Consider the following 245,186-nt stretch of genomic DNA (forward strand, 5'->3'; position numbering starts at 1 on the left):
TCATTTCATGGAAACGTAGGGCAGCCATAAGCCGTTCAAACCATTTGCAGGCTATCATTGCCTTGATGTTCCATCATTTGCCTTAAAGAATGGGCCTTCTCCCAGTTTCGTCAGATTCAGGGACATCATATGATAATTGGTCATCCTGTCCTCCATACATGAGACTGTCGCTGTCTGGATCAGATTCTTATTCTGAGTGTTCATGTGGAATAGACATGTGATGGTGCGGGGTAGAATAGGCCTTCAGCAACCCATGTTTGCCCTAAAAGACAACTCTGCTAGAGTTAAGAGGTAAGTCACCAGATGTAAACTGGTGGACAGGCTCGCTGACTTGGTTGACACATCATCAGTTCCCAACTGTGGCGATCGATGCTCATGCTGTTCAGCAGACCACCGCTATAAAGCTGGAATAATGCTGGGTGCAGCGTAAAACTTAATACACTCACTCACTCACATGGAATAAATAAGTGAGTTTAGTTTGAACATTTTGCTTTATCAATGGAGCACATTTTGCGCGTGTGTTTAATGGGTACATGTTGTACCAATGACTTGTAAGTCCTCTATCACTCAATACCATTTCATTTCATTTTGTTAATCATGTGTACATGTTTCGCCTTTCTATTTCATGATCTGCGATTTCAATAAATGAAAATGTAAAGAGACTAAACATTTGTATTGCTTAACTTTTTGTGAGGAGTATAGATTCGAATGTCATTATCAAGCAAGTGATTTGACAACGACATTAGCATCTATGTTAAAACATCACTTTTCACAGAAAAAATGAAGTTATGTATCCATAAAAAATATCATTCTTCATCATTGACTCTGTCAAACCCTGTTGGTGGCACTTCCATCATTTCCACCTCTATCCCGTCCATATGTTCTGGCATACCCGTAGCTGACAGAATCAGCTTAGTGGGTAGACTCTGGTCTGTGAAGTGTTGCCATAATTGTGTACCCCCAGGTCAGTTATGTCACCTCAAAACAAGACATCTCGCCATTCACTTTTTATTAAATATATGAACAAACGTTGACAACATTCATGAGAATGCACATTCTGTTGTCCATTAATTATTCTGCACTTCAGCAATTACATATTTTTGGCATTAAATAATATTTACTCATTGTTGCATATTGCTGAGTGACTGACCAAGAGCTTATGGCTGTTCAGTGTGGAACATATCATCAGGAGAAGTATCAGGCTTCTAAACAACAACTAAACCAGACACCCTTTATTGGCACACAACTATCCATATCAGTGTGAAGAAGTTTCATGAAAAGTTTGAGTATATTGTCACGACGAGCTAAAATTGCAAATGCACTTTTCAAATTATAAGCAACAAATGCTAAGCCAAGGTCAAGTATAGTTTGTGTTGGATAACCATATCAAAAGCAGAATGATCACAACAAAACAATCACAATGATTGTCAACAGCTCATTGCAAAATAGTTTCTACAAACACATATTGTTTATGCTTTAATACAGATAACTGATGCTCTTCCAAACAAACACAAGAGTCATCAGAAGATGACATATCCCCACGCCTGCACATATTTGAAAGGACAAATCATCTGACAGTTTCTTGATGTTTTCTTAGAGTAAGTTTGAGTCGTTTCCATGCAAGTCATGAAAACTATAAATGCCATATATCTGTAAACAGCAAAAGGCACCACTTCAAGATCTGTCTCATATATCTGCCAAGATCTGTTGAAAGAGATGAAATGGTTTTCGAGTTGTGCTCTGGAAACGAAGCCTATCCCTCCATTTTACGACTAAGTCTGATTTGTTTCCATGGATACCAGGAAAAATATAAATGCCAACACATTGAAAACAAAAAAAGGCACCACTTTGTGGTCTGCTTCAAATATCTGCCAAGTTTTGCTGTAAGATATTGAATAGTTTTAGAGTTGTGCTCCGGAAACGATGCCCATCCCTCCATTTTGAGGCTAATTCTGTAACATTTCCATGGAAACTGGGAAAATGATAAAGCACGAAAATTTGTAAAAAGACACCACTTTAGGGTCTCCCCTACATATCTGCCAAGTTTTGCAGAAAGATATTTAGAAGTTCTTGAGTTGTGCTCCAGAAACGAAACCCATCCCTCTATTTTGAGACTAAGTCCAAAACATTTCCATGGAAACCCAGAAAATTATAAATCACAAAAACCTGTAAAAAGCAAAAGGCACCACTTTGGGATCTGCCACATATATCTACCAAGTTTTGCTTCAAATATTACAAAATTTTTTAGATGTGCTCCGGAAACGAAACACATCTCTCACTTTTGAGACTATGTCCAAAACGTTTCCATGAAAACCGAGAAAATAGTAAATCATAAAAACTTGTAAATAGCAAAAGGTACCACTTTAGGTTCTGACTGATATATCTACCAAGTTTTGCAGAAAAATATTGAACGGCTTTTGAGTTCTGCTCCGGAAACGAAGCGCATCCCACCATTAGACAAACACCAAGATGTTCCATGGAAAAACAAAAAAAATAAAAATGCCCAAACTCTGTAATTAGCAAAAAGCACAACTATAGGTTGAGATTATTATATCTATCAAGTTTGGTCTAAAAATATCGAACGGTTTCTGAGTTATGCTCCGGAAAAAAAATGATTATGGACAGACAGACAGACGGACGAACGAGGCGTCGACTATATCCCCCCGCATTACATACCAGGGGGGATAAAAAACTCCTGTTCCAATAGTGACTGCCTGAGGAATTGGTATAACTCCCATCAAACCCAGACAGCACCAGTGTATCTGCTGTACCAGGCTCTTCAATAGTAAGCTCAGTTGAGTAAACAGAATTGTAATGTTGTCGGAATGACTCATGAAATCAATTTAAAGCAGATTCTTGGCATTACATTGCATATAAATGAGTAGATGGATATCAACTGATGCTGCCCTCAGCAACTGTACTGAAAAATCACTCATCACGGTAGCATGTAATGGATGTAATTGGACATAGTAATGTTATAAGTCAGCTTGTAATTGTACTGTGGACCGACAGTCACTGATATCACATTTTGTAAATGTGATCATGTAGACAAGGGATCTATTAATTCACACTAACAGACATGCAGAATATTTGAATGATGCTGTTTCCATTTCCCTGGTTTCAGGAGATCTGCCTCAGCTGTATGTTGTTAATGAGAAGCACTGTCTGTTCGTTCCGCTTCACTGAAATAGTCATCAAAAGCAATGTCATAACTACAAATACATCAAAGCATTAGCCAAAGTATTTGTTCAGTATGGAAAACAATGGGGATGGAAATTAACCAAGAATGCATATAAGCCTTAAAGGGGCACTGATGCGGAGCGAATAATGTTTCTCGCCAACGGTCTAATTACGAAACCAAACTGCAAATTGGTCAGCGCCCGCTCCCTCGACCGTGACAGACAAAGGGACTGGGCTCCAGTCCATAGTAGCAGAATTTCTTCACCTAAACAGTCAGAAGGCCGGATTCCCATCACATGTCTTTATTTACAAATATCCACGGTATTCCTTGTCTGATCGTAACAAAACATCCCAGCAGTGTAGTTTTTCGGATGCTTGGATGGTATAGTGACTGATCCAATTTGATCCTATTTCTATCCTCGATATTTAATCATGTTACGTGAAAATATGATGTCTACATGCACGTAGCAAGCCATTTCTTTCAGTCCGAAAGATTGCAAAGCTTTATACTTAGGTAGTTTTGAGTGTTAGTTCAGCTGTGATAGCAAATATCATACGTAAATTTTGGTAGCTATGGTAGCTACCTTGGTTTATTATTTACAGTGATCATGATATTTAGCATCTTTGTAGCACCAATAATGTGCCATGACTTATATGAGGTAGTAACTGCTGAGTTCCCAGTCGACCCAGGTGGATGATATTGGTCTGATCAAACTCTGAACAGTGGCAGTCATTGGGACGACGAACTGTAGATAGTTCGACAGCAACCAAATCAGCATAAATACATGTGGACATTTTCAAAACTTTACTGGGCTACCCATATCAGATACCTGATTATTACTGATGGAAAATCAGTGTCAGTAAGAAAAATCAGTGACACTGAATGTTTCACAAGGCCTCATTTTCAAATCTAACATATGTTACTGCCAGTGCATTGATCCATGGGCTGCCGATACAATTAATCAATACAAAGTTTACATTGTTGAATATCCTGATAAAATATTTCAAATGAGCCACGATACACTGTTGTTCAACTTTGAATATTGCTGAATCAGGAATATCTGTCAAAAAAAGACTTACTTTTCTTTGAAGGTTAATATATATGCTTATTTTCTCTTCATAAGTAAAAATTTTCTTGGAAATTCTTGCACCATAAACTCTGTACACAATGCTCACATTATCAACAGTCACAAAGTCCATGTATGAACTTAATTATCTTACTTTCGAATAAAAATTGAACAACGCTGTCAGATTTTGAGAAAATACTTTAGAACTGGTTTTGTTTTGACCTTAAAGTTTTTATAACTGGTGTTAGAAACAAAGATTTTAGTATCATGATACTTATCGTATCACCACCCTTTTATTGGGCTTTGTATCGTCTCCAAGCTTCAGTGCACAATATAGATATATAGGCAATATATCACTGAGACTAAAATTTCAGTATTATGACATTTCATATAGCAGGTTGTATGGTAATACTAGCACTAGTTACTGCAGCAACAACACAGTGTCATATACAGATGGCTCAGCATGTTGCTTGTCATCAATGTTGTGAGCATGTTTCTTCTTGGTTCTTTAAACATTTGAATGAACTTTTTTAACTTTGAATTAACATCACATGATTTATCTGACATGCAGCTGATTTATGTCTGCATTATGCTGCAACCATGCATGTAGTCACAAATCCAGGTGGGTGTGCACTCAAGTGTAACAAAGTCTTCCATTGATTACACGATGCCATTTAGAAAGCAGTCAAATGCAACATATGTCATGTTTGGGATTAGTAAAGTACAAATTCCAGTACTTGTTTGGTTGAGTCCCATCCGGGATTCGAACACGCACCCTCAGAGTCATCGTCAGCACACAAAGTCTGAAGGTGCGGGTTTGAATCCCGGATGGGACTCAACCAAAAAAGTACTAGAATTTGTACTTTACTGAGAAAGTGAAATCCCAAATATAGCACATGTTGCATTTGACCACTTTCTAAATGGCATCGTGTAATCATAGCTTTCAGCCGTGCTAGCCATGACAATTCACACTTACCAGAGGGGTATACAAAGTATGCAGTGTAGACTACCATTTGTCCAACTTTCATTTTGTGGAAGTCGCGGTGGCTGAGCAGCTGACTTTGAGTGCTGGCGATTAGGTGCCTGACTCTGAGGGTGCGGGTTCGAATCCCAGATGGGACTCAACCAAAAAGGTACTAGAATTTGTACTTTACTGAGAAAGTGAAATCCAAATATGACATATGTTGCAAAGTCTTCCATTGGTTGTCAAGGTAATTACATAACATCACAGAGACAGTCCTCAGGTGCACGAGACATACATATATGTACATATTGTTTATGATGTACAGCCTGATAGATGTTACGTTAAAACTGCATGTGGTCAATGACTGAAGTTGTGTATTGCATATTGTCATTAGCAGACAGACAGGCAGACATGTAGATGTCAATGAAACAGACAATGAGCTTTGTCTGTGACAGAGACTGCTTATCACAATTAACATATGTTTCCATGGACATGTATTAAAACATTTCAGTTTTCAAGCTGAGCAATTTTTAACAATGAAATTAGTATTTCTAATGCTACATTTTCTTGAAAACTTGGTTTGCAAATGTGCAACCAAGTATGGGACCAGTGTTTTATTAATACTGCAGACCCAAGATGCTTGTAATCACAAGAAACATCTCTTATTCTCCAACTTTTAACCACTGTGATAATACTTGCATGCATCACTTGCTGAGTTTTTACGAATCCCTATCCCAGTTCAAGAGCGCGAACCTAATCACTGCGCAGAGCCATGAACTCTGATTTCACAGGGTTTTTTCATCACATTATTTTCCAACTCTGTAAGTTGAATTTGCATTTTTGATAATTTCTTACTTTAAGTCAATACCAAAAGGTATGAAAATCTGCAAAGTTGTGTTTTGTGTTGCATGTTACCTTTAACTAAAATAATGAAACTAAAAGGAAAACTGTCGCAACCCTTTTCCTTCTTATAGTGTATTTCATTGTTCTTTAGAAGTTTAGGCCAAAAGCCATCACTTCCTCTCAGATAATTTCTGTCAGGTGATAATGAAATACCGAAGTTGAAGCACAAACATCTGGCATCACCAGAACATATTATATTTGCAAAAAATGTGCAAGTTAGAATCTGACTGACAGGACAATTTGTGACTTTTAGCCATTAAAAGGCACTACTAGAGTATTGAGATGCAAAAGGCAAAACAAAAATAATCATGATTGGTACTACCAATAACTGATGCAGTTGTCCTAGTGATGTAAAATATTTTGGAACAAGAATTGAGTTCCATAGTAATGTAGATAAGCACGAATGCGAGAGCTAAGTTTAAATATTAGACAGTCTTTACCGCAAAGATTACTTAGTGATAGAGTGCCAAAGAACTCTAGCTGGCCAAGTGAGCACCTGAAGTCCCCATTCCTCAGTTAACAATGGAAGTACAAGCACAAGTATTGTACATACATACTGAAGGTCATAATCTTGATCTGATATCATAAATAAGTGGTTGCTTGTAGCCAACAGACTCCACATTGTGCTATTGATACATGTATGTTTAGTTTTGGCCGATGGAAACTGAAAATTGCTCACATTTATATTTGCGATGACCCTTTGTCTTCACATAGTTGAAGATTGTTTTGAAGTGCGAAAGTGTCTTCTCCACAACAGTGGCCTCAACATACACTTGCTCACGGCTGTGGAAAGAAGAATTACAGGATTACGCACAGTTGGAATACCATGTAACAGTAAAAGCAACATTTTTCACCATAATCATTTAACTCTGTGGAATTTACATGTGGAATTTCCCAGACAACACTGGCAATATTACTGGTGATGTATCAATGAATGTATGAAAACAAGGACACACCCAGTCATGTCTCACAGTAACATTTTAATTCTATGCATCACTGCTTTGCGTAAGAAGAGAATCAACTTACAGATTGCATGTTACTGCAACAAGGCCAAATTAGCCAAACCTATTTCAACAAACACTGGTTAAACATGGCTGTCCATAATAAACTCTTTTCAGACAGAAGGGAAAATAGCAGAAATTAAGTACCACAATAAGAGGAATTTGTTACACAATAGTAATGACATGCATGGTGTGAGATTTGTGTGGAGAAACCAACCTGAGCATTGGACAACCGACCATGGTAAAGTCTTTACTCCCAACCATCAAGACCTGACAGAAACCACAAACTGTATGACATAGTCAAAGGGAGGTAATTCAATTCACGAAGGCAACATTTGTCCTTTCCAAAACAAGTGTTCATTTAAGAATTAAACAATATGAACTGTCAGATTTAAATGTGTTTCTGTGTAAGGACAAAAGGCAAATTGGAGTGGTACCTTAGCATTACGCCTCATTTATGTTGATGTTTTGTAGTTACATATTATTATTTACAAATAAATTCGACATGTTAGTTTGATGGAAAAAAGCTGATGGCGATGCAGGTCCTGTATGCTCACCATTTTGCTGAAACCCACAAGCATTGTCACCTCTACAAAATAGTGCCAAAACATCTTAAGCAGCATGAATCAGAGTGAGTGAGTGAGTGAGTTTAGTTTTACGTCGCACTTTGCAGTATTCCAGCTATATGGCGACGGTCTGTAAATAATCGAGTCTGGACCAGACAATCCAGTGATCAACAACATGAGCATCGATCTGCGCAATGGGGAACCGATGACATGTGTCAACCAAGTCAGCTAGTCTGACCACTCGATCCCGTTAGTCGCCTCTTACGACAAGCATAGTCACCTTTTATGGCAAGCATGGGTTGCTGAAGGCCTATTCTACCCCGGGACCTTCACGGGTTGCATGAATCAGAAGAAATGGAAATAATTAATTATTATCTCACCTTCTCCAATCGGATCTTGTCCCCAACTGTGGGAGGGAAGTTGTGTTCTACAATGATGATATCTTCAGCTGTCACTTTGCGCTGCTTTCCTCCAACATGCACAACAGCAAACAGACGTCCTAGGTCTGGGCTGCCAAGCTTGGACTCAATTTTGCTGATAATATCTGCAGAGACAAAATATATCCTTCAACAATGAGCTGAATGGTCAATATCCTGTAGGATCTGAATAATACATCAAAAAGACTTATATTATTCCACTCTAGGTTGATACATAAGCCAAAATCACATCATCACCATGATTACTGAAACAAGATAGATGAATTTAATTCTGTTTGAATTAGGTGAGGACCAAATTTAAATGGGACTTCCCATTATGTATTGCCTTCTTTGCTTCGTTAAATATCTATCATCTCTGTGTTCATTTTCACTCCCAGCCATACCTTTACTGTTAGTACCAGCTACACTCCACTCTGGACTTGTGCTCAGTTCAGCTGCTGGGCTGCAACATGGATTCCCTTAGTTTCTGAATCTATACTGACCAGCTAAAGTTTTATAAATATGTATGTGTGCATATCCCTTGTTGATCAACTCAGCCTTAATAATTTGTAGTCATGGTTAATCATCTTCATGTAAGATGACAAAAACATAAAAAAAATTAAAAAATCATATGTGTTCTTGTCTGTTGTTTAGACAATTTTGCAAAAACAATTATGACAATAGATCATCTCAACATCCCCCACTCTCTTCTCTTGAGTCTCAATAAAAGTCATTGTTCTCACAAATGATCAGATCCCATTTAACAATTTTCATTTCAGTTGCTCCTCAAAAGAAATACTGACCTGTTTGTGGTAGTACGTGAAGAATTAGAAAACATTCTTCCAGCAACACCATCAAACTGCTGATGCCTCAGATGCACACTGATGCATGTACGAGGGCATCTCAAAACTGCAACTTCCTTTTGCACTTAAAAAGTAAAGAAAGACAAATAATGATGACTATATTTGAAGACATAGTGTATTCCAGAATACTAAGCTTGTATGGAAACAGTACAACAAATACAATGTAACATATTACATTTGAAATGACACATTCTCAGTAAAAACAATATACAAATACGTTACTTTTGACTACTTCCTAAATTGTATTGTGTATTCAAATACATCAGGTCCATACATCATAATGTGGGATGTAAATAGTTCTGAATAATCTTCCAAGTAAAAATCATAAAAGTCTCTACTTACTTAATCTGAAATAAGCATCAAAGAAGTGTAAATTACTTGGTCAAAGATCCTGGACAATAACCATTTCTTTGTCTTACTGTACACACCACAAAATATTGTGCCATATCAATGTAATTCTTTTTCAGCTTCACTTTCAGGAAAAAAGTAACTTCATTTACTTAAGATATACTTATAGTTGCATCTTAGACACATGACTGTAAAAGTTTACAAAAGTCCCATGAATATCCCTAAACCTCCTGGTAAGTGAGTTAATCTGAAACAATGGCAATATCAGACAAATGATTTCATAATATCTACCAGCATGATCAGAGATATAGTGTCAGTCGAATGCTGCTTGCCAGAGAGCAAACTCACACAAAACATTTCAAATGCACAGTATGATTCAATAATCTTGTCAATATATTTTAAGAGTGACCTTCAATGATGAACCTGTCAATATTTTGATCTTTATCAGTATCATGGTTATTTTGATAGCGTGAAAAAGTCTGTCCAAAAGAAATTAGGGAGGGTAAGAGTTCTACGTGTAACCCCAGTTTCTAATGCATATATTCGGATTATTTCGAGGGTTTAGGTTCATGGTTACGCCCAGGGCTAGGGTAAGGTTTAGACAGACTTTTCTTATAAAAAGAACATAGGCCCATACTGTTAAGCACAGAATGATTAAAAGCAAGAAGACACAGTCATCAATATCCCCCCGCATTACCTCCAATTTCAGTCTAAGTCACACTTGTTGCCGTGGAAACTCGCAAAATATTTTATTAAGAATACCAAAAGTACCAAAAGGCACTAATATATCACCAGGTTTAGCCAAGTTTGGTGAAAAAATATTTAATGGTTTTAAAGTTCTGCTCCGGAAAAGATAAATGTGCACGGACGGACGGGCTGCATTTTAATACCCCTCGCAAAACACGCTGCGGTTGATAAAAAAGAGGTAACGGGTGCAAATCTTTCCAGCCATATACCTAACCATAACCATAGTCGAATCGAACTTCTTACTCCAAATCCGACACGTGAAATTGATCTGATAGTCACGTCAGATCGATGTGATCATTTATAACAACTTCATAGTTGCGAGTCTGAAAAAAATATCAACTCTGGTGCCATTAATACCTGATCTTAAACTTTGTGAAGATACTATCCTTGAAAATTGAACGTAGGCTGATCTCAAAACAGCACCCGTGACAGCCATTTTGATTTTTGAATTACCTCCCCTTTACACCAATATTTTTACCTCTTTTCTTAACGAGGGATTGTATAAAAATTAATAATTCCATTTAGGTTGACATTGATTGTTTCAGTAGCTTTATATCATAGACTTGCAAAGGAAACTCTACAAATATATGTGTACACTTCCTTCCTTCCTTCCTTCCTTTGATTCTTCGCAGATAACAACATTTCGCCAGCTTTATATATCTGATGTAAAATATTAGGTATCTGTTGAGAGAAAGTGTTCCTTGAAGAGAAATATGAGGTGGTGTTTGATGAATAATATAGGGTGTGTTTGTTGAAAATATGCTTGCTTGAAAATTGATGGTCTGACTCAAGACGGGCACAGGATGATGCTCGGAGAGGAAAGAGAGTTTCTGATTCCCTGTGCTGTGTTGCATTTTACTGGCTATCACCGTCTGTTATCCCATTAATTGTTATTCAACATGGTATCTGTATTTCACCAAACAAAAAATAGCCTCGTACCTGGGTTGTCCTCTATTCGCCCACATCTCTGTTCGCCTTCATTCTTAAAACAACACTTCATGGTCTGTTGACCATAGATTACGCAATGATAAACAAGCATCACCCCTATGATCCCTCTTGTATTTGAAAGAAGAAGAAGAGGTATACCGAGGCATAAATGACTTTATTTGTTGATATTAAGTGATATTTAATGTCTTAATGGGAAAAAATATTAGGAAGACTATTTCCCCAGATTGACTGGGATATATACATTTAATACCCAATTGATGTACACAGAGTGTAGATTGGAAATATTTCCAATACAATATTACTCAGAATATTTTAACATCTAATACGTATTTACATAAGATTGGAATTAGAGACTCACCTTTATGCCCACTTTGTAAACAGGCGCGATAGTCTGTATGGCATCTTCTGTTTGAGTGTAGAAGCAGTGTGGACAGAACTTTCTCATAGCTCGGGATATTGGGCGAAGGACAAACTGAATTAACATTAGGAAATTATTTGTTTTTTTAGGGAGAAATTATCAAACCCCCAAACATTATCTGCCTTACAGTAAAGAAGAATATTTACACTATGCGCAGAAAAGAAGTTAAACCTTAAAACTTTCACCAGGTCAAAAGTGAGATAAAAAATGTTACAAATCACGTAAAAGCATTGCCTTTGCACACGGCGACCAAGCTAACTTGTATCTCTTGGTAGCATAAACATGAAAAAACGTTGCTTATATTTTGAAATGTTAGGCCAATTATAAATATAAGCACCACTAAAAACGGAACGTTCAATGCTTTACATGTAAACAAATAATGGAATTCATATTTTCCTACTCCACTAAATATTCTTAGAACAACAGTTAATCAAAATCACTTTAGCCATGGTCAGGCGGAGTCAGGGGTGCATTTTTTTCATCCTAATTAGTCAGTTTTGATTTTGTTGGCGATTGGAGACGCAGGCGAATAGAGATGTAGGCGATTAGAGACTACTCCCACGTTGACGATGCCCTCCAGTGACCCTCCACCCATCCACTCCTCCACTCAAGGAACCTACGACAGGAACCTACGGCTGCACCGGTGTAGCTGTCTCTGGACCAAAACAACATTACAAGCAGACAGGCAGACGGGACAAGCATAGGACAGATCAAGATGTGGAAGGCCGCGAGTAACAACATTAGATGAAGACCGGGGTTTGAGAACGTAACACCCGCGAAAGTGTTTCCTGACGGTAACGTCATCAGCGACGAATGCCCTTGATGACCGTGTGAGTCGATACACGGTGGCTAGACGTCTTCAGGCAGCAGGTTTCATATCCGACAGACACTTCGAAGGACACATGTAGACACAGATTGCGTTTGGCCCCGAGTTGTTCGTCATTGGCAGGCACGATAAGGACAACGTGAACGTTCTACAGTGACCAGCACGTTAACCAGCCATGTCCCCGATCGAGCACATGTGGGATGCAATAGACAGACGCGTGCAGAACTAACACAAGCCCTCAAGGACGAATGGCGTCGCATACCACGGGACCTTGTCCGAAGTCTGACATCTTCGGCTAGATGATAGGACAAGATGCTAAAATGATGGTAGCGAACATTAATTGTGTGTAACTGAGTACCTGCTTATCCTCTGTGTGATTGAAAACTAATTTTCAGGACCCCGAGTGAACTTCCACAAGTCTGACGCCACATGTTTCTGTAGTATGCGTGTGATTTTTAGCTCAGGTTGAGTAAAGATGCTGTTAACACCATCGCATTATGTTCCGTGTGGCTAGGTAGTCTGGGCCAATGATTTTGACCTCTTGAAAACCTTGTATATTTTCTTTTGCCGGCCAGTGTATATTCAGAGACTAAGGACCAGTAAACAAACCCATTGTTCCTAAAACTATTTTCATTAACTAGCCTTAGTTATACACTAGCCATACATGTATAACCCCAAGCCTTTAAAACAATGCACGGTTTCCTGAAGGTGGTTTTGTGTCGCAATGATTTACAGAAGTCCTAGCTTCTCGCACAACATTTAGTTGTCCCCGAGTGCTTCCAAAAGCAGTTGTGAGCTGGGTTTATATTCGGGTTAGCTGGGTTTATATTTCGGTTCAATCACGATGTGTTAGTTCAATGTGCGAGGAAGGCCGAAGTGAAACTGTTCTCACACATATAACACACTTTTAAAAACGTTACATGGTCATGGGTATAGCGACAAATGGCGAAACAAAATCGAGACAAAGCGCCGGTATTTCAACTCAGTCGTCTGATGGTCCGCAGTTAGACAAATGTTTCCTAGGATGAATTCTGATTCGACCACGAAAGAAGTCATCTTCGTGCAGGCGCATTTTGTGCGTTGATCTGAATGCCTAACCAAATAAAATGATTCAAACAATAGTTTAATCACATTAAATTGAGTCAAGCTTTAAGTCGCGGAAGTACCAAGCAGCGCGCCTGGCTAATAAGAAAGTAAGACGGGAACGTCGTCATTATATCAGGGATATCCTCCGTCTTCTATTCTCCTTAATTGATTATATCAGGGATAATCTACAATAGTCTGTACATAGTCTCCCTGATTATATATGATGCGACATTTCGGTATACATTCTTACGCCGTTGTCAAGCGAGAGCGCTCCCCTACCCCACGTACTTGTCACTGTTTACAGAGGTCATCAAGACCAATCTTGACGCCAGTAGAGGGACCAACAACGCTAGTACGTACCATCCGCTGGGGAGTGATTGAAACCAGAGACCATACACTAATATTTATTATATGGTCTCTGATTACATGTAACATGCATGCACATATACATACTCTGTGTTTCATTTCTTGTTGAGGATGTTGGAATACACTCCGAAACCTAGCATCTCTCCAAGTACATTTGACATTTATAACTTGCCCACTTTGAGACGACCCCTCTTTTCATTCGCTTCGGATATTTCCGCTCGGATTCAATCGTGCATGTTTGATCACGTGTCAAATTCTTTCTTCAGTTACCGGCAGTAGCAGCGTGGCACAGGTAAGCTTGTGAATGTCATTGTGTGTTTGACTGATAATGTCTTCCAAAGCATTTATTTTGAATATTTGGTAAATGGAATTTACAAGAATTTGTCAATACGGGTGCGTGTGGTTACGTTAACAACCATCGTGATAAGTGGGTCGAATGTCCGACACACACAATACAATTTGAACCCCACCTACTCTCAACAGGTACTGAGGTAGTGTTCCTTACACGCGTAGAACCCAAGCGTGTGATTCCGATTGGAATCTCTATCCCACTGTGTGGAATCCCTACCTATGTCGTCCTGTAATCTTTGGCAGTGTGACCAATTGCTACCAGAATGTCAGCTAGTATCCAGGTAGAGGAAGCATCGTCGTCATTACGAACCAACATTAGAATCAACTGCTATGACTTCCAGAGTCTGATAAGGGAACCTTCATAATTATGTTTAAATGTATGAAGGGGTGGGGAAGGTTTGGAGGGCTCATTGATTTTGTATATGACATGCATGGGGGTTGGGGGTTGGGGTTGGGAGTAAGGGTGGGAGTGTTGTCACTGACTTTGCACTTACATTTAAGTAGGATAGGGCATTCACTTTGTACAGTTTCTCCATAATGTCAAGGGCAGAATAGACCTTCAGCAACCCATGCTTGACATAAAAGGCAACTCTGCTTGTCGTAAGAGGAGACTAACAGGATCAGGTGGTCAGGCTCACACTTACTTGATAGACACGTCATCAGTTCCCATTTGCGCACATGAATGCTCATGCTGTTGATCACTGAATTGTCTGGTCAAGACTCGATTATATACAGAAAACCACCATATAGCTGGAATATTGCTGAGTGCAGCATAAAACTAAACTCACTAACTCACTCTCCATAAAGGTCACATGCAACCAAAAAATCAAACATAATTAAAACACAATTATCACTTATTCATAACATATAATATACATTGCTGCTTGTAAAAAAACAAATAAACAAAATCATAAGCGTACAATCGCGATTCAAAAGTGCAATATTTTGTACTTGGGCTTACTTCCCCGGAGTCCGAACCCAGTCACAGCAGATGGGTGTGCACTCAAGTGTAACAACGGCTTCCGATTGGCTGGTTCATTTGCTGATATGCCGAGGGCTCATAGTGTGTTTAGACAGATGATCTGTTTGATGGGCATTTTAGAAGTATGGCGAGTCACAAGAAGGTAAGATTCTTTATGGATAACAACTTCTTTTATTTTACCTGATGCGTCGTTTCTGTATGGATTCATATGCCGTTGTCAAACAAAATCATATACACTAGAAGAAGTTGTTATCCATAAAGAATGTATGTAGAGATGTTGGGTTTTGTAAATACATGTTCTATGAATTTCCGTTCGATCGAATCAAAAATCATCTCAGCAGAGATGGTGAACTACTGAAAACTGTCATTCGTCCAAGTACAAAGCAGGACTTGAAACTGACAAAAGTTTGCACCAGTTTCCGGTAGATCAAGTCACCCGAGAAAAATGGATGTACATATAGTTTCTTTGCAACCCACAGACATAAAAACATGTCATGTATACAAGTATCACACCTGCCTAATTACAAAACGTGGCAGCGACAGGACTCTGGTGCACAAGTCATAAATCAATTTATTTGTTAAGTTTAAATTGCATGTGGCCAATGATTGAAGCTGTGTATGGCCTATTGTCTTTAGCAGACAGGCAGGCAGACATATAGGTGTCAATAAACCAGACATTGAGCTTTCTCTGTGACAGAGGCTGATTCCCACAATCAACAAGGTTTTGTTTATGTAACGAGTACATTAAAATTTAGTGAATCGTTTGAACTCCGATTTCACAGGCTTTTTTTTCATTGCGTTTTTTTTTTCAACTTTATAGGTTGAATTGGCATTTTTGACGATTTGTTTCAGTAACTGCATGTCGAAAGGTATTAGAATCTGCAAAGTTGTGTTTTACGTTGCATGTGACCCTTAAGAATCGTCATCGCACCCTCCCCGAGCCATAGATTATGAATGGTGGCTAACCACATGGCAGCTTTGGTTGATCATGGATTGTTAATGTTTAATATCACAAATGAGACTTTGTAACTACTGAGGGCCAACATCACCTTGATACATTCACTTCCATTAGTAATGTTGGGAATTGGTTGGAATCTCACAACTGATGATTGCTTCATTACCAATGAACAATCATCAAAAACAAATTGGTTTGCATGATTTTTCAGATTTTCCAATCCAGGTTGTTATTGCAGATATAACCTATGCACCTTGCTACTTTAATGTGATAACAAATATATGATGAACATAAACTTCCTGGAATCTTCAAGAAATGTTTAGTCGTGACTTTTCAGTCTGTGAAGTGAGTTTTCTTAGAAGTAAACAAGTTTTTAGATCCTGACAACATCAAAGATATGTTCCATGGCCAAGTGTTTCAAAGACTATAACAGTACTTCCAAAATCGTTTGTGTTCGAGCATGAAAAAATGTGATCAATTGCTTGGTCGTTTGGCCGCTGCAACTAATCTTCGATTATTTCTTTTAATCAGAACACCACTATTCATTAGGAAAGATGTATTTCCCAAAAATTTTAAATTTGCGTATGAAAATTAGTTGTGACCACCTGCACATTCAGTAGGTCAAATAGTTTCATGTCTTAATGGTCTGAAAGATCTAGTGTTATGTCCTGTAAAAGTATGAAAAGGATTATTACAATCAGATTGTCAGCGGTCTAATGTACCATATGTGCCCAGTTATAATTATAACTTCAACAAAGGTACTTTCTCAGCAGTGTACAGATTTAAGTACTTTGTTTGGTTAAGTCCCAACCAGGATTCCACCCCACACTCTCAGTGTCTGAGTTAAATGATAGATCACTGACTTTGTGTGTTGGCGATTAGATGCATGACACTGAAGGCAGGGGTTCAAATTCTGGATGACATTCAGTCTATACTTAACTGAGAAAATGTAATCCCAAACATAACATCTGTTACATCTGACCACTTTCTACATACCATGGGCCGAGCTGGAGATTGATCCCTGTGACATGAGGCCAAGCTGGACTTTTAAGCGGTGTATCCAGGTAAAATACACATAGAAAATTCCCAATTACACATTGAAAAATAATTGTTGCGTATCAGTTACGCATTCAAGATGTTAGATACATAAAAAGTTCAAAACATATGCGTTCAGAATGTATTTATAAAGATCGCATGCTGTCACAGCTGCAGATATCTGTACAGAATTAACAACTTTTCCAACACAGCAAACTGTTGTTCTGTGTCATCTGTGCACACTGTGCTTCTGCTGTTGCCAGTTGAAAAAACATATTGCAACTATAAACTGGGAATTCTGACTGACTGACTGACTGACACTGTCAGCCTTCAAAACTGCATAACACAGCATGCCTCTGCCCCGAAGTTATTGCACCTTTTCATAATCATGTGACTTACCATAGATCACATGATCTCAGTCTAAATATAAATAGGCCATTTGACCGCAACATGTTCGTTATAAAAAAGACATCAACTGCTATCAAGTTGTACAGTACAGTATGTCTATGAGCTTTTTTTATGAAATCATTTCCATTATATTAAGTTGCTTTTACTTAGGTATGACATAAGGCAGTACATACCTGCCTAGTAAACTTACTCATTATTGTACCCACATATCTGAAAGCAGTAGGTAAGGGAAAATGAAATACTCACTCAGCATTCATAATACCACTCCAAAAAATATAGTAGGTACCGTACCCACATGAGCTCAATTTTATCTGGAGCTTTGTGATATAAAATGACATTTTGCACATTTAACATGTATCGTACTACATGTATCGTACCTTCATGTAAAAATCTTTTGTTTCATTAGTCAATAATGCTTTGACAAGTTTCCATGTCAAACCTCCAAGGAAGGTGACAACTGGAAAAAATATTACCTGCTGCCATAGTAGTAACACCAAACTCTCCGCCGAGAAGATGTATCGCTAACAATTGCGTGACATGATAATAAGACACATGCAGTGCCCATAGTGGGAAAACATTCGAGTAGCTGTTCTTGAGTTCACTATGTAGACATTTATTTCACTGACTTCGCTGCTTTATTTAAATTATTTTTGTAGAAATATTAGCTATCTATATACTACAGGTCAAATACCTGTGTTTAATGCAGATTTTCATTTACTGAGGGATCAGTGTCAGTGACAAGCGATTTTTTAAGTCCCGCCAAACCCTAAACAATAGCCATTGTCTGATTGGTTAAATCGTCTTTCTCATGTTTGATTGGATGGTCATAGGTTGCTCTAAGGTAACCTGACACCACCTCCTCCTAGGCTTTGTTAGACTCAGTAGTGGAGTGTAACGAAAAGTACCCCTAGGCATGAAAATTAGCTGTTATTAGGACTCCCTGGGGTCCTGAGTGGGAGTCAACTTTAATCAGTGTTTGCCCAGAAGGACGACTGTCTGTCGCACATCCACCGTATCCACGGCCCTAACCTCGACGCCCTCGACTACTGGGTAAAGACCTGCCCCACTAACAAGCCCAAACCAGGACCCAGTCGAGACACCGGCTCCACAAATGTCTGGAAACACCCAGCAACAGCAGAAACAACATACGTGGGATTCACGCCTGTCTCACCATTCAACAACGGAGGATCAACTGATCACCGAACCATGGGCGGTATACAGACAGCAGAACCAAGACGATGTGCCAAACAGGATCCGCCCAGGGGAAACTGGCTACGTCGCGCCCAGTTCCGCACAGCTTGATACCATTCTAAAGGAATACCAGGAAATCATACCTGGGGCCACTCACGAGGACATTCTTAAAACGTCTATGCTGCTGACTCCAACTGATTTAGCAGTCTAAAGTGGGGCGACGAATCAGCCTCCACAGCACGCTAGTGCTACACACCTATTTGTACAAAAGCCCTTGTATGTTCACATCTAACTGATTACTAAATTTTATAGAGAGCAATTCACTCACTAGTAGTGTTGTCTTCTCCATGGTTATCAAGCCGATAACTCGGGACCCCGACTGTCTAACTCAGGGAGCAGCATTTTAAACAACAAACACATGTGTTGTTTCACCCTTTTATTTGTCATTTAATCTCAATTACAAACACTTTATATACATTAGTCAGATTATATCCTTCTTACAAAACAGTCACAAACCTTAAGTGTTCTCACACCATCCCAAGCCGGGATCACACACCCAAACAGGGTAGATTTAAAAAAGAATTTTGTACTGTAGAATATTTTTTTGCCTCACGTCACACTGTAATGACGTCGCTACCACTGCTTCTTGGAAACCGATGTCATGATGCATGTCAGTTGTCATCGCCTCGCACAGCCGAAAACAATAAACTACATCGTAACACCCTCTTTGTTTGCAGTTGTTTCACTTGCCTAACGTCACTGGCGTAAACGTAACGTTTGTTTTTCAATGCATACAATGTCTCAGTTCAACTCACAATTAGAAAGCAACATCACTGTGTGCACAATGTTTACATTCCCACAATGCATATAGGTTGTAGAATGAATTCCTCTGTTTGTTATAAATGAAAAATTAGTTCCATCATAGCGTGACATCAGTTATCCAAACAAATCGTTGGAATCTCAGGTCAAATCATTATGGCACAAGAGATAAAATTTCGTCAAAAAGGGGCTTCTGTCATCAAAGATATTCCCTGCAACAGATTGCCCTTGACAGCTGTATTCATGAACAAATGATTTACCAGACATTCAGCAGTTCCAGATCAAATGGGTACATTAGATGGCCACGCTCTGTGTTCCCTCTGTATTTGAAACACTTATTAATAATTCATGCTCAGCTGAAGTTGAAAGTATTAGTGAGACATGTTCAGATTTGGGGGCTTGTTACCATGGCAAGTCTATTTAATGTACTTAAGGTTTTCACAAAATCCCCAATTCATAACAGGTTTTGTCACCTGTAAGTGATGTGGGAAGATCATTCAGTGCACAATACTTTTTTGACAAAGTCGTTTGTGACAAGGATGGCAATTTTCCGCGAATCTGTGTATCTAAATTAAAATGTAAATGAATCGATCTTGACCATGTTGGGGGCCTGTAGCACCCAGGCTTCCAGATGATTTTCAACTGAAGACACCTGTTGTCATGACTGTTATAAGCATGTGAACAGGACAGCATGTGAACATTGATAGATGATGTTTCTTACTATCCCAAACATCAGAGGTCCATCACAGTGGAAAGTTGTCTTGTTTTAAACATCTTTATTTGAAAATGAAATGGATTGGGCACAAGTTATCCAATTTAGGAATGCCTTCTCCCAGAAGTGACATGTCATATTTGCAATGTAAAAAACTTTGACAACAGGGATTTGTAGAATAAATTTACCAGGTCTTAAAGAGGATATGTATAATATACACAAGAATAAAAGTACAAAATCTTTCAGTGCACTTGATACATCCATGTACATGTTCAAATAATAATTAATTTTTGTATACTGATGGTGTAACATGACCAAATAACAATACATCTAGATAAATGGGTGAGCGATGTTTAACAACAGTATTTACATTTACAAACAAATCTGACTTATGAAGATCCAGGACAGAATAGGTCTTCAGCAACCCATGCTTGCCATAAAATGCAACTATGCTTGTCGTACAAGGTGACACATCATTGGTTCCCAGGTGAAGATCAATGCTCATACTGTTGATCACTGGATTGTCTGGTCTAGACTCGATTATTTACAGACTGCCGTCATACTGGAATATTGCTTAGTGCAGTGTAAAACTAAACTCACTCACTACAGACAAATCTTTACGCTGTGTTGTATATAAAGAACATTCTAAAACATAATGTGAATGAATTTTCACAAGGACAGGTACAAGAAGAAGCATCTGATCTTTAGTTAATTCTTAATAAATTGTAATCAAGCAGACTAGTATTGAACCTCAGATTTGTGTGAATGCTCAATTTCTTTGTACCAGTCCAAAAGAAAAGTGGAACTACGTGTATTTTACTTTAATTTTTCAGTTTAAAACCTGCTTAAGAATCTGTTTCACATTTCTATGGGAACATTGTTCCATATTCATAGAGCTGATGGATATCAAAGATGATAAGGATAGTTTCAATCTCATAAATGAAAGGGAGAAGTGTTAAGGGTTTCAAAGATTACAAAATGAGTTTTGGCAAACATGTAGGTAGTAATTCCTGAAGGATGGTGCAATATTATGAAGAATCTTACAAAATAAGCAAAGTTTTCTTTTTCTTCTTTATTCACAAAGGGTTTCCCAACCAGTTTCAAAGTACAAATGACCATGAAAAGTTTATTTTGGAAATCCTGTCTCTATACGAGCTGCTTCTGTCTGTAACTGTTCCAAGGAGTACATCCCTCCCATTTTTCAAAGACATATTGAAAATGAGAACAAATGAAAACTGTAGATGTTATCTAGTGTTGTTCTTTTTAACAAACACTTACCTTTATGGAATTTATTGTTTTGGAGGTTTTCTTTATTTATGTGATGGGACCAGCCTGCAATTGAAGAGAATGTTGCACCAAGATGTTTATGAGAAGGTACAGCTGATCAGGTAAATCTGTATGATGGATTTTGTTTTTGTAAATGTTGTAGACACAAGTAACCATGGCAACAGAGAAAAAAGTGGTGATGGTTACTGGAGGCACAGGTCTTGTGGGCAAGGCCATAGAGAATATTGTCACAAATGAACTGAAACGGGATGACGAAGAATGGCATTTTGTATCATCTAAAGATGGAGATCTTTCGTGAGTACAGCCATGTATTTATACTAGGGCAGAGGTATGTCATGGGTTTAGAATACTGGTTCACCATGACCATTTTTGAAGGTCTCTATTCCACATGGGTACAATGTGTGAAGCCCACTTGTGATGTTGGCCTTCAACAATCCATGCTTGCCATAAAAGGCAACTATGTTTGTCGTAACAGGATCGGCTGGTCAGGTTCGCTGACTTGATTGACACATTTCATCGTTTCTCAGTTGCGCAAATCGATGTTCATATTGTTGATCACTGGATTGTCAGGTCCAGGCTCGATTATTTTCAGACAGCTGCCATATAACTGGAATATTGTAGAGTGCAGCGTTAAAACTAAACTCACACACTCACACACTCACTCATTGCTCAAAATGATATTTTTCAGAGACCTTGCACAGACTGAAGCATTGTTTCAGAGGATAAAGCCAACCCATGTCATTCACTTGGCAGCTCTTGTTGGAGGTCTGTTCCGCAACCTCAAGTACAATCTTGACTTTCTGGTATGTTTCACCCAATTCCATTACATATTCATGGTCATTCTTGTGTCCAGGGGACCATCAGTTTTGGGGTTGATTGGAATGGCACCCTGACTTTAACTTGTGTCATATGTGAAAGACTTTGAAGGCAGACATGTATGTTGTGAGACTGAAGAAAATAGACTGTCTGAAGTTTCAATATATGAATTTACGATGGGTTGCCTGGAATGATCGCTCGTCTTGTTGTAGGTTGATGTGGATTTCTGGGCTCTCCTTACATATTTCTGGAATATTAGTAAATATATTGCTAAAATATTACCTTAATACTCACTACCTGTCATCCACCATTGGAAGATCTAATCCAACTGTTAATGAATGTGAAAGGTATTTCATCATGTTTTTCAAATACAGTCAAATCCCGATGAGTCGAATCACTGGGGACCAAGTACTAAATTTGACTTATCAATGTTTTCGAGACATAAGAATGCCTATGAGGGTAGAAAAAAGATGATATTGAAGAAGTCTTTTGGTATATAAATATGCTAGACTAGACAGGAGACCAGTCAGCCATCAAAAGGTGGTAACTGTGGCGTGTTTAGTTCAACAAACAGAGGCCTCATTATGGCCAAACATTTCGCTCTTGCAGTGGGGATTGTACATTTATTGTAAGTAACATGAGTGTTTATTTTGAAACACAAACATTAAATTATAAGGTAAGGAAATAAAGTGATTTTTTTTCATGTAGACTTTGCCTTTAACGCTTCCAATTCCAGTGGCGATGGTTTGACGGCAACTTGTGTGTTGTCTTCATCATCAGGCCAAAGATGTATATTCAAATGAATATAAGTCTTTGATCAGATGATCACCGATCATTGTTAACTCAATGTCATGTGCTAATTATTCCCCCGTTTCTGTAAAATCACTAATCTGCCTTTTGACTAATCACCCATTAAAGGGCAGATAGGAGTGAGCCGTGTTGGTTTGTTAATTGGATCAGTAAGCTACACCAGTTAGTGCCTCTTTTTACTTACTTTGACTTATGTATACAAGATTAATGTTGTTTGAATCTCATGGGACCAAACTTCCTTCTCGTGTTATTGTGTGTAATTATGAGATGAATTCGTGTAGCCGGAAATCAAATGATGACAATTTTAACAGGGAATGGTCGGAACCGAAGTTATGCATACTAATGATTACATTACTCTAAATCAGGATCAGTGCACAAAACATGAATTAGACACATGGTTTTGAAACCTCTGTAGACGACAGGATCTGAAATCTGACGTTATATGATCACCATGGAAATAGTTTTTTAAAGTGGAGAAACATCACCCTTCATTAAGTTTGGCAGCTCATCATAAGCTTGTGAAAATGTGTGGCGGTACAGCAAGCTGAGGGCCAACACACTCAATACTGACCTCTTCGTGTTTTGTGTATTTCAATTTCACTGACCCAACCCCTCACTTTTGTAGTGCACCTGCTTTCCAGTTTGTAATAATGTCACAACTGTTTGTGTCAGTTTTGTAATAAAAAAAAGGTCAAAGTAAAGTTTGAAATAATGCAGTGATTCTTATCCTCATTTCTTTCTGTTTCAATGGTTGTTGCTAAACATTTGTTACTGAGTACATTTTCTCTCTTAAGCAGCTGGTGGAACAGCATCGGCACACCCAGATCAGACCCCTACAACTGACAGCTTACATTAGGGGATTATGTAGACAACATTTGATTTGGGTGACCTTGGCCTTATCTCCATGGTCACCACAACTTTTGACCATTATTCAAACTTATGTAAACACGTTATCTCAATAAACATTGCACCCAAGATCTTCAATAATGTCTGCAGCCTACATTGGGTGTTTATGCAGACACAAGTCAAGCATCTTGTAAGTGACCAAAAAATATTAAGTAATAAAATTGTCATAAATATTTCACTCTTTTTTTTAGCAGCAGGGGTCATTGTCATATTAGTGGCAAACACTTGTTTGTTATTAGTTTGTAAAGGTTTTTTGCCAGTCTTTCTCTATGTTGTAGATTATACATCATATTTCCTGTTCATTAGCTTGTAACTGTTGTAAACTGGCTTCCCGGTGATATTTCATTCATAAATAAGGAATTGCAAAGGAAGGCATACCAGCACAAATGTCTTCATAGTACCATTTTATTCAACATCTAACCATCCATCATGCTGCGGACATTTCCTGTGTTCCAGCGGGTGAACATTCAGATCAATGACAACATTCTCCACACCAGCTACAAGTCTGGAGTGAAGAAAGTGGTATCCTGTCTCTCCACCTGCATCTTCCCTGACAAAACCACATACCCTATTGATGAAACCATGGTAAGATAAACCTTGTACCCTTTTGATGAAACCATAGTACGGTAAACCGCCCAATCTCTTGATGAAACCATGGTAAGACAACTCCCTTCTTCTGTTGATGAAACCATGGTAAGACAGACCGCCTGCCCTTCTTGATGAAACCATGGTAAGACAAACACTCGACCCTTTTGAAACCATGGTAAGACAAACCCACAACCCTATTGATGAAAATCCGTGGTAGGACAAACCCCCTACCCCTTTATGAAACCATGGTAAGACAAACCCCTTACCCTCTTGGTGATACCATGGTAAGACAAACACCCTACCCCACTGATGCCATTATGGGAAGACAGTCCTCCTTACTTGATTGTTGAAACCATGACAACCCAAACTCCCAACATCATTTCATTGTTGAACATAGACAAAACATGTTATATTTGGGATTACACCTTCAGTAGGAATCGATTAGATATGCTGACTTTGTCTTCTGGTGGTAAGGTGTCTCACTCTGAAAGTGTGGGCTTGAATCTTAGATGGGACTCAGCCGAACAAAACTACTAGAATCAGTGCTTTACTGAGAAAGTGTAATCACAAATATTACACAAATATTACATGTTAGATTTGGCCCCTTTCTAACTGGCTTTGTAGATGACACCATGGAAAGCACCAAGTACCCAACAGTAATAACAATCAATTTATAAAACAATAGTTAGAATGTTGAAAGTATTATGAACTATCCACTTGCCCCATGTTTGAACCAGTTGAATCATGGAAATCTACTCAGATGGACAAACAAACATCAGAACAACCTTGTCCATGTAAGCTCTGGGACTGTCACTGAACTGCTATTGCCTTAATTCCAGTGTTTGCTATTGTCACTTTTTGTTTTTGATATGTCTATAGACAGTTCTTTTGAAAAGTTTTAAAGTGAGCGGTAAAATACAATTTGCATTTTCTTCTCCAATTCTCCATGAATGGTGACAAGTATTTGCATGTTTGTCTTTTTTCAGGTTCACAATGGCCCCCCACATGACAGCAACTTTGGATATTCTTATGCCAAACGTCTCATTGACATTCAGAATAAGTAAGTAAAGATTGTGTGAACTGATATATCCTGTCTCCATACTTTAATTCAGAATAGTGTTGGATACTGAAAGCAATTTAGTGTCTCCAAGAAGGTTTCAAATCACCCTCTTGTCAGTCATATATACTTAGAATAAAGAGTTAAGCGCCACCCAGTATATTTTGCCAATGTAGGTTTTCTGATGGAAATCTGTTATAATTTGGCTTAGTTCATTTCAGTTTAAAACCAAACTAATATTGAAATTATCTTTTACTTTTAACAGAATGTATGCACATTAAGAAACAGGCACTTTGTTTTCCTCAAACTTTTGAAAAGTGAAAATCAGAAATGACTCTTTGAAGGGCATTTAGAAGTGAAATGCATAAGAATGAAGATTTTATGGATATCAACTTCTTTATATGAGAACACAATGTTTCGGAGTTAATGCTTACTCCTTCATCAGGTGATTGAGAATGGGGTACAGAGCTATATTTATATGTACAGGTAAAACAATAACAAAGTAACAAGTGGAATGAATTAACGAAAGCTGGAAGCCAGTATAAACAAGCGCTGATTGGAACCCGACAGTTATGATAACAATGATAGAAGCCAATGGTAATACATTACAGATGATGGGATATGTTTACATAACACAGGTAGGGGGTAAGGACGATGTACATGATTAGGGATAAGGATGGAAGCCAATGGTGGATGATGTTTACATAACACATGATTGGGGATTAAGGATGATGTACATGACTACATGAGGGTATGTTTACATGGGGGTTGATGATGTACAAACACAAGTAGATCTACCCGTGTACATCCTTATCTACTTATCAACATTTGTGCATTGTGTTGGGGAAGAGATTCTAGTTTTCCCAAAGCTTATGTGAATTACATAGGCATTACGAATGATCACTTTGGAAACAACATTGCTGATTGTACAACTAAATCTGATTGCAACCAATCACAAATCCTGAACGCTCACACCATGAAAAGGTCATATTAGAACAGTGGTTTGTAGGAAGATGTGACAAGTGACCTCTGTGGGAACAGTCAGCATTAAAAAAATGTTCCATGTTGAAACTTTTAGACTGCTCATGTCTGCCATATCAATATAAACAAAGGCAATAAGACTAATTCCAATGCTGCCAACATTTTTCTGTCACTACAAAACATTTAGTTCCATTTGGTTTTGACAGCCGCTGTTATAACTTAAACCTGACCAAAATGTTTTTGGCATCTCACTGGTATTGCTGGAATGTTGCTACAACTGGTAAAAAAGATCATCCTTGCATGCTCTCACTCATACATTCAACATAAAGACAGAACTGCATCAAACGTGTGTGTGTGTGTGTGTGTGTGTGTGTGTGTGTGTGTGTGTCTGTGTCTGTGTGTGTGTCTGTGTGTCTCTGTGTGTGTGTGTCTGTGTGTGTGTCTGTGTCTCTGTGTCTGTGTCTCTGTGTGCGAGAGAGAAAAGTTTTGAGAACAAATGTTAGGACATTGCCTGATATTTCAGAGCCTATCACATGCAACATGGCTGCCACTTCACTTCTGTAATCCCTACCAATGTGTTTGGTGCCCATGACAACTTCAACCTGGAAGATGGCCATGTACTACCTGGGCTCATGCACAAAGTCTACATGGCAAAGAGTGAGTCAACAATTACACACATCAATCTCAAAATTGTAGCTGGCCTAACATATATTTCCTGTAACGTTGAAGTTTATTGTTGTGAGTTAATAAATGATGAACCTCAGTGAAAATTAAATTCCTAGGAAAACTTTACACCAAATTGCAGATGTACACATACATGATAATAGCACATGCTTCACAACAGTTCAATGCATGATTGGTTCCCCCTGTTGTTTACCCCATGCAAGTGGAGAAATTCATCAATATACACCCCGACTGTTGATCACTTGATTGTCTGGTCCACACTTAATAATTTACAGACCACCGCCATATTGCTGGAATATTGCTGAGTGCGGCATAAAACTAACCTAGCTCACTGTCTCAACCTTTGCAAATAATTGGAAACTGAAAACATTGGCTGAGAATTTGCACAGAAATATTGGCAAATGCAGTAATGTGAGTTTGACTACAACTTTCAGAGAACAATACACCATTCACTGTATGGGGCACAGGCTCACCACTCCGTCAGTTTGTTTACTCCCTTGATCTGGCACGACTCTTTGTCTGGGTGCTTCGGGAATACCAGGAAATAGATCCCATCATCCTCTCTGGTAAGTTAAAACATCAGCAACGTAACGTTTAATTTTTCTATCCTGGGATGTACCAGGCATTTTATACTTTACTCAGTAAGTTGTAAGACTTTAGTATGACTAAATTGTTCAGTTGGTACGATTACATAAATTAATCTTTTAATCATACTTCAGTGGGATTGTTGTTCCTGATCTTAACCATTTGATTTCATGGTCCAGCATCAAGGCTATATCACTTTTCACATACTAAATGAGCAGTTGACTGACTTAGTAGTTCGATTGTCAAAAAAACCATGTTCAATTTTCATTACTGAATACAATATTTGAAACAAATTTCTGTTGGCCCTGACATGACATTGCTAAAACCTTGCATTTCTTTCTGACTTTTAGGTGTCTAAGTAAAGATTGCTTTTTGCACATGACTTGCATGTTCATGATCACATCATTTTTTACAGTTTTTGATGGGTTCTGGTGAAACAGTTCTCAGTTTCACAGTGTCAGTGGGGTAGCCTAGTGAATAAAGCATTCGCTTGTCACACTAAAAACCTGCATTCAGTGCCCCACATGGATATTGAGTATGAAGTCCATTTCTTTTGTCCCCAGCCAAGATATTGCTGGGATAATGCTAAAGGCAGCAGTCACTCAATCAGCTGTACATTTGAACCTAACTTTTAGGTCTGCAGCAAGTAACTGGGACAGGGTTAGGTGGTAAGGGTTCAGCTACATGGGTAGTAAATCAGACTCCTTCCAGACCTCATTGTGTTGCTAACATCAGGTGTGATGAGGAAACATATATACATGTACATGCATAACTGAATGAGTGTGTTATTTCAGTTGGAGAGGAGGACGAGATCAGCATCAAGAGAGCAGCTGAGCTGGTTGTTGAAGCCATGGAATTTAAGGGAGAGGTCAAGGTGAGAAAAGTTGTCTGGCTATCTTGGTCACAGAGGAGTAAATACTGGCCATGGAACTGAAGCTCAGACATACAGTCTGTAGTATGGTCGGGTCATCCAGTGTCAATTTGGGTCAACCTGTGTATAGTCAGGATCATCCTGTGTAGTCAGGGTCATTGGGTATGTTGTCACAGTCGTCATGTGTGTAGTCAGGGTCATTGCGCATGTCATTCGGGTCATCCTGTATGTAGTCATGGTCACCATCCCATCAAATATGAGAAGGTTGAACAGATTTAACCAATCAGACAACGGCTACTATCTAAGGTTTGGCAGACTTCCTGTGCATAGTCTGGGTCATCCTGTGTGTAGTCAGAGTCATCGTGTGTTTAGTATGGGTCATCGTGTGTGTAGTCAGGGTCATCCTGTATGTAGTCACTGTCATCCTGTTTGTAGTCTGGGTCATCCTATGTGTCATCCGGTTCATCCTGTGTGTCGTCTGGGTCATCCTGTTTGTAGTCAGGATCATCCTATGTGTAATCAAGATCATTCTGTGTGTATTGAGGGTCTTAAGAGGCAAGTAAAGTAACAGGATTTGTCATCATACCCACTGACTTGATACAGGTCATTTTATCTCAGTTTCACAGAAGACTCTCATGACATGAGTTACTGGATTGTCTACTCCAGAGTTGATTGTTTATAGACTGACTCCATATATACAACACATTAAAAGTCTAGACAATATCCATATATATATTCGGTTAGATCAGAGACCATATAATAGATGGTCTCTGGTTAGATCGAAGATGACTTTCACCGCTAACTTTTAGGGGAACCTCACTGAGATGAATTGCATGAGGATCATACATTGTATTGCTGAAAAGCATGTGCAGATAATTTAGCGGTAGTCCTAAACAGCTCGTGAGTAAAACACAATCTTTAAAGATTCCAATATTTATTCTACATTTAAAATACAAAGTTGTTGCAAACCTTGTTCTGTGCACAATTCCCTTCACAATTTTGTGAACACCATGGTTCCTCACATCATAGTCCAAAAGTGTCCATCGAAGAAAACATTGCAACTTCAAAATAGACATGTTCTCTCATCCATGTTCTGGTTTTGCAAGGGGGTCTGAAGGAGGAGGCAACCCTCCACCAATACCACTTGAATACCACTAACAAAGACCTGACTTACGCATCAACTGTTACAGTATCATCTTGTGAATAGCTGCTTTTGGTGTAAAACTTTGTGAAGAATTCTCACATTTTCACTGACTGTCATCATTTTTAACTTTTGACAATAACGTTTTCAACATTACAAATTTGTTTTACAATACATCAGTTCATGTGTAAACAGTATCTTTACACAGTATAGAATATTTTGCTAAATATAGTTCCGAACAGATAACTGATGTAAGTGACTACATTTACACTAGCCAGTCTATGCTTTGATGGGTAGTTTAGTTGGAATATTGCTGGTTGCTGCATTGAGGACACAATGACACAAACTGTAACCTGTGACTTACGTGACCTCCATGTAGTCAAGGTAATGAAATGATGATATGCTCCCAAGGTCATCCTGAACTGACTTCATTAACCATGCTGTTTCAGTATGACACAACCAAATCTGATGGGCAATTTAAGAAGACTGCCAGCAATGCCAAACTCAGAAAGTACCTACCCGACTTCAAGTTCACTCCAATAGAGAAAGGTAAGTAACACATGTATATATTATGTTCATGATATTGATCACTCATTTGTCTGGTTATTATGTTGAAGTAAATTATCAAATTATAATAATTTGTGCTTATTTTTCAGCCATAAAGGAAACCTGTGATTGGTTTGTGGCCAACTTTGAGACAGCAAGAAAATGAGGCAACTTGTGGTGTGACTGTCCTTGGAGGTTTATAACTGGAATCCATTTTAGTTTTAGAGTCTATGTATCAAGTTCTTGATCTAAGCCAATGGGAGGTAACTAGGTATTAGTGTCATTTCAAAAGTGCCTGGACAATTAGGAATCACGACACCTGGAACTAAGGTTATCACCATGTAATATACAGTCATGAAATATATTGCAATTATTTTTGACTTAAAATAGATCTGTGTGTGCTAATAATTAATTGAAGATTCTGTCAAAAAGGAACAAAATTTTCAGTTCTGACAAAAAATGTGGCTTACAGGATAATTAAATTTTGGAAAAGTAAAAGCAATTCTTGTTTTGACCAGCAGTTGGGAAGCTTTTACATTTGTTATTGCATGCAACTTCAACAAGGTCAGAAGGGGTTAACAGAGGACATCTCATGATTCTTTTTCAAGTGTAAAGGGACTGTATTAGTGCAATGTACACAACTGATATGTTCCATCAATCATTGACAGGTGATCATTCCTTTGTACAGTGTCACTTAGAAATGAGGATATAAGCTGCATGGGTTATTTGATCATGCCCGTCCATAATTCTGGGAAAGCTGTAATCACCAATATTTTGTTTTGTTCACAGATATTTATTTTCCATATAACAATATGTTTTTAAGTCATGTTGTTGTGTCATTTGAAGTATTTTTTGAATCTCATTAATGTGATCATGCCAGAGAGAACAACATTCCATCCTGTTTGTCTTACTGTGTGCAGATCAAGTAAAAATATATTTGTTTTTGTTTTGGGTCATATATCAAACATGGTCTCTGATGATACCAGTCTCACTTTTATGTATGTGTTGTGATGTATTTCAAGCATCCCTTTGAAATAGAGCTACCTGTGTTAACTGCCATCATTAGTGATGTTTCTCTTTGAATGTAGGATAGGATTATCAGTATAACTGCTGTGGACATTGTCAGCTACATAATAGCCTTTCTCTTTGAATATGAGTTGACATAATGTAATTGACCATTAATCTGTAACTTGATCATATTTATGGTGTATTTGTTCTGTGAGTGGCTCCTTTTTGATGATGAAATAATGGAAGAATATCCCATTAATATTATGAATTGCTAATGTCTTCTTTAGCCATTAGAGGAATGATCATTGCAATGAAAAGGATATACAGCATTGTATTTTTTTGTCTCATTTCTTGTGCATGGTCTATGAAATCAAGGTTGTATGAGATTTTTGTTCTCTGTGTTGGTATGCATACTGTATATTTAGGCCTCAGTGAAGTATGAAGGTACTGTATAAAAGAATATTTGTCGTGGGAGAAAAACAGCAAGCAATCAATAACCCAGCTCAGAAATGTACTGAAACCGGGCCCACTTGCACAATGCAGTCTTAATGCTATGACTCTTTAAGGTTTGTGTATACAGTTTGTGAGTTAAAATCATTCTAGAGATAAGACTGCTTTGTGCAAGCAGGAACATATACTAGTTTTGTTCTGAAACAGAATATTCTTCTAATATGAGGACACTTGTTCACCGGTGAACATTTAATGTTGCATAATGTATGTGTCCTAACGTGTACAGGTTCCTTTGTAAGTATTCGTTATTTTCAAGTGTCAGAGTAAACCATTGGAAACTGTTATTTGGCATTTGTTTTCCTGTTAAGTATTGTTGTTGCAGGAGTAGTTACAGGTTTTGAGAAAAACAGGGTGCACATTTCATACTGATCCATTTTCATGAGAGTTTCAAATTCAATGGTCATGTAAGAAAGTTTCAAGACATGGTAGGGGTGCTGCCTCCCCCTCTGGATCTTCGTATGAGCTGTATTCAGATGGAAGGGAACCATCCTGCATGTTTAGAAACTCATATCACTTAAATGTAGCTGTTCTGCAGCAGCAAGACGAAGGGTATTCATGTTAACAAACTTTTAGCTATGGTCATATTATTCCCTGTTACATGTTGAGGTAATTTGTTACATCACATCTGTTATCTTCTGTTTGGCTTCACTACCTGTATCTGTATAATGATGCTTTGTATGTTTTTTTCACTGATCATCGTGGGTAGCGTGTCCTGTATTATGGGTGAATAAATCTTTTCTGGTTTTCATAATACACCTTTTGGTTGTTCTTTCTGAATGAAATGGCTCTCAAGATAAATACTTGTTGATCTTAAACCAAGAATGAGTGAGTGTAGGTTGATGCTGCTGTACAAGGGGTAGTAAACACAAGTAGTACCCATGTTGCAATTATTTTTTCAGTACCTGCAACAAGTGCAACCAGGTTGACAGTTTTGGCAGTACCATCAAAATTTTGGTAGCCCGATAAAATAATCATTAGTCTCTTGCCGTCACTACAGCTTAGACCTCCAGCTATAGCCCTAAATGCAAGTCTACATTTCCACAGGTTGGAATCTCTGGGCACCCTGGGGCTCCTTTTCAATTCACATGGGTTTATTTGTTACAATAAAAATATTCTCCATATACATCTCATCGAAAATATCGCACCACACATTTTAAAATTAACTGAGAAAATATAATTTTCATTTTCCTTTTTAAACAACATATTCAACATATAACACCATCTGTGAACATCATACCACGAACACCTGTTTCGAGCTGCACCCTCGCATTGCGCATGGTTGTTCCGGGGGGTCTGTTTTCTGAAAATGCAGTGTGCACATGTCCTCGTTTGGCATATGTTATACACAGCCAAAATGTGATTTTAGGCATAAGTTAAGTTTCATTTTGACCAATTTGTGCATCTGAACCAAAGATGGCAAATTATTGGTGTGCACCAGACTGGTATGTCTATTGGAGCACAAGTGAACATTAATAACACCGGGGAGACTATATATAGATGGGAATGGACGAGTTTGGAGGCAGAGAGGCATAGCATATGATCAGAGGACCATTCAAACTGATGGTCTATTTGGGGGTTGATCCGTCATGGTGCAGGGGTGTTGTAAAATTGACCTCATCACAGTTCCTGGGACAATGAACAGAAGTACCCGAACTTGATCCTGGACGGTGATGTTGCGCCTCATTTAGATAAACATGCTCTCGCCACACGTCCAGTCTTCGTGGACGATAATGTCAAACAACATCGTGCCCGAGCTGTTGTTCAGCATTTCCAACAATTGAGGCAGTTCCATGGCATGAAGTACGTCATGGCATGAATCCTGTTGAGCATTTATGGGACATATTTTGATGTAGAGTAAGAGCAAGGGATCCTCATGTTCAGAACCTTCAGGAATTGACCCACGCATGCTTTGCATGATGAATGGCAGCAGACCCCCAGTGAACCAGACGTCGAGATGCGGTTACACCAGATACTGTGTTAGCCAGTCAGTGTGGACCTTTGCTAGTGTGTTTGACATTAATGAAATGTGAACGTCAGCCATGCTTATTTCATGGTGATTATAGTGAACTTTAGTTTGCTACAATTAAACCCTAAATTAATTTTCAAATTCTGACTGAACCCCCACACGAGGTCATATAACAGTTTAATGTGCTTTTCTAAGTACCATTTTTATGAGGTTGAAGATCCAGTTTTTCTTTGCGAAAAAATTGGGTGGTGCGATATTTATGACGAGGTGCCTGTATATTTAGTGACAATAAAAGCGTTAGTCTTGGTATACCATATGGAGCTGTACATACCCGTATGAATTCACTTCATTAATCGGAGTCACAAAAATCAAATATTTATGAATAGTTTAAGAGAGTGTTTACTTGGTCCTATTTTGTTGTTTAATTACCTGATATATCCAAACTATGCAGCATCGTAACTTGCCATGGCCTCTTACGGTACTATTAGACTATAAGCAGCAGTGCTGGTGATATATCGCCCCTTTGCTTTACACAAGTGATCATTGCAATGTTTCAGCCAAATTATTTACATGACATGCTTGTTATTTTAATTTACTGATATTAAACCCAAAAAAAATCGTATTCGTTGCTTATACATTGATAAGACATTTTGTATTCGCCTCTAAGTGTAATTCTTGCTTGTATGATTGTTATAGAGACAACACAACTTTGAAGGGATAACACTAAATGAAACTGTTGAATGTATAACATAGGGAAGAGTTGAAGGGAAAGCGGCATATATACTTGCAGTCGAGGCAACAGTGTTGACACAACACTTAGTTAACAGAACACACGAATCCCTTGGTAAATGACCAGGTAGTGGTGCTTGAATAAGTGCAACAGCAACCTGCAGAAATACTTGGACTAAGTACTGTGAACCTGCAGAAATACTTGGACTAAGTAGTGTGACTATGTCTCAGTCCTTCCAGCTCGTAAGGATGATTAAGTCACACATTTAGCGCGCCAAGTGGCTGTAAGCGAATGTGTGCTCCCCCACAGTGAGTTGAGATTGACGATTTACGCAATTAGAATGTTCATCGAACATCTTTGGGGTGTTCTTGGCCGCAATGTTCGGGACAGATCTGTTCAACCCAACTATTTGGATGAACATTTCGTGGCTCTCCAGGAAGAATGGTATAGAATTCCGATTGGTACCATCCGTACACTCATTCGCAGCATGCCACGACGATGCCAAGCAGTTCTCCAGAGACATGGGGGCACACCCGATATTGATTTTCATCACTTGACATAAGCCTTTTCATCTGTGTGACCTTTTCTCTTACTGATTCAAAGATTAAAAGACAGAGCTATTTCATGCGTACCTTTAAATTTGTCCATGAGTATATTTTCAATCGTTCATGGTGTTAACATTAGAAATTCGGCATTCACTCAGACCGCACTGGTATACGTCGCCACGAAGGATGCTATACAGGCATGGTTGGGTTGTGCTTAACACGTATACACCTGCAAACATGAATATTGTTACAGGTTGCTCAATAGGTTTCATAATTTTCCCCGATTTTCTACAGGAAACAGCTTTTTTTACATATCTTTATTAACTATTTATATTTTGTATTCTTGGTCTGCCCTGCGTTACTTATAGAAAATGTCTTGTTTTAGGGGGTTTGTTCGGTTGCATTTTTTTTCTCCGTTTGTAATATACTTGGATCCTGAAACAAGAAGGTATGTGCCCATGGTACCAATATTATTAATACTTCGTGTGTTTTAAGAATGAACATTCATCCGAAAAGAACAGTGTAAATCCAACAGTTTGACTTAACTCAACCGCCAGACTTAATTGCACTTTATTCTGACCTGAACTTTATCATTATCTCGAGAAATAATTACAAATCTAATGTAGTCCCTGTCCGTATTGTGGTTGTCGGTTCTTTCTCTCGAAGATATATTGTTAACAGTGTTCAATCCAATAATTTTAACGCATTTTTTTGCAAAATAGGTTTAATCAGGGATACTCTACAATATATAGGCTCCCTGGTTTAATAGAAGAACGAAAAGATGTTAGGCTATCAAAGCAAAATGAATGGTACATTCAATTAATAAGGTCTTCAATTAATACAATATACAGTGCGAATAGTAGCTAACAATAGTTTTGGGCAATGTTGCCTCCACTGTTGCAATCATCACCAGAACATCTCATATGGCTACTACAGATTTGGAAGCCCTCCCGACCCCGTACCCTACAGGCCTTCCAAATGCTCTGCATATACCAGAGATAATCTACAACATAGTCTCCCTGATATGTACATGTATGTGGTTCCTTTAATCACACACTTTTAAACAGGTCTCACACAAAGAACATGGCATAATATCCCCATTTCAGTTTACATCAGGTTTCTGCTTCGTTTTCCACTTCCTTAAATGTATCTGTTGTTGTTTATATGAAGTGTATATATCGGTATATGTTGGACGAGATAATTCTAGAATATTCACGGGTAAACTCTTAGCCAATCAGAATGCAGGAAAGCTTTTACTGCATGTGACATGACTTCCGACTTATAACTTCCTGAATAGAGGTTGAGTCCTTGCTACAGCATGTCGCAGATAAATTACAGCAAATGGGATCACATTGAGGTTCGTATCTTGCTACATATATAATCTATGCATTCCATTTTGAGAGAAAACTGTTTAGCCGGATCTGGAGGGCTGTGATAACCTGGACGCTCATAGATATCGGAAATACGTCCCGTTTTCGATCGCTGAAACTCTTTGGCATTGTGACAATTTGTGTCAGATCAATTGAAGAAAATGCTTCAAAAGTGACAGGTCCCCAACAAAGTGATTAGAAAGACACACCCCCTACTTGTCTTTCTCAGTGAAGAAATGATATGTCAAAGCAACTCATGTGTCAGAACTGCGAAATGTTCTGTACGCTTTTACCATGTTTATTGTCTGACAGCACAGGGGCCTGTAAGGCAAAAACGCTTATCAAGTTTCAGTGCATATACTGGCAACTGAAGATGCAAAGAATCCGCTATATCCACTGATATATGTCACCAAATTAGTTAAACGAAACCGATAATAGGTCAGTCGTTAAATTATTATTTATTCATGTAATTCAGCGATGATTCGGTGAAAGATCAAAAGCCAACAGACGATAATCTGCACACTTTGCGTTGCATCACAATGTATTGGCGTCACTGACTGATGTCACAATGCATGTCAGTTGTCATCACCTCATACAACCTCCTACAGTAAACTACTTCTTTGCGTCAACACATGCCGAAAAAATAGAGGCCCAGTATGATGATTGTGAATATTTTGTCAGACAAAAGATCGATCAAATGATCAAACTAATGTTAGACAGAAATAATCAACTTTACAACTTGCAGAATACAAGGTTCATTCATGGGAATTTGTTCAGAACAAATGATTAAAGCATGGCATTCGATATCAAGAAACCCCTTCATTCATGGCACTCTGGGATTTTAATTGCTCTGCAAAGTGTTTGCATCCAATCGAGTTTGTTCCACGGTGATTGCATGAATTAGGGGTAAGTGCTTCAGTTAGGAGCTCACCATCTTGCGTACAACAGACAATAGGCCGTCTCGCGTACACATTACATCTTGGACTGATCAAGTTTCTTGGTTTGCATTTGTGTCACTCAGCTAACACCACTGATGGAAACTTAACATTTATACATTTATAACAATTTTTCACCAACATGGTAACGCTCATAATGTTTTCATTCCCACGATGCAATCGTGGAACGCGGCATGACTAGTGAACGTTATCTGGATGTACTGATCTAAACTTGCGTTAGTTGTAGAAGTGCGATGTTCATATTGCCAGTGTTTGAAATAGTGTCTGCCCGGAGGACCACTGCTTGCTAGTTTCATGGTGGGCTTACAACTTTAGTTTATAGCCGTCCATGTGCACCAATAGATTGTATATGTTTGACCATGTCATTGACCACAGGAAATATTTCGAAACTTTAGTAACAGTTAGATGATGTCTGTATAATTCATGATCAATCAAACTGTAACTTCCACAGATCAACCTACACATTTATCTTACGCTAAATGTGACTGGTCTAGAGAATGCTTTCAGCCAATGAATAATGTCATTATTTTCTGCTTTTCTGATTCAAATGGCAGTGACACTAAATGAATTAACAGTGACCACCAATTCATGGGTTTATTAAATATGCTTTTGCACATGTTTAAGTTTTTCTCACTACAAGTAATTTGGTAACTACTAGTACTTTCTTATAACGCCACATCTCAGTTTTTTCTGGTCATGTTTGTCTTAACATAGAGAGTCAGACAGGCTAAAGGAACTGTGTGCCAGCCCTGTGTAAGCGTCCTCATGCTTTAGCTATAAGTATAACAGTTCAGGGTGAAAGTGTGCTTTAATACACTATATGTGGTGGTAGAGCGAACTGTATTTTTTAAATATATCCAGTTAAACAATAAGAAAACAAATATCTTGACATTTTGTGACCACTTTGACTGCGTTAATTCATGTCCATGATCAGTGATCTCATTATTGCCAAATTCATACATAAGGGTGTAGATATATTCCATATTGCATTTTGGTAAATATAACCCAAATTTAAGGAAAGACACTATTGTATTTTGCTAAAAATTATGAATAATTTAATTCTAGTCATTGTAAATAACAAACTCATTCATGATAGGAATACAGTTCACTTCAATGAATATGCGAGTGAATTATAACAGCCATACTTGTCACAGACAGGTTGTTACTATTAGCACTATGTCAAATAAGTCCTTTTATGTAGTATAAGACCCCAATAGTGACAATATATTTAACATGATGACAGTTTTTTGCATTAAAAGCCCCAGTGTCCAAGAGTACTTTTGAAAAAGCAAGTAACATAATATCTGTTGCAGTTATATAATTTTGCCACCCTGGGAACGTAATATGGAGCTATGTTGATCTTTACGCTTGTCATTGGTAATGATCATTTTTATTGTATTGTTTTGACACTTACTATGTTTAAGATCTCTGATGACGAAGACGACACTCACCCAAATATTGACACTGCTAGTTTGCATCGATGGCGCCACCAAGCCAGATTGGACAGGATGGAACAACAGCGGAAAAAGAAAGATGACTTGGCTAAGGATCGTGACAGGTGAATTTACGTCATATGAAGTAGCATGAACACTCTCTTGCTCTATGGGCAGTATTTAGTGACTCATTAAATCATATAGTCAGCCTAAAATTTATATGTTGATGGAAGTTCACAACTAGTTGTCACTGATAAATTTCTGACAGGAAGGAAACAGAAAATGTTGTCATATTTGTTCAAGTCGGACTTTTTGCAAATACTACATGATGTGATGTCCTTTTAGACTTTAGCTAGGTTTAATTATTTGGCAGGAATCCATTTACGTTTCCTTTAACTAATACCTGCCTCCATGCAGCCTGCCTACTGTACCCGTGTAATCATATTTATGAAGATGTTATGTAAATGCTATGGTCAGGTGTTTAGTATTGCAAATGCTATGGTAAGAAAATTTGATGCTATTAAAAATCCCTATGCCCAAACTTGAATATTTAAGCCTCACACTTTTTATCCTCTGTTTGGAATGCATTCATGTTTTTCAATTCGGTCTCAATATCACTTCATAACTATAATTTATGTATAAACTATCTATATTCGTTCAAATGTTATTAAGTATGAATATGATTCAGAATATTTATTCTTTATTCATCTTTGAAAACATATGTTGTACTCTCTCAGTCAACATGGTCAATTTAGAATTGCACATTATTTGTAATTGCAATTGCTTGCTGCTTGTTTACATGCAGCTGCCATTCTGCAAGTCAGTATAAACAAGTTGTTATGGATCATTTGATGGGCAGAATCACTGATTGACTTTGATGTAAATACCATGATGCATTGGTATTATAAGTTGATAAAATATGTGACATATCTGGGACTATTAGCACATATGTTGTGTTGGGGAAATAATGTTCGTTTCACACCCATGGGTAGTGTAGGTTTTCCTTTAAGTATTAAAGTGAAGGTTGAAGGACACTTGAACATCAAATGACATCTGAATACCACGTCACAAAGTGTAGGTTTTTGCAAGGTAAAGTTCATTCTAATGTCAGTGCTTGATCCTTCATCAAAGCCCCTTAGATATGGTGTCTCTTTGTATGTCATTAGAGTTATGAACATTGTTTACTCTGAATTTTTGTTATTTTTTGCAGACATCAACAGAAACTAGCTGAAATGAAACACAAGCTGAAAGAGGCAGAGGAGGTACAATATTTTGGCTTATTGCTAAGAGCAGCATAATACCCAAGTCTTTGACTTAAAATCAAATGCCAAATTCACCTAAACTATGTTTGACTGCATATGATTGTGTTGGTGGGTTAAGCCTAGGACTAATTCATAAGCGCCAGAGATCTGCATCATTTCAGTTATTCCTCATATGTTAAGTTGATATTCCAAGAGGATGTCTTTTTTTGAATTTGCCAGATACTGGCAGAGGAGGTACAATATTTTGGCTTATTGCTAAGAGCAGCATAATACCCAAGTCTTTGACTTAAAATCAAATGCCAAATTCACCTAAACTATGTTTGACTGCATATGATTGTGTTGGTGGGTTAAGCCTAGGACTAATTCATAAGCGCCAGAGATCTGCATCATTTCAGTTATTCCTCATATGTTAAGTTGATATTCCAAGAGGATGTCTTTTTTTGAATTTGCCAGATACTGGCAATTCCTCGACTTGACCTCTTTGCAGCCTGACAGAATACTCATCATGCTTAGGTGCTCCAGAAGCTGGAGGTTTGACTGATTTTGATTGTGTCATTGCTGTTCACAACCCAGTTGGAGCTACTCGAAAGGAAAGGCTTTCCAGCAAAGGCAGACTCTTAAGACTCTTATTGTTTACATTGAAGTCCCCTGAAGTGTTGTGTCTATGCATAGGGCATCTTCATGGATCTTTAACAGGCAAAGGCCACACAGGAAGAGTGGCACAGACATTCAAAGTCACTTATAAAACAACTCGCCCAGAGTATAGGACACACTTGTAGAAAGGTCCATAAGGAATGTGTTGATTTGTGAGGTTTTATTAGTTTCACACAGCATGAAGAAGACTTAACAAAAGTGGAAATTCCCAAAAGTCTCTAAAATTTATGAAAGTAGATCAGAAATTCTGATCAGACATATTACAATGGTGTGTGTTAAATGTGTTCTTCAGCAGGCATCAGCTGATATGGAGAAGCTGAAGATAGAAGTGTCTGAGTTGGAGAAGCAAGAGAAAGACTTTAAAACGAAAGAAGAGGAGCTCTTGAGGGAAGAAAGGGTATGATGAAATACTTGGACGTAGACCCTCTGCTGGGACAAACATAGGTTGAGTTGGGACAGATATAGGCCTAATGTTGGCTGTTAGATGTGACAGATGTAGGCCATATGTAGACTGTTGAATGGGACAGATGCAGACTGTGAGATGGGACATTTGTAGCTTGTGTGTTGGGTTAGATGTAGCCTGTGTGTTGGGACATATGTAAGCTGTTAGATTGGGCAGGTGTAGGCCAAATGTAGGCTGTGGGATGGGACAGGTGTAGACCGGATTCAGGATGTTAGATGGGACAGATGTAGGCTGTGGGATGGGATAGATGTTGACCAGATGTAGGCTGTTGGATGGGGCAGATGTAGGCTGTGTGTAGGGACAGATGTTGACCAGATGTAGGCTTTTGGATGGGGTAGATGTTGTCTGTGTGTTGGGACAGATGTAGGCTGTGAAATGGGACAGAAGTAGCATGTGTGTTAGGATATATGTAGGCTGTGAGGTGGGACGGATGTAGGCCAGATGTTGGCTGTATTGTGGTACAGATGTAGCCTGTGAGTTGGGACAGATGTAGGCTGTGAAATGGGACATATGTGGATGGGGCAGATGTAGCCTGTGTGGTGGGGCAGGTGTAGGCTGTGGGATGGGACAGTTTGTCTGAGGATAACGTTGTGTTTTTTTCATTCTATTTTCACAGGAAGTTTGATGTTTCACATTCTTCATTTCAGCTAACTCCCCTAAACATCGACACAATATGCCATGATGGAATGTCCAAAACAGTAAGTACCTTTCACATCTTTCAACAAGATCTTCTCTCCTGTATGTCAAATACAATGATATATGTTGGTGAGGCAAGTGATATAACTGATATATCATGATACATTGTTGCCCTCTGCAGGTGATCAACAAACCAAAGCCACCTCCAGCTCCACTCACTGATGAAGAGAAAGCCAAGAAACAGGTAGGTTAATGGAACTTGGACATGCTTAATTCAGAATATTTCTGTTACAACTTTAATGAATAATATGTTGATTTGTCAGTTAGTGGTTTCAAGTCTCTTTAGCTATCTTTAACTATCACTGGTTTGATACTGATATAATGTGATAACAGCATTAACTAAAGAGACAATAATGCTAACAATTCATTTTTTCTAAGTCATTTTCAGTGGTCAATAATAAATAATTTTATCAACAAATACAGGTTATAAAATGCAGATTTTGGGTATCAACAGTATTTCAAAGAATGGCAGAACAATATATTCGGGAATCTAATTTGAAATTGACTGAGAGAGTAATTTTCATGGGGGATATCATAAAATGTTTACTTTTTTCAGCTGACATACTTTTGTCACATTGTGCAGTTTTAAGTACTGTTACATTTTCCGATAATTCAGATTTAAGTAATGGAAGTAAAACACATTCTTATTCTTTGAGATATCAGCTTTGAAAAAGTGTCTTACAAGTCCAGGCATGTGATACATTTTCTTCCTTATTCTGTTATCAATCATGCTTTAGGCGCAAACTCTGAATTGTTGATGACTGATGTCTGAAGGATTCCAAACCAACTGTGCTTGGGAGGCAATTAAGGAAAAATATTATCAGATTATTGGGCCACAGTTTTTAACACTCTACAAAATCATAGCTCTACTTATCACTTTATACATCATGTTTTTGGCGAGTCGCTATTCCAAGAGAGGTAACATATTTTAGTAATGACAACTTCTTAAATGTGAAGCATCTTACCTATCTTGTTACGTATGAGCATCAAAAATGCTGTTCAAACCGTTCTTAATTGTCTCCTGCCACAACGTGGGACGGGGGACTATATATTCAGCAGCATCTGTATGTACATCATAATTCTTGTGAATGTGATATCTCATGGACTGTTGTACACAATGTCTTCAAATTTGGTGACATCTTATATTAGGGGATTATGCAGACACCAGTTGAATTTGGTGAGCTTTGCTTTATTTTTAAGGTCACCATGACACATTGTCCACTTATTGAACTCTTATTAACATGGTATCTCATGAACTGTTGTACCCAGTGTCTTCAAATTTTGATGACAGCCTAATTTGGGGAATTACACAGACACCAGATGATTTGGGAGACTGTGACCTTATCTTCAAGGTCATCACAGAACTTAACCATGTTTCGAACTATTGTAAATACAATATCTCATGGACTGTTGTACCCAATGTCTTAAAATTTGGTGACAGCTTACATTAGGGGTTTGCACCTTTTAAGATTATGCTCCTTTTGATTTGGATGACCTTGACCCTATGTTCAAGCCATCACAACATTTTGACCATTGTTCAAACTTATGTAAACACAATATCTCATTAAACATTGCATCCAAGTACTTCAATAATGTCAACAGTTTACATTGGGTGATTATGCAGACACATGTCAGGGACCTTGTATGTGACGAAAAAATTCAATGGAGTAAATATGTTATGAATATTTCAGTCTTCTTTAGTGTCAAGGGACATGGCCATATTAATGGTAAACACTTGTTCCAGATGGAATTTTAGAGCTATTTGTCTCTGATTTTTGGCCAGATATCTGTGTCAATCTGGATAAATCCATAAAATATTACTTAGACATAGAACTTTGTGGTAGTAAGTGCAAACAGTATCATGATGTGATTATGTGTTACTACTTCCAGAAAGCATTCTCTAACAAATACAAAGAAAAGATCAAGAAGTATGGGATGCTGAAACGCTATGAGGACAGCCAGGAGTTCCTGACAGCAACACCAGAACTAGTCTGTGACGAAACTGCCAACTACCTGGTGCTGTGGTGTGTGGACCTCGAAATCGAAGAGGTCAGTAATCTCTACATCGTGACATGGCAGACATCATTCATCATGAAGAAATTTGATAGTATATAAATGATCACTTTTAATCTGTTGTCTGAAAAATCCTTACAATTTTAATCTTTTTGTTGTCTGAAAAATCCTCATTCATTTGCATTTCAGAAACATGAGCTAATGTCCCATGTAGCTCACCAAGTGATTGTCATGCAGTTTATCCTAGAGCTGGCCAAGTCACTGGACTGTGACCCCCGCAGCTGTGTCCGGGCCTTCTTCTCCAGGTAGGTCACACAACTCACAGTCAGGGTCATTTTTTACGAATTGGAAGGGTCAGTTGCACACATAACCAGGGTCAAACACACCCAGGTTCAAACAGACCCAGGTTCAAACAGACCCAGGGTCGTGGACAGCGTCATATGTAGTTTGTATTAGCATAGTCAGAGTCAATATCATTTACAGCTTGTGTCAGTTATTAGCAGCTGTTATTGTTAGGGAAAAGACAGTGATGTGTTGCTGTAGGTTTTAGAAATGTTGACATTCGCATCATACTGGCTGTTGACATGGTGTTTTAGGATCAAGCTAGGAGAGAAGCAGTACATGGATGCTTTCAATGATGAGCTGTCAGCCTTTAAGAGTCGTGTGGTTTCAAGGGCGAGGACTCGGGTAGAGGAAGCCATGAAAGAGTATGAAGAGGTACGATAACACACTCGACAGATTCCAGAATTCCAACTTTATGGTGAAAATCTGTAATCTATTCTGGATCAGCCAATTCATGAGAAATTATATCCAAATTTCAAATATCAGTGACATTTCACATGAGGAGAATTGCTAATGTGACATTATTTTGACCATGTCTAATCTGAAATAGCAAGGACTTTACCCTGACTTTTTTAATTTGGGTTTTATTTCTCCTGTACAATAACAATGTACCTGACACAAACTGTTGAAGTAACAGCATCAGTGGTATAGAAAACATAAATGTTAGTCAGAAGGGCAGTCTAAGTAAACATATCCTCAGTACTTTTCGTTACACTCAACTACTGAGTCTAACAAAACGTTTTGGGAGGTCGCGTCAGGTAACCTTTGAGATTGACCAATCAGAACACAGCTTAGCTAACCGCGAAAGTAGACATTCTCATCATACCTTTTGAACTTTTTATCATGAAAAGGTTTGTACCCGAACGATTCCGAATGCTATTTTGCGTACGCTCACTTCCGGGTGATGCACACGGTGTACATGCAACCATGACAATGGTGTGTAAACAGTCGCTGAAAATAGTGTTTTTGGCAATATTCAAGGATGGCAATATTTGCGGAAATATTAGGTAATGGTAACCATGTCAACAAAAACCCCAAAGTGTATATACTGCAGGTCAAATAACTGTGTTATGTGTGGATTTTTGTTTGTGAAGAGATTTGTGTCAGTAACCTAAATATTTTGAAAGTCCCTCCGATCCCTAAATAGTAGCTGTTGTCTGATTGGTTAAATCTATTTAAGCGTCTCACATTTGATTGGACGGTCATTGGTCACTCAAAGGTTACCTGACGCTACCTTCTACTAGGTTTTGTTAGACTCAGTGGTGAAGTGTAAAGAATTACACTGAGACTAAGTTTACTTACACTGATCAGAAGGAACAAGGCATGTTCATTTTGGCATGTAGTGTAATCTTCATTAAAGGGCAAAGTTACACATGTTTTTCAGGAGGAGCGACAGAAACGACTGGGACCTGGTGGACTTGACCCACTGGAGGTGCTGGAGACTCTGCCTGAGGTCTGTATACCTGCCTGTACACTAGGGCTGAAATGAGTACTCGTCCAAGGAGAGCTATCTCCACTCTCACTCAACGTGTAGTTGTGTCAGCCCAATCATGCTTGGGCAATCACACTCCAACATTTGGTGGTGTTTCAAGCTAACTGAAGACAAGCTTGTAAACAGAATGCTCATTGTGTGGTATAAAACTGTCATTCAAGGGTGGCACATCCTCAACTAGGAGGAACCATCTCAAGATGAAGAATTAGTCTACATTTGATATGCCCACCTTGACATCCACTCTAATGCAGACTACCCAACTGACTAGTTATCACCATTTTTAACGTTTTTTAACAATTTGCTGCATTGTTTCTAACATAAGGAAACAAATTTATCGTGATGATGGATAAACTAATCGCCAATATTTCATGTTTCTCCAATAGTGTATATTGTGCTTTCCCAGGAACTAACAAGACCAGTTATCGCTATTTCTGATTTTTTTAGGCCATTCACCAAATGTGACATAAAGTTGGCAAGAAAACTATTGTGTTTCAAACCTTGACATATTGAAGAAATGTCATGCTTGGAATTTGTTTTAAGAAGGGAAATGTTAAAGAACAAAACTTGCTGTAATTGTGAATGTTGACATGACATCCTCTGATGTGTTCAGGTGTGGTCTTCCAAGGGGTATTCACAGCTGTAACGTCCACAACATTAATTACTTACGGCGATTTTAATTCTTGTAGCCTGTAACTTTTGTGATGTGTCAATGTATGAAATACAACGAAAGTACATCATATGTCAAGCTGTCTGTGAAAGCGCTACAGCAAGGTGTTGACGATTACTGGTCGCTAGTCAGTTGGCAGTTTCAATAAAAGGAACAACACAATATTTCCGGATTTCAGATGCATTCACATTGAAATACATACATAAAGCTCTCCAAATCACCAAACATAACTGAAGGTCGAAAATTTATATATGTTTGTAATGACTTAAATTTTTTCCCATCCTTACTTGAATTCCAGATTACTGTAGAACTGCAGAACTTGAATATTCGAAGTAGATAGTTGTGATAGCATATGTGCTATTGTTTATTCACTCATTGTCTTTTAAGCAGTGCATGCTAGAAAAAATGCCCCAAATTCACTGAAAATGGACAACAGAAATATAGTAGTAGTATTTATTAGCAACATTGTAGAAATTGGTACGAACAGTTGTTTATTTTAAGGTGTTATTTTAGGTCAAAACTCAAAGAAACATTAGATTGTGTTGATTACGTAAGGACAGGTCCATTGTCTATTTAAGAAATACAGTTGCTCAACAACCATGTCACACACATACATCCTTTCTTTTACACACAAGGATCTCCCTTCTCTCACATATCCCTTCTCTCAGACACATTGTCCTTCTCTCCAACATATTGCCCTTCTTTCAGACACATTTCCCTTCTCTCACATTCCTGTCCCTGCTCTCACATGTTCCTGCTCACTCACAAAGATACTCCCTCGCATACACACATCCCATGTCTCTCTCACACCTACACACACACACACACACACACACACACACACACACACACACACACACACACACACACACACACACACACACGTCCCTTCTCTAACACACAAGGATCTCCATTCACACATGCATCCCCCCAAATGCACACTTCCCTTCACACACACACACATCCCTTCTCTCACACACAAGGATCTCCACTTAAGCAAATTCTTTCCCTCTTTCACACATGCCTCTACAGACACCTAATCTTCCCCCCCCCCCTTATCCACATGCTGCTTGTTTCATATTCATGGGATGGCTTGTTGTACATGCTTACAGTTTTCCTTTCATTTTTTTCTTTCAGAGTTTGAAGAAATGTTTTGAATCAAAAGACATTGAATTGTTAAAGAAAACAATCCTTGAGCTCCCCAAAGAAGATGCAGAGTACCACATGAAACGGTGTGTTGACTCCGGTCTTTGGGTGCCCAATGCAGCAGACTTGCCAGAGGGCCAGAACACAGAAAATGCAGCTGAAGGCCAGAATGGAACGTCTGTGGAAGAGGAGGAAGAGGAATATTATGACACAGTCGACTGAGAGGGAGATGTAACGGCTTGTTTTATGACAGCCCTGTCAATACAAGTCTTGTCACTGTCATTGTTCTTGCATGAGGCATGGGTTTGGATGTTGTACTAAGCAGAACATGGGACTATTTCTATGCTCTCATTGTTGTACAAAGCACAAGAGAACTTTGGCTGTGTTCTCATTGTTGTGCAGAACATGAGAGAACATTCAGTGTTCTCTTTTTACAAAGCGTGAGAGAACATTTGGTGTTCTCATTGTTGTGCTGAACATGAACCTCAATTATGTAATCTTGTTTCATCAGAACAACTGGGTGTATACTGTATGCACTGTATGTATGAAATAGTCAGATAATGTACAGTACACTACATGCATGGTTTGAATACAGGTTGTTTACATGGTAAAATAAATATAGACTATAGAATTCATCAAACATTCACCTCATGAATTCATTGTTCACAGGGTAGTTTTTGAAACAAACTCCCATACAATATTTCAAGTGGGTCATTAAGGAATCAATCAATGCTCAAAGTTAATGATTATCACTACCATGTGGCACATTCATTTGGACAGAGGACATTGATTCAACTGTTAAAGATCTTTTGTTATACACAGCAGCTTGTCATTATTTTATTATAACTATTAACTATTTCTAATGTGAACACATCCGCTGCCTCTGACGGATTTACTCTTTGATTTGGGTTTACGGTAGTATGCTGCAACTGCTACAGCCACAAGTCCTCTGATTTCAGAGTGAGCGGATTTCTCCAGCCATGCTGGTTCTCTGCTTCAGAGGATTTTGGTTTCACTGTCTGAATAGGTTTCCCATTGTGTACCACCTGAAGGTCTTTCCCAGCTTTTTGGGTTACTTAGCTTGGAATTCCTGGTCTGATTGGTTTACCTGTCTGGAGGGGTTCCTCAACAAAATGGGATTCCATGTGTACCATTGTTGCTATTCCAGTAGATTCTCATATGTAGGACAAAGTATCCATATTATTTGGTACCACCCACACTATTTAAGTTTATGTATTGTTTAGCTAGCTGTTGTTATATTGTATATTCCAGTTGTGAATTACTGAAAGCATGGCGGCCATCTTTTGGTAGTCAGACTGTGATTATGTGATAACTGTTTGGGTCGTGGTCCAAAATATTGCATCCAGCATCCTTTGCTGCTGATGGGCAAACACAAATTTTAATCAGCTAGGGTAGTTGACCAGTGGCTATAGTTACTCCTTCTTGGTGCCATTGCACAGAGCAACCTTAGTGCTATGATTATGCTAGTTTGAATTAGTTATGATTGTCATAGCCCTACAGTCACCTTGCAGAAGGAAGCCACGATGTGTTTATTGTATGGATAATTGTGGTTTTACTGTATTTTTTCCATGTTCATGTTCATATGTTAATGAATTAATTTTACTTGAGATGTTCATATCATTTGCTTTCAAATACTTGACACACTTAAGGAACGCTGTGTCCATTTCACCTGTATGTGCTTGTAGTTTTGCTGTTTGTGTAACATAATTGTACATAGCAGGTTGTAAGTTCCCCAAAAAACTTCCCCAATGTAAAATGTTCAGTGAAACTGTATCAAAGATAGACTGAATGCTAAATACTACTTGTGCTTTAATACTGGATGGTCACATTGTGTTTCTGCTTCAGTTTCTTTGTATGATGATTTGTGAGAAACTTCAAAAGAGAAACTGATTCAACAAATATACCATCTTGGTGTATGATGATTTGATGATTCTGGTGTTGAGCTAATGCTTTTGAAATCTTACATATCTAAATCTATTCCTTTGTTTGTATTTATATGAAATAAATGATGTCCAACAAAAGCTGTTGCTTCACCTCTGCAAAAGGCCTCAAATATGACACGTACTTAGGTAAGAATTACTTCTGAGTAAGAGTGAAATTGTACACTACTAGTGGGTTAGTCTAGTGGTTTAATCATTCTCTCGTCACGTCAGCGAACCAAGTTCAATTGCCCACATGGGTACAATATGTGAAGCTCGTTGATATTCCTTGAATATTGCTAAAAGTGACATAACACCATATTCCCTCAATCCCTCCCTTCCTCACTCCCTCCTAACTGTAAATGACAGTGATCTCTATATGATCTAATGGGGACCAGAAATGTTGACATCATGACAGTCTATCCCAACAGATTGGTCAAAACGGCATGCAATCGATGACTTCATTGAGTCTGACCACCCAGTCCATTCTTTTTTCGTATTTCCAAGCACAGTTTCTTGCCTAAAATGCCCATGAGCTATAGAGAGCCGCCCTGTGAATGTAAAGCCGCTGGTTGCATGCCAGGCCGCAAAAATACCAAAAGACGGACTGGTGGCCCAGAGTCGGTAGAATGTGGCTGAGTGGGTTATCCATGGGTAACCATGGCATGGTATCTCAGTGGGCTAGGACTAAAAACAGCTGAAGTCAGGGCTAGTAAAAGCACCCTCACGGACATATGCATGGACGTCAGCACGTCGTCATATGAGCGAAATATTTTCAAGTGGGAGGTTATACCATTACACCTCACCTCATCTCACCTCGCCTATGAGGCACGTTAAAAGGTGTGTTGTGGACCCTGTACACTATCAACCAAGTCATTGGCCAGGCCGGCAGATTACTGCAGTCATTTGGTTGCACAAACAACAGAGTGCATGGATCTGTCCTGAATAAGAATCGTATATACGATCTGGATCAAACAAACTATATCCTGCAGAGGAAACAATTGTATCATACAAGGTATCAAGGTTAGATTCATGCTGTATTGAACTGTGACTTTGAGTGATTTCAAAGTTGGATTACGTACTCAAAATCACCTTATTACCCTTCAAGATGTTAGGGTTCGCCTCAAACTCGGGGGGAATGGGGTTACAATTTGTCCAAAGCAACCTGTTGTGCTTGTTAGAGGCAACCAAACGATTCTCTTTTTGGTATTAAAACTTGTTACTTTTCTTGTAACTAACATTAAACTATAGTTTCCTGGAAGTAATGTTATTTAAAACACCTTTGCTGATCAAATATATATATATATATATATATAAACATAATTATAGGCATATTCACATTATTTCATATGGTTGGGAAACCAGATGTAATCAACTCCTACTTATGCTGCATTGTATGCAGTATGTATCAAAGAAGACGTGTTTGCAGAAAAAGGCGAAGGGAAAGGGTCTTACCAGACGTGCATATAACTGTACTTACAGGGTAAAGGTAACTGTGCATAACTTTGCATAAAACAAAAGATATTTGAACGGTCATAAAAGTAACCCAAAATATACACGTAAAGCACTTTGCATGACATTTAACGTCACATATTACGCGTGTACTTTGTGGACAACGAACTAACTTTTTGCATACTTTTTGACACACAAAGTTAACACACCTGATTTTGAAAATTGAAGAACGGCTGACTATTTCCCAGCCTTTGAATGTTGTGGAAAACACATTAGTTTGTACCTAAACTGCGCTTTCATGCCTCGGTTTGCAGAAATCCAACGTCCAGAAGGATGCTTGAGACTGGAGCGGCTCAGAATGAAGTGGTCATTCATACTGGTGTCCATCGATATACGATATTCATCTGTATGGAGGCTTTTTAACATAATAGGAACACGAGATTTGTCCTGGGGCGACTGTTTTCGAGTGACGTCACGTCACGTTAGCAGGACAACCACACTCGACTGACCCATTTAAGGAATCGAATCCAGATTGACAGTTTGACCATTCCTCGCTAACGTCCGGTCAGCTCCAGACCGTTCAGTCAGAAAATGCCCGTGTACATGTTGCTCGTGTTGTGACAGATTTCCTGAGACAGCAGAACATTCCGATACTGCCCTAACCAACTGTTTAGCTGGACCTGTCAAGTATCAAGCACACTTGAGCGACTTTCGCTGACTTGGGACAAGTGTTGGTTCAGACACGAAACAATATTCCCATCGTCATTTTGCACTGATATCAATATACCACGCACATTGCCAGAGCATTGTCCATGTTTTGTCAGCATTAAGTCAGCCAGCATATCAACCATGGAGAGGGCTTCCAACATCTTGGAGAGAAAACGGAGCAGTTTTCCTCATTAATATGCCCAGGGCATAACATCAGTGCGCCCTTGATATTTCACTAATTACGTGTGCAGGTATTTTTAACAATACTGGCGATGTAAGCTTGGCCTTGCGTTGTCGTACTGCAATAGGGCTCTTCTTGGCTGGCTGTTTTCGAATAAAGGGCACCACTAAAGGTCTCAACACTTCATCTATGTATCGCTAATGGTAGACTGGCAAGGTTCCTGCTGGATGACGTTATGAAGTTCCATAACGGTCAAACCGATCGCCCTGTCTACGAAGATTTCTGACATCTGCATTGTCATCGAGACCATATGTGTGTGTCTGTGTCTCTGTGTGTGTGTCTCTGTGTGTGTGTGTGTGTCTCTGTGTGTGTGTGTGTGTGTGTGTGTGTGTCTCTCTCTCTCTCTCTCTCTCTCTGTGTGTGTGTGTGTGTGTGTGTGTGTGTGTGTGTTTAAAGGCAAGGTATATATTGTGTGTAATGTCAGGAGCACTGCCCCTATTGAATCAGGAATTAGTCTCTGGCAGGCTGGTGAGGGTTATAGGTAGATGCAATTGATGTTTTCCATGGGCAGTTGCATTCCTTGTATAGTTTTCATCACAGCTATAAAAATGTTGACAATCTTGAGGAACTATGTTGACATATAAAAAAGTAATATATCGCGAACAGACGCTAAAATGGGAAAGAATGAATATGATGACGTTATACCCAGTCATAACTTTGGCTTGAATATAGTGTCACCCGCTAGATAATATGAACAATAACCCACATGGTATTATTATACACAGCCAACCAAACTCTAAACAATTGAGCAAACGTTCTTGATTTATTCATCTTTCTATTCATCTTCAGATTGTCTTGAAAGAGAGACATTCAGTTCGTGTCCTGGGAGTGATGTCCCTATCCCAGAGCTTCATTTATCCTACACAGCAACTGAAGGGAGAAACAAACATTAGGACAAATCAATGTAGTGCTTTCCGACAACAGCAAGGAGCGGTCGGGTATTCTAGCAGTTTATATGTTCACTCGTCACGCCAAAGACCCAGGTTCGATTCCCCATATGGACACACTTCTGGTGTCCCACGGCCTGATATTGTTGGAATATTGCTAAAGCTGGCTTAAAACTAAACTCACCCCAACAAGAGCACAGTAACATGCATTTGACGAAATGGAAGACAAATACACAATAAGAACCACAACAAACTTGGTCAAACGATTTCTTTTAAGGGGCCACGGGTCTCGACTTGTGACCAGTGGGGTTCTGACGTTACATTTGTCCTCATTATGACCTTAGTTTCAACCTTTCTTGACATTATTCTCTAGCATATGATAAAAGCTAACTATTGTTCAAAGGGTCTTGAGTCAGCATCAGTATTTGTCACACTGTTTTGCCTACGAGATGCAGGATATGTACTTACGGTAGTGCAAGGTTTTGCTGAAAGATACGAAAGACGAATGTTTAGTTGGCCCGTATAACTCTTGAAGGATATATTCCTTACATGAGTCTTAAGCAACAATCAACCAATAAATTCATTAAATAATTATACACAATCGTCTCCCCTGGAAACTGTAAATCAACTACCGTTGAAGGAACATTCCTAGTTACATCTTGGACAGATATGGTATGTTGTAGTTCATGCTGGTCTGTCTTAAAAGTCAGTGAAGCCATTTTGGCGTGAGAAATGTGGTGTTCAGCATTGTTGGACATGGTAAGACCTGATAATCATGGGTTCAGATAAACCATTCTCTGTGTAAGCTCGATACAAATCACCATTTTGTGGAAATGGAATGCTAAACTATACTCCATCAATCACTCATCACAATTGAAGCGTAACGTACATGTCCTGCAGGTGCACGTCTTGCAACCTCGACTGTCTGGCTGGAAGCCGTAGTTACATGTGAGTGAACCGCAGTCAATGGGATCGCAGTGGACTGGAAAGGTCAAGAAAAGGGTCTTTTACACTCTTTAGCACAAGGTAAATAAAGGCTTGTGGTGATCTAACGTATGTCATATTTTGTGAAGTCTTGGTGTTCGAGTGGGTTAGATCGATCCCTTTGAGTGCTGGCGATTAGGTGCCTGCCACTGAGAGTATGGGCTGTTAGGTTAGAATTAATACCTCAATGAGAAGGCGTGCGTAACTTCAAATATGACACAAGAACCTGCCAAATCTGGACAAATACATAACCCAATACAACACATAAATCTACCAGAGTAAAAAGTACTAGAGTGTGAACACAAGTACCCTTCTCAACACATGCACCTACCTGTTACGTCACATGTACCACCCATCTCAATACATGCACCTACCCGTCTGGACATATGTACCACCTATCTAAACACATGTACTTACCTGTCTGGACACACGTACCACCCATCTCAACACATGCACCTGCCTCTTGGGCACATGTACCACTCACCTCAACACATGTACCTGCCTGTCTGGGCACATGTACTACCCATCTCAACACATGTGCCTACCTATTTGGACACATGCAGCACCCATCTAAACACATGTGCCTACCTATCTAGACACATGTAGCAGCTATCTAAACACATGAACCTACCTGTCTGGATACATGTACCATCCATCTCAACACATGAACCTACCTGTCTGGATACATGTACCATCCATCTCAACACATGAACCTACCTGTCTGGATACATGTACCATCCATCTCAACACATGAACCTACCTGTCTGGATACATGTACCATCCATCTCAACACATGAACCTACCTGTCTGGATACATGTACCATCCATCTCAACACATGAACCTACCTGTCTGGACAGATGTACCATCCATCTCAACACATGAACCTACCTGTCTGGATACATGTACCATCCATCTCAACACATGAACCTACCTGTCTGGATACATGTACCATCCATCTCAACACATGAACCTACCTGTCTGGATACATGCACCATCCATGTCAACACATGAACCTACCTGTCTGGATACATGTACCATCCATCTCAACACATGAACCTACCTGTCTGGATACATGTACCATCCATCTCAACACATGAACCTACCTGTCTGGATTCATGTACCATCCATCTCAACACATGAACCTACCTGTCTGGATACATGTACCATCCATCTCAACACATGAACCTACCTGTCTGGACAGATGTACCATCCATCTCAACACATGAACCTACCTGTCTGGATACATGTACCATCCATCTCAACACATGAACCTACCTGTCTGGACAGATGTACCATCCATCTCAACACATGAACCTACCTGTCTGGACAGATGTACCATCCATCTCAACACATGAACCTACCTGTCTGGATACATGTACCATCCATCTCAACACATGAACCTACCTGTCTGGATACATGTACCATCCATCTCAACACATGAGCCTACCTGTCTGGATACATGTACCATCCATCTCAACACATGAACCTACCTGTCTGGATACATGCACCATCCATCTCAACACATGAACCTACCTGTCTGGACACATGTACCATCCATCTCAACACATGTACCTACCTGTCTGGACACATGTACCATCCATCTCAATACATGCAGATTCTGTCTGGAAGTATCTGAATTACGTACCGATTGTCACACAGCGGGCGCCGCACGTATGAGGACAGCACCTCTGCCCTGCCCCACAAGTCCCATCCCCGTAGCACCTGGGCATGTAGGCACACGCATATATCGTTCCCGGTGGATCAGTCGGACACACATCTGGAATGAACAGTATTGATGACTCATACACGAGATGATTGTGTTGTACCCCTAACACGTTGAGAAACAGTCGTACTATTATTTCAAAGTGAGCAACCTTGCTAGGTGATGACTGAAATCACGAGAGCAGCAACAAATTGGATATTGAGGCGTATCGTATTCTTCGTGTGTTGTGATTGATGGACTTGCTCTACAAGCGAATTGCGGGTTATATGTTTCTTCTCTCGTCATGGGTACACTAGGAACAGTGCTAAAATCCTTGTTTTCTCATGTATCCATACGGTTCTGGCAAATTCTGACGTAACCTTCAGAACACTGCAGCATGTAGATACAAATTAACACCGTTACATTTAGAGAACTAGTCTCGACTAAACTTGCAGTCTAGTCACGAATGAATTACCCACTGTCAGCTCAAGTTGTTATTCAGATCGATTTTCTAATACATTTTCACCATGATATCATGAAAGCAAAGTTTTAATCCATTATGAAAAGAAAGCAGTGGCTGAATTCAACGACACTCGATCTGCTCATTTCCTTTCCAACATGCATTTTGCCAATACCCACCCACTGTCGCATTATACAAGCACTGGACGTGGTGAATGGCCAACTCTTCTAATCAACAAGATTCCACAAAAACAGTTACGGGATGTTTTTCTACTGAAAACAGACCGAAAAGGTCTGGCAATTCCTGCTTCATGCGTTGTCATCGTACAAATCTTGCTTTGAATTAAAAGCTGGCGATATGGATGGACATTGAAGAACAGGAATAGTGAGAACACGAACAAGAACAGTAGTTAGGTATTGTAGTGTTGAAAACGAACGTGACACTGGTATATGAATGGACCAAGTAATTAAGTAATAATCAATTCAGCGTTGCAAACTTCCGCCTGTCCGACCGCCAGGGGCGGTCTGTTTTGCGAACGGACGGGAATTTTAAATAGTTGCACGCACGATGCTCTTGGACGAATCTGGACTGGCAACTTTCCCACCGGTCTTTTGAGAGTTACCAGACCAGTAGTCTGACGGAAACTTTGGTCAGTTTACAACGCTGATCAACGCAAAACAATAGTGAAATATATGCAGTTCGAGCTATTGAACTGATATTGCACGAATTATTTAGCAAGTATTCATTTTTCTATCCAAGTGTGCCTATGTTCACATAACATTCTTAATGACTTCATTCATTTCATTTGTAATAGGTATGTGGCAGAGAGGACAGGGTGTATGCGTTATTGTACCAAAAACTTGTGCAGTTCCAACTATGTCGACAATGTTACATATACATTTTTGTTATCTTATTAGCAGTCCATTTTTTACCTTAACAAAATAATTTAAGAAATTCAGAGGGAGACTATGAAACAGTGAGTACTGAGGAATGCCCCCTGGCGGCACCTCGCTTTCTAACAGCCACCAAAACGGTGTATCTTTTGAATGTGTCGTTATAACATGTTGAACAATTGCATAAATCTCATTGTAATTTTTATATTAAGATTGGAATAAACAAAGCAGTCTATTGTCAGTTGTCCACTCTTAAGTTTTAACACAATATTCAAATTCTGAAAACATGAGAAGGTCCATCGGCCTGCACCTCGTCTACTAATTACCACCTGAACATTTTTTCTACGGAACGCGTAGATGTAACCTGATGAATAATTGCATATGATTAACTTTTTTCATTGTAATCATTTATTTTTAAATTTCAGTTAACAATGTAACTTTTTGATCTATTTGTAAAAGAGTTCTGAAAAGAACATTTCAACCATGGTAAAGTGGGTGGTTTTTAGACTAACAGCTAGTCTCTGAAATGAACATATTTTACTGAAAAAACGTCCATAGTGAACAAAAAATAATATAATGAAATGGAGCCCTGAGACTTTCTTCATATTCAGAAGCTATGGAAATCTAAACTTGCCACATTTTCTAAACTTGCGTGGGCTTTCTTGGATATTTATACTTCAGGGTCTGTACGACAGACTAGGTGGTTTTCTGCACCAGTGTTTACTTTAGCCAGTAATACACATCATGTGCATGGTCTGTACGACAGACTAGGTGGTTTTCTGCACCAGTGTTTACTTTAGCCAGTAATACACATCATGTGCATGGTCTGTACGACAGACTAGGTGGTTTTCTGCACCAGTGTTTACTTTAGCCAGTAATACACATCATGTGCATGGTCTGTACGACAGACTAGGTGGTTTTCTGCACCAGTGTTTACTTTAGCCAGTAATACACATCATGTGCATGGGCACAGGGACAATAACAAAGAGCAGACTTACCCGCAGATTCAATAACAATGGCTGTCGCCACCAGACCTGCTACTAAAAGCTGCAGCATTCTCCCTGTCTTGTAAACGTATGTCTTGTCACAAACTGGTTCCAGATAAGAATACTCCTTTCCAATCTTATCTGCAGAACTAACCTATGGTCATATAGACAGTGTCTAATTCTGGTACAAAATACAACACTAATACCCGTGTGAAATACATTGAAGAACTATTTCTTGTTTGTTTCCTTTCAGCCAACATCATGGGATGTATGCTCTCGTTTGCCCGACTGTCCACATGCCAAACCAAAACCATGTAATTGTCGACAAACATGTAGGCGCAAGGTTTCAGTCACGACGGACTGTGTATACCGTAACAGTCATGGAGTATACTCTCTATGTCATGATGATGGCACACAGAAAGTAGCCAGGGAAGAAGACACAGAGGGAGAACGTTCGAATACAATGACAACGCTATAAATACTGAAGTAAACGTCTACGAAATAGTAAAACTCATCCCATATGGAGCGAAAGAGATGCATGTTGGTTTGCGTTTGAGTCCCAGAATACCCATAATTACCTTTCTCATTAACTGTCCTATATGCTAAAACACATGGTCTGGCATGGCAACACAGAACAGATCCTGCCTCAAGCTAGATCATGTGTCTCATGTAGTTGCAGCTTATGACATTGAAACCGGTGCCTAGTCTAACCCGGGAACAAGGGTACACATTTTTCTGTTTATTCCGAATTCACAACGTGGAATGTGACAAAGTGAGATGACAGAGCTCGATGGTCTTTTTTACACCAGCGACGTCCTTATCCCAGAGTTCCACTCAGAAGACACTGCAACTAGAGGGAACAGGCAAACGGATGAATAAAAGTAATATCTGCCAGTGTCTGTGCGTGTTTGAGTATTGGGGTAATTTTATAATGTAATGTTGTTTAACAGTTCAACAGGACATTCATTACACACAGGGTTTGGGGGGGTTCAAAGAGTGGGTGAGTGAGTTTAGTTTTGCACTGCACTCAGCAATATTCCAGCTATTTAGCGGCGGTCTGTAAATAATCGAGTCTTGACCAGATAATCCACTGATGATCATGAGAATGGTCATCAATCTTCGCAGTTGGGAACCAATGACATGCGTCAGCCAAGTCAGGGAGCCTGACCACCTGATCCCGTCAGTCACCTCTTACGACAAGCAAGAGTTACTGAAAGCCAATATTCTAACCCAGACCTACACGAGTCTTGGAGGGTTCAGATTGTGTTGAGTACCAAATAGGAAATTGGTACTTACGGTAGTGCAAGGTTGCGCTGAAAGATAGGAAAAGTTCAATTATTTTCATACAGATTATATTCATTAAATGATTACATAATCATCTCACCTGGAAACCATGTATCGACAACCACGGGAGGAGCATCACTAACTTAGATCCTAAGAGCTGGTTTCAGTTGTAGTTTCTGTCGGCATGTGTCAAAAGTGAGACAAGCCATTTTGCAGATATAGTGAATTTGGTGTTTATCATTATTAGACTTCTATGCCGTCACCAGGAATTGATATTTGTGAGTTCGAATCTCAGATAGTCTTGGTTTGTCGGTACCACGTTCCTCCGACACGAATCACCTTCCGCTAATACCAGGTACCATGACACGCCATTACAGAGCTGAGTATGTTGTGGCGTTGAAAGACACATCATCAGTCACTCAACACATTTGTAACGTACATGTCCGGCAGGTGCATGTCTTGCAACCTCGACTGTCTGGCTGGAAGCCGTAGTTACACTTGAGTGACCCGCAGTCGATTGGATCGCAGTGGACTGGAAAGAACAAGAAAGGTTTTTTTTTTATTTTCCTTTCACAAGCCGTACGTAACACAAGCTTAATACAGGCTTCAAACTAAATTCATTCATAGAGTATTCATTTCTGTATTATTCGAACATAAACATAATCCAGAAACAACAATGATAAGCAAATGAAAAGGAAAAAAACACATGGAGGGGTTGGGGTGGGATGTGGGGTGGTTGGATAAAGAAATGAAAGGGAAATAAACATGTGGAGGGGTGCTGCCGGGTATGTAGGGGTGGTGGTGGTGGTGGTGGTGGCGGTGTGTGTGTGTGTGTGTGTGTGTGTGTGTGTGTGTGTGTGTGTGTATGTGTGTGTGTGTGTGTGTGTGTGTGTATGTATGTGTGTGTGTGTGTGTGTGTGTGAGAGAGAGAGAGAGAGAGAGAGAGAGAGAGAGAGAGAACGGGGTGGTTCCAAAAATGGATCATGACAATAAAACTGAACAAACAGGAAGTTTGTCAAAATACAAGGCACATAATTTAGAGCCTTGTTCTGCCTTAGTGGTGAGTATTCCCTCCTTGAGCATTGACACAAGCAACAATATGTCGGCGCATAGATGACATCTAGATGACGAGCGTCTAATGACGTGGCGTGGAATCTGTTGCTAAAGTCATTCAGACACCATGCCGCATGTTGACTGGGGGTACTGGTCTGTTCCTAATCTGCCTCTCGAGGTGGGCCCACAATGCTCGATAGGGTACATGTCTGGTGAACACGCTATCTATGGTAAGACATGGACGTTCGGGTAGTCTCTTGTCAGTCTGGCGGTATGAGGTCTTGCATTATCATGAATGACTGGAAGGACTCCCGGACAAAGAATGTCATTCCTGTACCTCTGTGCATTAGGGTTGCCCTTAATGAAGTGATTACAGTCGTGAACAGCTGCCTGTTATCTCTCCCCCCTAAAGATGAAAGTGCTAAAGATGAAAGTGAAACATGTTGGAGAGGATCCGTGTCGTGTGATTATTTCAGAAACGTGTTCTTATATTAGAATACATACTTCAATGAGAAAACCTACGTAACCTCAAATATAACAAAAGAACCTACCTAATAGACACATACACCACCCATCACAACTCATGAACCCACTTGCGCAAAAGGGACTAGAGTCTGAACACAAGTACCACCCTTCCCAACACATGCACCTACTGATTATCTTAACACATGTACCTACCGACAGTCACACAGTGGTCTCCGCATATGTGAGGACAACACTTCTGTCCTGCCCCGCAGGTTGCATCCCCGAAGCATTTGTTGAAATGTCCACACGCCCATGGGATGCGCGGGTCTGTTGTCGGACACACACCTGGAATGAACAGTACTGATGAAACAGACCATGATTTGTTCTGTACCATTAACACGTTGAAAAACAGTTGGACTATTAGGATCATATCTAGATAAGCAGTCACAGGCTTGTTAGGTGCTATACTATTAGTCAAGAGGACCAATTGCATACCTCAGCCATCAAAGTTACGTTGTCGTACAAGGTCCTTCTACACATCTTCCTTTCACTTACAATCTGGTGATATGGATGGCCAAGGAAGAACCGTAATTGTAAGAACAGTGTTACGAGAGTCTATTTTCTGTTATTTGCATTATTATTGATTGAGTGACGATTATTGTGGGTTCACAGCGTTTAGAGTTTTGAGCGATAGTTATTATTTGTGACGTTTCGTATAGGTAATAGTGGTTTTGCGGCACGCCTTTAAGCTAGCGCTTTAGAGTTGCCACCCTTTGGTGTGTTTTGCCTACTGGTAAACACGAGCCGGTTCCATGCTTCGCTGGAATGTTCAAGAATGAGTGAATCAATGTATATAAAGACAGGTTAGCGTGTTCACACACGCGCGCACGCACGCACGCACGCACTCACGCACGCGCGCACACACACGAACACGCACACGCACACGCACACGCACACACACACACACACGTAAACCTGAGTTGTGTAATCATTCATCTACACCCGTCTTCCTCTTCGTCAAGCCTGACCTACATTCAACACCTCTTGCTACGTAAAGATTTAGTGGAACTGTTTCTCACTGAAAACCAAGACTTTGGTGAGTTGATATTATATTTGTGACCCATTATTTTAGATTTGACTCAGTTGCATTGTACTAGAAACCACTGTTGTGAATCTTTGTATCTTGCTTTTGTTTGCTCAATACGTAATATTGAATATTTTAGACTTACAGCAATGTGTTATATTTTGTTGATTCTGAGGGGATAGGGGGTTTCTTATACCTCTTGATACGGGAAATTACCAACTGTGACAACAGGAACATTCAATCACAGCCAGGTGCTGCAGCGTTTTAAAAGGATGTGAGATTGATACATAAATCGACCAATGATTTCGTAACGGCTGTTGCCAGGGGCGTCTACAGGGGATTTTATTCAAGTGTAAGAGATGACTGCCAACACCAGTAAATCTATATGCTAAACATCCATTACGTCGCCTGAATAAGAATGCATGTTATACCAATCAATCCGTCATCCCACAACAGTCCTCCACTGATGCTGACTCCACCCATTTCTTCACGCGGTGAAGACGGGCTAGATGGAATAGTGTACAATTTAGTTTCTAAATAACATTTGTAATATATGTAACTTGAATGATTAAACTATTGAATTATTGTTTTCTTCTTAATATGTCTGTGTTCACATTCTGAATAATTTCATTAATTTTATTAAAGTTGTTGAGAAGCATAGGGGAGTATGCGTTATTTCATGTACATAAAATCCATGCTACTACTTGAATTTTGTCTGCAATACGTCACAGTTTGTTACCTGATTAATTTACACATTTTTGTAACGTTATAAGTTGTCCAGTCTTTACTTTACGAAAAATGTTTAAGTTGTGCCCTAATAATGAGACTGTGAATCATGAGTGCTGAGGAAGGCTCCACGACCTCCACGTTGCTTGGAAGTTGTCATCCAAACAGTTTTCCTTCCGAATGTGTCGATATGACATGTTGAATAATTGTATAACATTTTTGTCGTTGTAGTGTTTTAATATTTAAATTGGAATCAATGTAAGTCTACTTGTACCAGAGTTCTGAAAGACTGTTGTACTCACAGCAATAGAATACATACATTTCAGGGTTTTTTGTTGTTATTAAATAGTAGTTTGCAAGCTTTCGTTCTTCGCAACAGGGGGCTTCACGAGACTCGTGTGCATATACATGGACAAAGGCAGCCAACTCCCGTATCAATTACATACAACCTGTGGTTGTAACATGTAGCACATTGTTTCTCAAGGTGATTCATTGGCCGTGTGACAATGATGAAATACGGTAGAAGAAACTCTTTATTGAGTAATGTTGTAGAATTTGGATTTATATTTCGATATTCGAATGTTACCAATAAATCTGGTCATTACATGTAAATAGACATTCAGCGGGGCGTACCTACATTAGTGTATACACATGTTACACATAGATACACATGGCTACACGGTCAATAACAAATGACAGACTCTACAATAGACATAAAAAATTACCAGCAGACTCGACAATAACGACTGTCGCCACCAGACTTGCTACTAAAAGCTGCCACATTTTCCCTGTCTTGTAAACGTCTGTCTCGTCACAAGCTGGTTCCAGATTAGAAAACTGGTTTCCAATCTTATCTGTAGAACTAGCTATGGTCACACAGACGTTGTGAAATACTGGTCTCACACCTTCATATTAGATGGTGGGTCATATTAATGTCAAATTTATTCCAAATAATAGAATGGATCAAAAACTTAAACAAATTTCAGTTAGCTATTAATGCTAAGAATACTATATATGAAAGTAAATAATGTTTGGCTTTAAATAATCGAATGCTATGTGGAAGCCATGGTGTCAGAGTAGGTAAGATGGCTGGCTTTGTGAGCTTGCGATAAAGTGCCTTATTCTGTGAGATGGTTTGGGGATGCTAAATGGGAATAGATCCCCAAAAGGACTAGAATGTGTTACATTTGATTAAAGATTCATATTATTTGTAAATAAGGGGTATCGATCATTCATCAAAATAATGTTCGTTTCCAACATCTGTGACGTTATCTATAGGACAGAATCTGTGACTCGTTTCCAACATCTTTGACCTTATCTGTAGGACAGAATCTGTGACTCGTTTCCAACATCTGTGACCTTACCTATAGGACAGAATCTGTGACTTGGCTGACATCAAGTGCTGTCACTTCTGCTTGCCATTCCTTTTTAAGTAAATAAAAACCGTCCCATATGCTAAAAACATGGTTTGACATGGCAGGACAGAATATATCCTGCAGGGACGTGGAACTCGTGTCCCATGTAGTTGCAGTTTATGACATCCAAACCGGTGCCTATTCTAACGCAGGAACGAGACGACACATTTGTCTATTTATTCACAACATGGAATGTCACAAAGTGAGATGACAGAGAAGCTCGATGGCCGTGTTTACACCAGAGTCCTTATCCCAGAGTTCCACTCAGAAGACACTGCAACTAAAGGGAACAGACAGAAGGATGAATAAATGTAATATCTGCCTGTGACTGTGCGTGTATGTGTGGTGAGGTGTACTTTTTTTAATGTTGTTTAACATCGCAAAAAGACAGGGTGCCGCTTTAGGACAGCGACTTGTAAATAATCACATGTGAGTCATTTATTTGACCCTACCCATTCATTCGCCGCTTACGACCCCCACACTCATGTGTATCTATTGTAAGACGGAATCTACACAGGGACATATGCAATTAGTAATAGCAAATTAAGATAACTGTTTCTGCTAAAGGGGCTCTTGTGGTCTTCGTTCCACAATGCGTTGTGTCACCTGAGGCGTGGCGATCGAGGTGATCTTTGGCGTTTATCTTACACCTTTGATATATCTGACATATTGTTAAAAGAAGTGTTAAATCAACCTCCTCCTTTCATTGCACAATACTAGTGTTCAGTCCCATGTGTACTTACGGTGGTGCATGGTTTTGCTGAAAAAGAAAAGAAAACAACGAAAGTTTGATTGCCCAGTACAACTCCACACGAACATATTCATGAAATGATTATATAATCGTCTCCCATTTGGAATAACCTCATATTAGCTTCTGTGGTAGAAGGGTAGATCGTTGTTATAAACGTGAAAGAAGCCATTTTTGAGATATGGTGAAATATGGTGTTCAAAATTATTGTACATATGTAGGGTCCCCAGATCTGTCAAGGGCTGTTGGTCGTGGGTTCAGATCTCAGATACGCAGTGGTCTGTCGGCTCCAAGTTCAGTCTTTAATTCACTTCCCCTTTGTAGCATTAACCCTGATATGTAAATGCATAAATAACATGCAGTGGGATAACAATAACGTCACCAATCACTCAACACATCTGGAACGTACATGTCCGGCAGGTGCACGTCTTGCAACCTCGACTGTCTGGCTGGAAGCCGTAGTTACACGTGAGTGAACCGCAGTCGACCGGATCGCAGTGGACTGGAAAGAACAAATAAGGCGTGGTCGGTATTATCTGTTTACAGATGTACATAATACGTTTAAGACGGGATGACTTCCTGTTTCAGTACTCGTTGTACCTGTCGGGACACATGGATCTGACTACCTGAACACATGGACCTGATTACCTGAACACATGGACCTGATTACCTGAACACATGGACCTGATTGCCTGAACACATGTACCTACCGATTGTCACACAGCGGGCGCCGCACGTGTGGGGACAACACCTTTGGCCTGCTCCACAGCTCCCGTCTCCAAAACACGTGGGCTTGTAAATACACCCATACAATGTGCCTGGTGGATCAGTGGGACACACGTCTGGAAGAAGCAACCTTCAGGTAACATGCTTTTGACCCAAGAATTTGAGACCAGACACATTTGGGCTGAGCATATACAGTGGAAGCCCTCTCAACCGGCATTCGTTGGGACCATAGTCAAACAATACCGGTATAGATAGCCGGTTTAAAGAACTTTATCCTGTTTAACCGGAGAATGATCTTCGTTATCAGAATATGCGACTGAACAACGAGTTGATAGTCATTATATTCCTTATTCATTCACACGTTTTGTTTTTGAATTGATGTTTTGTTCGAATTTAGTTTCACATACCTGATACTTTTTCAAAATGTCCGAACCTGTTTGCCTGCCAGTTACTTAACTGCAAGATCATTTATGAGTAGGATGAACAATTGCATCAAAATCTTTTATCAGCTGAGTTTACTGTTCAAGAGTTAATACCAATCTAGCCCGCTTGACTTTTTTGTCCTTTTGATACGCCTAGCGACTGACACATTGTGACACGACAATGACGTTATAATATAAGTGTCACTCGCCAGTTTGTATGATCCGTATTCACACTCCTTTTTTCACACACAGCAATATCACGGAGGGCAACACCCGAAATGGGCCTCACAAATTGTACCCATGTGGTGTTTAATGTTCGTTCCATAGCAATAAATACATGGCAGTATGATAAAACCATTCCATTGTTAAAGAAAGATGGTTCCTATAATAGGAAATAATACATCTACATCGGAAGTAGTCACCCACACGTCTGTAGACAAACCCTTCGCCATGTTCACACGATGTGTGAGACAGCTCCGTTAACACACTGAGACGTCTGACAACAAGCTGGTATATCAGATGCATTATAATAGACACAGTACATAAAACAAAAGGCAACAGATTTACCCGCTGACTGGACAATAACGGCTATCGCAACCAGACTTGCTGCTAGAAGATACAACATTCTTAATGACTTTTCAGCGTATGTTCGCTTTATGTAGTTGGTACCTTAAACGTCTCCAATCTTATCTAACTAGACCATATACAAGTACGTGACCCTGACATTCCAGTAATGACTGTCACTGCCATTCAGCTTAGGATTTATCTAATAACGGTTGACTTAAATATATTTTTTTTTATATTTTCAAATTGTGTATGATATACACATGGAACAAAGTATCGCAACTCCTCATATATTTCATAGCATCAATATGTTCTAAGTAACTATAGCAAATCCAAACTCACCGCAACATAGCTGGAATATTGCTGATTGCTGGCGTTAAAAAAACCAACCAACTATCCGAACCTCAATTTGCTTACCATCTGGATAGTCTCAGTGAGTAATAAAATGAAAAATCTAATTACAAAGGAAAAAAAAAACAGCTCAGGTTTATTCGGAAAAGCAAACTTCGTAAAAAAATACTCTAATGCTGATACTAATGGTCGAATGATCGTAACATGAATTTCTTCAAGATTCTTGCATACAATCCTCAAGAAATCACACAATTCTCATAGTGTCAATATACTGTGTAACCTCCTCCAAGTATTGTAACATCTATGACCCTTCTCCTCATTGTCTGTTGTATTAGACGTTGAATTTGACGTTCAGGTATTGTGTTCAATTCTTGATGGTGGAATTGTTCAACAAAGCAAAACATGAGTCTCATTAACCTATTCCGACAATGAACTACTTTTCAGCCGATCCGAAGTTTCTCGTATGAAAGTGAAAACAGACGCCACAAACAATTCTGGTTATACTGAATTCTAATTCCTCGTGTCATAAAAACCATGTTTACAAATGAATTTTAATAATAACACTGTATTTCTATATTTTATGTCGAAGTTTACGCAGCAAACCTTAACTAAGAAATCACAGACTGCACTTGTTTAATGAGGTCGTAAAATGATTCACAATGCATCTGGCTCACTGGTTACACCTCACTTGTTATGTGTGCTTATTCTGTATAATTGTGTATGTGTGCTTATTCTGTATAATTGTGTAACGCACACTAACATTGATATGATATCGATTCCGTACCAGACCGCCAAAGTTTTCTAGCAGCAGAGCCTCGTTTTGAGATTTCCAGGTTTCCGTTTATCAGAGCTCGCTGTACGACAGAGCACGCTGCACGACAGAGCACGCTGCACGACGTGTTTGCAAGGATTAGAAGAAGCGTAGTTGCAATATACAAGTGAATAGACGTATCAAATCAGGCTGAGTAATATTTATGCATCCGGTTAAACTACTGTAAAACTTCTGGACTGGTTATTGCAACACGTTGCACAATAGGACGGAACCCAGTAAACAGGAATCGAGACTTTCTGTAATCATTGTTTTGACTGTACATCAAGGTCTTGTTCTGGTGAATTTCCAACCATGCTTTATGAGAATGAGATCTGGACTCCTTGGTGGTCCTACAGTTTGGCATGTGGACCCGTTTTTTATGTAAATAACTAAAGATCCAATCCATCTCATACTTTACAAGTGGGTGTTTTGTCAGACAACCTAATCACATTGTAAGTCACTGATTTTATGCATTTGTATGAAAGAATCTGCCTATGTAACTGTCAACCAAATAAACAACAGTCAGAAAAGTAAATGCACGTGCAGTTCATGATAGTTACCTGTTCACTGCACAGTGATGGACCGTTTGCATTTTCAATGTGAGTAGGTTGTCTGACAAAACATCCACTGCAAAGTTTGCGATCGATTGGATCATTGGATGAAGAGTTATTTACAAAAAACCTGGTTCACGTGCATTTCATGCCACACTATAGGCTGTGTTCCTACTACCGAGTTCCTGACGTAGGAAATCATTAACTGCATAGTGTGACATGGCATTGTCGCTCAGGAAGATTGACCTTGTGTTCAGAGAACTGTCATCATAATGGGTACAACAATCGGTGTGTTTTATTCGTTTTGAATAGACACACTTCAGTGGGAAAGGGTTGTTTTACTTAAGTAAAATGAAAATGTGTAGGGATTGAACTATGCCACGCTGTGACCAACCCAGAGCCATGTTTACTCTGCGATGTGTGGGTTTAGGGACTGTCGAATCTGGACAAGAGATACAAGTCGATTGACGTGGCGTCATGGTGCCAGGAGATGATGTGTCACGACTTCGACATGGCAACAACTTGCATTTCACTGAATTCACAGAAGGCCTTCATTTCAAATACCGTGTCTGCTATGCACAAGAAATCGATAAAATTCAGAATCATTAGAAGTAAGTGACTGCGAAATAGACATTTCGAGTTGCAGAGATGCATTACGTGGCTGTTCCTGTGATTACACAATGCCATTTAGAAAGTGGTCAAATGCAACATATGTCATATTTGGGATTTCACTTTCTTAGAAAAGTACAAATTCTACTACCTTTTAGGTTGAGGCCCATCCGGGATTTGAACCTGCACCCTCAGAGTCAGGCACCTAATCTCCAGCTCACAAAGTCAGCCGCCTAGCCCACTCAGCCACCGCGACTTCCAAAAGTGACCAGGAAAGTTACTAAGAAAGTGAAATCCCAAATATGATATATGTTGTGGCTGTTCCTGTTCCTGTTCCTGTTCAAACCGCTGTTGACTCTTGATTATGACCGTCAATACCATGCGTGTGGCGGAAGTGACTGACGTCAACTCACCACGAAGAAAGGTACGAGACTGTTATTGATAACATCCTCATTATTACATTTTAATGCAATCTGTTTTATTGGCATTTTAGAAGCTCGTGGATAATGAGAAAGGTGTGATGCGTGTATATAGCTATGTCACTATAACACATGCTTCATAACGTTGTAATAGCAACATTTAATTGTCTAAACCGTAACCATTTCTAAAATATTTAATAAACGATCCCGCACTCCTCAGTATCGCGGTTACATGTCACAGAAGCCTGTAATATGATCACGCTGGGGCAGATAATCAGGTGATAGAAAATTTAAGCAATGACCCACAACGTCGGGTACGATGACATGGACGTTTTCTCTGTTTGTTAATATTTCACGCGGTCTTGTCCTGTGAGCCATGTCCTTATCCCAGACTTCCACTCAACCTACACAGCAACTGAAAGGAGCAACAGAAAGACACATGAATGAATGTGATACCATAAACATAACCACAAAGTATTACATGCTCGGACGAGGTCTGATCTGATCGTGGGTTCTTACCCTACATTTGCACTGACTACGACCTCGGTTCGTGGGCACCAGAAAGTTCTTCAGTTCCACCAGTATGATGACTTCTACAACTTGTACCACTAACCTAATTTGACATTAATCTATCACCCATGATAAAACAGAGAAATTGTTCAAAGGTGTGTTCTTCCATGTCACTCTACGACATGAAAGTGATTGGACTATAGACAAGAAATATTGGGTACTTACGGTAGTGCATGGTTTTGCTGAAAGATAAAAAGACGAACATTTTACCACATAGTTCAACTCGACACGTTATGTTCCATAATATCTATGTAATTGTCTCCCCTAGAAGTGACCTTATATCGACTTCCGTGGGCAGAACATCCTTAACTTAGATTCGTATAGTCGGGGTCTGTTGTAGTTTCTGTCGCTCTGTGTTAAAAGTGAGAAAAAACCATTTTTGATGTATGGAGAAATTTGGGATTGAAGTTTATTTCACATATAAGTGGTCCTACAGCTGTCAAGATACTTTAGTCGTGGGTTCAAATCCACCGTGTTTTGTCCCGCCACTTTCCGTCTACTAATCACCTTCCCCTAATATCATGTACCCTGACGCGCATTTATAACACTGAAATGCAGGTGCTTTATGATGAACTCCATCAATCACTCATCACAACTGAAGCGTAACGTACATGTCCTGCAGGTGCACGTCTTGCAACCTCGACTGTCTGGCTGGAAGCCGTAGTTACACTTGAGTGAACCGCAGTCGATTGGATCGCAGTGGACTGAAATGGACAAAAGTGTTTTATATTCTCTAGTGCAAACGCACAAAACACACGTGTAATAATGGCCTGGGATGATTTAACACATGTCATATTTTGGGAGAAGTTGTTGTGTCAAGAGTGGGCTAGATCGCTGCCTTTTAGTGTTCGCAATTAGATTCCTGACTCTGAGAGTATGGTTTCAAATCCGACTGACGTTAGGAAGTGTACGTAACCCCAAATAGAACGTAAGAACCAAATAGAACACATACACCTCCCATAACAATACATGAACCTCCTAGAGTATACCCATCTCAAAACATGCATATACTGTCTTGATGTATCGGACTACCTGAGAACATGTACCTACCGACAGTCACACAACGGGCGCCGCATATATGAGGGCAACACCTCTGTCCTACCTCACAGGTCCCATCCCCGAAGCACTTGGGCGTGTAGGCACACCCCCATGCAATGCCCGGGGGATCAGTCGGACACACTCCTGGAATGAACATTACTGATGAAACAGGCAGCCACACCATGATTTGTGCTGCATCCCTAAGAAGTTGATAAACAGACGGACTATTATCACTTCTTTGCTTAGTGATAACTATAATCAAGTGGGCAATAACGATTCAGTGGCGAACGTCATCATTCCCAGAAATGCAAAGGTATCATATTTTCCGTGTATTGTTATTGATACACTGGCCAAGCAATTGCGGGGTAGAGTGGTGAGGGGTAGAGATCAATGGCTTGTAATGAATCCAAGCAGGACCTAGTCCGCAGGACCTAGTTCGCAGAACCTACTCCAAAAATGAAACCAGTAGCTGAATTCAACGACATTCGAGCGGCTCATTTCCGTTCCAACATGCATAAAGGTTTTCCAAATATTACTCCAATGTTGCATATGACAAACACAAGATGTGCTGACTAGCCACCCCTTCTAATCCACAAGATTCATATCAATCATACCGAGCACTTATTCCTCCAACAACTGTCCTCCACTGATGTCGACACCCGTCATGTTAATGGTGATGACAAGTCAGAGGACGGACAAGAAATGGACAGACAGTTCCAATTTTGTTGACAGTCTTTGGCGATTTGTTGCATATACATTTTACACATTTTATTATGTTAAATATCCAGCTTTTAGTTTTAACAAGATGTTCCAATTCTGAAAACGTGGTAGGCATTTGGTCGCAATAATGACACGGAGACACTGAAACAGTGAGAATGCGCACTGGCCTGTCCCTCGTCTACAATGTTTCTTCGGAATATTATGGCATGACATAATTAATGGTTTTGTAATTATTCATATTTAAATTAAAATCAATAATGTAACTTTCTGATCTGTTTGTAAAAGAGCTCTGAAAAGAACAACATTGAAAGCATGGACCTGTGCATAAGTAGTTTCCTACGTGCACAGTGTTCAGTTCACCCAATAACACTCATGATACGCGTGGACACACAGACAATAACAAAATTACAGACTCTACAACAGACACAGAAGAATTACCGGCAGACTCAACGATAACGACTGTCGCCACAAGACCTGCTACTAAAAGCTGCCACATTCTCCCTGTCTTTTTAATGTCTGTCTCGTGACAAGCTGGTAAAAGGTTTGAAAAACGTTTCTAATCTTATCTATAGAACTATCGCACCATAACTGACTACACAACACCTGTTAATACTTCACCAAAAGGACTTCCAATGGCTCTCGCTACTGTACATGCTACTGTCATCATTTTTACTAAAACTAAACGTAAAGCTAACACTGTAAACTACACTCAGGGCCATAAAAACATTGCATTAGCAGATTCAACTGTTTATGGCGGTATGCGCCTGACCTCTGATTTAATATGTATGTCTAGAATTAAAAATTGTTTCAGAAAGCAAGACAAATTGTTAATTCAATTACATGCTTGCAGCTAAAGAACACTGACCGATATCTTGCTACCAGTACTACGATATGTCAAAGAATGATTCTAAAAAATACAACTTTTATGGCTGTGAATTTTTGTATGACGTTAAAGGGCAGCACCTGTTTGCTAGAAAAAACGCGGTACTTTGCCAGCACTGTGCAGGGCCAAGATAAGATATCTCTATCTGAATCTACTATTGCAAGCTTAGGATTGTGGACCATGATTTATTCAATTGATAAACGTTCCAGTTCTTTGGCTGTTTATCCAGTTCTTTGGCTCTTTATGTCTACCAACCCATAGGCGTGAGGGTTCAAGCACAACACGCCATGTAACTGTCTAACAACATACAGGTGGGAATGTTCAACTACAATGCAGTGTGAATACTGTGTACCAACATACAGACGGAAGGCTCCATCCACGACGGACGAGGCTATGTATACTGTCTACCAACACATAGGTGCGAGGGTTCAACCACGACTGACTGCGTGTACTGTCAACCAACATACACATGCGAGGGTTCAACCACGACGGACTGTGTATACTGTCTACCAACATATAGGTGCGAGGGTTCAACCACGACGGACTGCCTATACTGTCTACCAACATACAGGTGCGAAGGGGGATAGCATAATGATCAAAGCGCCCGCCCCTCACACTGAATGCCTGGGTTCGATTCTCCACATGGGTACAATGTGTGAAGCCGATTTCTGGTGTTGCCTGCTGTGATATTGGTTTAATAATGCTACAAGTAGATAAAAACCATTCTCACTCTCAAATATTCCAGAGACACATGGTCTGATATGACAACACACATTATACCCCACTTCCGCTCCTGTTGCCACTTTGTTAAAAGTGTATGTGCATGTATGCGATACATCAGGCCTGAAGCTAGACCACGTGTCCCATGTATTTGCAGCTGATGACATTCAAACCAGTGCCTAGTCTAACCTGGGAACAAGAGGACACATTTGTCTATTTATTCACAATATGGAATGTCACAAAGTGAGATGACAGAGCAGCTCGATGGTCATGTCCACACCAGCGGCGTCCTTATCCCAGAGTTCCACTCAGAAGACACTGCAACTAAAGGGAACAGACAGACGGATGAATAAAAATAAGATCTATCTGTGAATGTGCGTGTATGAATGGTGGGTGTTTTTAATGTAATGTTGTTTAACATCGCAACAAGATATGGTGCAGCTTTTTTTCGGCCTGTAAAAAATCTTATCTGAGCCATCATTACACCCTAACCATTTATTTGCGATGACCTCGGATGCTGTTAATCTATTCTAAGTCGAAATCTCCACGGGGTAGGGCTTAATAAAAGGAGACATGCAACAAGTCAGAATAAACTGGGGCGTTTGTGGTTTTCGTTCCACAATTGAGGTATGGCGATCGTGGTGATATTTGTCGTTTATCTGACACCTCTGATATAACTGAAATATTGTTCACAGGGTGATAAATCAATTTCCTTCATTACACGGTACTTGGAAGGTTTAGAGTTTGATGAGTACCAGACATGAAATATACACTTACGGTAGTGCAAGGTTCCGCTGAAAGATAAAGGAGACCACAATCGATCACCCAGAAGAACTGTACACGTTATGTTCTTTAAATGATTATATAATCATCACACCTAGAAAAAATCAACAAACTCACATGGGTGGGATGAACATCACTATCTTAGATCCTTATAGTTGTCTGCTGTAGTTTCTCTCCGTCTGCGTTAAAACGAATGAAGCCATGGCGAACATATGATGAAATTGGTGATACTTATTATTTGCCTCCATTGCCGCCCCATACCTGCCAAGAGTTCATAGTGGTGAGTTCGAATCCCAGATAAGTCTTGGTTTGTAGGCACCACGTTCCGTCTACGCTAGACACGAATCACCTCCCCCTTATACAATGTAACATGACACCCCATTACAGAACAGGAAGGTTCTAGCTTTAAAATAAACGCCACCAATCACCCGTCACATTTGCAACGTACATGTCCTGCAGGTGCACGTCTTGCAACCTCGACTGTCTGACTGGAAGCCGTAGTTACATGTGAGTGAACCGCAGTCGATTGGATCGCAGTGGACTGGAAAGAAGAAGAAAGATTCTATTTATTCTCTTTTTACAAGCGTACATAATACACGCATAATAAAGGGTTGTGGTGATTTAATAAATTTTATATTTGTAGAATCCGTGGTGTTTCAATGGGTTAGATCGCTGCCTTTTAGTGCTGGTGATTAGCTGCCTGCCTCTGAGAGTATATATTCAATTCTTCTATGCTGAGGATAGAATTTGTACTCCAATGAGAAAGCATACGAAACCCCAAATATGGCTTAAGAACCTATCTGTCCGGACAAATACTCCACCCAATACAACACATGAACCTGCTTGAGTAAAAGGTACTAGAATCTGAGCACAATTACCACCCATCTCAAAACATGCATCTACTGTAAGGAACTATCTTAGTATTTGAACACATTTACCTACCAATTGTCACACAGCGATCGCCGCATATGTGAGGGCAACACCTCTGTCCTGCCCCACAGGACCCGTAGCACCTGGGCCTGTAGGCACACGCATATATCAAGCCCGGAGGGTCAGTCGGACACACATCTGGAATGAACAATACTGGTTACACATACAGATACGCCATGATCTGACTGTTTATTTTCAGGTTAGCAGCCACTGGTTTGCTTGGTGATGATTGTAATCAGGACAAAAACATTCAGTTACGAATACCTCCATCCACAGTAATGCAAGGGTATAATATTTTCCGTATAGAGTGATTGATACACTGGTCTTACAAGCAAATTGCGGGGCTGGGTGGGAGGGGTGTGAACGGTGCTAAGATCCTCAGTTCTCGTGGCTCCATGCACCTCTGGCAAGTTTTCAAAGGGCGTTGCCTTTAGAACACGACAGCGTGGATAGAACTTAACACCGTCACTTTTACAGGACTAGTCTCAGTTAAACTGACAGTTATACTGCACCTGAATCTTGTCAAACAACTGCACCTGAATCTTGTCAAACAACTTTTTACCCATTGCTAGCTCAAGTTATCATTTAGATAGAATATCTAATACATGATCACCATACTATCATGAAAACACAGTTTCAGTACGCGACCAGAAAGAAACCATAATAGCTGAATTCAAAGACATTCGAGCGGCTCATTTCTGTTCCAACATCTATAAACGTTTGGCAAATATTCCTCCAATGTCGCACAAGAGAAGCACGGTGGGTGGTGATTGGTCAACCCGTCTAATCAACAAGATTCCACAAAAGTGCCAAGGGATGTTTTCCACTTTTTTCAAGACCAATAAGTCCAGCAATGTCATCGTCTCGGGTTATGTTGTCGTAAAGGTTCCGTCTACACATCTTCTTTTGACTTCAAATCTAGTGATATAGATGGTCACTGAAGAACAGGAACAGCAAAAACATGAGCATGTGTCGTTCAAGTTGGGCATGGCGGTGTAGACAGTGACACATAAACAGACCAAAGATTTCGTTAAGGTAACCAGTGGCTGTTGTCGAGGGACGTTTCGAAGGTTTAAGTTCCAGTGTAAGAGGTAACTGCCATCGCCAGCTCATATCTACCAAACATCCATTACGGCTCCCGAGTAACGCTGCCTTTGTGTCATATCAAATACTGATTCCTCCCACAACAGTCCTTAACTGATGTCGACACCATCAATTTCTTCACCCCTCAACTTAACGGTGATGGCGAGTCAGAAGACGGACATGGAATGGTGTTTCCCCGCTTCCCTCAAACGATTGACGGCCATTTGGCAACTGTTGTTCCAAGTTCCAAAGCCACCATATGATGGTCAGTAAAAAATAGTCACCAACCTCCAAATGACCAAGGACGTTGTTTCGTTGAGACATGAAATTCAATCAGTCAATCAACTTTGGCCGAACTTCTACGAGGCCACATGCCTCTAGTAGGCATCAAAAACATAATTCTATCTGATATTGACACATTGGTTTCTATGCATCATTCCGGAATATTTCACCAAGAATTTGTCCTTTTTGTATTACACAGAGTGAAACTATGTTAAACAACAGTGGAACTACTGAAATATTCAAACGAGTGTTCTTTTTCTTCTAAATGTGTCAATTCTCAATAACTTCATCCATACTGTTTGCAATAGATATGTGGTTGAGAGGGCAGGCTTGACTCGCGTAGTTCCAGTTTTGTTGACAGTCATGGCGATTAACTGCATGTACATTCTACACATGTTGTTGTGTAAATTATCCAGCTTTTAGTTTTAACAAGATGTTCCAATTCTAAACTTGTGGCAGGCATTTGGTCACAATAATGAGCCAGAAACAGTGAGAATGCTCACTGGCCTGCTCCTCGTCTACAACCTGTCATCAGAACAATTTTATAATATTGGAATATGTTGGTACAACATGATGAATAATTGTACATAATTAACGTTTTCGTAATTATTCATATTTAAATCAAAACTAATAATGCAACTTTCTGCTCTATTTGGCAAAAAGTTTTGAAAAGAAAAACATTGAAAGCATGGACCTGCACATTATGCAGTTTCCTACGTACACAGTGTCTAGTTTACCCAGTAACACTCATGATACACATGGATAAACGGACAATAACAAAAAAACAGATTCTACAACAGACATAGAAGAATTACCGGCAGACTCGACAATAACGACTGTCGCCACCAGACTTGCTGCTAAAAGCTGCCACATTCTTCCTGTCTTGCAGACGTCTGTCTCGTCTGAAGCTGGTTTCAGATTAGAAAGCTCGGGTTCAGTCTTATCTGTAGAACTAGCCTATGGTCACCAAGACATACATACGTAAATAATGTGTTGCTTTAAATAATCGAATGTTGTGTGCAAGCCACGGTGTCAGAGTGGGTAAGATTGCTGACTTCGAATAGATCCTGTCTGGTGGTGGACAATGCAAATTATGACATGCAGGCCGGTGCTTATTTTATCGTGGAACAGGAGAACACATGTTCAAAGCATGGAATATCACAAAGTGAGATGACAGAAGAGTGGTCGTGTCTACACCAGAGTCCGTATCCCAAAGTTCCACTCAGAAGACACTACAACTAAAGGGAACAGACAGAAGGATGAATAAAAATATCTGCTTGCGCCTCTGTGTGTATGTATGGTGGATTTTTCAGTGTCTTAATGTTTAATACCACAACAAGGTATGGTCCAGCATTGCGACCGCGACCTGTGAATAATCGCATATGGGATACTTAATCCATTTATTCGGCTCTTACAACTCCCACATTCATGAGTAAGACGGAATATCCACTGGGTGTGGCTTAATGAAAGGAAAATGCAATAACTCATAGTCAGTTAATTGTACCTCAGAAAGAGACATTTGTCTTCGTTCCACAATTTGACTTATCACGTACTTTTGCTGAGATGAGGCGATCGTGGTGACGTTTATCCAACAAGTCTGATATGAACAAAAATATCGTTCAAAGGGATCTTAAACCAATTTCCCTCTTTTATTACACAGTACTAGAAGTGTCCAGAGCCAGGTGTGACATGAGTACTTAATGTAGCGGAAGGTTTTGTTGGAAAAACAACAAAATTTTAATTACCCAGTACAACTCAACATTGATATATTCATGAAACATATTACATAATCATCTCCCCTTGAAATAATCTTGAAGAAACTTCCGCGGGAGGAAACCCCAAGACTAGATCCTTGTAGCTGGGGTCTGTTGCAGTTTCTGTCAATCTATTTTAAAAGTGAGAGAAACCATTTAAAGATATGGTGAAATTTTGTGTTCAAAATTATTGCGTATATGTAAGGCCCCCAGAGCTATCGAGAGCTGCTCGTCATGAGCTCGCACCCCAGATTAACCGCAGTGAACTTGAAAGAACAAGAAATTGGTGTCCTGTATCATCTGTTTACAATACGATCTGTTTACAATACCGGATAAAGATGACTTCCTGTTTCACTACTAGTTCTGAAATTGATTTGTAGCAAAATACTAATCCATTCCACCAAGTAGGTAAACCCCACGTGTTTTCTGGGTCAGAACAAGTTCCACGTCTACTAAGCCAGTACGAGGCACCATGATCATGTAAAACCTGCCTGAACGCCCATCATGTCGAGATACCTGACTGTCTAAATCCATGTACCTACCGATTACCACACAGTGGGCGCAGCACGTGTGAGGACCCATCTCCAAAACGCGCGGGTCATTTGGACACATTTCTGGAAGGAGCAACGTTGATATAACATGGTATTGACCGGAGAATCAAGACACATTTACGCATCTGAGTGGAAAGTTACCAGTGTCATGCCTCTCATCAAGAAAGATGATCCAACTTTAGCTTCACTTTAGATCCAACTATAGACCAATTTCCTTTATATGTAGTGTTGGTAAAGTATTCGAACGAGTAAAGATGTGGTATATCGACATCAGTTTTCATCGAGAATAGTACATCGTTCCGTCTTTTCTGGGTTGTACTTAACTAGCTATCTCTCACCCCAAATATTTAACTTACATAGATCCATTTCAATAACCCTGTTTTCTGGTGAAGAACCCAATGATAAGTCATCAGCAAATGGACACGTTAAACAATCTAATTCATCTGTTATGTCAAACACTCACATACGAGTATCATCGCAAATGTGGATGTCAATACAGAGTTAGGAAAAAGTAAAACCTGGGAAGAGGTCTTACTTACAAACAGAAAAACCTGGGAGCAAACAAAAACCTCAAATGCAGTTATCCGGGAAAAGATGCCATGTCTAATATAGAGAGAGACGCACCCTTCAGGTTTATAGGGTGACGAAATTCATGCATACCCAGTACCTATATACCGTCTGTCACTATTTTCTACTTAATATAGATCCTCATGATCACGATCAAACTCCATCGTTATTTCCAAAATATTTAATATGGGATTCCACATTTCTCAATATCGCGGTTACATATCACAAAACACGATCCAGTGATAAACAATTTCAGTTACAACCCACAGCATCGGGTATGATGACACACACAGACATTTGTAGAAACAGACGTTCCCCGGGTTGATTTTCTGGGCCTTTTCTGTCTGACAAAAAACAAATACATGAAGTTCTCTGTTTATCAGTCTTTCACATAGTCGTGTCTTGTGAACGATGTCTTTATCCCAGACTTTCACTCAGCCTACACAGCAACTGAAGAGAGAAACAGAAAGAAAGATGCATTTGATGCCAGAAAAGTTTAACATGGTTATGGCGTGATGACAGAAATGTTTTCCGTTTGGGACATGTGTACCTTTGTGGTCTTGAAGTCACAATTTGGTTTCTTAGATCGAACAGGATCTGATCTGATCATGGGTTATGACCCAACAATCGTATTAAATATGACCTTTGTTCGTAGGCACCAGTGAGAGCTCATGAGTCCCACCAATGTAATGACTTCCATAACTTGGATCACTAACTTCTTTGGCAATACACGCTCACTCATGAGAAAACGGAGATATTTTTCAAAAATGCGTTCTTTCATTACACTGTACCACAGGAAAGTGCTTAGACTGCAGAGATATAATGGGTACTTACGGTAGTGCATGGTTTTGCTGAAAGATGAAAAAATACAACACTTTATCATCTAGTTCAGCTTCACATGTTATGTTCGTAAAACATGGAAGTGACCTTAAATCAGGTTCCGTGACAGAGCATCTCTAACTTGGATAATAGTTGGGACCTGCATAGTTTGTTGGTCTGTAAAATGTGAGAGACGTCATTTAGGAGATATGGCTGAAATATGGGATTCCTGTTTGTTTCACACTGGCCCCCACAGCTGCCAAGACCTGTCAGGCGTGGATTCGGATCCCAGGTCTGTATGTGAAACTTTCTGTCTACAAACCATCTTCTCCTTACATATATACACAGATACCCTGACCATTATAGAACTGAACTGATGCTGGATTAGTATAACGCCACCGATCACGTTTGGAACGTAACGTACATGTCCGGCAGGTGCACGACTGGCAACCTCGACTGTCTGGCTGGAAGCCATAAGCACACGTGACTGAACCGCAGTCGATAGGATCGCAGTGGACTAGAAAGGACAAGAAAAGAGTTTTTATATCATTTGTTTACAAGCATACATAATACAAGCTTGACATCGGATAGTGAGGACTTCCTGTTTCACTTCTAATTCTGAAATCATACTGCTGTTTCAGAGCAGGCTTCAATTCATATATGGCCCCGTTTGGTGTTTACGTTCAGTTACACACAGTACTCCATCCCCATATACACAATACATGTACTGATACTGGTGTATGTGGTATGCTTAGGACATACCCAGCTGAACACAGGCATCTCTGTATCTGGGCATATGCCTGAACAAACACACCTATACACCTGGACACATACACCTACATATATGGGCACATACACCTGCATATCTGGACTCACACACCTACCTGTCTGGAAACATCGGGAACCGCAGATGTGGGGACAGCACTTGTGGCCTGCCCCGCAGGACTTGTCCCCCAGACACATTGGCCTTTGGGCACACGCTTATACTAGACCCGGGGGATCAGTCGGGCACACATCTGGTAGAAGGTAGAGCATAAAACATTCATACATATTTGACCAAATATGTCTGGGTGGACGTGAAGTACTGTACGTGAACCATCCATTCATGAAACATGAAATGTATTGAGATGTAGGTCCAATGATGGGTGCGTTATTATGTACCATTATGTACAGGTATATATGTTAAGTGTTTCCTAGGAATCAGTGCGTCATCAGTCTCCTGTACACACAGTGTCCACTTTACCCAGTCGATGCCACATGATACACATGGATACACTGAAAATAACAAACAACAGACTCCACAACAGACATAAATGAATTACCGGCAGACTCGATAATAACGACTGTCGCCACCAGACTTGCTACTAAAAGCTGCAGCATTCTCCCTGTTTCGTCGACTGGTGTGACAATCTGGTTCTGATTAACTGGCTCGTTTCCAAATCTATCTTTGTAGGTCACAGTCGAGAAACATTTTCTTTCTGTAATAATGGTATCTTTCCTTTGGTTTAGAATGTTCATTATCCAATTTAAACTCTTCAAAAAAGAAACGCACGGGCCAAACATAAGGACAAGAATTAAAACGTATTTACATGTACACAAGTTGATTATGCTTAAACGCAGATGAAGAAAGATCGACTGATAAATATATGTATTGGTGTCATTATCAGCATTAATTTAATTTACTCAAAGCACATGCGTGGACACGAGGGGGCGTCAGATCAGTACCTGGTGACATCACCCCTTGCCGTCGTCGGAATTTCGCTTGGAGAATGTTTCGCCATTCCTCGTGCAAACGCGTTGGCATCTTTGATGGGCATTTTAGAAGTTGAGGTGATGAAGAATGAGGATAATTTATAGATCAACAACTTCTTTATTCTGTGAAAGGCGACGTAGATTTTAATGTTTTCAATCAGCTATATTCATCATCAACGCGATGGTAAGATCTGAGGACGATGGTGACATTCACAGACGCGTCGATCACGTTTGTCCAATAGATGCTCGATCAGGTCGAGCGTTGTCGTGTTGAAACGGGTCCCTCTAGTGGTTAAAAACGGAGAGGAATGAGGTTGCAGGATTTGATGGATGAAGTGATTTGATGTAAGATTGCCTTGAAGCACCACTAAAACATATGACCACCTGTCTGATGCAGTTCGGCGAAATGCCTTCATGTCGACGTCGATATATAGACATATTGTCTCCCATCCTGTCGTCGCTGAACCAACGTGTCGCCAATTACGCAGGTCACATGACCGTACCCTGTTGCCCATTGGATACGTGGTTGTCGGTGTAGTCGTGTCAGGACAGGTCCAACTTTTGGTCGATTCTTTGGATCTCAAGCACCTGTCCTGCAGTGTCCGCTGCTGTAGCAAATTGGTGAAACACCCGGATGAATCAGTCCGGGGCCACTTCTGGGGCGTCCCTGGAGCGAACTGAAGCGGGTACATGGATGCCATAATGGACATACGGTGTTTCATATGGTCTCTATTCATGTTTCCAACACAATGCATTACATAGAAAACGTTTTCTGCATGTGCTTTTCAGGTCTAGTTTTCAACCATGACATAACTAATGGGATTGAAACACAGTAACTGTCTTAATGGCCTTTGTTGTTAAAATGTATCGAAATGAAGTGCTGAAAATGTTAGTGTGTGAAAAGCTTAATTTATTCACTTCAGAATTTGTTTCATGCCGGTCAATAAAGGAGGAATATGGATATATGTATTGGCTGTATGCTATAACCCATTGGGATGTTGCTGGAATATTGGCTATAAGCGGCGTAAACCTCACTTACTCGGCATCGATATTGTCTTGTTGATATTCCCTAGTTTTCCTTGTAATCTGGCAGTTGATACAACTGCCACGACCGAACCTGAAATTGAATATATGTGTGATGTTCTCTATTGGAACCTTTCTTTTTAATGTTATCTCTGACGATAACCATAAAGGATTACTTTTCGTGTTTGGGTTTTTTTCTCTTGTTTTAGCGCGCGCACGTGCGTGCGTGCGTGTGTGAGTAAGAGAGAGAGAGGGGGAGAGAGAGAGAGAGGAAAATGAGTGTGGGGGTAGTGGGGGGTGGGGAGGGTTTAAGGCGTGTCACATCTTTACAAGGGCATAGGTAGTGTCCAGTCAAAATTGCGTTTATCTTATCTCAAGGCTGACAGTTTAAACAACGCTTGTCTATGCCTATCACTTACATTCCTTGGCAGATGGTTTGGCGTGGGTCGGCCGTACGTTTCACGAGCGTGGGTAATGTTTAGTGACATATACACGTCTATATAGCCTACCGTGTGAGTGAGTTCACCTTTACGTCGCGTTTAGCAAATATATTCCAGAAATATCACAGCACGGGACACCAGAATCTGCATCATACATTGTACCCAAGTGGTGATTCGAACCCGGGTCTCCGGCGTGACGAGCGAACACCTTAACTACTCGCCTAACCCACCGTCCTTTGTCGTGTACGTGTGACTCTGGTGGTTTTAATGGCATAGAGTTGATCACACATGCAGGCGCATCACCTGATCCAGTCAGTTGCCTGTTAGGAGCATCATCGATATCTCCAGGGTATACCTTCCGATAAATCTCCACTACACCCTGGTAAGGTAAAATTATTAAGATTCGCAATCTCAGTTTCACTTTATTCGATTTAACTTTTTGTTTAAAGTAAAATTCGTCGGTACATTATCACCGAAAACAGACTATAGTCCCACTTCCAGGTACATGCTAGTTTCCCGATAAAGAGGGCTTCAATACTCAATACGTCAGGCTACATAAAAAAATAACTGTTTCTCGGGAACAATTTTTTTTCAAAAGTGACGAGGGCGGTCGGACAGAGGGAGATACACATTTTCTATCTTTTCCTCGCAGAAATATAGCTTGGAAAGTTTAGCACGTGTTGATAAACTGTAGATTCAGTTACACTCGTTCTTACAGACACTCATTCTTATTGTGGGCAAATGGATGATCGGGACGCGGCAAAGTGAAATTTATTTTTTTAAAATGGCAATGAAATATTGTTAAGTGTACACATAAAAGTGACGCTCCGATGCCCGAGAAACATTTCACTTTTCGTTATTTAGCCTTACACAAAGAAGCGATGTTCATTTGTAACACGTAGCACACATACAAAGACCCTGAAACCGTCCTTTAGAACAATGTACATTAGATTCTTTTATTTTTCAAAAATGGGTTACAGAAATAAATTATTGGAATTAACAGTGTAGGCTATTTGTCAAATACTTTAAGTAAATCTACACTGTTGGATTGTAGAGGGGCAATAGTTCAGCAATATTTGGCATAAACTACTGTATCACCTCTACTATCGCAACGTAACAACGCTATACCAACACAATACCTGTGACGGTCATTCAGAAGTCATGAAAACACATCGACGGTACAGACTCACTGTAACAACTTTCAAATGTAACGAACTTTCGACAACAATTAATACAATGATTGATTTAGAACGTAAACACCTCATCAAACAAGTGTGTGTTATTTAGTATTCCCTAATGGGGAGTTTCACTTGGCGTTAGAGTGTTCATATCATCACAGCCTAATAATCCAAAGGCAATTTCCTCATAGGGAAGCTGTCTACATAGAACCAGTCGGGTTTAAGAGTTAGCTGTGCCACGTGACTGTATTTCTTCCAGTATTGGATAACCACCCATCTGTTCCCGGGACAACCGGGTCCTCATGGCCTCCGGAGGGAGCTGAAATGCAAAGTTTTGGAATAGCCTCAACTGTACACAATATCTTAACAGCAGTTAGAAAAACATGTAACTACTAATGTAAAAACTAAGCAAAGGATTACGAAACTAGATAAGGATCAGATATTTTAGGCATGACACGAGTTGCATCATTAAGATGATAATTTGATAAACATGAGGTATTAATCTTACATGATATAAAAATATATTGTAACTTAACAAATCAGAGAGAGTAATACATTTACAATATGACCTCATGAAAATTCACAACCCAATCGGGCCAGTAAAGACTGTGGAGATGTGCCAATGCAAGAGCATGGATTTCGTCTGATTTCGCATTCTCACGTCGACTAATCATGCATTTTAACGGTTCTTGTCTACTGCATCGGGTTTTATTCTTCTCAATCTCTGGTTCACAGATCGTCGATCTCGGATAGGGACATGCTGTTGTTCACCAGATTGTTTTATCCAGACTCGATTATTTACAGACCGCCACCAAATAGAGGGAATATCGCTAAGTGCGACGTAAAACTAAACTCACTCACTCCAAATGTGCTCTGGACGTTCCCAACCTATTAGGATCTCTGCAGTTCCGCATACGGGAACTCTAGGCCATTTTAAAAGCGAGTTTGTTGTGCTTAAAATCTATCCAAGTTTATACTAAATCAAAGTAAATATTATGGAGAAGAAATTCGTACGAACATTTTTAACGATAGGGGTTTGAGAACAGGGGTTGGACTCACCTGTTGTGCGTCTGTAAGCATGTCTGTATATTATTTCCATTTGAGGTAGATATATTTCAGGCTTAGTGGCTGGGATGATAACAGAGGAGTCCTCAGCATTAAAGGTAAGAAACTAGCTTCGCAAAAGGTCAAAGGGAGACAACAGGTTTCACGCCTCACACTGTAGAAATATTCCTGCTGAATGGGCATAGATGTCGTTTTCATTGTCGGATTTTCTTGTAAGTGTTAAACATCTTAACCATTTGCAAAGAAGGCTTATCTCCCTCAGAAGCAAAATGATGCACGCAAACGTTTTAGGGGAGACGCCGTAGAAAAATAGGAAAGGGAGTTAACTCTTGAAAAGACACGATTATCTCCCCTACATCATAAACAGAGCAACGACCAATTACGTTCACATACGTTTTGTCAGTGCCATGGAATTATTCATAAAAGGAGTCGCATACAGGAAAAGAATCTTCCAACATGTATCTTGGTTTTAAATTCAGGTAATCAAACCGGCCTTGTCTCAGCGATAATATCGAAAGAATAGCGATGGTGAGGGAGCCTGGATACTGGTCTAAGGGAGACAACTCAATGCACCGTTGCTTGCATCCATGGCCGTGTTTTGGAACTGACGGCATAAGCGCTGATTTGGACGCTGGAGAGTTTGTGTGGGCTGTGGGGTGGCGATGGTGCGCACACGATGACATTATTTCCATTCAGCCCACCTAATCTGCTCTGTTACGCTGTGTCGTTAAAGGGAAGGTAGTTGTTGATGACACAGTTAACCCGTTCCCAGCCATACTTACCTCCCTTTGTGACAAAGGGACACAACTCTTAATTTATTGGTTGCGATTAGCTCCCTTTGATTGAGGGCACACGCCATGTGCGAAGTTTCAATGGAACACTGTGCGGAGTTATAAAGACAAGGGAGATAACTCTTATACAGGGATTACTTCCCTTTGACCGTAAACAAACTACAAGCGAACACCTTGGAGACTTTCGAAGGTTTTGTCATGTAACAATCCAATTTTCAGACCCTAAATCGCCTTGCGAGAAAAATTATTCAAAATGTGTAATTTGGTTTGTGTCATTAAACTAGCCTGAGGTAGTATCGAAGATTGCGCGATTCACACAGTCATTTCATTTATTTTGAAGCTAGACCGGTCTACGCTCCGAGTGAGCACCGTTCCATCTGGAGTGTAATGATTGAATTCAGTTTTATTGAAACCTGGAGCCCACCCTGTCTATTACTGTTACCTGCATACCATTTCAATAGCACATATTTTGAGATGGTATGTCGTTAATGGTCAAACGAAAGTAACTGTTGATGACATACTTACCTCCCTTTGTGACAAAGGGACACAACTCTTGATTTATTCGTTGCGATTAGCTCCCTTTGATTGAGGGCACACGCCCTGTGCGAAGTTTCAATGGGACACTGTGCGGAGTTATACAGACAAGGGAAATAACTCTTATACAGGGATTACTTCCCTTTGACCGTAAACAAACTACAAGCGAACACCTTGGAGACTTTCGAAGGTTTTTTCATGTAACAATCCAATTTTCAGACCCTAAATCGCCTTGCGAGAAAAATTATTCAAAATGTGTAATTTGGTTTGTGTCATTAAACTAGCCTGAGGTAGTATCGAAGATTGCGCGATTCACACAGTCATTTCATTTATTTTGAAGCTAGACCGGTCTACGCTCCGAGTGAGCACCGTTCCATCTGGAGTGTAATGATTGAATTCAGTTTTATTGAAACCTGGAGCCCACCCTGTCTATTACTGTTACCTGCATACCATTTCAATAGCACATATTTTGAGATGGTATGTCGTTAATGGTCAAACGAAAGTAACTGTTGATGACATACTTACCTCCCTTTGTGACAAAGGGACACAACTCTTGATTTATTCGTTGCGATTAGCTCCCTTTGATTGAGGGCACACGCCCTGTGCGAAGTTTCAATGGGACACTGTGCGGAGTTATACAGACAAGGGAAATAACTCTTATACAGGGATTACTTCCCTTTGACCGTAAACAAACTAAAACCGACCGCCACGGTATCTCGCAGGCATCAAGTATCAAGTCAACGTTTCAGAAACAACCTCTCCTCTCCTTGTTCCAAAATGTACAGTGGATCATAATTTTTCATTAATCTAGCTTCTATTTGCTGTGGTGCTTTTGGAAGCGTAACGAAGATCGCAGGTTCGCAGGATTTGCGGTAGGTTATTCAGCGCCCGAAATTTTTGGGGGATTCGTTGATGTTATTACTCTCTCTCTCTCTCTCTCGTACATGCTCGAGTGCATGCACACACACACACACACACACACACACACACACACACACACACACACACACACACACACACACACACACACACACACACACACATCTCTGACACGCCAAACCCGCAAACCCACCGTTTAGATCACAGGTCACAAGCCCAAACCCAGTCCACTCTCATCCCCCGTGTTGCTCACCCTCGAGAATACCGGTCTCTCCACTCTGAAGGAGGGCACGCCCAACCTGGACACCGTCACGTTCCCTTTCTGCTGGTCCTCCGCGAAGTGGATGATGGACAACATCGTCTCCATCACCTCGCGCTTCTTCTGGACTTCTTTTCTGAGAGCATGTTTACAGCTTGGTATGTGTGCTTTGAGACCCCGAGTGTAGAGATATATCTTCCGACACGTGGGTTGTCCTGGGCATTTCCACATCACCGGCATGGCGGCAAACAGAGGATGGATAATCTCAGAGTCTCACAAGGTCATGGCGATCTCTGTCTCAAATTAAACGAAGGGAAAAAGAATTAGTTGTCTGACTGTAATCGTGACAGAAGCTGTTTTAGGATAGAGTTTGATTTCTAATGTATGGCATTTAAAGTAAAGGAATAATATATTTTTTCACTTTTCAAACGTCCTGACTAAGGAAATAATAACTTTGCTCCATTGTTTGGCACAATTTCCTTATGAACAGCTATACAGAGGATGTCTTGAACAAATAACAATGCATACACTTCCTTCAACACAAATATCCCTTCTCAGATTGTATGTATAGTCGAGTTTCTAGTAAAGAGTTTAGCTGCAATTCGTGATTGTTTTTGTTTTGTGTTTTGCTTTAATATCCCAGTGACAGTAGAGGACGGTGCCATGTAAATAATTGAGTCACGAACGTAAGGTCTAGCGACTAACATCATGAGCATCGACACACGCAGTTAGGCCAGGTTGCATACAGTCAACCAAGATGCCAATCCGTGATGATTCGGGCATGGGTATTCAGTAAACCATGCTTGTCGTAAGAGGCAACGAACAGAATCGGGTGGTCAGTCTTATTGAATAGGCTGGCCCATGACATCGTGTCCCAAGTACGTAGGGTGATTCTGTTGATCACTGGATTGCCTGACTCAGACTCGATTTTTTGCAGACCGCCGCCATATAGTTGGAATACTGCGTTAAACAACCAACCAACCAACCAACCATCCAACCAACCAACCAAGAGACCGGCCTCTTGCAGCATGGGTTTCTGTGGGCCTACACTCCTTCAGTGTGAAGGAAATGGTGTTTACAGTTTTCAACTAGATATTTCTTTCTGATGTGTTGTGCATTCCAGTGTGTGTCTCTATGTCTCATTGTGGCAGTGAGTGAAAGTAAGATGAAGTGATATAACAGAGGGCATCATAAACTGGTAAATATGAAACACATCGCGTCAGCGGCCTCGAAAAAAGACCACAATGAAGAAAACAAAGTATACAGAATTTAAAATGTCCATGGCTATTTTTAATCTTGAAAAATAATTCAACAATAATATCAGAATCTACCCATTCTGGTCAACGATCAAACTCATCATTCTGTTCGGCGAGTTAATCATTAGATTACAGTGAGTCGTTTTACTGTTCCCCTCAGCGCGGACAACAATGCTCAATCAGACCGTTCCCGTATACACAAAATCCCATTTCTGTTTCTACAAAGGTGACCATGGTATAAGGCGGTACAGACCAGCTTACCATTCAGTTATAGTCCGATATCGACCAAGAATGCCTCTCATACTCTGTAAGAGAGGTTCGAGGTTGTGAGACCATGTTGTATTTGTGCGTGTCCCGGAATCCATGTTGAAAATAATCTTTGGTCGGATTTGCACTGTTATTCTTAAGGGGCTTAACTTCATATAAGATCAAACACAAAGTCTTCTTCAGTATTTTCATAACCACGACAACTATGGGAAACGAACACAGGTTAAAACCAGTGTATTTTATTGGATGTCTAGGTCTGATAGTATAGGTGCAGTCAAATGATGCCTTTGAGCATTTTTATTCTTTACCAACCGTCATCGTTTCTTCCAGAGAAGTTACAGTTGAAATTAATCATCGTTGCTATATTGTGTGCGTATTTATTTGAATGACCTGCACACAACGGCTATTTGTAAACAACAACATTACATGAGGTTAGAAATTACCTTAACGTTCAACAAACTAGCCGTAGCTGGATCTCCATTCGGCACGTCGATATTGCTACCGGTCGTATGCCATCGTGTGCTAAAACCATCACTAGATATACATTTTGTTAAATACGCCGATGTTATATGGAATGTTTGGGAACAGCTAGTCCAAATCACGGGCAAATGTACCAGGCGTTGCTGCACGCAAACCTGTGATACACGTATCGAGTATTTTGCAATCCAGTACCCATTTCCCCAAATATGTAGTCTTAATGTTCTATAAATCTCGACCCAGTTACGTACTCTTGAATTAATGGGCAAAATATGCTTCTCTTTAATTGACGTAATTTGTTTCACGGAATTTTGTTATTAAATGGAAAATAAAAAACGATTCGCTAATATAATTGTTTTCCCAGCAATCTGTCATTAACGGGTCAGTTTTGAAAGAAGGTATGTCTGTGAAACTAAGCCCAGGTGAAAAATGAGCGTAGTCTGGGTCTTTATTCTCGAAACGTTCGTAGCCCTAAGAAATCTTAACTTTGGTCGTAGCATATGTGTTAAGAATGGGCTTAAGAACTTCGTAAGGCTACGAACGTTTCGAGAGTAGCTACCCTAGTATTTCATAACATTGATGCCGCCCTTTGTGTAATTAACTTACACGTGTTTGAATGTATGAATTTCCTGGAATAAGCCGCAATGATTAAATACATTAAACAACTGAAGTAAGGGTTATGTTATATACTAGTATATAACTAATATTATCGATTCCTATAAGTAATATTACACAGAGACGATGGGATAGCCAAGTGGTCAGTGCGTTTGCTCGTCACGCCTAACACCCGGCTTCAATTCCCTAGAAGGTACAGTGTGTGAAGCCCACTTCTGGTAGCCGCCGAAGTGACAATGCTGGTACTGTATATTGCTGAAAGCGCCGTTACACGTAGCTAACTCACTCACTCATTGACAGTACACAATTGTGTAGATATTGCAGTATCTACAAAATCACGAAATTATAATTACTTGGTCAGATCACATTGACTTTGTAACAGCGAGGATCCATCTACCCGACAGACACCCAAAACACCGTCACTCCTCACAGATATGTCATTGGCGCTCCAGATTTAGTTCTCCACTCTCCTCTTTGATTTTTTTCTTCCTTCTGACCTGGGTGAAGTAAGTCACATACATTCACAAAACATTATGTTGTTTTTTTCCCAGAACGCAGGAGGTCTGCAGCTGATAACATCAGGGTGAGATAACATGGCGAATGTAAGGAAACTCTATAATGACATAATTGTAGTCCAGCCCCAATGACGTACATGTACACATACCTACCCCGCGAATATCGGATTACAGCCTTGGCGGGCAGGCTTGGCCGCACAGACCGTTTCACAATACATACCATTCCATGTATGTTTATTCGTTGGTAAATCTTTACCACATTATAAAGTTCTATTCAGAAAAAAATCGTTGAAGTTGTATAGTATGTAAGCGAAAGCTATTTTCTCTAAGCAATGGGGTCTTCATTGAAATTAAAAACAATTTTTATATCCTGATGACTGTAAATTAATCTTTGAATATGGAAAAGTATATCCACTTGATTTACTTTCACAAAAATGCATTCAGTCGCGATGATTTTATTGTCAGCTCCTTGGAACATTCTTTTTTAAATATTAAGTCTTTTAACTACATGACTCATTTTTAATGTTTAATCTAAGCACCAGATGATTGATTTGCATGTGTGTATGTAAGGACAAATTCAAGAAGAACGGCATAAGGAACCATAAGCTTGTTCTTACCGTACCAGTAACAGCTGCCTTCCTACAACTCTCTTCACTCCAGCAATCGTCACTGAAGTCCTGAGGTAGACTTCCTCACTGTGACAGTTGTGTCGGCGGGGCCACCAGAACACTCTTATAGCCGTCAGTCTACAGGGCAGCGACAGCCAGGCTGGGAGTAGTGATTGACTCCGGGGAGAGGGGCCAGATTTACTCAGTGATTGTACGGATTATACCTGTAAGCTGTTGGACCTGTGATCTTGAACCTTCTTATCGCACTGCTACCTCAATGAGGGCGTGTTACATAATTAAACATCGACTTAACCTTTCTGTTGCAAGTGTGGACTTCAAATCTCTGAACCAAGATCATACCGCAGGTCGCGGAATAGTCGATGCATGCACATATATGTTAGATGATATTATGTTTAACACTGTCGAATCAATGATAGCATTATCCCCTCACAAACACTCAAGCTCTATATGACATGTTTGGGAAGTAGAGTGGGTTTGGGGAAAGGCCTCTTGCAACAGTGTGGGGTGAAAGCGAACTGTGACGTTTACAATATTGGTGAAACCTACGACTGTGGTGCATACAGACCTAAAACATAACTGGGATTCGAACTCACAATCATATGCACAGGCTTCTTGAATTGCAAAGGGGCGAAACTCAGTACCGCTACTTGTGACTACAGACGTCTGGGCCACCGGGGTCCCATTGCAAGATTGAAATGTTGGTTTCAATTCCTATCTTACAACGTGTATAACGTTACATGTATTATATTGATGTGCATATAAACTGGACAAACAAAACGAAGCGGGATATATTTCTTGCCATCAAATCACACAAGAATTCTAAACCGCACAAAACATATTTTACACAACCATGTTGGAGAGTACAGTGCAACCAGCAAGGGATGGTTGTCATATTGTACTTTACTTGCAACAGATATCACACATATGAATGTTACAGTGTATTGTTTTGTTGCTGTTGGTGGTGGTGGTCAAATACATATTGTATTAGTAATGACGTAGTGTGTGCATGTGGTACAGCATATCTCTACGTTGTTACCTGTTGTCTATGTGGTACACAGCATGCCTTCTACATTGCTGTGTTTTGTAGCTGTGTGATACATAGTATATCCTCTGCATTGTGATGTGTTGTGTCTATGTGGTACACAGTATATCCTTGACACTGCTGACTTGTGTTTATGTGGTACACAGTTTTTCCTCTACATTGCCATGTGTCTATGTGATACACAGCATATCCTATATGTTGCTGTGACTTGTGGCTATGTGATACACAGTACATCCTCGACATTCCCATGTGTTGTGTATATGTAGTATACAGTATACCCTCTACCTTCCTGCGTGTTGTGTCAGTGTGGTGTACAGTATATCCTCTACATTGCCATTTGTTGTGCTATGGTGCATCTATATGCAACTATGATTATAGTCTACAGTGGTTCAACGCTTATCGTAAGTATCTTGTGTACAGTGGAATATCTTGAGAGTCATCCACTGCATGATAGAGGTTAATATAGAAGAATATCACTTTATGCTACATATCTGTTTTATTACACACTAACAGCCAACAGTGTGCACATTGCATGATATCATCCTCTTAATGCCTTACTTTGACTACATATAAATAATTACATATACGATCGCATGCACAAGCATGTATAAGAGAACTTGACCATATATGCATGACATGGTTCCCATACCTCGTCTTCGGAAGTCAAGCCATTTTCCTGTTAAACAAACTTTGACTGTAATTTTGGTAAATACATATCTATTGTTTCTATTTTTGAAATTTTGTTTATTTCAATTCTGAAAACAATATTATGTTATTTCTTCTTGCAAGGCGACCAAGAGAAAATATCAAACAAATATTTCCGACATGATGATAACAAACATGATTTCCACACATGCATATCAGCTGGAATACTTCCATATCAGCTGGAATACTTCCATATAAGACATATCACTCCTGCAATCACAAGCTCCACCAGACTCTCAACATTATTGTTAACACAATGATAGTTAAAACACAATACAATAAAGTCCTAACAATCATCACTGACTACAATCTCTGCTCGCATATGCTATAACAACCTTTCTTTATCTCTCCTGGTCATGTGCACCTTCTTCAGCACTTTCCGCTTCCACACGCGTCTCTCATGATCAGGGTTCGGCAACTCATTGAATAAACAAGGCCCCTTCAAACATGGCCGCATAAAGTCCTCATCTCTACGCAGGATGCTGGGTCTAATAATATCCACATCTCTCTTCAGGTCGTCTTGGATATTTACTATAGATTCAGGCGAACTGTCAAAGTTGATGAGAATGTAGCTGAAACAAAACAAGACATTCAAACATAAATATGGCTGTGCAGATTAATGAATCGTGTTTATGTAGTTTTGCATTAATGTTAAGACAAAGTAATGCCAAGGTTTCTGGACTACAGGGTCTGAGGGGCAGGAACACAACATTTTAGAGTATATTTCCTCACTTTTATCAGGTGAATAAATCGGGAATTAACAGGATTATTTGGTTACACTCTACTATACAAAATATAAAATAAATACTGACTAATTTGGTTATTGTGATGTTTATTCATAAATGAATTAGAATTATTCAGAGGACTTTAGAGACTGAGAAACACACTCCACTGCCTGAAGGGAGAGTAAGAGCATGTTCACACTACTGGTGACAATGGCATGGAAGCCAGCTAGATGGATAGTGGCACAGATAATTTTAATCAGTAAGTCCCAAGCACAAGGCAGGTATGGTCAGTGGTCAAGGCTGACAGCTGGCTGGAATATTCTGATGTCCATGGCCTTCCATACCCCTTTGACATCAGTTGTTATTCACTCCCATAACAACCCTGATGCATGCAAAATACAACTATCCATTACTTACTTTCCTTCTGTCTGTTTTTTCCCTTGACATGCCATTTTGTAGGGTAAGGGTCTGAGACCGAGGTTTTCCATTGACCTTATTATTCCGCCTTTTCCGATTAGAGATTCACATGTTCTGCGAATGACATGACTCAGTTCAGGCTGAAACATATTTGAAAAACAAAATAATGGTAAAGCCTACAGCAACTTCCAGTGACCAGCATACTACTCATCTGGCCGTGCATCATCAGCTCTGCTGATCAGATTACATCACAGTCCGCACATTCAATGAAAAAAAAATATGACATGATGAGTGAGTGAGGAGTTTAGTTTTACGCTACTCAGCAATATTCCAGCTATATGGCAGCGGTCTGTAAATAATCGGGTCTGGACCAGACAATCCTGTGATCAACAACATGAACATCGATCTGCGCAAATGGGAACTGATGACATGTGTCGGCCAAGCCAGCGAGCCTGATCACTTGCCTTTTTTGGCAAGCATAGTTGCTGAAGACCTCTTCTAAGACCTTCTGAAGACCTTCACGGCTTAATCATAAAATAAAGTATAATCGATATGTATCTCGAAAATATTCACCGAGAATCGTTTGGGTTAATACTTTCTTGAACTATAGTATTAATAAGGCTAACACCACCACAACTTAAATGGTTCCAAAAATTAATGCACGAAAACTGATGGTCTTTACAAACAAGTAAGTCTTGCTTAGAATGTCTACATGTTTCTGTTGTTTTTGCTTTCTTCATACTTAAGAGAACACGATCCTTACCCTTTTCAAAGCAGCCTTTATGATCAATGACATTTCATAGCTCGGCATGGTGGATGATCTTTATCAAAGTTTCAGACTGCTGCTGAGCACACTTTCTGCCACCGGAAGTTTAGGTTTTGTATCTTTCCGTCATTCGCATCCACTTCCGGTGTCCTCTCCGGTCAAAATGGCGTCTTTCAAGTTCATGCAGTTGGTAGGTTTCTGGGTGAATTCAAGTTGTAACATGGCCTGGAAAAGATAATTTAGCATTGCCCATGCAAAAGGCAATCTCTTTTAAGGTGTATTATAGTGGTATTTAGCTTTTGGCACAGCTTACTTGTTTTTCAAGGAACATGCGTACCGGTTGCTAAAGGCACTTGTACTGCTCCACTTTTCTTATATTCTATATGTGTGAACTTTAGTCAGCATTATCAAAGTTTGATAGATTTTGACGTTTGTTTTCCGAAGATAACTGCTGATCTTTATCTCGAGACACTTATAAATGTACGCTGTACCGGTAATCCTTTTTCCCTTGCAACATAAACATATCATTGATACACTTGGTGTCACGAGCTTTTTGGGCACTGTACTCTGTTGTATGAACATACCTGTCAACTCTCACACATATTACCTCAATGTCACAATGTCTAGGGGATTACCTATCTAAACTCAAGCATTTTTAGAAAAAGATTTAAAAACTAGCACTAAATGACTCTTTGAACATGTTGAAAGTTACAGACCTGTGAAGGTCTGGGGGTAGATTAGGCCTTGAGCAACCCATGCTTGCCATAAAAGGTGACTATGCTTGTCATAAAAGGCGACTAATGGGATCGGGTGGTCAGACTCGCTGACTTGGTTGACACATATCATCTGTTCCCAATTGCGCAGATCGATGCTCATATTGTTGATCACTAAATTGTCTGTTCCAGACTTGATTATTTACAGACCGCCACCATATAGCTGGAATATTGCTGAGTGCAGCATAAAATTAAACTCACTCCCTCACTTTGAAAGTTACACCACTCTACATCAGGAAAGATTTGTGGGAAATGTGAGGAATGATTCAGGGATGGACTGTGGGATGAATCAACAAGAAAAGTGTATAGTGGAATGTAATATGAGAAAGTACAAGGATTTCGCCAGTGCTCAGCTTAGATAGATGTCACTCCCACTCCCTGTAAGCTTTTGGAATTTACAGGCTTATGGCACAGTCAAGCATTAATACTTGATCTCATGCTGGAACATAGTCTGTTGTAGGTTCTTTGTTTTTGTTGGAATTCCTGTGATTTTCACTAAATGGTTAATCTGTTGCAAACATATGTGATTTCGTTTGGAATCTATTCATTGCTTTGACTTACATGTTTTCAGACCCGCTCCTTCAGTGTGTCAGCAGCAAACCTATCCAAACTTGTCACAGTAAGTATCATCCCGATAATGTAGCCATTGCACACTTGCAGATTAACATTGATTCAATGTTTGGAATTGTTTTACTTAAATAATATATAATAATTTAAGACCTGGACACTTTGACCTTGATGAAGACATAATCAAAGGTAAAACTAAGCCATCCCAAGTAGTGGTAATATATCATAAAGACATTCTTACCTCACACATGACTATCGCTTTCTGATTGGCTAAGTGCTATTCTATTATTTTCAATGTCCCTCGCTTACAGGCGATGTATTATTTTCAATGTACAATGCTGGGAATTCCGAACTCTTCTGGTGCTTCATGGTAGTACTTTTGTATCTTGAATAACATTGAATCACGCATCAAGCACGGAAATTATCGATGTTTCGCGATTGAAAATCAATGGAAGGGAGATAACTCTAAATCTGTTTACCTTGTGTCGTCTGCAAAATGGCTATTCGCCTCACATTCAACAGAAGCACGTCAAACAGTTCAAAATTAAAATTCAGGTGTTCGGTAAGATAAATACGTTGTTCACTGGTCCCTTGGGGGTCCATGGTCCCATGTACCCTCAAGGTTTGTTTATGTGGGGTATCGGGGCACATAAACAAACCTCAAGGGTACATGAGCCCATGGCCCCTCGTGACCAGTGAACAACTTATATTGTAACATTAGGCAAACAGTGGGGCTAGACAGCTTTTGCAGTGACTAAATCCACAAATATTTAATACATATCTTCAGTTTTACACTGACTGTATTGTCCTTGTGGCAGAACCAATGACAATGCATGTCTTCCAGCTACTGCATTGACAGTTTTAAGAACTTAATAGTCCACAAGTGAATTTCCACATATTTTACAATAACTAGGATAATGGCAAAAATACAAACACTAGTATTGCAGGAAACAATGACTTTTTTTTATTCTGCAGCCCCCAATCCAGGTGTATGGTGTGGAAGGTAGATATGCCCATGCTCTGTACTCTGCAGCCACCAAGGACAAGAAATTGGATGCTGTAGAAAAAGAGTTGAATTCATTTAATGTAAGTATATCATGGGCTACTAGTACTATATACCTTGGACTACCAAGGACTCCTGAGTGGCAAGAGGCAGGTCAGTTGTATTAGATGTTCAGGTGAGGTAATCCAATCATGCAGATAATTACTAACAATTCCACTCACTAGTTTGCCACATCTGAACTAATATTGTCAAGCACTTGCAATTTAGCTGGAATATTGCTGATTGTTGCATACCACTGATACCATTTGGTGAACATTGATTCCTTCAGTGGATTATTGAAATTGACCAAATGTTTAAGGATTGAATTTTTACAGATTCTGTGTGTTTTCAGAGTTTTGAATTTTGTTCTTTCAAACTTGAAAACAAAAGGGCGAAGATGGACATTTTGAGAAATGTAATCTGTCTGATAAGCCTTTAAATGTATTTTGTTAATTCTTCTTAATTAAACAGCATAAAATATAATTGAACTTCAGGGATATTACAAAATTGTACAACTATTTCTTGTTACTATTTTCAGCAATTACTGCAAAAAGACAAGAAGTTGGCTGACTTCATCGCCAACCCCTCACTAAAGAGGGCAGAGAAGAAAGGTAGCTCTTGAAATCATACTACTAGAATATAGCAATGTCTTTTTCCAAAGATTGTCTGCAAGATTGTCGTCTGTAAGTCATGCTTGTTTAAAGAAGCAAATGAAATGAGGATTGGGTTTTACTAATGGAATGTCATTGTACACAAACAACCTGCTCATGCATATATAACTGGTTTTGCTGGTCCAATTATATACATGAGATGACCAGGGTAGTGTTGAATGTAACATAAATCAGCATCTTGCCAACTGAGTTCAAACTTTCCTTGTAAACACTTGCTGTTTGTGGGCAGGTGGAATTTTGGTTTGTCTTTTTGAATTGGTCATAATTGTTCCATTAGGCAGTTATAACCATGTCATGGCTTGTGCACATAGTTTGTTTTGGGTTTCAGCTGTACTGGAGGGTGTCCTCAAGAAACAGAATGTCTCACCTCTTACTTTGAATCTTTTCGGTTAGTCGTGTTCACTTATATAGACCCATGAAGATTCAGGTCAAATTTGATCTTCAGTGACCCAAAGTTGTTTGAGATGTGACGAATGGGTTTGGTTGGTCAGACTTGCTGACGTGTCATCGTATCCCAATTGCACAGATCAATATTGATCACTGGATTGTCTGATCCAGAGTCAGTTATTTACAGACCACCATCATAATAGCTTGGATGTTGCTGAGTGAATCATAAAGCTAAAATCACTCATTTACTTATAATAAAAGTTATATATTTGACTTCCACTTACACATCCATGAGCGGGTTGCCTCACACATTAAACATGTTCAACTGTCATGTTGTGAGTTACCTGAAATATTTTTCAAAGTGGCTTGCTCCATGGTTCATTTTTTCTGTAAATAACATTCATGTTTATTTTAATAAACTGACGAATATTGGATCTCATTTTGAAATTTTTATTCCTTGATAACATAATTATGTTTCACTTTTATACTACACCACCTACTATTAAATACTGTTGTTGGTCCTTAGTTTCACAGTTAGATATTCTGAATATATGAATCTTGTGTGTCAGGTGCCCTGGCTGAGAATGGTCGTATCAGCAAGGTTGGTGGAGTTATTTCTGCATTTGGCAAGATCATGAGTGCCCACAGAGGGGAGGTGGTCTGCAAAGTCACAACAGCCAAGGTGAGGACCAGGGGCTAACCCACTGCATCAGTCATGCTAAATGTATTACTATTGTATAAGGGCTTAAAAAATCCCATCGCCCAATGCCCAGGACATGTCAGTTTTCATTTCGGGCAATCAAGTAATGATATCTTACTTGTCTGTCGGCTACTAGTTTCCACTTATGATTTCAAACTGCAAACTTGGATTTCATTTCATATTTGCTCAAAATAAAGTAGAGTTTGCTATTTATCACTGTTGATTATGTAATGAAATCAGTTCAAGTGGAGAATTAGTCAGGACAACTTACTTTCTTCAAGTCACTTGCCCTGTGGCAAGTGGCTTTTTAAGAAAATATTTGAACTCCTGTATGTACATACTACTGATCCTGGCAGGGCTGTCCAGTTAACTTTAACCTTGGACAAGAAACCATGTGAAATGTCTGTCGTACTGTTTACAAGCTCATCAAATTGCTTTTGTATCTTTGGTTTCTTAAGGGTTCTTTTTCTACTGAAGTCATACAGTGATTCCTTGTGGGATACCATTGGTAAACAGAGTTAAAATGTTCTTTGTATTTTCTTTGTGCTGCAGTTGAACAAGACAATATGTGTTTAAGAGAAGGAATTCATATAAATGCACACTTTATCATGTTTATATTAATTGTCTCTGTTGAATTTGTTTGAAACACTAGCTAATGTTGAAATTTTTTAACATTTCAAGGCACTAGATAATGCCAGTTTAAAGGAACTGAAAGATGCTCTTCAAGGGTTCCTGACCAAAGGGGAGACAATCCAGCTGGAAGTTGTGGTGAGTATTACCCAGAAATAAATAAGTGGTTTGTTTAATGTACAACAGAATGATCATTACAAAATACTTCCTGGTGGATGAGGGCACTTCTGTTGACTTTTCATCTTGGATTTCATGTCTGTATTTTTACTGGGTCCCTGTTGGCAGATGTTTACCAGAGAAATCAGCATGGGTAGTATTGTAGTGACATCTCAAGGGGTTACTGGTTACAGTTGAAGTTTATCCATAATGGAAAATGGACATCAGATTTGCTGAAAGGAATGCATGTAGTTAACAAAAGTTTAGATGTGTCAGAAAACAAAGTGATCATAGCTCCAGAGGGACTCGTACTGAAATCAATATGGATCAACTTACTTGATCCTCAGAGTTGAATGACAGGGTCTCAGAGAATCTCAATGCAGCCTTATTATATTCTCTGATTGTCATACAGAAACCATGCTCATGGTTTTCAGCTAAGTATTAATGTGTAATACCTTAATTCCTTCATATACATTATAACATAACTGAAATGCTGTTCACAATGATGTCAGTTCCACTCAGCCTGGCAGTCTGAAAGACTGTCTAAACTTCAGTGTGGATCACAACATACAAGGATGCTGGAGGTGATGTGTAGATGCTGTGCACTACAAGACATCAGCTTTAAAAAGAGCTATTTGTCTGAATAGTTCATCACATCTATGAATCTGTGATGAGTGATAATAGAGCACTTAATTGTTTCAGGTTGACCCCTCCATCATCGGTGGTATGGTAGTGAACATTGGAGACAAGTATGTTGATATGTCAATGGCAACCAAGATCAAGACATACACAAATCTGATCAAGGAGGCTGTATAAACTCCCATGATTCTAGAGTGACTGTTCTGTTTGTGTATAGTTTGTATCAAGATTGCTCTGCACAGGTAACATTAGCTTGGTACTGTAAAAAGTGCAACAAGACCAACAAGAAATTAAACATTCATCACACAAAGTTGTCCCATTGTCCTTCATGTACTTAATGCATTTTTGTCTTTTTCGCTCTGCAGACATTATGCTTCTGGTAAATCAAAATATTTGCCTCCATGGACAAGCGAATATTTCTAGATTACAGGTTGGTGGTTTGACTCTTGACTGTGTTATACCAAACAACACCAAAGGATGGTGCTTGCTGTTTAGCTGCCTGGCTGTCAGCATAAATGGGATATGATGAGGAGTGGTCATCTTGGAGCCAGAATACTTATCCAAGTTGGGTTTCAAGTTGATTGAGTGGTATCTCGGAGGTCTAGCTGTCAATAGTCCAGACAGACACTTGTTAATGGACATAATATGAAAGCAGTGATAAGCCTCACAAAAAACTCAAGTGGCAGTTGCAGGAGGAAGACTTGATGTTCTTCAGTGATTAAAAGGATGTAAAAGTAGTGTTCTGGTATGAGAGTATCACTACTTGCATGATCTTAAGTTAGTATACAGTATACACTGTAATCAAGTGTTTAAGTCTCCCAAACTTACAAGCAGACAGCTGGATTAGTAACTTTAAAGAAGACTTACCAGTCCAGCTACACACTTGCCTGTTTGGTTATCAACAATCAAAACAAAAATAAATTCAGGTTTCTGACAACTTAAACTTTACTGCAAGAAACCTGACAAACTTCCTTAACATCTTGTGGCTTTACAAGAGCGACTGCCATTTCCAACTCAAGCAAGCTTCATTCACTGTTTGTAGATTGCAATAAACTACTTACTACTAACAGGCAATGCACCGATTTTAGGAATACTGAAAGTACATATGTTGTGATAGGTAATCATAACATGAACTGTCCCACTGTAAGTAGTTTTACATAATTTTCATAATGCTATAAACATGTCAATCTGATAACAAGACAACATGTCTGATATAAAATATTTACTGTTAGGGGTAAAAATATCTACCAGACCGCCGTACAGGCTTCTTTTGAAATTTGACCATCAGAGATGAAAATAGACTGTTGCAAATGGTTGGGCAAGTAAGAATTTTAAAGACAGTGCTGTAATACTGTGATTCCAGATACTAGGTTCACAGCATTGTACAAAAAAATTGGGTGTACAGAATAGCTCATTGGGAGTGGTTTTGTTTTGTTGTATTCAAGTATCTGTAAATATATTGCTGATGAATGAGCAAGTTTTGTTTTACACCCCACTCCGCAATGTTCCAGCTGAATGGTAGCAGTCTAAATAATCGAGTCTGGACCAGACAGTCTGATGATCAACAGCATGAGTATCGATCTGTGTAATCAGGAACCAATGATGTGTCAACCAAGCCTCGTAGTCGCCATTATTGCCAAACACGGGTTGCTGAAAACCTATTCTGCCCTGAATCTTCGTGGGTCACAATGCTGGTATATCTTTATGAACAAGAATGCAAGTAATAGCCATCATATGAAAAAAAAAAAACATGAGAAAATCTCTGAATTTGATTCAGTGATATATCTAATAAAATGATTTTATTCATGTAAAGCTGGAATGGCAAAACAAATGTCCATATTGCACTGACAGTATTTCTCATGTAACAGCTGTGGAAGCAATTCAAACTTCTTGTCTTCTTCCAAACTGTAGGACTTCAAACTGGTAGAAAGGACATTTGTTTTTTGTGGAGAGTCATCCTTTGCTTGGAGTATCCAGGCAAGGCAACCACATCAATGTATCTAATTGGTTGCCATCTTTACACTTTACATCCTGCACGTTCACCATGATACTGACTTTCATGAAAGCTATAGCAGTTAGTTAAAACTTAAGTACAACTTTGCCAACTCGAACTTCGTCCAGTGTCTTTAGACTTTCCATCACATCATCCATGGTCACAAGTCGCGCAATCTTGCACCTGAAAGTAATATGTTTCATGAACTGCTGTAGGAGGATTTCATACTATCTTAAATCTTAAACATCAAAAGTTGATGATTTCTGGTTGTTGGCTTTAAAAACGATCCATATTCTTTGTATTTAGCTCCAATGAGAGCTTCCTGCTAAACTTTCAAACCAACTGGAAAATAATCTGGGCTTTAGTTCATACTGAAACCACAAACTATGTATGTATATAGTGTTTAAAACATGTTTTGTCAACTGGAAACTTGGTTACTAACACTAGATCTCTGCAAACAAATATAACTTGTATTGTGACCCTGTATGAATTCTTTGTATGCCAGAGACCATAGACACATTATCACTTTGGATCACTGAATTAAGTTGAATCAGAAGTTTGCTGCAAGGTCTGCTTACAACATAGAAGTGAACCCACACTGTCACCTGCTCTATTTCATGATAAAAACAAGTTCCTGAATTGTGTGTTTGGTTCTGTTGCCCCATATTTGCTTGAAGACCAGTAAGTTGGGTTGGAAATCATAGCATCTCATCTCATGGTTCGGAGTTATCCTAAAGATGATGCATGTGTTAGATATTGATCTCTTTGATGAAACTCCAAGCACATTCATGGCACAAAAAAAAAACCAAAAATGAGCAGCAGTAAGAATTCGGACCTATAGTCATAGATTCTTACAAGCCCAAGCTGCTCCAGATAATTTTCCAAGCAATTGAGTATTTACTCCCATGTCTGTTTATGTATGCGTAATTGCATTTGTTGAGGAGAAACTAGCATTTTGTATACTCCCACTTGTTAAAAGAATTGAGTACTTTTACACAGACCTTCTTATCCTTATTGAGTACATTGGCTAAAAGTTTTAAGTAATTGTCATATTGCCAAACAATGGGCAGCCATTTCTAAATACTGAACATGGAAGTCATGTGACTATTAGAGTAAACCTTGGACAGTGGCTACTAGTAGATGTATATACAGGCATCGTCTAACATTAGCTAATGCTGTTTACTGTTTGGGTGCCATGACGAATCATACGTAAGTCAGTTTAGTCAACTGAGTAAAGTATGCAAGGTATTACAGACCAACTGGATTTTAAGTGATTCTGATGCGTTTTTGTATGCCAGACTTGAAATTAACTGAGTAAATGTGATTTTTATTGAGTAAAATAAGCAAATATGCGCCTTATCTGGCGCTCTAACTAGCCTAAGGGAAGTAACTCTGCAAAGACAAAGGACAGTGCTCACTGACAACGCAAACTGTCCTTCCAGTAGGATTTAAACCAGGGTCTCCTTTCATGAAGCTACCTTTACTAAGATTAAACACAGTCTAAGTAAATATAGTGTCAGTACTTTTCGTTTCACTCCACTACTGAGTCTAACAAAACCTAGTAGGAGGTCGCATCAGGTAACCTTTCAGCGACCTATGACCGTCAAATCAACATGAAAAGACTGAACGGATTTAACCATTCAGATAACGGCTACTGTTTAGGGTTTGGCAGGACTTACAAACTTCGCTAGTCACTGACACTGATCCCTCAATAAACGAAAATCAGCATAAAACACGGGTATTTGACCTGCAGTAATTATGCTTAGGGCTTTCTGATGATATGGTTACCATTAGCTAATATTTCCACAAGCTGACATTCTTGAACATTGCCAAAAACACTATTTTCAGTGACATGTTTACTTACTAATCACAGTATTGTAGCATGCTCCATGGGCATTACACGTGTTGTGTACGGTATGTGTGAATGTCCACTTTCATGATTTGGTAACGTGTTCCGATCGGTCAATCTCAAAGGTTACATGACATGACCTCCAACTAGGTTGTGTTAGACTGACCTCCAACTAGGTTGTGCTAGACTCAGTAGTAGAATGTAGTGAAACGTACTGAGACTAAGTTTACTTAGACTGATCTTTAACATTGCGCTAAGGTTACTTTAGTGACTTCCGATCACCTTAGAGCTTTGTGCAAGGAGGCGCAGGTCACTTTATTTAATCTGTAGATGCAGTGAACTTCTCAATATACAATTAAGGCTGTAATTCAGTACTTACTTGACTGTTCCCTTGTCTAGTTTATCTACAGCATCCAATAATATATCTGTTGTCATTAAGGAGAATACATAATATTTAAATGTTCACTTCACAAAATACAGCTACAAACAACATTTTGCCAAAATGAAAATAGTGGTTGGTAGGATGGATGTGAGTTGTTTAACGCCACACTCAGCAGTATTCCAGCTTGTGGAGATCTGTAAATAATAGTTTGGACCAGACAATCAACAAGATGAGCATCGATCTACGCAATTTGGTTATCATGACACATGTCAACCAAGTCAGTGAGACTGACCACCTGACCCCATTAGTCGCCTCTTACAAGCAAGGGTTGTGGAAGACCAATTCCAACCCATATTTTCACAGGTAAACAAACATGGTGAAAGTATTAGTGAACTGTTACATATTTGTAAACACAATCAAATATACTGTATGTGATCATAACATTATAAGCAGACCATGGCTGAAAGGTGTAACCTCTTTGAAATATTATCAAAGTAAGATCAATGGACAGCCACCTGTAAAGAGTTCTCTTCCTTGGTGAGTCTGAACAATGTTTAAATCAATCATCCTTGCTCCACATTTAGGGCTCTAGGTCTCTGAGCGAGGCTCGTTATATTTTCTCTCACATGAAACAATTCAAAAAATATTTATAGCGATGAATGTGCCAACGAAATGAAAAATAAAACGACAACAACATGAAATGACGTGAACAAATTTTGCATTATTTTTGGTGAGTAAGGATACGCTGATATCTGCCCTGTTGCACACTAGCCAGTGTCCAGGCAGGGGGAAACAGGAAGTTGACGCTAGCACCACGGAGGAGCAGCTGTTGACAGTCCGGGGGATCCAGCTGCAGAGAGAGGACACACACAACATAAGTCAGACTACAGGTGCTGTGTGCAATATGACAAAAACATGGACCAGACAATCCAGTGATCAGTATTGTGAACAACCACCCACACTGTTTTCATACAATGGCAACCAATCAAAAAACCAAAATTCAACCTGTCTACCCAGTTAAAATTTGTTTGTCTCCAAAGATGAGGTTGGTGACGTTCTCCTGTAGATCACTAGATGGATCCCAGAGACATGAAAACTGCTGCTGATATGGAATGGAGAATGGATAACTCACCTGAAGATCTGGTTGAGTGGTGATCCACTTCCCAGCAAATCCCAGACAAGAAATGATGTCATACTTGTGAGGAACTGGAAATTTGTAATTTTCTCCAACTAAAGCTTTGTCTTCCTCTGTTGTAAACATACAAGCTGAAACAAATGGTACAAAGGTTATAAACCCCAGGTCATGCTGAGGTCATATGGTGGCTATTCTGAGACTAGTTTTATAATCTCCTTTTCTAGTGTTTGAGCAGTTCCTGGAGTCCATTCCCAACTGCCATCTTCATTTTCCTGAGTATGATATCACCTATCATCCACAAAACAATCCACTCCATCATGCCTCATTGCTGTGAACTGACCATATGAGCAACGATATTTTACAATTATTGCCTTCCTGTGAGGTTGATCCAATGATTTATCGACTGACCCCTCACTGAGGTGAAGCCAAGGTGAATATCTTTCTTTCTTTCTTTCTTTTATTACTTACTTACTTACTGCCATTTTGATAAAGATAGGACATAACTCTAAACCAACAGAGTCACAGGGATGAAACGATGCCAATCGCTTCTTTATCTAGCGTGACGGACACAGTGCAGAGTTCCCATCTGGAATAGCCCAAATCTATTTCTAGCCAAGGGAGGTGTTTGGATTGTCATATCAACCTTTCACAATGTAGTGAAGATGACATTGCTTAGCGTCAAAACTGTCATGTGACCAAGTGAGCCAATCAGAAAGGCAGAAATCTACCTGTCATTTAATGAAGTCCACTCACCATCCCACCATCCCGACACACCTCAATAACCAATGATACAGTCCACTCACCACCCCACCTACTTGTGTAAGGGCTCATTCCCATCAACTACGATACAGTCCACTCACCACCCCAACCTCCACCAAATGAGTATGGGCTCACCCCCATCATCTACAAGACACTCTACTCACCACCCCCACATCCACCTTCTTGTGTATGTACTTACCCTCATCATCCACAAGACAAGCTACTCACCATCCCCCCACCCCCTATCATCCATGATACAGTCCACTCACCACCCTCACCCCATCATCTACGATACGGTCTATTCACCACCCCCATACTTGTGTATGGGCTCACCCCCATCATCCACAATAGTCTACTCACCACTCACCACTCACCACTCCACCTACTTGTGTATGGGCTCACCCCCATTATCCACAATACAGTCTACTCACCACCTCCACCTTCTTGTGTATGTACTTACCCTCATCATCCACAAGACAGTCTACTCACCCCCCACCCTTCTTGTGTGCGGACTCACCCCCATCATCCACGATACAGTCCACACCAACTCCTCCGGTCTCCTCCTTCACACTGCTTACCAAGATGTTGTTTCGTTTGTTGAGCTCAATCACCTGGGCTGAGCAGAGACATATATACCATACTTACATTTACAAATTACATGGTAACTATAATAATAATAACTACAATGTATGAAAATAAGAAACATAATATCTGATATTACGGTAGTTGTGACTCGATGTTGAGTTTTTGCATGTCAACATACAGTAACAGATTTACACATGAATTTGGAAACTCTCACACAAAACCAGATGTAGATACACATCAACATACAGATAGAGACTTGTACAGGCAGACACAGCGATCCATACACTCACCTATTGGTGGCTGGATTCCCTCCAAGTGCTGCCTTTCTGCCTGGGTATTGTATGTTGCAAGCACCTGTTCACATACAGAATAATAGATTTGTACCAGCATGTGGTCTAGATAGATCATGTATTGCTATAGCTGCACTGACAACTCAGGCCAGGCCAATTTTATTTCTGTTTTACAGATTCTTGTTCTCAGAAATCTTAAATGCAGGAGGGAGAAAATATAAAAATAAAATCATCAATCAGAATAATATTCCTTCTAAATAGTCAAACTATTTTACTTTTGGTAATTTATGAAGTGTATATGGGACAAGAAACAATTTAATGAAAACCCTTTTTGTAATTTTACATTTTTGGCAAATAAAAATATTAGGATTTTATTTTATGAAGTGGGGAAAATTCTTTTCTATTTTTTTCTCATTCATGAAAAAATACAACAGGCAGAAATAAAATTTGTCTGGCCTTACATGCACACTGTTTTATTACTGTAGGGCTTCACTAGACCACATGACCTTCTCCATCACTGTACTGGTGAGTATTTATGGTTAAACTCAGTCATGGTTACATGGATGCATGAAGTCTGGTGCCAATATTTGGCCATGTGCGCATCAAATGGCATAGTTTCCCAAATGGGATATCTGACTCACATTTTATGTTACTATACCCAGCCTTTACCCAGTATGTGATATGTATTCAACTCTACAGGACCATTAAAGACAGTCTTCTTGCACTCAAACAATCTTATAATTCCTCTGAATATAACTAAAATTTTAACATGCTGACAGATACACAGGTTAAAATCTTACTTAATTACTTACTGTAATTACAATATGGTGTGTTGTGCTAATCAAACTTTGTGTCATAAAGGAAAAACCGAACATCTTGCCTAACCAACCAAACACAGTAAGCTGAGTGTAAGTATGGTTTTTGGCGATGTTTCAGCAATATTACAAAGCGGTACACCAGATATGGGTTAAAGAGAATGTACAAATCCTCAATCTCTGGAATTTCCAGCATGACAAGCAAATGCTTTCACCACAAGTCTATGCCACAGCCCCTAATTATCTACGAATGTTAACACATCACTTAAACCTTCTTCTAAGTCTAAGTAAACTTAGTCTCAGGGTATTTCATTACACTCCACCATTGAGTCTAACAAGACCTAGTAGAAGGTCGCATCAGGTAACCTTTGAGCCTTTTGTGAAGTGAACATTTGAAAAGTACTGAGGATAAGTTTACTTAGACTGACCTTCTTCCAAAATTATCTCTTTTCTTAACAACATCGGATTTGTTTATATGAATACCAATTACATCAATTATTCACATATATGTACTCACCTTTGCCCCCCAGCGTTGTCCAAGCTGAACCAATACATTGCCAGCGGCAGTAGCGCCCCCTATAACCAGTAGTGTATCTCCTGCACACACTTTTGCATGGTAATGCAGTGCAGTGTATGCACTGACACAGTCACCAATAGCTGCAGCTGCATCTTCAAAGGCGAGTTGAGATGGCTTCTTTACCACATCGTACTCGCTGATACAACAAAACTCCCCACATCCTGAATACAGGCTGTCCAAAGGCAGAATACCTTTACAGAGAAAAACAGTGATTCTTAAGTACTCTGCACTTCTACATGCCTGCACATATAATCCCGGCACACAGCAAACTTAAATTTAGCAAAATGCTACAGCTGGATATGTAGAACAGAATTATGATTGAAACATACAACTGAACATTGAATCTGTCAACTGATTTGAGTATTAAAAGGACATCGAACAATGTGGACAGAAAGGAGTCATCTGATACGCCACTCCACAGTAAGAAACTGAAACGTTTATCGTAATTTGTATATTAACAACATATATCTCTTCTTATGCACTTTTGCCTGTTCTTTCGACCGACGTGAAACATTCTTGAACAGTTTCCAGCCTCTCTGTAGGGTTTATCCAAACACACCACTGCTCGTGAACAAAGTGTTAACATATTCAGCTGCAAGTAGGACAGTTGAGAGACCTTCGTATGCTGGGATAGGAAAGATCTCCTGAGAAGGAGTCTACAAACTGGAGACAAAGGATAGATAAGAAGTCCCCAAATGATAGCGATCACCGACTATAGAGGGAATGACAATCCTTGGGGCAAGGTTTGAGGGCAGGACAATGTGGCTGTTGATCCCATAGCAGATATCAAAGAGAATCACAAAGTAGATGTGAAGAGAAAAATCACAAAGTCTGTAAATAGGCCAGGCAAGTGAGACACAGCAGAGATCTGACTGGACCATGTTGCAGGGACCATTGAATCAGTTGTGGTCCCCAAGCCTGAAGGGATCAACAATCCAAGAGGCATTGCAGAATCTTGAGAAATCAGGGGAGTGAACGATCCAGGACAGTGGGTTGGTGTACAAGTGTAGATTGAACAGTCAGTACAGAGGGAGGGGCCTACACTGACATTTGAGGACTGGAACAGGTGACAAAGATTCTCAATGAAATGACAGTCTGAAGGAGAATAAAACATCTTCTTCCACACAGAAATGTGATCCATATGAACATCAAGCCTTCGCAGTGGACTGTTCAGATTTCTTGTCAGTTGTGTTCATAGTATCTATCCTTCGTTCTTCCAGAACTTGCTATACCATATATGCATGCTCTCAATGAAATTCAAGTAATTGCCCTTCATCATTAATTGGAGCAGGGGATTGTTCAGACAAGCTGTTTCAGAGAGGCTGAAAACTTCATTTCAGTTTGTGTCCACTACACAGTTGAAAGAACAAGTGAAAGTGCATAACATCAGGCAGGATATGTTCTAACATAAATATCCATAGTGTTCCCCGTAAGGTTCAGAAAGAGCAGGGTAAATTCATGGAAAAGGGCACTTCATAACCTCAAAGGGCATGTTAGTGAGGATTATTTAAAAAACAACAAAATGTATAAGAAGTCAAATTGTCTTATAATTTCAGTTCTAAAGTTCGTTTTTACTCTTCTCAGTTTGTATTTTAAGATTAGAATTCGAAAAAAGCATTTCAAATCTGGAAAATACACACTCGTCATAGTAAACGGCTGCGTTTGAAGTGAAAAAGGGTAGGGCGCAAAATAAAAAGGGCAGGGCGCAAAAGTCAAAGGGCAGGGTGCTGCGCCCTCCTAAATGTGCCAAGGGGGAACACTATACCCATGAAGGTCTGGGTTTGAATATTGGCCTTCAGGAACCCATGCTTGTCGTAAGAGGCCACTAACAGGATTAAGTGGTCAGGCTCACTGACTTGGTTGACACATGTCATCAGTTCCCAGTTGTACAGGTTCAATGCTCATGCTGTTGGTCACTGGAATATGTGGTCCAGACTTGCATATTTACAGACCACCGCCATATAGCATGACTGTTGCTAAGTGCAGTGTAAAACTAAACTCACTCACTCACTCACTATAAAATAGAATAATTTATTCCATTATGATTCTATTATAATTTTTTCCCAGCACAAAATTTAATGGTGTCAATAAATGAACTACATGTCAGCGTTGCACAACCAAACCTGAGTTGAGCAAAAATATCGAAACATCCTCTCAAAACTGTGCAATCTTTTCCTCATATGTATAACTGATTTTCCAATTGTATGACTCCCTCTCCCAGTCATGTGACCCCTTCACCATGTGACCCCTCCCAACTGTGACCAGTCACCATCTGACCCTCTCCAAACTGTGATCCTTCACCATCTGACCTCTCCCTACTGTAATCACTCACCATCTGACCCCTCCCAACTGTGATCATTCACCATCTGACCCCTCCCTACTGAGACCATTCACCATCTGATGCCCTCCAAACTGCGTCTCCCCTTCCCCATTTGACCCCTTCCCACCTGTGTGACCTGTTCCCCCATCTGACCACTATCTGTAGTTACCCTTGCTGTATCCAGGACAAGTCACATGTTCAGTACTCACCAACAATGGCATCACCTGGCTTGTAGCTTGTGACCCCCTCACCTATCTCTGTAACTATCCCTGATATATCCTGGCCTACTGGATATGATTCTCGTATCTCCTTCTTGAAAATCTCACTCAAGTTCTATGGAAATTAACAAAAATAACATGTGAGTGAGTGAGTTAATATTTAACGACACATTAGCAATATCTCAACCATATTGTGACAAAAACAATTTAAACTATGAGAATATTTTGAAGAATAAAACCTGTTGCGGGTAAAAACACTGGAGTATCACAGATATGAATATAAAACTAGCATGTCAAGTAAAACAATAACACATATATGTATGGCCAGGGACACATTGAAGAAATCATGAATAAATAACTAATGCACCATTTCAGCCATGCTTAAATGCGCAGGGATGGTTTTTAGTATATCTTTTATTTTAATTCATATTTCGTCATCCTCTTCATCTAACTTGCAAATTTGCAGAAGCAAATGAGGAAAGGTCTTTTTAGATGTACATGAACACCTGGATCATATTGTTTCAAGAAGGAGTATGTGTACTGTCCACCCTGGATATACCACAACCCTGAATATAGTGACACGCTAGACATACCACCAAAATTTGTCTATACGGATAGTGGGGTATATTCAAGTTAAATTGTACAATGTTTTTCTTAATTTTACTTTTTTAACATCCATGATATTTCTGTGAGATAAACTATCACTAAAGGCAAAACAGCTGGTTATCCTAAACTATGACAAGTGAGTGACATGTGATTGACAGGTTACATCACTGTGATGACAACAGCAGCCCTACCTTATGATTTATGAGTGACAAGCCACAGGCTTTCACCTGAATTAACAGTTCGTTCTTGCATGGACTAGGACGTGGTTCCTGGAAAAAACAAATATTTTCAAATATACCTATTAGCAGTTAATGATTACCATTAACCTCACATATATAAAATCATTCACAACATCTAAAGGATGAATCATTACAGCTTCTTTACAAGAGAAAACATGAAAGCTATCAAGTTACCTAACTGTTATAACAGTTATCGAACTGATACAGTCCCTTCAAGATGCAGTTTTCTATGATACTTTATCTCACTGATAAACAGTAACCATTCACTGTTGATCATTACCAAATATTTTCAGAAGTAATCATACTCACATTGTCTTCAAGAATAAACTTTGGCACATTACCATCCTGGGAAGATGCTCTCTTGATGCACCTCATGATTGCCTCCTTACAGATAAATGAACATTTGAAAAAATAATCTCAATGATTATTTACAACTTAACATTGATAACATCAGGTGGTAAATGACAAAATCTTAATTTAATAAATCAGTTCAACCTGCATCTAACTGAAAAGAAGAAGTAGAGAAGAAGTAGCTTTGCTGTGGATTGAGTATCCTCAATCAAATCCACTCTTGTGTATTCCCAAAGACTTCAAAGTTTCACTGTACATGAGGTCATATACCATCGCTACCTGCAGGTAACGACAACTGGACAGTACTGTTTTCTTTGAGCCATAATAACAACAGCTACCAAGTCAAAAATCGCCTTTTATTGAGCATATTCATGGGGAAAGAAAACAGAATGTTATTCATCATCTTGACATCATACTTTAATCCAGGTAATTATTTAACATAATTCAACATAAGTAATTATTGAACAAGTTTTGCTTGTCACTCAAGGAGAAGCAGCACTAACAAATCTTGCATCCCATAAAAGTTTTAGTTAGTTAAATGCATTTATATTTATTTTCTTTTTACATATTAGTGTCGAAATGTTCATATAAAGTACACATGCAAGCATTGCTCGTTTCATGATCAAGATTTGCGTTGTCATTTTGCAGTTCTGCCGCATAAATATCACTGAAAACATTTACTGATAGGAAAAATATAATTGTTTCAAACTGTACTTTCCCAAACATTCATTGAAAACAACTTGTTATTTACATGAAATCAAAGTAATGAGGATCAAAACATGACAGTGCTGATTGTTCTCGACCACATACACAGCTTCCGGCTTTTGAGGAACGCCCACACTACCCAGAGTGCATTGCGCCAATTGATGCAGACAGGGGATGTCAGCTAAAGAAATTACTTGATTATTTAAAGACATTTAGCGAAATTCTAAGCGACCCGACGTGGATTTAGATTCCTTTTTACTCACAGACACTCTTGCTAACTGCATTTAGACATCTGATATTCACTGGCGTGTAAAGGAATCCGAAAACGACACTTGTGACACCGGAAATATGGCTACCGCCTCTCACCACTGGAACTTGGCCAACATCGATCGTATGGATGCTCAAATATAATCAAACATCAAACAGGGTAGGTTTTCTAATGAAACACTGTAACTTTTCCTTGCTTGAATGTTTGCATCACATTTTTCAGAGTCTATGGCAAACCAGACCAGGTCACAAACCGTGTTTACTTTTGATCTGCAACACGTCTCCTAATTTCGACACACTCTGATACTGATACAGTAATACAATCGGTGACAGTGACTGCCCTGCTGCTATGTTAAAGAATGAAAACATACAAGACTATGCCTTGGTTTTCTGTTGCGCATATATTTTTTTCCAAACATTTTGAACTCATACATGCCTTCAGCATCTTTCACTGATTACAGTGATTTTGCCCTGGGGCTAGGGACATAAGGGTTCGATTCATGTTTGAAGGTGATCTTTGTAGTAAACTCGAAAAATAAAATCCATCCACCAATCACACAATGGAAATGAACTTGTATGAATCCCTGATTTGTAAGACTTTTTGGTGTGAAAATATGTAGTAAGTTCAGTATGAAAGCTAACATTAGTAACTACACCTCTGAAAAATGCTGCTGCTGATTTCATCAATAGAATCAGTTTCATAGGGAATAATTGATTGAAGGCTATTTGACTATACATTAATTTGTTCCTCAAAATCAGAGTCAGCAAGTTAACTTGGAATGTGAATTTTTATGTATATATGTTTCAGAGTAATTAATGGCTTCACATTTTTGTTAACATATGTTAATATAATTATTGCTTGTTTGTAAAGTAAAGCTTTCTAGAATATGGTAACCATTTTCACTTTGGGAAAGGTTCTGTTTTTGTTTTTTTTCCAAACATTGGCATTATTGCTTGGAATGCATAACAGTGTGCATAACAGTGTGTAAAGTACAGAGGTTCTGGTTTATATATAACTGGAGCAGAATCATTTAAGAAGTCATTTCATAATAAGCATGTGGAATTTTGGCATAATGGTCATCATTTCTTAGTTTTCGGAATATATTTTTTTAGAAAGTTCATGTTCTTGTTGATTTTTTCTCTGAAATGTTTCTACTTTGTGAACAAGACTGCTGCACAGTATGACTGCACAAAACTGCAGAGTATGACTGCAGATTGTGTGATTACCAATCCTCAGATACAGGGGACAGGACAGGTACACAAACTTTCAACCATCACTATTCTCTGTTTATAAACTATATAAATAGATGTATGTCAAGATGTGGGTTTAAATGTTATACGTAATGTAAAATTGCTGACTTGAATGCCACACTTACTAACATGATTAAACAAATGAAACTGTTATTGCACATTTGTATCCAGATCCATCAGCTTCTGTGACATCTTCACAGTATATGAGTGTGACCACAAAGTACCTGGTAGTTGCTAAGGACCAGAGTGGTATGATCACATAATTTGTTGGGTTGTTATAATTATTTGTGTCACAATATGGCTGAGATATTGCCAATGTGACTCACTCACTCACTGTAATTATTTGTTTAATCTAAGTCTAGTATTAGTTATATACATAACAGTGTCATCAAGTTTTTCTTTCATTTCTTTGTTTTATGTATCAATGTTAAAGTGTTTATTCATCATGACATATTAATGTCTTTTGCCAGTTTTTTAACAAAAGCAGCAAGAGGTATTTTTAAAGTGAGTGATCAATTTCACTGAGAAAATATGAAACAATGTGCTTTGTAAGGATCAACGTTTCCATGGCCTGGTGCCTGTGCTATGTGCTAGTACATGTATCTCATTAACCTGATTAATGTTGAGGGGTACTAGTTAGTGACCTGTGTCAGAGATTCTATACCATACATGTTATTTTCTCTAATCATGCTCACTGCCAGGTTGAGTTAACATGAAAATCAAATTTAAAGATGAAAAAAAGGTGTTTAGGTGACTTGAACATGTTGCATCAAGGTTTCTGGGACTTCCCCCTAGCCCAAGTCTAGATTTCCGTGAATAAATCTCCATCAGCGTTGATCAGGTTACTAGTGAAACAGGTTAGAAGGAAATGGAGACTGTTTGTGAATATGCCTGATAACCGAAGAAGGCGATTGTATATTAGATGTCATGGTCATGATCATGAGTAATATTGACAGAATGATTACCAACAGTTTGGCCTCGTATGAAGTTGCAAGATATTTAAATATGCAAAGTGCTCTAAATCTGTCCGTCTGTCTGCCTCAGGCCTAAAAACGAATATTGTGGTTCTGATTACCAAACTGAATATTGAATTTAGGTGCTGACCCTATTGCTTGTGAATAAAATAAGCTTTCAGATACCAGTGTCAGTTTTGCAACTGGATGGTCAGTTTTAAGAAGTTGCACACCCAGTGGTCTTGGACAAATCTGACATTGACTTTGAGTTTAATGACTAAAGCCTTGACTGAAACAGATTTGAAAACATTAAGTACTCTCCATCCTCTTATTTAACTTCCTATATTATTCTTAATACAGGAAAGTCTAGACTGGTAACTTGTAAGAGTTACCAGACCAGTTGTCTATTTTTTTTTATTTTGGTGAGTTTACAACTCTGTGGATACCAATGTTTTACCCGACACCGACGGATATTGCTCATTCTCATACAGACCCTATGATAACATGATGGCTGCAAGCTTGATCGTATAAACAATTACACATTGGTGAATGTGTTGTGGGATTGTACTTTACTTTTAAAAGCATTAAAAGTAAAAAAAACCATGCCTACCTACCCTACATTTTAAACTAGAGATGTAATCAGAACCACAGCATTTCTGTGGCTCTACCCTTTTCCAGATTTGATCATTTTGAATTGAAAATTTCTTAATCGTAGTCATTGTAATGTTTTAGTTAGTTAAACATCATGTACAAGGCAACGGTGCCTTACAATACACTGATAGTCATAACCATGACAGTAGGACCAATGAGGAAGGAAAAATCCTGAGTTAATACTTGGTGTATGTATATACTGTTGCTGCCCTGAATTTGTCAATGCTGTGTTAACAAATATGGCTGATGTCAAGATGTACCATAGATAATATTTAAAACAGGTCTTGAAACAGTAAACTAAAATTGTGCTTTTTCCCACTTTGCCCTGGTCTAAGTTAGTACCAAGTTGAAAGCCACATAACTCATAATAAATATTTAAGTATTTTTTCTAATTTGGTAATATCTAAGAATATCTGACATGTGTAAATATGTGTTTGCAGCTCGTCGCAATCATATTGCCATTGTATTTAAAGTGATTGTAGCCCCACTTATTGAGTCACAGCACCATGGTTACTTTGTAGTATTTTACAGCAACACCCCTAGCAAATGGTCTCAAGGCTAAAGGTGTTGTGAGCACGGTGTTGTGGTCACAGTGCTTATCAGTAGACAAGGGGGTCAGTAATAGAATTGCTGTAATTTTGCATCCAAATACTCACGTCAACCAGGTATGCATAATTTCTATAATTTACCCTCATATATGATAACAAATTCTAAATGGAGAAAGTACCATTTATTGCTCTGAAAAATTTTTTTGTTCCCTATTTATATGTTTAAATTGTAACGTAAAACTTCATCTGACTGCTATGACTGATTGCTGGTTTGAACATGATGACAGGAATGCAAGATTGATGAGAAAAAGGTCAAGATTGAATATTTTGCTGATGCTACATTGCCAGCTTATCATTTCGCTAGTGATTGAGCTGTTTGCCATCATGTGCATGATACATGTGACATCGTTTTCATGTTTCTTGTTTTCAGGGATATTACAAAGAATATCAATCAAAACCACCATGGCAGGTGCAGGTAACTACTACTTTGTTATATTAATGTTTTTTAAATGGTTAATTGAGCTTTGGCATGATCATACCCGTGAAGGTCCAGGGTAGAATAGGCCTTCAGCAACCCATGCTTGCCATGAAAGGCAACTATGCTTGTCCTAAGAGGCGACCAACAGCATCAGATGGTCTGTCTCACTCACTTGATTGACACAGGTCATCGGTTCCCAGTTGCACAGGTTGATGTTCATGATGTTGAATAGTGGATTGTCTGGACCAGACTTGATTATTTACAGACTGACGCCATATAGCTGGAATATTGCTGTGTGCGGTGTAAAACTAAACTCACTCATTCATTTGGCATGATCAGTTTCTAAAAAAAGTATAATTGGTATCACACAAAAAATTGTATAATTTCTGCATATGAAATTCTGAATTATCAAGGAAGGATTTATCTAGAACAGCTCAGAGGCCACAAGTTGACCATAAGTCTGTGAGAAAAATAAAGATGTCGAAACTGGGATCAAAACACTCAAAATTTATGTTAATGTAGCTTTGAGTATAAGGATGACTTGACGTAGTCATGTCAATATGTATCTCACAGAAATCAGGACCAGTTAACATTGATGAAGAGGTTTCAGGGCCAGTTTCTCATTAGTGGATGTGATTGTGATAACTGCTAATACAATGTTGAGAATGTTAAAAGACCTCTTATTAGTCGTAATCTAAGACAGTAGTAATCCTAGTTTAGCGGCCAATGGCAGAGTAAGAAATCCTTGAATTAATGAATGTTATTGTTTCAATAAGTGCTAATATACAATGTCATGAATGTTATAAAGTCCTGTTTTCCTTGGTTTTCTTGCCAATGGCTGTGTATGAAATCCTAGATAGATTCCTTACATTATACTGATATGCATATCTGAATGTTTTAAAGTTCACTTCGTCGGTGTTAGTCATCTTATCTACCTGTATGTGATTGTCTCTTAATCAAGGATTGTTAGTTATTGACTCATTGTAAACTGTGCAACATCTCATTGGGTAAAAGAAACATGATTTTCCACATTTTCTCAGCTGAACGCATTGAATTATTCATGATCATTAACTCTGTCATAGTTGCTGGTAGGTGGTGAACAAATGGTGAGGCGGTCATAAATGTTTAATGTTTGCTATTTGGAGGTGGCGATGTCTGGCGCATCACAGGAGAAGATCGTGCAAAACATGATGCTCAGTTCTTCCAGCTTAAGCCTGTCAATGGATTTGTGTCCGGTATGTACTTTTCGAACCATGTTGGCTTTTACATGGCATAACACCATAATGTGAAATCAATTCCTGGCTGAAAATAATAGCTCTGCGCTATCGCCTGATTTCTTGCTGCTTAGAGTGATTGATATGTTCATGCATGCCTAAGTGAGATGCCGATGCTGTCCACAAAGGGGAAAAAGTGAATGGAGATGGGTGTTTAATTCTCTGATTCATGAACATGATGTAATGTAGATTTGTTAATATATACCATTAAAATTAAGTAGGTATATTCCATTTTGCAGGCAATGCAAGTGCATATCAGAAAAGTAAGGCCTATCCATACAGATGAAACATTTCCAAAGGAAAGGAACAAATAGTCACATTTCACCTTAATTTCTCATCATCACCTGTTTCCTCCTTTATGAGTCTTTTAAATCCAATATCCCCAACTATTTTTAATAGTATATTATTGTTACATCAAGAATAATGCATAATTAACTCAACAGATACTCAAAATGCTTTAGTTTTCAGAGCATTGGTTAATTCCAGTCACCTTATATATTGTGATTCTTTATAATGCATTTTGAGTTTTGGAGTTACAATTCAACTGTCATACTTGAGTCATGAGAACATTTTCATCTATATTATGAAACATCTAGACACATTCTTGTTGTTCTGCTTTGAAAACAACGAAGAAATAGTGATGAATTTATGCATTTATGCTAATATGTTGAACATTTCATCAGGTCATAATCTTGCATGATTATTATCGAGTCAGAGAGTTAGGTATTTACATTATGGCCCTGTGAAACTTCACTAATCATAGGGGCACTGACTCCAGATATCCAACTGGTTTTACTGGCCATGGGACAGTGGCAAATGCCAGGGAAAATGAAATATACTGAACAATGTCATTCATATCGTCACTCAACTGTATGCATCCAATGAACCAACATTAAACAAGAAAGAAACAGGTTGTATGATAGAAGGTATGTAGTATTAGAGAACCATATATTTCTTCTAGGTGAACAAGCTAAAGGATTCTTCCTTCAGTCCGGTTTGGATATGCAGAAACTTGGTCAAATCTGGTGAGGATGAAACATTGTTTATGAGCTCCTTTAAAAACATTATGCAGTGGTTTTATGTCTGCTGTTGTTAACAGTCATGTAAACAATGCTACCATGATACTATTGTGAATTGATATCTACTTAATTGGCAGTCCGCTTCCAAGTATGTCATGAAAATATTTGTGATTTGTTGTATGCCAAAGCGTAGGCCTTATTATTACTTTAACATGTTTATTGAAATTTTCATCAAAGGTCACTGGCTGACATGAACAATGATGGGAAAATGGATAAAAAAGAATTTTCAATTGCCATGCAACTCATCAAAAAGAAGTTGCAAGGATACGAGCTGCCGAAGACTCTGCCCGCCAGTATTAAAGCTGACCCATCTCCAGTCATAGGGTCCTTTGGGATGCAGCCAATGGGGATGCAGATGGGCGGGGCTCCAGGGATGGGGGCTCCTCCACCAATGGGCATGGGAATGGGTATGCCAGGTGAGATACGTTAAATGTTCTCTTCTATAGATGAACAAGCTTCTAGTAAACCATATGTGCAAGGAAGACCTATGCAAGGAAACCTATTGTTTCAGCTTGTTCTTTTTGTGATCTATTTACTCTAAATTTCTCATATGTCTGTAAATGGCAGAATATTACATGTATAATGCTGATTTCATGTTTAATTTCCATGATAAAAAGTCCCCTCAACTGTGGTCATGTTCTTATTACTATAGGAAAATGAATGTCTTTTGCATGTTCAGTTAGATGAAAGAAGAAAGAACTTGCCGTTTCAAGAAATCATTTACAAGTAGTTATTCCTTTCACTATTTCACTGTATCATGTTACATTCTCTATCAGCATGCACAAGTCATGTGGATGACTGACACTCTACAGGGATGATTCTAGGATTTGAATCTGAATTTTTGCTTGTATTGCTAATGGATGTATGCTGGAAATGTAAATATGACGTTAGATTCTTCATGGGGATTCTTCATTACAACAGTAATGTTATGAATGGCATCCTTTTCTTATTGGCAACCGATTTTTTTCCAAATGGCCTATGAATTTTGATCATTGTAAGTTTTCCAGTAATTCTATGTGGATTTGGGCACTGGGGTGGTTAAAGCATTTGCTCTTTCCACCAAAGGTCTAGGCTTGATTCCCCACATAAGTGAGATTTGAGATAACCATTTCTGGTGCTCCATTGTTTCTTGGAATGTTCCTTCAAACAATAAAACCTTATGCTCATTTCATTCCCTATCTTATTTCACTCACTCACACTCTACCTTGTATGTTCCTAGTTACTCAGTCACTGGTTTGATATGGTCAACATACGGACCTAGAATTATCCCCGACACTGTACTGTAGATCTATACACATTTCTGGTATGTTTTGTTTGTTGAGTTTGTTGCACACTGTTTGGTTGCTGGCAGGGGCTCCCCCAATGTCAATGGGAATGATGCAGCCTGTAGCCTCTCTTGGCTCGGGCACCATGACAACAGGCTCAGTGGGGATGCCCATAATGGCCAATGGGGTCCCTCCAGTGGGTGGACAGCAGGGATTTGTGGGTAAGCAGTAAGAGAAGAATGCCTGTCTGTACACATGACTGACATTTTTGTGTGTTTGCATTATCTTGAATATTCAATATTTGCCTGATGTAACTGGAGTAAACATGCTCATGTAACATGGTATTCATTGAAAATATTATCATTTAAACTTTTTTGTCATTCTAATTAGTTTTCAGTGCGGTCAGTGTTAATATAAGTTGTGTAACGTAACTGATGGAACATGCTTATAATGTTAATGAAAAGTAGAATGACAGTGCATTGTATCGGTCATACATACAGCATGATCGTGTTGTTACTGGTTAAGGCTTGGTGTATGACAGATGAAGACAGTAACTGCTTTTCATGTTACTTGCATGATCTTCAATTTTTCCATTTTCTGTTTTCAATATTTATGTGTACATGTCCTATTTCTCTTCATTAGATTAGTTATCTGTGAAGGTTACTGGTTAGAATTTGTCTTCAGTAGCTCATGTTTGTCATAAAAGGTGACTAACAGGATTGGATAGTCAGACTCGCTGACTTGGTTGACACGTCATTTGCATAGAACAATACTCATTCTGTTGATTACTGGATTGTGTGGCCCAGACTCAAACAGACTGCCATTATGTAACTGGAATATCTACAGTGTGGCATGAAACTGAAGTCTTGCACGCCACTCACTTATATTAGCATGAACTGTCATGGTGTTTGAATAAATAGAGTAATCCTGTTTTTCACTTTATGTTCCACAGTTATCATGGTTGTATGAATTAACATTATGTGTGAACAAAATTAAAGTTTTGATTTGATGGCAGCATGAAACAAGTGTTCTATATTGTGACCATTGACAAATGTTGGAAATTGAAAAGAGGGAGTGTAAGCATGAAGTGGAGACTGACGGTGGTAGTGTTTTCAGGGATGGGAATGCCAGCTCCAGGAGGCGTGGCCGACCCTAAGGCAGGGATGAAGCCTGTTGGGTAATTACATTCTTCTAACATCTGATTATCATTATTAATGTAATCTATTTAAATGGTACTGAGTTCCAACTAGACTGCTCACTGGGATTTCAACCTCAACAGCACATCATATTATCAATCTCAACTCCCTGGGGATCATACCAGCCACTAGCCGAACTGAGTTATTGTGTTTTTTTCCTTCCTTCGGAGGTACCCATTCACAGCTGGGTGGACAGGGACACACAGTCACAATACTTTGTCCAAGTTTACTGCATGTTGCTGTATATGTATTCATGTGGAAACCGTATGGTCATTTACCAACATATTCCTTTTATTACGTGCACAGGGTTGTGTACTGTACACTAGGAGTTTTGACAATAATGAAAAAGTCTGAAGTATTTACACCCAGTCACAGGAGGGCTTGATCACAAAAACTCGCTGGATCACTAGAGTGGTACCAATACTCGCCCACCACAATCCTCTCTTATCATGTTATATATCAGCAGTGATCAGCATGATCAGACAGTGTGAAAATGTAATGTTATGAACACAGATGTGCTGTGGTAATGCAGTTATTGATATCTAACCTGAGTCTGCTGTTGAAATGATTATCGATGTCAGGTTGTTGATATTCCCGAGTGTTATCATGTGCACTGTCATGTTTTTCAAGAGCTGTAAGCTGGGCCATGCCACATCAGAGCAAGTTGAAGTACACACAGCTCTTCTATTCACATGACCGCAACAAGAGAGGCTATCTCACAGGTAACACTCACTGCAGGCTTGCTGTTAAGTAAATGACAATAGCACACTGGTAATTTGGGTTTCTTTTATGTTTATGCTGTAGATAATGTTAATTAGTTAGTCATGTCAAGATGCTTTCCAGAAAGATAAACCCTGTCTTCATTGTCAATCAGAATACAGTCGAACCCCGTTTACCTGGACCCCACATATCCGGAAACCCCGCCTTCCGGACGATTTTTATGTGAAACGAAACTTACGTTCATTAATTGTACTCACTCAACCGGACCCCGCGCTTCCGGACCCTGATGGCGAATTTTCAAACCATTCCCAAACATTTCCATTGAAAAATGACCCAGTTATCCAGATGGAGAGATCTGTGCAACGTGCATGTTTATGTGTCACATCATTACAGTTTACCGCACGACTATGTGATTTCTTAATCTATCAGAAGGCATTTGGCGTGAATTGGTTAATTAGCCATCAAAACACTAGTGACGCATGTCAATTGGGTTGTTCATTAGGATTTGGCGCGTGTGAGAACATCACATCAGTAACGAAAACACATGTTAAGTAGGATTAAGGGAAACTACACGGTAATTGTACTGTATGTAAAACTTATAAACTTACCCCTGCTATCTGTCGCGATGCAAGTCAAAAGTAGCCTGCCACATGATCTAAGTCATGTGATCCTGTCCGAAAATTTACTATCTACAAACAGCATAAATCCGATACAATGTCGTATGTTTTTAGGGCATTTAAAATTAACAAAAGAATATGCAATAGGCAAAATAGAAACTTTGTGTCATCGATTTATGTTTTTCATCTAACTTACCATCTGAAGCTCCACACGCCAGACAATGACGTCCGAGACAACTAGACAAATGGTAACCTAAGTTCCGCCTTCCATGTATTATCGGTACACTTATATGTTATGATGATTCACTGTTTTTTCCTTTCACTTAATTTTCATGTTTTGGATGTTTGATCCAGTTAACCGGACGTCTCGCTATCCGGACGATTTTCGAGTGAAACCAAAACGTCTGGGTAAACGGGGTTCGACTGTATTAACAACATGGATAACACAAACTAAATTGCTGTGAAGGACTCACCCCCATTTTCTGCAACCATGGTATCCATGACAACAAATCCCCTCTGTTACAGGTGTGGAAGCAAGGTCTGTGCTGCTGCAGTCTCATCTCCCTCAAGCCATGCTGGCTCAGATATGGTGAGTGATAACATAGCTCAACATCACCCAAGCCACAAATGGAAAACGTTACTGTAATCTTTCTCATTGCAATATAAGTGTGTTGTTGTTGTCTCTGTGAGCCTTATCTTATTCTAAAATTTGTCTTCATTTACCCATGCTTGTCATAAGAGGTAACTAAGGCGATACGCTTGTCAAGCTCACTGACCTTTCAACGTATCCCAGTTTCGTAGATTGATGTTCATGCTGTTGATCATTTTATTGTGTGGTCGAGACTAGATTATTTACAGACCACTGCTAGAATATTGCTGAGTGCAGTGTAAAACTAAACTTGATCAATCAATCAATAAGTTTGAACTTACCTTAATCTTCATGTGTCTGCTGCCTGTTTCCTGACTAGTTCACTGTGTACTTCATTTTCAGAGTTAGCTTAAATCTTTTCATTATTTGGTCATGATTTTGACATCATTAGTATTAGTGTTCGCAGGTAAGTTAACTGTTGTTTGAAGAGTTGATTGAGTCATGCTGAGACAACGGTTTCATCTAAGGTAATAGTTGTTGATGATATGAAGCAGAATCCAGACACCACTCTGATAGATTAATACTGTACAGGGATTGGGAAAGGCAGGGGCCAAGGGCCATTTTGCTCAATAGTATTGAAATGGTGCATTGAAAAATTTTGAAGTTTACTATTGATAGAAGGCCAGTGGCCCATTCTGAATTCATAAAATTGCTAATCCTGAAAGTAGCCGATTGTCAGACACAAAGCTCTCTATCCCAATCCCATTGTAGTAATTTTTAGCATGGCAACTAGTGATTCATCAGGCATTTCCTCTCACAGACAATTGACAATGAACAGTATTGACTCTGGATTAGTATTAAACATGCACATATATCTTGTTCCTTGTAGGACCCTGTCGGATGTTGACAATGATGGCAAGCTGACCAGTGATGAGTTCTGTATTGCCATGCATCTGTTGGAGATGGTGAGGGGGGGCCGTCCACTTCCCTCCAAGCTCCCAGCAGAGCTTTACCCGACTGGAGGCAAGGGGCAGCCAGGGGCAGTCCCACCTGGGGCACCAGGTGGGGTTGTACCTGCTCCAGGTGAGTGAAACAATGACAACATGTCAGTAATCATCTGTGTTTGTCAATTGTAGTGTGTTGTAATTCAAGGTCTGAAACAGTCTACACTGCCCCATGTTTGTTGTGAAAGTTAATGTAATGTAATACAGGTTACATGTCATTGCACCCGTCATTGGTGACCACCCTGATCAGGCTCTCTTCGGATGGTTCACTTAGCCCAAACTAAGTATTTACAGAATGCTGTGTATCACCAGAATGTTCTGCATAAAATGAAGAAAAACCCAAACAAATGATGTTCTTTGATCTTATTTGTAAACATTTACTTCAGGAATGGTAAATATTCACCCTAACTCCCATTTTGTGTACAAGCAGTTGTTGGCAAGAGATGCATGATGATCTGTGCTTTTAGTTGTAGCACCCCAGAAGGACATGTTTGGTGACTTGTTGAGTAGTACAGGAATGAGCATGCCACCCCCACAACCAATAGCACCAGCCCAGCCAGCAGCGAATGGAGATGCCCAGCAACAGGATGACTTTACTTCACCAGGTAAGGACTCACATATAGATAATCATGAGGCTAAGGGGAAACATTATGTCTACAGTTATCACAGGAGTGATAGTATACACTACTGTAATATTAATACAATACTTGTCAGAGTTAAGTAGTCATGTATTTTTATGCCCATTCCTGTTATGTGTTACTTAAGAAATATATATGACTACCCAGTCCTTTATATTTATTGCACTTAATTTGTCATGCCACTTCATTTTATAAGTTGCATTATAATATATGGTCTGTGCTGTTCGAGGACACTGATGAAACTTAGTTTATTGACTGAGGGCCCCACAGTTCTGCACAGTGTCCATGATATTTGTTACAGTGACATTTGAAGACAAACGAAAGATGAACTTTGACAAGGGTCAGGCAGAGCTGGAGAAGAGGCGGGCAATGTTGCAGGAACAGCTGAAGAGGGAAGAAGAAGCCAGGCTGGAGAAGGAGAGACAAGAACATGAGAAGAGGGAACGTATCAGGTACAGCATTACCAGACTTCTCCTGGAATTAATGTCACAATACTGCAAATACTTCACTCTATCAAATGGAATTTAGCTTTTAAAAACAAAGAAACAAAGTTTGAGGGCACAGGTTGTCCTTGTTAGGAACTGCAGATCTAGGGTTTTAGTCCCTTATGATTCTTTCGCTGTCCATGCTCCATTGTCTCATCCAAGTCAAAAACTTGCTCTTCTGGCGCCACATTGTGCATTCATAGCAGACCTATTCTAACGGTACCTGGGAAGGGCACTGAATAATTGCTCTTACAATGCACTAAGTTCACCAAGTGAATGCAAAGGACAAAAACTTCATGCTTACCCTGGTCAACTGATCAGAGTGTAATCTCAACTAACTATTAAGCATACAATAATGAGCCCCATCAGACCAAACTGGCACGACTTTTTATGAAACAATTAGTGATATGAGAAGAATTTTCTCCGACCATTAATTGAACATTCATTGTGGGTGTGATGTTATGTTGTAGACAAGAGCAGGAACGCAAACGGCAGCATGAGTTGGAGCGCCAGATGGAGAAGCAGAGGCAGATGGAGAGAGAGCGAGAAGAACAGAGACAGAAGATGATGGAACAGAGAGAGGTTTGTCTTTCTTTTACACTCAGCTTGTGTATATTGTTTGTATTGAAGTAAAGACATTCTTGAAAATATACCAAAAGCATGTAAATGCTACACAGAATGTGATTTACAGTCATTTCTGCTCTTATTCTTGTTCAATCATACTAGTATGATTTGAATGGAGAGGTTTGAAGGTGGAAGTATCCAGACTTATCTTTTATTCATTTTGCTGGTCAAAAGGCTGTTGAACTGACTATACAAACCAATATAGACATGTCTGTCATGGTTCCTGAGTAAATATAAAAGTCTGTTATGCTTATGTTTCAGGCTGCGCGGCGTGAGCTGGAACGGCAACGGCAGATGGAGTGGGAGCGACAACGGAAGGAGCAGCTTTTGGCGGAGAAGGCACGAGAGTATGAGCATCTTGCCACATTGAAAGCTCAAGACAGCAACCTGAAGTGCGAGCTGGAGTCACTGGTAGGAAATCATTAGTGATCACTATTAGATCATTGTGCAGCTACACTGGTACTCATTTAGTTTTGAATTCCCATACTGCATAATTTGTTACTTATGTAAATTGGGATTTGTTAAGTAGTATAGACAATAGCAGTTCTGGCACATGTTAGTTAGACGTGGGCCAGAACCACTATTGTCTATACTACTTGGGATATTGTATACTGAACAGCAAAAGAAATACAAGTTTTGAGAAATGAAATCTCATTATAGTAAGCCTTCATGTTCATGTCTTCTATTGAAACACTTGACAAAAATCACAGAGTTGTGTTTCTTTTGCTGTTCAATATATTTCAATTAGTGGACATGGGCATAAGAACTGAATGTGCCTTAATCAGTATTTGTCGAAGTTGTGTGCTGGCCATTAGTTGCCTGTCTCGGAAGGCGTGGGTGCGAATCTTGGATGGGACTCAACTAAAACAAGTGCTAGAATTTGCACTTTTTGAAATGTAATCCCAAATGTGACATATGTTACATTTTGCCACTCTCTAAATGGCATTGTGTAATCATAATTTCGACCATGGGAGCCCTGAAACTTGACACTTATCAGAGGGCTACACAAAATCTGCAGATGAGACTACCAGTTGTCCAACTTCATCTTTGTGGAAGTTGCAACGGGTTAGGCAGCTGACATTGTATGCTGGCGATTAGGTGCCTTACTCTTGAGGGTGTGGTTTCAAATAACGGATGAATTTGTACTTTATGAAGAAAGTATAATCCCAAATATGACATATGTTATAAAGTTTCAAACAGTGTGAAACACAGGTTGGTAATTAGCTATAGGCATGAATGTACAATTGCATGTGGACAATAGTGTAGTAAGTATGATAATGCTTTCAGGTAAGGCTAAAAAAAAAAGTGAAATGTTTCTAAGGCATCAGCACATATCTTTTATTTGTGCATGTGACAATTTTTTATTGTCATTTAGAAAAAATAATTTTTAAACTTATCCTATTTCATGATTTGCACTTCTCTCTTTTTTGCTGTGATGCTGATGGGAAGGAATGAGAACTTTCCCTCTGGCATCTCTTGTCCATATGCATGTGGACCCCAGGCTGCTCTCCTTTAAGGACAGGCCCCTAGTATAGTATTCCCAGAAATTATTGAGAATCATGTTGCGTCATGTAACTCATTACGTTTATTAACTTCTGGCGTTTTACTTACATAAACATGTTAAAACGTCATCCTTTTACAGTCTCAGTCTTGTTTTAGTACTTTGTTAGACCTCCTCACTCAGCAATGCATGCCTGAATACGCCTAGGCACACTACCCATCAAAGTTTGTAGGTAATCGTGTGACAGGGTATCCCGATATTGGACCACCTCGGCCTTCATATCTTCAATATTTCTCAGTCCCTTTTGGTTTATTATGTCCTTCATGGCTCCCCACACATTCTCATTTGGGTTTAGGTCTGGGCTGTAACTGGGCCAGTCTAAAACTTGAACATTTTCGCCCGACAACCACTGTTTTGTGTAGCGCGCAGTGTGTTTTGGGTCATTATCATGCTGGAAAATCCAATCATCTTCATACAATGTTTGTGCTGTCGAAAGAAGGTGACCATTTAGAATGTCAACGTATCTTTCTTTTGTCAAGTTTCCCGTGAAAACACACAATGGCGTCACTCCGCGAGCCGATATGCCACCCCACATGTGAAACTTCGGGCTATGTTTTGGTTGCTGGTAGATAGGTTTGACAGTATCTTTGGTCCAAATTTTCACACAATTAGGGAAAAGCCAAACAGAACTTTCATCCGATAAGAAAACATTATCCCAATCTTGATTTTCATGAGCCCGACACCAGTTTAAACATTTTTCCTTTTGTGCATCTTTCATCAACGGCGAGGGAATTCCACGTTTTTTCACCCAATTAAGTCTCTGTAATTCCTGCCTAACTGTTTCATTGCACACCTGAGGACTTCCTCTGCTAATCATTTCATTTCTGATGTTCTCAACACTTTTCAATTTGACCCTACTCACAATCTGCCCAAGTCTTCGGCGATCCACAACACTGAATTTCCTAGGCCGACCTGCCCCTGCTTTGTGCTCTATCCCGGTTCCTGTTTGAATATTCTTCAAAGTTCTGTATACTGTAGACAGAGGAATACCATGTCTACAAGCTAGCACTTTAGCATCAGCCTCACCCCTTTCAAAATCATCTAGAATGAGCTTTCTTTTCTCTCTTGCTGTAAATTCTGCCATGTCAACACAGGAAGCCGTCTGCTCAGACAAGGGAGATAACTCTTGACGTAATGAGCTGCCTTCTAAGCCTTCAAGAGTTGTCTCCCTTATTTAGTATGCTTAGTGCATAGTGAAAGCCCTTTTTCCAATCTTAGCATCATTAGAAAAAAAACAAAGATTTTCTCAATAATTTCTGGGAACACTGTACTATGCTGAGCATGCAGCACATATCTTCCTGTGTGACTGCCTCAGACTGACCATTCTTCTTCTGTGTGGACGTAGTGTGAGAGTTTTCAGTTTTCTTTCCATGTTAACATGGGAAATATATCCTAAATACTTAAACATGAGGTATTTTTGCACACAGCGTTAACAATTTTTTCCTCGGATTCCCACTCACTATGTGTGGATTGGATTGGCCTGTGACCTGGAGCATGTGTTGTCGAGAATGTGCTCCCTTGTCTAAGACGTTTTTAGAAAATATAAGCATGCTTCTCCCTTTGGCTGGCAGAACTCGTTATACTTCAAAAGAGCATTGTCGATTGCCTGACAACCCCCCTGCATTCAATGACCCGTATTAACTGCTCATTGTTCGAAGATTCCACTGCAGGAAGTTGATGACTTTTCTGGTGTGCATTGTCAGATGTCTACAGTACTTGTTAGTGCACTGTCTCATACATTTTTGTTGTCTCATGTCCCATGCAGGATTCGAATCCATACCTATGTGACACTGTGTAATGAGATGTCTACTCATCATTCCACCTCATCATACTGCACTGAGTTGCCAGCTGGGTCACACCGCTGATCTACATTGTAAAATTGCTGAACTGATTCACATTGAGTCAATTTGCCAAATATGACTGTTTCTTATCGCAGAAACAGTTCACATCATCGAAACAATTCACCACATTGAATCTGTTCGCCAGTCCAAATGGATTCACCAGGCTGAATGGTGTATTGGGTCATAACATGGACTCAATTTGCCATATATGACTGTTTCTTATTGCTGAAACGGCTCAAATTGATTCACCACATCAAAATGGTTGCCTTCGCTGTGATGGCTCACTTCACTGAAACGATTCTTCTCACTGAACTATTTCACCTTGACGAACCGGTTCATCTGATTCTTCTAGATTGAAACGTTTTTTAAACCTCAATGCAGATTCTGATCATGAAATGATCCACATAACATCAACTTCTTGGCACACCATTCTGAACCAGATCACTAAGCTGAAGTGATTTACTAGCATGAATTATTTCACCTTGCCATGACCGGGTGGTATCTCATTCTAGATTTAATCTACCTAAACTCGGAGATTACCGTCCATAAGGGCGGTATTTGGCACAACAGGCCGTGTTGTTTGTACCCCAGTATAGAGAGGACAAAATTCGGTGCCCTCTACCGTCATCATTGGACTCAGCCTGTACTCTGCGCAAGTGGCAGGAGTTACTGGGGTTATTGACGTTGGCACAAGCACTGACTTACAAGGGCCAACTGTAACCCTGCCCTCTGCAGATGTTTTTATGCCCGTACCTGCAGAAGGACAATCCCAGCTACAACCATTTCTTCATTGGTGGATCTCTATGATGTCCTTCATACCAAATTGTCACCTGTTTGTCAACGCATTCCTTGAGGCATGTCATGCCCACTTTCTTCTTCATCAAGAGGCTGGGCATCTGCAGAAAAGGCCCTTTACATCAATGAGTTGGAATGCAGAGCTGACATTCTCGACCATTCAGCATTGGGTGGCATAACTTAGGTCGTCCCATCTACCGATTCAGTTAGAGTGTGGTATATCCATCATCAAGGCCCTGTAGACTTGGCAGCATCTGCTTCAGTGGATGTTTCGATTTTACCATCTAGTCAATTCTCTCAACATTATAGCCAGACCCAGGCACATACCTGGGGCGAAGAATGTCATAGCCGACGCCCTGTCATGCCCCAAACAGTCATCACCGAAAGAGTGGAAGTTACTGCCCTCATATTTCAGTCAATGAGCTACCTGATATCTTGTCCAGACGTAGATCTATTTCCCACTTGGTACGACCATCAGCTTCCACGGTTTGTGTTCCCAATTCCGGATGCTCAGACAGGGGACCACGATTAGCCATATCATGGAGGGTCCTAGGCTTATGTGTTTCCTCCCCGTCTCTGCTACCCAAGATAGTTCAAAGTTACTTGAAACCAGCAAGATTCATCCGCTCTTGTTTGCGTCCTTTTGGCCAGCGGGTAACTGGTTTCTCAGCTTTAAAAAGCTAGCATCTCTCAAAGTAGCTACAGTTATTTTCATCTACACATAGGACATTCATACAATTGATGTATGATGATAAATGGAAGAAACATGAATATTACTGTAGAATTAGGAGAAAAAATCATCCCACCACTGCATCACATCAGGTTGTTGCTGAATTTCTATAGTTTTAATGGGCTTCAAAGAAACTGAAAGGTGCTACATTGGCAACTATGCTGTATGCTCAGCATGGGACTAGAAACCTGTCCTATAAGGAGAGCAGCCTGGTTAACACTGGCGTGTGGACAAGAGAGACATAGAGCGCTTGGGCGCTTCCCAATCATCCATTTGTCCACTATAAGAATGCATGTTTATAAGAACGTGTGTGACTGATTTTGCAACTCACTAACACGTGCTCAACTTCCCAAGCTGTATTTCTGAGAGAAAAAACTAAAAATATGTTCCTCCCACACTTTTCTTTTTCCATAAAAAATTTAAGAAGACACGTTCAACTGATTATGTGCACAAGAATCATTCAATTTTTTTATGCAGCCTAACTACCTTCAACTATGATCAAATCCAGAGTGTTGCAGTAGCTGTTAACAGTCATTTGTTGTTCTCATTCAGGATGGCAAGAAAACAGAGATTGGTCAGAAAATTACACAAGTTCGGAGTGGTGTTACAGACTTTACTTCCAGTATAGAAAATATGAGAACATCAAGAGATCAAACACTTGCAGATATTGACAGATACCAGAAAGAAGTACAGGTATGGCGTGTCAAGAATTGAACTTTTCCTGATTTAAATATCGACAAGATTCGATGATCTCCATTTTGAGTCTAGGTCTTAACATTGTAGTTAGTGGCTTGTGTCAAATCTGACACTTTATCTGCGAGTTGTTGTCTACATTGTCTCTATTATAGATAGTAGAAGGACATGAAAAGGACACATACCAGATTTCCAGTTTCTGTTTCCATTTTGATAATGTATCAGCGCTTTCTGTTTCCATTCTGCCTTCCTCCACTCACTCAGTAAAAACAACTTGGCATGTGGTAAATAGAGTCTGCTATGTAGACATGTATTTGAAAGAGAACCTTTTATTGATTGTTGCAGGACCTTGGGCAAATGCTATCTCGACTTCAGCAAGAAAGGGAACAACTCACAATTCAAGTACAAACTATACAAAGCACACCAATGTGTAAGTATTGAAGGGGACAAATGTGACATTTAGTTCATAAGAGTCTCCTAAATGTTGTGAGACAAATGCTGATGGATTAAGACCAAATTTCATTGCTACGACCAAGTATCCATCTGACCTGGTGAAGAAAGAGCCTTCAAAATCCCCCGACCTTTAACATGATTAAACAAAGTTCAAAAAATGATTTTGGTTTATTGTCAGACTGAACAGTGGGTTTCAAAACTCTGTGGAGAATGTGAAGAATTAGATCTGCCTTTTCATGTAACTTGTAAGATGCTAATATGCCTCTGCTTGTGTGACAGCGGACACTTACCGCACAGTGATGCACAGTGTGGAGGCAAAGAAAACAAATGTGCAAAGATTGCGCAAGGAGATGGAGCGAATAGAAAGGGAGACTGAATCCAAACTAACAGAGATAGATGCAAGCAATGCTCAATTAAAGGTAATCTTTTGTTCCATATGTCTCAAGTACCCAGTGCTCACTCCCTGTGGGATCCCAATGCCAAATAGGTTCCAAGAACCTATACCTGCAGCCCTATGATCATTCAAAGGCCAAATATGTTCCTAGTCGTGATTCTTTTTTCTCTAGTAATTTGAGTACAGCAATACAAATTAGGTTCATGGTACATTATAAGTTGTGTTCACTGGTCATGAGCGGCACTTTGGTTCAGGTAACAAAAACAAACATTGAGGGTACTTAAACCCATGGGCCCAGTGGCACCAGTGAACGATGTCATTACTGAAAACCTCAATGTTAATTTTGTAGCCATTGTTAGATTTTGCAGACAGCAAGAAAAACAAGATTTAGAGTTATCTCCCTACCATTGATATGTAGTTGCAAAACATCAATGAATTCTGTAAATCATATGTGATTTATTGTTATTCAAGATAAAAATTATTACCAGGAAGTACCAGATGAGTTTGGCATTTCAAGTGGAGTACATAGAAATGCTACTTGCTTGTAATTGGGGTACAGTGAAAGTAATAGAAGAGTGCTTAGTCAATCAGAAAAGGACATTTATGTGTCAGATAGGAATCAGTGTTTTGTCCCTGTGTTATTTCATGACAAAATAGGTGCCCAGTATCCATTGTTATCTTCCATGGATGCTGATGCTGAATCCTAGTTTGTCACGCCAGATCTGATTATTTAAAAGTTGTGTTAATACATCTTGAACGTATTGGTACTGTTTTGACCTCAGTGTGATAACAACCATATTCATATAGGAATCTGACCAAGACTTATTGTTGTGAAGGATGAAAACAGATGCACAGGTTTTGTTTGAAAAAGTAAACAAGCAGCACGGTGAAATTGGGGAGGGCTGATAAGCTCCCTACGCTGCAGACAATTCCGTAGAAAATCATAAACCTAGGTTATGAAATGGTCAAAATTTAACCTGATATGAGGTTTCAAAACGTTTACTTCAAAATCTGGGTTTAGAAATGATTGGTGCAAAGTCACGGCAGAAATCTACCTGATTCTGGAAGGAACCTACTTTACTGCAGAGAAAGTAGGAGATAGGTTTATGACATCATATTTTAAACTGTTCTTCAGAATTCTTCTGTTGAGATAACCCGCCTGCAGCAGGAGGTTCAGTCTATCCAACAACAGCAGAAACTGCGTCAGTCAGAGGCCCTGAAGAAACAGCGGCAACAAGAGCAAGAAGAACAGCTCCGTCAAAAGGCAGAGAAGGAAAAACAGGAGAAGCTCAAGAAAGACCTTGAGGCTCAGAGACTCAGGTTGGTTATCCTCTTGATGGCATGGGCACGATGTGTGGCTAGAATATATGAAAAAGCATCACAAAGCTCAACCCTTTCCTTCCCTATCTCACGCCCATCTAGACACCATTCTTCTATATTCAGCCACCTCAATATTCCACCTAATCCAGTGCAACCACCCCACTACTCCATCTCACTACTGCAGTCAACCACCCGATTATTCGAGTCATTCAACCCTCTACTCCGTCTCATGATTACAGTCAACCACTTGATTTATTCCAGTCATCCAACCCACTACTCCATCTCACTACTGCAGTCAACCAACTGATTATTCCAGTCATCCAACCCACTACTCCATCTCATTACTCCAGTCAACCACCCAATCATTCCAGTCATCCAACCCACTACTCCAGCTCACTACTCCATTCATCCACTCCTCCACTACTCCATCTCACTACAATAGTTACCACCCCTTTACTCCAGTCTCACTGCTCGGGACAACTGCCCCACTCGCTCAACTGCCTAAATACTGCATCTCACTTCTCTAATCACCATCTTACTACTCCAGTCAACCACCCCACTACTCCTTCGTTCCATTCAACCATTCCACTCAGTTATCCCACTGCTTCAGCTATCCATCCACCTCACTACTTCACTCAGCTATCCCACTACAACATTCAACCAGCGCACTATTCCAGTCATCCACCCTACTCCCTCACTGTATGAGAATCAGATGCAGTTACATGTATTGCAACATAGGTTATTATAAATCCATGCTTCGTCATGAAATTGATGCTGCAAATGCCAAAGGCATATACAATTGTATGTTAATGGTTTTCTTGTGTTGAGTGATTGAGACAGTGCTGAAGTTACATTGTTTGCTTTTCATATTTTGCAGGGAACAGGAATCAAATAAAACTGGTAAGTGTTGAAATCTGCTTCTCAAATTTATCAAAAATGGCAGGTATTGGACAGAGTAAATCTGAATCTATTTCAGAGGTTAATCAAGAATGATTATTCTAGCACTACAAGAAGAGCTCTATTTATATACAACTGCTTTAATAGAATATGAGCAATGTTTCAGTGTAGTTTCTAATGCCACCCTGACACTTGCACAAATTTTGCCTCTGCATTGCCTTTCAATTCGTTGTGGCAGTGCGTGTAATTAAGATCCCATGTGTGAAAGCTTGAAGCCAAGTTTGCACACTGTTTGCATTAGTCGAGGTTATGGCAAGCCCAAAGCTGGATCACTCTCCTACAATTATATGGGCTTCCACAGCATTGTACTCATGGCGTATGTAGATGCTGGATACAGCTTCTTGTATGTTGATTTAAGGGCAGTGAGTGGTGCTTCAGATGGAACAGTGAACTGTACTTTGCATACATCGATGCGTGAATGTATGTATTAATAGTTTCCTGCTGGTGAAATTCCTTACCAAGAGAAAATGGTCACACCTTGTCCCATAGTGACCACAAATGTGGACCGTAACGTTTCAGCAACACAGGCTCTAATACCAGTTTATTAATGTCATTACTATTGACTTAAGTCGTTGTGTAAAGAAAGGTATTAAAGAAAGTGCTTTTATTTCTTCTTTCATTTTAAAATATTTACATTTAGCAAGAAACAAGTTAAAGTTAAACATATGTACACGTCAAAAGACATAAACTCTCTTAGTCCCAGGGATCATGAGAAAAGTGTCCATTTTGGGGGGATAAGGTGACCGCCCAATGCTACTATAAGCTTAACCTGGAGAAATAACCTCCTCCCTTTTGGTAACCTCTATGTATTTGGTTCTTGTCCGGTCTTGACCCGTGAAGGTCCCGGGGAAGAACAGGCCTTCAGCAACCCATACTTGCCATAAAAGGTGACTATGCTTGGAGAAATAACCTCCTCCCTTTTGGTAACCTCTATGTATTTGGTTCTTGTCCGGTCTTGACCCGTGAAGGTCCCGGGGAAGAACAGGCCTTCAGCAACCCATACTTGCCATAAAAGGTGACTATGCTTGTCGTAAGAAGTGACTAACGGGATCGGGTGGTCAGGCTCGCTGACTTGGTTGACACACGTCATCGGTTCCCCATTGCGCAGATCGATGCTCATGTTGTTGATCACTGGATTGTCTGGTCCAGACTCGATTATTTACAGACCGCCGCCATATGGCTGGAATATTGCTGAGTGCGGCGTAAAACTAAACTCAATCACTCACTCTTGTCCGGTCTTATCCACCATCATCATTCATCCGCTGCTGGTCCTGCTCTTCTTCCGGTTGTCTTCTACTTGGCAGGCATCTTGTTGACTGTTCGCTGTTGAGTTGAGGAATGTGGGGACTATCGATGGGCATGTTTTTATGTACATGCAGAGTCATCGCTGATTTGTGTGCCAATAATGCGTAAAGTAGGCGCATCCAATGTATATCAATTTCGTCTCACGCGCAGACTGGTCGTGTTGTGCGCCATGACTACTTAAACAAGTCAGGACAATACACAAGTCCTGATCGCCCACTTCGTGACAAGTTAGAAGGTGTGAACTTTGCCCAATCTGCTGCGGCCATGTTGCACACAGTTCATAAGCAAGCGAACCAGTGCATGATACTGCATGTCAGTACATGCAGGGCTGGAAATTGACATGCCTTGATGCACACCGCCCACAGTGTTTGCAAGTAGGTTGGTCAGTGTTCATGGCCAGTAGCACGAAGATTATGCGCACCAGAATCTATTAACATTTAAAAATTTTCCTTGTGCACTGATGGTCAAACCTGCACACTTTATGCACACTTTACAACTGTTAATGCCAAGTTTACTCACTTGCACGCAAAATTGCATACCAGAGTGAGGACATGATTTGTGCAAGTGTCTGGGTGGCTTAACACCGTTATCAAGCAAGTCATCACTTGCTTGATAACAGTGTTAGAAGCTGTGTACATTTACAAATTCATAAAATTCTTACATGATGTGAGGTAGCTATTTCACCATTTTGTACCATGCGTTACAGCTGAAGGTTCATGGGCTGACTTCGGAAGTACTGGTGCTAGCACAGCATCCGAGTCAGCATGGGGTAATGCTTTCCCAGCAACTGATTCAAAGTCGTCATCACAGAGTGCTTGGGGCTCAGATCCATTTTCTAGTCAAAAGTCAGGTAAGTTATAGGTGTACCTTGCTTGCAGGAGCCTTGTTGTGTCTCTAGACAGGATTGTTAAAGTTTTTCTGTGCATAATCCTTGTCTTTCTTTTTGAATTATGTCATATGGAAGAATTTGATTTGATATCAACAAAGAAATGTGTTGCAGCACACAATAGAGTGAAAGTACGAAGTACAGTGGTGTAAAATTACACAAGCACAACATCATTAAGAGGCTGTGGTAATAGAAGTAAACTCAGTGATGATAATATTCACCTCACAGCAAAATATTCACTTAACACCATAAGCGGTCGTAGGCTAGATTAACAGGTTGAAAGTATGACACATGATCTGATGTGGTAACAGAAGTATGCACTAGCCCTATATATTGTCCTAAAACCCTTCTATGAATGTCCATGCAGTGCTAGATTGGTCTGTGTTTTTTCAGAAGATTCCCTAGTGACAGTTCACCTCAGAACATGTGAAAATATAAATTTCATCACCACTGCTTACATCAGACACTGATACATTCCTGACAACTATCAGTTGTTAGAACAAAATTTATGAACTACTGAATTATATTTTCTGAGACGAAATATTGCTGTTATAACACTGCACTGCTATTTAGCAATTAGATTTGCATATGTATATAAACTGATTACTAACATGAATGAATTTATTTCCCATCACGTTCATATGTTGTGTCATTAAATCTGATTTTGAAGCTGATGAGATGTCTTAAATTTCAGGTGGAAAGAAAAGATACAGGAGTTTATTTGGCTTTGAGGCAAGGAGTACTGATGAGCTATCACTTAACGTTGGGGATATTGTGATAGTAAGTATTGTAAGCAACATAGATATGTGCTTAATAATTCCAACTGAAAACTATAAGTACCCTCCTGTGTTGCAGAATAAGTTCCTAGTAATGCTACGTGGTTGAGTGCTTTTCCAGTAGAGAGAATGATTCAGCACACCCCACTGCCCCATATACGAGACAAACAGGTCACACCCAGTACACCATGTATGAGGCAAACATTTTACCCCCTGTACCCCATTTCACCTCAGTACCCTGTGTGCGAGACAGTCAATTCACCCCCAGTACCCATGTGTGATACAGTTCACCCACATTACAACATGTATGGTAGAGTGTGTCTTCTGTATCTTATTTGAAGTGTGATCAGTCAGTTCACCACCCTGACATTGTGTTTCAGATCCCTGACGACCAGGGTGCCACGGTAGAGGGCATGGAGGAATGGTTCAAGGGCGAGAAGGATGGACAATCAGGCTGGTTCCCCAAGGCCTATGTAGAACTGTGTGATGACCAATCTAGTCTGGATGGTGCAATAGATAAAAATAATTTCAGGTAAGTTCTGTTGTTCTTACAAGACAAATTACTGGAATACCATACTGCACCACATCTACAGAAAATGAACAATATTTGTTCCATCAGTTTTCTTGACATTGTTATTGCAGAATGACAGGACAGACAGAACGTTTTTGGCGCTGTTTCACTGGAACATTTCATGATATTTTACATTATATGCAATGATCCTGTTCTTTTATGTATGGCTTGGAATTTATTATCAGTGCATTCTCTGAGAGGATTGCTGAATCAACTCGTGTGGAAGACATGAACCAGGAGACTGCCGATGCCCCCAGTCTGCTGCCCACATCCACTGACTCCCCATTCACTGCTGTATCACCAACACCAGGACAGGTGGGTTCGTGTATGGTTGTCACAGGTTGATAAAAATGAAGTGGAAACAGATGGGATTTGTCTGGGAACAGTTTGGTTCATGTCTAGTGGGGACAGGTGGCATCTTGACCAGTAAGGAAAGCTTGATTCATGTCTAGTGGGGATATGTGGTTTCATACATGTTATGGTGGGTTTCTGTTCATGGAGACAGGTGGGATTGTGTCCATGGAGACAGGTGGCTTTGTGTCAATTGGGGACACGTGGGATTGTGTCAGTTGGGGACAGGTAGATTTGTGTTCATGGGAATAGGTGGATTTATATCCATAGGGATAGGGTGTTGTATCTATGAGGATAGGTGGCTTAATGTCCTGTGCTTTCTTGTCTAGTAGCCGCAGGTATGACAAAGTCCATAGATGATATCTAGTGTGAAAGTATGATCTTCACACAACCTCTGTCTAATGCAATGTGAGGTGATGTCTGTTGTAATGGTTATTGCTCCCACACGCAGGGACAGGAGGCACCAGAAGGTTTGATGGCTAAGGCAACCTACCCCTGGAAGGCAAGACAGGACAACCACCTCACATTCAACAAAGATGATGTCATCACGGTTAAGGAGCAACAGGATATGTGGTGGCTAGGGGAGCTCAATGGAAAGGTGATGACCAAGATATTGAAGTTTATGAAAATTATCTTTAATGTTATGGCAAGACTCACAAATATGTTCAAGTGTGCTTACGCAACATGATATGTGTATCATGTATCATATTAATTCTCCAACTTCTATTATTCAAACAATTTAGTGCCTGTTGTCTACGAACATTAGTTTTACCTTGAATTGTCTTTCAGAGTGGATGGTTCCCTAAAGCATATGTGAAACTTGTTAGTGTTGGCTCATCAAAAAATAGGTGAGTTACCACAATTTTACATTAAGTGTGAAATGTGTTTGATATAATACAGTCATATGCCTAATTACACCTGTTGTTACCACTCCTTTAGACTATCGTTAATGTTTTTCATACATACCTAGATGCTTGTGATAGACCATGTCTCATACCATATCTCAATATATTACAGCTCAGCAACACCAAGTCCATTCAGCACATTGGAGAGAAATGGAAGCTCTCGGGCTTCACCAGCTCCTGAGAAAAAAGATGGAGGTAAATGTGAAAAAGAAACAATCAGCTGTGCTGTAGCAGTTCAATGTAGTCTGCAGTGTCTGGTCACATAGTCACAAGTTCCGTAGGGTCACTTGTGATGTATTTAACATTATTTAGGAAATCATCTAGTACAGATTTCATCCACTTTGATGATATATACAGCAGCATTAGGATTTGCAGTTCATGTGATTTAATTTTGTGGTACTTAGATTTGAAAATTATGTGCTGTTTAGGAGTGTTAATCCTCTCAATGCTACCGTCGAACCCATTCGACAGGAGTGCAGGATAATGGCATCTCCAAATAAAACTTGCAATAATTATTCAACGAGTCGGATTTACGTGTCATATGAATTATGTATGGAATATACTAATTCTCACCTTTTTAAATATGTAATGTTCAATACGTTTATATACCTTAAAACGAAACGCCCGCGAATTAAAAATGAGATCGCCGAATTTCTCAGCATGCAGTCGAAAATAACGGCCATTGTTGACTTCCAGCTCACCACGCCGTGTGGTACCCAGTCTAATATTTTCTTCATAATGAAATATTTTTTGATACTTTAATCGATATTTTTTGTTCCTTGACGAAGAGAAAGCTCATAAGTTTCCCATTTTCTAAAAATTAGTAACTTTCGGCTCAAATAAATATAAACAAAACCAATCTCAATGTTATATCATCGATTTGACCAACAGGAACGATCATGGCAACAGCGGTAAACAAACAACTCCTCATGTATCGTGATACCGAAGAAAATGTGCTATCCTTTTGACATATCCAACTATTTTATCTGGAATTAATTACACGGTGTGAATAGGTAAATGTTATTGCCTCTGCACAGAAATTACCAGATTTAGCGATTTTATTTTGATTTGGTTTGATAAACCTTCCAACATTCAAAAAGTTGACAGCCGTAGGTGACCCGAAAGGGCGTGGCCAAACTCGCGGTCTTTCTAAGTGACAAGATACGAAGGATCTTTGAAAATACACGTTCATAAGCAGAATCTGAACACATATACATTGAAAGAAAACGAAAACGACTCAGTACCTATATAATGCAGATCATGAAACAATATCACAATATTTGTAATTGTACCCACCCTTGATGAAACCGGAAGCACGTACACGGCATGGCACTCATGGAAGTAAAATGTGAACGAGTTAGAAAACGACCATTGATACATTTTCTAAACTGATTCAAATTCCCGTAAGATCCATACTATACACCAGAATTACCTTTCAGTCATCCTCAGTTATTTACTGTTAGTTGTGTCCAATAGCAGTTGTCATTTGTTGCTTGTGTTGTAGTATTTCTCCTGAAGTTTGCCGTCGATGTGTTGATCTTTAGTTTAGCAAATCCGAAGTCGATGATTTTCGCGGTCTGTTTTTTTCAAAGAATGTTCTGACACGGGGAGACATATAAATTATCAGTGTGTCGTAACAATAACAGTATATTCTTCTGTGTATATCGTCACAAGAAGTACAATTTTGATGATTGAAGATGTCATGAAAAAAATCATTTTTCCTTTTGCAGAAACGAACGAAACCAGAGCTAGTGTGAGAATGTAACGTACAGTAAATGTATTTCATAAAAATTAATTACTGCTTAGAAAACAACTGTCATTGTCTTTGTGAATCAGTATTTATTTTAGACATTAAAACAGCTAAACATCACATCTTTTGTTCACGAATTTGGAGCAAAATTGAAATTATTTTGTTACTCCAAACAGCAGAGCTTTCGGAGTTAATTCTACCAAGTATAATGCAGGTAATGTTTCAGATCAAATTGTTTGACGTGTGTGCATATTTGTATAAAAATAAATCATGACATGGGGCTCAGTCCGTGGCTCCATACAGCTTTTAGATATTGCACTTGTGCAATCTGAACTGCAAAATGTACCTCATGTTTATGGCCATACTTTTTACCTACTTGCACACTGTCTATGTTCATATTTTACTGTTCAAACAGACTTCATCTAGGAAACAGACTGATGATCCAAACTCTTGGAGCAGTGATTACACTGACAGTGACTGAAAGACAGACTCATTTTTTCCTTGTAATGAAATTTCATGAAGTGATATGAAATTATCATACCAGACCTAGAATAATTTTGCTGTAGTGATGTTTTGAATATGGAATATCAAAACTACAAGTGACAGATAATTAAGTGTTGTGTAGGAGGTGCAACCTATGTTAGTCTTTAGCATCAAGGTAATCATGTGTTGGCACCAGGGACAAGTAAATTTCTTTTTTCCTAATACTGAGCTCTGCAGTGAGTGGTTTTTGTTGTCCAGTTTGGAGCTATTCATTAAGATTTCAGTTTGGATTTTTTTCATTGCCATGTGTATATGGCAAAGACATATATATCAAATGCTTCCAGATCTTTAACGGAGACTGCTCAGTCCTTGGCATTTTGTTATTCAAGGAAGACTGTTCTTCATGTTTCTTGTTTCATGATGGTTAGGCTATTGAACACTAAATAATTGGAGTATGTCACCATCAGACACTTCAGCAAACAGAAACAATCCTTGAAAGTTCAATAGACTCATTTCATATTGTGACATTGCTCCTAAACCCAGGAAAAGACAATAAGGTAGAATAATATATATTTACAGAATATGACGCCTGTTTACTTTCAAAAAAGACAATATAACTTATTATATGTATATGGTTTCCTTTTTATCAAATGATAACATTTTCTGATAAATTTACATGTACTGTTACTTCAACAACGTAAATGACATTATTTGTCATGTGCGATTCAAAATAATTCAGGAAACAAATGGGTACTGTTGAAAACAAAAATAGCTCATCACCCGTTTGTATTTGATGTACATTTTGGCTCGATATTATTATATACACAAAATAATTTGTAACATCTATCCATATTCTTTATGGCATACATGTACTTGTAATAAAAAATTGTATAAAATTGTCAGTTTTCCACATTACTGAAAGACGTTAATTAAAATTTGGTTATTTACACGTAGCTAATGCATTGACAGATTTGTGTCTTTGCCCTTGTCTATTTGAGAGAGAAAAATAATTGTCATATTATTAATATCATTTAACATATTAAAGTATATGAAAAGATTTAAAGTTGTAACCAGTTATGAAACATAAAGCATTGACAAATCTATCATAATTATTCATCAAGAACGTTAATTCATTGCAAAAAATTATGAATGTAATTCAACTTGTTCTGAAGTGAGACATATAATTTTCCCAATCATGTAATATGAACGCAATTTTTATCAAGTCATCTCAGATTTCATGTGAAACTATAACTGAAAATATATTTTTGTTTATAAAACATGTATACTGCAGTTCTTACTACACTACATCGTCATAAAAAGAAAAGCATGGATGTTATTTTGAAACAAATGCCACGCCCATATCCGCGCACCTGTTGTTGAGAATGATGTTTGTACACGTTTTTGTGTCGGACCATGTGAAAAAAAGAATAAGCTGGGATCAACATGCATCACAATTATATCTTTATTATCTTTATATTCAGTGGACAATATAGTAATGTGCCTAGTATGAACAAAAATTCAAATAAAAGATACTGAAAAACTTGCATCTGCAGTGTTGATCGACTACTGTTTCCGGGTCACGGGAGCATACAAGGTCAAAGTGGTTCGGCTATATGCGAATTATATAGTCAAAAATACACCAAGAAAATTCTATGAGCTCTGATTAATCATTTTAAACAGATATTTGTGCTAAATTTGGGTGTGTCAGACGAAATATCGGCTAGAGTGCAGTTTACCGGGCACGCGACCCGGGACTGCTGAGCGCTCGCTAATGAGCGCGCTATAGTGATCTACTGAACTGTCTCACTTTACCGCGCTGATGTATCCTTAGGGTTAGGGTCCCCCCTTCTAGATCCTTAGGGTTAGGGACCCCCCTTCTAGATCCTTAGGGTTAGGGACCCCCCCCTTCTAGATCCTTAGGGTTAGGGACCCCCCTTCTAGATCCTTAGGGTTAGGGACCCCCCTTCTAGATCCTTAGGGTTAGTGAGTAAAGGTTAGGGTTGGCTTACCTTAGATGTGATTATATCCATATATCCATCCACGAATCGAAAGTCAAACGATAAACGTCATCATATATCATAGCTTCGCTGGATTGGCTGCACAACATCTTGAAAACAATGCCTAGGTGTGGCTTCTCGCTTTGATGAATGGGTAGGCGGGGCCTAGCTCTGCGCATGCGCAGTAAATGAAAACAAACCATAATAGTTTGTTTTCATTCACTGCGCATGCACAGAGCTAGTGGGGTAATGACCCGTTAAACGAGCACTAACTCACTGTGATCGCACCGGTGGTCCCGAGGTAGCGTGTCCGCTAATTAGTCTAATTGGAATCCAGCTGGAATCCCACGACCCCTGCTGAGAGCATTCGAGCCCCGCCAGCACAATGAAAAAAATCGGAAAAAGCGCGCCCGGTAAAGTGCACTACTCCCGAAATATCTCCAACTTTTCTGTTCATATTCAATAGCGAATGAATTTCAGCAGGCAATCCCCGTCTGTGACATCACATCCGGTGACCTTAGCACTTACTAGAAAACAAGTTAGTTTTCACGATCTTAATTTTCGTCCGTCTTTCGTCATACTAAAGGGAAAATGATACATGGAACACTTGTAGAATGAGAAATTCTCCCTCTTTCGCCAGGTCTTACACAGAAGAGTTCTGTAATCTTTCTTCTGACCAAAAAAGCTATATTTTATGTAGGAGTTGAACGAAGCGCGCCATGTCTGTTTTTGCGTATGCGTAACACGATTTAACACCGTCTTTTTGTGGGTTTGTGCAAAAATTAATGAACCATAACTCTTGAAATTTGCACTCATGAATGCTTATAAATCATGTATTTTATTCTGCTATTTTCATGACATGACACGTTTAAATAAACGTAATAGTGCCATTTCAGTAAGACCTGTCATGACATCGAAAATATTATTTGTTTACGACGAACTTTTTCTATTATTTTTTTTCAGAATTATTTTTTAATTTGTCGTCGCGTGGATATTTTCCGATACAAATATACGAAATTAAAGTCAGATACTTATGAAATATCAGTAGTAAGAATATTGAAATCGGTTTGCGATAATTGGACAATTTATACGGTTCCTATTATAAAACTCATTCGGCTGTCAATCGAGTAATTCAGGTAAATTCAGGAAAATTTACTTTATTTATGTTTGTCTTGTAATTAATATCTGTACGTTTGAAATTATCTGGATATTTTTTTTATAATAATGTTTATTTTGCTGTCTAGTATTAATGAGCTGAATATTTTTTCAGTTGTTCATTATTTAGTGACGCACCGACTGTTTGAAATCACCTACCCTCTTATTAGCGCCTTATGCTGAAATTAATTCAGCAGGCTAAAGGTTAAGGTCCATGCTAAATGGCTAATCAATAAGGTATCAGAAGTGACTTCAGTGGAGGGTTTGTCATGTCATGACAGAGAGTGTTATCAAATGACAGAACATTAATGAGATTTAGGACATGACAGGAATATATTGTTTAAAATAGTAAACTAAAATGAATAATACAGTGAAAGAACTTATAAGTGAAGAAAACAAACACTTTCTCAAATGTTAAGATTCAAACTTAAAAGAAAATATGTAACATGAGAGTTATGGAATTACATGTTATGTAATCATTTAATAATGTGTGTTTCAGATTACTATGTTGCCATGTTCAGTTACACCTCCGATCAGGAGTCAGACCTGATATTTAACGAAGGTGACATGATCCTGGTGACTAGTGTGGAGGGCGACTGGTGGTCAGGAAGTATTGGCGACAAGACAGGTGTCTTCCCTGCGAACTATGTCAAGAAGATGGACATTCAGGTAGGGAACCCCTCTTCCTTGTAGGGCATGACAGTATTCAGGATCCAGTCCCCGGAGGACAAATTAGGAAGCAGCACTCTATGCATAGCGAGGCAAGCTCACTCTGGGATGTGTTTTTCTAGAAGCTCAACATTTGTTCCTGCAATAGCTAAACAACCATTCAAATGTTCATGTTGAATATTATTTCCATTTCAAAATTATTTTCAAGTACAAGAAGTTGACTGATGAAACATCAGCCAGATTTATTAAAACAATTTTATCTAATTTTGATAACTGGCGTCTCAGTTCTCATACTTTTCCATTCTTCGAAACTGCTTGTATTAGTATGAGTTAAACACTTTTGAAAACTGTAGCCAAGAATGAGTTCCTAGTTGTACTTATATGTTCAATTGTATACTACACTCATGTACTGGAAGAAATAGCCTCTCATTTTGATGTTGAGAGCGTTTTTAATGAAGTTCATTACATGACCTGCTGTTCAACAATAACATAAGCAAAAGGTTTTGACAAATGATACAGCTATTGTAATTCTGAACTGTATCATATCATGTCAGAGTTTGTTAATGAACATGTAACTTTAAGAATCAGCTTTATTGTTAAGTATCAGTTAAATTGTATGAATTGTAAGTTACTGCACATGTTAAGTTACACAACATACCATGCTACCTCTTCAGCACATTACCCTGATTCCAATGTGGAATCATACCTGACAATTGAAGCAAGACACTCAAGTCCCACCATCAATCCATTCTTGACAAATATCCTCAGTCTTGCCAAATTCATCCAAGCATGGAAATATAATGGCCTCCACCATGTGACCTGCCTCTATGTGATGTCATGACATGTACTTCCCATGAAGCAGCCTGCCATAACACAACTGGACGACCCTCCATCAGGTTTCCTCACTCTGTGCCATTTCCAGTCATGCAAACTCCCACCTGAATATCTCTGTCGTGCATGACATCACTCTTGCACATCTGAGAGGACTTTTGTATTCCATTGTGAAGAGTATCATGTCACACCACTTTCACTTTTCAGATGTCCCCGTCCTTTTGTGCAGCACATCTTGTCACACCACTTTCACCTCAGATAACCTCATTCCTTTGTGCAGCACATCTTCTTACACCGTCTTCAACTCAGATGACCTCGTTCCATTGTGAAGAGTGTCATGTCCCACCACTTTCTCCTGAGATGGCTTCATTCCATGGAACAGCACATCTTGTCACACTGCCATCCCCTCCGATGACCTCATTCCATTGAGCAGCACAACATGTCACATGTTACTCCACTTTCTCTTCCAAATTCCTTCCAATTCCATTGGAACCAACATGCCGTCATTTCCACTTCCGTCTCTGTTGCCCAAAGCCATTTCAGATGTGAACCTTTGCATGCTGCACAGAATTTCCTGTCATCTGCAATTCCTTCATCATCTCGTTGTTTCAGATATCTTTTTTCGGTATCTTCCATGCCTCATCAGCTTTGAACCTTATCTTACATGCTGAATGAGGGCAATAATGTTGTCTATTACATTTAGAAATTTCATTCTTAGTGGTGATTCCAAGCAAGTTTAAATGCCATTGGCAGAATCGGGTCAATTCAAAAGACACCCAACTCTCCACCCTTGCCTTCATTTTCCATGTAACTTTCAGTCAGCTATAGTAAGGTAAAAGGCTGAATTGTAAGCTTTCATAGAGGTAGTGGAATACCTTACACAGTGGCTTCTTGCACCTCCTGCACTTTTCTGTCTCAGATTTTGTTGTTGTGTTATAATTCTTCTGTTGGTATGTCTCTTCTGTTGCATGTTTGTGTGTTGGTGTTGTACAGCCCGACTGGGATGACACTCCGCCTCCACCTCTTCCGCCAGACTACCCACCCTGTCCCACAACAGGGGGTGGGACAAGCACCACTCAGTCAGACAGTCTCTTCACTGGGCTGAATTTACAGTCTGGAAAGACAAACACCTTACAGTCAGACAGCCTCTTCAGTGGGCTTGACTTCCAATCTGGAAGCACAAGCATGATGCAGTCAGATAATCTGTTTAGCGAAATGGACTTGCAGACAGACTTCACAAGCACAGCTCCAAACACAGAAGGACAGGATCAAAATGTCAGAACAGACATGGATTGGGGAATAAGTGGCCCAGAAGAGAAGTCTGGATTATCCGGTACAGCTGATCCATTTGCAGGTCTTGACTGGGGAGGTGGATCAACATCATCAGACCTTCCTACTGGCCATAATAATGCCACTGAGGAAACGCCTGCACCAAGTAGTGAGCCTAACTTGTCATCACTTCTGGACCCTCTAGGATCAGGAAGTGGTCTCCTCCCTACAGCCACAGCTCTAAGACCAAGTGACAGCAGCAATTCCCTGGACCTGTTGGCTGACTTAGACCCCATGTCTCCATCTCTGTCCCCAGCAGTTTCTCCTGCCATGAACATATCTAGCCAAGATGCTCTTGATCCATTTGGCGACACTTTGAATATACAAGAAACACCCTCCTTTGACTTGGCAAGCATGGAAGCTGACAGCCTTCCTCCCATACCAGTAGAACTCACAGACCCTGACATATTAGAAACTGTGACTTTCAGTGGACCTGAAGAAGAAGATAATGATTTGTATGAGGATGTTACACCAACTGGTACCAACACAGGACCAAAATCTCCAACACCTACTATCACTATCACTGACACAGAGGATGGAAAAACAACATTGATGAATCAATCAAAAAAACCTCCACGACCTCCTCCGGTACTTTATAGATTCATTTCCACTTACACATCCACATGACATATCTTATATGCTATGTAATCATATCAGTCATATGTATTGTATGTATTTATCCATTTTACTATATGTATATCACTCTCTAGACACAATCCTTCATTTATATGAAGGCTTATGGTTAAGACCAATACCTCTGATTTATTTGTTTGCCTCATATATAGAATCAGGTTAATATTTCTCTATTAATCAATCAATAGTCCCTTCAACATGATCACTTGTTGTGTTTCTCAACATTTATGTTTTTTAGACTTCACAAATATCAAACAAATATGTATATTCATGAAGTTACTTCTTTTTGGGTGTTTCAGCCAGGACAGAAAATTGCTAAGAAACCAGGTAAACCCACTTTTCCACATCTCTTGGTCCAGTATCCCTGTTACCAAATATTTCCACATCTCTTCAAATAGCTTATAATATCCCTTAAGCTTAGAGGTCACATGCAACCAAAAAATCATAATTAAAACACAATTATCACTTAATCATGACATATAATATACATTGCTGCTTGTGAAAAAACAAATGAACAAAATTATAAGCGTACAATCGCCATTCAAAAGTACAATATTTTGTACTTGGATTTACTTCCCTCGAAACAAAGGGAAGGCAGACCGAACCAAGTCATAGCCGGTGAGTGTGCTTCCAATTGGCTGGTTCATTTGCTGATACGCTGAGGGCTCATTGTGTGTAGAGAAAGATGATCTGTTTGATGGGCATTTTAGAAGCATGACGAGTCACAAGAAAGTAGATTCTTTATGGATAACAACTTCTTTTATTGTACTTGATGTGTCGTTTCAGTATGGATTCATATACCGTTGGCAAATAAAATACACTAGGAGCAGTTGTTATCCATAAAGAATGTATTTGGAGATGTTGGGTTTTGCAAATACAATCCAATCAAAAATCATCTCAGTAGAGATGTGAACTACTGCATGGCTGGGAACTGTCATTCGTCTAAGTACAAAGCAGGACTTGAAACTGACAAGTGTTTGCACCCGCTTCCGTCAGATCCAGTCATCCAAGAAAAATGGATGTAGCTTGTTTGCAACCCACAGACACAAAAACATGTCATGTGTAAAAGTATCACACGGGACCTCAGACTCCCGTCATGCATACTTTATCAAGGTCCACGAACCTATTCACTGCACATGTGTTATGGGCGCAGCACAGCTGTTAAAACCACTTTTTCCCCCAGAGCTCCCATTTCACTTGCTTTTTTTTATCGTGTTTTTTTTTTTTCAACTTTATAGGTTGAATTGGCATTTTTGATAATTTGTTTCAGTCAGTGCATACCGAAAGATATCAGAATCAGCAAAGTTGTGTTTTACGTTGCGTGTGACCATTAGCATGATGAAGAAACATACTAATATGGTGTTGAATAGAGAGAGATATCTGATATCTTTGGAAATATAACTCTTGAATAACTGGGAATTCTTAAAGATAATTCTCTATAACTTGGGAAAGCATCTTAATTATTGGCTATTTTTTTCCAGAGATTGCAATTGTGATAGCACCCTACTTGGCTACTGGCAATGGCCAGCTGTCCCTGGAGACTGGCAATATGATCCAGGTGCGGCAGAAGAGTCCCCGTGGCTGGTGGGAAGGAGAGTTACAGGTAGGGTGACTACTTTAGTTGTTAATAGGCCATGAGGAATGTGTCCACTGTATTTCTTCTGTAGCAGAGAGGTTGCCACAGTAGTCGGGAGGTCATCTCAGTTGTTGGGAGGTTGACACAGTAGAAAGGAGGTCACCTAAGTAGTAGAGAAGTTGACAGAGTAGTTTGGAGGTCACCTCTGTGGTAGAATGGTTGACACAGTAGTTGGGAGGTCACCTCAGTAGTAGAGAGGTTGCCACAATAGTTGAGAGGTCACCTCAGTAGTAGAGAGGTTGCCACAATAGTTGGGAGGTCACCTCAGTAGTAGAGAGGTTGACACAGTAGTTGAGAGGTCACCTCAGTAGTAGAGAGGTTGCCACAGTAGTTGGGAAGTCACCTCAGTGGTAGATAGGTTGACACAGTAGTTGGGAGGTCACCTCTGTAGTAGAGAGGTTGAAACAGTTGTTGGGAGGTCACCTCAGTAGTGGAGAGGTTGAAACAGTTGTTGGGAGGTCACCTCAGTAGTGGAGAGGTTGACAGAGTAGTTTGGAGGTCACCTCTGTGGTAGAATGGTTGACACAGTAGTTGGGAGGTCACCTCAGTAGTAGAGAGGTTGCCACAATAGTTGAGAGGTCACCTCAGTAGTAGAGAGGTTGCCACAATAGTTGGGAGGTCACCTCAGTAGTAGAGAGGTTGACACAGTAGTTGAGAGGTCACCTCAGTAGTAGAGAGGTTGCCACAGTAGTTGGGAAGTCACCTCAGTAGTAGAGAGGTTGACACAGTAGTTGGGAAGTCACCTCAGTAGTAGAGAGGTTGAAGCAGTTGTTGGGAGGTCACCTCAGTAGTGGAGAGGTTGAAACAGTTGTTGGGAGGTCACCTTAGTAGTGGAGAGGTTGACAGAGTAGTTTGGAGGTCACCTCTGTAGTAGAATGGTTGACAGAGTAGTTTGGAGGTCACCTCAATAGTAGAGAGGTTGCCACAATAGTTGAGAGGTCACCTCAGTAGTAGAGAGGTTGCCACAATAGTTAGGAGGTCACCTCAGTAGTAGAGAGGTTGACACAGTAGTTGAGAGGTCACCTCAGTAGTAGAGAGGTTGGCACAGTAGTTGAGAGGTCACTTCAGTCGTTGGGAGGTCACCACAGTAGAAGGGAGGTCAACTCAGGAGTAGAGAGGTTGATTTAGTAGTTGGGAGGTCACTTCAGTTGCCCCAGTATAAGTGAGGTCACCTCAAAGGGAAGTGGAAATAGTGGTATGGAGATCACCTCAGTAGTAAATTGTGTGACAAAGATGTAAGGAATGTAGTGGACATATATGGGTGTGACAAAGATGTAACAGTTTTTCAGTTGACTGAAAAATATGTAGTAGTTTAATGTGTACTTATATTCACAGGCCAGAGGTCAGAAAAAGAAGATTGGCTGGTTCCCTGCTAACTATGTAAAGCTGTTGGGTTCCTCCAGTGCAAGATCTACTCCGGACAGGCAGCCAATGTCAGTCACTCCAACACCTCAACTTTCAGTGGTAAGATGAAGCTGACATTACATAAACCAACACTCTGACAGTCCTCTCAGAATCATCTCTTCCACAATCATATCAGTGAACAATTAGAGTTTGTGTTTGGTAATAAGGATTTGCTGCAACTTGTATTGTGACTATTCCAGCAATCTACGACAGGAGGTGGAAGTCGGTCAGCCACCCCTCAGTCTACATCGAGCCAGTCATCACAGCCAGCGTCTGCAGCTGTTTCTGCTACAGGTGTGTTTTCATTACTGGGTATCCTTGGTATTTCGTAGACAAGAGGGGTCCCACTGTAGTTTCGAGGTAACCACAGAAATAAAGACTAAAGCCGAAGTAAGAAGGTCACCATTATATTTAGTAGGTAGCCAGACGTAGAGACTAAAGCCGTAGTAAGAAGGTCACCATTATATTTAGTAGGTAGCCACAGATGTAGAGACTATAGCCGAAGTAAGAAGGTCACCATTATATTTAGTAGGTAGCCAGACGTAGAGACTATAGCCGTAGTAAGAAGGTCACCATTATATTTAGTAGGTAGCCAGACGTAGAGACTATAGCCGAAGTAAGAAGGTCACCATTATATTTAGTAGGTAGCCAGACGTAGAGACTATAGCCGAAGTAAGAAGGTCACCATTATATTTAGTAGGTAGCCACAGATGTAGAGACTATAGCCGAAGTAAGAAGGTCACCATTATATTTAGTAGGTAGCCACAGATGTAGAGACTATAGCCGAAGTAAGAATGTGATCATTATATTTAGTAGGTAGCCACAGATGTAGAGACTATAGCCGAAGTAAGAATGTGATCATTATAGTTCATAGGTAACGGCAAAAGTAGACATTATATCTGTAGTTAGTAGGTTTCCACAGACGTAGAGACCCTTAAATGTATGAAGCAATATTAACCTCTCATGTTGGTTCTGTGTTGCAGGGGCAGTGGAGAAGGTGATAGCTCTCTACCCTTATGCTGCTCAGAATGCTGATGAGCTTACATTCCAGAAGGAGGATGTGATTACAGTGTTGAACAAGGACAACCCAGACTGGTGGCAGGGCGACCTTAATGGCAAGACAGGCGTGTTCCCTGCAAACTATGTCACCCCACATAGCACAGCATCATGTAAGTATCAGCTATTAGTAACAATGTTTTGTGTGATGTTGCTAATCATATGTATTTGTATGGAGGCATGGTGGGTGAGCTAACTAAAGCGCCAGGCTAGTGATCCAGCGAGGTTGTGGTGTTGGGATCAAGCCCACCTGTGACTGGGTGTAAAAACCCTGGACTCTTTCCATGTTGTCACAACCCGTAGTGTACAGTACACGACCCTGTGCACTTAAAAGAACCCACAAATCCATTGGTATATGACTAGATGTTGGCCACATGAATACGTGCATACACCTAGTTGCAGGTACAACAACGTGCAGTAAACTTGGCCAAAGTACTGTGACTATGTGTCAGTTGTGAACTGGGTACCTTGTTAGGATGATAGAGCTATGATAAACTCTGTGTGTCTAGTGGCAGCAAGAGTTATATACTCCTTAGGGAGCTGAGATTGATAATACAATATGATGCTGAGACTGGCATCCAGTGATCGAGGGAAACAAATACCAGCGTCTTGAGGAAGCACTAGTTGCAAGGAAATGTGCGCTATATAAATATCCTTTCCTGTCCTATCTTATTTGTACCCAGACAGTTTGTGGTATTGCTCATTCTGTCAAACAAAAACTTTGACTCTCCAAAGGTGTTTACAGGTTGAAGTTTCATAGCTGGAATAGTGCTGATTGCTATCTTGAACAATATTCACTTACTGTATGTGAAACGCACCTTCACAAGATGGAACGTCATGCCTTGGATACCTTAGTTACTGTTGTAATGTTGATGGATCATGCAAAATGTGAAATCTTTCAAAACTGGGCACCTGACTAATATGGGACAACAGTATTGTGCTAAATTATCTTTAATTGAGCCAGTGTGTTGTTTGCAGTCCTTACTGCATATGTGTGATGCTGTCAAGTATGATGTAATGTGGAATTTGTCCATAGCTGTCTTCTTTGGAACCATACTTAGTCAGGATTACTGAATAGACTGCAGAAGACCATGTAGAACAAAAATGGGCAAATATCATTGAAAGAACCTGTATTTGTTGTTGGCAATTCATGATTGTTATTATGTCCTAGTACAGACTTGTGCCAGAATTCAGTTTTGACTAATTCCAGGTGAATTTAGAACAATATGACAATGTATAAAACCATCGTAACCTTCAACATTAGTTACTTTAACCCTCCCAAAATGGATTTCTTCCTTTGATCATCAAGATCGTAAACTAGCAAATCTGCAAGACATTCATGCTCAATGTTTAGGTTCTGTCATTTGTGAGAATGCCTCCATTTAATCTGCTGCCTGTTCTTATCTACAGGATATGACATCGTTGTTGGTGCTGCCGAGTGAGAAGAGATTGTTTGAGCCAGTACATCCCCCTGGCCAGTCACAGATGCTCCCACTACACCCAGACACACCCCCACCTGGCCCCTCCCAACCACACCCACCCACCTATCCTGTGTGACACGTGGATATGCCCACCAACACGAGGGTGCTACCATATTTGCATACAAACCTGCAGAAAACTGCATAGTGTCTTCAAATGTGGACCATTTTATCATTCAGTTATTTATCGTTTTTAATTTCATTTTGAAACTAAAATCTGGTCCTATGTGGAGTAGTTTAGCTTTGGTGTTAATTAGGATAATATATATCAGGTAGAGAATTATTTGTGGCAATATTATCTGTGAACTTAATCATCAAGTTTTGTCACAGTGTTTTCTTACCTGGTAGTTTTACAGTCTAACAAGTGCATGGCATGCTGATAACCGTATTGATGAACAAATTATATATCTGTGTAAACTTGAATATATTAATCATACAACTCACTCAATTTCTCATCAAATGACAGTGTCCTTGAGCATGCCCCTCATGTTTATCCCTTGCACAAAATTCATGCTTAAATTGTCTCCCCTCCTGTGTGAAACATCACACGACTGCATGTTTTGATGCCCATGCTTATTCAAAGGAAACAAAGTTTAAAAACTTGCTGATTGTACACTAATTAATGAATGTTTGAAATGGGCTCTTTGGAATTCCTATAGTATGCAATGAATGGACTGTAGTGAGAAACATAAGACATCGGTGGTTGCCATGATGTTGTTGCTCTTGTTGAAGCTGACTACACCAGTGTGCATGCTCCCAGGGTAGTACCTATGTTACAATTAACACCAAGACTTGCTCACATATAGCTCGTGGCATGATGAACCAAATATGCAAATATGGTCTCACATCACTTTCTACGCATTGTTATTGGTAATATGCAGGTGACAAGATGCAGCTCAGTCGTCGCCACTGGCAACGCAGGAGTGGGGTCTCCACACAGCACTAGTACTGGCTCAAACAATCACTTCTTGGCAAAACTTGGTAGTTAAATTTAAACATTTTAACCTTTAATTTAACCTTTCTTTCTACTCCTTTCCTTCCCTGTTATATATTTTGACCGCTTTGGGTGTGCTATGATTTTAAGAGTTCATCTCCTCTACTGTAGCTTCATCCTCACAAGCATATTACCAAATTCCCCGCTGTACTTCAAAAGCAATCATTTGCCGAGCTGACTGTGCTTCATCAGCGATCACTTTTATCAGCGATGCCACTGGCCAGATGTACACAAAGATCAGCAATGTGACCATTGTTTGATAAAACTGCTGTTCTGACACATGTAATATTATAGTAATATTTCCATGAGAATACCATTTGATCGATAGGTGGATAATAACAGCTTCAGTGATTTGCTGCTTGGTTAAAATGAACAAAACGTTGAACCCTGACATTCAGAAATCTTCTTGCCATTACTAAATTGACACTATACTGTTGGTAGGTATTCCTGAAATTTGTAGGATAACTTATTAAGGGTGAATCTGTATGCATTTATCACGGTATGGTACATATAGCAGTAAAAGGCCTTTGGTTCCTTATATGAGAATAAACATATGGGAAAAATAGCAACTGTCAAGCAAAGAAGTGCCAAGAATTTTGCAAAATGATTTGATTTCTAGACATATTTAGAAAAGGTTGATAAAACAATGATATTAAAACCAAAAATACCAATTTTTTAGATTGCATTAGGGCATACCGAACTGAAGGCAAAACACCGCGGATCTACTAATACTGCAGTATACAGTTCCACTCCTGTTACTTCTTCACATGACAGAAGTATTTTGTTGCAGAATGATTACTTTGACCTGATAGCTCCTGAAGCCTTCTAGGCAGCATCCTGGTCACCTGTGTTTGTCTGGTCAAGTGGAAGTTAATATTATCATATACGAGTGAATATGTTGTATGTGTTTATAAGCAGCCATGCTACATATTGCATAGGCTGTGTGTACAGATGTAGGGTGTTTGTATATTTATAATAATTAGTCTGTGAATAGCATTTTATATTGGTGCTTTTTGCTTAGCTTAGCACTGGTGATACAATGGCATCAAGATCACAGTTTGAGATACATAGTGATGATTGTTCCATGGACATAATCTCAGTCATATTGTCTTACAATATTGTCAAGAGTATGTGCAAGTTCAAAACTGATATGATATGTAAATGTGTATTTAATCTGAAACCAGTATCAAAGTGGTTATTGATTGCGTGTCAGATGAAATCAAGGATAGATGTCGAACTTATCATTATCGATCTCCAATACTGAGACCATGTTACAAGTAACTAGTTTGTATGTTATTGAAATTTTAAGTGTGAAACCAATGAGATTTGTCTTCATGAAGACAACATAGTTCTCACCAAAAACCATAATACGAACAAGATTGTGTATAGGGTTTTAATTATGCTTTGTCTTAGTTCTGTGTATTTTTACTGATTTAATACTCACGGGTTCTTGTGCATATCAGCATAGAATAGAATAATAGCTCATTTAACGTGCTTGTGTATGATATGGACTTTACAAAACACAATACAATCTCCATGTGTTTCCCAAGATTTTATACAGTACACAGTTTTGGTGTATTGCCTGTCTTGATGTGAGCAATATGTATGTATTTCCCTACATGTTATGGATTACCCTGAATCTTGGATGTCGTGGTGTACTAGTAGATATTTATGTGAGAGCGGGTAGCCATGATTGCCAGTGCTCTCTGTTAATCAGCCTGATTACATTGAATGTAATGAGGAAACATTATTACATGTTCCTTGTGCAGAGGGAACAAATAATTTTCCTCAGCAATTAATCGGAAGTGTGACAAGACATGGTAGCAAAAACATGAGATTCTGTCTCATATTAACGTTACCGTCAGTATATTGCTTTTGATTAGTTGGGGAGTGCCTGTTTCTCTTGTATGTGTTGGCACCTGATCATGGGGAGTTCCACTTCACATATGCAACATAATGCCTGAGATAATTTAACAGTTTATGAGTGGCACTGGCCATTCTATATTCTTGGGGGATCTGTTTATTTTGGAATATTTAATATCTATTTGTCCCAGAAAACACTATGAAAAAATACATTTTGTCTCTAGTTTTAACATGCATTTGTTTGCTGGAGATGCTGAATGTTCAGAAAAGAATGTTATTGACCTCATTTATGGACAAATGTCATATGTCTTCATATAGTGACCTAAAACATTCTTTCTCACATATGATTAGTCTCGAGGCAGATATCTACGTTGAACAGTTCACTATTTAAATTCTGCCCCAAGTCTGCTGCAGGGCAGGGTTCATCTTGCGGTGATGCCATTTGCCACAAGCCTGGGGTTTTAAGTTTTAGGTAGCTTACACTTGATAACAGATGCTATAATAATGCAGTTTTACTCTAATAAATTTAATGTTGATATACAAACATACTAATATTGTTCATGAATCACAATATAAAATAAAGTCTTTGTCTCACAATTTTCTTGACAAGTTCACTCAGTTTAGAACCCATGATAAATCCCTGCAAGAGTATTAAATGGTCGGTCCAAAGTTCTGATGAAATATAGATGACCAGAGTCTTTAAAGCTATTGTGTGCAGCGATTGGACTGTGCCTTATTTTGTGAACCAGTAGTCACAGCTTGCAGTAGACTGAGCACAGAATGGTGGAGCACGTAGAGCTAAGTGTAGTAACAGTGCACACAATGAAGCTGGGACTTCTAGTTCAGAAAATACTGTTGTCATTCAAGCAGATGTGGTTGATAGCATTTTATAGTATGATTCGCCTAGGGTACAAGAACAAAGTAGATTAGTAGGACATTTGTATCTGAAGTAAGTTAGATCACATAAATGCATGCAATTCATTGAAGTTAAGTTAATGAAGAGGAATCCCATCGCTCAAGCTTAGCTTTTCTAATCACAGTATGGTTTTGGGGCTGCAAATTGTGACAGATGATACCGTAATTAGTCACATGCTTACATACATTACTTCAATCATTTTTAACACCTGTACTTCAGCTGTGACATATTTAAGACTATTGTCATATTATTCGTCCATTTGGAAACCGATCCAAGTTTCACATTCTGTGTACATCTCTCAACCCTTTCTAAGGCTCCCTTAAAGTTCCTTTGAATAGGTCTTGATATGTCACCTATTAGTGTAGTTTATGGGCATTCTCGTATGGATATATTTGTGTAGCTGTCAGAGTTGCTCTGTGATATATGACAATAAGCTGATCTACGCAGAGAGACACTCACTGATTTAGGTCTAGACTCATGAAGTGTGATTTATTGACATGTGTGTCTTTACTTTGTCTGGTAGGTCCATGCTTTTAGATAGAATACTGTATAATGACAGGTAGATGCAGTGACATTGAGTAGAACACTGCTTCTGTTCCTGGTATATAGTTGAACCAGTAACAACAGGTAAATGTTCCAGGTATATGAAAGACTGGTATATATTCCTGCATTTTTTTGTGTACGGAATGGAACCATGGGGGGCCACCACACAACATATGCAATTTCAAGTGGGGTTTTCTTTATGTTTTCAATATTTACACTTGTTTTCAGTCAACTTCCATTGTTTTATTTGTTTACTGTAAATGTTGTGAAATAAACTGTTAGCTTTTGGTTGGTGAAAAGTATTTAAGAAATATTTAGTTCACTTTTTGTATATGAAATAACTGATATCTGCCATGTCTGTCTGGTATCATGCAGTAGCTGCATGGTCTCTTGTGGAGTACTGCACCAGGGCCTAGATTTTCGAGGCACTCTTATTGTGCCACTGATCTACTCATAAGTTAATGTTTGACTCTTAGCTATCTTAGCTCTAAGAAAGTTTAAAAAGTCTAGGCCCTGCATCTTAGTATCTAGGTTATCACAGGATTTGTTTCATCTCATGAATCACTCCTTATTTCCACACTAAACTGGCACAACCCATGATTTTAGCAACACCCACTAAAAATAGATAGAATAGATTCATGAGTGTCCATGTCCAAGAAAACTTGGAATTGTGCCACTGATCTTGTAGACAAAAGCATGTTTACATGTAGACAGCTTTCTGGATTGTGAATAGTATCCATAATGCCTGGTTTTAGAATGGCTAAAGGTGACCCTTTCATCAAAATAATATGTCTAATTGTGCATATTCGAGTTTAATTGTATTAGTGTAGTGAGGTATGATGGAGATTATGAGAAAACGTAAAGGAAGATGACTGATTTTGTTTAACACAAATTGACATGGATTTGTTATTGTGTACGTGTAATGCATTTAGAAACACATTTCAGGGTAGACAACTGTGGTAGTAAGAGAAGGTGGTGCAGGTCTTGTTTGACTTAACATTTATCTGGTCACAAGTCCTCTCAGTCTGGAAGATAGTTTACAAGGAAGATGAAACTACTTAATTAAAACACTGTATAAAATACATTAGGGAGTGATAATTGTATACATATTTAAATGTCTGAACACATGCTTTAGTCTTGCTAATTGTTTCTAAATAAAATATTCAAATATGATTAAGTTTGAGGTTATGATCCATTCGCCAACTAGCTCATGTCACAAATGGCACTGATATGTATGGTCCAGCAATAAATGCATTTTATCGTGACTGCTAAAAAAATAGGCATATATTCAATTTTATCATATGATAAACTATAGTCATTTGAAATATTGTGTGTTCTTTACTTCCTTTCAGCAGTAAATTAACAAAGCTGATCATGTAATGAGCATTTTTCAAAAGAAATAGACTGTTTGAATTAATAATATTAGATCCAGTACGTAATTTGGGTAGACGAGTCATGTGCATCCATTCATGTATTGTAGTCTATTTTCATCCTGTGTTTTTCACCTCAGCAAGGCGAAACATTATTCCCAAGATACCTGGCTAACTTTTAACTCTTACACATAAGTTAGTTCATTTACACATGTATTTTATATAGCTAGCTCAAAATCTAAGTAATGTGTTGATAGTTGATCAAACCCGTACTTGCCACTAATACAGATAATTAAAGTTCTGGAGTTTAGTGTTTATAGATTGTGTATTGTGTTATTATTTTGTGTCTCGATTTATATCTGATTCATGAGATTGTTTTATTTGAAATAAAGTTGTTACGTGTTAACTTTGTTAAGATGGTTGTATGTCTGTTTGAGTCCTCTGTGTGACATTTTGTTGCAGATGCATTGATAGATGTTATCATCAAGTTGTATTTTTCAGTTTTAAAACCCATTTCTACAGTTCTCATAAATTGAGAAATATTGTACATATGCTTGACTACTCCAGATAAATGCATGTTATTTATACATAGTTTACAGTCTAGATTTTATGATGAATAGACAGTGATTCAGCAGAGTGGTGATAGTAATATCATACATCAGCTTAGAGGTGATAGTGAGGTCCCACATGATCAGAGAGGCTTCAGTGAAGCCCTAGAGCTGTAGGCTGTGTCAAGGTCCAGTGATAGGGGCTCTATATAGAGGGGACTGCAATCAAAATGCAACGCATCGTTGACTGGATGACATTGAGAAATCAGTGAGAAAGTCTTCACTGTGTATGTGTAGATAGGCTCACTGTCTGTAGATGTCCTGCATATGATGGCTGGGAACTGGCTGTTGTTCAATGGTAGGTGTGGCTAGTAGGTTGTCTTGAGTTAATGTTCACATGGAACAACTTGCTCATTATTTTCACATGAGATTTTCCTTCTTTTACATTTATACTAGTATTTTGTTTTTCTTGAGTTTAGAATCAAAGTCGGTATGAGAGTACATTTATCAAGGGTGTTCATGATGGTATTACTGGAGACCCTTAAGTCAATGTATTTTTGATAAAGGATTGCAACATTTTTATCATGTTTTTTGCAAAACATATGTTGCTAAAAAGACAAGGTTCTTTACCATACACTCGAGTAGATCAGAGACCAAAGCCATGCTGTAGGCAGTAGTAGATGCCACAACCAGTCCAATAAATAGAGACAAGTAAAAAGTGATAGTTTTCCCTGAACCAGCCAAATCTAAACTGAATAGTGAACATTAGTACAAAATGTGCTCTTATGACAGAGGACATACAGATGCAGCACACATCACAGCACACAATGTTGTAAGCCTTGCAGTTTCCAACATATTTTCAGTCGCATTCTATGATGATTAGGCTGTTAGTATAATGAGGCAATTATGGAGCAATTATTGAACCTTTGACAGCTACAGCTCCGCCTCAGATGTCTGCACTACTATCTGATACCATGGAGTGAATCAAGTTTTCTTATCTTAAAGGACACCATTTGAGATTTCATACGTTATGTTTGTGTAATTTAATGGTTCTGGAGTCGTAGTTCTAAATTTAATAGTTTCTGCTGGGCATTTTAGAAATTTTACAGCATATTGAATTATTGTGGTATAAATCACATTCAATAACTGTGTTGTGATTCGCTTGTTCTTACTTAGACACATCTGTTTTCATTATGATCTCAGATATGGTATTCTAGTTCACAAGTTAAGTTCATTTATTATTAATAAGCTAACATTGCTTGCTTCTAAGGAAGTCTGAAACTAAATCCAGAATAAAATTGAATAAAAAGTTTATTTCCTCTTGAATAGCTATTTCAGATTTTCCTCTTCCATATTGATACGTGAAAGGTTATCTATTATCAACAATTGTGTAGCACATGGAAAAGCTTAATGGGAGGCAGTGCAGGCTGCGTGAATGGAGCTGTATTTATGACTATTTACAAAGTCCTTATGACACTGATATGGGTCAAATTATAGCGGGAGCTCAAGTAGTTACTTCCAAAGTACAGCAGTAGCAGCCTTCACAGAGACTGTCAGTCAATCAGCCACTAGTGTGTAGGACCAGACTGCTCTCAACCAACATGGGTAGGTCTATCTGTGCAACAGTTTTCATTTTCTCTCCATCATGAGGCATACATTTTGGTCACATTCAAGAGCTCTACTGATCCAATCTCTTTTGCCAATTTGGATAGGGATTATGATGACCGAGATGTATTTACAATTTACAGGATGCATGTTGAGTGGGCAAACAACAGCTAATATTATTTTAATTCGTGAACACGATGAATTAGATAAATATTTATTCCGACATGAATAATTTGTAAGTGTATTCATTATTCAAAGTTACAGGTGTCGTGTCCAAGGGTACTTGATGTATGTTTCTTCAGTAACTGATTTCAAGCAACCCTAAATCCTTTAGTTTTAACATAAGGGTTATCAATAGGGCCCCTTGACATTCATGCCTAATGTTAATCACTGATATTGTATTTCCTAATAAATGTATGTTTACTAGTTGAACTGAGCCAAATTAACATTACAATGTTAAATCTCAGCTGCTGGAACACCACGCTATTCTTGACATTCCACCTGCAGCTGAAGTGTCTATTTCCTCCTTGGCCCACTGCTTCCTACTGATCAACTATAGGCAGGAACTCTGCATTTTATAATATGGCCAATCTATCCTACTTATCATACACATTTCTTTTGTTTTTCCATTCCATATTCTCAGATATACAAACTACAGGTGATTATAATCATTACCCTTAGTATGTGTATTATATCTTTATTATGATTATAACATCCTGCAGTGATTTACATTGAGTTACAATTAAGAGGAGTTGAAAAGTGCTAATACTGAACACTCAGTTTCTATTGATAATGCTTAAACAATAATTGATGTTGAGAGCAAACAATTACTTATAAAATGTGAATGAATAATTGTGTGCATATTGACCTAAATATTCGATGGTATGAAAAAGAATATGCTGCAAGGACATGTTTGTAAGATGATTAGCAAGAATGCATCTATAGCACCTAATTATGTGATGGAAGCATGATTCATGATTCTGCCTGTTACTCCTCATATATCAGATTCTATATCAGAAGATACTGTAATCAGGCTGTAATCAATCATTTGATTATTGAAATCACACCACTGAGGTTCTGTCGCTGTAATCTGTCAGCCATCAATCAAAGGCTAATTTTAGTGACCAGGAAGGACCTGGTGGAAATACACAACCTATTTAAACACTGAATGCAAGCAACTTCACATGCTCCTTTATCAAAATGGTTTGAAAATCAATATCAAATCCATTGTATATGGCCTTACTCTACCATTTTAGATATTGAATTACAGGTTTTCAAAAGTCAAATTTATAGTTGATGTCCCAAGTTGTCAAGTTGAGCTATATAAATGTATTCTGTTCATACTTAATCTGGTGCATGTACTACCAAACCAAGGTCTGTTGATAGGTTTATTGTTTATTTATTTAAAGAGCACATACCACAATAAGAAATAAAATGATTGACAGCAAAGTATTATGAACTTTTTTGTTTTCTACAGCTTACATTTGATTTCTTCATTGATTGAATGAAGGTCACATTGATGAACCAGATAAGTTCCGAATCTTTGAACGATAGTATTGAGCTTTGATTATCTTCTTGTCTATTGTATGACAGAACAGGGATATTTTAACTGATTGATTTTGTGTGTCCTGTTAGATCAAGTGTCAGTGACCCTTGCCTTCCTACCACACTGATAGTGTCAACTTAATACATGTATCACTGTTAGACATCATGTATATATATATATAATGTGTTTAGGCGACAGTTGCTGTAGCATCCATGTTGTTATCAGTGGGAACTGTCAAGCATGGCTTTCATCAGTTATGGCATTGTCTTGGTGTTCCCTTGCAGTTACTGGGGTATATGTCCCTCCTCCCTAGTCCCCCATCTACAATGTTCTGTTTCACCTGTTCTCTATCAAGAATGTCCAGTCACACCTGTCCTCTGTCAGCAATGTCCTGTCTCATATACTCTTTCTCACAAGTTCAATTTCACCTATTTTCTGTCTACAATGTCAAGTTTCATTTATCCATTATCGAGGCTTGATTTAAGAGATGTTAAGCTACTTGCATGAGGTGCAACCTAAGATAAAGTTGCATGAGCCCAATTTCTTGTTGCAACGTAGTGTGATAAAAGATCAGAGGTTTTGGTGAACATAAACATGTGTCCATGGTGTAGTTCCCATAAAACCATAGCAACACAGAGACACAGCTGATCCCTGATTACATGAGCTGTCATAGCCAAGACATGTCTATGAATAGCAATGTTTTGTTGCCATAGTGTGCCATAGAAAATGAGCTGGCATATTCATGCTTATAATATTACATTTTTTGTTGATGTGTTTCTCAAAAACTGAGATGTACCTTGTGCAAATTACACAAATAACTAGGTTGCACAGTGCCAGTAACAAAGCACTAAATCAAACCCTGTCTATTAGTGAAGAGATCTAATGTCCACTAATTGTGTATAGAAACCCATTGTCACATGTCCTGTTTTTACAGACTCTGTCCCATACTCAACATACCTGTATGTCGCACCTTGTGTCATGTGTTCCACATCTAGTGTCCTTGTCTATGTTCCCTGTTCTCATGTGTGACAAACCCTACGTCCGATAATATTTGTCCCCTCCCATGTCTTATCCCTATATCACTTCTCATCTGTCCAGTGTCCTGTGCCCTTTGTCTATTGTACCTCATCCTTTGTCCCATGTTATCTGTTCAATTATCCTTTGGTCTTGAAATTTTGTCCAGTATCCTCTGCCACATGTCCCAGGCTATCTCAGTATCTAATTATGTCCCTTTTCCTACTTTTTTTGCCCATGTCCTCTGTTGCCAGATGTTTTTCCTTGTCTTATGTGTGATGTCCCTCCTTTCATGTCCACTTTCCCTTGCTCCCAATCTATTCCCCATCTAATGTGTACGTGGATGTGGATACAACACTGTAGCCACCCTGCCCCACATACTGCATGATAATACTCAGTACCACTGACAGATGATGACATGTTCATAGGGATTATCCAAATAAACAATCATTATGCAAATCTGGAGTGTCTGTGTTATTACTGTACTCCTATGGGAATGGATGCCAAGAGTGTGAATATATTATGGTGCATGACATGCATGATTCACATTCTTTTGACAAGAAACACATGTGCACAGATGTCTGATTTTGGAAAAAAAGAACACCCAGAGTGAAAAGTGCATCTATGGATCATTTGCAGTAAGCTGGAAATACAGTGGCACAGAAATATCTTGCAAGTCAAGAAACATTGCAATAATAGTTAGACATCATTAGTGCTTGCAAGGTTTATATTAAGACATTGTGTTCTTCTATAACCTGTGATTACTTACACTCTGACATGTCAAGTTAAGTCAAAGAATGTTGTGAAATGTCTGTTTCAATCAAATGATTTGGTGACATATCTGTCTTAAATGAATTAATGTAGTGATATATGTCTATTTTAAAAGCATTATTGTCGTGACGTGTATTCTAAATCAAATAATGAAATTAGAAGTTTTGTGTGTTCAAGTGTAAGTGACAAATGTGATGTTCAAAGTTATTTTGACCTTGTGCTTGAGATCAGCGAAGAGCTGATTGTGAATGTGATTTTCTCTGTTGGAATGCTTTATTGACTTGTTGGGAGATTTAACTTAGTAACGTATTTTGATGAAAAGGTCTGAAACTTGTGAAGCCACAGCTATGATCATTGCTGATTCATAGCAAGGAATGATTGTAGAAGTAGAGTCTTGGGGAGGAGCAATGTTCAACTTTTGCTAAATCTCTGCATACGTTTCACTGGAATATACTTAGCCTAGATTAATTTCCTAAAAGAATTTAATCAGAGAATTTTTTTTTTTTTAAAACTGAATCCTTGTTGCAGGTAGGGGCGGGGAACCATGGAATTCCTTGCCCTCTTGGAGGATAAAATTTAGCTAGATAAAACTGTCACACACTCAAATGCACACCAAAAGAACACAAAGTCTAAACACACACTACAAAAGATCCACATGAATAGTGATAAGCTGCTGTGCAAATACATATTTGCATATCAAGCAATGCTAAGATAGAATTATCAAATTAGACCATGTTACTTCCCCACTACAAAATTTCTGCCAGTTATACAAAACAGTAGTACTGAATAGAAACAACAGTGGGTTTGTTAAAGAAATTTCAAACCGTAAATAATAAATGATTATATGCTAATTGATACTCAGCACTATTTCACATTCAAGAATTATACATGTAAAGAGCTTGGTCAGCTATCCAAGTGTTTAGCAAGCACTAAGCGTGGTAATTATATATTTATAAATGGTAATCGGAATAGTAAAGAGGAAATGTCACATGATGAAGGAGATCAGACTGGGACCATCAGCGGCACTGAAGCAGTATATCAGCTGTAACCTCATTAATCCACATAGCGTTACAACAATGAAAAGTTCATTGAAATCCTGCGATTCTCTAGGTCTTGTACCTAGTGTATGAAAATGGCGACCACATAATTCTCCAACTTTGAATGACATATGTATGCGGAAGACTCTATCTACTATTAATCCCACTTCTAAATATTTTGAACAAATTAGAAAAGCATCCTTCACATGACAAATTTGAGTTTGACAACACTTGTTTCAGAGTTGTCAAACTGTTGGCGAGATATGGGATCAGTCACTATTTCTCACCAACTTTTCCATCAAACTTTCAGTGTTGTCAAACTGCAGTTTAACATGTGAAGTGTCAAACTTGTGTTGTTTCAGACACAGCCAAACGCCATCAACGAAATTGTCACATGACTGCAAAGATAGAGACGTGGTGCTCAAATCACATAAAAGTTTGACACGGGAATGTGCATGTTCGACAACTTTTAAAATTCAACTTGTTGTCAAACTATAGTTTGCTGTGTGAATGCTGCTTTATAACAGTCATACAAATGTTTTGTAGGTGAAGATCACATGGACAAAGCAGCATTGGGGATGTTGTTATATGAAAGTAACTGGAAATCCTTCTGTGAGCCCAACTCACTGGATGGAGACTCAGCATAGTCCAAAAGCAGTTGATGGTTTCACCTGAAAAAATACCCTCCTTCAAAATACCATATTCCCAGTAAAGATAATCCTGTGGTCTCAGCTCATTAATTGGTGGTAGGGACTGTCAGCATAACTTTGCAAACATTTGGTTGTTTCACTCAATAATACCTTTCTGCAGTATTCTTTTACCTAGAAAAGATCAATCTGTAGACTGGAGAGTGCCTGCATAAACCTACAAACAATAGCTTCTCTCAGGTATACTCTCGGTCAATAGAGCATGGACACAGCGATGTCTCGCACATAAAAAGAATAAAGTATGAGAATAAAATATGAGATATGAAATGTAATATATATATTTTATTACACTTTCTCAGTAAAGTACAGATACTAGTACTTCTTGGGCTAAGTCCCTTACAGGATTTGAACCCACACTGTGTGCTGGCTGACTCTGAGATTATGTCAAATCCCATATGAGACTCAACCCTAAAGTACTAGAATTTGTAATGAGAAAGTGTATCCAAAAAATAACATGCATTACTTTTGACCACTTTCAAAATGGCATTGTGTATTTAAGAACAAAATAACTTTCCTGAGATTCAGGTCTAGAGATTGAATATTTTGTTGTGTTAAGTCCATGTCTCTTTGCAGTGAATGTTATGTAATGTGTAGTACAGTGACTGTATCCAACAGCTCCTGACACACTGATCAATAACAACTATGTCTGTCAGCCACTTGTCATGCTGTTACCTGTAAGTGCTGAAATTGAAGGTTATGTTACAGTGACAGTTATCTTACAGCTCATGTCAAAATGTTGAGATCTGATTGGCTCTCCTGATAAAATACTGCACAGGAAAGTAAGTTTTTGAGGAGTAATCTTTTACACCCTGCCATAGAGGAAACAGGCCACATGCAGATTTCTGAAAGACAGAAACTTGTTTGTCACTCCCTTCAATGAAGCAAAATGCTTTTTGTTACTTGCAAGGCAGTGAACATCACAACACAGAGGAGATGTTAAACTCAGCTCAAGAGAACAAGTGTTTTCAATTTGTTTTAACTATTTTACAATGGCAGATTAACATGTAGTCCACAGAAATTTATAGTGGAAGAATCTCCAGGGTTAGATGTGGTGTTAGGCATCCCCATTTACCTTTATATGACCATTCATTGTGCAAAACAGCCGAACTACTATAGGACATTTATATAGAGCACATATCTGTGTAACTAGTGCTTGCTCAAGGTGCTGGTATTTGTTTCCTTTGATCATTGTATGTCAGTCTCAGTGTCACATCATATCAGTCTCAACTCCATGGGGAGTATACAACTGTTGCTGCCAGTAACCACACAGCGTTTAAGGTGGCTCTCTCACCCTAGCCAATTCACCCAGTTCACAGCTGGGTGGACTGGGACACATTGTCACAGTACTTTATGTAAGTTTCCTGCACCTTGCTATACCTTGCAACTAGGTGTTTGCACATATTCACTTGGCCACCCTGCTGCCATATGGCTGGAATATTGCTGAGTGTAGCATAAAAACTAAACTCACTCACTCACCCACTCACTCACTTGGCCACCATCTGGTCATATGCCAATGGATTCATGGGTTCTTTGAAGTGCACGGGGTTGTGTACTGTACACTAGGGGTTATGACAACACAGAAAGATCCTGCACACAAAGTTGTTTCGAAAGTTTTTACACCCAGTCACAGATGGGCTGGATACCGACACCTCAACGTCACCTGATCACTAGCCTGGCGCTTTAGCCAGCTCACCCACCGCATCCCCACCATCTGATATTGCCTGCTACAAATTCTATACTGATAACAGCTCATGCTGTGAGCTTTTGTTTCAGCTTAAGACTGACATTGAATGTAATTAATAAAACAGTATTAGATCCTTGATCAATGAGAGATTTCTGTGTTCACGAATAGTGTCTGACCCTCTGACAAATCTGGCAGATTTGCCAATGGTCAGACAGAAGTCGCAAACCTGCTGGCCTCAGTGTCTGACTGAATATATCACAATAACTTTGTCTGAAGTTATTTGTGGCATGTGACACTTGTTCACTGTTTATAAATTTATGTTTATAATGTTTGTCATTATATAATGTTCATAATTTCAGTGCCAGTTATGAGAAATGTTAAATCTGAAATGTGTGTTCAGTATTATCATGTGGGTCCCGTGAATTTTCAGTGGGTCAGACAGACATCTGAAGCTTGCAGGAACCAATGTCCTGTTACTATGAAACACCTTTCATGAACACTGAGCTTTTACATAGAGTGATGTCACAACTTTACTCCATACAAAAAGTAAAAGGATTGAGAAGTATACTACTAAATATCCTGTAACAACTACATTGAGTGTTATCTCACTTCTTTGTTTGACTGCAAATTTTGAGTGTTCTGTTATTGTTACATCTGCAAGTAATATTTTCTTTTATATCTGCAAATAATAACTTCTTTCATTGAGTGTGTTGCTACAGCTAATATCAGTGTTCTGTCATGACTTATCTTCTGGTAATATCTACTATTGCTGACGGTTCTGTTATGTGTGATAGCTACTATCATTGACTGTTCTCCTATAGCTGCATATGACAGCTACTGTTATTGACTATTCTGTAGATCTTACAGCAACTATCTTTGACTGTTCTGTTATGGCTTTATCTAACAGCTACTATTATAGACTGTACTTGTATGGCTAGCTCTGACAGCTGCTTTAGTTGGCTGTTCTGTTATGGCTGTATCTGACAGCTGCTATAGTTAGCCATTCTGTTATGGCTATTTCTGACAGCTGCTATAGTTAGCCATTCTGTTATGGCTGTATCTGACAGCTGGCTGTATCTGACAGCTGCTATAGTACAGTATGTAACAGCTACTATTACTGACTGTTCTGGCATGGCTATATCTGACAGCTACTATAGCTGACTGTTCTGTTATGGCTGTATCTTACAGCTACTGTCCTTGGGTGTTCTGCTACTCCTCATTCTGATTGTTTTGTTACAGCTGAGGACAAGCACCGACAGAACTACATCAGTGAGCTGATCAGCACCGAGGAGTCATACATGGCAGACATGTCCATCGTGTCCGAGGTCAGTATGAGGTCACAGACATAGTCTTCCATATGGAAAGACTTTTGTGTGGATACTTAAGTGGTATTATTCTCTTCCACCTAATTTTTTCCATCCATCATTCTGATTGTCATGTTAGGATCCAGACTGTAACACTACAATCATTCAATATGTTATGTTGCCAGAGCATAAGTTAAAGACCTTTCAATTTATTTGGTTTTGGAACATAACTGTGAAACAGATTGTTCAGTCAGCCAATTAATAACACAGAATCCCTTTTACTATATCTATTTGCTGCAGGCCTTCATACAGCCACTGCGGAACTCCAAGGTTCTGACAGATGAGGAGCTGCACAATGTCTTCGTCAACTGGAGTGAACTGATAGTTTGTAATATGAAGTTACTGAAGTAAGTTCACAGCTACAAACATGATGTAGGGTTTGATAGCAATGTATGACAAAGGGTGGCAGGGACCACTGTTTCAGACACTGCTCTATCTACTTCCATCTCTTGTATTCTTACTTTGTTAGTGAAGTTTGCCCCAAATATATTTTTTTCAAGATATGTAAAATGCAGTCATAGCATGTCTTAAAAATATCTTCATATATTCTAAATTCCCTTCTTTCAGTGTTTGATCCACATACCATCTTCAGATTTTTAGATCATATTTGAAAACTTTTGCATAATTTTTGGTGATACATGCGATACAGATCAGTGTAGAGGTGATCTGTTACCTTTTTATGATTTCAAATGCTAAAAGGCAAACCCTTGATGTTTTACAAAAATCAGGCTGATGTAAAGCAAAAAGTAACTTAATAAACTTGGATAAGCTACAAAGCCATGTTTATTTCACCTTTTTCTGTAGGACCAAGGACGTCACTTAATGGTTATGCTGCAACTTACAAATGCCCAAGCGAATGCCTCTGGAATGTAAACAAATATACTTCATGAGTTACTGGCAAACAAGGAATAGTATAAGTAATAAGGGCATGAGACCATTTCAACAACAAGAAGTAGAGCACTGATCTGACAATTGAACCATATTAGCATATATGAGTACCGCCCTCTGGTGCTTTCCATTGTGAGTGAAGGGTCCTCAGGTTGTCCACGATCAAGTGTAGTGCAATGGGTAAAGTGCCTGACAGAATCAATTCATCATCATGCACTTCACATGCAATAGTGTACATCTGCTCTCCCTTTCACAAACCAGATTGGTTTGCTCTTTGCCATGTGCCACTCTCTTATAAACGCATTCTCTGCACCAATAAAACTTACCCATTTTTGCCAGTAATTGATCTGATCTGATTCATCTTTTGATGATGTTTCAGTGGTTTGAAGGTTCGGAAGAAGATGTCGGGAAAAGGCAAGCCCATCTCGATGATAGGGGATATCCTGTGTGAAAATGTAAGTTTTAGAGGTACTGATCCATACAACTGTGTAAATCAATGATACATTATAGCCAATTTTAACTACAGGCATTAATTAGAAATTATGTTAAGTCTGCTTTAAGGTGGGAGGAAAATACAGTAAATTCATAATCATCAGTTAAAAATAAATCCAGGTAAATTCACTATAAGCTTAGAGAAAAATGTCTATGAAGTTCACAACAGGCAATGTGGAAAAAGCCTCTAATTTCACCTTAAGTTCTGAGAAAAGTAGAGTGAAAATCACTTCAGGTCATGACAATTTAACAGAGAATTCCATTACTATCATCTAAGACTTTTCTTACCAAATTGTTCAAGTCTTTTTTAACAAAACATTTTTAATTTCAACTGAGCATTAACTTTTGGTGTTACATATGAGACAGTGTGTACATCAACATGGCATGTGTTGTAATGCTGTGTGTGTGTGTTTTCAGCTTCCCCACATGACTGTCTACGTCCGATTCTGCAGCTGCCAGCTGTCCGCAGCCGCTCTCATACAGAGGAAGACAGAACAGAGCCCTGAATTTGTCGAGACTCACAAGGTGACATAAGGAGACATATCTCTATATCATGACATCTGATACATATAATACATGATGGTAAAGAGGTCGATGTTGTGCAGAGTAATATTCACATGAAAGACTTCTAATAATGTTGGAAAGCAGAAGTACTTCCACTGGTATGGCAGAAACCCACTGATTGTGGGTTTGAGTACTAGTATGCCTTTGTTTCAGTGTTTGTCAGCACAAAGCCATTGCCCCTGAATTTCCCCAGTTGTTAAATGTTACCATGCAAAATGTGCACTGCAGTGTTTCTCATCTTACATCCTGTCTCAAACACAACTTTGGGTCCAATTCTACAAATGAACCTAATATCCATGCTTGACCAAGTATCGATGTTTGTTGTAGTGCTAAAATTTACTTATCTCAGTTCACTCCACAACGTTGGTACTCTATATCTGACTTTACTTCACTTTGTCTTCAGAGGTGTCTACAAGATCCCAGGACAAAGAATATGCCTCTCAGTAGCTTCCTGTTAAAGCCTATGCAGAGAATAACCAAATACCCCCTCATGATCAAGGAGGTAAGTGCACTTACCATAGGTTTTAGTAGTCTGGGCCATCTGGTAGTTCAGGTTTTGACTGATCCAACCAAACAGAGTGCTTGTTGAATAATATGTATCTTACAGCTTGTTTCATATGGTCTCGGAAACCAAAACTGAAGTTACAAGTTGGTTTAAAAGGTGATAGCTAAAGTGATGCATTTTACAGCAGGTTGTAAGGTAAATGGTATCTTATGGTCATTATTCTGTTTCTTACACACCCTAAATGACACAATTACCACATTGTATCTATTTATATTGTTTGTTTTCGTGATCACATTAGTAAATTAATACACGATGCAATGGTCATGTGATGTAATGGTCATGTGATGTAATGGTCATGTGGTGTACTGCTTCCTAGCAATACCAAGAGTCACCCTGTGTCATAAAGCTTCCGTCATATGTCTGGGTTATCAAGGCAGTGATGGTAATGAAAACTATATGAGACTATGGTTTGCTATGAACTGGACGAAAAAACAAGAAAGTAGTAGCTTTCCCATAGATCACAACCATGTGAGTTATGACATATATGTTTGTATTCATACAGATCTTAAAATACACCCCTCCTGAACACCCTGACCACCAGAATCTAGTGGATGCTCTTGCCAAGGCAGAGGAGTTGTGCAGTCAAGTCAATGAGGGGGTTCGTGAGAAGGAAAACTCTGAGAGGTTGGAATGGCTACAGAATCATGTTCAGTGTGATGGGCTCTCTGAGGTGAGTGGAGACATGATAGCTCCTCCTTCTCCAGCGTTTGGTTCTAATGTGTCTGTATTTGTCAGAGCCAGTGTGGGAGAGAGAGAGGGTCAGACCGTTTGTGATGTATTTTGAATCTCAATGTTCTCCCAGACTATCAGTGACTCAATGTCAAAGATCTACTGTTTTCTTTCAGAGAATAATATTTAATGGAGTCACTAACTGCCTAGGAAGAAGAAGACTTCTACACTCTGGTGTCCTTTACAAAGTAAGTTCTTGGAAAATCGAATTACAAATATTGGTCAGAATTCTTTTATTTGGCAAAGTCAGCTGTTCTACATTCAGACAGTGTGTTTGAAAACAAGAGCTTTCTGAAACAGAAAAGTCTGTTGAAGAGGCATTCATTAATGTGTATCATTATGGGACTAAGAACTCTATTGCTTAATCAGTCATCTTCAGGAAGGTAGCCTGTATATATGTAACCGATTTACAAAGTTTTTTAATGCATTCCTCCTACACATAAATCAATCCATCCTTGTGTGGCAAGATTTCCATCCTGATTCATTATACATACAAAATTATGTCAGAAATGTTAAATGTTATATAATATCTTTCCAAAACTGCTGCTTTGGGTGACTTTTTCCTTTGCAGACCAAGACCAACTCACAGTAACACCGTATTCCTAGCTAGCCAATTGTAACACCCTCTTGACAGACAAATAGCTTATTAATGGCCTCTTTTCTTCCTCCTCAGACAAAGAGTAACAAGGAGCTGTTGTGTTTCCTGTTTAACGACTTCCTGCTGCTCACACTGCCATCCCGGCCACTTGGCAGCAACTCCTCACTCCGCTACATCTGTGATCCCAAGTCTACACTCAACTTTAAAATGTACAAAACGGTATGTAATCAATCAACCATAGGTGACAGTTAAGTACGCGTCATTTCTTTTTCATAGATATCGTCCTTGGGGTACATATATGCATTTTCTGAAAATGTCGCGTGACAGTTGTATCAATGTTTAAATAAAATATTGTACAATAAACAAAAAGTCTTTTTTGTTCATTATATGGCCCCTCACCACGTGGAGTCACCCCTCTGCCACGCTTGCGCAAGCAACCAGGGAAGCATCCAAGCCCGTGTCATCATTCCTTCTGCTGTCACCATGCTGTAGGAACGTGTGCTGGAAATTGAACAAGAAAGTTAAACTTTCTATGTGTACTGTGAAGTTGTCTGAGTGTTCCTCAACTATATGCATGGTTTATTCATTCATTAATAGAGAAAACGGAACGTTTATTTAAACCAGGAGTTAACTTGTTTGTCTGTGACTTTGTATTTGCGCTGGCTTTCCCGTGGGTTAAGCACATGTGCTTTCCATGGTGGGAATCCGTCACCCCTGCGTGTTGAAATATTGCGTTTAGTACCAACTAGTTCATGTCATAGGTATTCACGTAATTTTCAATGTGTTGTACGTGTCAGTGCTGCTGTGTTAGCCGTCAACTTATGCTTGTCATATTGGCTTTCAGGCTTTTACAGCATGTTCTGCTTGTGGGACAAACATCCCTCCATGAGATAAGCATGACAGGCGGGCCATGAGCCCAAGGTGTGCGAATTGTGTTTGGGCTTGTCCCCACTGGCCCCTAAACAGAGGGCGGCAGATTTCCTCTTCCATAAAGAGTTGCAGGAGCCAGGAGGGGAGCTGATGGAGCTTCCCCCATCTAAGACTAAGAGAGCTAAGCATGATAAGACTAAAGACCCTAAGTCTGTTCCTACGCTGCAGTCCTCTTCGTCTATGTCTGGTTTTGATATGTCACTTATCACCCAGTTATTTCAGCAGCACATGGACTTAGTGAAGTCCCTCGTCCATGAGTCAGTTGGAGGTCTCTGGCAGGAGTTCCTCACTCACTCTGAGCGGGGTACGCAGAGTCTTGGGGGCAGATCGCAGGACTCTGCTTGCTCCACATGCTTGGAGATGTCTGTTGATCCATTGCCTTTGGCCTCGGGTCCGGATGCCTCGGCAAACCCCGGAGAGGGAGGGTTCGCTTCCAGTCCCTCTCTCGATCTTGGCGCAGGGTCAGTTGAGGATTCCTGGGGTTCCGTCTCTGCACCCCCCTTCCCATGAGAGCAGAAGACTCGGTTCCTTCCAAGCTTCCTCCTGCGTTTTGGGACCGGGGCTTGGATGGTACTGGTTCGGTGACTGCAGTGGAAGGTCCACTGGGTCCGGATCTGGCCGCAGGCCGCTGTTCCGACTAGCCGCCCAAGCCAAGCAAGGGCATTTAGTTCCACCTTTTGCCCAGTGGGGTGCCCCCCAGCAGCAGGCATACTAGACCTGTGATGAGGTCTATCGGAATGCCATGGAGCAGGTAAGGGTGGTGGTCCATGCGTCTTACCTCTCCTCATTACAGAGGTCAGCCCTGGAGGCGGGAGAGAACTCAGGGGACATATCCTCGAATGTACTTCTCTTACGTCAGCTGTCCGAAGTGCAGGCCCACCTGACGTGCGACTCGTTGAGGACGGCTGTGTCTACGGTGATGTGCACAGTTATGGGGATGCGCAAGCTGTGGCTGTCAACGTCTTTTAAAGACTTGAAAGCCTTGCTGGAACAGCAGCAGGTTTCTCACCCCTGCGCTCCGGTAGCAAGCTCTTCTTCCGGGACACAGTCTACATGTGAGTCTGCTGGCAGGCTTAGGCCACTGGGCAGGAGTAGGAAGAGGAGTTGCGCCACCAAGGGAAAGAGCGGACCTCTTCATCCAGCTCTCAGCAGCCTTTTAGTGGGAACGGGGGGTCTGCCCCAATCCCCCGCTGGTCATGCCAGCTGCTCCCATGGGGCAGTCACAGTCACTTCCAGTGTTGCACGGGGCTACTCATGCCCTCTTGCCTCATGTCCCAGTGGGTGTGCTCACCTCCCCCCCTTCCAACTGGAATGGGAGAAGGTAACGCGAAATCCTTGGGTGCTGTCCACCATTCCACTGTGGAAGTGAGGCCCGCCCGAGTTTGTCGCCATGAGGTGCACTCAGGTGCCGGCCTGTCCGATCAAGGCGTGTATTCTGCGCGACGAGGTTCAGGCTTTGCTGGACAAGTCTGCAATAGAGTGTGTACCCCAGGATGAGGAACAGGTGGGATTTTACTCCACGTACTTCATCATTCCGAAGAAGGACAGCGGGTTCATCCCATTCTCAACCTCAAGGAGTTGAACGGCATGTCAGAAGTTGCATCCTTGAAGATGGAGACACTTCGCTCGGTGATCTCCACTGTTCAGCCTGGCGATTGACTTAGGTCAATTGACCTAAAGGATGCATATTTTCATGGGCCGATACCCCCGTCGTTCAAGCAGTTCCTCCGCTTCTCTTACGACGGGGTGTGTTACCAGTTCACGGTGCTCCCCTTCGGCATCTCCACGGCCCCAAGGGTGTTCACGAAACTCATGATAGTGCCGGCTACCCTAGCCAGGTCACAAGGAAGGCGTTGTCACCCTTACCTGGACGACTGGTTGCTCAGTGCGCTATCTCAACCAGCGAGTTGTGGTGAAGGAGAATGCATTACTCGTCAGACTGATGTTGGCTGCTGATAACTGAATGTGATTAAATCTGGCGTCATGAATAAGCAACACATGTCTGGAAAATCAACTGGACCAGCATAAGTTTTGAATAGTCATCCCACATTTTCGATAAGTTTCCGTCTGAAAACATTTTCCTTCATAGCCTTTTGAGAAATGAATTCCGGCAGAGTGACCTTATCCATTTAAATAGTGTCTGGTTAAATGTAAGCAATTACATCTTCTCAGTGAAGTACAGTAATTACACAGTAGTCACATCTAGGATTTGAACCATGCTCTCACAGTGAGACATCTAGTCACATGTACACAAAGTCAGCCATCTTACCAACTCAGCCACTATACCTTCCACACAAATTTTAGTCTGACAACTGGCTGTCTAGACCAAGTACTTTGTGTAATTCTCTTACAAGGGTAAATATGACCACTTTCTAAAATCTATTGTTGAAGCTTCATCAAAAAGTGATTCAGTAACATTAAAATTGAAAAGTCCCATTTTTTTCAACACTGACAGTTATTTGATGCAGTCATATTCATGCTTAATCTATCAACAGATGAAATTTGTTACATGAAATTGTGTTCCTTTTTTTTTTACAGCCCATTGTGTTGAACGAGGCAATCCTTATAAGGTCCAATGACACGGACAGCGACCCCTGTCAGTTCCAGATCAGATATGACTTTGACAGAATTCTCAATCTCAAAGCAGTCACTGAAACAGAAAAGTAAGATACTTTCTATGTTTTGAAGTCATGCTTGAGGCTTCTCTCACCTCTGTACATGACTACTCCATTTGGTGTACAGCTAAAGGAGATAACTCTCAACTGTAAATCCTATACAGTAAAATGAGTGTAAGGACTACACATTGTTGATGCCTTATCCTATGAAATACTTTTGTCCTGTTGATGATTATGGGTGAATCTTTCAGGGATCTGTGGATCCGTGAGATCGAAGCAGCATCTAGACAGTATCTAGATACAGAAAAGAAGAAGAAGGAGCGTCAGCACTCAAGTAAGTCTACATCTTGTCCACTCAGTGTACATCCAGGAATCAGAGTAGGGATACATCAGTCAGTGCTGTTGTACATGATAATGCTACAGTGTCCACATGCATTGAGTATGCGCAGACAGCCACCGTCTTGCAAGTAATTGCCAGTGACCATAGATGATAGAGTATCTGCTCTTAGGGTGGACTGTGGATGGTTAAATGCCCAGCAGTGTCACTCATGAAAACATTAAGTGTGGCTTGTTGTTACCCTGGCTGACACAAGACAATAAGTGGAATAAGTTGTTCACATTTCATCTCATCAGTTTAACGTCAATAGCTCATATTACCAACTGAGAATCAGCCAGAGGTTAAGGATTTGGTGTCACATGTTTAGCTGGGGACGTTGGTGAATTTTGATATTGTTAAGAAATTCCCATGCCATAGTTCAAATTTTGGCAGAATTGTTTCATTCTTATTCGGTATGATACTAACACCCACTCAATATTGCCTTTCTCCCAACCATATTTTGGCATATATTTTCTTTATATGTGTTAAATGAATATAAAATATTTATCTTACCTCACACATGAATCTCTCTTTCTGATTGGCTAAGCGCTGTTCTATTATTTCCAATGTAGCCTGCTTACAGGCGATGTATGTACACCGCTGGGAATTCTGAACTCTTCTGGTGCTTCATAGTAGTACTTCTTTGTCTGGAATAACATTGAATCACGCATGAAGCAGGGAAATTACTGATGTTTTGCAATTGAAATTGATGGAAGGGAGATAACTCTAAATCTGTTTACCTTGTGTCGTCTGCAAAATGGCGATTCACCTCGCATTCAACAGAAGTGCTTCAAACAGTTTAAGATTAAAATTCAGGTGTTCAGTAAGATAAATATGTTGACCACTGGTCCCTCGGGGGTCATGGGCTCATGTATCCTCGATGTTTGTTTATGTTCCCAAACTTATAATATATATTTTATATATATATATAATATCTTAAGAAATATTGTGTAACCATAGTAACACTGTTCATCATTATATTCTCTACTGCTACGAAGCATGTTTTTGTGATACCAACAATGACTTTTAAGAGGCTCCAATAACTACATCATATGGCTTGATTCTTTTTCTGCCTATTTCAACACTTACTATGATAATAGTAGCTCAACTTCGCTCCCGCCCGGTCGGACGGCTGCTTGTCATCATCCTGGAGGGTGTTGGCCTCAAGTCCACAAGCGACGGTGGTAAGGCTACAGCATGGATGTGTTTCATTTCAGTGACGGCATGGCATCTTCATCCTTGTACCTGACAGCTGTTGCATGGCTAGCAGTTCCTTTCAGTTTCAGTTTTAGCAGAAGCACATCCGATTTAGTTCCAACCCCAATGGACAAATAACCTTCTGATGAAGCTGTGAATGAAAGTTTTGGAGTCTGTCAGTAATAAATAGATGGCATGTTCATATGAGTATGGCTGGTCTGTCTTTCACTTGAAATGTTCTTGCTATGACTTGGTATGAGGACTGCATGAATTCTGGCTACTACACGCTTACATCTACGTACAAGCTTAAGGAAAAGTTTGTTCATACTAATACCATATTTTATTTTAATTCTTGTATGATGTATTTTTTACGATGATGTTGCTCTCTCTGTCATCACTTCAATGCCATAGCATGTCCAAGGAGACTTTAAGGTCACTTGCCCATGAGGCAGTCACATGAAGAATCTGATGTCTCTGCTTTGGACCAATTTAAAGAGTCAGCACCACTGCCCGCATTCATTTCAAAGATACAGCCAATGACCTGGGAGAGAACAATACTGTTCATCTGAAACAATAGGTTATTGACCCAGAATGAAAATTTCTTCGTTCCAGTCTAAACATTGTAATTAGTGATTCTGTATATTTATAAATTACACAATTAAATTTCTTACTTATATTTTGATTGCATGGACTGAAAAATGGCCCAAGCCTTTTTCCCCATTAATATTGTCCGTGATATTGTGTATTCAAAATACTGTTTGACTGGCTGCTATGTTAGATTTCTCGATTTCCTGGTGCCCCAAATTCCGCACTGAGTCTGTGACATAACCCGAATATGGTCCTCCCTGTGACTCTAAGACAACTCAAGGCATGAAATCATGACAAACAGAGGAGTATCAGCATGGTAGCTAGGTTACAGGTCTCTTCTTGGTTCACATCATGCCTCCAGCAGGCTACCACCCAGCAGCCATATACAGTGCTGTCACATCACTTGTACCTATACATCATTGGCAAGTATTATATAAAACATAGTTTTTAGAAATCCAAAATTCCAGGTTGAAATCATTACTGAACTTTTTGCAGAGTGTTCGAGATTTAGGTTTTAGAAATTGTTAAATCACAATAAAGTCTCTGATGGACATTATGCCAGGGAACAAAATATTCCTACATCATTGTCATAGTCTATACTATAGTCAGTGCTTACTGCTGTGTAGTGCCAGGTGATGTGACCTCCCAAACCCTGCCAGGCGTGTCTGCCTGCCTTTCCCTCCCTTGCATAACATTGCATGACCTATCTGTCATCTGTACATCAGTGCGCAAGTCCCCTGGGGTTGGCAGGCTGCTCGTCGTCATACAGGAAGCTGCTAGCCTCCGAGCCAGCGACAATAATGGTAGGACCATTTCAACAAAGACTGATTACATCTCAGCTCCACTATGTCCAGGTCACATGTTGATATGTTATTTGCAAATATGGCACCTTAATGTCAGGGAAGACACACTTGTTTCATGACAACAACCATTCTTACGGAACATGGAAGGAACGTGTTATAGTTTAAATTTCAGATTCATTTAGATCAAGTTTTTTGGCTATATCACAACTGTACCCATGTTTCAAGATCCTACCAAAAGCAAAGTGAAAACCTCAGTCCAGACTTTCCTCCCACCTTAAGTTGACATTCTGTGGTATAATAAATACTGTTCAGAGATACATTAAACTACTGACAAACATGCCTGTAGCTCATGCATTGCATTGATAGAGTTTACAGATAGACATGTTCATAGTATGTTATTTGTTTTTGTCCAAGATGGGAATATGACATATTTTAAGATTTACGGGACTGGTTTCAAGCATGAAACTAAACAAAACCCACCAAAATAAAATATAGAATTATGATCTTACAGTTTTGATAATAGTGATATGAAGTTATTCTTCCTAACTACCATGCATAAGAACACAAAAACCACAAATTGCATGACCATGCTGTGGCCTGATGTCTGTTGTGCTGAAAGTGTGATGTACTTTGTGCAGAGTGTGTGCATGAAGTATACCTGACACACTGTAAGTTGGCCTGCCTTGCTGTGTCTGGTGGCCTTCACCTTATACTGAATGTGACCTGATATGTGGAGTGTTTTCAGGTGGTATACCTAACACACTGTTAATGGAAGGCCTTGCAGTGTTGCGCCATCTTCACCTGCTTACTGCGCGTGACCTGATGTGTAGAGTGTTTCTATATACACCTGATACAGTATACCTGATATCCTGTTGGTGCCAGGCCTAGCATTGCATTTTCTTGTGTACTTCTATGCACCATTCTTTAGTTGTAGATAGAATGATGTGGTAAAACTAAAATGACATTGTTCTTGGTAACATCACCTTACATTCCATGAACCTTGAGAAATGACAGTTATGGAACAAAAGGTTTCAATCGTTTATTTCACTCACTTTATCACAGAGAAATATGCAACTCAGAACATGCAAAAGAAAGATTTCTTCCTAAGAGTCCAGTTAATCTGTCATGACTTGTCCTTGTAACTAGTGAACCTTAAATTTGTTACTCTTGTCACTAGCTATATGTACAAGATTTACAACTCAATCCCATGACTATCTGCCATGTGGTGAGCAATCGAATTCAGTAACGTCCTCCACACTGGTGTCACGTATAACCCAGTATGACCATGTGACCACCTTCCCTGTAGGTAAGAGCGACCCGTACTGCGAGGTTAGCATGGGGAGTCAGGAGCACCGAACCAAGGTGATCCAGGGCACGCTCAATCCAAAGTGGAACCACTCAATGCAATTCACCATCAAGGATCTGGAGGAGGACGTCTTATGCCTCACTGTGTACGACCGGGACATCTTCTCCCCAAATGGTATGACATCCTAACATTTTATTGTGGCCAAATGCTCACTATGGCCAACTTGTCTTTTTGAGACCACCACCAGGTTGAATGAAAACTGGATCCCTGGAAACTGGATTTATGTGTGGTTAATTTTTGGAGAGAGCATCCACTCTTGGATTAAAAGCTATGAATTTTCTCGATGTTTTTTTTGCTCTTCCTAAAGATTTACCCTTCATGTTATATAATCATCTTTCTTCATGTGTTACAGACAACATACAAAACACAAGCTGTGGCTTTCCATGGTCTATGTGCAGAATTGTGCCTTATTAACATATCTAACTTTTAAAGTTATTGTTCTATAATTATGGCTAAATGTTCACGAGTGTCATGAAGGAGAAGGGGCCAGCATTTCAACACATTATGGCCATTGAAATGCCATGAGGTACCTATGCTGCAGGTAATAGATGTGACAGTGCAAATTACTGACAAACCCTGGGGATATCTCCTTGTATACATGTTGATGAAACTATGTATTTAAGAAAATGTTAATGTACTTGCTTTTCCTTCAGACTTCCTAGGCCGGACAGAGATACAGGTGAAAGAGGTGTACTATAACAGTATGCATCGGAAAGGTCCGATCACCAAGAAGCTTCCTCTGTATGAGGTTAATTCAGGGGAGGTAATAGTGAAGCTAGATCTCCAGCTGTACAATAGTTGAAAGTCCCTGGAGGATACAACAGTGTTTTAGTTATACAGAATTTTATGCAGTATATCAGACCCCGGAGAACAGAGAAGGTCTTGCCTAGAAAGTAGACCTGTCAGGTAGCCTACCAGTAGATCACAAGGACAAACCTGTAGTGTCAGTGGTCTGGTGTGCCATGGGAGAACGAAATAATACTGAGAACATTTCCAAAGGCTATTTTAATGTTCTTCGTCACAAGATTAAGAAGTTTTGTTGGATGCTGTTGATCATCGGTGCAGTGAGCACCCGTGCAATCAGTCTTACCATCAGTTGGACAGAACAGCTTCTTTGCTCACTTTCTGTGCTGCAAACTCCAGGACATCAGTTTTTATTTCTATTTGATTGTTGTTATCTGTAGTAACCCCTATAGTCGTCATTGTCGTCGTCATCGTCATCATCATCATCATCATCATCATCATCATCATCCAGTTTTCTCTCTCATTGCACATTTTAATGGTCACATTCTCATAATATGAGTATGGTATTATCAGTATCACCTTCATCATTGTTATGATCATCAGTCATCATCATCATCAGTCATCATCATGAGTAGTCATCATCATCATCATCATCATCATCATCTTCATCATCTTCATCATCTTCATCATCTTCTTCTTTTTCTTCATGATGAAACCACATTACCTGTACATGTCACTGCTGCATTCTGTTCTGGGCTACATTATTGCTGGGCTAAACACCAGGGCCTCACTGTTACTATCATTCCCTGTTTGACTCACAGGTGTGAGTGTCCCTACCCAACACATGCATGAAAACTGGGTTTGGAGTAGAAAATATTTGCTACAAATTGCCAGTGGTATGTTTAATTGAACACAACTAAAGGTGGTTCCTTGGTGGTACGTGTAGATATTTGCAAATTTTGTTTTGGGTTGGTCATCATAATCAGGAACAAATTAATCTGGAAATGTTATGTCAGTATCTCACTGAGGTTTGTCAATTAGCTCAACTTGGACATGGCTAGACATTCAGTTGTGTGGTGGGTACAACATGGTATGAGGACAGCATAGATTACCAATAGTTCTGCAGTAGTGATCCTTGTGCATGCTCATTCAATAAGGCCTGGCTGTAAAATACTGCAACATACAGTAATAGTGACAAGTAGTGGCAGTAGATCTGTATGTATGCTCTTTGTCAAGCAAAACAGCTGCTCTTTATGAAGACCAAATGTAAACATTTCACATTCTCTTTCAAGTTTAGAAAAACAGCAAAATGTGATTTGGGAAATATTAGTGATGAAAGTGTTCTCCTGCACATATGTTTTTCCACAATATCACAAAATGTAATTTTTAATTGCTCATTAAATGTGTCAAATAGCTCTGCTAGTCATAGAAGTATTCAAGTTATCATCCTCATTCATTGCTATTATGCAGTGATGGAAAGTCCATTTGCTGGAGGCATCACAATTTGCTGTGCAGACTTACCTTCCTCAGACCTAGCATCACAGGTTCAAGTCCAGGCTTTCCATCATTCTGTTTCTAGGTTAGTCAGCCCTATACTTGTACTAGCTGGTTTCAGCAAAGTGGTAAACATATAGTGCGTACATCACTTCAGGCTTTCCCACAACTTCAGCCCAACATGATATTCTACCCATCAAAGTTTACACTCATTAGTATAAGCCACGTATTTCTGTCATCTGTCCTAAACCAGATTTTGTCAAATAGTCCATTCTGTTTAAAATAGGTGACTGTGCTTGTCGTGAGAGGCTAACTAACGGGATCATGTGGTATGACTCGCTGACTTGGTTGACACATGTCATTGGTTCCCAATTGCACAGATCGATGCTCATGCTGTTGATCATTGGATTGTCTGGTCCAGACTTGATTATTTACAGACCGCCGCCATACAGGCGGAATATTGCTGAGTGTGGTGTAAAACTAAACTCACTCACTCACTCTCACCCATTCTGTTTAAAGATTCTGTTTACACGTGAACTGATATAATGTAAAACAAATTTGTAACAGTGAAAAGATGATTGTCATATGTTTCATAAATTAATAAACCCAGTGAAAATTGGTGAATTCTTAACAAAACTGTACACCAAATGCATCTGTTTGCATGCATGATATTTGCTGTGGCTTTTCAGCAATTTGTTGCATGATCCACATGCAAGTCAAGTCATATGATTTTTTTACAGTTGGTGCCTCCAAGTTAGTGGAGAAATTCATCTTTGATATAACCATGTGTAACATATAGTGAGCACTTTAAAAGAGTCTAAACTTTTAGTGGGTAGTATATGACTTGAGTGTGGTACTATGCAGCATTAAACTCAAGTTTTCCTGTCCTAGTTTTGATACTATCAACAGCCAATTTTTCGCAACCGTTTAATTTTTGCGAACTTCACATCAGACTTCACGACGCGAGAATAAAAACATGAGATAATGTAGACATATCATTTACTTTATTCAGATAAGTCAACAACATACAAACAATACAGGTGTCATTGCTCAATCATGTGTCACCACTGGGCTAATCTGGATTAACACGGCTCAGTCGCGTTTTATTTTCATTGCTTGAACACCCAGTTAAAAAAGATTAATTTTGAAATCAATTCCATATTTTTTTAGATCACTATTCAAATCTGTTTTTTTATAAGAACTCAATGGTCACACACCTTCATATCATGTAAAAACATTCAGAGACGCCCTCTGTAACAAGATCACCTTGCGAAAATAAGGAGGCGAGAAAAGGTATAAAGACCATCACTCACAAACATTTAAAGGCGCGCAAATAAGACAGTTTACAGTATCAGCTATAGAACCATGTTAAGATGGTGTATAATGCAGTATGTCAGTAAAATACAAGGGTGATTCAAGAAAACAAGTAGGGATGGCTATATGACAATTATTGCAATATGTATGTCATTTTAGATATAAAAGTCACTGTCAGTTGTTTTATGAGATGATGTCAATGGGCACCTACTGCCTCCAAACTTGGCATTCCTATTACTTGTTTCTTAAGGACCTGTTTTTCCCAAGACAATCTTAAGGTGCATTCCCATGTTGCAGTTTGTTGTATAAAATTGGTGGCATGCATTGTGTATGTCACAAAGTGTACCATGGAAATGTAGTTTTAGTGATACAGTCTCTGTTATCCATACGATCATTTTGGCTGTGGTCATGGGGTACAAGTAGCACATTTCTGATTGTGCTTGCACCATTTCTCTTGCACAAACCCTTGTACATTCTTTTATTCCTGTCAGTGTGTTTGTCCTATTTATATTTTCTTATCCTATTTATAATTATCCTAAATTTGGATAATTATAGTTATAATCTCAGAAAGTGAATTTAGCTGTGTTATTTTATTGGCCTGTGAATGCAATCAGAATAAGTTTTCATCATTGTCAACATCATCAACATCATTGTCACCAAGATCATTGTTCCCTGATTATCATCTCCACTGTTTAATTATCAAGCTGATATTAATTATTCTTATTGTCAATGCTATTTGTCAAAACTTTATTGGGAAGTTGTATAAATGTACTTTATTTTTCTTGCCCCATTAATTCTGAATTCACTTGGTTTTAAACCACATCAGTCAACCATGATTTTCTTTTTCTAAATGTGATGTAATTTTTAGCTAAGGCTAAAGGTGGTCCATATTCTGTGGCATCACAATTCACTATACTGAATTGCATCCTTCAACCATGCTAGGATCAGAGATTCTTGTATTTTTTTAGCCAAACCAAAATACTAACACTATAAAGTTATATACGGATAAACTGGTGTATCTGATGATACTTCTCCAACATTTTTTTATTCATATTGCATGGAGTTCAAGCATGTGGAGTTCATTCATATTGCAAGAGTCACTCAATGGTAACAAGAACGTTGTTGTTGGTTTTTTTGTCTGTTTCCTATAAATCAAGCTGTGAAATTTAACTCTCAAAGAGTATATATGTAGGTCTTAAGCGTTTGGAAAACAGACTTTTGAACCAGTTCACACAGAGCAATATGTTATTTTATTTGTCCAAAGTGACTGTTTCTTCAGTCTGTGTTGTTGATTCTTGTAGTCTTTCATTGCCCGTTGCCAATGTTGATTCAATGTTGAGTCACAGGTGGATTCAAGTGCAAGCCTAAGCCTCAAGAAAAGGTATTCTGTTTCTGGCCTTTTGGTTTAGTCTGTAATCACATTACAATGCAACTTTCTTTTAACAAGTTTAATAGGATAGCACTTCATGATCTGACAACAGAATGGTCATGTCAACGTCTTTTCTTTGCTGTTCATGAAGGTTTGATGGAGTGATGTCAAAACAGCACTCAGTATCCCAAAAGGGCTTAGTATGTCCACACTCAACCATAAGAGGCATCATGGCTGCCAATGCAGGTTAGAGTTAACTGCCCTTTGTTAAAAATTCACACGAGCATATGTGAGTGTGAAAATGATCCAGGCAAGTGCCAGAAACATAATGCTTATCCTTGATCAGATATATTCCTGTTGAGTGTTTACCAAACATTTACCATCTTTGTATTATATATTTTTCTGTGTGGCCCATTGAAGATTAATAAGTGTGTCATTGCTTTGCCTCCCTGAACCTGAAACTGAGAAGATATTATTGTCATTGTCCTCTTGCATAAAATTGTAGACTTTAGAGCTGACCTGGGATGAATGGGTTAATGTTGAGATGTTGAGTATATTATCATCATTACCTTGGAAGGGAGGAGGAGAGAAGGGGGGTGTGGGGGTGTAAGAGAAGAATGTACAATGCGAATGATCCCCCAATAAAATTCATGTACAAGCTCACAAGCTCACAACTACACAGCTACACACATCCTCACACCAACACACCCACATCCTGCAGCCCTAATTTGTGAATGGTCCCATATGTGTGTATTTTTTGGATTCATGAATAGGAGGATGTTGTGTATACCAACATACAGATGGAAGAATGTTGTGTATCCCAACATAAAGGTGGAAGGATGTTTTGTATACCAAAGTGGATGGACAGATGCTGTGTATACCAACATATAGAGGAATGGATGTGGTGTATACCAATATATGGATGGAAGAATGTTGTGTATCCCAACATATGTAATTGAATGGATGTGTATACCTACGTAAGGATAAGTATGTAAAACTACTTGTTTGTTGATGGATGTTGCATATACACAGATACAGATTGATATGAATTGTGTATACTGACACATGTAAGGGTGGATGAATGTTGTGTATATCATCTACACATGTTTATGCTGTGTATACCCTCTTAACATGTCCCCATGTGAAATTTCCGTATCATCCCTACCCAAGAAGAGCTCAGCTGAAGAACATTAATTATAAGTTCTACTTATTCAACATTTTTAATTCTGAATAGTTGACAGAGAGTCTACATTAGCTTTGTTCATTTACGAGGATCAGGTTGATTTATAATGCATTCTTTGATCCTTTTTACAACCGAGCATTTGTTACAACCACTGGGCATCTTGTCATCCTGCCAAATCTGTTTTGTGTATCTACTGTAGAAGTACATAGCACATTAGGGACACCAGTAGTTGGCATGCATCATTTGACCTATTCAAACATAGGCATTATTGATATTGTACAGTCAAAATCTAGTCTTGAAAATGACACCATGTTTGTTCCCATTGTGCACGTCATGTTCCTTTAAACACAGTTATGTTCCAAGTTTATAGTAATGACTTTCTCATATGTTTTTTTAAATTGTAACAACCAATCCATGGTCTTTGAGAATTGCATCAGCTACTAGTATTACTTCTAATTCTTGGTCATACAGTGGCGATTTCCGGTGTGCATCAGTGTTTAGCGTAGAAAAATTGTGTTCATCACTTTACAAGAAGTTTTGATCGTAGGTCATTCACAAGTTTCCCCCATAATAAAAAGTACACTCTCAAACAATCTATGTTATTACAGTGTGATTAATACTTACTACTGTAGCAGTTTACAAGCAGATGTTTCAATTGAGTTTTATGAGGGTAGGTTTTGCTGAACTATTCCAGTAAACTGTCTCCACTGTCAGAGTGAAATATACAAACATGGGAAATCAGGTCTGTCAGTGCTGGTTATATCTGTTGGAAAATGTGTTTGATATTCATCAGGGTGAAAATGGTATTTTCACAAAGTATACCTATGAGTGTGGAGAAGATGTAAGTTTCTTTGTTTGAAATAAAAAATCAATTTAATGTGAGACAAGATGAAATGTAATGTATTTGATAAAAACCTGACAGATTATTGTATGAGTCACTGGAGAAAGTATTGTATATGGAGAGAATGTGTTGTTGAATGAATGAAGACGTCTGGGTCTTGTTTAGCATGGACAAAAACTGTTCCTTATATAAGGCCGCCAACCCTAACTCTCACTACCACCTGTCATAGTCTAATGTGTGTGCCGGTATATATACCTGTCACACATAATATGATTGAAAAGTGTGAACAGCAGTTGTTTAAAAAAGAAATCCTAAAACAATAAACAAAAGTACCAACCTTATCTCTGGTTGTGTTTCTGTACAGGAACAGTGTCATCATTGTGTCAGTTTGGGCTGAATAATTAGCTACAAGTAAGCACAGGATAGTGCTGTCTCTTAGAAGGAGGTCCCATCCATTCCATTGTGCAATTCAGACACAGTGTTGTACTTAATGGTACACAAATCAAGTGTTGTAAAGGTCAAGCACAGTTTTGTACAGAGGGATACACAAATCAAGCACTTTGGTGTACAGTATTATACATAGATCAAGGACAGTGTTGGACAGTGTTATTCATAGGTCAAACACAACACTAGAGTGATACACATGTCACACTCATTGGGGTACACAGCCATACACAATTCAATGAAACGCCACAGTCAAGCAATTGCTCTGCTTGTGCTGAGCCAAGCACGTTGCCTGTTATCTGTTCTACCTGTTCTAGTAAAAGAGGCAACGGTTTGTATGCTGTCTCAATTACTGCGAGAGTCAAGCACAGTGTTATGTTACCTGAAGGGTCACCTTTATGTTCTGGATTATACATCTTTACTTTCCTTGGCTCAATGGTTCGGTAGCTTTGGTAAATGCTTTGGTTGAAACTACAGTAATGAGTACGTGCAAGTAGCCCATGCATTAACTGTTAGACTGTCAAACTATAAGCATCATCTGAGGCCTTTGAGAATTGTTTTATGTTGGAGAGACACATGGGGATTGTCGGCATCCAGCATGGATCAGTCACTAACTTAATGTTTCAGAGAAGTTAGGATACTAGAGCAAATATACCATCCATCGAACAGCCATAAGTACGATCTTACAGAATGCCCAGAGAAGATCATTGAATTCAATTCGTGTTAAAATGAAAGTCAACACACTTCCAACGGCATGGTATTGAATTTGTTTCCAGCATCTCCGAGACTTTCAGAAAGCAATTGGGCCCGTTGGGACTGCACAGAGTAAGATCAAAACTATACTCTGTAACACTGAAGGAAATGAGACGACTCGATAAGACCACAAACAGTAACAGACTCCAGGTTAGGCAAAGGTCGCTTGTTCTTCAGTTTGAAATTGGCAAACAAGTGAACTGATGTTGTAAATGCGAGTTAAATTCTGTGACCAAATAATTCTCCAAAATGTCAGCCATCAACAATAAATTAAGCTTCATTAACCACCAACAGTTTGATTTTCCTATACGCACACTATTCTATGTAAGTGGTGTTGCAGAATCTTAACGTTGCTCATGATGTAAACTCCAGTGCTTGTGGCTGCCAAGACTCATCATACTGGTACCCGTGAACATCCGGGTTAGATTTGATCTTCAGACAACCCAAGATAGCCCAGAATTAACACAAATTCTGTCCCATCCAGCTGCATCCAAAGTCTTGTCTGCCCTGAATGATACGTACGTGACTTTTTCCCCCTGACAAGGCCTCGACCCAAATAGCATTCAGACGTTGGCCCAGCGTTGGCCCAATGTTTACTAACGTTGGGCCAACGTCTGCCAATGTTGGCCAAACTCTGAATGTTATCTGAGGAATAGTATAACCAAGATACGTACGCATCACTATATTATGTGTTTTATGAGAGAAACGTCTAGTATAAGTAACATATCAAGGTATGCCACACGCAAGGCAAGTTCAGAACCCTTTCAAAGACAATTACACTCCAAAGTGGTTCAAAAACGATTTATTTTCATATTTGTAATTATTCTATCGCGGCGGATGACAGGAGCAACACACAGTTCCAGTTATGGGTGTTCTTTAAGCTGTTCTGGGTTGTATTCATGGCTGGGTGCAGCATATGTACCCACAAAATCCCTGTCTTTAAGTATAACCATGGTCCTACCGCCAAGGAAGACGTTCACTGTACTCATAGAAAGTATCTGAGACAGTATAAAAACTAACGTTAGACTTCTCAAAAACATCAAGAAATTTTTAAATCTCTGGAGAAAAACACTACGTTGCACATCACTAGTCACACGACAAATATATGGAGAAAACGTCAATCCCTGATCTGTGAGGCATTTGGTAATAAATGTTTTGACCTTAGATATAGTTATAGCTCAGTCTTCAGAGGTTCAATGACGCTCAAATAGCCAAATATTTTCCACCGATTTACACATCTATATTTGCGAATCTTTCAAAACTGTTTTGGATCGACATTAAGAGATCACTGTCAAGTGTGATTCATCAGTGAAAAACAATTGTGTGAAAACAATTGTGTGATAGTTTGTGTGTGTGTATGCGACTTGTACTCTATGATCAGCTGAATATCTGTCAAGCCTTTGTATGAGTCTGCGAAGGGTGCTGCGTGTGTGATAGATTCATTAATAACAGGTAACTACATAAATAGTTTCCACGAAGCTGGTATTTCACAGTAGTCATGATACGGTAACATAGCTCGAATAAATCCTAACATCAAAGATTCTGTTTCACACATCGTGCATCATGTTTTACCAAATGATGGAAATGAATGGCACACACAGAGACACACCAAACAGGGTCATTATCACTTTTTTATATGTACGTGTATCCTCATTCCACATTATAACAACGACAATGTTGTATTTGTTGCTATAGAAGATCGTCACCATCTGGACACAAGACGAAGGTTTGATTAATCAGCTTTCTGAGCTGCGTTCTGTACAGGACGCTTTTAAATCATTTGCTTCCATGAATTAATATCCACACACATGTGGATATCATGTTCTTGATGACTGTCGCACCGTGATCACAAAGCCTGGATCAATAGTTTGTTCAGCAAATCGATAACCACATAAGAAGTACAACCAATGTAACACACCGTTCTGTGGTTATTTTAGTGTTGCACTAGTCAACCTTGCACACCACAGTTCTTGTAACTACAAGCACAACTGACTAACAGAAATGGTTAACTGTGTTTGATTCAACGTGGTTGGTACTCCGAGATGTCGTCATGCAATGTTAGATGAGCAGCCAACCGCCACATATTCCATCGCGCCAAATGCGACTTCTGAATCAGCCATCACTAAAATCCGAAGAGTTTCGACCAAAAGGAAGGCGTTTGCACATGTCCTATCTCTTCTCGATCCGGGACAGCTGAGACCGCGTCGCCAATAACGGTTCAATTCACTAGACACAGTTGTGTCCCTTGGGCATTACCAAACCTGTGATCATGATGAAATAAGGCTTTGTAATTAGGCTTTTCAACAGCATACTCTTGTGGGTTTCACTAAAGTGGTAAACGTTAAGGATCACTTCTGACATTCTTACCACATCAGTTGACACGCATAGCGTTAATCCCAATCCATACTCACCCACTTACCCTTCTTTGATCTTTAATCCAGTGCCTTTCTGTCTGTCAGGTTCAAGATAATGTTCGACATACGAGGAAAGTGATTAATCTGGTTGTGGACATTACATAACATCTTAGAGGTATATCTATAACAACGTAGTTATCTCAACTAACACCTCAATGTGAATTTTGAACTGTTTGAAGCACGCACATTAGACCTTAATAAGGAGTACCGGAGTTAGGCAACAGTTCAAACATTGCTAACAAGCTTAAGGACCAAACGAATTACCATAGTCAGGCATTTTCAATGGGTAACATGAAAAACAACATAGAGACACTTGAGCAAATTGTTTAGCTGTGACAAGTCTGTAAAAAGTAAGGATCTGCGATCTTTGGAAAAAGGACAATCTGGGTGTACTTGCAATAATCAAGCACTTGCAGAAATAGGACTCTTCATGAAGATATGAATACATCAGTAGGCAATGAGGCTCCTCCTGTATCTCAGTATGTAGGTTTAAGTGTGGCAGGGAGAACTTTGATACGATACCACTCCTTCATGTCTGAACAACAGAAAAGTTCCGAAGAACCACGATAAGGTGACAACCGATCGGTGAAATGTTACGTGTATATCGGACATATACCAGGACTGGACACTTTCCACTATTATGGCATCTTTGGCGACTTCGTTGCTGCTTCTCAGATCTGACAGGGACGGTGGGGTAGCCTAGTAGGTAAAGCGTTCGCTAGTCACACCGAAGATCCGGGTTTGATTCCCCATATGGGTAAAATGAGTGAAGCCCATTTCTGGTGATATAGCTGGAATGTTGCTAAAACGGCGTTAAACTAAACTCATCCATTCAACCACTCATATCATGTGATGATATTCTCTGAGAAAAGGCGTGCGCTTCCATGAAGACACTGAGCCTTTGCAGCAATCATTCATTGCGGTGACTACAATACATCCCGTTGAGGACCCATCCTTTTCTCCTCATCTGTCTCAGTTGACTTCTATCCGCTCCCAAACGCGAAGAACGTCCTAGCCGGAACCCTAAGATGACATGTGCAACTGTGGAAACAAACGATGAGTTTAGGGCCGTCTCACACAAGTCGTTAATCGACCAAATCGTTGTGTACGGAGTGTTGAAAACTGCTAAACTGAAATGTGCTGATAGCACTACTACTGTACAAAGAGATCGTCATTTTACTCTTTCCATTTCACACAAAATACCGCCATTGTACACTGCTTGTGCTCACCAACGTATTCAAGAAAAACATGTTTATATAAAGGTTTTGACTTTGGGGTCAAAGAAACGTTTGGTTCATTATCCAAAAATACACATCATGCATGTTTAGTGAGTCGAGATTCCCAGCTCCGTCATTACGTATGTAAGGGTGGAGATTGCGATCGCAGTCTCCACTGGTAGGATCTCGGATCCTACGAGTAGAGATTTCCAATTTCCAATTCAACTGGTAGAAACACCGATTCATCTGTGGCCAAACAATCAAGACATTTTATTTGCTGAACAATAATATACATTCTGTTCAGAGATAACGCTTGGCTGTTTCCCGTTCAACTGATATATTTGGTCCTAAAAAACAAATGTGACTTGAGATCCAAAATTACATATACGCTTCATACAAAACAGATTACAATGAAGATCAGTTGCATGAACAAAACTGTTAAACCTTGTTTTGACACGTTTCAGTTGTTGATCGGTGGTACTTTCTTGAAGACTTTATTCCTTGTGTTTCACACCTACACCTGTTGGTTACATAGCTACCCTTCTAAGAACAATCACTTGAGACATACTTGCTGTAGAACCTGTGTTGATTCTTGAAACCTGGATGAGGGTGATATCTTCAAGACTATTGCCATTTACATGCTGCAGTGATGGACAACAAACATTGCACAGGCCAACCAGCTGCTTTGGACCATTGGTGTTTCTCAGACAACCATGCAGCTTGAACTTGTCGGACCTTGAATGGCATAAGTCGAGGACCGAAATTTAGTAAATGAGTATTCCAACAGCGTCTCTTTTGCAACTGCAAGAATCACTTTTAAGTGTCTCTAACAGAAGAGACTCCGATCGCAATCTCTACTGGCAGAGACTCCGATCGCTACTGCGGATAAAGCAATTTCTACCTACCCTCCCTATACATCTGAAGTCAGCTACACATCGACGTTGTGATATAGTGGGAATGTCGCAAGCGTCTGTTCCCTGTCTGTTCTCATATTAATGATAGTCGAAGATTCCTCAAGTTTGCTCAAGTCAAAACATTGTTTACAAAACAGTCGCGTTTCCTGTTGACTGGGTTCCGTCCCATTGCGCAACGTAATGGTATAACCAATCCAGATTTTTAGACTCATTCATTTAACTGGATACATAAACATTAATCAGTATGATCTGATACATCTAAGCACTTGTATATTTCAATACTACGTTCCTACTTTATCCTTGCAAACACGTCCTGCAGCGTGCTCTGTCGTACAGTGGGCTCTGACAAACCTGGAAATCGTGGAAATACCGAAACGAGGCTCTACCGCTGGAAATGTTTGGGGGTCAGGTACGAAACTGATATTACGTCAATCTCATTGTGCGTTACAGAAATACACTGAATAAGTACAAAACACCACAAAACAGGTGTAACAAGTGATCCAGATGGTATTGTGAAGCATTTTACGATCTCATCAAACAGGGACAGTCTGTGACGTCTTGGTTAAGGTCATGCCGCCCACACCTCGCCATAAAAGACAGAAATGCCTTTTTGAAAAAAATAACATTCATTAGTAGAGATCATTTTCATATGAAACAAGTATTTGGAATTCAGTGTAACCAGAGTTGTTTGTGATGTCTATCTTCACTTTCACACGAGAAAATTCGGATCGGCTGAAAAGTAGGTCATTATAAGAATAGGTTAACAGGACTCATGTTTCGGTATGATAGATAAAAACATGAAGATGAAGTGCAAGGTGTGGAGACCAATGTGTATAAGTTGTTAAGTGTATGAGTGAGGGTGTTTTAGTTTGTTTTTTCACCTCTTGTAGCAATATTCCAACAATATCAGGGCGGGAGACAACAGAAATGGGTTTCACACATTATACCCATGTGAGAATCGAACCGGTTCTTCAGCGTGACGAGCGGACGCTTTAACCACTATCACACTCCACCACCACTTAAAGTGTATGAAATGAAATTCCATTTCTGAGAGCATGTAACAGTACATGTCTCTAATTGTGGCCCCTAATCTTCCACTATGGCGTTGTCAGAAGAGTGTCTTGTGACGTCATCATGACATCATGTTTCTCACGTCATCATAGATACCGGTTGTCATCTAAATTTAATGAACCCCCCAAGCATGTCTGTGTTAACGGAATGAACTATCTGCAACTGATATTTCCTGCTCTTTACCAACACATGTGTCCTGACTACTTTGTTCGAGCTGACGCCACTAACTTTCGATCGTTTTGAAATGTCAGGCGGCAAGATTAAAATTGGGCTCTATGTGACATTTTATTCATGTAATCAGTTAGTAAAGAGGTCTAGTGTATAAAGGCGTGGGCGGGTCCCTTGGAATTTGTGACAAGCACCACTGCGGTTTGTGTAGCATATTAATGTACGGTACAATCCACAAGAACTGTGGCACAGACGTCCCAGCAACTCGTATTTCACATTTTTCTTGAAGTATTGTTAAATACGATTGATGATATCAAAGACGTATATTGATGATATTTAGGAGATAAACATCATGTGTTGGCCAATTTCCGGATGTTATTGAGTATTTGAAGTACGGCAATACATTTGGAACCGACGGCGTCAAATGCATTGTAAACAAAAAGGTAAACCAAAGGTTTTACTGTCTGCACTCGTTTACATCGAGTACGGATACGGCAGTGATGTGTCATCAGCTGGTCGTTTCATCTGGTTCCCATGGTAGCATCTGGAAATGCTGATTTGAGACGTCATTCTGACTTACGTCACAATATGCTTTGAATGACGTCACCACTGCTGATGACACAACAAAACAATTGTTTACGATGTTTCTACATGTCAGTGTGTCTTGTAGTTTCCAGGAATCAAATACCATTGATCATGTTTTCAACCAATCAGATTACAGAACACAGTGACTTTTGGTTACAATCATTTATAGAGAACAGGAGAAGTGTTATGAGAACAATCAGGCATATTCCTATTCACTTGTTGGTGTCTGTGGCTCTGCATCTTATGAGTTAAATGTCAGGAGGGCCATCTAGCCTGTCGCCTGGTGATTCCTCTTATCTTGCCGAAGTAGGGTAGCTTTGATCTAAGGCTTTTCTGCAGTGATCACCGAACGCTAGACCAAAATGAGACAGGAGTGAAGGGCCAGTGTGTCTTCTTTACTGGTCACTAATCGATTGACGATCATATTTCTAGTCTCTGTCACACGTGTTCTATATTAAACACCAAGGCGTCAGTGATCTAATTCTCATCTCACTAATAAGACAACCAGCTCTGTTTGCAGATGGAAGGCAGCCACCTAGTATACCTACTATACATTAAAGGGGGAATGAGCATTACAGAGCATACCTAATAAGAGCATCACCTCCCCCATCTCCAAACACACACACACGCACACACGCACACACGCACACACCACCACCAACCACCATTCACACAACACATACATACGTATCTACATATAACATTCTGTTGTATATGTTGGAATGTGGCCAACATGCTATTCCAAACTCCAAACATGCGCACCACACGCACGCACAGAGGTCTTCCACTCATATCGGGAAAGTTCAATATGATGTGAGCTGCATGAATGACAGTTTACAACGGTAGACTGGTGTGGGCGTAGATCCGACGTCAGGGGTGGCTCTGACCCGCAGTGAAATCGAAGGGACACAGAGCCTATTGATTTCCATAGAAATCTCAATATGCACTGACAAATAACTGCGTCGAAATGAGCTTCATCAAGCTGTCAAATGCTGTTGATCAATACACATACAATATAGAGCAAGTACACACCCCAACCCGTCTTCTGTACCTGTAGTGGACATGACGTATGTACTATATGGTCAGTGCTTTCTAAGAGCAGTAAACACGAAGCTCATCACAAATTGTAATGAACATTTGCTAAAGCTACCGATTGAACACACTTTGCTTCTCTCTGGTTTTTACAATACTATTTAAGTAGAATATGTTCTTGAGACTTTCATATGACAAATAGGAAACATATGGGCTTTATTTTCTAGTAAAGGGATCACACGCAGTAACCATAATCTCACACATTGGAGAATGGTAGACTTTACGAATAGATAAGATCATGAGATTTCATAACAATGCGGAAGGGTTTATCTATATTGCGTAGTGCTAAAACTTTCAATTTAAACTTTAAATATTATTAACCCTTTGATTCTATATATAGTAATTCAGTAAACGTAGAATATCCGTGATGACTTTTACACAAACAGCGTCAGTATCAGTACATTTTGTTCTATAAAGGACAATATAGACTGTTGTCTTCAGAAAACGACCTGGTTAATCTAGTATAGGTGTAGACGCTCGAAGTAAGTAAACAGACGATCTCTTTACGACTCACATAATGGTAAGGTTACGACATAAAAAGCGAAATCGTACATCAGATGTATTGAACTTTTATGAATCATTAGAAAGTGGTGTTGTCTTGAAATGCCCAGTTTATTTGTCTTGCATTTATCATTAAACCGGAATATACTCTGAAGAGCGATTTTAAAATGCCAACTGTTCTTTCAGCTGACAATAAATATATGGTTCAAATATATATGCGGTAGTAGTTGTCAGGAAGCTTGCCATGTATACGTTATTGCTTTGCTATTTGAAGTTGTTATTCTGAGGGTGTGAATGTACATAATGTTTAAACGGATGTAAGGACGTATTATACGCATGCAATATACGAAGGTATTTGAAACATCCAGAGCAACATGTGTACTCTAGTCTGAGTTAAGAATACTACCCTCTCTCCACACACACTCCATTCGTACCGAACACATAATCCAACAGTGTGTTCCTCAAGACTCTAAGGTTGTCATTTCTGTCTGGATCAGGAGCTATGGAATTCGGCACGTGGCGTTACTCGTGACGCTCGTTTGTCCGTTCTTTTCCTTCCCTTGTACGAAATACTGAGGCTTCAGTTTGACCCTTGCAGCTCCTTTGACCTTTGACTAAGAAAGAAAAAATGACTGAGTATGTTTTACGCCACACTGAGTAATATTCCAGCGATATTACGGCGGGGGACACCAGTAATTGGCTTCACACGTTGTACACATGAAAGAAATCGAATCTGGGTCTTCAGCGCGACGAGTGAACGCTTGAACCACTAGGCTACCCCACCGCACCTCGATCACTATGGACGTTTTTCTTCTGGTTGTCGATTGTCATGGTCTCTATGTAGTCAATAGTGGGCCTGTACATAGATGTAATTTGTTCCCTATTGCTGGACACTTTGAATGTTGACCTTTACTTCTACATTCACATTTCGACCATCCTCGATCTTATCAACGACCGTTTTGACTGCCATTTTCCAAAATCATTTTCCAGCCTGTACTATCCAAGTACTTGGAATAGTGACATTTAACACATTTTAGTTAAGTATTGCATAAACTCACCAGGGTTTGGTTGTATTAACTTCTGTGAAGACCTTGTTCAGACCATTCTCTATAATTTTTTCCACACACATGATTACCTCGTTTACCTTCTTCTTCTGTTTATATTGAGAGATGATAGGAAACGTTGGCCGTTTTAATGTGTGTTTTATCCAATAGAATCTGTTTCGGGAGACAATCGGATTATTATCTGGCGTTGTATATCTGTTAGGTGCACGTGCAGTGAGCCTTACAAGACCGTTATATATTTCAAAATTATGTTCGAATGTATAGAGAATGGCATGCCCCTTTAAGTTTTCATCAGAGATCTACTGTGATATGGTTTTATTTAAACTTCATGTCTGTCACCCTAGTCAACAATGCGACCCTGTGATATGTATGAGATGGTAAGTTTTCCATACAGGGAAACGTTCAAAGTGCTCCTTACAGCCCGAGAATGTGATTTCATGACACTCCCTACCATGCCTTCCAAAGAGCTTCACAATGCAGGTCCGTGATATGTCCCGCCATGATAGACTCTCAGATGGAATTAGTGCCTGTCAAAATGTCAGTTTCAATTTCGTGGCTTCACGGAGAAATCTCACGGGCATGAAATCACAATGAAAGATTGGATTTTTGGATCAAAATACCATGGAAATTATATTTATAGATTCTTTGAGGTCATATGCATATTAAGTTGTTTATTAGACACTCTGGCAGCGAACACAGTAACCTTTTTAACTTACATATTTCTGAGCAATACTGGCTCCCATAACATTGTCACATAACATGCTCACTGTTCTAAATATCATATGACACTAATACAACATTCTTACCTAATGTTTTCACTGTTCAAATGAGGTAAAAAAACTAAACTAAAACTCGAAGTAAAACAGAGGAATGACACAACATTCACAAAATACGTTCAATATTCCAGGTCTACTGAGAGACACAAAAAATACACGGAGGAATACCACTTCATGGCGGAGTCCTTCATTTACACTTAGATGTCTTCCCACAACGCTATTCAATGCTGGTGAAGAAAGCTGAAAATATTAAAGAAATGCATGAATTTTCCAGTGTTCCCCTATTTCTTTCTCTCAGTATAAAACGTGGCACTATGCTAACATTATGACCGGGTAGTTTGACTATTCCAGTTAACAATACTTTAAATGACACAACCCTATCATCTGATTTGCTGCTTCCGATTAAAAGGGCTGTGAGGTAGCCCAATGGTTCAAGTGTTCATTTTACACACCGAAGACCGGGTTCGATAGCCTACATGGACAATGTGTGAAACCCGTTTGTTGTGTTCCCCGCTGATATTTCTAAAAGTGCCGTAAAACTCTCAAAAAAAGGGATGATTACCCTTGGGATGTTTTGACTATGAAATATGATTCTTTCAAAATACTCTTTGTTTTGTTTCACCAACGTGGTGTAAGTCCAAAACCTGCATCACCCAGAGCTTCTCAATCAGCCCGGGCTTCTCACTCATGTCAGTCTGAAACACCGTGATAAAACCTAAACAATGTCCCAGTTAAACCAAACCCACTCTCTCACTCACCCACTTCCAGCGGTTTGACAGCCCCTGGCGGCCCTTGTGTTGGTGCACCGTAGCTGGCTGCTCCAGTACAAGAGGAGATGAAAATTTATAGTTTCTTTATTATCAAAAGTAAAATCGATTTTTGTTGTTCTTGTTAGCTGTTATTAACTATTGGCAAGATACAATTACAACCCTGAAGATGTCAACCTGATCCGACATCTATTTCACTATTTAATGAACTCGGGAATATTGATTCAAATATTGGAAAGGCTTTGTTACCGTAATAATTGTTTTGATAGATACTGGTACATTGTCGTTGATACATCTTGGTGTCTGACGCCTGGAATGGTCCAGTTGAACTCACAGACATTCATCCCAGGACTCTCCGCGACCAGCGTTGCTTGAGTTAAGCTGATTTGTGATATGTGCTCTTTGTGGTCTGCGATCTTTGTAGCTGTGTAATCGCAAAAGGTGTCGTTCTCACAGACGATAATGTTCGACGTCGTGGTCTTCGATTCTTGTTTAGGACAAAAACAGTTGCCCGCATGGAGTGAAGAGCACGGTCACCACACCAAAGTCCTCCCAGGCATATGTGGAATGAATTGCCGGTCACCTTCACACAACGCAGCTCTACAGGAACTCTGCCATGCTGTTGATAAAGAGCGGGACGAACCCACTTTGTGAATCATACTGCACAATTATTACGAGCCGCTAGCTGTGAATGTATCGCGTGGATCTCACAAACATACGTAGATCTGAGTTCTTTTGTTTCGTAACTGATGATTGTTAAAACATATTTAGGATTATGGTCAGACAGATTTCTCTCTGGAAGTTTCTCTACATCTCCCTTCGCCACAACATGTGCACATAACCCTTTCAGTATGACATGTGAACCACGTCCATATCTCATTTCACATCAACACTAGCACTGAAAAGGAACAAAAACAAAATGACCCAAAACAACAGCTGAAAATAAAAACAACAAACAAGCAACCCACCAACCCACCCAGGTTAATAAAGTATCGATTAACGCCCCGCCATCAATCCTCAAACGTAAACATTCTGAGTCCTATCTAACAAATAACGCTTACTCGTGATACAAGTAGAAGTATGGCCAATGTAAAGCTCAGGAAGGGCATATGGCATGTGTCGCATAACGCGTCGCAATTACCAAAACTGCTCTTTATTGGGACCCAGATCACGCGTCACTACGTGATAATTACATCGACAGTCCTCACACCCGCTAGATGTACACTATATACAACGAAAAACAACGCTTTCTACAGCCTACCGTCATCCCAGCGCATGCGCACTTGTGTGGGAGTTGGGTACAGTGATCGATATCTTTGGATTGGAGGCAGCGACAATCTCGAGCCGTGGAGGAGGTTAGCGGTGTTGGTTCTTCAACCAGGATTCTTTCTACCGAGGGGTTTGGGCGATACACTCAACGTAGAAGGTATGTGTTTACAAGTTTTATGATCATCAAGACATTCTCTTCCTTTCCCGGCATCGGTGATGGCGGTAATCTGCTTTTGGACAATTGTTATCGATACTTCGTGCATAGATTGCCGTCATCCATTAGGAGGAGCTCTCGTCTGTTACTGATCGTCTGCTTGTTCCATATTGACAGTTGATTTCACTCTTGGCTGGTAATCGAGTTGCCATCAGATGTATAAGGTCTAACATAACACTTTCATTCCGTATTCCAAGTGATGTCGGTCCTTTGTGCAGAAACGTGCAGGGCTGGAAGTTCCGATACTTTCATACCTCAAACTCCGATATAACACGCTCAGTGACAACAAGCTTTATTCTTGTATTTGTATTCTTAGAAATTTCAAATGTTGATGAACTAATACTGTTCTAAATTTGCATTGACATTCCTCCAAGCTCACACGCAATAACTACGACCAGTAATTGATATTTTGGAAGTTTTCTGACAGCATGTTTACTATGTGAAGACACATATCCATAAATATATAACTAAAAACATACATCGGATTATGTTATCCAGAATAAGTTCCACCTTCGCAATTCCGGTATCAGTTCGTCATGTGTATGACGACATTGCCGTCATCCTAACCAAGTACGGAGACATTTCCGCTTCATACGGGTGGCGGGGGCGAGGAATACAAGATAACAGATATTGATCGAGGTGCGGGGAGGGCGATATGAGCAAATATCACACGTCCTACTCGAACCATTCTAGTTGGCTTATCTCATACCGAGGTAATGACCGCAATTGTCGATCACCACATGTTGATAATAACGTTCCACACTTAACATGACATTATGTATACCGATGTACAAAATAAGACCATTTGTCAGAAATATACAACCCTGACGCCGGCGTGCCTTTATGTGTCTTTGTTGGGGCGCCTGTGTGAGTATGTATGTAATGCATTTAAAGTATGGAAAGTCCTAACCTCGCTATACATGTATTAGTAAAGTGCCCCGTTGTGACAAAATGTTTATTTTACTATAAAAGATGGACCAGATGTTTATCCTCTCAGTTTGACTTACACTCATATAGCTGGATGCACCATTTTGGAAAACACCATGAGAGACATCTAATCGATAATCTATCAGTCCTCTCCACCTGCCCATGGCACCTTCCACAAATACATACTAATTCTGGTCTCCATAATTTTATTTAGTGACGTCATAGCATTCGACGTGACGTGTCAGGCCCGAGGGAAAGTCCGTGCATGTACTGGTCTGTATAGCAATGTATCGTCGTCCACAGTGCTGCCGAGTGGTGAAGTAGTAGCATCAAGCAGCAGCTTCAAGTTTTGCTAGTACATGTACATGTCTTTGTCCTGTTTTGCGATGCCTGTTTGTATCTAGCAGCTCTACATCCATATTGGTGGTGTGAACTGTCACTAGCAAAGTCCATGTGGCAGTTACGACATGTCTGCTGGTGCATATTTGATGACAGAATTCATGACACAAATTATTATACTTGATGGGCCGTCAGTTGCGATTATGTCAAAAATCATAAAAAGAGTTTGTTGTTTGACTAGGAAATTGATGACCAGGTCATGATGAATATTAATGAGGCATATTACGAAAAAGGAGAGAGATGATTAGTTGTCATTGATAACAAACTTTCTGATTTCAAATGCTTGCTGTTCGAATCGATATTAGCTCGAACTTGTTAGAGATTTTTCCCAAGATGTCTTGTTGCTTGTCGAATGATGTCACTACTTACATCAACTGGAATCCCACATCCATGTAACTAGGATGGTATGATACATGAGTTATACTCTGTCTTACATCAGCCTCACATCTGTCGGAGTTACAGGTGACACTCGTATGGCATTGGGGAATTGTCGTCCCTTTGATATTCTTCCTCATTTGGACGTATGCCAATGTATACTTTGTCCTCTTTTCAAATATGAAAATGAACGTTCTACTGATACACACCACATTGCCGTCAATTTCCTCTGTCTGTTGTGTTGTATTGCTGTCTCCTCTCACTCAAAAGATCTGAGACATGTTCAGAGAACAAGATGGCGGACCCTTCCGGGTTCAGGGAAGTCTCATCTGTCCCAACAGAGCTATTTTCAGGGAACACGTTAACCGCCCCTCCATGCTCTGGCGAAATCACATCTCCCAATAGTCATCCTCTAAATAGTCACAGCTTTATTTGAATACAATTTCTCGTTCTTGAGCCATTCCCAAGATTCAATGTTGTTTTTTTATGTATAAGAGTTCCTGTCATTTCTACTGTCTAGATTTACATTACATTTTAGTACACACATTTCTCTCTGTCTATAACCCTGTCGCCCTGGATACAAAAGGAAGTATCCTTCGATCAAACAATTTTACCCTCGCATCATGTATCGTGCGAGTGTGAAATCAGTCTTTGAGAGCATCATTATCCTGAGCTTGAAAATATACCTGAAGCTGAAAAACTGAAGTCCTTGGTGCGTTGTGTTGTTGAGTCTTATCAGATTTGTTCTGATTATCATATCAATCAGTGAACGCGGTAATTGATGCTACACGTTTCATTTTCGACAAGAAACGTCACTTTTTACAAACCACTCTTTTATCGGAAGAAAGAGGACGATATCATCTGGAGTAGGATCTGGAATCACTTGACTGTGTTATCCTGAGAAATATACAATGCCCTAACTTTTACAGAATTCAAGAAAAGGTTTAACCGAGGTTTAACGAAACACTGTATATACTATCTGTTACGAACGCCAATTGATGTTTATTCCATTTGCAGACACATGCAAAACGCTTGCTTGTCAAACGTGTTAGAGCTATGTAGGCCACAAAAGAGATACCGGTAGTATTTGCCATAAAGATTACGTTAGGATTTGGTATACAGGCACATAACACATAGCGCAGTGGCTGAAGACTGACTGAAGGACGAGCGGTAAAATGAGCACCATCACCTGAGGTCTGTTGATGGCGTCCATTGATGGTCACTTGTTTGAATAACGTCAGCTGTTCTACTGGCTTACTGTTTATCTGCATCACAACGAAAGAGAACGTGACACAAATTACCATGAAACGCAACGCAAGCCATGACACACGTCACAAGAGACACTGATGATCGACTGAATATGTATGTGATCTGTAGTCGGTAAATCAATAGACTGGATGAAGTTCAAACGTCCTGTGAGGCAGAAAACGACGTGTTGTCGCTAAAGACATCAACGGCATATTGCACATCGATGTTTTCTTCATGGACAACATGCAATCCCAACATGAATAATCCTGAATGTTGAAAAGTTTACTGACAAAGGTGCTTGCTTAAAGACCAGGATGCTTACAGTCAGCAGCAGCAACCTCAACGACTTACACACAATTGAAGTATCCTATGATATTTATAAACAGATGATTCAGTCTAATTTTTTACACTATCTGAATGAGCTCTGCATTAATCTAACTGATTTAAAGAGACAACTCTTTTGATACAAATCATCTGAAGATGGGCCTCCTGGCGTCAAATGGTCAGGGTTCAATTTACCACATGCGTACAAGTTTAGTTACTCCGCTCAACAAAGAAAAGACATGATTCCATTCACTTCAGGAGCTGTCCTCAGTATACGCCCACTCCAGTTTTCGAACATGAATCTTGATGTATAAATAACCTCGAACTGCTTTCTCTTGTTTCAAGAAACATGAACGACAATCACTCAGTGATTGTTATTGATTCCGTTCGGCCCGCTGATGAAAGGGTCCGGCTTAGGTTAGAATCGATGAATTCATCACAGGACCCGTCTTCCTGTGTTAATCCGACCCCGTCAAATGATGCTTATTTGTCAACAGACGGGTAAGAGAGTCATGGCGGACAGAGCACCGCCTCTCTCTGCAAAGACATGATCATCTAATGGTGGGCAATTTGTCTCCATATCGATGTCATCTAGGTCGAGGTCATCATGTGCCGTTCAATATATCCAATTAGTTCTACTGCGTCATTAACGCCATTATGCTCGTACACATCGCGGATGTGTACTGTAAACAGGTGGGCTCTGGATGGAGACGTTGACGTCATCCAGCATATTATGTCATCATAGCCCTTGCTCGTTCTCCGACTTCTGATTTTCGACGCGCTTGACTCCCCACTCCCGGTTCTACTCCTCATTTTCTATGCCAAGGTTTTCATTCAAAAGTCAAATCCCCTACACACTAGGTGTTCAGTGCTTGTTTCTACGTTTCATATTTCCTACGTATTTTCCCTTACTATTATTATGTTTTACAGATTAGGATAAAATGCAGCAGAAAGGGTTTGGGTCATCCTGGGACAGTCAGGCTGGTAAGGCTCAATATCAGTACAGGACCCTCGCCCGCTCTACACGCAGCCCAGACAGCGAATGGGACTTCTCCCAGAAAACACTGCCTAGTCGAACCCACCAAGACCTTTCTGGAGAATATGAAGGTTCCTCAACACTGCAGCCTTCTGCATTACCCAGATTGTCAGAAGGGCTGTGCTCCCGGTGGAGAATCCGGGCACTCTCCTGATCAGCGCCGAGAGATCAGGAGGTACCAAACCAAGGGCACGGAGAACAATGGGAAGCCTGACGACAGTGTACTTGGGTTGCAAGCGAGACATTTCAAAGGTGAGGTCCGCATATTTTCATGCTTTTCGTGAATCTTGCCTTGACCGCACGGTATCAATTTATTCGGAACGGACCTATTGTCTCTGATCTAATCCCTTGCCAGCATGAGCATTGGCGGCTTCACACGTCGTGGCGATGGAGCATGCTGTCTGTGTTTGTCACTCTTAACCACGGAGTTGCCATTTAGATACAGTCTTCACCGTCGATACTCGCTCCTTGATGTGGAATGATGTTATGCCGCCTTTGGTAAAATACAAGCGGCATTGAGATGTATATGGGGAACTGCGGCGGGTGTGCGGGTGTTATCAGCAATCCAACTAATGCCAGTGCTGTACGCACGTCATGTGCAGCTTTTTAACTGTTGTGATTAGAATACATACCGAAACATGAGTCTCATTAAGATATTCAGACAATGACCTACATTTCCGTCGTGTTTTTCTCGTGTGAAAGTTAAAATAGACACCACAAACAACACTGGTTACACTGAATGCAAATTCCATGTTTCAGCAGAGCCTCGTTTTGAGATTTCTATGATTTCCAGGTTTCCGTTTGTCAGAGCTCGCTGTACGACGTGTTTGCAAGAAGGCGCGCAGTGTTGCAATAAATAAGTGCTTTGACGTATCGTGTCATTCTGATTATTATTTATTATCTAGTTAACTGAATTAGTCTAAAAATTCTGGACTTTTTATCGAACTATTTTGCGCAATAGGACGGAACCCAGTAAACAGGAGACGAGACTGTTCTGTTATCAATGTTTTTGCTTGATACCCAGCAACCTATGCTATCGTAAAAGGATCTAGTTGTTGCTGTTAATCATCCTACCTCAATTGCGTACGTCTTTATGAAACTGTCAGTCCTTGGTTTACCTGGCCCAGATTCGAAAGGGTCTTATACCTGAAATACTTCTGGCATTTACTCACATTTACCTCAGCGTCACCAACTACACACCACTCTTCACGTCCACCGCATGTCTCCAGCCACCGCTGCGTCCCACAGCCAATGACCGGGCACATTCTCTACTACTCAGCCTCTCACGGGCCAGTATAACCACCAACCACCCCCAATCCAACCACTATCAAACTCTCTTAGCAATAATACCACTCCACCAGTACTTCTCTTTGCGAAGCCAGAGTTTTGAATGGGTCGGTCAGTCAATATTGATCACAGAGTACGTATCTGCTGTCAATTGCCCACACTTACTGCCAGTGGTCATTACAGGTGGCATAGAGCTGGGACTGATATTGACACAAAGTAAAAGTAGTACTAAGTGCAGATAACCATGGAACGGAATTACCAACTGATACACTATCAGGACAAAGATGTCAAGCTCAAGAGTACCGATTGAGTATGATTGTTAGATTTCCTTGGTAATGAACGACCATTGTCAGTATTGCTAGTAATGGTGGTACTGTTATCACATTTGTGAACTTTTCCATTGATTTGATGCCTCTGACGTCTCTGTGAGTTCAAACACCTTGTATGCGTGCTAATGCTTTCCAGTATTAGCTGGTGCTGCACCTTTGACAGGTAGTATTTACATATGAAAGGACAACCCGCTGAATAATAGATGACACTAGGACATTGTTAAGCGACCAACTACAGGTCTGTACCACACACAAGGCTGGGTAATGAACCAGCTCAAGCGTTGAAGAAGTGTAAATTCCAAATGGAATGTACCCTGTATTTTTCTACAGAGGTGAAACACTTTCATGTTTATAGAGTTGCACGGACTTAAAGGGGGCAAGGTTTAGACAAATTTGTATTTCTTGTAATTATTTTCAAAAATTACATTTAACACAGTAAAAGTCTATAATTGTACATGCATTTAGTGCTGGTCCCTTCGGGGACTGTTTCTGGCCACTTTACATCACAGGACATCGTTGGATCGTAGGTGTTTGGACAGGGCTATAGCCGGAGTGTTTGGTCAGACAATGTAAATTCTTGAATGATGGCGTGTGTTTAAGATAAAAATAACTTTTATAAATTAGTGACAACTTTTTAATTGCTTATTGGTGTCCGAAAGCTCATCACACGATGATACGTGTTACCGGACCTGACGTTCGGCCTTATATCTGAATATATTTATTGGAATGTGAGGTTAATCAATAAAAAAATAAATGTTGACAAAACCTTCAAATCTAGCCCCTGTGAATGTTAAGAAGGGGATTTACACACATGGCTAAGACAACACCTACGGGAAAAACAGCAAGATATAAGATTCGAATCGCTTGATTCACACAGGCTGGCTGAAATGTACGATCCGATATCCGATCCGATTCAAACAGTTCAAAGTTAACATTGGGGTGTTTTGTAAGATAAAAACACCCATCATCCCCATGCACCCCCCGTGACCAATTAACAACTTATGATGTACGTCACTATATAAGGGTCTTAAGCCTGGCGTAAAACCCATCTTTATCGAAACTCAACAGTATATGAATCTATTAAAACACAGTTGACACTGGTTACAATGTTTAAACCTCATTTGGAACTGGCTCCGAAACGTTGGGGTGGTCAGGCTTATGTATTTGTTTACATGTTTGTTGTTTAACGCGGAACTCTTCGATAATCAAGCAAGCTGTATGAGGACAATATGTAAATAGCCGGGTCGGACAACACAGTGACTGACAGTTACTTACTTACTACTTACTACTCCCCACGTGGAACTTGTCACTCATAACAAATGTATGGGACAGAGTCACACTATCATCAATGATCAGATCTGATCATCATTGATGGCACTAGTATGTGGTAATCCTTCGAGGGCGCACAAACAATGCTGGCGTTTATCCATTTTCACCTCCACGGAGACCTTTAGGTCTTGTATATGAGGTCCACCCGGGAGTATTAACAACACACGCTGACTTGCCAACCTCTGATTATACGACTTTGTGGAACAATGGTCATTTGACTCTTCCAGCTATTGATGGATTTTAACAGGTCATGAGTCAATATGCCCACCCTCCCATTGCTCTGTAGGGAACCATTACTACATTGATGTGTATGAAAGGTGTCGAGATACACGTGGTTAGTAAACCTCTCAGAAGCAAAAGTCAATGGCCGGTCGTGCTGAGAGTGGGGTAGGCCTATAGCCGTGACAGTAGGCTATCACAGAACAACTCACAGCTAAGAGTTGAAGTACACGCGTAAGTACACAAATAGAATTATAAACAGAACAACACTTCGTAAAACTGGTTCATGTTAGTTCGATATTATGGAGCTGAGATGGTGGTGATAGGTCATGTCTGTTCATAGCGCACATTTGAATACGATCGGGCCTCTGTAAGTTGTACATGTTTGTGGATTCAAACCGGCAGGAGTTTAACCAGGAACCTACAGTAAATCATAAGGTTATATTGCGATTGTCACTTGTAGGAGGACACGGAGGATACATATAGTAATGACCGATTAACCAACGCAGTTCGACCCTTAACTTCTGAGTGGTAGCACGACTGTGTAAACAGGGAGGACGGAGGAGAGTTTTCCGTCGGGTTCAGCGACTCACAAGAGCATCCCGCACCGCTGATGAATAAATTAATGTTTTTTGTTCCAATGACAAAAACAATTTTCATGCTATTTTGCTAGGACGAGATTTTTTTGAAATGTCTTTACTTGAATGTTCCCGAACACGATATCGACAATGGACAACTCAGTATGACACACCTACACAATCCGCATCTTTAACATGGTCATCTAACAATAAGCATCTTAACGAGGAACATCTTCAGGAACAACTCGTAGAGAGACTGTTGACCTTCAGACATTAATACCATCACGGACATGAAATTACCGATGCATCTAGCGTGATGGTAAAGCAGGAGACGCACATACAATATTTATGAAATATGATTGACGAGGACACTTTGGCGAGCATCTGTCACTCTGATCTGTGTGTACACGACAAGGCCACGCAGGAAGGAGGGTCAGCAAGCGTGTACGTAGTGCTTCTGGAAACACACATTTGTTTAGTCAAAAACAAGATGGCATCTCATGTCACATCAAAGGATTAGAAATCAAGTTTGCTTTAGAGATAATCAGTTCTAACATAATAAGAATCGAATGTACGCTGCAGTCAGCCTTGGCAGGTTCACGTCACAAACGTAGACCATTTTCAGGTCATCTCAGCGGACAGTTGAACAAACTAATTGTACAATGGAGACTGCTTTTCGGCATGGAGGGTACTGGTTTTGTTTGTTTGGTAGAGTTTGTTTGTTTGTTTGGCAGTGGCAGCCATACGCTCGAATCATGCAGTTGCAGACTTTGTAGTGGAGCTAGTGCGATTCGCCTTATTGTCAAGGTACAAATATACGCAGCCAACTTTAAGTGATACTAACATAAACTGGCATCTGCAGAAGTGTAAATATGTAGCACTATTCTGCAGTGATGCGAGTAATCACCGGCATCTTGGAGTAGGACGAGGAACAAAGAAATGTATTATCTTGCAGTTGTAGAAAGATACAGATATAAACCTTGATATCGCCTTGCTTACATTCATATCAGAGCTGACGTGAAAACATCATTAAAAATTAAAGGCCATCAACGACAACCACAGTGTTCTACCGATCAAGTAACACGCACAGCATGACGACCCGATCACAGTTTGTCACCTTCCTTAGAGTAGTGACCAGCAGGATAGGATGGATAGACAGGCAAGGGATAGGATGGGCTGCCTGGTCAGGACATGGGTATAGGTACTGAGCAAGGAGGGGAATAAGTGACTGACTTTGGTGTTATGCTGTTTTGGGGCAATATTCCAGCAATGATCACGGCAGGGGACACCAGAAATGGGCTTCACACCTTATATTCATGTGTGGAATCGAACCGATCACGGGAGGGGACACCAGAAATGGGCTTCACACCTTGTATCCATGTTGGAATCGAACCGATCACGGGAGGGGACACCACAAATGGGTTTCACACCTTGTATTCATGTGTGGAATCGAACGACGCGTCTTAAACGTAACGAGCGAACACTCTAATGAGTAAGAACCGCCACCGGCTGGGAGGGGAAAATAGATGAGATAGGCTTTCTGTTTGATCAGCCTAACCCCTCATAGTTTCATATGTCTTCTTGTTGGAAAACGTCGTCGCCTCCTGCTAGGAGCGAGGATGATGGGAGTCGAGACGTTGTCACACACCATCTATTATGTATAGAGGGGTAAGTGGAAAATGGCAGTTTTACAGGGACGCCAGTACAACAATAAATGAGTTTGTAATTGGGAAATGGATAAACTGAACTTCATAACTGGGAACTTTTTGTTGTGATCAAGATGTGACTTGCTTGACCTTCAGGCTGACTGTAGATTCTTATTGAGCTGTGGGCGTGGGCGTGGGCGTGGGCGTGGGCGTGGGCGTGGGCGTGGGCGTGGGCGTGGGCGTGGGTGATGATTCTTGCCAAAGCAATACATCATACAACTTAGCAGAAGTCGTAATTAAACAAACTGGACAAAACCGGAAGCTTGTCTCTGAAGGGAAATAGTCTATAGCTGAGGAAAATACGACGAAGAGAAATAGATGATTGCTGAGGAATATCCTGCTGATTGGAAACAGACGATAGCAGGGGAATGTCAAGGAATAGTAGAATAGTCTACTGAATGGAAATCGGCGATTTTCAGGGGACTAATCTTCTGCGGGTAAACTGTATTATGTGGTGAAATGGGAAACATGCAATTCCTGATTCAAGCCACTCCGTAGCTCATCCAGGTTTGGCAGCAAGCCTGAATAATCCCTGTGGGATTGCCAGTTTGAGCTTGAATTAGCCGTGGATCATGCCGCATCGGTGCAAACTATGAAGACAATTGTTTCAGTGTCCTCCGACGTGAAATAAATACCGGTTTCAAATGCTAGGCCGACAGTTACGCGTACGTCTTCAGATATGACGGCACTTGGTTGCGTGCTAGAAGACAATGTAAATAGTTTAAATTGTTCCCCCCGGTTATGAAACTGTAAGATGTGTCTTCCGTGAGAACCAGTAACATTTCTTCTGTTCTGTCACTATTGTCGTTGGAACTTAAATTCTCAGAAACAGCTACGCAGACGGGGATAAAGTGTTGGTGATGTCCTCCATATACTCTAGCAATCATTGTCCTCCGCCGACGACTGAAAACAAATGATGAAATAATCTGTACTGATGTAATGTTAATAAGCGGTGTTTATTAAGACGATGCTGTAACTGGCAAAGGATTGACAGCCGGACAATGCGATGATCTATTTCGAAAAAAATATTATAGCTCCCAATGAGAGCTACATCTCTAGGCAATCGGTACTGACCTACTGGATATATACCAGATATAGTTCAAAGTCGATATTTACAAACATCACTCATAAGAACATGCAGGTAAGCACGTCTCTCCCTTTCCTTCTATTTCTGTTAATATAACTTTAGTTTGCAGTTTATTACACTGTACTATTAATTAGAAATTCACAAAAATTCGTTACTCTCGTTACGTCACATACCAACCACAGTGTATCATCCATCCCCATGTTATGAGTCACTGCCATGGCCGACATTTGTTGTTGATACTGTACTTTTGGTTACAGATATTGTTACAGTTTGCTCCTAAAAGCCTACGTCAATGATATGGCATTGGTTGTCAATAGCAACAGGCTGAAATTAAGTCATATCCTGATAAAGTAACAGAGAGAAAAACGATATTGTTGAACAAAAAGACAATTAGTTTTCTTCGTGTTCGTTTGTGCGACATAACATGTCCCGGAATAACATGAATGTATTTCACGTCTGAATAAAAGGAACTTCAGAACAGCAGTAGTTTCTTTGGAAGTCTGCAAAATGAAATGGAAATTGCCTGTTTTGTCCGCGTCAGCAATATTCTTGTGAAGACTTACTAGCACGGACTTGATGGAAGCCTGCTGATGTCCTCTGATGCGTTATTGGGGTACTTCTTTGTTAAACAACTGTATAACCGAAGACGATGATGGACAGTCACGTGGGCACACGTCACCGGAAGGAAATCAGCAAAACTAAGACGGATGAGAAATTGTTGTTTTAACGCGCCGTTAAACATAAAATGGAGTGTCATTTGACATTTCAAGTAAGAAAGAAGATTGAAACGGAGGACTTTTTGTTTTCTTGTGCTCCGTTTGACTGTGACGACAATGTTGCCAAATGAAACCACGATATATCTTGTATCAAAGTAGGACTGACGGAAATGTCGCGTTGATTAGCATCTGTATTCACGTCAGAAGGAGGCAGGGGCGTTTTGCTAGGTATGAACCTCCTGTCTAAAGTAAACGAGGAGATGCTAGCAATCGTATGGCTTCCAAAGAAATCGAAAACGACACATTCGGCCTGAGCATGCAGAAGTGAGCAGTGAACGGTGAAAAAGTCAAGAGAAAATATTCTACATCCGTCGAAATGAGGGTAACATTAGGACGAGGTCCTTACCAAAATACAATCGTTATATTATCAAAATTGTTAATTTATAATGCGCATCTTCCATGTACAGTGTACATGCTCAGTACACCCACCCTATTATTACCGTTGGTAACCTATATGCCTTTGGGGCGTTAGAAGGTTAATAGTTATGACTTATCCCACCGGGTACCCATTTTCTGCTGGATGGCCAGAGGCACGTTTTAATTAAGTCGCTCGCCTCAGCTGAGACCACATGTGCGACTGTTTCGTTCTGGGACTAGATTGGAGTCCTAGAAACTCTCGGAAGTCAAGCTGCCAAACATGGTCACTCATATGAGATCTCTTCGCGTCCAAGGACCACACAACTGGCAGTTGGTAATGATATATTTGGGGGAGATTGATCAAATTTTACCGTACCAACTCGACACCTTCTCCTTTTGGAAAAAAACGGTGTTACTGCCTCATGCTGGCAAAGCCTACTGACATCGGAATCGGTGGCCATGCGACTTCCACATTCATCGTTCACTTGCTCTTCTTCCAAGTCCGGGCTCAATTTGTTAATATATACATCGCTTACCGACAATCCATTGGGAAAATATTTCTGACTTCTGTGGCTTCGGCTGATAGTGCAAGAAGGCAAGGCGATCCCTGCTACCGTGCCGCGCAGCACCTGGCTGGCTGTCAGTGAATCCGCACAATCCGGATTTATGAAAATATCATTTATGGAAATGTTGCTATAAAGGGACAACACCCACATATCCCACTGGACGTCTGCGGGGGTTGGCAAACAAATTTGAAGGAGGCGCATTTGTGTCATCTGAACTAGTGGAAGAGGGAGAATGAACGCGTCGCTCGAATATTCCACCACAGACGCCAGATCTGATTAAAATCTGATTTCAGTCCAGGAAATAAACATGAAAGGTTTCAACAGCTACCATTGGTTTTTGAAATTTAAAAAAAAAATAAAAGAAAGGCCTCTGACAAAACTGATAAGAGAAGAGTGAGTGAGGCAACTGGTCCAAAGTAAGCGAATAGATTTGTTCATGTCTGAACATCTTTTCATTAAAATATTCTCCATCTTCTGAACCAAACGTGACAAATGTTACATGGCGATTCAATGAAAGGTAAATTTTCCTGCAGTGAGAAATGATATCCGCCATCAGGTGGGGTGTCACATGTTTCTATACATTTTTCTTTGATTGGCATTTCAGAAGTTGAGTTGATGAAAAATTATTACTGTTATTATTGATACACAATTTCTTCTATTTTGCGTTCCACTTGCTCGCCAATCAACGTCGTAGCATCGCCTTTCACAGAACAAAAGAAGTTTGTATTCCTCAGAACCTGTTCGTGTTTCTTCATTTTACCAGCACTTAAGACTGTGGAAATATTGTTCACTTAAGTGATGTCAGTACTCGTATGTTAGGGATATTGCACTGGTAATGCTACGAAGAGGAAATATAATGTGTTATATTAAACGACTTAAGGTTGGAAAGCACCATTTACACCCCTGTGTGGTGTGAGGACGGGGTCCTGTGTAACTGATATATTGGGATAATACCACGTGGAGACAAAAATGCAACTGAAGTAATTCCCTTCTCGACCGATCATTGTGAAACACTTTTTCTGTTAAGGCTAAGTACCATAATCTCTCTCATGCTTGTAAGCCCACTATACAGTTGCCAGTCCCACTGATGACCTGTCCTCGTGGCGAAATGACAGCCATTGCTTGTAGTTCTTCGACCTCTCGTCATGATTACAAGAGACCTTGCGAGACTGTCTCGCCTTTGTTGTTCGAATGTTCAGCTTCTCAAGTCGTGCAAAGCAGCCATATAAAATATTGCTGAAAAACATAATCAACTGAAATACATTTGCTAGTGCTGTCAATTTACCGAATCATATGTCCGCATTTACCTGTTTCATGTGATACAGAAACACAAACGAGAAATAACGCGATTCAGCGAGACGAGTCATTTGGGCTGATCTCGTTAGATGCACAGAGATAGGACGATAAATGAAGTCGTGCTGTTGTGAGGTTGGTGAGGATTGCTAACGAGTAGTTTGATGGCATTTGTGGCCTGGAGCCTCCAACACAGACTTCCGTCATCGACTCCCTTGTTTACTTCAAGCACAGTTGCTGATATTTACTAGCTTTATTCTTTTAACACTAGTTTCTCACTGGCGGATATATATTTGGTAGCTTTGGATTTTGCGAGCAGGGTTGACATAAGGAGTTACGTACGTACGTATTGATTCGCGCGCATCCCAAAGTTCCTGCAATCAATAATGCCAGCTCGTCCCAGTATGTTTACGAAGAGCACTTCTAACCAGGATTTTGACGAGTGTCACTGGTTCACACAAATGCATTTGACACTGTATATTTAAACAAAGGACTGAAAAGCTACAACGTTAGTAAAACATTTAAGTTAATAGTGTATATATTTCTCCTGAGACAAACCATTTGTTTCCTACCTTCCTGTTTGATTCTCAGGAACTCAAATATACATTGACAGTGACATGTCGGTTGCAAGGGTATCCAATTCCGGGGAAGTATTCAGAACCCATTGAATTTGGTATGGGCCTCGAAAGTGGTCGCGTCTTGTCAGTGGCACCAAGTGAGGAGTTACGTAGAACACGGTCTTAATTTATAGTCACGGATTTATGGTCTTCCTTAAAGCAAAATATCACACCTGTGTTTGAGGCAGAAAGATTCAGTAACAGCTATCATTCTGTTACAAACCATAGCCTTATTTGACGGGTGTGGGTTTAGAGAGGAAATGGGTTAATTTTCAGAACAAATAGCTTGTCGAGTCAGCGATTTCGTATTCTGATGACCTTTTCCAGCATTTCCAGAGAATGTTACGGTTATACCTAACAAGAAGGAACTACTAATGTTAGTTTGCTGTAATCATTACGACTAAACTATACAGTGCGTGGACAGTGTTTCCTTAGCCCTCAAAACCTGATGGCTCCACGGACCCAGAACCAGAAAACCTTATTGGTCCTGACCAGAAAGTGTGTGCCCTATAGTTTAGGAATAATATAAGTGATTCCAAGAAAGCAAAAATGCTACAACTAAGAACACCTTAACTCTATTGACTGTTCTTCATTTACAATAAGATGAATATCTATATCAAGATCCAAGTCTTCTGAAGGACTCAGAATGTTCAGACAGGCATATGTCAGTGATTTGGCTTGAAAAAGCTGTCGGACACAGGGACTTGCAGAAAACAAAAGCTGTGGGTCCGAGTGATTTTCAGTCAGCTTCGGGCCTAAGGACCGACGTAAATTTAGAACGATGTGCGCGGATAACGTGAATAACAAGACCTAGATCGTTAGATCCGTCACTTTGTTGCGAGTCTATTCGTTGTAAACATAGCTTACAGTGTTTTGCAAATACAGAGGTCATCCGTACACCAACATTTCTCTCTCTCTGATGATTCATATTTACATTCATATACCAGCTCATGAAAAGGTTCATGAAAGGAGACCTACAACAGACTAGAAACGTGAACAGACCATTAACGTATTGTCTAATATGGACGTATATCAGCTTGACAGCGCCGACGCAGCCGAGACATCTGACAACACCTTCCTATGTCACTGACAATTCCACTGAAAGTACAAGGTGTATAAATCAACGTATGGGTCCTCTCACTAATTGAATCCAGTCTGCCTGAGCAATCCATCATCTGTGCGAGACAAACGCGGGAAACTGTTCCAGAACAGATAATTGTGAACGATTGCTTGAAGATAAGGCTTAATGGCAAGGATATGGACTGTTTGTCTATCTGAACATGATCCCATGAAATATATATGTGGATGTAGATTAACGTTAAGAACATTTCAAAGAAGACACGATCGCCATCGACTGTTCAGAATGTCAAACGTTCTCTCCGTGAGGCTGCTAATGAGTTGATCTCTGGAAACTAGGGGAAAGAGTTGACTCTGATATTGCATATCTGTATTTATTCTTTGCTAACATCGTCCTTCGTGTTTTCCTTGTGGGGCTTCAGTGCTGTAGTGTTTCCGTAAAATAATCAATTTTTCAAAATATGATTTTGCGTCAGTTTCATGTCTTATACTAGAGTTAAACAGTGGGAGATATAATGGCATTGTGTAACGGCACCCAGAGCCTCCAGTGATATTGCTTATTTGTGTGTAACCTACTTTACTGTCACGCGCGTTGCCCCTGGTTACAGGGGCGGTCACTCTGAGCTTTGCAATTTCTGAGTCTAGTTATTAGCCATAGACTTCGTAGGTTGTGTGAAGGCGCGTATTGTTTTTCATGTTGTTTGATTAATATATTATTCTTTGTTACGCACGTTGCCCATGGATACATTGGCGGTCAGTCTGAGTCCGGTTATTTGTCTGATACTTTCTTAAAGGTGTTAGCTCGTGGTTGGTGTGTAGGTTTAATGAAAGGTCAAGGTCTATATGGAAGACGTGTGATAGCTTTCACTTCTAAATCCGAACAGCACCGTCAGTTGTATTGATTGAGTTAAGCCTAATGGATCTTTCCAGTCAGTTCTTTGAACAATCTCTGTCGGGTGATAATTATCGATCCCTCACATATAGCGTGTGTCTTCACAGGCCTCCTAACATTGTACTGAATATAGCAGTTAAACTGATTATTCACACGTCCATATGTTTTGCTGTCCTTTCGGCATTATGAGACAGTTCAGACAGCAAACACAACAAACACGTTACACACCTACCATACATGTCCTGTATGCACAATGAGACAGTTCAGACAGCAAACACAACAAACACGTTACACACCTACCATACATGTCCTGTCGGCATAATGCGACAGTTCAGACACCAAACATAACAAACTCGTAACACACCTACCATACATGTCCTGTCGGCATAATGCGACAGTTCAGACACCAAACATAACAAACTCGTTACACACCTACCATACATGTCCTGTCGGCATAATGCGACAGTTCAGACACCAAACATAACAAACTCGTTACACACCTACCATACATGTCCTGTCGGCATAATGCGACAGTTCAGACACCAAACATAACAAACTCGTTACACACCTACCATACACCTGCAGAAATCCTCCACGATCCCGCATGCTCCAAACGGTCATGTCATACACCATTTCGTCGTTAGTTGTTATATCTCTGGCCAAGCCACGAAGGTATAACTAGCTCACATAATTCTTTACAGATCTATTGGTTCTGAGGAAATCGGTTTAATAATTAAGCCAGTCTTATGTCTCATGTGTTCAGACAGAAGAAACTATAGGCAATAATGTTTGGGTATTAGGGTTAGTATCATGTGATATCAAACATGCGTTGTAAATGAGTCACTGAGATCAATTGTTCTGATGGTGTATATGAAATGTGATGATCGATATGTATTATTTATCTTAACAATGCCGATGGGAGATCTGTGTGTCTTATAGTCCTGTCTTGTGTTCCGCGTTTGTTTTGTTAATCACTGCTAACGTTTTGAAACAACTTCCGTTGGTAAAACATGTTTTAAATATGAACATAAAATAGGTTAATTCGTCGTTATGTGGTTGTCTACTGATATAATTTCTGAAGACGTTGTCTTTGGAAGAGCTGTACGTGAATGACCATTCGTGTAAGTGGTCTAGAAGTAAGTGGTCTTGTGGTAATTTGCCAAGTAGAAACCGCCGTCTCCGACAGCTGAACGACCTCAACATCCTCACGACATTATTCAGTTGTATAAAGAGCATTTCATAGACGGCGTACTCGTATCTCGGCTGCTGTGTATGTATTACTTGTTGTTAGAAAAGCTCGATAGCCATTTGTCCAACGAGACACATCTGTTGTGAATGTTTCCGTAACCTCCGACTCATTGCTACTGTGCATGCCAACTCATGTACTCGTGTTAGATGTATAGCTTCGCGTGTCAGGAAGTGACGTCACGGCTTCAGATGGTAACTATTTCCAATATCAGCTAATGATATACATGATAACGACAGAGTCATTTTCATCTTTGTACCAGGGTCACAATTACAATTATTACAACCCAAAACTAGTCGTCTCCAATATTGGCTACACAATAATATGAATAGGAACAATCCAGTCAAATCCAGTCTTCTCCATTTGTGTTTACTCACATTTATTGGCATCAGCCAAAACCACTCATTCACATTACTGCCTGCACAATTATATTTACAGGACCTAGTCAAAACAGGTCTTCTCCATTTATGTATAGACAGTCACATTCATAGGAACTAAACATAACAAGTCCTCGAAAGCTTGCAAATGCCAGCAGATGGTTATTTGTTGTTGCGAGCCAATACATTGTATTCGCAGGTATCTGAAACTGATCACACCCATACCTCGTCTCAACTCAAGGATTACCACTGGCGCGGTTATTATCCTAAACTATCACTTAAGTGCACGAAGCTTACTCTCCGACGGCTCAGCATCAGAAAAATGACCGGTAACTACATCAATCTATTTGCAAATGTCGAGATAAAATGATTACTTGTTACGATGACGCTTGCACATGACAGAATTAGGATCGGTTTTACCCCAGGGGCATACACGGTAAAATGCCTTTGCTTGGTATCTTTTGTGCCCTAAATCACGCATTCTGCTGAAATTCCTGTGGGGGTATTTCTTGCTAGCAGATTCCTGCAGGCACCGCGGGACGTAAATTGCCATAGACAGGCGGCATGGCCAAGGCAGGCGATATGAGCAATGCATACAGGGAGTGTATTGATTTAACATGGTCAGCTGGCTGGACAGGCCAAGACCAGCCTTCATGATGGTCGCACGTCGGCATGTTACGACTAGAACTGAAGTGAGACGAGGTTTAATGCAATGTACAAGAATACTGCACTTTTGAAGAGGCTGGGATGGGATTACCACGTTTACCATTCAATCCTGGGCCTATATTTTCTAAGTTCTCTTAGCGCTAAGATCGCTAATGTTAATATATGGCACCTACGACTATCTTAGTGCTAAGAGAACTTCGAAAATCTAGGCCCAAATGCCCGTTCCTCAAAACGATCTTAGTGCTACGACAGTCGTATGTCTGTTTTAATGTATGGGATCATCTTAACGCTACGATTGCTTTGAGGAGCGGGGCCCAGGTATGTTACAGCATACGGTCGTCGACAAGACCACGTCCTTATCCATTAAAGCTGAGCGGAAGGGTAACAAGTACTCGCTTGTGACGTCTTTAAGAATGTCGACAGGCCTTCCATTTTCCGGATAGGCACTCTAACTACCGACTCCAGAGTCGGTCTAGGAAGATCAGTAGTTTAAGTCACTTTCAGTATTACTGCCATATCACGGCTGGGAAGAAACTAGCTTTATACCATTCGGAGGGGACAAACCCCAAACTCTTTTTAAAGCATTTGGCAGCAAAGCAAACATAAATACGTTTATAGATACTGCAAACTTATTCGCAGAACACTCACAATACTACCGATGTGCCTTCAGGTAATCAGTACGATGTATACCCCTCCGTGCTAGAATGTCTTAGCTGTTTGATAAGCGGTCGTTTTTGTAGCATTTCCGGTATGGGAGGACGTAGTATCCCCATTCGTAACAACTCGTGTCTTTCCGGCAAGCCGGATGGCGTGTTCTTGAAGGTCACGGAAAGAGGTCTTTTGGTGAGCATCCGGCCTCATCAACAAATTTCTGTGACCCAGTCTTATTCGTTCACCACAATGGAATCAGTTCGGTTGTATAGCAGAGACTGGCCCTTCCAAATTCATATGAATGATTGCATGTGAAGCATTTCTACATGTACATCATGTGGTTCTACGACTGCATAGTAATTAGCTGCTTTTGTCGATCAATAAATGTTCCGAACTAACACGTTTCGAACGCATTCAGATAAGGGGAAAATAGCACAAATTATAATGGAATGGAACATTTGTTTATAATGTAGATTCTTCAGTATATTCCAGTAATCAGGCATTTGCATGGTGGCCAGTAAACTTTGTCCGGCATAAAGAGAAGGAAACAGTAAGGTGTTACAATGTGTATCACCCCTTGGGTCACCATGGCCACTATATTGCCATCTATAGTCTAACCGCTCTTAGAGGAGGGTTCACACACGGGGTTGGCAAATTGTATCGTGACTGACGTATTCACCGACGTTGAGTCACAGGGATGCTAACTGGCTCATGCATTGGTGAATCGTCTAGTGTTACAAACATCCTAAGGGCCGTATGATTCAAATCTTCTGTTATAACAGCTGTATTTTGTACAGAAAACGTTTTCTTGTCAAATACCCACAATTATGCATCTCCATAAAGGAACCTTTGTCATCCAAAGGTTGATGCAAGATATACGATTTCTTTCATTTTTTCTGCCACCTTCCGGACCCAACCCACATTAAAAAAGGTCGTTGATGTCATTGATGGGATTCATGTTCCATTCTTTCTCATGCTTTGTGTTAAATGGCAGGAGTCAACGGCGAAAAGTACTGTTCAGTCAGAATCGATGTAGTAACCTTGCCTTATATAATAATTATTGTTACACGTCATGATTATCACATTTAGTGTTTTAGCAAACGCTTCCTTGAATTTATCATTTTCTGGAAATTTCAAGATACTAAGTTCAGCTAGTTAGTTACAACGGGAAGGTTCATCGATCGTCACACTGACTGTGAAAACGGGTTTGATTCCGTAAGGGGTGCAAGGTGCGAGCTTGTGTCTTCGTCATGATACTGCTGTCCTCGTGCCCTCACTGTCGTAAATCCGGCCTCTCCGGTTAGTTTACCACCTTACCCACTGTACGGTCATCTCGCATTCTTCAAGAATGGTCCGTCTTTTATGTAAATTGGAAGCTGACTGTGTAAAGGAACTGTGAAAGGCGTAAGATTTACACCTATGTCTGAGACTAGGTTGTCTTGTTCACATGCAACATTCCCTTTACTTTGGAGAAGACGTGCTCGTCCATCAGCCGTGTCAACACATAATGAGCGCTATAGTAAGAAATAGATACATAAATCACTTCAGTAACCTACTATATTTTACAGCCCTTTCCAGTACCACCACAAATAAAACAGAGTGCGATAGCAGTTTTATAACGTTAGACGAATGGGTTGATTCAGTGAAGGACCATCCATTTTCGTTCTATGTAGTGATGTACATTAAAGGTAACGGTTCGTGTCCATTCCAACCGACATGAATTCGATCATTTGTTATGTAAACATCTTACTATTGACCAGCCTAATGCGACATGACCACTGAACACTCAAGCTCACTCACAAACATAACAAAAAAAAGGCCAACCAAATTTTGTCGGATTAGACTAAGCGCTCATCAGACACATTGATCTCAGTCCGGTTTTGGAAAAAGCTCCAAATTGAAGGAGATCGTAGCTGAAGTGAATTTGACAAGCGTGTTGGTAGAAGATACTTCAGCTGAATTTCATTTGATGAAGACGTGAGGGTGTTAGGTTGACACCCATAGATGCTTGCTTGTGTAGAGGTATGTCGCCATCAAAACTAGTTGGTTTCATTGGGGCACGGATTGTCCCCAGCTTATGGAGTTCTAGCGGTTTACACGCTAGTCATTACCAATGTCAACATTTGTCCCTTTGTCGTTCAGCCTGCAGTGTCAGGGCAATCTAAACAGCGGAAAGATCAACGACAAATCTCCTATTACTGTACGAAAATTTCAAGTTCATACAAGTTTCGAAATGGGTTCGTGTCACTGTAGGATGTTTCGTCCGATGCCCAGTGTCCAGTTGGGGTAGATGGCCCGGTGTTTATCTAGGATGGATGATCCCGACTGTTGCTGAGTAGGAAGAACATTGTCTAATCGAGTTGGATTGTTTCGTATCGGAAGGAGAGACCTGGGTCTGACTGGGATGGGTGAACTCGAGTCCAATTGGGAAGGAAAGGGTTGAGCCTAACTGGGGTGCATAATCCCGAGTCCAGTTGGGAAGGAGAGTCCCTGGGTCTGACTGGGATGGGTGAACTCGAGTCCAATTGGGAAGGAGAGGGTTGAGCCTAACTGGGGTGCATAATCCCGAGTCCAGTTGGGAAGGAGAGTCCCTGGGTCTGACTGGGATGGGTGACCTCGAGTCCAATTGGGAAGGAGAGGGTTGGGCCAGACTGGGGTGCATAATCACGAGTCCAGTTGGGAAGGAGAGTCCCTGGGTCTGACTGGGATGGGTGATCTCGAGCCCAGTTGGGAAGGAGAGTTCCTGGGTCTGACTGGGGTAGGTAGTTCAATGTCCAAATGGGGTGAAATCTCCCGATGATGCAGTGTTCGGCTTGTATGAGTGATGATCTGTACAAGACATATAAGAGGGGATATCACAAAGTAGTGAGCCTAACTATATTAGCTATGTCCAATGTTCGTAAGTTACCATTTTATTGTGGAGAGATCATTAGCAAAGCCATATCCAAAGTTTCACATATGTGCCTAGTGTGTTTCACGAAATATGCGTCATCGCAACACACTGGGGGATAATATTTGTAAAATAATTGCAGAAAATGAAAACGATATGTCATTTGTGTTTTAGGGGGATACCAAGATAAAACGGCAAACAAAATAGACATCGTCAAACCAATTTACATGAGGTTGACAGATATTATGTAGAAAAATAAAACATAAAAAACTGCAGAATAATGAGGCTCATTTCTTTTTGACATCCTCTCGTACGTGGTGTTCCTTTGTAGAGATGACCTATCCTCGTTCCACTCTCATCCTGAACGCCCATACGCACTCTAAAATCACCACAGTAGGACCACGATGCCGCATCAGTAAAGCTTTCATCCTGTTCTTTTAAACTGATTTTCGTTTAGCATATCCTATTTTGCAACGACCACTAAGCTACAGATGATACATTCCAGATGTAGGCCATATGTATTCCAAGTCTTTGGTGTTTGCCCAAACAGATAGTAGAGGCACATAGGGCCTTCATGCTCTATTAAATGGAACATCAAGACACAGATATTAGATACAAACACTGAAAACTATTGGTTTAGTGACGTACTTTAGTTTGACCATATATAAGTAAATGACGACCAATGAAATTTGTATGAGCGTATAAAGACTTATCCGCGGGCTGCATGACCTGATAGACCCTATGCAGACGAAGGATAACGTCTTCCGGTCGATACACAAAGCACTCTAATTTCTGCTTCAAACATGGTTGTGGATAAAATTATTTATGGAACCATACATCAATATTATCCATGTTTTTCACCAGAATGCGGTTTCGATCGGTAGTTTTTACCTTGGCGCATGTCTCCACAAATAATGTATATACAGCTATTTACATTTCTTTACAGAAATTACGTCACGTAACAATTAGTGGCAGTGATATTTGTTACCGTTTGCTATTGAAATCATAAACACAGTTTGTACATGTCATGTAGAAAAGTATCTACCTTGTAATGTACTTTAAAATTTTGAAGATGATAATGCCTGCATCATCCGAAAGTATTCTTACGTCTCTTTTTTCAGAAAAAACCCATATACATATGAAAATAGAGACGGTAGATATGGATTTGTTTGTATTCCGCCTCCCGTCTATCTCTTGCAAAAGCTGCTTGTCTCCCCTCAGCTGTTGTTTTTTCCCCTGATTTAGTCTGTTGTTGTTTAGTAGACACGAGTAAAATTAACATTCAATTATAAGAAATTTCGCAGTTCGGACTACATCTGAAGAGTTTACATATGACCCCTACATCAAACGGTGATAAGTCCAGGTGTACCGGGCTCCACAAACAGCAAGTGTCATAAGCATGGCACGTGAAACAACCAAAATCCTCTTCGTCAAATGAAGGAAAGAATTACAATGGAAATCATTTGGTGACAAATTGAAATATCTACCACAAAAACACTTTAAAGGCCACATGCAACCAACAAACAAAACATACTTAAAACACTATTTTCACATGTTCATGTAATATAATATCCACTGATGATTGTCAAAAAGCAAGTAAACAAAATTATAAGCGTACAATCGCGAATCAAAAGTGCAGCATTTTGTATTTGGCTTTACTTCCCTTGAAACGAAGCATCCGGGAGACCGAACCCAGTCACAGCGGATGGGTGTGCACTCAAGTGCAATGAGTCTTTCATTGTCTGGTTCATTTGCGGATGCCCTGAGGGCTCATTGTACTTAGAGATGATTTTTTCGATTGCCATTTTAGAAGTATTGTGAGTAATAATGAAAGTAAGATTTTTTATGGATAACGGCTTCTTTTATTGTATGTGAACGACGTTTCGGTGTGGACTCATATACCGTTGTCAAGCAAGAGTAACAGCGGTATAAGAATCCATACCGAAACGTCGCATCATATACAATAGATGAACAATGTGTATAGAGATTTTGGCTTTTATGGATACATTCTCTCTGCATTCGTGTTCAATCCAACAAACAAATACTGAACACACACAGCCTGGATCTGCCTATGCAATAAAACAGACTTTGAGTTTTGTCTGTGGAGACAGCTTGTCACAATCAACATATTTTTCTGTGTTTCCATGGACATGCATTAAAACATTTCGGTTTTCAATCTGAGCAATTCTTAACAATGAAATTAGTATTTCTAAAACATTTTTCTGGTTTGCAGATGTGCAGCTAAGTAACCAGTGTATTTTTAATACTAAAGAACCAAGATGCTTGTAATCACAAGAAACATCTCGAGCACAGCGGTAATCCTTACACGCATCACTTTTACGAGTCGCTTTCCTGGTTCAAGCGGCGTGAATGGCCGAAGTGCAGCACAGCAGTTGGAACCACCTTTTATCTCAGCAATGAGGTGAAATTAGTGAATCGTTTGAACTCCGATTTCGCGTTATTTTTCAGCTTTATATATTGAACTTGCATTGAACTTGATAATTTATTACTGTAAGTCCATACCAAAAGGTATCAGAATGTGCAACGTTGTGTTTTGCGTTGCATGTGACATTTTGTTATAGGTTTTAATAAGACCTGGAAGATTTAGCAGTTACTGGAAAGTTTCATATGACACTCTTTGAATCTTTGAAAGAGTCTGCTCTCTTGTACCTACATTAGCAGTTGTAAAATGTCTCCAGTCCTCAAGCGGCTTACCAGTTCACAAATGTTACAGTCAACGCCTGCACCTCATGCATCACGAGATGTTCCCAGATGAAGACCACCATTTTAGATTGTCGAGGTCAGTAGGTTAATTGATAAGGGGATCCTCCATAGTAACGGAATATTCTAGGCAGCACTATTTTAGGAAAGATGATGAGAAAATCCTCCTAAGAGATAACGAGTCATGGTAGTATGTCACGAGAAGATAGAAAGTTGAGGCTTGGTACCTTGGTATTTCGTATTTCAACTAGTGTTGTTGTAAATTTTGACCATATTCATCAGGGTAGGACGTTGTTAAGGGTGCTTGGGGTGCGCTGAAATATACTGACGCACAAAAGAAAGTATACACAGGGTGCTTTGGGATTGTTTACCCCATAACGACGACAGGATGGTAAATATTTTCAAATGTGTTTCAATTGTGACTTACGGCTACAACATTGTGTACGAGTGGCCAAAACACCACAGATATCATCCACAGCAAGCACTAGTGTCATCACTCTGTTCCTGTTAATGCAGTTACCCAACACTGCTGATTATGCCACTTTGAGCCTCTGGTTGCACAGATGGAGAATGCGCAGGTTATTGTCATCTTACGCGACGGTTACTCTCGATCTTCTACTTCTGTCAGATGTCTGGTTGAGGCATAGATGATGATGATGATGATGACGATGATGATGATGATGATGACGACGACGACGATGTACAGACGAATGTTCTGGAATAGGCTCGCTGATATTTAGACATTTTATGTGTGCCTTTAGCAGGTATACCACTAACATTCTCAGTCGACTATCTTTCATAGGCTAGGTCATTCCCTGAACTTTTATAAGCAAGTGAATTACACAGGGGTAAGTTGGGTTCTTCCTGGACATGTCGTTTTAACTGCATCTTGGTAAGTAGTTACCCTATGCCCTGATGTAGTAGACAAGACCATATACTTTTCAACTGCATGTGTCAAACTTCAGTGTTTTGATTTGCCACTTTTTCAGGAACCAATTTACTCAGAACTATCCACATTAAGCATAAAATATATTTGGTACATATTTCAAACCTCTACCCAATGCAGAAATTCTGCATCTTCACCGCGATCACTTTTTATCATTAACGCACCTGTTCAGAATTTTGAATCTGGTAATGGCCTTTCAGCAAATGGGGTTTCCACAAATTGGATGTTCGACAGTTGATTGTTTAGACCATGTACATATACTTTGAAAAACGCCTTCCAAAAGATCGTCATAGCAAGAGCGTCGTGTGTCTTTTGCTGGGGCACTTCAAAAGTTGCCGTATCATTGACAAAACAATATCCGACGCGGATCCCTAATTTGATACACATCACAAGTTCTGTTATTGTAACAACTGACTAGTGAAACTGGTGTCACCGGTCTGACAACATACGATCACCATTTTGCGAACATGCGGTGTCATATTTATTTCTTGGTGATACATAAAGACATATTCCAGTACTTTTAATGGTTTTAACCATTAATGAAGTTCAGGTTTAGAAATGACGTCAACATTTTTCAAGCTGCCAGAAGTCAATAAACGCAATAACAGACATCAGCACTATCTTTTAGAGTTGAATGAGGCCTATGTGAATAATATAAAGCAAAGCGCGCAGGCTGCGGAACAGTACTGGTACTGTAGCAGTAGAAAAAACACGATAAGCACGAAGCTGACGACTACTCAGTCGATAATGAAGATCCGGGTACTTAGCCTACCAGAGCACCTGTTGCAGTACACGGTAGTGCTAACACTACCTCCTGCAAGCTAGGGTCAATAATACATGTCATTGTGAACAGGCCATGGTAGAAGGTTGTGACATGCTTGGTGCCAGTAACTGACTTCAGTCGATGTTATTGACGCAGCTGCTGTCTTACTGAGTAGCTTTTCTTCAGATCACTGAGATTGGTAAGTTAACCTTCCTCTTGTTGTTGTCAGTGTGATATGTCATTAACTCGTTTGAAGACAGAAATGGTTTCAGCATGTCCTTGTTGTTTAGTCAATGCGACGTTTCAGTATAGGGCGCTAATACGTTCATTGTGGCACTACGGTATAGTATGAAAAGTGAAAATGCAAAGATGTTGAAATGGTAATTATGGCTGAATGTCCAAAGACCAAATCGTAAAACTAGAAAGGGTGGTGCTGTTTTTGAGTTGCCTTAAGGTAGGCAACACCTTGATGACTGGTGTTGAGGTAGTGTTTTAACCACTGGACAACCCACAGGTGATATAAAATGTTTTTTGCAATACGCCGTCCTGCCGAAAGAGTACACTTCTATGAATGTATCACCTTTGGTTTTCTTTTTTTTATATAACACACCATGACACATATAACTGAAGTACTGCTCAAGACAGCGTTCAAGTAGCTTACTTAGTGTAGTGTAATAGCAGTTGGTTCAACATATCTGCTTTGTGCCGGGTCCTTTGAAAACGGTTCGTGTAAATTATTTATTTCATAGCCTATTGTTATTAATGTCATGAATAGAAACCACTTTCAGACCAAATGTTAGCGACGAGAAACCTAGTTGCAACGTGACTATGTCATAGTAACATGTCGGATTCATGTCTGGATACAAAATGTGAAGTCCAGAATTTGGTGTCGCCCGCCATGATGGTGCTGGATTGTTGCAGAATGCAGCGTAAACCCGTGCTCACTAACTCTGAATCTCCATGAAGCTCACTGACAGGATTATCCTTTAGGGTCATGTCAGATTCTAGCATTAACCCTTTGCAGGACATGGCCATACATGCAAGAACGTTTTTGTAGACCTTTGATGTGCCAGTGATGCCAAGGCTATGATTGCAATGCCATAGTCTAGCTGTCCCAAAGAGAGCACATACACACATGTGGTGTGTGCCAGATGTCACTCAGACACATACGGTGTCTGCCAGATGTCACTGAAGTACGGTGTCTGCCAGGTGTCACTCTACACGTGTCAGCCAGATGTCACTCCACACAACGATGTCTACCTGGTGTCACTCGATACATACCGTCACTGCCGCTCGACTCATTCATTGTCTGCCAGGTGCCACGCGACTCGTGCAGTGTTTGCCAGGTGCCACGCGACTCATTCGTGACGGTATCTGCCTGAAGTTACCCAGCCATACGGTGTCTGCAGAGCGGCTGAAAAAGGGGAGATAACGCACATTACGTCCTTTTATCATTGTCGCGTGCAAATACTGACGTCAAATGTAAGCTGATCGTAATGAAGAACGTGCCAGTATATCCCGGGGCGAGTTATTCTTGGTCAGATTCTCTAGATATTGTGTTCAAGGAAGAGTGTTCAACATGTAGCATTGGGTGCGTCTCTCCAGAGATGCAATTCAGTACAGTGAGTAATGGATAAATATACACATCTCAAAATTTTCTGATACAAAAACTGTGCAGTTCCAGAGCTCTTTCACTTATACTGAAACATGATAAGAAACCTGAAACCGCAAAGATGTTGACATCCTCATGGTAATTATGTCTGAATGGCCACGGAACAAATGGCAATATTAATGGGGACGAAGTTTTATGCGCATACATTACATAGGCACCAGTCAGAGGCAAAGCTTTAACCACTGGGCAACCTAAACCTATATCTGACCGTAGATTCGTTCAAAGCATGGTTGTAGAATTGTCAGCATCATTTTTCTGTTTTTACAACTGTCACTGTGTCTCTTTGGTTTTCTGTCAACATTAAGCTTATACCCATTACATAACTGGAATACTGTTCAAGGCAGAGAGCGGACGACTTAAGGTGAATGTACACTGCTCTTTGGTCTGGCCTTTGTACTACCATGACGCCAGTTTCCTTTCATTCCAATAAGACGCAGCCTTTTAAGTATCAAGGATTAGTTTGATCGAACATCGACTGTAGTCAGTATTGCAAATGCTTGACCGCTTTTGTCTGAGGTTATAACATACGACAATCTTGCAGGATGCCCTTGCCACACCAAACTAATTACACGAAGGACCTTATTTCCTAGTGAAGTACGGAATCAAAAGACATAGTTCCTAATCGGAATCGACCTTTCTGATAACAATCATGGCAGAAGCCACAGCACGACATACATGATGAGACTTGAACCTACGTCAAGAACTCCTAGTCAACAGCTGTAAAATGCACTTCCGTTTATACATCTTATGTTTGGCAGAGGGTAGATAACTGATGGTAGATTGTGGATACCATATGCGGAAGATGGCAGATGAGGGTGGTAGAGATAGACAATACATGGTACAGACACCGGAACCATGCTCATGCTCGTAGATCGCAGGCGATCGAGTTTCTGATGCACCCTGCGTTGATGACGGCTTGGGTATCCGTCATCCTTAATTAATGAGAAATAATAGATAGTGTGTATGTGGCAGATGGAATCATGGGTTCATTTATGACAGCCCTCGTGGTTTCTGTTACTAGACTTGCCATTACTAGGTTTAAATTACCTACACATAAAACCTTCATTAGTTCACTTGGGGAAATCCTTGACGTTTCTAAGATTTCTATTAACCTTATTACTGTTATTGATGGCATCTGAGAAAAGTAATTATTGTACTTTCAGAATCTAAGTAAACCGCTGAGTTAGTCGTGTGCTGCCATGATGAGAGGCCTCTCCATCCTGGTGGTCAGTCTCGTTCTGGCGTGTGCGTTGGTATCGTCTGCTCCCGTAGAAAAGTCCTCGGAACCAGCTGCTGATGACAAGATCGTTGAAGTTGGTAAGCATAAAATATCAAGTACCATACTAGTAATATCTTTATATGTATCATGACAGTTGGCAACAGGGCCAGGTCGGATAAGTGTATTGTTGCCTCACTAGAAATGTCAAATATTAATGCTGCAAGATACGTATCACGCATGACCCAACAAGACATGACATTTTGTTCACATTTGCTTCCACACATTTGCAAGTTTTAGACCTCACTGTCAGAGAGAAAGAAGTTGTCTCGATGTTGGGTTCAAATCGGCACCTGCCATCAACAGGGAACTCCGTCCACTCATTGGAAGACAATTTCACACTCAACCGTGAAAAACCGGTTCTGTCAAGCTCGTCTGAAAGCAAGGCGGCCTTGCAAGGGTGTTACCCTTACAGCTCACCATAGGCGCCAAAGATTGGCATGAGCATGGCAGCATCAGGGACGGGTTTTGCGCCATTGGTGTCACACCATGTTCTCAGATGGGCCAAGGATTTGCCTCAGATTCACGGATGATGGAAAAAGTTGCTGGCGCCATAGCAGTATGCCAGAGCGGCAGATATTGACCATGATCGATATGGGGGTGGTAGGGTCATGGTGTGAGGTGAGGTTACACATGAGAGGCCGTCAATTCTGGTCAGTGTAAATGGATCCTTGACTGATCAGCGAAACGGAGACGAAATTTTGAGTCCTGTCGTGGTTCCACTGGCTAGAATCATCGGCAGGAAGTTTTAATTGCAAGATGATAATGCCAGACTTTGAGCTTTGAGAGAACACATACCACATCAGTACCTGTTTACTTTCTCGTTGGGCATTTATTGTATTGTGGTATAGCTGGATATTTCCCTACACGTTTTCTTATGATTTGTTTGCTTTCTTGTTAGTTCACAACCATTTTTGGACCTGAAGAATGAAGACAATTTGTATGGATGTACATCTTTTCTATTCTGCCAAGCAACAATATTGGAATCTAATAGTATATGAAAACCTGGCCTATAGCGAACAAAGAAGTCTTATATCCATAAACATTGTCCTCCTTCATCTCCTCAAATTCTAGAATGTCAATTTATTTTGGACCTACAGAGGATATAGAACTCAGTACCATTACCTCCAGGACATCACATAAACTACATATGAAATGAAAAGATTAACATCACAGTGGCCATGCTATCTGGCATCTGGTGGTTGCATTGTAATTGCAGTTGAATGACTTTGTGGTGGCATCGCCCAGTACGAAGGAGAGTAGGAAACTGATTTAACACGGCTTCCGTTTGTGAACAAGTTTGGTCAATATTAAATCTTGTTCTACGCTACAGGATCACTGTGAGCCTTGAACAAGACTGCAAAGCATAATATCCATATTTAAATCGAAATGCAGTCAAGGTAATGACTACGAGAACTAAAATCAAACTTTCTTCAAAAGCGCTACAGCCAGGTGTTGGCGATAACTGGTATGCGGCGATAAATAGTCACTAGCCAGTAGCGAAAACTCGTAAATACGAAGGTGCCGTTTTGCCCACAGCGAGTGCAAAATGAATTTCCGTCCCTATTAGCAATATTTTAGAGATGTGGAGTCAGGCACACCAGGAGTCACACATTACTCAATCACATTAACCGATCGAGACCGGGTTTTAGCTCTTCGAAGCAGCCTGACAGATACTTCGGAAAGATGACTGATACAATATATTACTTACAATGACACAGAGGCAAAGAATGGATTCATCACCAAACTGTGAAATTCAGTCTGACATCTTCCCCACGTTCGTGACGTAGCCTAGCTACCCCACTTAGAGTCCACTGTATTGATGTGTAAAATATGCACCTGCTGTCTGACAATAATACTTTGCTACTTTCATATTTCCTGTTAGTGTCCCCAGACTCTATGCTATTACATGTGTTTACTTGGCAGGGTTTATGTGAAATACTTTCATAATACACATATGTGTGATAAACAAATGATTCTGTGTAGACGAATTGGCCTTGTTATGATTTCAAACATTATTTACACATTTATAAAGTAGAATTTCCAAACAGTAGTGTTATCTTTAGTTCCTTCCTTCCTTCCTTCAGTGGCAAACTGACTTTGATTGCGTTCGATAGATCGTTTATTGTACCTTCTTTAGACCACACAAACAAAATATGTAACAGTTTCAAGAGAATGAGAAAGTGTGCCCTGGACTGAAATGCAACATCGCCTTATAAAAAGACCAAGAGAAAATAAGCAGACCAAATAAATAAATATATCCATCTTTGATAATCCCCACATGCTTCCCAATCACCACATGCACCTTGAGCTACAAAGACCTGGGCCCTTATTCTCCAAACGTTCATAGCCCTAAGAATTCGTAACTTTGATTGTAGCCAATGGTTACGAACGTTTTGAGAATAGCCTGGCTGTTTCTTAGAGTTTCCACTTTTCCATATATTGTGGAACAGTGGCTTACCCTGAGGATCGTGTTCGCTTGTCACGTAGAAGCCCTAGTAGCTTGGTTTGCATGGATAGAAAGCCCATTTCCGGTGTCCCGTTCGATGATAATTCTTGACATTTTGAAGAGCAAGTGAAAATTGTGTTGATCTGTCCTTTTTTATTCAAACGTAGATGGTTGATTTGTCCTATTTCGAATCGAGTTGTCACTCAGTTGAGTCAGTGTGATATTACAACGGTGGGTCGTCTCTCACCGTTGGGGCAGAGTACTGAACTTGAATACTCGGCATCATCACTTTCTGGTACTGATTCATATATGCACACTGTTCTTGTTATTATGGAAAATGTTCTGTTGCCTACATTTACAATGTTCATTGCAAGGTTGATTATTTGGAGTCTTTAAGCATCACAAGCAAGCCAGCGGACACAAGTCACTCACGCTATATACTGGATGCACAAGGCCTTCAAACAATTATGAACTCATAAACTACACTACTCTTAGTCGGCAGGGTCTGTCGCCCCTACTTCCTGCCAGTAACTCAACATGCCTCAGCCTACGTGTTCCCGGAGTGGCCAAGTGGTTAAACCTTTGATCAACCTCCAGTGACTACATGTGCGCTTGTTGGTTGTTTAGTATAGAGCAGTCTGGTTATCGACACTCATGCATCTGTTCTTCAATGATTAAAGATGCGATAATATTTCACTATTGTATGATATGCATTAAATACAGGTATGACAAGCTATCCATGGGGTACGTGTTTTGACCATGATTCAGAGTCACAGGTTTCGAATATGCAGAAAATGAATTAACTAAAACTGCTCACCAGTGGACCATGTTAACACATTCCGTTACATAAAGTCAGCCGTCTGGCCTGGGTTAACACCACTTGGCAAAAGATAGTTTGCAAACAGACACGTTGTTATCGAAAGTACTGATCTTTTTCATACTTTCGCCATCTTGGCGAATATCGTCAGAGCGCATCAGCTGATAGGAAGCCCCAGGCCCCGCGTTTCACTGAAGAACTTTCCAACACATACTATTTCTCTCTGTCCACGTCTGTCCGTGTGTGCTTAACTTCAGCAACATTATGTTCCTTTTACATACATTGGGTTTCCCCTTTTGGTGATGGGTACTCGGAGATGTATCGAATGGTATATTTCGAGATAACTGTCAATAATTGTAAATATGTCGCAGTGGTTGTGTTGAAACAACACCATATAATCAACAATAAAATTTATGCAACGAAATTCAATTTCATAACAAGCCACTCATTGCCTTAGATTTTGTTGCACTTGTATTGTATTTGAAATCTGTATTGTGAAACTGACTTGTGACTTTGTATAGCTTGCTCTCTCCTTACTAAATAATATAATATCTGAATATTTTAAACTTGTCTTTGTTCTGTTTTGCTGGTTCACAGGGGATATTCTTAACCGTAACAATTTAAAACAATCTAAATAAATATTGTTGATTATGAAAAACTACACATGGGAAATACAGTGATTAGAAGTAATGAGGAAGATTTCCCTTTGCATCGCCCAGCGTGTGCGTACAGGTAAATATGTTATGTGGTAGTATTCTTGACTGATTGGTCTGTATTTCACATTGCCATAGTAACGATGAACCTTTTAACGTTCACTGGAAACTAATGGCCGAGTTTATATCGCCTGCAGCATGCTTTCGTGAGATTTTCACATTTACCTTCTCTGGTTATCAATTAATGGCTGTTTTCTAGGGTTAATATTTCTCTGTTTAGTTATGGATTCGGCTAATGAACCTATCTTGCCCAACTCAAACGCACGATGGAAATTCAATTGATTTACAGTCAATATCGTGCTGTGGAAATATACACCCACATATAGACGGCTTTTCCACTGATTGTTCAATACCTTAGATCAGGGACTCTCGTTCCATTCCTGTTGAGGCAACATGTAGTCTTGGTTTTGATGACCTATCAAGACGTACACTTTGTTGCATAAGCACAAGGTATCCTTCAAAATATCAGTAGATCCCAAAGGCGCCATGTTAGCATGGCTACAGCAGCCCATACGTGCTGTAAGAAGGCGATAACAAGTTACGTAAATAGCTTGCTGGCACGATCGTTTCGGGTTCAGTGGCGTAGATGGTGGTTCCAATGCCCAAACTCAGTTTACACATGTAACTAGTGTAAATGTAGCCACTTACTTCAATCAACTTTTCTAAACTAGAATTTGAAAATATCCGATACTGTTTACGCACGAAGTGATGTATTGTAAAACAAATTGGTAAGGTTGAAAAGATTATTGTCATGAGTAATGATGAAACTCAATGGTGAAAAATGGCAAATTAACAAAACTTTACACCAAAACGCTTCACACTTCGTTTTCACGACACTTTCAATAAACCTTCAAGACAATGGGGTTGGGGGTGGGGGAGGTAGTGTGTTAGTGAATGCTGTGCTGTGCAAGCCGGGATGCGGCTTGAGGTTCCCTGGTCAGGGGGCGCGCATGAAAAGGGCGTGACCACATTGGTATATCGATCTCTATTGACTACGTGTATCCGTCGAAACACTACACTGATTGAACTGAATGATTGAATGTCAGAGAGTATTTCTATGTATCGTACTTGCGCCCGAGTAGCACGTTGTGACATTTAACAAACAACAAGATGAGTGGCAGAAATCTCCGTACCATTCCAACAGCTAAAGGGTAAGGCAGACTCTTAAGTAAGTGCGGCTCTCACTACTGTTCTCAGAGGACACTCCGATGCAACTCCTGGTTATGCCATAACATATCAATTATAGTAATATGGCAGAGATCGTGGCGACATTCACTATAATAAATTCGGAAGACAGAATAACTAGAGTAATATTAAAGAATCGTGGGTCGAATCCGGCATTGAATTTCAGTCCTGCACGAACTCTTTACTGAGAGTTTCACCAAATCGATAAACGCCTACGATGTGCGTGACTTTTGTTTCCCTCCCACGTCAATCTGACGTTCGGTGAAATCACGTTGAAAGGTCCCGCTGCTTAAGATTTATGAATTAACCAAGGAAACAGTTGTGTGGTGTTCTGAAGGGGAAAAGGTCCTCTTATGACCCTCTTGTGTCCCATGTACATGTGTTATTGAATGGTTATGTTTTCATACAGTCTATGATAGAGTCAGTTTATATAGGCTCGTTGACTGCTCACGTGCCTTCTCACATTACTATCCCCGGTCCTAGGGCACTGTCGTACTTTCCGATAGCAGCCGAAAGACCGAAGATATCAGGTTTTGGTATATTTAGTGTGCTGTCCACAGGGGTGGGTATTGCAGAGAATTTTAATGTTGCGATATATTGCGATGCGAAAGCATACACTGCGATATATATTGCAATGTATTGCGAAAAGGATTTTTTTACAACAAAAACAATACTTGTAATCGAGTAAATGCTTGATTTATAAAGCAAAAACACAACAAAAATATTGTGATTGATTCAGCTTTAAAAATGGCAAAATATAAATGTAAATATTTGGCACAAATGGACCAAGGAAAAGAACAATCTAACATTACACAGTGGTTCAACCCAAAATACTGCCATACTGAATCCATTGTTAGGGATTACCATTTCTTTGCAGAAACACATGACTCACGGTTTAAAAAACGGAAATATCCGAAGTGTTACGACGTTTTCCGAATGCATGTAGAAAAATACCGTTTTTTCCGATAATTGTACTGTAATACGTATCGTTTTGATGTCTGAACCGGTAGATACCGATAAACGGTTATACTGCGCAGCCCTAATTGTCCACAATTTGTTTCTCCTATCGTTGCAGCCAAGCGGGACCAGGAGGCGATCCTGTTCGGCAACCAGCAGAACGACCCTCGTTTAAAGAAGAAGAAGAGTGATCCTGCCGTCCCCGTGATACCAAAAGACAATAGCTTAGATGAACAGGGATCTGTGATTGCAGTACCCGCTAAACAGGAGGATTTTATTCCCGAAGACCAACATGTAGCAGGCAGCGTCCAGGAACAGTCGGCAGTAGAAACAGATGACAAACAAGAACAGACAGAGTCGGATGTTCCCGCCATCAAACAGGAACTGCCACAAGATCCCACGGGGGATGGAGTCAGCGAGGCTGACACTGACTCTGTTGAGGAAGAACTGAAGGGCATACTTGCCGACAATACTGAGGAGGAAGAACCCGAAGAGACAGATGGAGTTCCTGTTGAGGGGCCTAGTGACGATGTGCCGGCTGAGGAAGAGGAGGTGTCTGAGGCTTCAGAGGAGGATGATGATGTAGATCAGACAGACGATTCAGAAGGTGCAGATGTGGCTCAAGCTGGTAGCGATTTGAGCACGCCGCTGTTGGACCTATACTATTACATGCAGGAAAATGGTAAGACTGCTGTGTGGAGGAGACAAAAGTGCACAGTGGACATTCCCACTTTATGACTCGTTTGTGAATGAGGAACAAGTAAACTTTAAGGTCGTTAAAGCGATGAGGTATCTGACATGTTCACCCTTTGAAATCGACAAACTAATTTGCAACAGTGTGTATTGTTATATACTAAGTGACTTCAAAGAAACAGCGTTTTCATACATTTCAGCCATAGATCACTGAATGTGTAATACCAAATGCAGTTTCAGGCTGCTAGTAATAACCCAAATGATGCAATTTCCACTGTCAAGTAAACAAATTGGTTTGAAGTGGGAGTACGTTGACAAGGTAAATGAGAGGAGAATATTTTCAGTTTTGAATCACTGGAAAATGTGATCTCCAACAATAGCATAAGGCGTCCCAGACTATTTAATCAATCTCTTATCTTTCTCCATCGTAAACAAATAACCCTGCCTTCTATTCACAGACAAAGAACGCAGTGAACCCCAACAACAAGACTATTATCCCTACGACCTTAGTTACTACCCCTTTCGCCGCCGCCGCAGTTCCAGGCGTAGCCGTGCTATCACAGAGGGAGATATGATCCACAACGAGGTGAAGCGATCCAAGAGGATCAAGCGCGACCTCTTAGACGACATAGACGCTTACTCTTACGGTGATGAAGAAGGTTATCCCCAACAACTCACCGAGGAGGATCTGTATGAGCTCTATCGTCCGGAGCCTAGATACGAAGACGAAGTGGCCTCCTTGCTAGACATGTACCAGCAGGCACCGAGGGTTCCAGTGTACGAGCCCTACGAACCATACCCAGCCGAGGACTCCTACCCTGAGTCATTCGAAGAGCTGGAGCAAGAACCAGAGTATGTGCCCAGTAAACGTCAGATGATGAGCAACCTGCCAGGCATCAGGAAGAGATACTTTTACCCCTTCAGCCGGGAACCTGAAACACACTGGGGAGCCTTCATCCCCCAACAGAAACGAGACTATGAGCAGGCCTATAAGAGACTATTGGCACTCGCCAGTGCTCTGTCTGAAGACTCTCCATACTACCAGGTAAGTTGGGAAGGGACCAGGGCTTTCGACCCAGAAGATGTAAAGGACCACCGATTCTTTAATTTTCTATTTTCAATCGTGTAAAATAATCAAATAACACGCATGGGAGCGAGAAAGTCTTAATGGTGGTTGGGACGTCACTTCCGAAACACTATTTGTAACACACAGCTTTCGTAACGAATGGTTCGAGATCCTTCCAAAACATATCATTATTATTTGGTTGAATGAGGAAGAGGGGTGGTGGCGTTGCCAAGTGGTTAAAGAGTTCGCTCATCTTGCCAAAGACTCGGGCTCGATTCACACATGGATACAATGTGTTAAGCCCATTTCTTGTGTCCCCCGCAGTGATATTGCTGGAATATTGCCGTAAGACCATACTCTCTCATCATATTCTCTAACCATACTCTCTAACTATACTCTCTCACCATACTCTCTAACCATACTCTCTCACTCTCTCTACATGAGGAAGAATAAGCCTGGGCACCTAAAATTCTCTCGGAATGAACGCTCAATCGCTAAATGTCCGCATCGCATACATCACTGATATCGTCTCTTATATATGATACAGACTGTCTAATGCTGTATTTTACTCTTGTTTTCAGGATTACAGGAAAAAGTAAATTCAAATTTGATGGACAGATCGAATTGTGAAGACCAAGTAACTTCTTTGTTATTTGAAGGAATTCTTTTCGTGACGTATCTTTGATCTCGCCGTCTCAGATGAGATGTGAACACCGGAAGTGATGGATCTTGTCAATTGTTGTACAAAGACGTTCATGGCTGTGGAATTATCGCATGGAGGACCATTAACAAATCGCGAAATATATTTATTGAAAGGGACTAAATACAAATTATCTGTATAGATAAACAGACAACAACCAATTTATTTTTCTGTGGATGAGCAATGTCGTCGACATGTAGTAGTACTATCTAGTGCTAGATTGTGCATAATGTGTAGTTTTATTCATCATAACTGTCTGGTGTCCCGCTCGCCTTTCTTCTCCTTGATCTCTATGTCAAACGCATCATTGTAAGAGATGAAACCTAACCTTAAACCAAACTTGTTTACACATTTCTCCGAGTAAAAAGAAAAGTAATAATCTGTCGACGTGTAAACAAGTTTGGTTTTTCGATGTGATACCGTATCAATGTATGTGCTGGAATGAAGGTAGAACTCGAAGGGTTTCGGGAAGTGTCCATATGGTAGTTGTATCATATCACTCGGCACTTTCCGCAGCAGTTGTTTACGGAAAGAGCCGAGACAACATATCCTCACACAGTTGTTATGTTCCAAACTATTTTTAAAACTATATTTATTACAGAGAATATCGCTTTAAATGCATCTGCTGAGTTAACACTACTCCTACTAATCTCTCTGTCCACAGTAACATGTGCACACATTTGGAGTGAGAAAACATACAAGCTCTCCTAGCAGGTGAACAGCTCTATTATAGGTTCACTTGAATCGTTATTTTTTTCATATGAACCATCTCTGTCATACAAAGGTCACAACAACATCAAAATATTCATTTGAAAAAAAGTATTGTTCATCAACCTTAACCAATCACATTCAACGCGATTGCCAAAATATCAAACTGAATGTGCAGTACCCCACCGTTACCATGGCTACCGAAGGTTGTGATGTTAAAGGGATGTGTCTCGTTTTTTGCTGACGTCAATAAAAAAAATAACTGAGTAATATCATGTGTTTGTTATCATTTTTAACATGGCGATTTTTTCTGCACAGTTTAGCAAATATGTCACAAATGAGAATCTCTACTGAACTAAGTGAAAAGGGAGTGGGCTATACGGGTTAAAGCAACTGGAGGGTGATGAGAACGTCTTGCATTCTGGGAATGACTGGGTGATGGGAATGTGTTGCATTCTGGCAATGACTGGGTGATGGGAATGTGTTGCATTCTGGGAATGTTTGGGTGATGAGAATGTATTGCATTCTGGTTATAACTGCGGTGACTACGTCTTGTATTTTGACAGTGCGTTTGTGAGACTAGCGGACTGAGATTTTTAGAACCACTTGAATGCGTCACTCATAGGAACTACCGGGGGATTACCCGGATACCAAGCACGCTGACACTGTTGGCGAAAATGAGAAAATGCCTTGCATACTGAGAACCCGGGGCAATGAAAAACGCCATCTTATTGACAATGTTAGAGGTTTTTGGGGGGATTGTTTTATTCGAGCTATGTGGCCACGATGTGTAAATATACTAGGATCAACAGTATTATCATCGTTTAATGCCATTGGGATATCATGACATGAGTCAACTAAGTCAGTTAGCCTGACCACCCGATCCCGTTGTCTGACGACATGCATGGGTTTTTGAAGACCAATTCCAACACGGGTCAGCATCATGGGGCCTGACATTACCTAGCACTTGGGACTGTTTGGAGTGATCTACATACATATGGAAAATATTTACTGGGAATGAGAATGTCAAGCGCAGAGATATTATTTTGGGCAATGAGATCATCCGGCACATTTTGACTTTGTGTATTTGTGAGAATGTCTATTACTGAGTTCTCGGATGATGAGTAGATGATGGACAGTGAGACGCTGAGATTATCTAAAATATTATCTAATTATCACACAGTGGAACACTTGATTGCATGTAATTACTGTCAAGTAACAAAATGGAACACTTGGTTGCATGTAATCACCATCAAGTCACACAATGGAACACTTGATTGCATGTAATCACCATCAAGTCACACAATGGAACACTTGGTTACATGTAGTCACCATCAAGTCACACAATGGAACACTTGGTTGCATGTGATCACCATCAAGTCACACAATGGAACACTTGGTTACATGTAATCACCATCAAGTCACACAATGGAACACTTGATTGCATGTAATCACCATCAAGTCACACAATGGAACACTTGGTTACATGTAATCACCATCAAGTCACACAATGGAACACTTGGTTGCATGTGATCACCATCAAGTCACACAATGGAACACTTGGTTACATGTAATCACCATCAAGTCACACAATGGAACACTTGGTTGCATGTGATCACCATCAAGTCACACAATGGAACACTTGGTTACATGTGATCACCATCAAGTCACACAATGGAACACTTGGTTGCATGTGATCACCATCAAGTCACACAATGGAACACCTGGTTGCATGTAATTACTGTCAAGTAACAAAATGGAACACTTGGTTACATGTGATCACCATCAAGTCACACAATGGAACACTTAGCCGCATGTAATCATTGCCCTTTCATTCAGTGTAACACTTGGTTGCACGAAGGAAAACGTATTCGGTTCAGGGACTGTCGGAAAGACTATATTGCAAACATCCTGTCATGTAAACACCCCTTCAGACATTTTTGTCGCATTAAATCATAAACTATCGGTTGAAACTGGAAAATAGCAGATCTTATACTGTAACAGCTGTAGATGATTTCAATAACATTTTCAGACGTTAAACTCTTCATTAACATCGATTACCATGCATCCTTATCGGAATACATAAGGCCACATTTAGCTATCACTATTATGGATTCCGAATCACCTGTCATGAAGCATTGTACATACAGCAAACCTACCTATACGTTTAAATAGCTAATGTACATACCTGGGGCTCATTTGACGAAGCAACCTTAACAAACGTTAACCAGAACTCCCGTTTCGTTAACATTTAGTAATGGTAACCTTAGTGTAATGTTAAATAATGGGCGTTCAGGTTAACCTTAGTAAAGGTTGCTTTGTGAAAGGAACCCGTGATCAGTTCAAGGTCATCCATGACATCATGAATTTTAGCACCGTGGCATTCAGGGAAACCCTAATCAGTCATATCGATTGTCATGGCGATATACTTAATTGGGGAGCGAACACTCTTTCTAATATCTGAAAGTGACGAGTTACTTAAATTGTTCTGACTTTCCTTTAGCAAAGTCGATGGTCACTGCACGACTGTATGTTAGACTGCTCCGTCTGGTTATCCTATCTGCACTGTATAACTGCTTTTCTGCTTTCTCAAACACACTCATCATAACTCACCTATTGTGTCTACTTAGTGACTCGTGCAACACTGCTCAGAAGCTGATTGATCATGGTTACAGCATTCAAGGCTTCTGTAAAGCTAATATAAATCAAAATGCTATGGGTGTCACTTTCTTCTTTATTAATTACGCAACGTTTCTGGGCAATTCCTTGCCAAATGAATGACGAAGAGGCAAGGAACAGCCCATAACATTTCGTCTTGTATTAGAATACCAACTTCTAAATGCCTCTCAAGAACCTTCTGAAAATCTTTCAAGACATTTGATGGCACATATGTTGAGAGAATGTCCAAATGTTATGCTCCAGAGGCAATCACTGGATTGACTGGTTCAGACCCAATTGTTAGCAAGCAACGTCATACAGATGTAATACTGCTGAAACAAATATCTGCTCATGATTTAAATAGTCACAGATGTAAAATCGACTCGAATCGAGAGTTCTTATGAATGTGCATTGGGTTTTGTCGTTTCTATTTAACCGGATTCTGCCCATGCATTGCACCTTCAAAGTACAGTCTATATTACCACTGCACAACTGAGTGGAGTTTGTCAAGAGACAATACTCACCCTTCAGAATGGTCATGAGCTGAACCATCTCCTACTCA

The 245,186-nt window shown here is 39.8% G+C and overlaps 12 protein-coding genes and 1 long non-coding RNA gene across 16 annotated transcripts; 5 read left to right on the plus strand and 8 right to left on the minus strand.

Moving 5' to 3' along the window:
* Window positions 1–994: 994 nt before the first annotated feature.
* On the minus strand, window positions 995–10,522 carry LOC137287348 (large ribosomal subunit protein bL21m-like). The gene is made up of 7 exons (XM_067819602.1): window positions 10,413–10,522; window positions 8,901–9,024; window positions 8,502–8,560; window positions 8,062–8,225; window positions 7,333–7,385; window positions 6,794–6,897; window positions 995–3,182 (listed from the first exon to the last, which is right to left on the minus strand). Exons 1-7 carry the CDS (start codon window positions 10,489–10,491, stop codon window positions 3,121–3,123), a joined length of 645 nt encoding a protein of 214 aa, XP_067675703.1. The 5' UTR covers window positions 10,492–10,522; the 3' UTR covers window positions 995–3,120.
* Window positions 10,523–13,915: 3,393 nt separating this feature from the next.
* Window positions 13,916–32,693, plus strand: LOC137286261 (GDP-L-fucose synthase-like). Its single transcript, XM_067818011.1, has 10 exons — window positions 13,916–13,991; window positions 21,582–21,733; window positions 22,128–22,242; window positions 24,428–24,556; window positions 25,546–25,619; window positions 27,121–27,254; window positions 27,716–27,847; window positions 28,661–28,740; window positions 30,328–30,427; window positions 30,535–32,693. The coding sequence occupies exons 2-10, from the start codon at window positions 21,594–21,596 to the stop codon at window positions 30,588–30,590; spliced, it is 960 nt and encodes a 319-aa protein (XP_067674112.1). The 5' UTR covers window positions 13,916–13,991; window positions 21,582–21,593; the 3' UTR covers window positions 30,591–32,693.
* Window positions 32,694–36,434: 3,741 nt separating this feature from the next.
* LOC137286564 (hsp90 co-chaperone Cdc37-like) lies at window positions 36,435–49,719 on the plus strand. Its single transcript, XM_067818491.1, has 11 exons — window positions 36,435–36,540; window positions 38,934–39,067; window positions 40,153–40,204; window positions 41,151–41,255; window positions 41,969–42,019; window positions 42,139–42,201; window positions 43,908–44,066; window positions 44,220–44,335; window positions 44,627–44,747; window positions 45,757–45,825; window positions 47,669–49,719. The coding sequence occupies exons 1-11, from the start codon at window positions 36,502–36,504 to the stop codon at window positions 47,897–47,899; spliced, it is 1,140 nt and encodes a 379-aa protein (XP_067674592.1). The 5' UTR covers window positions 36,435–36,501; the 3' UTR covers window positions 47,900–49,719.
* An 8,931-nt stretch (window positions 49,720–58,650) lies between these two features.
* On the minus strand, window positions 58,651–63,413 carry LOC137287565 (cysteine-rich motor neuron 1 protein-like). Its single transcript, XM_067819928.1, has 4 exons — window positions 63,269–63,413; window positions 60,947–61,078; window positions 59,642–59,747; window positions 58,651–58,781 (listed from the first exon to the last, which is right to left on the minus strand). The coding sequence occupies exons 1-4, from the start codon at window positions 63,324–63,326 to the stop codon at window positions 58,766–58,768; spliced, it is 312 nt and encodes a 103-aa protein (XP_067676029.1). The 5' UTR covers window positions 63,327–63,413; the 3' UTR covers window positions 58,651–58,765.
* A 707-nt stretch (window positions 63,414–64,120) lies between these two features.
* Window positions 64,121–66,523, minus strand: LOC137288105 (uncharacterized). Its single transcript, XM_067820500.1, has 5 exons — window positions 66,422–66,523; window positions 65,417–65,548; window positions 65,116–65,208; window positions 64,702–64,718; window positions 64,121–64,238 (listed from the first exon to the last, which is right to left on the minus strand). Exons 1-5 carry the CDS (start codon window positions 66,477–66,479, stop codon window positions 64,206–64,208), a joined length of 333 nt encoding a protein of 110 aa, XP_067676601.1. The 5' UTR covers window positions 66,480–66,523; the 3' UTR covers window positions 64,121–64,205.
* A 2,673-nt stretch (window positions 66,524–69,196) lies between these two features.
* On the minus strand, window positions 69,197–72,001 carry LOC137287624 (waprin-like protein). Its single transcript, XM_067820002.1, has 5 exons — window positions 71,926–72,001; window positions 70,780–70,911; window positions 70,341–70,433; window positions 69,895–69,911; window positions 69,197–69,574 (listed from the first exon to the last, which is right to left on the minus strand). The coding sequence occupies exons 1-5, from the start codon at window positions 71,981–71,983 to the stop codon at window positions 69,542–69,544; spliced, it is 333 nt and encodes a 110-aa protein (XP_067676103.1). The 5' UTR covers window positions 71,984–72,001; the 3' UTR covers window positions 69,197–69,541.
* Window positions 72,002–73,294: 1,293 nt separating this feature from the next.
* On the minus strand, window positions 73,295–77,108 carry LOC137287400 (uncharacterized). The gene is made up of 4 exons (XR_010957029.1): window positions 76,984–77,108; window positions 74,816–74,941; window positions 74,309–74,414; window positions 73,295–73,414 (listed from the first exon to the last, which is right to left on the minus strand). It is a non-coding gene; the product is annotated as an uncharacterized lncRNA (long non-coding RNA).
* A 2,349-nt stretch (window positions 77,109–79,457) lies between these two features.
* On the minus strand, window positions 79,458–81,239 carry LOC137286145 (keratin-associated protein 10-6-like). The gene is given in 5 exon segments (XM_067817820.1): window positions 79,458–79,490; window positions 79,875–79,891; window positions 80,284–80,376; window positions 80,744–80,875; window positions 81,182–81,239. Coding segments are annotated over 5 exon segments (333 nt in total).
* An 11,079-nt stretch (window positions 81,240–92,318) lies between these two features.
* Window positions 92,319–95,315, minus strand: LOC137286183 (small ribosomal subunit protein bS6m-like). Its single transcript, XM_067817885.1, has 3 exons — window positions 95,192–95,315; window positions 94,429–94,568; window positions 92,319–93,858 (listed from the first exon to the last, which is right to left on the minus strand). The coding sequence occupies exons 1-3, from the start codon at window positions 95,237–95,239 to the stop codon at window positions 93,612–93,614; spliced, it is 435 nt and encodes a 144-aa protein (XP_067673986.1). The 5' UTR covers window positions 95,240–95,315; the 3' UTR covers window positions 92,319–93,611.
* Window positions 95,201–101,069, plus strand: LOC137286182 (ATP synthase subunit O, mitochondrial-like). Its single transcript, XM_067817884.1, has 8 exons — window positions 95,201–95,384; window positions 96,539–96,586; window positions 97,510–97,620; window positions 98,115–98,187; window positions 98,576–98,635; window positions 99,204–99,316; window positions 100,016–100,102; window positions 100,823–101,069. The coding sequence occupies exons 1-8, from the start codon at window positions 95,238–95,240 to the stop codon at window positions 100,934–100,936; spliced, it is 753 nt and encodes a 250-aa protein (XP_067673985.1). The 5' UTR covers window positions 95,201–95,237; the 3' UTR covers window positions 100,937–101,069.
* A 1,457-nt stretch (window positions 101,070–102,526) lies between these two features.
* Window positions 102,527–113,730, minus strand: LOC137286180 (quinone oxidoreductase-like protein 1). The gene is made up of 11 exons (XM_067817878.1): window positions 113,630–113,730; window positions 112,837–112,911; window positions 112,480–112,557; window positions 111,674–111,797; window positions 109,085–109,335; window positions 107,753–107,816; window positions 107,395–107,493; window positions 106,116–106,249; window positions 105,728–105,833; window positions 104,981–105,026; window positions 102,527–102,935 (listed from the first exon to the last, which is right to left on the minus strand). Exons 2-11 carry the CDS (start codon window positions 112,900–112,902, stop codon window positions 102,839–102,841), a joined length of 1,065 nt encoding a protein of 354 aa, XP_067673979.1. The 5' UTR covers window positions 112,903–112,911; window positions 113,630–113,730; the 3' UTR covers window positions 102,527–102,838.
* On the plus strand, window positions 113,718–190,094 carry LOC137286174 (intersectin-1-like). 4 transcript variants are annotated; one of them, XM_067817860.1, is made up of 46 exons: window positions 113,718–114,010; window positions 117,684–117,728; window positions 118,877–118,966; window positions 119,967–120,030; window positions 120,262–120,500; window positions 121,436–121,570; window positions 122,466–122,526; window positions 123,176–123,267; window positions 124,408–124,471; window positions 125,361–125,554; window positions 125,943–126,080; window positions 126,415–126,565; window positions 127,069–127,180; window positions 127,484–127,633; window positions 132,702–132,842; window positions 133,188–133,272; window positions 133,575–133,714; window positions 134,825–135,009; window positions 135,887–135,909; window positions 137,978–138,121; window positions 138,852–138,937; window positions 139,314–139,465; window positions 139,690–139,819; window positions 140,307–140,453; window positions 140,645–140,703; window positions 140,873–140,955; window positions 146,645–146,814; window positions 148,639–149,562; window positions 149,907–149,934; window positions 151,089–151,210; window positions 152,579–152,707; window positions 152,848–152,941; window positions 153,631–153,816; window positions 171,019–171,104; window positions 171,384–171,490; window positions 172,411–172,486; window positions 172,941–173,048; window positions 173,491–173,589; window positions 174,155–174,322; window positions 174,498–174,569; window positions 175,055–175,198; window positions 178,448–178,572; window positions 178,776–178,858; window positions 180,001–180,084; window positions 182,795–182,968; window positions 183,508–190,094. In XM_067817860.1, exons 2-46 carry the CDS (start codon window positions 117,716–117,718, stop codon window positions 183,654–183,656), a joined length of 6,006 nt encoding a protein of 2,001 aa, XP_067673961.1. In that variant the 5' UTR covers window positions 113,718–114,010; window positions 117,684–117,715; the 3' UTR covers window positions 183,657–190,094. The 4 variants fall into 4 exon arrangements, with proteins under 4 accessions (XP_067673961.1, XP_067673963.1, XP_067673964.1 ...); XM_067817862.1 differs by lacking the exon at window positions 148,639–149,562; XM_067817863.1 differs by lacking the exons at window positions 148,639–149,562; window positions 180,001–180,084 and adding an exon at window positions 181,411–181,488.
* A 12,763-nt stretch (window positions 190,095–202,857) lies between these two features.
* Window positions 202,858–242,236, plus strand: LOC137287112 (uncharacterized). Its single transcript, XM_067819248.1, has 5 exons — window positions 202,858–202,991; window positions 232,566–232,719; window positions 238,918–239,481; window positions 239,951–240,537; window positions 241,140–242,236. The coding sequence occupies exons 2-5, from the start codon at window positions 232,602–232,604 to the stop codon at window positions 241,155–241,157; spliced, it is 1,287 nt and encodes a 428-aa protein (XP_067675349.1). The 5' UTR covers window positions 202,858–202,991; window positions 232,566–232,601; the 3' UTR covers window positions 241,158–242,236.
* The last annotated feature ends 2,950 nt before the right edge of the window (window positions 242,237–245,186 follow it).

This window comes from Haliotis asinina, chromosome 6 (assembly GCF_037392515.1).
Source record: "Haliotis asinina isolate JCU_RB_2024 chromosome 6, JCU_Hal_asi_v2, whole genome shotgun sequence".
Taxonomy (NCBI): domain Eukaryota; kingdom Metazoa; phylum Mollusca; class Gastropoda; order Lepetellida; family Haliotidae; genus Haliotis; species Haliotis asinina.

Excerpts from the sequence above, each read along its gene's own strand:
- LOC137286182 (XM_067817884.1), top strand. The coding sequence starts at position 95,238 with ATGGTGGATGATCTTTATCAAAGTTTCAGACTGCTGCTGAGCACACTT. Across the intron at positions 96,587-97,509 it reads ACCTATCCAAACTTGTCACA|CCCCCAATCCAGGTGTATGG; the intron begins GTAAGTATCATC and ends TTTATTCTGCAG. Across the intron at positions 98,636-99,203 it reads TCTTACTTTGAATCTTTTCG|GTGCCCTGGCTGAGAATGGT; the intron begins GTTAGTCGTGTT and ends CTTGTGTGTCAG.
- LOC137287624 (XM_067820002.1), bottom strand. The coding sequence starts at position 71,983 with ATGTGGCAGCTTTTAGTAGCAGGTCTTGTGGCGACAGTCGTTATCGTT. Across the intron at positions 70,912-71,925 it reads CGTTATCGTTGAGTCTGCCG|GAGTGTGTCCGACTGATCCC; the intron begins GTAATTCTTCTG and ends TGTTCATTCCAG. Across the intron at positions 70,434-70,779 it reads CGCCCGTTGTGTGACTGTCG|TCCACTGCGATCCAATCGAC; the intron begins GTAGGTACATGT and ends TGTCCATTTCAG.
- LOC137287565 (XM_067819928.1), bottom strand. The coding sequence starts at position 63,326 with ATGTGGCAGCTTTTAGTAGCAAGTCTGGTGGCGACAGTCGTTATTGTC. Across the intron at positions 61,079-63,268 it reads CGTTATTGTCGAGTCTGCTG|GTGTGTGTCCGACAACAGAC; the intron begins GTAATTTTTTAT and ends TGTTCATTCCAG. Across the intron at positions 59,748-60,946 it reads AGACCACTGTGTGACTGTCG|TCCACTGCGATCCAATCGAC; the intron begins GTAGGTACATGT and ends TGTTCTTTCCAG.
- LOC137287112 (XM_067819248.1), top strand. The coding sequence starts at position 232,602 with ATGATGAGAGGCCTCTCCATCCTGGTGGTCAGTCTCGTTCTGGCGTGT. Across the intron at positions 232,720-238,917 it reads TGACAAGATCGTTGAAGTTG|CCAAGCGGGACCAGGAGGCG; the intron begins GTAAGCATAAAA and ends CTATCGTTGCAG. Across the intron at positions 239,482-239,950 it reads CTATTACATGCAGGAAAATG|ACAAAGAACGCAGTGAACCC; the intron begins GTAAGACTGCTG and ends TTCTATTCACAG.
- LOC137286564 (XM_067818491.1), top strand. The coding sequence starts at position 36,502 with ATGTCGCAGATAAATTACAGCAAATGGGATCACATTGAG. Across the intron at positions 41,256-41,968 it reads AGCTCTTGAGGGAAGAAAGG|CTAACTCCCCTAAACATCGA; the intron begins GTATGATGAAAT and ends TCTTCATTTCAG. Across the intron at positions 42,202-43,907 it reads AAGAGAAAGCCAAGAAACAG|AAAGCATTCTCTAACAAATA; the intron begins GTAGGTTAATGG and ends TACTACTTCCAG.
- LOC137286183 (XM_067817885.1), bottom strand. The coding sequence starts at position 95,239 with ATGCCGAGCTATGAAATGTCATTGATCATAAAGGCTGCTTTGAAAAGG. Across the intron at positions 94,569-95,191 it reads TAAAGGCTGCTTTGAAAAGG|CCTGAACTGAGTCATGTCAT; the intron begins GTAAGGATCGTG and ends AATATGTTTCAG. Across the intron at positions 93,859-94,428 it reads AAAAAACAGACAGAAGGAAA|CTACATTCTCATCAACTTTG; the intron begins GTAAGTAATGGA and ends GTTTTGTTTCAG.
- LOC137287348 (XM_067819602.1), bottom strand. The coding sequence starts at position 10,491 with ATGGCTGTCACGGGTGCTGTTTTGAGATCAGCCTACGTTCAATTTTCA. Across the intron at positions 8,561-8,900 it reads TCACGTACTACCACAAACAG|CCCAGCAGCTGAACTGAGCA; the intron begins GTCAGTATTTCT and ends TCCATGTTGCAG. Across the intron at positions 6,898-7,332 it reads GTCGGTTGTCCAATGCTCAG|CCGTGAGCAAGTGTATGTTG; the intron begins GTTGGTTTCTCC and ends TTCTTTCCACAG.
- LOC137286180 (XM_067817878.1), bottom strand. The coding sequence starts at position 112,902 with ATGAGGTGCATCAAGAGAGCATCTTCCCAGGATGGTAATGTGCCAAAG. Across the intron at positions 112,558-112,836 it reads AGTTTATTCTTGAAGACAAT|GAACCACGTCCTAGTCCATG; the intron begins GTGAGTATGATT and ends TGTTTTTTCCAG. Across the intron at positions 102,936-104,980 it reads CTAGACAAGGGAACAGTCAA|GTGCAAGATTGCGCGACTTG; the intron begins GTAAGTACTGAA and ends TATTACTTTCAG.
- LOC137286261 (XM_067818011.1), top strand. The coding sequence starts at position 21,594 with ATGGCAACAGAGAAAAAAGTGGTGATGGTTACTGGAGGCACAGGTCTT. Across the intron at positions 25,620-27,120 it reads CTCATTGACATTCAGAATAA|AGCCTATCACATGCAACATG; the intron begins GTAAGTAAAGAT and ends CTGATATTTCAG. Across the intron at positions 27,255-27,715 it reads CAAAGTCTACATGGCAAAGA|AGAACAATACACCATTCACT; the intron begins GTGAGTCAACAA and ends TACAACTTTCAG.
- LOC137286174 (XM_067817860.1), top strand. Across the intron at positions 120,031-120,261 it reads CAGAAACTTGGTCAAATCTG|GTCACTGGCTGACATGAACA; the intron begins GTGAGGATGAAA and ends TTTTCATCAAAG. Across the intron at positions 133,715-134,824 it reads CAAGCAATGCTCAATTAAAG|AATTCTTCTGTTGAGATAAC; the intron begins GTAATCTTTTGT and ends ACTGTTCTTCAG.
- LOC137288105 (XM_067820500.1), bottom strand. The coding sequence starts at position 66,479 with ATGTTGTATCTTCTAGCAGCAAGTCTGGTTGCGATAGCCGTTATTGTC. Across the intron at positions 65,549-66,421 it reads CGTTATTGTCCAGTCAGCGG|ACGTGTGTCCCACTGATCCA; the intron begins GTAAATCTGTTG and ends TGCTTCTTCCAG. Across the intron at positions 65,209-65,416 it reads CGCCCGCTGTGTGACAATCG|TCCACTGCGATCCGGTCGAC; the intron begins GTAGGTACATGT and ends TGTTCTTTCCAG.